We start from the raw sequence: 288,358 nt of genomic DNA on the forward strand, positions 1-288,358 counted from the left end.
GTTGATGGTAACCTTTAACGCATGCAGGTGAAGTGACATGCAGTGGTGTAATGCCGGGGAGGCTAGTTGTCATAGCTGTGAGAAGGCGAAGTGGTGAAGTGTTGCAGCTGGAGAAATACAGAAGAGCTTTTAAGTTTATTGTTCATGAAGTGGTAACAGAAGTTGAGAATTAAATACAAAGAAAAGGAGAAGTGTAGAGGGAAATAAGTTAGTGGTGTATATTTTGTTGTGACGTTGTAGGTGATGGGAGTTTGGTTATCCTAAGCTGGTGTTTGGTGAGCACGGTGTTGGTTCGTGAGAGATTTGTAGAAGAGATAGATTTGTGTACCGAGACTGGTGCAGTTGTGAAGAGAGTTTATGAAGGGGAAGGCAGTAATAGGCGACCTATTATGAGGTGTAGGGCTAAGTTAGTGATGTCATTGAGAGCTATTAGATACAGTGGTAGAGAGGTGCTGAGAGGTGCATGCAGGGTTCAATGTAAATGGTGCAGATGCCAATTATGAAACGGCTTTAAATGTTTTGCAGGAGTATTATGGTAGACATATAGAAAAGGATAGAGTTATAGAGAGCATGTTTGTGAAGGGGCATAACTTTCTGATGGCTAAACAGGCAGTTGGAAAAGGTGATAAACAGTTTTTGCAGAGAGTTGAGAGTTTAAACAGATATGAGGAAGTCGATATGAGGAATAATTCTGAGAGAGTAAGGTTTGCTCTAATAGTGCCAGTTAACGGGTTGAGAGATAGAGTAGTGAGTAGAGACTTAATGAAGAATGCTGAGTTGACATGGGGTATGTTAAATGAGGCATTGAGGTCTCATAAGATGGAGAATAATTTGGACAGGTTTTTGAGAGTTGAGAGCAGAGGTAGTGACTTGAAAAGTGACATTAAAAAAGGTAGCGAAGATGTCTGGGTACGACAACAATGCGTAGACCTAGGGGTGATGATGGAGCATGCGATTCGGGAGGTAGATATTCTCCTAGAAGTATTCCTAGAGGTGGTAGGAAGTATAGTGATAGTAGTAATAGTAGATAATAGTAGAGATGAGCATGATCTTAGTGGGTATGAAGCAAGGAGTCGAGAATTTAGATTGAACAGGGAAAGCTGAAGAAGGTATATAGAGATGATAGCAAAGAGGTATGTCTAGATATGGAGCTAGTCATAGAAAAAGTAGTAGAAAGAGAGTTTGCTACAATTGCAAGCGTGATTGATGGCCATGAAATGCAAAGTTGTCTGACCATTAAATTTTTTTCTTGTGGGAAACGTGGTCATGTATCGCGAGATCGCAGGGATAAAGGTAGAGAAGTAAGATATAACAGATGAAGTAGCAGCAGTATGCTAAGATGTAGCAGTGACAGCAGCTATGAGAGGTACTGTAGTCGAATAGTAGTATGAAGAGGCATAGTTGCAAAAAAGTCCTTGTGAGGTGAGAGATAAGTAGAGTAGATAACAGTATGGACAGGTATGAAAGAGACAGTTGGTATAAGTGAGAGACGGATATACATGATGAGAGATTCAGTGACAGTAGCAGGGGTAGAGGTGTAAGATTTTCTGGCTCTAGGAATAAATATGGTAAAGACCAATGACTAGGCTGAAAAGTTGTGCGGTGTTTGAAAGTCAGTGGAGAGTCAGTTGAGTTTATATCTGATACTGGAGCTGAGGCATCGATAGTAACAGAAAAAACAGCAGTAGACTGAAGTTGCAGTTAAAAAAGTCATCATCAACTTTAGTACATGCTGATCGTAGTGAGTTGAATGTAGTTGGAAAATGAGTAGTTCATTTGGAAAGTAAACACAAAACTACGGATGTGAAGGTTTATGTGGTGAAAGGATTGAGACCAAAACTTTTGGGCATAACTGAGTTGAAGCAACTAAAATTATTTGCCGTTGCAAGTGCGTTAGGCGAGAGCAAGTTTTAGCCTGTTAAGAAGTTAAGTGGTATTGCTTGCATTGGTATTGTATTGTTGTATTGGTTAAGTTGTTTTCGTCGAGACTCATTACTGCTGGGTTAAGTTGTCATGTTTTAGATGATGTCAAAGTGCGAAACCTATTAAATAAGTTTGACAGGGAGAGACTATGTTAAACCACTGGAATTCCAGAAGTGAAGAGTAGAGGGAGTAAAGTAATAAAAATTTATATAGGAAACCAGCGCAAAAACAGTGGTAGAGATATTGGGAGCCAAAAGAGGACAACTCCAGGCACCAAGAAGTGAAAGTGTTTATGATTCATGGTAGGAACGCAGTCATGCTGAGGTGATTGAGGGTGCTAAGAAAGTAACTGGACCAGTATTCATTATGGAGAAGGTATACACTTGTTGGCTGAGGGGTCCAGTGATGGAATGTCAGACAAAAATGGTTACGAGAGGAAGAAAGAGGAGATTGCAAAAGGAGGTACAGAGAAAGTCCAAGGAAACCATGGCTAGTCTGGAAGCCAAGCGTGAGGGAGTAGTAATTGAGTGGGAGAATGCCGAGGCATTCAAAGCGGTTATACAGCAGTTAACTGGGATTTGGACATGCATGCATTACTTAGACATGCATTACTTAAATGTTAGGCTGAGATTGATGAGTTTGGGTATATAACAACACCTAGCTCTGTGTTGCCACTTCCTGTGCAGTTGGGTATGATCCAGGAGGAGTTTTCCATTAACATGCCTATGGAGCCCGCCTCTATTAGTGAGAGTGCGGTTAAGACAAAGGAGACGGAAGATAAGGCTGAGATGTCATTATTGACCCAACCAACAGGCCCCAGGCTAGTCAGTAGGAGTGGCAGTGTTGGTGGTCATAGCGGACGTGTTGGTAGTACCGGTGGTCACTTTGGCATTATTGATGGTGGCGGTTGTCAGAGTGCTGGAGAAGAGAGTGCACACTGGCGATTGTGCTGGCATTAAAAGGAGAGTATTTTTGGCATTGGCACAGGGTCAGACAATTCTGAGGCATCGTATTAGAGCTTATGGAGGCAACCCTAATGAAGTCAGGTAACGAGTGTCACAAGTAAGGTGTGTTACTACGTGTGCTCATTAGTAGTTATGGTGTGGCCAGGAAAAAAATAAATGGCATGTTGTATTATGGGATTTGTGGGACTATATTGGCGTCCGAGCTCAAAACAGCTCCTAGTGGTCGCGGCAGTTGCTTTGAGTGGATAAAGCCATTAGATTAGGTGGTATCTAGATTAGTGAACAGAAAGAGGGAGCCCTTGTATGCTACAACACATGTAAGTGAACACCTGTTAATACAACAGATACAGATGTAAGCTATGCATTCCACACAATAATTTTTTTGTATTTTCTTGTTTTCCGATTCTTTCATGGCATAATTTGGAAAAAATTTCCTTTTGAAATGAAATTATTGCCAATAAAGTACTATAAATAGAAATAGAAGCTATGAAATATGACATTGCAGACATAAAATGAATTTATGAAGCTGCATCAATTGGCAAAGAACTGTAAGCAGATTCACAAGTTTCTGAAAGCTGTTTAGCGAACTCCTCAACAAGCAGGAGTTTGAAAATTACATCTTACGATAGCGTAGTTCACACACAATTTAATGGATTATACCAGGCAATGGCCGCAATTGTAATCTCCATTTAGGTAGCAACTTTTTTCTCTTTTGTATATATATGAGGTAGTCACAGGTACTTCTCTATAGAGATCATGCCTGTCACTAGCAGAAGTAAAACTCTGTTGTTTCATGATATTTCCAACGAGTAAAGCAATACGCATATGGCTATTTCACATAGTAAAAAAGCCCGATAACAAGTGAAAAGACTTCAAGCAATCATGATAAGACAACTACACAGCATAATGAATCTCATTATGCTGCATACCACACTATAGGGGAATATAGTGTGGACCAGCTTTAAGCAGAGGCTTTTAAGACGCATCAACAAAATTCCGGCTAACATCTGTTTTTCGAATCCAATTAAATGTACATGCATATTTGGTCAAAGTACACACAGAGCTGGCACCTACCATCCATTTGATAATATATATATACAAGACTAGTGTTCTCCAAAAATCTTTTATATTTACTTGTGTTTTTAAACTTTTTGGTTACTAAGTGTAAGTGTTTCTAAACTCAGCCGGATCTGCAAACTGGCATAGGAAAAGGTTTTGTTTCACTTGTTAACGATTGTTTAGCATAGACCTATTAACTATACATATACTATATATACTACATATACTATATACTATACTAAAGTATAGTTAATAGGTCTATGTTGGTTAGACTTGTTGTTTCACCTATCAATAATGTACGTGTTAGTCTTAATTGTGGAGGAGGATCATTATATGGCATCTACGTAATGAATGCCAGTTGGATTTTTAAAATTAACGTGAGTGATCACGGATTTCTAATTACAATTTTTATAACATCCGCTTGATGATTGGTTTACATTTGACTGCAGCATTTTGGCAAACTTTACAGTTTGCCAAAACTTGCCAAACGCATGCAAACTCTATAACTTGCATGTTTTAAGTAAACGTCACTACCCTTTGGAATACTGAATTAGTCTTCATACCTGAGGAGCACCAACTCCGGATCAGCACATACAGTATTTCTTGCAAGTTGGCTAGTATAGTAGTACGGTAGAACAGTGCTACTAGTAGGTAGAGCAGTGCTACTAGTAGGTAGAGCAGTGCTACTAGGCACCACAATTAAATGCAACATTCTTCCTCAGTTGCTGATGAATCGCATATTGTTTACAAAATTCTAGCCTAAAGTTCCCGAATGCTTGAACCAATCAAGATATTATTCTGGAGTGAAGTTTGTTAGCTAGCAGTATGTACAGAATATTTCAGTAGTACCTAGACTTGTGCAGGCACCAATAACGCTTAGTTGAACTAACCTGAGATCTGATGGACAAACTCAACTTACATGCCGTTAGCTAGAGAGTAAATCATTATTTAAAGTTCTGGAGGGTCTTGTTTGGGTGAAACAATTGGTTAACATGATTTTATTTAATAGACTCCTTTAGGTGGAATCATGAAACTTTAGGTTATGTGAAGCATCAGTATTCTTTTAAATGGCTCAAGTGTTTTGTAACTATCTTGTAAAAACAATTATGATCTCTGCTAGTCGTTCGATGACATACAAAAGGAAGACTTGAATACTAGTCTGAGTTCACAAATGCTTCAGCCAATCGCAATGTTTTTCCCCTGTAAGATCCTTTGCGATCAGTAAGTTCAAATTATTGTAACAGTACATCCGTCAATAATGTTCAGTTAAACAGCGCTACATTTCAGTTGAATGAAAAACTCCACCCACTCTACAAACAACTCATAATTTGTTTAGACATTGTTGCTCACTTCTTTAGACCTCAAGTTGTAAACTGTAGAAGCTGTTAGTTCAAGGTCATTTATAAAGAACAAAGATACCTATCAGAAAAGATAAATCATTGCTGAGTGAGCGTTCGTTTACGTATATGATACATTGTTTATCTATATCTATGACATATATACGTATATGGCATCAAATATATAGTAGAACTGGTGTCTTATTCACCTCCAGCTTCACGTATACTGGTAGCTCTTTGTATATATACTCTTATCTGGTTACTCTCAACATGGTAACAGTTTCTAGCAAGAACTTAAGGATCATCCATTAATATTTATCTCTGACAGTTCTGTTATGTACGCTCCTAGACAGTTCTGTTATGTACGATCCTAGACAGTTCTGTTATGTACGCTCCTAGACACTTCTGTTATGTACTCTCCTAGACAGTTCTGTTATGTACGCTCCTAGACACTTCTGTTATGTACTCTCCTAGGCAGTTCTGTTATGTACACTCCTAGACAATTCTGTTATGTACGCTCCTAGACACTTCTGTTATGTACTCTCCTAGGCAGTTCTGTTATGTACGCTCCTAGACAGTTCTGTTATGTACGCTCCTAGACACTTCTGTTATGTACTCTCCTAGACACTTATGTTATGTAAGCTACTAGACAGTTTTGTTGTGTACGCTCCTAGACATTTCTGTAATGTACGCTCCTAGACAGTTCTGGTATACTTACAGCAAGTAGAATGCAGAGGAGTTTCAACAAAGTAGAGAAGATTATGACAGCCAGAAATCTTCACTGTAGATATCATCCTCTGAGGGCTCTGAGGGCTGCCCAAAACAAGCGTCAAGTTACTGAAATCTAATCTCTTTAAAGGTTGACTTGCAACAAAATTCACATTACAGTTATTTGGTATCATAAGATTTACCATGTCTTACTCTGTTGTGCTGTAGGTGCAAAATATATGGAAATGTGATTACAAGCTCTTAAAAGCTCAAAAACGAACAGTTAATCGCAGCCACACGAGACCGCCGTAGTTTGGATTCGCTTTCCAAAACGGCTCAAATGGGACGTAGTTGTTACAGGATGGTTTCTGTTTACACTTTCATGCAACCTCATTCGTCGAAATATTTTCACAAATATACTTCACGCAATCAATAAAACCATGTCTATTATATTTACGCGTCTGTTTTATCGTCATTGTAATGCTGTCACTTTTAGCACTGATATCTTATAACTTACCGTAAAAAATCGTTAAACTTTTTAATCTTACTTCGAAGGAGTATATATCATTGTCTGATAATCATGACGAACCTGTTGGTTACCTGTGATAATCGAAAAGAGCTGCAAAATTATTTGCGAAGTATTGGGTCACGTGATCAGATTACGACTTGATGATTGAATAATGCCGAAAGAAAACTGTAAAGTAGCGAGCATCTATATTTGATACGGGGTTTTTGGTAAAACCCGAAGTGTTTGTCATAAACAAGTGCTACGATAAGTTTTATATTGAGTTTTTTATTGGCCTTTCAATTCACATGAGAACATACGTGACAAGACGATAACCAAACTGAAATGACTACGTCAGATAAATAAACAGATTCCAATCTACGGCGGCTTTTCTTTTTTGAGCTTTTAAGAGCTGGTAATCACATTTCCACGTATTTGACACCTACAACACAACAGAGTAAGACATGGTGAATCTTTTGATACCAAATAACTGTAATGTGAATTTTGTTGCAAGTCAACTTTTAAAGAGTGTCTACGAGGTTGACATTCAAATATATTGAAGCAGACTTTGCTATCAACGACTTTCTTCTGTTAGTTGATATTGGTTGTCTTCTCTTGATAACTTTTTCCATAAATTCATTAGATCACAATTTATTTTTATTACTATATATTCACAAAATTTTTGTAGGAACATTCTTCCTCTAAATCTATCCTCATTTTTGTATTAATTGATATTTTATTACAATGTATATGATCTGTTGCCAGCTATTGTTATGAGAATGCGGCTTGTTTCATTCAGTCTTGTTTACCTAGCAAACTTCAATCTGATTTGAGTTTATAGATATATATTTTTCTATTCTGCATATCTACATTCTTCTGCGTATCTGTATATTTCTTATACTGCATATTTAGTATTTTCTGCATTATAGTTTATTCGAGTTTCTTTTTAAATATCCAGTTATAATAAAGTTATACAAATGTTACTTATAAATGTTAGTTAGTGTTACAGGAGTTATTCTGACATTCGCCTTACTAAAAGAAACTTGTAGATAGTAGCTAATCAGAGGATAGCTAGTGCTAGTCAAGCATCCAGTTTATAATTCCTCACATATGTACATGTACTTTAATTTGTTATTTATGTGATATTATTAGAGTTATCTTCCCTACCTATGTAAAATTCAGAGTTTTCTTTTCTCTACTTGTAATAAAGAACTGTGAATAGCAGCCAATCACGTGATAGCTGGTTTTATTTGAGTAGCTTATAATTGTCTCTTACATAATATGTACTTTAACTTGCTTTTTGTATATTATTAGAGTTATCCTCCGTTACTATTTAGACTTCTTAGTTTTCCTTCTTCTACTAGTAATAAAACTGTAGATAGGAGCTAATCAAGTATTAGCTAAAGCTCATGCAGTTAACTTATTGTCTCCTACATATATACTTTAACTCGATATTTGTGTGATAATGTTAGAGTTATCCTCCCTACCTATGTAGAGTTCCAAATTTTCCTTCCTCTACACTAGCATAGCGAAGCACTGCCTGTGCTACTCCTCGCTTAGTTATTGTGTGAAGACAACTAAACTTTGCATTAGTCACATTAGTATGGAGTCGCACGATAAAAAAAAGATTCCATAACATGTTTTCATTTATATTTAACATGCGTGACTCTACGAATCAGTAGGTGGGGGTCCTAGATCCTAACCTTGGTGTTACAACTCATTTACACAATGTACTCTATCAATCATTGCATTCTTTTAGCATTGAAAAAGTAAAATTGCTGCTGAAAACTGTGGATGTTAAGACATCGATCAAGGATTTCTCCACTTCAGTGAATGTCGAAGACTGAGGAGATTTAGATATCTCTAATTGACAAAGTGTATGCTAGCAACCTGCAAATACCCAATAAAATAGATGCAATGATAAAGTAACCTCATACCAAAAGTGACATGTCCTACGTGCAATCAAAAGATTACACACCCGTTTCACTGTTATTCCATTTGGGGAAGATTTGCAAACAAGCGACCACATTAAAAGTGAAGTGCAGCTTAACAAAGATTGAAGAAACTTTGCAGTTTGCTGACCGACCAAAGATTGGGAGAAAAGATGCTCTAATCAAACTGTTAGACTATTTTACATTGGAGGCCGACAAACCTGCCACCAAACTTGTACAAAGTGCTGCTCTAAACTTTTCAAAAATGTTCGACCAGTTGCAGCCCGAGATAATACTAAAGAAGATGCTCGACTTTCATTTCAACTCTAATGTGACAGCTCGAACACCAAGTTCCTTCTCAGACAGGATTAATGGATGAAATACGGTGGTCAGAAGCCAAAAAACACATATAGCAGAGTTGGCGCATCTCAAGGTACAAAACTTGGGTCAATTATACAGCTATATATCAACTATCTGGTAGCAGAGGCTACTAAGCATATCAAGGATGTGGAAGATGCAGCTATCTGTAACACTGTGACATTGAACTCAGATGTCTCTGCCATAGCTGGAGACAACTGAGTTTACAAACACATATCTTAGAATTGAACAAAGAAAGCTATTGAAATAATGCCACAATTAACCATACTCTACTGTAACAAGCCTGTATTCGATGATTGCAAGTTGGGGCTGCAAATGTTAGACGACTAGTGGCACTAGTTGTGAACACCTGGAGGTTTGGGAGGCGGTGTAAGCCCCCCAATAGGGTTTATAAGCAACTAGAACTTTTAAGCATTAACAACCCTCAAATTATGCATAAATGCAATCAATTGTAAGCATCAACATCTACATAAATATATTGCTTATGGTCCATGGTAGGCAAAACTTTTTCTTTATTCAACGAACTATATAAAACTCACGACACTACAGATTTTTGTAAGGGACATTGACAGAACAAGAGCTATTACTTCTTTATTGCAATTGCTTTTGTTCTGTCAATGTGTCCATGGCAGAAATCTTTCACAACTGATTTTGTATCAATTTCAACATCTTTATATATGTGTAATATTAGAAGATTATTTAGACCGCCTGCTTCATGGTGTTCCTCATCGATGTTTGGATTCGCTTCAATGCAGAAAAGGATCTCTCACTCAATGCATTAGTGGCAGGCAAAAGTAATAGGTACTAGATTAGTGAGCCTCTCCACTTAATCGATAGTTGCGCTAGTAATTAGTAGTTGGAAATTCCAAGTGAATGAGCTTAGGCTGCAATTCTCAGCAATTAGTACTCAGCCACCGAAAATCACTAAAAAGTTGGGGCGGCTCAGCCACCCCAGGGAATACGGACCTGGACAACTCCATTCCTGCGGGATTCTACAACGAAACTTTTTCACAAGTTTAATTCGTTCTCACTTCTAATAAATGTGCTGATAGATTGGTGGTAAAATGCTGTCGTTAAACATAGCATTAATGAGGTATGTTTGATTAAGGTATTGTTGGATGAGGAAACCTAAGGCAATAGGCCAGCCCAATGCTGGGTTGAGCAAACTTTACTACGCCTGGTTGGTTTTGCTTCATAGAAAATACTTTGAGAGGATCTTACTGTTTAAATTTTGCTAGATTAGATCATTTCACCTTTTTGGAGTTGCAGCTTTTGTAATATTGGTAAATTAGGATGCCACAACCCTGCAAGATCTTCAATCAGTGATGGTCAAACACCTCTCGTACACTAGCATGTGATCCATGATGGTCAAACACCCTTCACACACTAGCCTGTGATCCATGATGGTCAGACACCCTTCATACACTAGCCTGTGATCCATGATGGTCAAACACTCTTTACACACTGGTAACTGTATTAGAAGCGTATATTCAAGTGAGTATTGTCTAATTATAGCTCCCATATCACATGATTGTGTGAGCAAAAAAGGTTACAAGGCTTTTACTAGCGCAGTTAGAATGGCAAGAAAATAGAGGAGAGGGAGATGCAGTGTTCGGAGAGTCGGTCAGACTTCAAAGTTGATATTGTAAATGTGAGGAAGTCATCCTATCTTCTTCAGTTGAGCAAGGCATAAACTCCATAGTATGCACCGGAAAGGATGCGTGTAACTTTGTAAAAGTTCAAGGACCATTTTTAGTGATTATATAAATTATGTAGATATTACTTCCAAATCTTTCAAACAAGTGCATACACTGTTACTGTACACAACACTGTATAAGTACGTATACTGTTACTGCACATACTGTACGAATACATATACGGTTACGTTACATGTACTGTACAAATACATGTACGGTTACTGTCCATGACTGTGCAAATACATGCACTATTAACGTACATGTACTGTACATGTACAAGTACACATACTGTTACTGTCCATGCACCGAACTAGTATATGCACTGTTAACATACATGTACTGTGCAAATACATCTAGGGAATATACATATATTTCGTAAATGTACTTTGCAACTACATCTAGGAAATATACATATATTTCCTAGATGTACTTGCATACAAGTTAACATACATGTACTTACAAAGTACGTCAAGGAATGTTCTAGAAGATAAAGAAAGACTGATAGAGTTGATAGAACTATTTAAAAATGAGACATGAAATAAATACTCACTATAAAAAGAATCTAGATCGCAAAAATGTAAAAACTTGCTGAGCTGACGTGGACTACAAGAAGAAATTTGAATCTAAAAGTAAATTTGCATATAAAGATTTGACGGAGCAAACATTTAGTAAAGAACATAATAAATAAATAAAACTGACAAATAATTTAATAAAGTGAGAAGAAGAGTATACACTGTTCTAAAGTATAACACACGCCCTTGACTTCTTTTCTGTTGGTGGATTCTCCTGCAAAACACAACAGAACTACCTAAGATGATGAACGAGGGAAGGTAGACAGAACTCTGATTGACCCTAGAGGACCTGAGGCAAATGTCAAGGCTGATTGGCCTCCTACATAAGTTATTCTGTGAGTAATATAGCTATAGACTAAGTACCATAAATGAGAATATTTAAGAGACTGCTCTGAGTAATATAACAATAGACTTAATACCATAAGTGACCAGAAGAGAATTACAACAGTGGACTGTGAGATATATAACTATAGATACATTTAAGTACCACAAATTAATAGAAATGAATTACAAAACTGGTCTGTTAGCGATATAATATTTGCCTAAGAACCATAAACCAATAGAGATGAATTGAAGAGCTAGTCTATGACCAATATAACTATAGACTAAATACCATAAATGAAAGAATGAAAATACACAACTGGTCTGCGAGTAATGCAACTATAGCCTGAGTCCCATCAATGAATAAAGAATTATAAGTCATTTGGTTACTCACGTCTGATTTGCTATTGTTATTAGATTGTTTGTGTTTTCCAATTTTATTTTCCTTCTCTTCTTTTTCGTCATCGTCTTCCTCATCATCTTCTTCACTTTCGATAACCTTTTTGTTTTTTCTTGTCTTAAGACTTTTGGCTACAATTGTGGCTAGATTATAGTAATAATGATAATTCAGTTTAATCAACAAAATATTTTCAACAATAACATGGCCGACAATAGCATAGCTGACAACAACACAACTGACAATAATATGGTTGATGATAACACAGTCAACAATAATGTAGTTGAGAATAACGTAGTCAACAATATGATCGACGATAGCATAGCTAACGACAACACGGCTGACAATAATATGGTCGATGATAACACAGTCAACAATAATGTAATTGAGAATAACGTAGTCAACAATATGATCGACGATAGCATAGCTAACGACAACACGGCTGACAATAATATGGTCGATGATAACACAGTCGACTATAACATGGTCGAGAATAATGTAGTTGACGAGAATGTGGTCGACAGTATCATGGTCGACAGTATCATGGTGGACAGTAATGTAGGTGACAATAACTTGAGCTGTACCAACAATACAAGAGCAATAACAATGACAGGATGTTGGAACATAGGGGATATAAATGTATTAACTTTGCAATGCTTTATTTCTCAATATAATACAAACCAGAATATATAATGCGCTTAAGTTGATGCTGAAACCAACAGATAATGAGTTCATGTGACCCAGTGTATAACAGAGCAAGTAGGGCCTCCCTTTATCGGATGTGTCATATTGATAATTCGGATAGATGAAGGGTCAAAGTCTTACCATTATTTCTACGGGTACAACTAGCCAACTTACATTTAGATTTGCGGGCCTTTTTTCTCTCTGTTTCTTCATCAATTTCCTCCTCATCATCATCATCATCCTCATCGTCTTCATCATTAGTCTTGATGGATTTACTCGTCTTTTTTCCAAATATACTGATTGATGACTTTTTCCCTACATTTGAATACACAAAGTGCTTAATGTGACACTAAAACACAGTTTATCAGGATATACTCTCCAGCAGCTACCTATCAGGATCATATTCCTACCAGCTGCTTATTAGGATATATTATCTATCAGCTACTTATCAGGATATATTATCTATCAGCTACTTATTATTAGGATATATTATCTATCAGCTAATTATCAGGATATATTACCTATCAGCTACTTATTATTAGAATATATTATCTATCAGCTACTTATTATTAGGATATATTATCTACCAGCTACTTATCAGGATATATTACCTATCAGCTACTTATTATTAGAATATATTATCTATCAGCTACTTATTATTAGGATATATTATCTATCAGCTACTTATTATTAGGATACATTATCTACCAGCTACTTATTATTAGGATACATTATCTACCAGCTACTTATCAGGATATATTATCTATCAGCTAATTATCAGGATATATTATCTATCAGCTACTTATCAGGATATATCATCTATCAGCTACTTATTAGGATATATTATCTATCAGCTAATTATCAGGATATTTTTCCCTACCAGCTGGTAATCAGGATATAATTACTAGCAGCTGCTTATAAAAATGTAATTCCTAGCAGGTACTTATCTATATACACGTTTATATTTTTTAGTGTTGGTGTGTAGGTGCGTCCAGCTATAGATATAGCTATAGCGCACGCTGATTATTTTACCAATACCACGTTGAATAATATTTTTCGTAAGGTTCAATTACTATATCTGGGGTCAAGGCCAATTTTTCTCACGGGGACAATTATATTATCTCTGTAGGAAGAGCCTCAACATTCTCTCTCCGCTCGGCCAGACAATGACAGTACGATATCTCATTTTTACATTTGTACCAGTATCGAGAGGTACCAGTATGGTCGTATTCATAGTTTTGATGGCTAGCTTCTGGTGGAACAGGAAGCTCTTTTATACACACACTTCTATGCAAAAACTGTTATTATTAAGTCAACATAATCAGGATTTTTATTTTGTTTTCTCAGTTCATATTAATTGTATCATTATCAAATCCTCTTTGATTGTAATCGAAGCAAAACCGACTTAATTTAGCTATTACTTGCTGATTATTTCACATTTACATCTAAACCCTTTTATAATTGTTTCATTTATTTGACCTGCCCAAAACACTTTCCTCATGATATGAAGTTTGAAAGTTACAGTTGTTTGACAAAGTTTGAAAACCTTAGTTGTTTTGCTTTTCCCTTACATTATTTTAACTACACAAAACTATGTAGTTTATGTAGATATGTAGTTTGAAAGTTAGAATGGCAAATGTTGTTATATGTTAAATACAAATTTCTGTGCAGACTTTTATTACCCGGGCAATGCCTGGTAGTACAGCTAGTCAAGATACATTCCCCAGCAGCTTCTTATCAGAATATATTCCCTACCAGGTTCTTATCAGGATAGATTTCCTGTTGTGATTAATCTATATCTATCAGGGTTGGCTCGGGTTAAACCAGCCGAAAAAACCTGTTTTTTCATTATTTTTTGTCAAAAACATAATATTTTAAGCTCCTAGTGGTTCCTGTGTGGTAGAAATGCAATTCTATGTACTTATAAGCTGTGGAAGTTTATTTAGGACACAGTAGTAAAGTGATGGCAGAGCTCAAGTTGAAACTACATTAAATCCTAACACAACAATGAATTAGTGAATTTCATTTTCAATTGCTTTTATCAAGTGATATAATGATTTCTTTAATGATGAAATATTAAAACCATGTGAAATATACTAATCCAATCATCGTCTCTAATAATGAATGAATACTTTCTCAAGTCTGGCCAGTGAGAAAGGATTACTTGTAATTAGAAATTAAAACAATAAAATCCTTTTGGGCAAAAGCTTTAAGTTTACAAACTAATATTTCATTTATTGGGCACAAGCCAAAGTAGTTGGATTGTTAGAATTCAGTGTATCAAGTTTTTTGTGTTTTAAAAAGTTAAAGTTGTGCCGCAAATTTCCAGCATGCCTCGCAAACAGGATCCCGTTTGGCAGTTTTTCACTCGAACTGCAAAAGGCAAAGGTTTTAAGGCAAAATGTAATAGGTGTGCTGTTGTAACGCGAGGTCACGCAGATAGGCTTAAAGCTCACGTAGCAAAATGTCAAGCTGAAAACACCAATTTAGACAGTGATGCTAATATTCAGGCGATAGAAGTTGAGTTATCTGCCACTGCTCCAAACACTAGCAATGCATCTGCATTATGCTCTGCTCTACACTACCACACGACAAATCACTTGGATTAAAATTCCTTTTTATACATAGAACTGTATGTAAAATATTCACTTTATGTGGTAAGATTTCTGCTCTGTATTTCATCAACCATGTTTGATTAAAGACTCATTCCGAAATTTCCATATGTTTGCTCTCTTTTTTCCCTATAACAACTCCCACAGTACCATCTTTAACAGATGATTCCACATATGTATGTTCAATACTCAATCATGCAGCTATAGTAAGTGATGTTAATTAGACTTAAAATTGCAAAAACCATAAAAACCGGTTTAAACAAAAAAAACCTGTTTTTTTCATAAAAACCGTGGTTTTTTTTAACCCTGATATCTGCATTTCTCAAAGTGTGTCATTTGCAGGATTGATTGTCCAGCTATAGATCTTAAAATCTTGGAATAAACATTTCATACCGAAGAAGATTTCATCTCGGACCCTGCCGTTGGTCAGTCTGACGCCTTACCCACTAGACTACAGAAATCGAATTGCTAGCCTGCCAATATAAGTCAGTATATGAGAGCAAATACCTAACTGCTTTGCGTATGACGCGAGTCATAGCATAATGTCATGAGAAGCTGTTCGCTCACATTATTAAACTGGCTAACAGCGAGCAACTCTCACTACTTCTCATTATTTATAAGACAACACTTTTCTCATGATATGTAGTTTGAAAGTTAGAATGGCAAATGTTGCTATATGTTAAATACAAATCAATTTTCTGTCCAAAGACTCTTCTAGTACCCGGGCGACGCCGGGTGGCACAGCTAGTCAGAATATACTTTCTGCTGCTGCAGTTAGTCAGACTGTATTTTCTCTGCTGTGGTTTATGTGATGCATCTTACCTCGTCGTGCCCTGGTCTCTTGTTCACTGTCTTCTTCATCTTCACTCTCCAGTCTAGACTTCCTCTTTTGCTCCTTCTACAAACGATTATTTTTAATAACTCATCGCACCAGCTCAGAGCCTGGATGTCAGCCTGTTTGAAGATGGCTTAGAGCTTATCCAAAACTTAATATCTAAGAATGCCTTGCATCTCTGAGTGCACTTGATATCAATATGAGTGTACATGATACACTGTATCTCTAAGGTCACTAAAACCTTGTACCTCTAATGCACCCAATACCTTATGCTTTTAGTGTATCTGATACTTTGTACACCTATACAACTTGAAACCTTGCACATCTAAAGCCCCTAATGCCTTGTATCTCTAATTCGCCTGATACCTTTTAACTCTATTTTATGTAATAGCTTGTATATTTGGCTCACCTGATAGTCTCAATATTGAACAATTTCAAGCACTTCTAATTAAATTTGAAATGCAAACAAGAATTACAGCAAAAAGGAGTTTAATGTGAAAAATTGAGGAATCCTTTACCATGCTCTGCTTCTTCTTGTTTTTGATTGGTGAGGCTGGCTCTTCTTCACTTTCTTCCAGGGCACTATCATCATCTCTGGCAAGCTTTTCCTGCAATATGCACGCAGTGATTTCTACAGTACCTAGCAGAGTGAGTATTGCAGTATCTAACAGAGTAAGTCTTACAGCACCTATCAGAGTGAGTCTTACAGCACCTATCAGAGTAAGTCTTACAACACCTATCAGAGTAAGTCTTACAGCACCTATCAGAGTAAGTCTTACAGTATCTAACAATGTGGGTCTTACAATAATGAGTGAGTCTCCGACTTACCCGCCTTTCCTTTTCTTTGACTGTCGTTTTATTTCGGCCTTTAGCCTTTTTGGTGAGCAGCAAGTCACCATCACGACTTGGTGAATCTCTCTGCAACAAATGTGAATAGAAAATTAAACTAAATCTGTTGGCAGTATGGGTGAGTTTTTGGGTAAAATTTCGATAAAACTGAAGACTTTTGTTTAACACGGTGACATTGAGTAGGTATAACGGAGACACCAAGCGGTGTAGTGCATTACAGTCTATGTATTTGTCTTACTTGGTAACCTCCATCTATCGCCTGAGCAGAGAAATAACAACTTGAGATGAGTATACATGTATGTAAACATTTTTCAACACTAGTTGTGGCAATACATGATTTTTTCAATGCATAGAGTGGTGTTTACTGCTGCTTTGACGCTTTGTATGTATGCATGTATTTGTACACTATTGTATATATATATGTATATATATAATTATACATGTCAAAATCTTCTGTGATACAGATTGTTTATTCCAAGATTTTAGTAGCTATAGCTGGAACTGCACAAATACATACACACAAAATGATATATATATACATGTATATATATATGTGTATGTATATATATATATGTGTGTATATATATACACATATATATATATACATGTATATATATGTGTATGTATATATATATATTTATGTGTATATACAGTGAAACATGGATAACTCGCCCTCGGATATAGTGAACACATGGTTAACTCGACTGGATTTGCTTGGTCCGCTCCCACGCAATGATAAATGGCTCTATATAACTCGAACTCAACACTGTTAATTCGAACTGTTTTTTGCCCAACGGCTACCAAAACGGTTGCTATCGCTTTAGAAAATCACTTTATTCCAAGCCATAGAGGTAAACCTCAACTTTTCGTAATTCATAAGCGTCGTTATTACCTTCATCGGCAAAATATTTTTGTCAACGACTGTTCTAAAGGTTTGGTGAAATTTGATTTATACTTCTATACGATGAATAGCACGGGCTAGCCGGGTCACAGGCGCAAGAATTTTCGCCACGCACATACAAAACAAAAACAGCATGTTGTTTTTGTTTTGTATTTGCGTGGCGAAAATCCTTAAGTGCGTGACCCGGCTAGCCCGTGATGAATAGTTTTCCGACGTTGACTCCGTGTTGAATTAACGTCGGAATGTTGAATGTTTAAAACGTCTTAAAAATGTTGTAATCAAACGTATACGTTGTCTTAGCTAAAAGAAACTATTCATCGTTTGACCTAAACACAGAATACGTGTGTACATTCAATAAGCGTGAGATATATACAATGTACCGTAAAACCTCATAAAACTTTTAATTGAACTGCCTCGGAGTGTTGCTCTTAACGAATCCCAGGTAAAGTAACGTAATCTTTGCAAAAACTTCAAGAAAGATCGGCGAAATTGATCGTGGGTAAAACGCTCAAAAGAAAAAGATGTCTTTTCTTTGAGCATTTCAGCAACGATCAAGTTTTGCCAATGTCAATCTAAAAAACGTCCTGGCAATAACATCACCTCAAACAACAAACCAATCTCAAGTGATAGAAAAATCTCTATACTTTTTGATAAAAACGTTTTAAACTTTACATTAGAAGCATTTAATTTGAAACAAGCCATTTGTGCTTTTGATTTATATTATAGATTGTATATGTTCATGTATCTACTAATAAATAAGTAAATACATGGACTTGTGACAGTGCTCTGATAACGTGAACACTCTGATAATTCGAACACTTTTGCTCGGTCCCTTGAAGTTTGAGTTATCCGAGTTTCACTGTATATATGTGTGTATATATATATATATATATATATATATATATATATATATATATATATATATATATATATATATATATATATATATATACACACATATATGTGCCAATGGAAAATTTGAGTAAGCTTACTAATGAAAGCTATTCGATGCCATGACATTAAACAATCACCCTTCGTAGTATGCAAAGCCGTTGGGTATTTGCTCCTATACAGCAACATGTATCGGCTAGCAAAAAAATCAATCTCTGTGGTCTAATTAGTACGGCGTCGGACTGGTGAACGGGAGGGTCCGAGATCTAATTTTCTTTGGTACGGATTCTTTATTCAAAGATTTTAATAGCCATAGCTGGAACTACACACATACATACACACAAACTTTGAGAAGTATGTATATATATTAGCTGTGCCACCCTGGCGTTGCCCAGGTATTAAAAATCAGCTTATAAACAATGAGAGGTAATGAGATTTGCCTGCCACTTGCTACTAGCCTGGCACATAGCCAATGAATAATTTGATTAAGCTTACTAATAAAAGCTATCGCTTCTCATATGCTCCCATATAGTGATATTTATCGCCTAGTGAATCCATCAAGCTTGTGTGGCTGAATCGGTAAGGCAGTCGGACTGGTGAACTGGAGGGTCCGAAATCAAATCTTCTATGATACAGATTGTTTTTTCAAGATTTTAGTAGCTATAGCTGGAACTACACAAATACATACACACAAACTGATATATATATATATATATATATATATATATATATATATATATATATATATATATACAGATACATGTATATATATACATGTATATATATATATATATACATGTATATATAGACATGTATAGGCTAATAGCAAGTGGCAGGCAACTCTCATTAATTCTCTTCGTTTATAAGCTGATTTTTAATACCCGGACAACATCGGGAAGCAGAGCTAGTATGTATATATACCATAAAACCTGAATTTGAATGCCACCTTTATTTGAACACCACCTCTATTTGACCGACAGTTTGACATTCTTTAATCTTTACGAACCCATAACAGCAAGTGATCAAAAGAAAAGTGTCCACAAAATGCACTAACAATGACTCAATTACATCAATCAAACAATTATTTTGTTTCTGTTCGTTTTTAAGTCCGTTTTCCAACTTTAAAATTTGAAACAATTAGTACTTTGACATAATTAGTAACTTTATCAGGCTAATAATAGTTCCTTGTTGTTTAATGCAGTATTGATACTTCGATGTATGTGACAAAAGGTTCTAGCAATTATGATGCCTTGGACGACTTGTAACAGGGGTGCATCCGGCTAAAAGTTTATCAATATTTCTGCGAAAAGTTTTAAAATAGCAACGCGTAAAAAATTTGCTCTACTAAAAAATTTCCTTGGAAGCTAATAGCGACTAGCTCAGCAGAGCAGAAAAAAAGTTCATGTCAGCAGACATTGTTGAAAGTATTGAACAGTTAAAGGATGGTGAAATGGTTCCATACAAAAGTAACAATCAGAACGGAACCTGCGGAGCAAACGATGCAAATATTTTTGTTTTTAAAATGTTAATTTTTGTTTTTGCATGTATTTTAATTATGGTTTATGCCACTTGTTCTTGCATATATATTTGTAGCATTTGATAGATTATTATAATTATAAAACTTATAAATTTTCAGATTTATCGCATATTATTTAATAGCATGGTTGCGGCTATACAAACTCAGCTTGTCAATGGATTAATGCTCGTTACTCCTGTTCTATTGCACATAAAAAGCCAGTTTATGATGCAAACTGTCGCAAACATATTGATGAGTGCAATGAGCTTTTAGGCAACCTTATTCAAAATAGTTATAAAATGAAAATATGTCTTCAAATTTAAAACGAAATAAAAAAACTTGAAAGCTCCAACAAATTGCAACGTATGCTATAGAATCGTTGTAGGCTAATTGCAAGCAATCGATATCAACTGGTAGAGAGACATGTACATGTGTAAGCTTCCTCGTGCATATTCATTTAGAGAGTTGGAGGTAAGTTAGCAAATTTCTTGCATCCAAAAGAGTCAACGTTGGACTGCCCAGAGAGTGCAAAATATAGGCAACATTAATATGGGCAACATGGTTAAATTTAATTTCTCAACATTCTGGCAAGGTGTTTGAAAAATACAACGCCACCCTTTATTCGAACGTCGCCTCTAATGAAGCGCCACTCTGAAGGGGTAAAAAATAGAGCGCCATAACGTTCAAATAAAGGTTTTAAGGTATATATATGTATATATATATATATGTATTTTGACTAAATCTTATCCTGAAAGTCAAATCTTTCCAAAATTCCACTAAGCTAGTTAGTAAGCTTCTAATGCCGGTAGGCAATGACATTCAGCATTGTTGCCCAGCTACGCTATTCTAATAATAGTTATAGCCGGAATGACAGACAGATATACGACATCTGGACATACTTTGAGAAATATATATTTAGATATATAAAGATCAATGTCTGTCTGTCCAGTAATGATTTTAGTAATGAAGAATCCGGTTCGCAGAGAATTCGATCTCAGAACCTCCAGTTCTGGAGGCATCAAGCTTTTCCATTAGACTACGGCGTTCAACTGAACATGGCAATCAATAATGGTGAAGTTATTCATTACATCAATTAAAATACACATAATGACGTTGCGTCACACGTAATGATTACCAGCTGGCCGCACTAGCCTAATACCCGGCGTTGCGCGGGTAGTAAAAACTACTTATAAACAGTTGCAGATATTGTAGCGTAAAGGTAATGTAGTAGGTAAGGTAACGTAATGTTTATAAGCTTTTTTATTACGGGTGCAACACAGGACAGTTAGCTAATACGTATAGGTATATATACTATAATATAAAATACAAAGAGCACTTAGCGGTTAGTTAATAACTATGAATTTGGTTAAAGCACATAGATCTGCTCTCATCAGGTTATAACTTATCCCTGCCAAGTTATCACCTTAAAAAATGGGCTACCAAAGTAATGTAGCAGAACTTGGATTTTAAGCCATGAAATCAAACTTGGTAAAAGTTCGCCTTCAATCAATATTGAACTGGTTCGTGAATTAAATCCATTTATTTTCATCTGTTTTCAAAGTACAAGAGTGTTTTGGGTTACCTTGTTCTGAGGTTTCCCTTTGTTGACTGTCAGCTTCTCAGACTGTCTCTTCATGGCCTGCCGTTGATCCTTTATCAGCCGATGATTTTGAACGTTATCTTCGTCTTCGCTAGAATCTTGTGGAGTGACATGTTCAAGGTCATCATCTGAAAGACAACAATTTGAGAGTAATGCGCTTCTACAGGCATTTATTCTTTATTTCAACAGCTAAACTGTTAAACAAACATTGACAAACTGATGACTTCACAAAATTCCAAGAACACTTAAATCTCAAGTGCTATAATCCTAACCTTCTATGATACTCTTACAATGAAAGAGTATCATACTCCACAATACAGATCCGTTATAATATGCCTACTACTTGGTTATAATCGTATCATTATTCACACTTCAGATCTACTATAATATACCTAATGTACTATAATTTATCTAATATATTGCCATTAAAAAATAACATTATGTAAACAGCTGTTTTAGTAAAACCTTTCCTTGGTAAAAACTTTCATACCAGATACAGTGAAACATGTATCATGTGATAATATGATAACATATCATGTAAACATGTGATAACTCGCCCTCGGATAACTCGAAAACACGGTTAACTCAACTTATTTGTTTGGTCCATTCCCACGCAATGATAAATGGCTTTAGATGACTCGACCAAAACTCCGTTAACTCGAACAGTTTTTTGCCAAACGGCTACTGAGACGGTTGTTACTATCGCTTTAGAATATCACTTTATTCCAAGCCATAGAGATAAACATCGACTTTTAGTAGTTCTTAGGCCTCGTTATTACCAACATCGGCAAAATATTTTCATTAACGACTTTTCTAAAGGTTTGCAAAAATCAAATTTTACCAAACATCCGCTTAGCGATAACCCTCTAAAAACAAGAAAAGCGAGGTAAAATTCGAATAAATTTAAAGTAAAATCGGCAAAATTGATAATGGGTTTTTAATAGTAAAGCAGTTTTGTAATAACTGACTGCAAAATTGATCTTGGTTAAAACGCTCGGTAAAAAATACGTATGTATTTTTTCTGAGCGTTTTAACCGCGATCAAGTTTTGCCAATTTTAATCTGAGAACGTCCTGGCAGTCACATCACCTAAAACAACAAACAAATCTCAAGTGATAGAAAAATATCTATACTTTCTGATTAAAGATATTTAAAACTTCACACGAGAGACCTTTTAACTTGCAACAAGCAATCTATCCTTTTGATTTATATATAGTTTGTATATGTACATGTATCTACTGATAAATACGTGCACTTATGACTGTCCTGATAACTTGAACGCTCTAATAACTCGAACACTTTTGCTCGGTCCTTTGAAGTTTGAGTTATCCGAGTTTCACTGTACTATGTAAGCTTGCTATTCTTTACAAAGTTGCAGGAGTATTTAAGAAAAAATACCAACTTACCAGTTGAGCGTCTTTTTCCTGTCGGCCTTTTCACTTCTTGTTGTTCCTCTTCTTCACTCTCTTCTGATGATTCTGACAAGTTTGAATCTTCTTCTTCATAGTCTGCACAAACATTGCATCATCATCAACCATCATTATATCAGACATTGCATCATCATCAACCATCATATCAGCCAGATCTATTGAATTACATCAGCTACACAACATACGCGTAGTGTATGCATGTCTGATGTCTATGCATGAGCTGCAATATGTTGCCAACAGTCGACCATTTGTACAACACCAGCAACATGTATACATAACTGCAACAAGGTTTTAGACATACACGATACAGACATCAAAGGTAATGGGGATGATTCGTTTGCCTAGAGTTCTAGCTCTAATCCTAATATGAATAAGGATAGGACTGACATACCTTTGGAGAAAGTTGCATTCGGAAGTTTGCGTTTGTCAAGTGTGTTGTTGAATTGTGATGAAGTGAGGGGAGCTAGTTTGCCTGTGTTGTAGGTAGAATTGAGAGGAGGAAGACCTCGAGTTGAGGATGTGAGTGGAGGAAGAGTACGACTGAGTGGTTCAGGAGACTGGAAAATATAGCACAATGGTTAGTTTCATCGCCTTGCCTATGGTTATCTCTATTATCTTGGCCATATTTAACTCTATTACCTTGTCTATATTTAGCTCTATTACCTTGTCTATATTTAGCTCTATTATCTTGTCTATATTTAGCTCTATTACCTGACCTATATTTAGCTCTATTACCTGACCTATATTTAGCTCTATTACCTGACCTGTCTACCAAATAAGAATGATGAGTGAGATCAAAGTAAAGTATTCTCACCTCTTTAGCTCGGCGTCTGTCCCTCGCGGATATTGATGAATTTAGATCTGTGTCTGCTGATAGTCTTAGACTGTTTGCAAATGTGCTTTTTAGAGGGTCGGCTACATCATCATCCTCGTCCTTTCCAGTTGACTTACATGCTAAGGCTATCATGTGACATCCTCCACATGAAACCTTCAGATAACAAAATGTCTAGCAGGTCTTTGCAGACTCAGGTCTTTGCATTAAATTTTAGAAGGTGCCAACTGCGTATGGCAAGTTCTGGCAAAGTGGTTAATAGTTAAGAATTTTCTATCATATGTTCTACCAGAGTATATCTTGACTACAGAGTAAATCATACACGTAGATACATCTCGATTACAGCGTTCAAATGAATTAAATCTATGCATAAGTTTGGATAGCTGTCGATATGTGAAGAAGTTACAAGTATTCACAAACTAGTTTTTGCACTTGACATATTCTCCAATGCACGAATAGTCTGATGGGCAATGACAGGTGCTACGAATAGTCTGATGGGCAATGAGAGGTGCTACGAATAGTCTGATGGGCAATGAGAGGTGCTACGAATAGTCTGATGGGCAATGAGAGGTGCTACGAATAGTCTGATGGGCAATGAGAGGTGCTACGAATAGTCTGATGGGCAATGAGAGGTGCTACGAATAGTCTGATGGGCAATGAGAGGTGCTACGAATAGTCTGATGGGCAATGAGAGGTGCTACGAATAGTCTGATGGGCAATGAGAGGTGCTACGAATAGTCTGATGGGCAATGAGAGGTGCTACGAATAGTCTGATGGGCAATGAGAGGTGCTACGAATAGTCTGATGGGCAATGAGAGGTGCTACGAATAGTCTGATGGGCAATGAGAGGTGCTACGAATAGTCTGATGGGCAATGAGAGGTGCTACGAATAGTCTGATGGGCAATGAGAGGTGCTACGAATAGTCTGATGGGCAATGAGAGGTGCTCAAGTGGAATATGATCCAATTTCTTATAGAATTGTCTTACCTATCAAAGAGCACATGCTAATATTCTAGTAACTCACTAGCGCCTTCATGAATATGCAGTCAAACCCCAGCATACAAAGTTATTCTGTTAGATGATTATCTTCGATGTTGAAGTCGTTCTATGTTGGATTATAGTCAAAATATGCTTAATTCATTGTATTTCTTATATAGCCCATAAATTTATGACAGCTAAATCAGACAATTGTATGTCAAAAAGCTAAACTATAATACATTGTATGTAAAACACTACAATAATAACATTAATAAAAGAATGAAGCTTTGTTTGTTACTTTGCTTTTATGTTAAAAGCAGACAATAAAAGTGATGAACAGAGAAAGCAAATGTAAAGGCGGTGATAAGGATACGAAGAATCCCATTCACTTTTTTCATAATAACTGCTCAGTGGCTTCATGAATTGTGTGAACAGAGAATGTTTGTTTCACTATAATCCTTAGCTGTGAGTATATGAAAAAAATTGTCTGTTTTACCAATCCTACCATTTGCATAGGTCTCCCGAGCATCTTGGCTTTTCAAACTAATAAAGGGAGTTATGAAGTGTTCAACACTATTTAAAAACTGTTAAACCAGACTGTAAAGAAAAACTGCCTAAAGATGTGCAGATTTACAAAGTTACAGCATCTCGAGAAGCTGTGAATACCGCAAATTACTTTCAGTATATAGGCAAATATTTGCTAAAACTTTACAATGCATGCTGGTGCTTCCCGCGTCTCTACGCGTGTCCCAAGGGTGTTGACTGACTACTTATCGATAAGCACTCATTGGCCCTTGCACGTGTATCCATAACATTGAAGCTATCAGCTATATATTGCCAGCAGCAATTGATAAAGCAATAACTCCATCGAAACCAACAAACACACAAATCAAATAGAGATGTTTGTAGTGCAAACCAAACATTTGTGTTTTAAAGTAAGCATTTGACTATCATAGTCCATAAAAATTAAAGATTTTAGATTCAAACTGAGAGAGAGTTGCGTATGAGTAAGGTAGAGCTTTTTTATAATGTAATAACACATGATTACAGAATAGCATGATAACAACAGGACATAGCATATTGTTTATATAGGAAAAACCTAAAAACAAAAACCCTTTATTTACTTGGTAAGCAGCTAAACACAAGCTGCTGCTTACCAGGTAAAAGCTAAGATGTGAATAATCAGCTGATTTATTTTCCATTCCAATAAAAATAGCTATAATGATATCAGGTAATGGCTATTCATAGTACATGCTCAGGCGCACGCTTATCTACATGCTGTCAACAGACCCTATCAAACTCAGCTATCATATAACACTGTGTAATGAATATTGAAGCAAAACCTACCATATTCCTCCTGAAATTATGAGTGATACACGATGAGAATTAAAAATTACTGCAAGTGTGAGTGTACCGGCAAACACGAGAACATGTGGGAAAAGTAGGAGGACTTAATAGGATACCCAGTGTCAAAGAATTTGGGTAAAAATCTCTAGTTGTAACAGAAACATCCCAAACTAACTGAAGATACCTTCCGACAGGTTAAGAGGGCTGTTAGAAATATGAATAAAAGAGAGACCCGGTGAACAATCACCGGTGCCTTACCTCTTTGACGTCGAACTTTGCAAATCTAGGAACACGAAAAGGACGGAATTGATTTGAGAAGTTTTCAGCACCAAGAGCAAGTTTACCGTGTCTCCCATCTCCAAATGTGTACAAATGACCCTTATCTGTAAAAAGCATTATTTGAGACTTTTATTTGAGAGATAGTAGAAGTAACCCGGTATGATAGCAGTGAAGTATATATAACAAGAAGTAACTTGATATGACAGCAGTGAAGTATATATAACAAGAAGTAACTTGATATGACAGCAGTGAAGTATATATAACAAGAATTATCTTGATATGACAGTAGTGAAGTATATATAACAAGAAGTAACTTGATATGACAGCTGTGAAGTATATATAACAAGAAGTAACTTGATATGACAGTAGTGAAGTATATATAACAAGAAGTAACTTGATATGACAGCTGTGAAGTATATATAACAAAAAGTGACCTGATATGACAGTAGTGAAGTATATATAACAAGAAGTGACCTGATATGACAGCAGTGAAGTATATATAACAAGAAGTAACTTGATATGACAGCAGTGAAGTATATATAACAATAAGTAACATGATATGACAGCAGTGAAGTATATATAACAAGAAGTGACCTGATATGACAACAGTGAAGTATATATAACAAGAAGTAACTTGATGTGACGGCAGTGAAGTATATATAACAAGAAGTGACCTGATATGACAGCAGTGAAGTATATATAACAAGAAGAGACCTGATATGACAGTAGTGAAGTATATATAACAAGAAGTGACCTGATATGACAGTAGTGAAGTATATATAACAAGAAGTAACATGATATGACAGCAGTGAAGTATATATAACAAGAAGTGACCTGATATGACAGTAATAAAGTATATATAACATAAATTAACCTGATATAGCAGCAGTGAAGTTTTCACCACACGATGCCTGCTTAATCTTGATGTCTCTAAGAGCGGTAATGAGGGACGGCTCAGAACTCTCCATGACAGCAGTACCGAGACCGAGCTGTCCACTGAAGCCTTCACCGAATGAATAAACAGCTCCATTCGCTGCAATTCAGAGTGCAGTCAGCTAGTCTCCTAACTCAAGCAGTCATAAGCATTGCTACATAAGTTGTACTGGCATATCCAGCGCTCTGATCAGATACAGATAAGATCAAGAATAAAAAGGAAACCAATTGGTATTGCACCAATAGCATAAATACATTGCATCATAAAAATATTGACATTGGAAAACCTAAAACTGTGCAACAATTTAAAAAGAACCAACAAAAATCTGTCTAGCATCAGTGAGCGAAGACAGAAGGCAAACTTACTAATAATTGTGATTTTCCTGATGCGAGGTCAACAATGAGACACAGCAAACCCCCCCTCACCCCCCCCCCCCTTATGACGTTAAGCTAGGACAGAAAGAAAACCTATGTGTCTAGCACCTACCAACCTTCTTAATGGCTGCTCAACTATCAGGTTACAATTATTACCAGTCTGGTTTTATCAGTGTACGATATTATACATCATCAATAGAGCAAAGCGTAATAAAATTGGAAAAACATTATTCAAAAGACCAAGATTAGCGTTAAATTAGACAGAGAGCTCAAACATAAACTATTAAACAGACCTTCATACCTCCTCCTCTGTTTAAGTTTTAAACTCGTATAACCTACTGTGAGACAACTCGTGCAAGAAGCAGCAGCGCAGAGAAAAACAGCTAAAGCTTATTTCGGAAATATACTGTAGCAACAAATAATATAGAAACATAAACAATCCTCAAAGACCGTCTAAGAGTTGTAAGAAGGAAAGTGATTCAAAAAGAAGAAAGGTGCCAATATGAGTGAAAGTTGGAAGGTTTGACAATTATAGACAAAATTTTAAAAACTATATAATATCAAATAACATATATAAATATAAATTAGGTAATGTTAAAGTACTGGTGCCCAAATTTGGACTAGCTCTACATCTCTTATTATGGCCACTATGTAAGCAGCATCCACCAAAACACCTCAAATAGCTTATCTTTAATATAAAGAAAATGTAATGGATATTATTTAATATTTATTTTATATCATGGATACTGTTTGATGATATTATTATCGCTATAATTATTATTTCTGTCAGTACCTGAAGTAGTGATCACTAATCTCTGAGCTGTGTATAGTAAGCAAAAGATAATGTTCAGAGGAACCTCGACTTATTTAATTAATTCCAGAAGCCTGTTCATAAGTAGTAAATTTTGTAAGTAGAAACCGCTTTTACTGTGGTGACCTAATCCATTCCAAAACTACAAAAAACTCAGATATAACATTTGCATAAATTATGAACACATGTAATGGTTCAACCTTGTAACAAATACTTTATAGAACTATATTGCTACATAATTGATAAGCACATGAAAAAAAAGAAATAACAAAGAAATAGCAGATAAAAATGACGAACAGTATGTTTGCTTATCTTTGGCGTTGTCTGTTTAGACGAGGCTAAGCGAAGAGCGGGGAATGGGCGGACAGCAGTAGAACAGGTGGGTGTTGTAGTGTTGTCTCGGTTTTGCACAAAAAAGGTTTTAACAACAAAAATTGAGATATCTATTTACATTTGCACAAACTGAAAACCAATGTCATTGGACAGAAAAAAACAGAACTTGAATTACCAGAAAGGTAAATTTTAATACTCTGCATGTGATATATGATAACACTAAATATTACAACGAACGAAAGCAACTTGTTGCAACCTGTTACAACCTGTCATTTACTGACTTTTGCTCGCAAATGAAACTGAGTGAGACACATTGTACATCGACAGCAACCAAACGGGTCAAGGTACAAAACAAACAAGCCAAACTACAAAAGGGCGTACCTACCACCTTTCGTATCTAGAAACACCTTTCACAAGTCGAAGCAAAATTTCTACCAAAATAAGTCTCGTTACTTAAAAATTTCATATTTGCAGTCTTTTGTCAGTAGATGTTCCACTGTATTCGTATGAGAATATTATCTCTGACAAATCCTGATTTTGACGCGACACAAATCTCAACATAAACTAACCTCAGATGTCGAGGTTTGACTGTGTGTCAAATATCAGCTAGAAGACATGAGCTTATGCTGGGAAGGATTAGTTGAAATCTAAATGGTTGGTGCCGATATGAATGAAAACAGAAATGAAGAAACATACCAGTGATAGCAACTGTGTGCTGGCCTCCACAGGATACCCATACTACCTTTTCCTTTATGTCTACTTCGACAGGCACCTTGGTGTCTGAACCTTCGTGACCTAGTTTTCCTCCCTCTTCTTCTCCAAATGTGAACAGCCGACCAGTCGCTGCAAGTAGTAGGCACAATTCAGCCAGTCACCAGGATGTAAAATACTTGACTTAGGCTATGGAATGCCTTTATAACGGCTAGCCTAAGTACCTGTACAATAACATCGACCATGAATAACAGAATTAACAGATCAATCCAATATTTTGCCAAAATAAATTTAGGATATTGGATTATTAATTTGCCAAAAAAGCAAACCAGTTTTCTTTTTAATCTGAATTCACAGCATAATATCATGGCTTCCAAATTTTTTATTTTCTATTAAGGTTGGATGAAAATAAAAACTGTAAACAGTGACCTAAACGCATTTCTGTTGGTAAAATTTATCAACATCGGGCCTCAGACATTACTGATGACTAAATTTTTACATTAGACAATTATAAGGGTCTGCGTTTTAGTTAAACTGCAAAATCAGTAGCGTTTTTTCTTTGCAGCCTGCTTCGCTGAACTAAACAAAACTGAACATGACTATCATTTGTTAAATACATCGATTCTTATGTAGTCTTCTGTCAATCCTAAAAAAACTTTATAGATTAGAGCTCTACGACAGAAACTCTAACTCCTACAGCGAAAATGCTGAGTGTACCGTGGCAAAGAAAGATTTGGCACAAATTAATTCTGTCAGAGTGAGCGAAAAAATTCTGTAATGAAAGGGGTAAACTACATTCTGTATCCATCTTTTCAAAACACGAATCAATGGACTCGAAGGACTGACCAGTGACAACAGCCGTGTGGTAGTAACCGCAATCAATATGAACAGCTTCTTCATCCAAAGGCAACCTCTTTGGAGTTGCCACCTCATCGAAATCATCTCCGAGGCCAAGCTGTCCCTCAGTATTGTCTCCCCATACATATACGTTACCGGATCCTAAAAACAGAGATACACAAGTTTTACTCAAGTAGTGGCCCTTATGAAAACGCATACTTGCTAGCTTGCCACAAAATATACATGTATAAACTTACTTGACCGAAAGATGACTACTGATATAGATGATAGTGTACAGTCATGTCTGAGATATAATCGCTAGTTTAGATGATAGTGTACAGTCATGTCTGAGATATAATCACTAGTATAGATGATAGAGTACAGTCATGTCTGAGATATAATCACTAGTATAGATGATAGTGTACAGTCATGTCTGAAATATAATTCCTAGTATAAATAATACAGTAGTCAAGTCTGAGATACAATCACTGATATATATGATAGTGTAGTCATGTCTGAGATATAATCACTAGTATTATAATAGATGCATTATATTAATGATATTATTAATGAATCAAGACTAAATGAATCACCTAACTCTAAACTTACTGTCTATTCCAGCAGAATGGCTACTGCCTCCGCAGAGCTGTGTGAACCAAATTGGCTTATCAAGAGGCACCTTTGCTGGTATATCAATGCTATTGACATCGTCAAGTCCGCATTGGTGGTCTGTATTTTGTCCAAATGCATAAAGTTCACCAGCAGCAGTCCCGACTAATGTATGATTGACACCGCATGCAATGATAGACACCTGCTCACCCTTGAGTGCTACAATGTAATAGACACTCGCTCAAATTTGACAGCTACAATACGATGGACACCTACTCACCCTTTACGCCTACAATATAATAGGCACCTGCTGACCCTTGAAAGCTACAATATGATAGACACCTGATCACCCTTGATTGTTACAGTATAAAAGACACCTGCTTACCCTTGCAGGCTACAATATGAACGGCATCTCCTCACCCTTAACTGTTATCATATGATGGACACCTGCTCACTTTTGATGGCTACAATATGATAAACAACTGCTCATGATGAATGAGTGCTATCATATGATAGACACCTGTTCAATGTGAAGCTATGTGCTTCAAAGATTTTGTAATGATTGTACGATACTGTGTCCAATAGGAGAGTGCACTGTACTATTTTAAGAGTCTGCATGTGAAAATACACATTACCTAGTTATATCCTCAACAATAGAATGTTATACCTTCTAAAGTGTTGAAACACTTGAGGCAGCTCTATAAGTACACTAGCCTAAGCTGAGTGTACATGTATATATGTTGTTACCATGTTGACTTAAAATACTGGGCTGCTGCACACCAGCTGCCAACTAATTATGTTTGTTACATGGACTGATCAGCAGCATCCTAAACACTTAATCTCGGATGATCTGCTAAATTAATAAATCCTTACACATCAGGACAGGAGTTGCCCATACTACGCATAATAAAACCATTATTGCTGCTATCACCGCAACTTGTGGACTGGTTTGGTATAAAATGATTTCTGTACGCAAATAAAGGGAGGGATAGTGTTGCTATTTTCAAAGTATGTTGTACAATAAATCCTCTAATTTTATGCTGGGTCTGATGGTGAACTTAAACTTGAGTGTTGCTAAGCAGTCAAATGGAAATCAAATTCGTTTGTTATATGACTAAGTTTACACAAAGTTATTTTATTTTTCATCTAAACTTTCGGTGCTCCTCTGTGCATCAAGCGAATTTGTACAATCACCTCTAATGTTGATTAAGACTTAACGGTTGAGAGTAAAAATTACGATGAGTGTTTATGAAGTATTGTGATAGCAGCCCATATTTGGATTTGTCTCCCTGCGCTAGCATCCGATATACTATTCCCTGTAAACCCGTTATACAAAAATGTAAAATAGATTTAGTTGATTAAATCATGTAAATACGCCCTGCTATATAACATATCAACTATCACGACATCACAACATAACAACTTCAACTATCACGGCTTTGCTGTATTGCGAGTTTTGATGGGCTTTATTTGGGTTCGCACAGCAATACATTGTCAGTTTTGTCACTATGGCATGAATTTGAGTACACAATCCCCTAACAACGATTGATAGCAATGACCAGGCTGATATCAGCAATAAAAATAGAACTTCTTAAAAGAATAGCTTGAGAATACTATTCAACTATTGAGTGGTACTTGACCATCCCCCCTTCCTTACCTTTATCCCATCGTCTTTGCTACCCTGAGGCTGATTGTCTCCTAATAATTGTGCACTGAGAAATATTTCTACCAGTTGATAGCTATTGCTTGCAATTGACCTGCGATGATATAATAGCCTTTGTCCTTCTTTGCAATTTGTTGGAATTTTTTAAATTTATTTCATTCTAAATTTGAAGACTTATTTTTATTTCATATCTATATTTAACAATGTTGAATAAAAACTCATTGTACTCACTGATATGTTTGCTACAGTTTGCAGCCAAAACTGGTTTTTATGTGCAATAGAAGTGGAGTTATGGGCATCAATTCATTGTAAGCCGGGTTAAGATAGCCACAAGGATGCTATTAAATAACATGCTATAAATCTGCATATTTCTAAGTTATACAACAATTATCTATCAAATGATACAAATATATATTCATGAGCAAGTGACATAAACGCACTATACTTATATTACATGCAGAAACAAAAATTAACGTTTTTAAAACAAACATATTTTTATCGTTTGCTTGGATAGCTGCATTCTGATTGTTGCTTTCAATGGAACAAACATCTTCTAGTTGTCCAATATCTTCTGGCCTCAACTCTTCTTCTGCCAGGTTGAACTAGTTGATATTAGCGTCCAAACAATTTTTTCTGCAGAGCAAAACTTTCACGTGCTGCATTTACCAGTCATGCAATGCGTAAAATTTTGCTTGCTAAACGTTATCTGTGGTCTAAAACTTGCACTATATGCATGTCCTTAGAAATATTAGGACCACGTTAAACAAGAAGCTACTATTAGCGTGAGACAGTTAGTAGTTATTTCTATGACGTTGCTTTCAAAGCTCCACATCTACCATCATAAATTAAAACCGTTTTTTATATGTACGTGTACTTCAAAATATCAGGACCACATTAAACAAGGAACCAATATTAGCCTGAGACAATAATTATTTCTATAGCGTTGAATTGAAAGTTCATCTACCATCATAAATATAGGCCATTTTTATATGTAGGCTACTCCGAAGTAGAAATACCACGTTAAACAGAGAGCTGTTACTAGCATGAGACCGTTTTTCATTATGTCTATGGTGTTGCTTTCAAAGTTTTAACAACAAAAAACACAAAGCTTTTAATTGGACAACGAGAGAATTATCTGATATATCAGTTAATTCTCTCATTGTCCAACTCTAAAGCTTTTCGTGAATAATAAATTGTTTAAATAAATATATTGATATAAACGATTCATTATTAATATGATTTTGTGGACACTTCTCTACTGATCAGTTGATATTATGTACTCGAAAAGATCAAATAATGTCAAAGTGGCGGTCAAATGGAGGTGACATTTGATTGCAGAGTGGCGGTCTATTTTTCAACCCTTCTTTCGAATAGAAGTGGCGTTCAATTAGAGGTTTTACAGTAAGACGATTTTAGTGATTTTGTTATGTGATAATTATTGCTTTGCAATCTGAAATTACTAAGAATAAGATTGTTTTAAAATTGAATTAAACTTTCATCTTACTTAATTTTAAATATATACAGGCTGAATACCCGGCGCCGCAAGAGTAATAAAAGTGTTTGTGAACAAAAGTTTTATTTTTAATCAACACATACAAAATTTACCATCAAAACTTTTAAATGGAAGTGTTATTTTTATTTCTGGGTAATTCATACTGTATCGGCTGCAGTGCAGTCTTGTTAACTATGTGAGTTTAATTCATACTGTATCGGCTGCTGTGCAGTCTTGTTAACCATGTGAGTTTGAGCATTTTTCTTCCCGTATGGTCATGCATTTTTCTTCTGGTATGACTTCACACCTAACGCTAGCTGCAGCGTTAAGCGCGAAGCCATGAAAAAAAGATGCGTAAAAAGATGTGCTCAATTTATATCATATACATGTATAGCCAATTAGATAGGGTAGTTTATTGGATAAGTTTCTCGTCGCAGAACTGGAGGTTATGAGTTTAAATCCAGTCGAGGGACTTTCATTTTTGAAACTTTACTGCTATAATTGAATATGCAGACAAATACTGAAACTTATAAACTAGACGAATGTCTGGCGTTGCATAGGTGCGCATAATTCCCTAACGAATTTGAGTAGCTTACTTGAAAAGCTAGATCTTTTCTAGAACAATACCCGCATTTTGGGCCAGCTTAACAATCGTTACGCATAACGGGCAATAGTGATAGTTATTAACCCCAAGTAGGAGAGTATCTAAACCAATGTAATGACTATTTGCTCACAGGATCCATAGTATTCCGTGTAGCTTAATGGTGAAGTTTGCCACCTCTAGATCTGGAGGTTCCGATATCAAATTCAGTGCCATGTGGATTTTTCATCAATTGCTAGATTTTAATTGCTGTAACTAGACACAGGGTTTAACAAAAAGACAAACATTGAGATTTATAGATATAGTTTGTATGTACACATACTCTTATAATGAATATATCACTATGGATTAATTAAAATCCATGTTATCAACCGAAACCCCGTTAATCCATTTTAACCATTTATTGCTGCTTCGAACTGGTTCAGCAGCAGACAGTGTGGCCCTGGTATGACCTTGTATTAGTTTTATGCAAAAGACTACCAGGTAACTGAGCAGGAGGCAGAGATCAAACCTGGAACCTCATGTCACCAGCAAACACCCTTAGTAATTGCGCTATCTGTACTACCCTAGGACACTATGTATTCGCCTCATCTAACTTTCTCGTTTTCGCGGAGTCATCCTCTCGCGAAAAAATCAGCTCATCATCGATCTCACCCACACAATTCTACCTGCGGTTCACAATTACAAACTAGTCCCAAATTGAAAATTTTCTCTTACCGGTGAACCGAACCTGAGGAATCTAATTATGTTTGTTCCACTGTATTTATTTTCACATCACTATATTTTCGCACTCATCAGAGTTGCGAAATTACGTTGCAGCAAAATTTTACTCTGTATGCTACTCACGAAACTAAATACTAGCGAAATATAAGTGTCCTAGGGTATTACACATACATTTCCGAATACATGTAACTGTTAAACAATTTAGAGATTGCCCTTGGCCCTCCGCTTATGGCACCTATGCATGCAGGAGTTTAAGTGTACACTTACTTTTGACAAGTAACCAGAACTAAATTACTTGGCATTATTGGATAAGTTCACGCAACAATACATGATAGTACCGATGTCAATAAATACATGTGGTCTTGTAGTTGTCTATGTATGTGCAAAGTATGATTAGAAGAACAGAGGCTACAATTCGTTAAAACTTCATTCTATAAATCTAGAAGAGCCTGTACATAATAACAGTCGTCTACTTGTTGTTTAAAGTTATCAATCTGTTAAAGGACTGTTGATCACCTGAGAATAAACTGATAAAACCGCAAATGAAATTTTTAAGAATGAGAGCTATTGTTGCTCAGAAAGAAAGCAACTCCCCACACAGAAACCTAAAAAATGCAGCAAATTTACCTTTTACACAAGAGGGTTTAGTTTGTGCTTTAGTATGACCTAGTCCGAGCTGTCCATATGAATTATCTCCAAACACAAAGACCCTCTTTGACTCTAAAAATTTAAAAAAAATCGAGTGTGAATATCAAATATGGAGTGACAATTGTGGTGAAAGAGAAGTGGCAACTGCAATGAGTAAATTAGCCACAATTACAGTCAAAAGTGGTGTAGGCCTAATAACAAGGATGGGAAAGGGGGTATATATTAGGTTGATAACAGGTCTAACAACATTAACAAGTGCTGTAATGGCTTGAGTGAAAAATAGAGTTACAGCAAATGATCTTACCTGCCAAGAGCACCGTGTGCTGGTCTCCACAAGCTGCTTGTAACACCTCGTCATTTCTTATCCAGAACTTATTAGGGACATTTTCTCCAAATCTACTTTTTCCAAAAGTAAATACTCCTCCTGACTCTGCAAAAATTAACTGGTTTTGAAAGCTTCAACATCAGTTATTTCAACACCAACTTTAATTATTAACGTTTATACATTTTAGCACATTTTTTTAATTGCAAAAGCTTTCAATAAAAGATCAAATATACTTTTACCACAGGTCTGGCTACTAACAGCTGAGACGCTTAAATAACCAGCTCTTATCAGATATGTAACAAAAAAGTGTACAAAACTGTAAAACTAACACATTTTTTTCAGGCTTAAAAACAAAGGTGAAATGGAGAGCCATCATGATAAAAGCCAAAAGGACAAAATGATTGAGAAGTAGCTGATTTCAACTACATAAAAAGCGGGCAATCAAGCAATGCTTTTTAGATAGTCACAAGAAACAAAACTGGTAATCAGTGAAGTCAATTATACCGATGCTGAATACATACATACAAATACACAGCGATCACTTCGAAAACTGTTTTGCATTGATTGCGTTTTGCATTGAAATAACAAGCTGTGATTTTGCGACCATGTGATATTCCTAAAAACAACATGACAACAATTAGTTCTAGATTAGTAACGTTTAATATATATCAAAAATTATTTGTAATCGCACTATACATTGAAATATTAGCATTACTCCGCCATACGTTCATACGTAGGAAAAAACTGCTTTACCTGGAATATCACTATCATCGTGTTCCGTCGCCATGGCAGAAGCTACGCCTAACGAAAAGTCTCGCTTCAACGATATCCTGTGAGCGCGGTTTATACGTCGCACTGTTGTACGTCGATTTGTTATAAAGCTCGGCAAACGATAATTTTGTTATTCGCTCCATTTATCGTCACCATTTTTGACGAAGCTTTTTTGTATAGCCATGACGAGGTTTGCGTCTCGTTCTCACATTCCTAACAATTCCACGTGCTCGATATTTTGGTTTCATTTTGAGCCCACGTTAGTTAACATCTGTGATACCCTATGCGTTTGGCTTCTAAAGTTTTTGTCAAACAAACATTTATTGTTTAATGATAGTTTATTATATGTTCTAGGTTCTATTAATGATAAGTCAATGTTTACTGACAGCATTTAAACATTGCATAGGTTTATAGTAATATTATCCTGATAGTGTTGTATTTTCAAGTAGTGGCTCGCGTTAATCGTTAGTCGTTGTTAGAGTAGAATCTATTTGTGTTAGTATTGAGCTTTTTTATCAGCTAGGTAGTATTAGTAGCTCTATGAGTAATTTTGTTACAATAACTTGTTAGTATGTAGAAAGTATTCACGAACACCAAAGGCGCCGTGTCTCAACTTAGAAAAATACGGCATCCCCTTTTTTGAAATAAAGAGTTGCAGTTGAACGTATTTACAAGTTGGGAGTAATGAACAATATTTAGTTCATCACTTAGCCATTGCGGTAAAGCGGTGGTCAAACATTCCGGTTAGAGGTTATCTTCGATCAAAGGCCGTTGGTGTTTGGGTTAGTACTTCTGTAGATCTTGGCAAACCACTAGGCGTTCCTAGGATTTGTTCAGACATTGGTGAGGATATTCTGTTCATATTATCACTGATTGCTTGAATTGTGTTAGTTGGTCTATTACTCAAGAGACCATGCTCTGTATTGGCATTATCGTTTATGGTGCTGGTCTTATTGGGTTTAAAATGTATTCTGTTTCTCCTAACCACGTTGGTTCCAGTATGCACAAGATAATATCGTGGTACTGTGTGTGTTTTCACCACTTTTTCTGGGACACATTGTCCTTGCTGTCCAGTCCTCACGAATACATCCGAGTTGATAGGAAGACTCGGTAAGTCTCTAGCAGTTTTGTCATGTCATACTGTTTTTTTCTGCAATGCTTTATTCTGTTTCAGCTGATCTGTAGCTTGCTCAGGGTTTTGTCTGAGGTGGTGTCCTGTGACTGACAGGTCACCTCTGTTGAATAGCATTTCAGCTGGTGAGTAAATGGTTCCAGTAATGGGAGTTTCCCCTACAGGATAGCTGGGAACAATAGACATATTCATGGGAGTGTTTACACTTCTCCATAAACAACTTGATTGTCTGAACATATCGCTCTGCCATGCCATTTGACTGCGGATAATTCGGGATTGAAGTATGAGCTTTAAATGACCTTTCTTTGGTGAACCTCTTCATCTGATAACTGTTAAAAGGCATGCTGTCAGCCAAGATAAATATTGGCACTTCTTGAATGGCAAAGATTGACTTCAACGCCATAATAACATCAGTGGCTGATTTTCCTGTGAGCATTCGAAGTTCTGGAAAGCATGACAAGCGATTGACCACAACAAGGTAGTTGTTTTCCTTTAATTAGTACATTCATGGCTAAAATGTTACATGGTAGCTCAGGTACACCGTGAGTTCATAAGGTCTCCTTTTGTTGTCAAATGCTAAAGATAGCATATTCTGCACACTAAACCTCTTTTAAAGATATCATGATTTATTCTAGGCCAGAATATAGATTTAGCTGCATGATCTCGACATTTCTGTATGCCTTCATGCCCAGCATGAATCATAGAGGAAATATTTTTTCTTGTTGCGAAAAGTATCACTAGCCTCTCGCCCAGGTATATAAAACCATTGTTTCCATATAGTTCATCCTTTACAGACCAGTTTGATTGCAAAGTTTGTGGCATTTGAGCTTTACACTTCCAGTTCCAGTCATGGTAAATGACATCATGCAACTGTTTTATTACTGGGTCATCGGAGTAGTCTTCTCTTAACTCATCTGCTAGCTTGTCAGCCATCTGTGCAGTATGCACCATCACAATTTCTCCATCCAATTCTTTCTGTTCTGTGGACACTTTGTCAGATAAAGCCTAGAGAGGGTATCAGCCAAGTATAGTAGTTTGTCAGAGGCATACTGAACCTGGGTTATATCATATCTTTGCAGTTGTATTAGAAGCTGTTGCAGTTTAGGTGATGCCCTGTGTAAAGGCTTGTGATAGACACGAGTGGTTTGGGATCAGACTCAACATGAAGGAAATGTCCATAGGATAGCTGTGAGATCTCTCGCATCCAAAGACAATGGTCAACAGCTCCTTTACTACCTGAGGGTGGTTAGTTTCATCTGATTTCACCAGCTAGCAGAGTACAAAGCTCTCAAAACATGAGCAATTGGACGTCCTTCCTCAAGCAACACTGCTCCCAAACCAGATTGTAAGGCATCTACTTGTAAATGAACATCTTTTTGCCCATTAAAATAAGCCAGCACCTGAGCAAGTGCTTGATAGACTGAACAGCTTTCTCTTGTTCTGTACCCTATACCTAAGGTGTTTTCTTGCGTAGAAGTGTTCTCAGTAGTTCAGTCAGATTCGTCATGTTGAGAATGTAGTGCTTGAGGAACTTATGGGTGCCTTTCTACACCCTGAAGTCCTACCTTCTTTCCTGTAGTTTTTCTACACCAGCTACATAAGTTAGAGATGACACATCACCAATAGCTTGAACCTTCAAAGGATCAGCTTTCAGCCGTGAACTCAAGAGCAGCAGAAGAACTCTCAATGATTCTCACAAACAAACTGTTCATATCTTTTTCTAGGTCAGAATTACTAGCATCAGCCACTTTCCAGAAAAAACCATAACATTAATTACTCCTACAATTAAAGAATCTCTCATTTTTGCTGATCCACATCAGTCTCAGCAGTGCCAACAGACTTTGCTAGACACTTCTTTCCAAAATGATTTTTGTGTTTACAGGTTCTACAAATATTTCCATATGCAGGACATCTACCTCGTGAATGTTGAGAGCCTCAAATTTACCTTTTGCCATCAAATCCATCTGTTACTGAGACACTTCCGATGCAGGGATTGACTCAATAGCATCTGTTAGATTCCTTGTGTTGTCACAAAGTAGCTTCTCTTTCAACTTTGTAGATCTGAGACCTAAGACAACCTTGCATAACAGCATCATGTCTTTCCTGTCAGTAAGGTCACACTTTACATTTTGAGGACGAATGTTTTTCCCAAAAGTGTCCACAGGCTCGCCATCAGGTTGAATGACATTACAGAAAACATACCATTCACATAACTCATTTTTTATTAGATTACATTAATTCTGAAACATCTAGAACAGGGGTGCCCGAATACTTTCGGTGGTGGGCCAAACAGGTAACCAGGCCTTATCAGGAGGGCCAAGTATGAATATAGCTGTATATATGTATGTGTATTTTAAGTAATGTGTACGTAAACATATATATATGAACATAAACATGAAAGTAACAAGGTGTAACATAACAACATATGTAGGTTTATTCTCAACAAAATCGACTGTGCAGAGGAAATACCTGCAATATTAATGAGACACATGGAAGCGAGTGTGTTTTGCAGCTATTGTTGCTAAACACATTGCAGTTTGCTGTTTTACAGCTATTTCTGCAATATCTTGTTTATCTTTGATTACTGCTACGGCTAAAAACTGTTGAGTGTGTTCCTCTGTCAATACACTCTGATACCTATTTTTTTATAAATCTCAGCTTTGAAAACATTGATTCACACAAGTAAGTTGTACCAAAGAACGTAAGTAAGTGCACTGCCATATTGCATAGCATAGGATACTTCTCTTGTACAGCAGGTTGCATTCAGAACCCTACAATAGTTTGCCCAGCAAATTTAGCTTTAGCCAGTATATCTGCGTTTAAATCACACAGCTCTAATTCTGCCACACTTGTCTGAACATGAGGAAAGTTATCAACTTGGGCTTTCCAAAGCTGGTGGGCCTGAGATGGGCATGCAACTAGCTAAATAATGCCATTGATACTATCAAAGGCTGCAAAGCAATGCTCCATCTTTGAAGAAACATCAATGAGAAAAGTGCGTGCTGCTGTAAGGTCCACAACATCATCACGACCATTCACAAATTCCCTGATGATTGGAAAGTGGTTCATATCACTCTTTATGTCCTCGTAAAAGTAGTGGAGTTTGTCTTTAAAAGATGTTACTGTCTGCCAGAGTTACCACATTACGACCTTTACCCTGCAATTTCAAATTTAGTTCATTCAGATGAGCCAAAATGTCTATCAGAAAAGCCATGTCTCTCAGTGAATGCTCCGATCTGAGAATCTCTAAAAATCGTTCTGCTGCATCTCCTCCAATCTCACTAAGAAACTGCTCAATATGCTGTCTTACAGACCATACTCAGTGCAAAGCTCTACCCTTACTCAGTCATCTGCACAAATACATTAAAGTACATTGTGCATTATATATTAAAAATAATTGACAAAATTCACAACTTTGCAGTGCTTTTTTACCCCATAATGTAATGAAAATAAGTACGTCAAATATAATTTGAAGATAGCAATATGGTACTAACCTGACATTGTTGTGTACTAACAATTCATCATACTGGGAATCAGACTCCTGTAGAATGTTTCTAAGCTGGTGGTGTCGTCAAGACAATTTTGATCTGAGAAAGTTTATTAGTTTCATTATGTCAATCATAAGACTTCCACATTCATCTTTCAGTTGCCCTCAGAGAATGCTTTCGTGTATGCTACAATGAAATGCAGTTATCTGAGTATTGTTATCTTTCAGACGATTAACCAAACCAGAATATACACTCACCATAGCTGGGGTGCCATCTATTGCTACAGATATTATCTTATGCATTGAAACTTTATGGGAGTCCATGTAAGCCTTGAATGCCTGATATATATTTTCTCCAGTCGTACGTTCTGTGAGGGGAATAACTGCTGCAAGGTCCTCACTAAACTTATTGTTGAAATAATACCGAACAAACACACTCAGCTGAGCAACATCGTTTATGTCAGTACTCTCATCTACTGCAACTAAAAATGATTCACACCTGTTCAAGTTATATATGACTCCTTCAGCCACATGATTGGCAATAGTTTCTATCCATCGTGTACATGTATTCCTAGATAGCGGTACTGACTGAACAGCTTGCTGAATATCTTGCTTTTCAGGGTAGAGCACTTGAATGGCTAAAACCATGCATTCTTTGACCAGTTCCCTACGGCTTTATGGAGCCATTGCCTTTGCAATTTTATAACAAACCTCATACCCAGCAGTAGCTGCTCTTTGTTGTAAGTTTGTAGCTCCCCTCACTATAGTCATTAGTCCCTTAGCTTGCCTTGTTAGTCTATCAAGCTGTTCCTGCCTCCTAGCTGTACCTGAAGAAAATCTTCTGTCATAGTCAGATTGGTTTTGAGTGTAATGCCTTTTGACATTTGCTACCTTGTTGACAGCAGCTGGATTATTGCACATCAAACATATAGGTTTCCCTTTTACTTCGTGAAAGAAGAATTATGTAGTCCAGTCTGGATTAAAACGTCAGTTTTCTCTGTCTACTTATCTCTAAGCCAGGAATGCTTATGAATTATTTTTTCAAGTCCTAGTAGAAGTCCTTAAAATGCAAACTGGGAAATTCCCTGTATGTAAATAACTAAAGTTGAACCAATCTCAAATGGGGAACTGTTGGATATTCCCTAATCAAACAATTTATGCTGAGAAATCCCTCACACTAATGCAAAACTAAACTTCAGTATTGTCAATAATGCTGGTCAGGTCATTCCAGATGACTAATAATTACTACTGATACAATAACAATGCATTGCCAAACTAACTCTTTAAAATTTTCAAAACATTTAAGAAAATTACAACAGCTGGGGGGAGCCTGATAAAAACAGCTGGAGGGTCTTATCAGGCCCGTGGGCCACCATTTGGGCACCCCTGATCTAGAACATCCGCGAGTGCTGCTTTACTTTTACCTGGCGGAGCCTCAAGTTGGAAGTGCTTCATTTGCTTCATAACCAGCAATATGTAAAAACAATGCAATCTGCCTTCTTGCAATAGCAGTATTTTCAGTAGATTCAGGACCAGGCAGAGAGTTTTTCTCGTTCTACAGAAGTCCAATGGCTATCAAGTAATTTTCACAATTTCTTCAAAACTTCTTCAAGTTCTCAGATAAATTGTCATCAAAACAGAATTCAGAGGGCTGTTTCAAACCTTCCATAGTAGCAGGCTACAGGCTAAAAACCGGAAGATGAAATAGAGTTTGGATTAGTAGTGAATCGGAGTCAGTCAGAAAATCAAGTTTCTCCAACTCGTGGTAAAGCAGGTGTGCATCACTTGTCACGCTGTCTCCATGTTGTATTTTCAAGTAAGTGGCTCACTTTAATCATTAGTCGTTGTTAGTGTAGAATCTATCAATGTTAGTATTGAGGCTATCAGGTTGGTAGTATTAGTAGCTTCATGATTAATTATATCGTAATAACTTGTTAGTACATAGAAAGTATTCACGAACATCAAAGTCGCCGTGTCTCAACTAAAACCAAAAATACAACTGATGGTAAGTTTTTCAACACTGATTTGTTGTTAGACAAACAACGAAAATGTTTTAGAGACAAAAATACTTGGTATTCGATTTTTTTCCAGTCAAACAGCATGAACTGCATATATCAAGCGGCGAACTAGTCAGTATGTTAACCCAAAAGAAATTGTTGCTCTCTCACTTCTTACATTCTCATCTGTCTGTGCAGTGCACACATTTTAGTTGTTCATTAGACCAGAAAATAACAATGTGCCCAATTCTGCCAAATACATCTCAAGGATAGCAGCCAATCAAGTTGATAGTTGCTATATTTTGCTAAAATGCAGTATCATGATGATAATCCAACAGGTCATTTTATATTGTTAACATAGTCTCTGATGATTTGATTGTGATTTAGTTATTCATATATTGTAACAGAACTATCGCAATCTGAATGACTATGACATTGATTACAATTTTCAAGTTTCAGTTTGCTGGTCACAACGATTTTTACGACATATTTAAAGCACATCGTCGCAATCGAAGACTGAAAGCATGAAGTGATTTGCCGATGAGGTAGTATGTGTGGCCTCCTGCTTTCACAAATTTCTAAAACTCGTGACTATTAGTATGGTGCATTGACTGAGTGAAACACATGTGGCTTCTATGGTGTGAAAAGCCCTTTTGCATATTGATATAATCATAGGTGATGTCTCATCAGGTAGCGGTTCTACATTAATATAGTCACTTGTGTTATTCACTATGAACACATATGACTGTTAGTTTTTATAACGTAGCTCAGTGCTAACCCTTGTTGCATGAATGAATGGCCTTTTTGAAACAAAGTGACTCATGACATGTTGGGCAGATTTTGTAGATACATGACTTATACTTCTCAAGTGTCTGCCGAAGGTACTCTCCTGTCTTTTGTCAAATAGTATTAGCACATTGATGTGCAGAATGTAGAGCTGGGCATACAAAGCTTTCCATTTTTTGTGGACTGTGTCACCCTTGAACTCCAGCCCATTTTGCACAACCGACTCATTGTTGATAGTTCAGTAGGTCACCAACAGAAACTCCTCTTTTCTGTAAAATGCCAGGCTCATAATTTTATCATCTGTTCATCTTCTGGTATCACCTTTCTTCCTTCATTCAACTGGGAATCCCTAGCTTTATTTTGTCTCCACTTTTCAATTGTGGTGAAATATTCAATTTAGATCAGAAAGCCTCTGAGGCAGCATAATCTATGCTAAAGGATTTTCTTTGCTTTACCACAGGTATTGTTGAAACTAGACGGGAAATGCCACATATTGCTTCTTTATCCAATTTAACATAGTTTTAAATAGTGAATTCTGTTTGTTCTCAGACCACCTGACTTTTCACTCTGTGCAGGGAATTAAAATCTTCAGTAAATTTCTATGAAATAGAGGGTTCTGGAGCATTGTTATGTGAATATGCCTTGAAACAGTGAGAAATCAAAATCACAGACATTTAAAATTGTTGATTTATACAGTTATGTAGTTGCAGATAATATTTACTCGCAGCACACAACACGTAATATCAAGCAGCCACAGTAGGTCTCCATCATAATACAATGCTGATATTTCAAGAGTTTTTTTACGCTTACGGTAATACATTGTTTTCATGCATTCATTTTTCGAACCCAGGTTGAAGCATGGTTCGTCAGCTTGGTCTCACTTCACTAAAACTTATCATATAGAAGGACCATCTTTTGCAATTTATTTGTAGTCAGAATATCGCTTAGTATAGTTTTACTGATGTGCCTTTATTTTTATTGTCTTGGAAGTCTTTAGTCCCTTGGTAAAAGATATCATGGGTGCTAGAAGATTTCAAACCAGGGCAGATCATTCATGTTTTGCTGACCTGTAGACATTTGTAAAAGTGTCATAAGATGTAAAATGCCTTAACAAGTAGGAAAAAGCAAATCATAACTTCTCTATACTTTCACAATATGTGGAGTATTGACTTATGGTTTGAGCTTTGGTTTTGTTTGTAACGAAAGTCTTATGCTGATCCGCATTAACAAAAAGACCTGAGAGAGCATCTGCCTTATCATTAATCATTATCACCATTGAGAGCAATTCTGGTGTCATGACCTATTGCTCATAAAACTCCTCAAACAACCCTGTAGTGGTTATTGTTAAAATACTGCCTTGTTTTGTAAAAGTACTGTTTGAGTTTTGTGGCACTTTCATTTTATGTCTCCTTCAGTAATCCCTTCCAATATGTTAGTCATTGCTGGACAAGAGTATGATTATGTGCTTTTTGTCTAGGGAGACCTTTGCCAAATTGTGGATTTTAATCAAATTGCAATGTTTTGAATTTTTTGTGTAGATTTTCAAGTGTAATTTTCAGATTTTATGTTTAAGTTTGTTATCATTATCTTATCTTTTGATTTTTAACCCATCATTCCTAAAATTTCTCATGACTTTGTAGATTTTTCAATTATTCAAAACTGCTTGTCGTTTTTGGTGAAAAGTGACATCATGAAAATGTCGAGATTATAATGAGATATAAAAGTATAGAACAAGCAGTTTGATTCATCTTTGCATTTGTACATATTTTAAAGCTGGTCATCACAGAAGTTATTTGGCCATCTTTGGTTTAGAGTCTTTGTAAAAGAATCTTGTGGAATTGTTTAAAGGAAGTTTGATAGTCAGTTGTTTAAGCTACTACAAAAGGTGTCTAGTAAATACGCTTTAAACGATTTTATTTGCGTCTGAAGGAAAATGATCAAATTTCATTGGAAGATTATAATATGCAATAGCTGTGATGCATTCTAATATTGTTCATTTGGTATGCAGCAAAAGGCTACAAGAAGCAAGGTTAAAATGGCTGCAGAAGTTGTGACCACTACTTGCATAGGCACTGCAACCGCTATGCCCAAGGAAGTACAGACCGAGGAAATACAGACAACTAGCCATGACGACAGCCCACCACTCAAGTTACCAAAGTTGATCATTTATGAGCAGACCGCCAGTGTCAACAATAAGCCTGATGGCTATGGTATGTCTAGCAAGTGTAATCCATACTGGATATGGTGTATGTGACAAGTATAATCGGTGCTAGATATGGTATATGTGACAATTGAAGCGGGTGTTAGATATGGTATATGAGATAATTGTAGTGGGTGTTAGATTTGGTATATGTCACAAGTGTTGCTGGTGCTAGATTTTTTGAATCCGACAAGTGTAGCATGCTTGATTTGATTTATGTGACAAGTGTAGTAGGTACTAGATTTGGTATATGTGACAAGTGTTGTGAGTCCTAGATATTTTAAATGTGACAAGTGTAGTCATTTGGTGCTTGATTTGGTTTATGAGATAAGTCTAGTTGGTATTAGATTTTGAAACAATGAAAAATGTAGTTGGTCAGTCCCAGATTTGAAATTTGTGCTCCATCACCTTGCACTGCACTCCTATCCTAGCATATTTTCCCACCTAATATGGATAAGTTATGGCTGCAGAGTCAGGTTCTGAAGATACTACTGTTCTCGGAGCTGGCCAGGAAGTAGCTGATAGTGACACGGCTGACCTTTTACAGATTGGCCAATGGGCAAACAGCCTTTATCGTTCAGGTTTGTACATTCACATAGATAGGTAATAGATAGAGATTAGTGGCGTATTGCTGCAAGTCAACAGAGTCAAAACTTTCTTTTTATTTTTTAGAATCATACCTAACAGGCAGTGAGAAAAATAGAAAGTTAAGAGTTGTAATTGGTCAATAGCCATTTTATATTTAGATCATCTAAATGTATTTGGATTTACTCAAAGTTGTGGGATATAATATACAGTCGGCACTCCTTGCGCATAAATTCCATGGAATGTTAAGGAACGTTAAGAATTTATGTAAATTTATTTCGTAAGACATGCCATATAGTGTAAAACATTGAGTCGGTGCAAGTTTTTAAATTCAATTTGAACAAAGAGAGTTCCATAGCCTTAGAAGTATTTTTTTCTCTCCTGTCAAGTTTGTGAGTGAAAAAGAGATATATAAAGGTATTTGTATATATTTTATTTAATCATATACCACATTTTTTTCTTTTTTTGCAGTATAAATCTTGTTGTAAAGAAACAATAAGGAAAATCAATTGAAAGTGTGCACTCTCCTTAACTTAACGTAAAAGTACCGTTATCATGATCCTTAAACTAAGTGTAAGTGATAAAAAAAATGCTTATACAAATCAATAATACTACAGTTACTAGCTGTACTACCCGGCGTTGCCCGGGTGATAAAAAGTTTTTGGACAGAAAATCGATTTGCATTTAACATATAACAACATTTGCCATTCTAACTTTCAAACTACATATCATGAAACAAATGTTTTGTGTAATTGAAATAAATAGAGAGAGAAAATAAAAACGACTGTAAAGGTTTTCCAACTTTGTCAAACAACTTTTAAACTTCATATCATGAGGAAAATGTTTCATGCAGGTCAAATAAATTTTTAAAAAATAAACGACTATAAAAAGGTTTAGATGTAAATGGGAAATAATTAGCAAGTAATAGCTAAATTAAGTCTGTTTTGCTACGATTACAATAAAAGATGATTCCGTAATGATACAATTAATGCGAACTGAGAAAACAAAATGAAAATCCTCAATATGTTGAAATATTAATAAAAATTCTTGCATGGAAGTGTGTGTATAAAAAAGGTTACTGTTCCACCAGAAGCTATTCATCAAAACTTTGAATACGATATTACTGGTACTTCTCGATACCGTTACAAATGTAAAAATGAGATATCATACTGTCTTTGCCTGACCGAACCGAAAGATAATGTTGAGCTCTTTCCACGGAGACAATATAATTCTCCGCGTGAGAAGAATTGGTCTTGACCCCCGGGGTATAGTAATTTAACCTTACAAAAAATATTTTTAACAGGGGCATCGTAACACGTGGCCGCATTGGTAAAATGATCAGTGTGCGCTATAGCCGGAATGACACACAGATTCACATACTTTGAGAAATATATATACTAGCTGTGCTACCCAGCGTTGCCCGGGTATTAAAAATCAGCTTATAAACAATGAGAAGTAATGAGAGTTGCCTTCAACTTGCTATTAGCCTGCCAGATTGCCAATGGTAAAATTTTTAGTTAGCTAACTAATGACAATCACTTACTTCCGCAATCACCCTGCGTGGTATGCAAAGTCGTTGGGTGTGTGCTACAATATAGTGACTTATATCGACAAGCAAACAACGCAACTTCTGTGGCCTATTGGGTAGGGTGTCGGACTGATGAATGGCAGTGTTCGAGATCAAATCATTTTTGGTACGGTTTCTTTATTCCAAGGTTTTAATAGCTATGGCCGGAATGCAGACAGACATACTTTGAGAAATATACAGTTAAAAACATGGATAACTCAAATTTCACGGGACCGAGCAAAAGTGTTCGAGTTATCAGAGCATTCGAGTTATCAGAGCACTGTCACAAGTGCATGTATTTATTTATTTATTTATTAGTACTGTAGATACATGTACATATACAAACTATAATATAAATCAAAAGCATAAATGGCTTGTTTCAAATTAAACGCTTCTAATGTAAAATTTAAAAAAATTTTATCAAAAAGTATAGAGATTTTTCTATCACCTGAGATTGGTTTGTTGTTTGAGGTGATGTTATTGCCAGGAAGTTTTTTAGATTAAAATTGGCAAAACTTGATCGTTGTTGAAATGCTCAGAAGAAAAGACATCTTTTTCTTTTGAGTGTTTTAACCAAGATCAATTTTGCCGATTTTTCTTGAGGTTTATGCAAAGGTTATCTTACTTTTCCTTGCTTCCGAAGGGCCATCGCTAAGCGGGTGTTTAATAAAAATCAAATTTCACCAAACCTTTAGAAAAGTCATTGACAAAGATATTTTGCCGATGGTGGTAATAACGACGCCTATGAATACGAAAAGTTGAGGTTTACCTCTATGGCTTGGAATAAAGTGATATTGTAAAGCGATAACAACCGTTTCGGTAGCCGTTGGGCAAAAAACTGTTCGAGTTAACCAAGTTGAGGTTGAGTTATCTAAAGCAATTTATCATTACGTGGGAACAGACAAAAAAACGTTCGAATTAACCATGTGTTCGAGCTATCCGAGGGCGAGTTATCCATGTTTGACTGTATATGAAGATAGAAGATAGATTGTACAGTCATTAAATTAAAAAGTCAAGTTTTTTTCACTTTGAAGGAACAGGCGGGTGAGTTTGGGAAGATCTTGGAACCAATTGTGCAGTTGACATGTATTTTACTGTTTTATCAGGAAAATTCCCTTTAATGTAAACATTCTCGGAACGAAGTAACTGCATTTTCGGAGCATCTACTGTATCTATTATAGTTATGAGTTTTCATTAAAAACCTGAAATTTTTAAATTAGAAATCTTCTGTCTTTGCTGTTGTGTTATTCTATATATTTCTTAGTATTATATTGCCTTGTATGTCGTATCTTGCAGGGGATGGGCGACTATGGCACATCGTCCCTAGCAGCGTAAATATAGCTGAATCTGTACCTGCGGACACTCCTCAGTGGGCCAGCATGATCAATGACTGCGAGGTATCATGTCATTCTATATTTTAACTTGCCTGACGTAACTTTATGAAGCTCGTATCTCTGACAAAGGTGGAAACCTTGCTCATTGTAGAAGGTTGGACACTACTTCAGAGGCTGGGTAGCGACTGAGTACGATTTGGATATAGTTCTTACTCTTCACAAACAACAGACCAATAGCTTTTGGGGCACTCGTCAGAGCCCAGATGGCAAGAGGCCATCTGCTAGGATGATGTGGAAGTCACAATATGTACCATTTGATGGCATCCCTTTCATTAACTGCGGTGAGCCATTTGTCATATCATGCTGTTTTTGGATGACCGATCTTCACTTTGATAAGACCGGTGTTAATTCAATGGAGTTTTGAAAAATTCTTGCATCGTACCGGATTCGAACTCTTGACATTTGGCTTAGCAGCTAACATTCTCACACCTAAGCTAATCATCCTCCTTCTACCATATCAGAAGGGTTGTGTGCATACTTATTCTCCATGCTTTATCGGCACTCCTCACCATCTTTCTCAGCACACAAGACTGCCAGAGTACCAGTAGTGTATAATTACTGTAGGCGCTGTCAGGGGGCTATGCTTTAGTCATTACTCACTTCAAGTTTGTGGTGATTGTCCGCTCTCTCCCCACAGGAAGATTAGCTAATCGACTCAGTATGCTCAATATACTGTACACTAGATGCTATTTAAATATCTATGATCTTATGTACGGTGAGGGAGGCAGTCTTATCTACAAGTCTCTGCCTGTAGATTTCTTCCAAGCGAAGAGTTCATCTCCAACACTAGCTGTAAATGTGGACTAGCAACTTTTGCTCATCTTCAGAACAAATACTCCAATTTAGTTTGTATTGAAACATTCCCAAAACTTTAGGCTACATTTTCACATAAATGATGCAACACAGCTCTCTAAAACTTCTGTTGGATACAGCTTTAGTACATCTGCCATCATTAAGTACCTTTTGATCATGAGTAATGAAGACATGGCAGTTTCACATGTTCCAGTGACTACATGTTTTAGTGACTCTGCATGTTTCAGCCCTGTTCGATAGCATTGTTAAACCCTAATTGTCGCATCCTTGCAGGGAGTCGCGCTACAGTCATGGAGTGTCAATTTGGACCAAGAAGGCGAGGTGCAAAAAGTGATGGGAAAGAGTCATCTGCAAGCAACTTTGTTGGTATGTCAAGCGTATGCATACACGCACTGCTCCATCTTCTCATTGACAGGTTGTGTTAGAGCACAGAAATTGCTGCAACTATCACTGAGTTGTTACTGTACCTGTGCTTAAATTTATGACATTTCGAGGTGGGTTTTGGTGATACGCATAATAAAGGACAGCAGTACTTTGCAATATGAGCTTAATACGTTCCGGGATCTCGCTCATTGGTCAAATCACTCGTATTTCAAATCAAGTTTTTACTGTATATAAAGTAAGGAAACGCAAATGAATCCGTTCCCAACTTGTGAAACAATACCTAAACACAGGATTTTACAATAGAAAAACGTTTTTAATTGTTCGGTTTCACCACTTGGGCTCACAAAGTACAAATACTTATCTATTGGTTATGATCTGCAATAAAACCTGGCATTACTATATACAGTACTGTATGGAATTCTTACCGTTGAAACAGATGGTAGCGGCTAACAGTGGTGTGAGAGACTTGACAGCAACATGTTCAGTATGCCACACTTTTGTGACACCACATAAATAACCTAAACTTCAAAGGTTGACTTGCAACAAAATTCACATTACAGTTATTTGATATGAAAAGATTCACCATGTCTTACTCTGTTGTGTTGTAGGTGCAAAATATGTAGAAAGGTGATTACAAGCTCTTAAAAGCTCAAAAATGAACAGAAAATCGCAGCCACACGAGACCGCCGTAGTTTGGATTCCCTTTCCAAAACAGCTCAAATGGGATGTCGTTGTGAGAGATGGTTTCTGTTTACACTTTCTTTCAACCTTATTCGTCAAAATATTTTCACAAATATACTTCACGCATTCAATAAAACTATGTCTATTGTTCTTACGCGTCTGTTTTATCGTCATTGTAATGCTGTCACTTTTAGCACTGATATCTTATAACTTACCGTAAAAAATCGTTAAAATTTTTAACCTTAGCTCAAAGGAGTACATATCATTGTCTGATAATCATGACGAGTCTGTTGGTCATTTGTGATAATCGAAAAGTGCTGCAAAAATTATTTGCGAAGTATTGGGTCACATGATCAGATTACGACTTGACGATTGAATAATGCCGAAACAAAACTGTAAAGTAGCGAGCATCTATATTTGATACGGGGTCTTCGGTAAAACTCGAAGTGTTTGTCATAAACTAGTACTACGATAAGTTTTATATTGAGCTCTGTATTGGCCTTTCAATTGACGTGAGAACATACGTGACAAGACGATAACCAAATTTCGTGGTTACGTCATCGAAATAAAGATATTCCAATCTACGGCCGCTTTTCGTTTTTGAGCTTTTAAAAGTTTGTACTCACATTTCCACATATTTTGTACCTACAACACAACAGAGTAAGACATGGTGAATCTTTTGATACCAAATAACTGTAATGTGAATTTTGTTGCAAGTCATCCTTTAAGTTGAACTTGAACAAACTTAGCATACTCACAAGTTTTAGTCTTGTTACACTTAATTCTAATTTTGTTTTCATTTTCATATTTTTGTTATTCCGGCTCTTTATGCTTTTCACTTTTACTCCCCACTATTAGCTGGCCTTAAAACTTTTACAAACTCATCTGACGAGAAAGACCAAGCAATACCGTTCTCATAAGCAGCCTTTCACATACTCGGCTACTTAGTGGTTCCGCCGAGAACCATCTCGTATGCTCGTTTCTCTAATTCTTCTCATATTTCAAGGCAAAAGTTTGCTCATAATGTTCTTCGTATCTCAAATCGCCCGCGTGTCGGAACACTGTTATTTCCAAGTATTACCATAGTTAACTTTGCAATAGATTAATGCACATGTGTTGATCTTTGTATTATTCTAACCTATTCATTTGCAGCGCTTTTGTTTATTTGTGTAACTAGGCGATGTATAAGGGCTTTGTTATTTCTAGCCTCATTGGATGACAGTAGATATTTCTACACAGCGCAATCTAGGCATGGTGTGTAGGGGCAGCCAGCCTTTAAAGGCCATGGCACCACAGTGTATTCTCACTTGATCGAAGTAGCTTGTTGCATTCTTATTCAGTGGGGAGACAATGGCTAGATACAATAGTGATTACATGTAGTGGAGAGATGATGGCTAGATATTATAGTGACTGCATGTAGTGGAGAGGTACATGTAATGGCTAAATATTATAGTCACAGCATGTAGTGAGAGGTACATGTAATGGCTAGATATTATAGTCACTGCATGTAGTGACAGAAAGTGGTTGGTGTTCTTCCTAAGCATGATGTCAATGCGTGTCCTTTTTTGTTTGCTTGCAGATTTCAAGCACTCGTGTCCTGCCCGAATTTATGTTAAAAAGGTAAGGAAATTTCCAGAATATGGTATACCACCAAATCTAAAGAAACGGGAGCTCAAACATATGATGGACAACTCATTCAACGCTTTGAAGCGTGCTGGTTTCCAAGATAAAGGGGAGGACAGGTGGGTGCACTGCGTATGCTTTCTTATATTCTAGTTGTACTGTTTCTCTCTCAGTCTAAGCTTTCGATTCGACCAAGTACTACCTCAGGTTTAACTATTATGTTGTGTGTTAAAAGACATAGACATAGAGATTATTGCATAAAGACTCGAGCGTTTTGCGATGCCTCAGTTTCACATCTTTAGAGCAAATACTCAGGACTTGACAAATAAAAAGACTTTTTGTTTATTTATTTTATTTATTAGTTTCCTTGCCTATTTTACTGAGCAAATGTTTGGGCTCTGTGTACTACCAACTATTTACCAGCGTTGTATGGCGCGCTGAGCATACATTAAGTTGGAATGCACCATCAAACATGCCATGTGAGACGCAAAAATTTTTACTCCAGCATTATGACTCAAGACTGAAAGTGTAAAAAGTGGTGCTATAAGATAATTTTGTTAAGGTTTGCATACCATAATACATTTGTAATTCGGATTGCACATGAACTCACAGCCAGCAGAGGGAATGACCTGAATAATGGCATCTCTTAATTGTAAAAGAAAACAAGCTGGAGTGTAACAACTGACCATGTTCAATGTTTAGGTTAAAGGTTGCTCTCTTCTATTCACCTCGCTCATCTTCTGTCTGATAATGGACTCGGTAAGATTTTGGTCACTAGTGGCTCGATTGGAAAGTGATTTCTACCGAGGACTTTCCTTGATCGTAAATCGCAAATATGGTTTCTATTGTACACTTGACCATTTTTGACGGGGTTTTAGGGAAACTATTTGACTTTCCACTTGTTACAGGTTTTACCTGCAGCTGCCAACCCCTAGCTCCCATGAGTACCATGGATACCTACCTGACGACAGGCCAGTCCAACTCACCAAAACCTACGATGTCTCCGGCAACAGTACGTGCCTTTAAATATTGTTATGTACTATGGACAGTAACTGTTATATTATTGTTATGTACTATGGACAGTAACTGTGATATTATTGTTATGTACTATGGATAGTAACTTAGATATTATTGTTATGTACTATGGACAGTAACTGTGATATTATTGTTCTGTACTATGGACAGTAACTGTGATATTATTGTAATGTACTATGGACAGTAACTGTGATATTATTGTTATGTACTATAGACAGTAACTGTGATATTATTGTTATGTACTACGGATAGTAACTGTGATATTATTGAAGTAGTCCTCAAGACAGAGTTTTGAGTTTGTGACATTCATTTTTTATTATATGTAGTTCTTACTTAACAATGACGACTTAGCGTCGGTTCAAAGTTATGGCTACATGTTGAAAATTGTCAACATTTCAGTTGATTCTATCAGAAAGTATCAGTATTTTTCTATCATTTGTCATAATTTTTGATGTTTGAGGTGGTCTAACTGCCAGGATGTTTCAAAATTATAATCGACAAGACTTGATCACGGTTCAAACACTCAAATCGAGTGAAAGCGCGATTATGACATCTATAGTTGCAAAGAGACCAGCAGAATAGAGACAGGTAATGTTGCATCATTACGTGCAGCCGTAGTGCGCAATAGCCGATAGCAACTATTGCAACGATACCAACTAGTGAAGTTATTTTGCATGTATCTTTCTTCTGAGCGGTTTAACCACAACCAGGTTTAGTCGATTTTAATCTTCAAACATGCTAGTAGTCAGACCACCTTAAATATCAAAAACAATCCAATACAAAACATTACTTTCAATAAATGCAATACAATAAATATAAAACAATTCTTTATGATAAAACCTGTCAAAATTTTCTCCAAGTTCATTTTAAAGCAGTCAAATAACACAAAAGGAAAAAATATTTTTTAAACCATTAAAGTAATTATGAGTCACACATGTAGGCTAGCCATGACATTTCTATGCACATGCGGTATGAAGTGTTAGGCCAATATCCGCCATTCACTAATGTGGGGTGCGAGTGTTAGTATAAACCTTATAAAAATACAGCCACTTTGTTGATGACACGAGACAACAGGTGTGTTTTCTTGTAGGTTACTCTACGACCACACGGTTAGCCGAACCTGTAGCTCAGAAGATTAGGGAGATCGTAGCCTCAGGGATACAACACATTACTACAATTAGAAAGATGTTACGGTCGGTTTTATTACATTAATACCATTAGAAATATGTAATGGTTAGTTCTACTATACCTCATGAAAAACATCCAATATACTTTAGTCTATCTATTAACTCTAGCAAGTTCTTTCCTGTATCTGTTCTCAAAGTGATAGCCGCTCACTTTGGCATCCCAAAGGTCCGTGTTCGATATCAATGGCTAGCCATTGCTGGTTACAGGAAGTTTGTGGAAAAGGAACTTTTCGACACCCAGGAGCCTCCAGTCAGGCATCACCTTAGTTTCTTCCCGACTGTCAGCGACCTAAAAAATCACATTCACACGGCGCTCTTGGACATAGAAAATGGCACTCTCCCTCTTCGTGAAGTAAGGTTTTTTCTATTCATCATCTCTACCACTTTACAGGCTTCAACGAGCATGCATTTTCATTCTCATTGTTGATTTCTTCGGATAGTTTCTATCACTATGTTTCCATGACTCGCATGAGGCTGTGCGCAAGTCGAGTTACTTTGCAATAGAGCTTTGCAATGAACACCTGCATGATGTGCATTTAACGCTCGACCCGTAGGTCAAGTATTAGCCTAATTAATGATTCTATGAATAGATACGCAGTCTTGTCACGTTAAAGCCGTAGTCACCCGATGGCCGAACCAACTTAGGTTTGGTTCGGTTCAGAGGTTGGTTCGGCTAAGCCACATTTCACACGGCATCCGAAGTCACTTCACTTCCTAGATACTATACGCATGGAGACAGGACACTGTTTCATTGGTAGTTTTTATGTTCTTGAGCTAAATATTTCTATTGTAAACAAAAAACTTTGAGGAACAATCATTAATTATAATTACGCAGTAGATTTATCAAAATATCGTTCAGGTGCTCAAAACAAATCACTCGATACAAAGATTTTGCCAACCCTTCCATCAACAAAATTATACTTTTGTTGTCGTATGAATGTTTTTCTATGCTGAGTACATAACAAACAAAAACAGTCTTTATCATAGTACCGTGGTTTTACATAATTAAATCAGTCAACGATTCTTCGTCAGGATCAGTATGACATGTTACTTCTACATATCTACTCATATTCAACACGAAAGAAAACCACACCCATTCTCTTACATTTATGCAACACAATCACAAGCTACATTGTGCCTGAGTAAATCCCGGCAAAGTCCTTTTACAGTATGTCATCATATGGCAATGGATGACGTCTTTTAATTATTTTACTTATTTACCAACGAATTCCATATAGTTTTGTGCTATCATTTCATTCGAAATGTAGGACCAAATATTGCAAATGACACCATATTTTTTGATGTAGTCCGGGTGAGCCTTGTCGTAAATCGCTTCATGTTGTTTAATAACGAAATAAAAAGATCGTCCCATTTCTTTTTTAACTTTGCTCACACACGTAAGGAAAAATGTGACTCGTGCTCGCTAGAATTTTAACCAGCCAATAAGAGCTGAGGTTGGGCCACCAAATTTCGAGCAGGATCGAAATGGTTCGTTTCAGCCAGAAATGTCTTCGGCCGAACAGTTTACAACTGACACTGACGTCGTTTAAGTCGTTTCGGCTCTCATGTGACCACCCCTTTAGCTTAGCTGCAATTTTTCAGAACATTGGCACATTGAAACTGCTCAAATCGAAATAAGAACGACTGAAGCGTGAAAATATTTAGAATGGAATAGCCACGATATTTTAATGCGCATGATTCGCAAGTGCTGTTTCCATGATTCGTAAGCATGATAGATTCGATATAGTTTTGCGATCACAAAACTCACTTAGCCTGCTGATTTATGCCATTTCCATGACGCGGATAACTTGCAGATTGGCTCAAATATGCGAATCATGCGCATCATGGAAACACAGTGTATACAGCGGACACCTGGATGTACCAGTCCTGAAGCGCTACTCTGGGCCGATAAACAGATAGTGTTTCTATAAGGCACTATTATAGTAGATTATGTTGCACTATTATAGTAGATTAAAGCAGATTATGTTTCCGTCGAGCACTATAATAGTAGAGCGATGGTTTTGCGACGCTTTATGTCAAGACATATGAAGCAACAGAAAAACAAGATTTATGCACACACATGTTCGAGGGTCGTTGTTTGCATGACACGAAGATGGTGCATTGCACGGCTGTTTCGATTCCAAACAGCGACACTGAATCACGACAGAGTGAGAGCGACACGGCTGTTTCCATGATCACATTGCAGCGCTCCATGGGGGTATCACTATGCTATCATTGTATGGAAACTTAGTGAATAAAACCTTGTCTGGTTTGCAGATGTATGTGTTTGGGTTGACTGTTGAGGTGTTTGTTTCACAGGCAAGCATGGACACATTAGCCTTAGATCAAGACCACGATTGGACCAGTAACTGGGCTACAAATCTCGTCCCTCAACCTGAAACGGTCACAGTCACACTCAGCCAATCAAATGACGCAAGTATGGGTCTGCCTATTTCGTGTCTTGCATCCTATAACAAATTTTTAGCTTTTAGATATAAACATTGTCGGAACCAGATGACAGACACGGTCATCTATTTGTCACGGTCATCTATTTGTCACGGTCATCTATTTGTCACGGTCATTTATTTGTCACGGTCATCTATTTGTCACAATCATCTATTTGTCACGGTCATCTATTTGTCACGGTCATCTATTTGTCACGGTCGTCTATTTGTCACGGTCGTCTATTTGTCACGGTCGTCTATTTGTCACGGTCATCTATTTGTCACGGTCATCTATTTGTCACGGTCGTATTGTCATCACGGTCTTTACTGAGTAAATAACACGGCGAATATAATCATTGCGTTTCCATGCTCAAATGGGTTTAGAGTTGCTTCTGAATTTGATTTCACTAAATTTGTGCTTCGACATCATAGAAATGCTCACTGCTGATGGACCCAATCTATAATACTTGGCTATGTTCTTCCTCAGTGGAAGTAAAAAATTTCAGTACATAACCATGCGGGTTTCTCATATGAAAACATTCTACCGCTGCTCACTACTGTTTCTGCTTGAACTTCTTACTTTTACAGTCATATTCATATGCTAAGGGTGGTTTGTTCGTACAAGGATGATGAAATTATTACTTTTTAATGCAGCTAGTTGACTACACATGAATTTAACAGTGACCTGAAAGTGAGTCAACTTTAACAAGTTTTGTGTTGAGGAATGCATCACTAATCTTTTAAAGGTAATATAATGCAACTCCGAATCGTTAAAATGGTAGGGTGCAAAGTTGTCAGCAGCAGGCAACTCCGAATCATTGAACCTACGAACCCATTCGAAGCATGGAAACGCATGGATCCTTATCATGTTACAATTTCCTTCATCTCCATCTGTGCATCAACATGTGTAGACCTTGTTTACTGCATACTATTCTTATATAATGTAATCATCTATCGCAATAATTTTTTATTTGTTGTTGCATACTATTTGCCAAAGATTATTCTAGACACCTTCTGCATCTACTACTATTGCTTCTGTTGCTGTCTTACATACTCTCACTCTCATCAGTTGAGGCGTCTTAAGAGAATGCTAACATGAAATGTAGAGACTTGGAGTTCATATTTGTTAAATATGCGGCCATTACAAAGGGGACTAAAGCTGTTGTTAAAGTAGAAATAGGAGCTGATGATTATTGTATGTTCAATCGAACTTAGTATGCTTAACTCGATGCAAATGTTCAAATTTCTACTCTGGTCTCTCCCTAAACTAAAGCTTGCACGATCTCATCTAATGACCGAATTTATTGTTTTTTGCAAGCTCTTGAAAACCTTCCCAGTTTTGCGAGATCTCAAGATCTGTCAATAACAACCCAAATGCTGACAAATCTAAAAGTTAAAAAAAAGAATTTCAACGAGTCTTTAATGTACTTTATGAAAAACATTAACGGGTTAATCTTATTAAGTCTAGATACGCATACACTCACCTCTGAATTCTATCAAGACAACAACTGATACCGACGACGCTCCTATAACGTAACGTAAATTCCAGATAACATACCTAAATAATTTATGGCCAGTTTTGACTCTGTACTAGATAAAAATTTCCATATAACGAAAAGTGTGAAGTCAGCACAAGTTCTCAAATTTGATTTGAATAACACGCATCTCGCGGTTAGCCTTGAAAATATCGCTTTCACTCTTGTCGCACTTGAGAGAGAAAACTATGTACAGGGTATCTCTATTATACTATATATATAAGGTCTACTGTATATACTAGTAGACTGGCAGTCTAGTGTGTCATGTGAGATCATCAGGCGTGTCGGTAAAGCACAGATAATATTATTTGCTGTCGCGGTTAGAGTGTTGGTTGACTGATCTAAATGTCACGAGTTGGACTATCATCGAAAATTATGTTTTATTATAACCTTGAACCTTTTCACCGGATAGGTGGACAAACAGATAGACACCGCTCTTATTATAATAAACTTCAATAATAATAAACTCCAAACTACAATAATTATAATAAACATTTTGGTTTTACTTTGTTCTAAACATAAAACATTTTATTGTTTTCCTTTTGCAAAGTAGACGTTGCTGTCTAGAATAAAAAATAGACTTGAGGTAAATTGAGATTGAAGTGGTGTGTTCGCCATAACTTATTGTCAAATTATCGCAACCATGAACCGAGTGAGAGTGATAAGAAAAAGGAGACAAGTTGTCGATACAAACCAATAATACTGCAGTTACGGTACAATCATTAAATTAAAAAGTTTAATCTTGTCTTTTTCTTTGTTGAAGGACCAATGGGATGAGTTTGGAAAGATATTGGAATGGATTAGGCAATTTTTTTATAATTTGCTGTTCATATAACGTAAAATTCCTATAGCATAAACGTTCACGAAACGGATTGTTTACGTTGTAGGAGCATCTACTGCATTTGAACTTTTACTGTTGTTGACATTATGTTTGCTTTTACTTGTTATGACATGCTGTATCTTTACTATGGCGGACAAGTTTGTAGACAAGTATGCAGATTTTCTTACACAAACATTTAATGGTAGTACATGTACAGTGGAATGTCTACTTACGAAAGATTACCAATGGAGTTTTCAAGTTACAAAATCTTTTTTGGTAGAAATTATTTTTGGGCTTCCGAACGATATTTTGAGATGCGCACAGTTGCGTAGCCTGTTTGATTGTTTCGTGTTTTGGCCCGATTGCCTCTAGTGGGCGTGACCTCCATTATGTCTCACTCAGTTTAGTTTACTAGCAAAAGTCAGTAAACAAGTGTTTTGTTTTCACTTATTGTATAATTTGGAGTTATCATACATCACATACAGCAAAGCACAACTTCCGTTTTTAGCAATTTAAGTTTTGTTTGAATGATAGCATAGTTTTTTCAGTTCATGCTGATTAAAATAAATCCTTCTATTTAAGTCCTTAAAATCGTTTGTTATGGGCTAACCAAAACTAAAAAAACATTACAGTAGACACCTCTTCTGACGGCCGTTCTCCCACTCCGCGCAGTCTTTGCTTAGCTTCGTCTGAGCAGCCAAAGGTAAAACAAACAAGCATGCCGTTCGTAGTTTTTACCAATATTTTTACGGCTTTTTTTCCATGTGTACTTTTTATTTATTATGTAGTAATATAATTCTAGTATATATGTGTTACAGTTTTTAACCATTACATGTATTTATAGCTTATATAATGTTATATCCGAGTTTTGTTGGGATTTGGAATGAGTTAGGACATATATATGGTAATTTTCTACTTACTGAACGACTTCTGGAACAAATTAATTTTGCAACTAGATGTTCCGCTGTATATTATTTAGGCTTTGCATATTAATAATTTTGAGGTATCAGTTATGTCAAAGAAACAAACTCGTAGCTACAACAGTGATAAAATATAAGGTCTCATGTATATAGAATTTGCTTCAGATGGGCATACAATATCTAGAGTGGAAACCCATATGTCAGATGGAAGCACACAAGTTACAGGCGGTCTCACCCCTGAAACAGCTGCCCTCCTTGCCCGGCTCCACCCCAGCATGTTTCCCACACTCGATGGCGGCACTGATGCGGAAGGAGATCGGCTTACAGATCTGGTTCAGTCAGTTCTCCTTAAAACTAGTGAGTTTCTACTATTCACTTCATTATTTTTTACCTCAAAGATCTGTCTCATTGCCGCTTCCTTTCATCAATCCTTCCGATATTTCTCTCTCTTCCTCTTAATTCTTTTCCCTTCATTTAACATTGATTTTTCATTCCTTACCTTCCTACCTCTCCAAGCCTTATTCCTTATCCTTCCCTACTGTGCCTTTTCATAATTACTCGGTATTTGAGTTACAGTGGAACCTCGGTTCTCGAACGCTTCGCTTCTCGATCAACTCAGTTTTCGACCAAAAAATTTGAGATTTGTTCGTCTCGGATTTCGACCATAAATTCGGTTCTCGAATTTTGAATTGCGCATTTGAATTAAACATTCGGAACAGTTCTGGAAACAGCATGTTTATACGTTTAACGATTTTGTTATGAGCCACTTTTGGAAGGTTCTAAAAGATGGAGAGGTTTCACGTCATTAATTCTTTACAAAAAGAAGCCATCTGGGAGGACGTCGCCTCTACCTAAGAGATTTTCTAGGGACACAACTTCTCCAGTCGAGTTACCCTAAATTGTTTTGGAGGAGGATTCTTCTTCAAAGATGTGAAGTAAACGTGCCATTGCTGTTTCTATTTTCTTTTTCACACGATTTTTGACGTAACTGATCTGTTGCATTTTTTTACTGTTCAATTATCAATTTCTGCAATTTTTTGTATTGTATCGTAACCTTTAATGTTTTTGATGTTTTAAGAGCAAAGCATATGAAGTGTTTACTTTTTGTTTTCTTTTTTCATCCTGATAAAAAATTTTTTTTATTAAAGTTAAACACAATCTATATCTACCCGTTTTTATTTATAGTATGCGGTCTACAGTACAGTTTATGGTGTAAAATGTTAAAAAATAATTTACTGAGGTTGTTAAATCGACTTGGAACGGATTAAAACTTATTTATATTAATTCTAATAGGAAAACCTGTTTCGGATCTCGAACAACTCGGTTTTCGACCAACCTTCTGGAACGGATTGCGTTCGAGAACCAAGGTTCCACTGTATATGTTAAAACTGCCATATATCGGAGCTAACATTCATATGCATTGTATTTTGTTTAATTAGTTTCAGAGGTTAAAAGACAAATACTGTAAATAATTACATAGTATTGAAACAAATGCATTATATGTAAACTATATAAAAAGACCTAATTATGTATAGAAAACTAAATTTATAAATTGGTATTCTGGTGTAAACTGGTGGTTATTGTTACTGAAATTACAGTACAGATATATGTTTGGCGGTGTTGGTTTTGCGAGGCATAGATTCGGTGGTAGGATTAAGTATTCTAACTTACCCTACTCAAGTTTAGGGACAGACACGTGTTTGATGATAAGATTACACAGTGTAATGTATTTTAGCTTACTGCATAATATGTATATTTCATACTGATAATATCATATGCTGTGCATATGTCATATTTCGTTATGAAATATAATTACGATTTTAAAAAATAAATTAAAAAATAAATTGATAAAAAAGACTACTTTAATGACAGATTAAGTGATGCAGATAGTTTAGACTAGGTATGGTTTAAACTTGTTTGGGAGATTTTCTAGCATTTGTCTATTTGATATTCTGCTGCGATAACATCGAGTAAAGATCTTATCCTGCTGATTTCATATTACTTTATAATTGTCATCTCATGCGCAGTAAGAATTGTCATCTCATACATAGTTGGAATTGTCATCTCGTGTACATATTTTATGATGTCACATGTTAGGTGGAAAGAAATGAATGCAGCTGAATGTTGCAACATTTTCACAGTTTTTATTTTGTCTAAAGTGATTCAATTCGTAGAGCATAATTGGCTATTCTGTCTTCTGCGGAGGAGACGATTTTGAAACCATAATATGACCTTAACTCACTAATCATACCTCGACATACCAGCGTAATGCATTCTGGGACTGAGTGCGTATTTCGATGTGCTGATATCTCAATCCAAGATTTCCTCTATAAGATAATTGAATACAAACTAATCCATTCCTTTAGGTTTTACTACGAACAAAACCACCTAAAGCAGGATATTCCAATGTAAAATGTATTTTTAATTGTTGTAATTCAGTACCTAAGCTCAAAAAGCTCGAAATTACTGTGGGTGTCGAATCAAATGTATTTTAGGTTGTTTTTTTGGCAATTAATATGTTGAGGCAATTACAAGGAGAGGTTTAACGGTGTGATATCACAGATTAATAAAAGTATGAAATTTAATGAGGGAGTTAACTTACCTTAAATGCTGCTAGGGAGGCTCCATTTACCTTGTTTTTCTCTCTGTTCTTTCAACTTCTTTGTATCTTTTTGGTGCACAAAATGTTTGCAACCCGACTAGGAGATGATTCTTTTCTCACAAAAGAGCTGCAAGTAGTCTCCTTGTTGCGCAAAGCCTTACAGATTATATACTCTGCATCAGCGTATCATAGTATATCCGCATGTGTTTGTATATTTCCATATTTCTTTTTAGAAGCTGTACAGTATAACCTGAGTTGTATGTATAACTGTTAATATTTCTAGGAACAGTGCAGTATAGTCAGAGATATATGTATTCATTATTATTATTATATATTACAATCTCGATGTTGTTATTGACAGCACCTGTTGAGGTTAACACAAATGCTCAAGCCCAGCCCGACGGTTCTGTCATGAATTCTCAGACTAACCTTGAAGAGCCTCCACCAGAGCCAGAACCTCCGACTGAAGGTGTGCAATTGGACCTTGGACTTCCTGATGCAGCCCATGAAGTAGCAGGTGAGACTCTTGCTTGATCATAATCAATTGGGTGCTGCTTGAATCATGGCGACTGTTATCATCCCTGTACTTCCTGCGTCAGGACCATAGTCCTTTTGTCTGGTTTAATGTACATTTATTGTAGTTAGAGGTTGTTTTTTGTCTGATGGTTTCTTTATGATTGATGTCATATTCAAGCATGTCATGATACTGCATGCTCACTTGCCAGTTGATTTCATGCACAATTAGGTGGTGATACTACATGCTCACTCATCGGTTGATGTCAGGTTGATGTCACGTTCAATCATGTGGTAATATTTTGTGCTCACTTGTCAGAGGATGTCATTTTCAAGCATGTAGTGATGCTGTGTACTCATTTGTAAGCAGATGGCATTTTCGCGTGTCATGTTTATTTGTCAGATGGTGTCATGTTGACTTATCAAATAATGTCATGTTATTCGTTGTAGAGATGACCCTAGAAGGAGATGTTGTACATGAGACCTGCCCAACGCAATTGAAATTGATGGAATAGATGATGAAGTGGTTGGAATGCAAATCTACGCAGCTTGCAGATCTTTGGCATACATTTAGTTTATTTATTTCTATTGTATTAATTCATGGACAGTCGCAGCTCTCTAAGTCTCGTAAAACTACGAGTTATCCCAATATTTGTGCGCCTCACTATATTTCTCTTTTGTCTTTCATCAACCACGTGCAATTCATTGATCATCGACTTGTCTCTGTGTTATCTATCGGTTACATACTTTACCTCATATTTTGTGCTCAACCTTGATATAATAAACAGCGATATTCACAACTCGTCATACTTCAAGCTGTTTTAACTTTTGGGTAGTGGTTTCTACTTAGACTGTGGTTTCTACTTAGACTGTGGCTTCTACTTAAACTGTGGTTTCTACTTAGACTGTGGTTTCTACTTAGACTGTGGTTTCTACTTAGACGCTGTCCTAACCTTCCGGTAACTAGTGATTGAAGAACCTAACACAAATGTTGGACATTTGTGAAAAAACCCGGTGTCTTTATGCAACTCTACGAAATCATTTGAATGGCAGACCTCAGTACATTTCTCAATCTTTTCAATTTTTCTCTAGATTGCTACATAGATTTATAGTAGAATACTAATATTACTGATTATAGTAATGTTTACCAGTAATGGAAGTTATTTCTACAAATCCAACACCTTACATATACAAACTAACAAAATTCTAAAACAATAATAGTTACAAAATGTTGAAAATAGCCAATGAAAGTCGCCCTTACATGTATGTCCATGCTCTGTACCTAGTTCTTTGCCGTTCTCTAAGTGTCAGATGGGATAAGAATACGCTATATATTATAAAATAAATAATATGTACCGGTAAATACATATACATATTTATAATATTTGCATGATGATGAAATAAAGTAACTAAAGCATATGCCACATCAGGTGACACAAAAAATGTATCAATTGTTTTACAAAATGAAATTGAAAGCTTGATGCTTAATTCAATTTAGCTGCAACTATGGCTTGCCAATTTAATTATTGATGTGATTACTCATTTACATTAATTTAGCAATTTAAGGCAAAATGTATTTCGAAGTAAAATTAATTTCGTAAGTAATTTGTTAAGCAAACATTTTCCAAGCTAATTTGATAATTCAATGCCTAATTTACTTTTTACAATAAAATTATTTATTTTTATTAGTTGGCAGGTAAAAAATTGAGCTATGTAGTAAGCAAAGCAGTTTTTTCCATTAGCAAATTCAACTCTGACCTGTGCGTTTCTATTCGTTGTATTTTTTATAATTAAATTGTATTGCGATGGTATTCAAAACTTTTGAGAGATAATGCTTTATTTGCCATTTCTGCGGTGCTCTTGCTTGAGCTGATAGGTGCCTTACATACATGTGGGATGGACAGTTTGAAGAGCAGTATCCACTCATAGTATTCAAATTATTATTGCTGCTAGCCACCATGTTATATCTCTTGACTGTTTAGTAGAACCAGGGTTTTTACGGAGACATCAAAACAATTTCTATATAAATACAAACCAGAAACTGGTTGGATATACAAAACCTTTACGCATCGAGCTACTTGTCAATTTAGGTAAGGCTTGTGAATAGACTTGAGCTTTAAAAGTGTTAGCTTTTTTTAAATATACAATTACGAGATGAATGTCCGGTGTTGCACGGGTATTAAAAATCAGCTTATAAACAATGAGAGGTATTGTAGTTGCCTGCCACTTGCCATTAGCCTGGCACAATTCCAATGCCTAGTTTGAACAAGCCGACTAATAAGAGCTAACTATTGCCCTCACGGAAGAGCAAGCATAAAATTACATTGCGCCGTAACGGAGAGCGGTACCGTATTTTCACCCACATAGTGACATATATTGCCCAAAGAATCCACCAATCTTGCGTAGGTAAATTAGTAAGGCATTTTTCTGGCGAATGGGAGATTCCGAGATTGAATCTTTTGCGATACGAATTTTTCATTTCAATAATTTAATAGCCATAGCTTGACAAACTGAACTACACATGGACTTTGAAATTTGTATATATAGATTTACGACATCTTGTAGGGAATTCTGTCCTCTTTGTAATGGTGTATCATACAGAAATCAATTTTAGAGCTACTGTAAATGGGAGTTATTCTTGTTTGAAAATGTTGGTGTCCTTCCATTTGATAATATTTAAAAATAGTGGGCGTGGCATGTATGTTTTGAAACTAGAAATTTTCATATACACTTCCATTGGTAGCAACGTGCTTCTGCCATAAGTGGTTAGGGAGAAGTTATGTTATGCATAACTAATCCGAATTCATGTGAAACATCAGTAGTGTTGAATTCGCTTTCTCATTTTATTCTATTTTAATTATGTTCAATTTGTATGCTTTTTCTTAGCTTGTGAGCACTAATTTGATTATTACTGGTTCATGTACTAGTGAAGGTGTTATACTACTATAAGCAATACTGATATTTACCAGTAAAAGCTACTTTATTCTATGAGTCAAACAATTAAAATACACAACTAACAGAGTTTTAAACAATAATCTTAATGACCGAAGGTTAAAACAGCTGATTAAAGTTACACCCTACTTGAATGCTTGTCCATATTCATTGCTCGGTCTCGTAAGACCGCGAGTCGTGATAGTCAAATGACAGTCCTTAGATATAGAGGCTCGGCAGTTGAGATAGTGAAACAGAAAAGGTTTAGTTGATGATGGAAAAATAGGCTTCGTAGGAATGGAGAGGCTCCACAGACAGAGGGAAGAGAGAAGGAGTCTCCAAAGGCACAGGAAAGTGCCTTAGCAGGCAGGGGAAGAGAGAGAGCCTCAGCAGGTCTTTGGGAAAGAGAGATAGAGATGCTGAGTCATTGAACCTGTTTTCTTTTATAGATGTTTCCATTAGCCTGTGAGAAAGTGTTGAATCGCTCAGGTTCTGTATTTTATGTATCAGAGGGTTAGCAATGGGCGGATTTGTCTTAAGTACGTTATGGGAGTGTAATAATTGGAAATGATGACTGCAAGAACTCCAATTGTTTTGGTCGTGTCTGGTAAAGTTCTAATTTATTTTTAATGGTTGTCTGGCACATCAATTAATGTCTCTTTTCTCATAGGTTACTTCTACAGGAGGTGTCCAAGCTGCTTGTAGATTAGTATATGATGACTGTCTTTATTGCTGGCTCTTGTTGTATGGAAATACTGCAAAAACAATATACCAATAGAGAATGCAGCCAGACCACAGGATAAGCATATAATACGTACAAGCAGCAAGACTCCAAAATAAGCATATAATACGTACAGGCAGTAAGACCACAGGATAAGCATATACTACGTACAAGCAGCAAGACCACATGATAAGCATATAATATGTACAAGCAGCCAGACCACAGGATAAGCATATACTACATACAGGCAGCAAGACCACAAGATAAGCATATAATATGTACAAGCAGCCAGACCTTAGGATAAGCATATAATACGTACAAGCAGCAAGACACCCAAAGACATCAAAAGATCCAATAATTAGAAAAAGTCAGAAGCAAATTAGAAACTTCAAAATTGGAGGAATCAATCATAGAAATTGCGTCAACACCAGATGGAGAACTTGCCAAAGGGAAATCGAAGCAATTGTACCAACCAGCCGCCATCTCCAAAAAAACCACCAGAGAAACATTAGAGATGAAACAAATGAGTCACAAACAGATCTGCCACTCCTGTTAAACATTACCTAGACACCAGGAGTAAGTCACAAGCTCCACCCTGCATGTTGACATCACGTGCACCAGCTGAAGACTTATGCAAACAAGATATTTTCACACATCTGACATAAAGCATTGAACCTTAACAGCAACCTATTCCCACAAGCTAACCATCCCACATGCCAGGCTTCTATAAAAGAGAACAGCTCCAATGACTCAGGATCTCTATCTATCTCTCTCTCTATCTTCCCGAGGACGTCCTTGGATGCTCTCTCCTCTGCCTGCTGAAAAGCCTTTTTCTCTCTTACCTATAGAGCCCCATTCTCTTTCACCAGCTGAGTCTCTACTAGACCACTATCTCAACTACCAAAAAATCTACCTATAAACTGTCACGGCTCTCGTTTGACTGTCGAGACTCACAGCCGTACGAGACTGAGCAAACAAGCTTGGACGACAGCTCGAGTGAGTATGTAGTTTTGATTAGCTCTTTTAACCTTTTGCCATTAATATTTGTTTTAGAATTTTGTTAGTTGTGTATTTTAATTGTTAGACTTATAGAATAAAGAATTAACTTTCACTGGCAAATATCGGTATCGCTTACAACAGCTCAACACCTTCACTTGTACCTGAACTAGTAATAATCAAATTAGTTCCCACATGCTAAGGAAAAGTGCACAAACTAAACATAGTCTAAATAGAATAAAATGACAAGCAATTCCAACACTGATGTTGAGTGTGGAATCGGATTAGTTGTGCATAACATAATTTCTCGACATCCACCCATAACACTTTATAATGTTTTGGGTGTCACGCTCATTGTAATAATGCGCTTATATCTGATGCTTACACGTTTCTCCATTATGCTATCTGTTTTTTGTTAATACTTTTAGACAACACTTCTACACGGCACTAGGAGTGAGAACATCAGGACTTCACATAAACAACTACAAAATGTCTTTACGTATTGACAAATATAGTCTCATCTATTATAGCAGACTGATGAAAGCAACCAATATAAATTACAACTGTCTATAAAATTTATTATATATATTTTTGTGTAAATAAAAGTACTAAAAGCCAATGTTTTCCTAATGCATTTGGTTCATTTCATGAGCCGATGTTATGATTGGCATATTTTCTCCATTTTTCCTTAATCAAAAATACATGTATATCAACGATAATGGCTACTGAAATGGTGATTGGCATATGTTAACATTTTTCTACATAAGTTTTCTACAACGGACGACGGTTAGTATGTTTTGAATGAATGGTCTGTTGTCAGATCTTCATCCAATCCCTCTCTGATGGTTTGTTTGGCGTCCGATTGGATTTTCCACGATTATCGTGATTTGGGTGTGGCTGTTTCCGCCTATCGTAACCTTGTATTATACGGAAGTTCTCATCCGTCTTTTGAGTCGCTACCGTTAGTTAGGTTTCGGCATACTCAAATTATTGCTCGCAGGAGGTCTAAAGATCGTATCGTCTAAATTTAGGATCTCGTGTAAAATATAGGAACCGCGCCAAACGTAAGCATGGCTGACTCGAACCTACAAACTGGTATAGCGCTAATTATTACGTTCACATTGGCTTTAAACGAATTATTTTTGTAACCAAGTTCTATAAACGATTTACATTATTGCAACACTTTGATTAGTTTTCCATTTACACTAAATAAGAAATTCATTTTGCGTGTTTTGCAAATAGACCTACATTATTTAACGGTGTTGCATGTGTTTAGGGAGAAATTAAGTTATGCATAATTAATCCTAATCCACACGCAACATTGGTGTTGAATTTGTTTTTTCAATTTATTCTATTTTGATTATGTTTAGTTGGTGCACTTTTGCTTAACTTGTGTGAACTAATGTGATTATTAGTTTGGTTCTGATAACAGTGAAGGTGTTAAGCTATTTTAAGCAATACTAATATTTACCAGTAAAATTTACTTCCTTATTTTATCAGTTAAACAATTAAAATTCACAACTAACAAAATTCTAAAACAATAATATTAGTGACAAAAGGTTAAAATAGCCAATAAAAGTAATGTTCGTCCATGGTCGGAACAACACGGTCGTCCATGTTGTTCTGCTCAGTACCGCACAGCTGCGAGTCTCGACGGTCAAACGAGACTCATGAGAGTTCTAAGATATAGAGACTCAGCTGATAATGGTGGTAGAGGCTTTACAGGCAGGAGAAAGAGAGCCTCAGCAGACCCTCAGGGGAAAAGAGAGGCATCACAGGCAGAGAAAAGAGCCTCAGCAGGCAAAGGAGCAAAAGGCTGAGTCATTGGAGATGTTCTCTTTCATAGATGTCTAGTGTGTGAGAAGGATAGCCTGTGGGGAGTAGGTTGAATGTTCAAGTTCAATGCTTTATGTCAGGTGTGTGGAGATATCTTGTGTGTACGTCTACAGCTGGTGTATGTGATGTAAACATGTAGGGTGGAGCTCATGATTAACTCCCAGCATCTGGATCATGTCCAACAGAGGGTGGCAGATTTGTATAGGCCTACGTGTAATCATTTTATTCGTGTCCAATGTCTCTTTGGTGGCTCTCTGGCAGGGCGATTGACTCATTTCCTGTGATGGATTCCTTCCACACTAGAATTTCTAGTTTTCTTGTTGATGCTTTTCCAATTATTGGATCTTTTGAAGTTTGCGGCGTCATGTTGTTAGCGCGTGTTGGGTATGTATCTTGTAGTCCTGCTTCATTCCCTGTTTGTATCTTGTCTCGGGAATATTTTTATACAACAATGGTATAAATACATGTGGACCAACACAACATGTTGTTGCTGTAACTGCTTTATGCGTGGATGCTGATTCAGGTCAAATAAGAAAGTGTTATGTTTGGAAAACACTAGGAAGATAAAATATTCTATTAACAATTTAATCCTTAAGCATTGTTTAGGAATACTGTGCCAAATGGAACAATAAAGCTTATAAATATTATTTTGCTTAATAAATACGATTATAAATAACGCATAGTGCAGATACAGTGTGTCCAAAAATATCTCCGGTTTTCACATTATTAGGGCGCAATGTTGGCAGATTATGATCAAACATCACTGTTTAAGCTTGAAGCCTACAAAAACTTTTGACACCCACATATTGAAGTTTTCATTATTCAAATCCTTCATTATAGCTTTGCATACATACAACGGCTTTGGCTCATGTTCGAAGAACTGATGTTATTGTAGCTAGTTATCTATTAATGGTTCCGCGTAACAATAGGAGTAGAAATATTTTTTTTAAAGAAGTGTTGATAAACTATCAGCACTTCTCTAAAGATTAGACAATCAAGTGATTGCACTACAGTTCCCAACAATGAATGTAGTTTGCTACCTAAAAATAACTAGGATTATCAATGCTCCTGTTGAATATTAGTGCATATCACCTGTTAGATGCAGCGCTCATTACTGTCCAAGCAATCAATTTTCCTGCTTCCACAGAGAGTGTGAATAACTTTGGGCACTGCTAGAGCTACTACCATAGCCAAATCTACATACCATTGGGAAACAAGCTCAGCTTCTGCTTGGTTTCATGTTCTACTGATAGATTCTTAAAACTTCGGTCATCCAACAGCATGCAGTTTTTCTTGCTTTACTGATATTTGATTAAAAGAATGCATCCAGCAGTATGCATCAGATGCTCTGGTCTCATGTTCAATAGACAAACTAAAATCTTAAAAAATACTCATAGGGCGCTTCGGTCCCTTATTATTTTGGTAGATCAGAGCCTTGAGACAAGGCCAAGGAATAGCCTTTAGTTTCCTGACCTTCAACAAAGTGCACAGACTGATAGGCCTACACATTATATAATTTTTCAATTTCAATTAATGCACAATCTACATTTATAATGGTTAAAGTATATGATAACTTGTGGATGTTGTAGGAGTGCACTCGGATTTGGAAAAATTCTATGAGTCATTACTTCCTGTAAGTCTTAGTAAACAATTATATTTATTTTTATCGTATTGTTTTCTTAACAGTTCCATTGCTGTACCTAACCTCCTGCCCTCCCTCTATCCTCGCTTTTTAGCCAGTCGATTTTCACAGCTACCTTTTTCTTCTCTACACTTTCTCACCTTTTGTTGCCATTACTATTGATGTTGATTAAGAAATATAGGACTGCAATATAATCATACCATTTTATTATGTTTTTTTTAGAAACCCTCGACTACCATTTGTTTCTTTGAAAGAGGAGCGGTAAGATAGTTTATCACTTTTGAATGCTTATTCTTATTTGACTGCGCTGTAAGTTCAGGAAGGGTCTTTCATGCACGAAAAACCTTTTAGGAAATAAGCATTTGTTTGCTATGAAGAGGCATACATTGAGCTAAACAAAAGCTTGGGGTATACTGGTTTCTCTCCCTCAGTTCTACACTGTACCAAGGATTTGGTTTTTTTATTGTAGTCTCAACATTAAAGATGTGGTTGCGTGAAATTTAAGTTGATCTTAAAAGAAAGCATTTTTTTTCTCTATCAGTTGATATGTTGTTTGTTGTGTTACGCGATCGCATTGCCAAGATATTTGAATATTAAAACCGAAAAAATCTGATCGCCGTAAAAACGCTCAGGCCACAAAAACGTGCCCAGACTTGCCCAAAATGATGTCACGCGTTAGGCAACCTGTCTCTATCTCTCGTATTCACATCGGCTATTTGCGATAAAAGTCTAGTCTTACGCGGCTCTATTGGCATATATCTTATTTTGTATTTGCTCATGTTGGCTAGAATAAAATTTTAAATCCTGCTACAGATGCATTATTATGAATGTTTCAAAGGCCTCAAATAACGAAAATTGAAAATTTGTTCTACTCACTTTCTCCAAATGTTGTGTAAACATTTGGGTACCGACTACCAATTCTACCGGTCTACGGTAATTCTGTCAAGTCAACTATGTACAACGAGGTCTTTGTATCAGCACAGTTCTGCAGCTACCCATACTAACGATATACAGCCTCCCATAAGTCCCGCCCACATTATGTCTGTCGCCTATCCTTGGGGCGGGGCTGTATATCATTGCCTACACCGTCTACGTACTAGTTTCTTACTGGTAGTATTCTTACCGAATACTACCGAAGTGAAATAAGCAAGCCACGTCTTTGAAAAGAATATAGATAGGGATAGAGTTTTAAGGATGAGAAGTCTGCTGCAAACTGGATTTGAGCTCACATTCTCCAGTTCTGCGGACACCCATATACCATATCCAATTCACTACAATATTCTGCAAATCATGTTTTGCATTATCTTCAACAATATTATTTTATTATATAATTTTTACAAGCAAAAATATTTTCATCTCGGCGTAAAGCTGTTATTAAAAATATTCATCAAGTCGTGGCCACTCACATAGTATTAGCTGATACAATAAGACAAATTCATCTACTGCAACAAACTCAAACAAAACATCATGGCTTATGCAGCACACATTCAAGTCTCTCTTTCCCCTCTATGGCAGTTTCCACACTGACAAAGCTTCTTCGGCTGGTGGGACGACATAAACATTCTGTAATCAGTAAAACAAATGCAATAAATATATGTCATTCATAGATATGTCATTCTAAAGCGTATCTATTGACAGCTTCCAAATTGGAAGTTAAATAGATTGCGAGTGTAATTTTAAAAACGAATAAACGTTTAACGAAAGCACAAGTACGCCAAGCCAACGATTCGAAGCTTTGGTTCTGGAAGTTGAAGATTTGCATTGATCAATCGATTTTCTTCACTTTCTACAAGTGAAAAGTGAACATCTAATGTCAAATCATAAATCTAATTTACTAGATATAGATGCCACAGAAAATTTGAAGCGAATGTAGCTAGGTGAACCAATAAAAAATATAAAACGATGATTAGTGATAGCAAAAAGTTATAATTTTATTAATTAGTACATGGAATTAGTATTAGTACAGTTAATTTACCTCCATTCTGTCTTCCTCTGCAGCAAAATGCTGCTGACGCCTGTCAGCTTTGACCATAGGCTGTCTACTCCAATCTTTTACTAAAAGTTGCTCAGATAACTCTGAGTCGCAGTCGCTCGAACTTGAAGCCATTTTAAAACTATGTATATCTTAGTAATTGTTGAAACGCGTTGAATCAGTAACGATGAGAATTCTCTAACGAATGAAAATGAATTCTCTAACGAGGAGAATCTTCGAGATCACAGACAACGCGTTTTACGAGTGATAACATTTATTACGGCCTATATAAAAATTTTGCGCTCATGATTGGCTAACGAAGCTACCTCATATTTATCGCTCGTGGTTTCGTTTCAGATATCTTGCTTGTGGCGTCACGAAAGAAGCACCCGCTAGAATGTGAGCTTTTTAAAAGAGGGCCTCATTCAAACGCATATATCTCTGGACAGGGTTGGTCTACAAAGACAAAAATGGCATCAAATTGTAGCTGATGTTTTGGCCTTTTATGGGTCTTAATTTCATTAAATTGAATTTTTTGACGCAATCACATCTTTAACCCAGTGATGTGCAAAGTAAATATTGCAGTATTCGTGCTGGGGCTACTCGCTTCTCTCCTGTTGCTTATATAAAATAATATATAGGATAACTTATGCAAATAACTAGTTTTCCTGTCCATCTACAGCTTCTCTCTACATCATAGAGTTATAAATATAATTAAGCTGATCATGGCACCCATCTACAATGTAATTGACACTTGTGTTTCGCAGGATATTTACAGTATCATAGGAGAGGATGCTGTCTTTGTTGCTAACGAGATACTGCATAGGTCAAATAGTGAGCTGAAGACGTGCTCCAATGGTAAGAAGTGACTCTAAGATTCTTCTTTCGTCCATCATCCTTGCTCATGCATCAAACATGCTTGAGAAGTTGTGTCCTCCTGATACCTCATACATATGGTAATGCCTGCGTGCATTCTCATTGTATTTATAGATAGGCTGAAGTATACAAATGTTAATAAAGTCCAGTTTGAGGGAGTCATCAGGGAGCTGCTGTTGGCTCATCTATACAGGGTTGAGGTGTACAACCTTAAGACCCGTGCTATTGTCTACAAGGTGAAGTATTCTTTAGCTCATTGCCATTAAGGTAGCATGCTTTGCATACAATTGTTTTATTATTAGGAGGTAGGAGACTTTCTGTAGGAAATATCATGTACCAGGACTCGGTGAATCATTGAGTTTTTATGCATGTAGGCTTCGCCTGGCAACATAGCTCAGTTTGAAGACATTCTCTTTGCTGGTGGCGAATCAGATGAAACGTTTGGAGTAGCGGCCATATTGGTTTCCTCAGTTGACGGAGTGCAGACAGTTGGTCTGGCGCTTGCCGACCAGACCAACAGGGAGTTCACTCTTGCCGAGTTTAAAGACAATGATCGGTTTAGCGGCCTCGAGGTTTGTTTTTTGACTTAATTCTCTAAAGAGGTTTGAGTCATCTCTACCTGGTTATGTACTGCCCAAATCTCTTGGAGGTCAAAATGTTCCTCCAAGTATAAAACCAAAAGTCAAAGAGTAAAATTTGTTTGATACTTTTCTCTGTTTTTCTTGTCGTTGTCAATACTTGTCTTGACAGCTGTCGCTCTCTGATATTCAATAATACTGATTAGTGCAGAAAACATGGCGTCTTGTAATCTGTTTGTTACAAATGTATCGTGCCATCCATGTGAGCTCGGCCTTTTGTTACGGACATGTAGCTCTTGTTTTATGGATGTGAGGCTCTTGTATAAGGGACTTGGGGCTCTTGTGTTATGGCCACGCGGCTCTTGTGTTTCAAGTGCTTACAATGCCTTAATCAACCACGTCAAGTATTTACAAAGTTATAACCATTCACATCAAGTATTTACAAAGTTATAACCATTCACATCAAGTGTTTACAATGCTGTAACCAATCACATCGAGTTTGCAATGCCATAGCCAACCATATCAAGATTACGGACATGAACCTCTTGTGTCAAAACATTGAAGCTCCAATCCAAGCAAGCCAAGCACCGGTTTCAAAATTTGAGCTAAAACTCATCGCGAAATTTGGCTTGGATTCTGAATAGTTTGTATTTTAACCAGCTCATGTCTCCAGGTGTCACTGTATCCATATATCCAGGTGTCACTGTATCCATATCTCCAGGTGTCACTGTATCCATATCTCTAGGTGTCACTGTATCCATATCTCCAGGTGTCACTGTATCCATATCTCCAGGTGTCACTGTATCCATATCTCCAGGTGTCACTGTATCCATATCTCCAGGTGTCACTGTATCCATATCTCCAGCTGTCACTGTATCCATATCTCCAAGTGTCACTGTATTCATATCTCCAGGTGTCACTGTACCCATATCTCCAAGTGTCACTGTATTCATATCTCCAGGTGTCACTGTATCCATATCTCCAGGTGTCACTGTATCCATATCTCCAGGTGTCACTGTATCCATATCTCCAGGTGTCACTGTATCCATATCTCCAGGTGTCACTGTATCCATATCTCCAGGTGTCACTGTATTCATATCTCCAGGTATCACTGTATCCATGTCTCCAGGTGTCACTGTATCCATATCTCCAGGTGTCGCTGTATTCATATCTCCAGGTGTCGCTGTATTCATATCTCCAGGTGTCGCTGTATTCATATCTCCAGGTGTCACTGTATCCATATCTCCAGGTATCACCGTATCCATGTCTCCAGGTGTCACTGTATCCATATCTCCAGGTATCACTGTATCCATGTCTCCAGGTGTCACTGTATCCATGTTGGTTTCAATTGCAAGGCGGCTCTCATCCAGCTCAACTCGAAGGAAGTACTTATTCGAACAGGGGATGCAACTCCACAGCCCGTACGAGATATTCTCAAGCTCAGCAATTGCCTTATCACAGAAAGAAAAAAGGGTTGGTTTGTTTAATAATTACTTGTAATGAACTCTAGTAGATATCAGCTGCTTTATTTTTTTTTTCACGGAATGTATTGCTTTCAGTTTATGAAAACTTTGGGGTCGTATGTGGTAGCCGTGGTGGTAGTTGTTCTCCTTCTCTCTCTGTAGCTGATTTCGCATCAAAAAGTACAACTCAAGACTTGGAACGCCTGCTTAAGCAGAGATCTGATATGTCGGCGGAGTCTCTGCGTGAGTTGCCCACTCCTTGCTTCATAGTTTACATTTTTTATATATATTTTACTGTTATGTACAGTCAAACCCTTACCTATCATCATACAGCTTTTCCAAGATGTGATGTATTGCTCCAGCAGATATCCAGCTGTTTTCCCAAAGTAATTTTTAACGAATGACTTCTTGAAAAATAACAGTTTTCCATTATGTAAAAAAAAATGGCAAAAATTGATAAATGTAATAAATACATAAAGATATGAAAATATATAAACTAGTTCCGACTTGGTCAGACTGAGCTCCAGTATGTTGTGTTGTATAACCTGTTACCTTTACTTTCATAAAATCATTTTTGAATTTCTACAATAAATTAACAATAAAAACCTTCATTATGTATCAATTTTAAATAGTTTATTCTCGTGTATTTGTTAAACACTGATGTACATATGTTATACACCGATCCTTGTGTATATGTTATACACTTATGTACACATTTCATACTCTGATCCTTGTGTATATGTTATACACTGATGTACATATGTTATACACCGATCCTCTATCCTATATCTCGATCCACCGATCCTATATGTTATACACTTATGTACACATTTCATACTCTGATCCTCGTGTATATGTTATACACTGATGTACACAGGTAGTTCATCCCTATGTTCATGTTATAATTGATGTAAACATGTTATGCACTGATCCTCGTGTATATGTTATACACTGATGTACACATATAGTTTATCCTCATGTATAGGTTATGTACTGATGTACACATGTTATACACATGTTATACACTTATTCTTGTGTATATTCTGCACAAGAATGAGCAGGTAAACTATTAGCCATGCTGAACGTTGATTAGCTCAATAGTCCGATGTCTGATCTATTGAAAGAGCTGCCTATTGAGATCTGATAGCGCAGTATGATTTTAAAGACAATCCGGTTGTTTTTTGCAGCCGAATTGGACAAAAAGCTTGCAGTCAGTTGTTTAGGTGTGCTCATCAACTACCTAGAGGTAAGATGTTGCTAAATTATTCCCAAGTTTATATATTTAAACTATCTATGTGCTTACAAGTTTGATATTTTCACCTTTAATTGCTTTATTATGTATGCTGTGCCTATAGGGCCTTTCCCCAATTACACCAGATACATTGTCTTTCAACAATACCACAACTATCACATATGCCTAAATCTATATATATATATATATATAAATCTCAGTCTGTTGGGTGCATGTCCAGCTATAGTGGTAAAAATTTATGAATGAAAAATCCGCATCGCAGAGACTTTGATCTCAGAACCTCCTGTTTACATGGCGACAATCTAACCCATTAAGCTACACAGGATACAACAGGTTCTTTGGGTAGGCAGTTATTACATAGGTTAAACATGCGCATAATGACGCTGTTAACGTCACTGAAGCTTGCTCTCACGGCTCTTTTTAGTAAGCCTCGCAATAGGTGTACACGCTCTAGCTTTCTCAAATTAGCCACTGGCAATTACATTACCTGCCACTGTTTATAAGCCACTTTTATTACCTGCCCAACGCTGGATATTCATCTAGAATAAGCCTAGTTTAAAACAAAAAATAAGGTTGCCAAACTAAAGGGTCAGTTTATAGAGGCATAACTCGGATCACACTCAAACATAATGACATCATGCTAACTTAATTTCAACAACTACAACTCGAACGATACTAAGCGTGTGGCTGGTGTCTTGTTACTTCAGTTTATTTTATACCATACGGAGGGTTTATGCTTGAAGAAAAGCCGGTTGTGAAGGTTCCTTGAAAAAATGAAATGAGACTCGTGCATTTTACCTTTTTATCCCATTTTTGTTCACATAACTATATCATGCCTACACAGGCGCGATGATTTGTTAATAATAGTAGTTTTGATCAAGTACTGTATGACAGCAATAGCTGTCTGTGATTGGTTGGTCATACACGTGATACAACTTTGTATGTAGTTAACTTAGATTAATTATGCCGCTAGTTCAAGTAAAAATTTATTACTATTATTAATAAAAGTAATAATAAGTAATAATAAAAGCAGCAATAATAGCTATCATTTTCATTTAATCTTTTCTGCAATGTTTTGCTGTAGTAGGTGTGTACGTCACGTTACGGTTTGTAGGGTCGGCTGTTTTTCTAAGGTCGGTTTATATGTGAGAATATTCAGTTACCTGTTTTTAGCAATAATCTAACTGAAATGTCTTCTAACAGCATAATACCAGGAATTGCTGGTTGACCTCTTTTGAGTCAATCAGCGATTGACCCTCGTTATATTGTTCACTCTTTTGGGTCAAATACATGATCAGTAGTTCACTAAAATCGTGAGTTTATGCTGACCCAATTGGTGTTTAATGTTATCATTGATATGCTAGTGTCATATGGCCATTCTAGTGCTGGGACGATATTAAAAATTCGTTTCGGTACGATATGATGGCGTAGACAACCGATATATTGAAATATCGGTTATGTTATTCGGAGTTGTCTTACCTGCTAGAAAAAAGCTGCCATGAGAAAACAACTCCCTAATGAGTCTATGTACTAGTATAGTTCTTTGAAAAATCGGGTATTAAATCGAGTAGAATATATATATTATCGTCGATATCGTCTAGTGTTGGGCCAGTATTTAATTTAGTGCCGGATCGGATATCCTTGCTCATTTTTATCGGTTTTTCCGGTATCGGTATCCTCGGTATTTACCATCTTCGGTATCCTTTGCCAACTAAGAAAGTTCGGTATTGTCGGTACTATTGTTCGGTATGTGGTTATCAGTGTGTCTTTAAATCATAACTGTCTTGAACAATTTTTATCGTTGTGCAAAAAGTAGCCTGTGCAAAAAAACATTCTTTAGTCAGCAGTATATTGTTACGGCAAGGAGACTCCTTGTTTTAGAAAGCCAACAAAGAAGGATGGAAATATAATTTTCATGGTAGATGTTTTTATTGTTTATTCTATTAAAAATATCGTTATTGATACAAACGTTATGTATAATAAAGAACTGATAGATAATGGCAATGGGCTCTCTTTGTTAAATATACTGAAACAGTTTAAAAAAAATCTTACTATCACATATTGTAATCAGGTAATGTAATCACATAATTATACGCAGTTCAATTAGAGTCCAGTCCCGTTAGAGTCTTTATACGTCCTCTCATCTGTGTAGAACGCCCAAACCTTCGAGGCTGGTGGCATTATCAATGTAACGTAATATAATAGTAGATACAGTAAGCGTGGAAATTTTTGTTGAATTTGTTCGCCAATGCATGCTGAGATTGGCATGTTCGTCATGAAGTGTTTTAAAAATCTCTCCGGATATCCGTATAACCATATACCGATAGGCTTTTACGGATAAATACCGATCATATCAAACCGGCCGCGGATACCTAGCTGACACCGAAAGTTATTGGTTTCCTCGGATACCGAGAATCCCTCGGTATCGGTAAGAGCGGATAACCCAATACCGGCCCAACACTAATATCGTCAAATATCGACGATATCCGATATTTCGATATGGGCAAAAAGCACTCGGTATGGTTGGTATCAGAAAGTGGTATCGACGGTATACTGAAATATCGTAATACCGTCCCAGCACTAGGCCATTCATGTGATACAGGGTTTAGTACATGTAATATAGTTATAGGAATAGTTTACTGCTTTTTATAAGTTTATTAAATACTTAAAAGTCAACAAGAGAACATTTGGTTTTACTGTTTGACAAATTTATTGGTTCCTCGTGGTTAGACAACTCCTCACAATCTGCTTGAATATTAGTTAATGTTTTGTAATGTTATTATTCCAATATGTTTTAGTTCATGTCAGATGCTTCAAACTTCCACAAGTATAAGTTGAAGGCATTTGATCTCTCCCAGTACGTTAAGTTAGACACCGCTGCTGTCAAAGCACTTAATTTATTACCTCTTGGGCCAGGTATGTGCTTATTACATAAAGGTTGACTTGCAACAAAATTCACATTACAGTTATTTGGTATCAAAAGGTTCATCATGGTTTACTCTGCTGTGTTGTAGGTGCAAAATATGTGGAAATGTGATAACAAGCTCTTAAAAGCTAAAAAATGAACAGTTGCAGCCATCATAAAAATGACCGTAGGATGGAATCCCTCTCTAAAACGGCTCAATTATGACGTAGTTGAACACAATGTGCTTCTGTTTACACTTTCATGCAACTTCATTCGTCAAAATCTTTTCACAAATATACTTCACGAATTCAATAAAACTATATCTATGGTCCTTGCTATGGCCTTGATGTCACTTTGAGCACTGATATTTCAAAACCTAGCCTAAAAGTTGGTTTAATTTTTTAACCTTAGCTTGAAGGAGTGCATATCATCCTCTGATAAACATGATGAGCCTGTTGGTCGCCGGTGATAGTCGAAAAATGCTGCAGAAATTGTTCGCGCCATTTGGCAGGAAGTAAGGATCACATTATCAGATTACGACTAGATAATTAGACCAAGCTGAAACGAAACTGTAAAGTAGCGATCGTCTATATTTGATAGGGGCTTTCCGGTAGAACTGAAGTGTTTTTTATAAACTAGTGCTACGAGATATTTTATATTAAGCCTTTTATTGGCCTTTCAACTCGCGTGATAACATCACGCGTCAAAACAATAACCACGTCGAGTTGAGTACGTCATCAAAATCAAGGGATTCCAGTCTACTGCGTTTTGGTGATGGCTGCGATTAACTGTTTGTTTTTGAGCTTTTAAGGTCTTGTAATCACATTTCCAAATATTTTGTACCTACCACACAGCAGAGTAACACATGGGGAGGGAACCTTTTGATACCAAATAACTGTAATGTGAATTTTTTTGCTAGTCAATCTTTAAGCAAACTCGTGACATTTGTGTTTTCATATCATTACCTTTTTGCGGATATTTCTCTGCCAAGATGTCACATGTTTGTTTGTTTGCTTTATTTCATCATTAATATATGAATATATACAAAAAAAATTTAAACTAGACAACGAGCATCCAGAGAAGGTGATGATGAGGTCATGTGCGCGATAGCAAAAGCTAATATTTAGTGCGGACCGCACGGTGGCAGATTACAGACAAAAATTAATTAAGCATCATAGTTAAAAAAATTATCTCAATAGCCATGCCCTTAAGCTCCTCTTAAAACCTAACGTGTTTTGTATACTGCGAATAGAAATAGGCAGAGTGTTCCATAATACAGCTTCTTGATAAATTGTTCTTTTGTGACCAGCAGCGGAAGATGATTTAGGTAGAGGTAAGTTGAATTTAGAATTTTGAGTGAAATAGTGCTGTGAGAGATGAGAATATGATGAGTAGAAAGATATATGAGCTCTAAGCAAAGTCCAAAATTTAAACAACTGACTAACATTCAAAATGTTGCATTTTTTAAATAGATTCCCAGTCGAGAAATGAAAATGTTTCTTGTTAATAATGCGAACTACTCTTTTTTGATAAATAAATAATTTTTCAAGATAAATTAATGAAGCATTCCCCCAGGCTTTAATACAATATGAAGTTTTTGAATTGATCAATGAGTTATAAAGTAAAATCAGAATATTTCGTGGTAAATGAAATAGTGAAATAAATGTCATGTTTGGCTGCCATGAGGTATTGTATGGGTTTGATTAAAAGCTCGTATACAACAAATATCTATACAGTTGTGTAGGATTACATGAATTATTGCACAGGTTTATCCTTGATTAGTGATATTTGTGAGGATGGTTGTTTCAGACAGCAAGGAAGTCTGCCTCTATAAATTACTTAACCGTTGCAAGACGGGGCCTGGTCAGAGGCTGCTCAAGCTCTGGATTCTTCAGCCTCTTGTCGATGTGAACAAGATTGGTAAGCTCACTTTCTACAAGCCCGCTGTATCAAGGCTGTATACTCTGCTGTATCAAGGCTGTATACTCTGCTGTATCAAGGCTGTATACTCTGCTGTATCAAGGCTGTATACTCTGCTGTATCAAGGCTGTATACTCTGCTGTATCAAGGCTGTATACTCTGCTGTATCAAGGCTGTATACTCTGCTGTATCAAGGCTGTATACTCTGCTGTATCAAGGCTGTATACTCTGCTGTATCAAGGCTGTATACTCTGCTGTATCAAGGCTGTATACTCTGCTGTATCAAGGCTGTATACTCTGCTGTATCAAGGCTGTATACTCTGCTGTATCAAGGCTGTATACTCTGCTGTATCAAGGCCCAACTTAACACCGAAATAAACTAAATAGAAAACAGTCACACGGCAAGGCTATTCTCTGACAGTTGCATCAACAGGCAGACGTAACAGTTTATTAGCCAATCTGTGCACAGTTAAGAAATATAAACTTATATGTTGAGTCACAAAGAGCAAAGTTGAACTTGCTGACATTGTCACCGATTACTATACAAGTATCATTTTTGTTCGCAACTTATTTCATTTCTTAAAATGTAGTTTTCACCTTGCATTCAGTCGATCGAAAGATCTCGTGATAATAAATATACTCATAAATCGACTTGCGGATCTGACAAGCTGATCTACTTAAAAACTCAACTGATCCAGGTTTTCGATTTGCTGACTGTTTTTTTCATTTTCAATCAATGGTTCAATCAGTAATCAATAGTTGTCAGGAACCAGAGGGACTCTTGAAACGAAATGTTTTAGCGACCTGGCAGAATGCACAGAGCATTAGGGGTACGAAGTTTGGATGAAATCGACTAAAAAATGTGAAAACGCATAGTGTTTACCCAGACTACCAAATGGCACACACTCAATGAAGATTTCGGTAACATCGATAACCCAAATAAATTATGCGTTTATTCGTGAAAATATTTTTTTTGTGCTATCTAATTTGTAATGTAAGTAAATGGCAATAGTACACCTTATTCCTCACCCATTATTATAAAAATTCCAATCATTGTAAATGGAGTTCAACATATGGTTGAAAAAATCCGTTTCATGCTAGATTTGATCTCTGAACCTCCTGTTCACCAGGCAAATATCTTACCAATTAAGCTACGCGAGATTGATGGATCCATTGACGGATATACATGTATGTGGGTCAAATCACAGTATTGTGAAACCAAAGATGTGATTTTTAAATTTTATCATAGAACCAAGTTTTACACATCATTGGAAAACTAAAAGTCCAAACTTTCCATAATTAATAATGATTTTTTATAAATAATGAACGATTTCTATGAAATTGAGAAAATTAAGCAGCAAGAGACGATTATGTGATCATACAGGGGACATTGATTTTTTCGGATTTTTTTAGATGCATATTTTAAATTGCAAATTGTGTCACCAGGAACCTCTTAATCCAATTAAGTTTCTATGACTGGAAAAGTTTCCAAAGTTCTAACCTTAATAAATCTTGCTTAAGAGGCGTTCCAAATACATGCGTGTCCCTTGTATGATAATTTGGGCACCATTTTTTGGTTTTTTTGAAAACAAATCATGTGAAAAAATTTCTAGTTAGGATTTTCCGATAGTACCATGAGAGGTTCATGATGGCATGTTTAGTTTTTTAAAATAATTTAATTACTTGAGAAAAATTAAGAAAATAAATTATCAAACAAGGGACAATTTTATCATACAAGGGACATCTACTCTTTCATTCCCTTATTATACCTCATGAAAATTGTCTAAAATAACATGGCCATCTTTGCAATGCTACTATTATGTCATGAATATTCATGACACAATAGTAGCGTTGAAAAGATGGCCATGTTATTTTAGACAATTTTCATGAGGTATAGTTAACATACATACGAAAGTTATTAAACTCGGCAGTCCGTAACTTAATTTTAAATGGTTAGTGGTTTCTTAACCATTGTTGGTGGAGGAAGGCCATAATCTTTTCTGTACCCAACATATTCCCAGCCTAATTGCACTTAATCCCATTATGTTGAAATTTAGTTTCTCGCGATCTGAATAGTGATGGCTTCATGAGTTGGCATTGTAGGCAACTAAACATAACTAGTTGAATTAATTAGTTCCAATACAATTAATGTGGCTGTCTCTAAATATTTTCTCAAAGCATTGTCGGCTTGTGATTGCCTGACTGGCTACCTTAATAAATAATCCCGTCAAGACACTGCTGCTGGTCAATGCAATAGAACAATTACTTTTCACAAGCTGCCAGTCTCAACCAGAATGTCGACGGTAAAGGTTGTCAAAGACAGGCCTGCAACTCATTGTGCCGCGCAAAGGAAATATATAGCTAAAAAGAAATCGGAAAATCTAGAGCTGTACAAGGCTAAGCATTCGCAACAAGTACGCGAGGCATGGGCAAAAGTAACAGCCAGCCTTACAGAGGAGCAAAGGGCTACTCGAAGAGAGAAGGAACGGCTCAAGAAGGCTGCTCAGCGTCAAAAGGCTCGTGAGCTGAAAGCAAGCACCAGTAATCAGTCAACACCAGGATACACAACTACTCAAGCATTTGGTAAGTTATAACAAAATCAATCAGTTCAATTGCATTGGTTTTAATTAATAAGAATTGTGTTATAAAATTTTGACTTCGATCACTTTGTAGCAAGTACAAGTATCAAAGGTTAATAACCAAGTGCTCTAATTTTTTACAGGAAAAGCATCACGGAAGGTACAGAAGACATTGCCAAAATCCCTTACTAAGCGAGCAATAGTTCTGTAGAAATAGAAATGGAGAGAAATGGATGTGGCCCACCCCAAGAAATATCGAAGTCACCCATTCTAACTTTATCCTCGATATTAACCCAGAGCTCATTCCATGCGACAACAATTGTCGAGCCTATTGGCTGCTGAATGCTGAGGCAGTCAAAGCTGCTTACAGTCAATATAAACGTAAATACATGTAAATTTGCAAGGTGCATGTCCTTGTGATCTTATTTGTCATTTCTTTATCTAATTTCCAATATTTATCTAAGATATTAATTATTTATCGTTTTTTGACATGTCTGGTCACTTCCTGTAAACTCAACATTTTTTAGCTCTATAGTTTTAGTTTTGGTTTCAGTGCACGCTAGTTTTAGATGTAGTATTCCATTAAAATGGTTGTAGTTTCTTTTAGCTAGATACTTTACTGTCTATCAATAAAATATGTGGAAAAATCAAGTGATCCGAAATGTCCCTTGTATGATGTCCCTTGTATGATCAAACTTAGTGGTAAATAATCTGTGGTTTAATGAGAACCATTAATGGAATCTGTTAGTTCTTTCACACTGAACATTGAAACATACATAGCAAACATCAGCTAAAAGGAATTTAAAATGTGATCATATACTTCACAGAGTTTTCAGCCTAAAATTGAAGTTTCGTTTTTAGCGATTTTTCTGCGTCCCTTGTATGATGGGCCTTAATTACCTTATAAGTATGGATTGACTTAAGCAATTTTAAAGTTTTTTGTCTTAAACTGTTCATCCTACTGAACTGCTTCAGCATGAGAAAATTGTTTACCAAAATCCAAAAACTCAAAGCACAATTCTAGTTTAAGTGCTTCAGGATGTCCCTTGTATGATAACGGAAATACTGTGACTTTACCCATGTCGCTATGTGGGAAAAAATACTTCTACCGCTCTGCGCGGCGCAACGTCCTTTTATGGTTGATCTTACTGCTCTTTTTACTAAGTACTCAAAGTGCTAGTTTACTCAAATTAGCCATCGGCAATGTGCCAGGCTAATGGCAAGTGGCAGGCAACTACATTCTCTGTCATTGATTATCAGCTGATTTTTAATGCTTGTGCAACGCCAAGCATTCCGCTAGTATACAATAATTATATAAATATTTTGTATATATAATTTGGCTGTATCAGATCTCCTTAGTTGTTTATATTTGAGGAATAAAATATTTCAGTTTGCTACATTTGTTAATTTGTAAAGCTAAGATACTATTACTATCATCACTGGTAGATTTGTAGCTCAAGTTTTAGATATTTGTATAAAAGGATGCTTGACTTCAGTATCGATGTCAGTGCTGCTACTAGGATGTGGGCATCTGTACTAAAGACCCCCATGCTAACTGTGTTCTAACCTTATTACATTACCTGTATTTCTACTCGGGTCTTTTCCTTTGAGTCATCTATGTGGGCATTTTAGAGGAGAGGTTTGACCTCGTCCAAGCTTTCGTCGAGGACTCTCTCTTGAGACAGCTAATTCAGGAAGAACATCTTGTTTCCCTTCCGGACTTCCTTAAGCTTGCCAAAAGGTTGTCTACCGGTAAAGCCAAACTCCAGGTATCATTCTAGTCCTCTGTTAGTTTGCTCACCATTCGTATGGTAACCATTCCTTTTTAGATGTGTTGGTACCAGTTGTCAACCAGTTGGTACAAAATAAATCTTTTTGCGCAAACTAACATCCATCTAACAAAACTCAATATGTTGTTATAACTTCCAAAAAGGTGTAATGTCTCAGTATAACATCCTTCCAATCGCACTGCATCATTCGGAGCTGTTTTTGGAGGCATTTTTTATACAAATAACTGCCTAATTATTATTGTCTTATTTCATTGGTCTCCTTTGTAACTATTTCAGCAGCTATTCAGTATTTCCAGCAGTTTGTATGCAGATTAATCAGTTAGCGTAATGGTGAGATTTATCACTGATAATTACTCAGCTTGTTTAAGCTTTCGCTTATAATCTCCGCCGGTGCCCCTTTTAAGGGTCTACTGACAGACCGACTCCGTATCCACTCTCTGTGTATCTCTCTAATAATGAATGTTCCGCTCGTTTTTTACTTGCTTGGAAGCCTTTGGCTGTGCACGATATGCAGTGCGAGGTGTTACTACCGATACGATGTCTACCTAGCGAATAATACCGCTCTTAACCTCCGTATATGTCTCGTAGAATACATGGTCAGGTCTGTCTCTGAGGATTTCGGCTCTACTACTGGCTCCCACCGAGCTGTTAGGTGAGTAAACATAAGTTTTGGGCTATTGATTATTAATAAGTTGCATGCATTACTCACATGGAATGTATCAAGTTGTGAGTCTCATTGTACCAGATAATCGTAGTCAAATAGATGAAAAGTTTTATTTCCTGTTTGTTTGTGATTCTTTGTAAGTAGGTTAGAAATGGTCGTTCGAGTGGAGTAACATGTTATCAGATGATCAGTTATGCAAATATAGTAAAGTCTCAACCTATCAAGTTATCACTTAATTTGTTTTGTATGTCGGCCCCATTGTATTTTGAGGTTAATATTCTCATGAGAATACATTGTATTTTGTTGAATTCGTTTAACAGCTGAAAAAAAACTTCATCTAGTTGCGTGTAGCATTCAAACAGATATTTTGTGTAAAAAGTTATCCCACGACCAAACACGATCAACCAAACATGATAAATGCATATGTGCACACAACTCCCGAAAATTATTCATTAATGGCCGTCGCAAACCCTTGTACCGAAATTTCTTCAACAAAATTAACCATTTTTCTGTAGAGTCCTTTAACTATAATAACAATACAAAACACATATAAACCTGTTTAAATATGTTACCAGGTCTTTGAAAGGTTACCGCAATATCCTAAAACTAACTTATCTAATTGGATTATACATACATAGACAGATTAATTTGGCCAAAAATCGCGATAAAAACTTGACAAGCTTTTTCTAATCAAAATTAAGACCGGCCAATATAACACCGTGCGACAAATAGTAGAACTATTAAGTCGTGCTCATTTCACGAGAAAAACGCGCACATTTCACTAGTCTATAGAATTGTCCAATTGCCAAAGGTTTCTGTAATTAACGTAAAAGTACTGAAAAGTTATCGTTTCTTTTTTGCCGATTCTACGGGACTCTGACATTTCGGACTAACGAGTACTTTGGTATTCTAACTGATGTCCAAAGCAGTGAAAGTAAAGGAAATGACGATGATATTTTTCTAACGATTCTTACAATATTACCTATAAACTTATTACAATATTTAATTGTAAGAATAATTATTTAATATTATAAGATTTAGTTATAAGAATAATAATTTGAATTTACAAGATGGAAGTATATAGTGACCGATGGTGTGCAATATGTTAATGTTATTAATTTCTAAAGATTTTGTTGATGGTACTACGGCTGTGCTCAATATCGCGGTACTGCCAAACCGTAAGTAATAGGCCTACATTTTCTTATAGATATACATCTATTTCTATGACAACCAGCTAAAATCTGTTTAGATTTTTAAATTCAGTATAATTCTTCAGATATAAATACAGAAATCTAGATAAATATCATAACTTCTTGATATTGGTTGCTATGACCAATGATATACAGCTCCCCCAGCAATATATATATATATGTATATTACACAGCAGCTTGCCATTTTGCTTCTAATATTGCATTTGTCCTATTGCAGGGAGAGATATAAACATATAATCTTTGCCTTTCATTATTGCTGTTAGTTGTACATAATAACACCCAGTACATTACAGCTACCATTGCAGTTATCCTATTTGACTGCTAATATTGCATTTTTCAACAATCAGTTCTCTTTCTTTTTCCATTATCACTTTGGTCGTGGGCTGTATGACAGTGGAATTTCTAGTATATATATATAAAAACGTGTAAAAATTTAAGTTGTGTGTGGGAAATTAACTACATAACTATGATCAAAAGGTTTTTATTTTTGCACCGCTTTCACATAAAAGACAGATGATTGAAGCATTGCTTTGACAATACAGGAAATAAGTGCTGCTTAGTTGGAAGCTGCTATAGAGATATGGGAGCATATTTTAGACTGAGTGAGCTTGATAGCTGATTTTATACCTTTTTTCTATCATTGCTTATAGCCAGTCTTTGCTATTTTCTCTTGATATCACTTTCACTTCGTGATAACTGTTATGCACTGTTTACCTTTGTTGGAGCAACATAGAACCAAACAACTCTGAAGAACTGCAGGCTGGTATATGCACAACTGGAAAGTTTTGAGAAACTACGCATAGAATGTTGGAGTTGGAAATTAGTTCATACGTCGAAAAAATATAGTACTGTACATCAAATTTTATGACACACATTGAAAAATTAGTTTGTAGCTGTTTAGGTTGACAGTCTGATAACACATCAGGCTCTGCTCTTGTTGGCTATTATGTGTTCTCGTCATACAGTTAGTTTAACTCATAGATATAATTAATCCATATATATAAAACAGGGTTTATTATATCCATGGTTTAACCCTAAGCTGGAGAATGTTTATACTAAGCTTGTAAATTCATTCTTGCATTTTAGAGCAACCCTCGTTGATGGAGATCAAGTTCTGCTAGAGACGAGCAGTGTCCATCCGTTAGCGCTACGCTTTGGTCATAATGTGGCTGTTCCGTGGTCTGATGTGGCTACCTTCTACCCAGATTGGCGAGTAGAGGCCAGCTCTGGCGAGTGCAGCTCTAGCGATTGTGGTGTCTCGCTGTTAGATGTGCTGCACAAACTTGTCAAGGTCAATGGGAAGCTTTCAAATAACTGCTGGACGTCTGCAGGAGTTATGTGGAGACTGTTTGCTGCTTCTGGATGTCGAGTTAGGACCAAAGAAGGATGCTATGGGCCAGAAATGAATGAATAAATTCTTCAGTTATTCTCTGGAATTATAGTTGTTATTCATTCTATTCGATAGTTATAGTTTGATGCTTACCAATTTTATACTTCATTTTATAAAATTCATCCGATTTAAATGAATACTCATTCAATTTATTTTATGAAACATTTGTGCAAGTTGGGAGTTCTTGACAATTTTATTCTGCTACACTGTGTTGTTTAATAATAAACATTTTACCATCTTTTACTCTTGGGAATTTATTGAACCATGAGTTATATGAAAGGCACTCAAAATGATATGACAGTTTGAGTGGTCAATGATGAGTGATCAATGATGAGTGATCAATGATGAGTGGTCAATGATGAGTGGTCAATGATGAGTGGTCAATGATGAGTGGTCAATGATGAGTGGTCAATGATGAGTGGTCAATGATGAGTGGTCAATGATGAGTGGTCAATGATGAGTGGTCAATGATGAGTGGTCAATGATGAGTGGTCAATGATGAGTGGTCAATGATGAGTGGTCAATGATGAGTGGTCAATGATGAGTGGTCAATGATGAGTGGTCAATGATGAGTGGTCAATGATGAGTGGTCAATGATGAGTGGTCAATGATGAGTGGTCAATGATGAGTGGTCAATGATGAGTGGTCAATGATGAGTGGTCAATGATGAGTGGTCAATGATGAGTGGTCAATGATGAGTGGTCAATGATGAGTGGTCAATGATGAGTGGTCAATGATGAGTGGTCAATGATGAGTGGTCAATGATGAGTGGTCAATGATGAGTGGTCAATGATGAGTGGTCAATGATGAGTGGTCAATGATGAGTGGTCAATGAAGTTTTCATACAGTGATAGTGTAGCAACAACTGGGTGCATCAGTGCCAAAGCGCTACACCGACAAGTAGATCATGTTTCCTTAGGGCATTACAAAAGAGCGATAGTTGTGCGATGCATATGAAGCAGCTGGAAAGCAAAATCTATGTGCAGAGTGTGTGACAGTGCGACGCCTTTGGTCACTAAGGCTAGCTCCATGGCACGGAAATGGTGCCTTGCAAGGGTTTTTCACTTTCAAACAGCGACATCGAATCACAACAGAATGAGAATGGCACAGCTACATGTGTTTCTGTGATGGTATTGCAGTGCCATTTGGGGGGTACGTCGCTACGCTAATGCTGTATGGAAACTTAGAAAACATAGAAGAAATCAATAGAGCCATTTTGGTATCTGCTGAACATGTACAAAAGAAAGTAATTCCGTAGGTTGTTTTGCCATGGCTGCTTATCTTTCCCACTCTGGAGAGTTGTCTACTATTGAATGAGGAACGGTTTAGAAACATGAAACTGTTGAAAGCGTCCTGGCCAAAATTTAAACATACCTGAATTTTTTCAGTATTATGTTCACGTCCCAAATGCTCTTAGGCTCTCTATAAACTAAAGCTTCTTGCAATCTCGTCTCAGTCATAAAATATAAAAACACGCATATGTTCTAGAAGCATCATTAATGTATGGTTTGTGTTGACTATCATATTACGTCAACAAATCAGCTTATTTTTTGTTATTGCAATCTCATAACAGGCCAGCTGCACCTTTCATTGTGCTCTAGTAACAGATCAGCTGGCACTGTGGCAAACAAACCTTGTACAGACTGATGGTTACATACATGATGACAGATATACGGTTAATATACAGATGACAGGCACAGATACACCGTCAAGTTAATTCATTTCTGGAAGTCTCAGCTCTCTACTTTCATCATCAAAGCTTATTTAATATTACCTTTTAATGGTATGGCATGGTTTGTGTGATATCACCTTTCATTGCCCTTGTTATCGTTATACTGTCTACCATTGGCCTGTTTAATGTTATATCATCTTTCATTGGCTGATGTATTGTAACAAGATGTCCCTTCTCTTGTAGGACTGTTACAAAGTTTACCAGGGGCTCACCAAACTTCCAAGGCTGGACACGGCTCTTGAACAGCATGACTCCAGGCACACTGCCCTTGTCAAGGCCATTTTCTCTGCTGAACTGAAGGTAGACATGGATGACAATTCTTGCGTTTATTTTTCTGTTTGCTGCGGTCACGCTTCTATCTATTCAGAGAAGTAAACTTTGCGGGAGTTACCACTAGTGTGTCAAGGTTACTGCTAGTGTGTCAGGGTTGCCGTTAGTGTGTCAGTGTTACCGCTAGTTTGTCAGGGTTGTCGCTAGTGTGTCAGGTTACCACTAATATGTCAAGGTTACTGCTAGTATGTCAGGTTACCACTAGTGTGTCAAGGTTACTGCTAGTGTGTCAGGGTTACCACTAGTGTGTCAGGGTTACCACTAGTGTGTCAGGGTTACCACTAGTGTCAAGGTTACTGCTAGTGTGTCAAGGTTGCCACTAGTTGCTAATAGTAACTTATAATCATGCAATTGTGTTACGAATGATGACATTGCTTCTCCGCATCAAGTATTATTATTAACTCGTCTATATTTACCCATCCATAGTCTTTTAATTATATATCAAACTGAAACATGTTTTAGGTATTATTATAGACGCCCTCTCAGTTTAATCGTCTGCCAGGCAGCCTTATTTAATCATATTGGGTAAAGAAAAGGGGTATTTGTGTACCCCTGGCTACCCTCAAATTACTCACACTTGTCTTGCAGGAGTTGATGTTTGGACTTTCAAAGTTCTCAGCCCTGCTAGAGGAAGTCTTAGATATGGACACTGTAGAATCTATGGAGTTTCTCATAAAACCAGAATTTGACGAAGGTCTCGCTGAAATTGGAGAGCAGCTACGAGACCTTCAGGCGAGAATGGAGCGAGAGCTGGTTAAGGTGCGTTGCAACAGGTTATAACCTGTATAACTGTAATGTATATTGTATCAGTTAAAACTGGTTTTTACTGGTACATAACAGGTTATTACTATTTGTAATAGGTTGTATCAGTTATAACTGGTTATAACCTGGAAGACATTGAGGAAAAAATATTCATAGACTTTCATACGAATTTTAGTAGGTTATTACAGGACCATAGAGCTCATAAAAGAACCTTAACCACTCATAAAGAAACATAACTCACTCTGAATGATTATGAAGAGTATTTTGGGAAGGAGAAAATGCGATCAATCAAGAAACTCTACCATTGTCAAAGTTAATAAAACGATAAAACACAAGAAATTATAATAAGTGAGCATAAACTTAGAAACTATGTAACCAAATTTCACTCAGAAGTCTGCTTCAAACCAGAAAATTCATCGTCGTCATCACCAGAACCCAGGCGATGACTATGAATGGTGATGACGATGACGACCAAATAATTTTATTTGATGGCACATCAAGTGTTAGTGGAACATTCTCCATATCTCCAATCTGGGCCTAGTTCAAAAGGAGTTTTTTTGCGGCAATAACAAATTTATTAAAATTCACTATTTTGTCAATCATAGTTGGCTAACATTTTTTGTTCAATTGGTGTTTTTGTTTGCATTGACCAACTTTGCCTTTTCATAAAATGACAACACCGTGTTCATGTAATAATTTTTCTGGATTTTCTCATTATTTTGTAAACACATGCCTGTCTAAGTTCCTTTCATCTACCACTCACTTTTTATTGCCTCATCAATTTCAGGCTAATGTGGAGCAGAAACAGGAAGGTCATGGTTTCCTTTCATCGCTCCTTGTAGTTTGTTTTCTTGTTTTCCCTGAGAACATACCATACCATTTTTTCAGTAAGAGGAGGCGGAGGAGGAGGTCGTTGCTGCTGCTCTATCTTCATGTTATTTGGCATATTCTATAACCTGAAGTTTGTAGCGAAAATGCGATTATGACGTCTATAGTTGCTAGGAGACCGACAGAATAGAGACGCGTAACGCTGCAACTTGAACAGAATAGTCGATATCAACTTTAGCAACGATAGCAACTAGTGACGTCATTTTACGCATATTTTTCTTCTGTGGATTTTAACCACGATCAAGTTTTGTCGATTTTAATCTTGAAACATGCTGGCAGTCAGATCACCTCAAACATCAAAAATAATCTAACCTGATAGAAAGATATCCGTACTTTCTGATAAATTCTACTAAAATGTTGTGCAAATTCATCTGTATAAGTAAGAAGCACATTTGTGGTGAAACCTCTTCAATAAAAAACTTGTAAAGTTGGAATACAGTGTTTAATGAGATCGTCAGTGTGATATTTGACTTCCATGAACGAAAATTATAATTTTATAGAATAAATGTGGCAGGAAATAATGGAAGTAATTGGAAGATCCAATTCACTTGTAATTCAACGAAACAATTTGATGCTGCCTAAAATCGTAAGAACCAAATTTCTGTTGAGAGTTTATTACAAATGTCGTTGACATTTGTCAGCAAGAGATTTAAAGTGTCTTGTCAAAAGTGATGTCTTGTCAAAACAGCTCATACTCAGCCACACATATATCAGCTGCTGCTTGCTTAGCCAATCAAATGTGTATACATTGCGTTACAACTCAACGTAATATTTTTCATTAGTTTGCACGTCGAAGTTTCAAGTTTGTCTTGAAATAAATACTGACTGTAGCAGTTCTCTCACAAACAAACATAATTAAAACATCTAGTAACATAAGTCGTTCTATTATATTTAATGGTAAGAACCTGATAGGTTCAAATAGTGGTCACTAGTGATACATTGTTAATCAAGTCGACTATCGACTATCAAGTCGACTTTCAAGTCGACTATCAGCTATCAAGTTGACTATCAACTATCGCGTCGACTCAACTATCAAGTCGACTATCGCAGTGTAACAGACAGTTCATCGCCTCTTGGAAAGTCGGACTATTTTTTTCTTCGTTAGCCGAGGTGATTGGTTTTTTCCTAGAACCTTGAACTGATCTCATTCTCATCGCTATGCACATGGTCAATATCAGGGATTCTAGTTAAGCAAATTTACTGGCTTCTATTGCAACAACCAATTTTGTAAACGAAATAGTTCTGGTACGAGTTTATAGATATTATTTCAGCTTTTTTTCATCACCCAGAACTTGATCAAAACATCTCCAATGGTGTCTGTCAGTTCTGTCTGTTTTTTACACATTCAGAAGGTATTCCTTCTGATATAAAGATATAAACCAGATAATGATATAAATATTCCCACGACCAAACACGAGCGAAGCGATTGTTTGGGAGATTTATGATAAATGCATATGTGCACACAACTCCCGAAAAATTATCCGTTAACGGCCGTGACCAAACCCTTGTACCAAAATCTCAACAACAAATTTAACCCTTTTTGTGTAGAGTCGTTTATGTATAATAATGATACAAAACACATATAAACCTATTTAAATATGTTACAAAGTCTCTGAAAAGTTTCTGCAATATCCTAAAACTAACCTATCTGATCGGATTATACATAAATAGACAGATTAATTTGGCCTAAAATCGAAATAAAACCCTGACAAGCCAATTTTATTCAAAATTAAGACCGGCCAATGAAACGCCGATAAGGCCGTGTGACAGAGATTAAATCGTGCGCATTTCACGAAAAAAACGTGCACATTTCACCAGTCTATGACATTGGCCAATTGCCGAAGGTTTTATGTAGTCAACGTAGAAGTATTGAAAAGTAATCGTTTCTTTTTTGCCGATTCTACTGGACTCTAACATTTTGGACAGTTATAATGAGTACTTTGGTATTCCAACTGATGTCCAAAGCAGTGAAAGTAAAGGAAATGACGATGATATTTTTCTAATGATTCTTTTTCTATTTTAACGATTTCTAACGATACAATATATAATTAATGTAGAAGTACTGAAAAGTAATCGTTTCTTTTTGCCGGTTCTACCAGACTCTGACATTTTGGACACTTATAATGAGTACATTGGTATTTCAACTGATGTCCAAAGCAGGGAAAGTAAAGGAAATGATGATGATATTTTTCTAACGATTCTATAAGTTTATTACAATATTTAATTGTAAGAATAATTATTCGATTTTATGAGATTATTATAATATTTAGTTATAAGAATAATCATTCGAATTTACAAGATCGAAGTATATAGTGACAATGCAATATATACTGTTATTATTTTTCTAAAGATTTTGTTGATGATACTGCGGCTGTGCCCAATATCGTGGTACCCAATATCGCGGTACTGCCAAGCTGTTTTTAATAACTGCAAAATTAAGTAACAGGCCTACATTTTTTTATCGATATGCATCTATTTCTATGACAACCGGCTAAAATCTGTTAGATTTTTAAATTCAGCATAATTTTTTTAGATATAAATACTGAAATCTAGATAAATATCACAACTTCTTGATATTGGTTGCTATGACCAATGATATACAACCCCCCAGCCTTTGTATGTTGCACAGCAGCTTGCCATTTTACTTCTAATATTGCATTTCTCCTATTGCAGGGGGAAGATATAAACATATAATATTTTCCTTTTATTATTGCTGTTTGTTGTACATAATAACACCCAGTGCATTACAGCTACCATTGCAGTTATCCTATTGCACTGCAGTGCCATTTGGCTGCTAATATTGCATTTCTCAACCATCAGTACCCTTTCTTTTTTCCATTATTACTTTGGTCGTGGGCTGTATGACAGTGGAATTTCTAGTATACTATATATTACTATATAAAGGCTCGGCAAGTGCTCAATTTTAGAACCAGATGTGAGTCACATCGTCCTGTTTGTTTAATATTGTTGCTATTATAAGACTATCAGTCTTACAATTGGAAGATTGATAGCCACAGTCAGTCATCAGGCAGTCATCTATTTGTGCACTCTGTTGTCAGTCAGCGAGTGAGCTGTCTCTTGAGCCAGGCAAGACCATCAAGTTGGAGACCAACCCCCAGTTTGGTTCTTTCTTTCGTCTCACCAGGAAGGTATGAAGTTAGTCCAAATGGAGTTCCTATTTATTTGGTTTCCTTACCTAGTCTCTGGTCATAACAACTCCACCATATTTTATGCTCATGCAGTCTGCTATCGCTATGCATTGACAGGATGAGAAGGTGCTTCGAAATAACAAGAACTTTGAAACTATTGACACTAAGAAGGACGGTGTAAGATTCCGTAGCCAGCCGCTGAGCAAACTTAATGCCAAGCATGTAGATTTGAAGAAGTCATATCAAGATCTGCAGAACGATGTTGTAACAGAGATAATGAAGGTGGCAGGTAGGAGCAAGTTGTGACAGCGTAGAGCGGGTTGTGTGACTTGTGTCAGAGATAATGCTAGTGGCAGGTAGGATAGTATTATGCTATAAAAAATGATGTCATAATATTGTGTGATAAAAAGTGATATCATAGCATTGTGCTATAAAAAGTGGTGTCATAATATTGTGCTATCAATACTGATGTTATGGTATTGTGCTAGTGAGAGTGGTGTCATGGTATTGTGCTAGTGAGAATGATGTCATGGTATTGTGCTAGTGAAAGTGCTGTCATGGTGTTGTGCTAGCGAGAGTGATATGGTATTGTGTTCGTGAGAGTGATGTCATAGTATTGTGCTAGTGAGAGTATGTTATGGCATTGTGCTAGCGAGAATGATGTCATGGTATTGTGCTAGTGAGAGTGATGTCATGGTATTGTGCTTGTGAGAGTGATGTCATGGTATTGTGTTAGTGAGAGTGATGTCATGGTACTGTGCTAGTGAGAGTGATGCCATGGTATTGTGCTAGTGTTAGTGCTAGTATTAGTGCCAGCCTCAGCGCCAATATACAGTCATATATGAAATAAACTGGACCCCTTCGTTGGGAAACTAAAATTATCATATGCAACATTGTTACTCTAGAGGTGGAACGAGACAGGTTTTTTAAGTTCGAGACGAGACTCGAGACACTCTCTTGTAAAAATTCGAGACTCGAGACACGAGACAGTAAAATAATGAGCATTTGGTGATGATTTCACTACACAAGTACTAGCTACTTGGTATATATAAAATTAATAAAACTATTTTTAAATTGAATTTTCGCCTGGTGTAAACGATTTAAATACAACATTTTAATAGTGATATGCATGTAGTTTTTGTAAACAAAAGTGACACAAACAGCTCTAAAATACCGAAGTTATATATTCTAAGAATTTTGAGCTTGATTGATCATAATTATTATAAACATATTGCTTTGTACATGTATATTTTTACCATCTATTGAATAGTTCTTACTTTTTAATGTAATGAAACCAATAGTCGTCGCTCTACAAAGAAATACCGCAACTAAAAGAACACTTGATAATACTTTCATTCTTATCGTTTCATTAATGTTAAGTGTTGTTTGTGTATTAAATGTAGTATGTGAATTATATTTAAATTGTACTCATGAAATTATATTAATTACTGTATACATGCACATGTATATTCATATATTGAGCTAACAAAATGTCATTGTTAACCGAACACGGACTATGGTCGACACGGCCTTTCGTTCGTTTCTCCGTGTCCGGGAAAGTTTTACCCGCGATTGGTAGTATATACGTAAAAGAGGCCCGAATTTTATGAAGGGCAGTTGGTGTTTAGACACGATACGATAACATACAGACATTTTACCCGCAAAAGTCTTATTTATTAAATTGGGTTATCCGAAGAGTAATTAGATACGACCCGGTATCTGTTTTAAGGACACAGAACCGAACTAAAATATAACAGGGCCGTTGTCCGGACTACATGGTTAGACTCAGTGGCCAACATAATCAATAGCAACAGGTAGTAACGGACCGGGTATAACTTTAAAGGCAGTTGCCCGCAATCCATTACAATATATGGAGTTGTCGCTACCGTAAGAAGTCATGTTTTAACAACCGTGCGCAGGCGCTTTAGTTCTATTTCCTGTCTTGAGTTTGGCAATAGTTAAGTCGAGACGAGACCGATACGAGACGAGACAGGTCGATACTCGAGACGTCTCGTGTCTCGTTCCACCTCTATGTTACTCATTGTAAATTTAGTTTGTAGCTTTATTGTAAGTTTATGTGCTTGTTTCAAGTTGTATATACAGTGAAACATGGATAACTCGTCCTCGGATATATCGAACACATGGTTAACTCGAATGGATTTGCTCGGTCCGTTCCCACGCAATGATAAATGGCTTTATAAAACTCGACCTTGGCACCGTTAACTCGAACAGTTTTTTGCCGAATTCACAAACGTGGTTTCCGTTAAATTTATTTCGAAGGAGTTTCCACTAGTCGCGGAGCTGAGACTACTCTGCTTTCTTAACGAAAGCGCTTTTTATACGCGTATAGTGTAGTGTACATATAATTTCCCCCGTACCGTATAATGAAACCGAAAAAGAAATCGTATAAAAATGATTAATAGGGTCGCTAAGATGTTTGCTTAGTTACGGCCAAGCTATAAACGTTAGAAGGTATTAGCGATAAAAATTTAATAAAGATACACACAGCATGCAAAATACATAATTGGGTCGCGGTCACAGAAACCATGGTTAAGTCGCAAATCACGAAGGTGAGTTATTCGACTTTAAAGTTGCACTAACTGAATTTATAATTTTGGTAAGGATTTTTGTAACACGTGCTTCTGGACCAATCAAAGAGTGATCTTTCTGAATCTGAAGTCAGTTTAGATAATAAATGTCTTAAAACCTCGGAAAAAACCCTTAAAACCGTTGCTATGCTAAACAGGAAGTACTGAAAAATGGCGTTCGAAAAACGTAATCGTTTCTTTTTTGCCGATTTGAAGGATAATTCTGACATTTTGGACACTTATAATGAGTACTTTGGTATTCCAACTGATGCCAAAAGCAGTGTAAGTAAAGGGAATGACCATGATATATTCCTAACCATTCTTATAAGATTTTTACAATATTTAATTATAAGAATAATTATTCGGTTTTATAAGATTTGATTATAAGAAAAATTATTCGAATTTGCAAGATCAAAGTATAGAGTGACCGATGATGTGCAATATGTTGCTGTTATTATTTTTTTAAATATTTTGTTGATCATACTGCGGTTGTGCTCAATATCGCGGCACTGCCAAGCCGTTTTTAATATCTGCAAAATTAGGTAATACATTTCCTTATAGATATACAGCCATTTCTATGACAACCAGCCAAAATCTGTTTAGAGTTTTAAATTCAGCATAATGTTTTTGATATAAAGACTGAAATCTAGATAAATATCACAGCCTCTTAATATTGGTTGCTATGGCGTTTTGAAATGTAAACAAAACTGTGCATCGGTGTTCGTTTCTAAGACTTTAACACCAGTTTTCTCGGAACTATGTTTTCGCACTGATGGTAAACATGCATTCAGTTTATTGACCATAAAATCTGCTGTAATTAAGCTAGAACCAAAATTTTTTTTGCAAAATAATTGTGAGAATTTTCTCCTTCTGTTAATGCAGGTAACTCTAAATCTTATAATCCCGACTTAACCATGGTTTCTGTGATCATGACACATATTGTAACAGTGATTATATGCGGATACATAAAGATAAAATGTCACAAATAGGCTCGTGGCTTGGCGTCCGCTACAACAGACATCCGCTTTACGATGGCACCACGCAAGCAAAGAAAAGCGTAGAAACCTTCTGACAAACTTGAAGTACTCGAGGAAATCGAAGCAGGACAAAAGCTATCAGCATTATCAAAAAGAGAAAATCTTTCAAAAAGTACAGTGTCAACATGGATTAAACAAAAAGAAAGAATAAGATCGTTATGTGACCAAAATTCATCAAGGCTAAGAGATCGTTCAACGTCGCACGATGATTTGGATGGTGTATTATTGACTTGGTTTAGACAAGTGCGTAGTGAAGGCGTACCTATCGATGGGCCAATTTTGTTAGAAAAGACTAACAAGTTTTTACAGAATTTAGAAAAGGATACTACTGTTTCTCGCGGTTGGATCGACAGGTGGAAGAAAAGGCATTCTATTGGCAGTCAGATAGTTGTTGGAGAGTCAGCTGCAGTTAATGTTGGAGAAATGGAAAAGTGGAAAGAAGAGGTGCTTACTCCATTACTTCAAACGTACACTTATGATGTCATATTCAATATGGACAAAACCGGGTTGTTTTACAAGCTCATGGTCGACAAAACGTTGCACTTTAAAGGGGAGAAGTGTAGTGGAGGGAAGTTGTCAAACGAAAGACTGACTGTGGCACTTTGCGCTAATATGTCGGGCACCGAGAAGGAAGTTCCTATTGTAATAGGAAAGTTCAAAAATCCCCGCTGTTTTAAAAATGTTACTAACCTTCCATGTCAGTATTACCACAATAAGAAGGCTTGGATGGTGAGTGACATCTTTCAAACATGGGTAAGAGATTTTGATCGCCAGATGACCAGAAAAAAACAGAAAAGTGCTTCTCATCATTGACAACTGTCCAGCACACCCAACTATGAATGGGCTTATGTCAATCAGGCTTCTATTTACACCACCCAATACCACAAGCGTGCTGCAACCTATGGACCAAGGAATCATTCGAACTTTTAAATCTTACTATCGTCAGCAAGTTTTGCAATTCACTGTTGATTACATTGACACTCGTGGAAAGAAGCCAGATGCTTCTATCAATGTTTTGCAAGCAATACGCTGGGTGGACAGAGCATGGAGCCGTGTCACAAAAGAAACGATTGCCAACTGTTTTCACCACGGGTTTGGTCATACCAACCTTGATCAAACAGATGCGACTTCAACTGCTGATGAGAATGAAGAAGGTGACACTGTGAGAAATCTAAATCTTCTACTACACACCATAGATTCTACATCAAATGTGACAGCAAGTAAGTAATCTTGAAATAGCCAATGCTGTTACATTATTATGAACTCGACCCGATAAAGGGCTAAATTTATGACTGTCTAAGGTGCCTAACAAATGTTTTAAAAATAGTGTTACTTTAGCTTAAATTCAAGTTTGGTTTTGCAGATGAGCTTTTAGTGGTTGATGCAAAAATTACTGTTGCTGAGCATTTGAGTGATGCAGAGATTGTGCAGTCCGTGACATATTGTGGTACTCTCGATGAGTCCGATAGAGAGGATGAGGCTGAGATTGTTGAACCTGATCCACCTACCTTGGCTGATGCAAACAACGCTTTAGATGTCCTCAGACGTTTTATAGATACGAGAGAGTGCAAGGACTATAATAACTGTTTAAAATCTTTTTCTACAATAAGTCACACTGTTGATCTTTGTCAAAAAAATACCTTGTCACAGACTACACTCGATAAGTTTTTTAAATGAAACAACTGATCAGATGTAAAGCATGCTTTTTTGCATTGGTCATAAATGTTTACTTATGTCCAGTTTTAAAAGTTATCAGAAAGAATAGTTATTTTTCTATTGGGCTGAGATTTGTTTGCAGTTTTAGGTGATGTGACTGACAAGACATCTTAAGATTAAAATTGGCAAAATTGATCTCGAGTAAAACACTCGGAAGAAAAAATGTCTTCTGAGCATTTTAACCGCGATTAGGTTTTGCCAATTTTAATCTGAAAAAGTTCTGGCAGTCACATCACCTAAAACAACACACAAATCTCAAGTGTATAAAAATATCTATGCTTTCTGATAAATACTTTAAAACTCTACATCAGATGCCCTTTAACTTACAACAAACAACCTATTCTTTAGTTTTATATATACATGTAATTTGTATATGTATCTACTGATAAATACATTCACTTGTGACTGTGCTCTGATAACTTGAGCGCTCTGATAACTCAAACACTTTCGCTCGGTCCCGTGAAGTTTGAGTTATCCATGTTTCACTGTATATATACATGTATATGACTTGAAATAAGCAAATAAATGTATGTTTTGTGATCATATCTGTACAGATTATTATCTTCAACCATTAAAATAATGAGATGTTCAGAATTTAACCTACATAATCATTCAAAAACATACCTTTACAACTGTTTGGTTTAAATATTTAAAATCAGGACAAAATGATGATTAATTTAATATATAATTTAGGGCTATTGACTAAATTCACAATAAGTAACAATGTTGTAAATGAGAATTTTAGTTTACCAACAAAGAGTTCAGTTTATTTCGGACACGACTGTAATTGCTAGCATAAGTGCCAGTAATGCTATTGAGAGTAATGTTATGGTATTTTGTTAGTAAGACATGTATGTTATGTATGTTACAAAACCTTGTATCTGGTATCATGCAGTATGTCGCAGTGTTACTGTTTGTTTATCAATATCACGGGTTCTGCTCCTACAGATATTACGATTCTAATTGCTGTTTTCTTGCATCGGTAGGCGGATATTCGGAGCTTTTGTACAGACTTGGTGACTTAATAGCGATGCTCGATGTCATCGTAAGTTTTGCGGTGGCTAGTGTTACTGCCCCTACACCTTATACCAGACCTACAGTACTCCCTAGAGGTAAGGCTAAGACATACTGTTGTAGTATTACTTCGTGTAATACATGTACTGCATGTACATATGGTCTTATTATTCACGAGATCTCTCTAATTGCTCTGATGTTTTTGTTTTATGTAGGTTCAGGCAAGACGGAGATGCTCGAAATGAGGCATGCCATACTCGAACAGATAGACGTTGATGTCATACCAAATGATTGCATTTTCAATAAGGACAACTCCCAGTTTCACATCATAACTGGGCCCAACATGGGAGGCAAATCAACTTATATTAGATCGGTGCGTGAAAATTTTAAGTTGTAGTTATCTTGATAATGCAGAATCATACATCGTCTTATCCCCTTAGCAATCTATATCACCTCCCTGCAAGTAGTGAAAGCTGCTGTTTGTTGAATATTGAACTGGATACAAAGTCGCATCGCATGGTTTATCAATGCATGATTGTTCTAATATCTGTTTCACAATGTTGAATATTAAATATCAATAAAGATCTCATAGTGAGACGACAAGATAGAGACCAAGTAGCACACAGCTGCTGTACACTGGTAGGAGGTGCTGATCATCTTCTACAATCATACAAACTAATCAGCCAAACTGCACTCTATCCTGTTAGGATTTCATGTAAAATTGTCTTTAGATTCTGCACCTTATCATTTTAAAAAAATTAAATTGCTGCCAAACCCTGTATTTTGACCATAATCCATTCAAAATGTTTGTTCAAAAAGCGATTTGTTCAGAATCCGAAACATATTTTCCATTAAACTTCATGCCAAGGATTTTAATTCATTCCAACTCTAGAAAACAAATTTATATACCATTATTTTATATTTTACTATATTTATATAATTTATATTTTACTATTTTGCACCATAAAGTTTAATAGGAGGGCAGGTACTATCTAAACTATATTTAAATATGAACAGGAAGTGCGACTTGAAGAGGTATTTTTCTTCTGGTCGTTTTAATAGCGATCAAGTTTTACTGATTTTAATCTGGAAACATTCTGGCAGACAAACCAACTAAAGCAACAAACAAAATCTCAAATGATGGAAAAAATATCTATAAATTTTGATAAAATCTTTTAAAATTGACGTGAGTGGCCTGTTGGAGTCCGTCAATAGTGAGATGCTACTGTTCAAACTCCATCTGTCAGCCAGTCGTATTGAGAGATCAAGGTGAAAGTTTAGTAGAGTAGGTTAAGATCCTTATTGGAGACTAGACAGTTTGTCGTGGCCTCAGTTTTTACCTGGCTCATTTCTCTCCACCGTTGTTAGGTTGCTATGACAGTTCTACTCACACAGATAGGCTGCTTTGTGCCATGTGCACAAGCAACAGTCACCGTAGTCGACAGTGTGATGGCCCGTGTTGGGGCCGGTGATAGTCAAATCAAGGGTATCTCCACATTCATGTCAGAGATGATGGAGTCATCAGCCATATTGAAGGTATAAATTATGACATGTGGTATTTCTGACCTTTCCACATTTACTTGTGTGTTTATAATGCACTTTTGTCTGTCTGAAGCTTCTTTGGTTGAGTAGTATATCACAATCATATGATATGACCTTGACATTCGATTCTAAGCGTAGCAGGTATCTTTATTTAAAGACTTGTTTCACCTTTTTCAAATTCTTGTTAAAAAGGATTGTTGCCATAGGAGTTTAAATCGTAAAATCACTCACCCTATTAACCTAAATGTTTTTCACGCGAGTCAAGAGTTTGTGAGATGATTACTTGTAGGAGATTGTCCATTATAACATAGCAAATGAACAGGAACGGTATTTAATGTAGAGAGTGCATCTGCTTTCATCGCTGGTTGCAGTTATCTCTAATGCCTGTATCTTCTGTTTGTTTTATATTCTACCTATCTGTCTCTTTTGCAGGCATCTACGATTGACTCGCTGGTTATAATTGATGAGTTGGGTCGCGGAACCGCAACTTTTGATGGCTTCGGTCTTGCCTGGGCCATATCTCAGTAAGTATTGATATACTTGGTCATATCTCAGTAAGTAGAGACATACTTGGTCATATCACAGTAAATAGAGACATACTTGGTCATATCTCAGTAAGTAGAGATATATTTGGTCATATCTTTACTAACCCCTTCTATTTATACAGTTACATCGCTACTGAGGTCAGGTGCTTCGCACTTTTCGCTACCCATTTTCACGAGCTCACTGCTTTGGCTGAAGAGCTGCCGCAAGTCAATAACCTCCATGTCTCAGCTTTGACTGACAGCTCACAAATGACTCTCCTCTACAAAGTCCTGCCTGGTAAAGTTGTTCTCACGTATGATTGGCTTTAACATTCTCGGTTTTTCTCTACTTTTGTTAAACTTATTTTAGGATTTTCATTACAAGTATTTATTGAAGTTCTCATCTGATACACTCAACATTTCTATTCTGCGTGTGATGCTGAGTTACTGTACACCATACTGTTTGGACTATAAACCGCACCCCTATATAAGCCGCGTCTGCTTTGTTTTTCAAAAAACGATAACAAAACAATACATAAGCCGCACCTTAGTATAGGCCGCGGAACTCAGGACGGTGCTTTGTAACGCGACAGCCACTTGGCTGTTTAAAACGGAACAGTGCCCAACGACACTGTTTCGTATTAACTACCACTTTTTAACCTAGTGCCTAACGGAACAGTACCATTAGGTATTGTTTCGTAGTTTCTTTCACTGCTAGAGGCGCACTAACCGTAGATTATGGTTAATGCGCCCTAGCGGTGAAAGAAAAAGCCACAGAATAGCCGCACCCTTATATAAGCCGCATGGCTCAAATCATCGGAAAAAAAGTCGCGGCTAATAGTCCGAAAAGTACGGTAATCAGTGTTTTAAAAGGTTGTTTATACATTTCGGATTAACGTGGGCGCTTTATTAATAAAAAAACGAATTCTGCCTCAATGGTCATAGTGGCGCGCTCTCGCTAGAATATAGAAACGATTGAAGTTTGAAAAATGTTGAAAATGGAATAACTTTCTTGGAAAATAGGAATTTTTTGTGCATCATTTGTAAGCGCCATTTCCATATTTCGCAAGCATAAAACAATCGAATAAAATTGATGAGTCCTTGAAACTCACTTGACTGATCTTGTTGCATCTAAGGTTGTGGACACATGATGACTGCATCTAAGGTTGTGGACACATGATGACTGCATCTAAGGTTGTGGACACATGATGACTGCATCTAAGGTTGTGGTCACATGATGACTGCATCTAAGGTTGTGGTCACATGATGACTGCATCTAAGGTTGGGGACACATGATGACTGCATCTAAGGTTGTGGACACATGATGACTGCATCTAAGGTTGTGGACACATGATGACTGCATCTAAGGTTGTGGACACATGATGACTGCATCTATGGTTGTGGACACATGATGACTGCATCTAAGGTTGTGGACACATGATGACTGCATCTAAGGTTGTGGACACATGATGACTGCATCTAAGGTTGTGGACACATGATGACTGCATCTAAGGTTGTGGACACATGATGACTGCATCTAAGGTTGTGGACACATGATGACTGCATCTAAGGCTGTGGGCACATGATGACTGCATCTAAGGTTGTGGACACATGATGACTGCATCTAAGGCTGTGGACACAGGATGACTGCATCTAAGGTTGTGGACACATGATGACCAGGGAGACTAATAAATACAAATAAGTATGTGGAAATTAGCAGCCAGATTTTACTAATAACAAAAACTTCTCAAGCTCATACTTTCTGTATTTATACAAAGTTTTATCTTACAAAAGTTATCACTACCTCTACCTACGTACCATCTATTTCTGGTATAACCAAGGATGCCTCTTTCCAATGCAAAGGCAAAGTAAAACATTGCTTCATTCATTATTACTGTATTTAGTTTCTTCCGTATAATTTAGTTTTTACATACATTTATGTGATGCTTTAATACTATGTATAGTTACTTGACGTTTTTGTAATTAGGTTTTTTGTACTGTGGAACAAATTACATTAAGCACCGTTGTCACCAGGTTGATAAGTTGAACAGCTTCGTTCTATCGTTCAAACTACCTGAATGTATTTATGTATAGTGTCTCAGCAAAATATCTACTAACTTGATTGAATAACTTTTGAAATAGGATTGATTCTTTCTGCAAAGCACTGCCTGCTCATAAACGAAAACATGTAAAAAATTCCTGAATGAACATGTCCTTTTCATATCAATTACGCAATCATTTGAAATTCAGTTGCCATACTCAGAGCATATACATATATATTTCACTGTTTGTCTGTCATTTGTTTGTCCAGTTATAGCAATAAAGTTTTATTAACGTATAAATTAATCTCGCAGGGGATTTGAACTCGAAACCTCCAAGTCTGCAGACAGGCAAGCCAACCCATTAGACTATTTGTTTAACTGGCTGTAGTGACTCATAAGGGTGCACATATTCATTGCATCAGTTAAAATAAACACTCTTAAAGGGGAAATACTATTGGTCATTAACTAGCACACATTACTTGTAACGTCACCAGCTGACTTCAGATGTTGGACAGGGCTCTTATTATAGCTAACTTTACTAGCTTAAGTTATTCAAATTAATTGGTTAGTTATTTTATTACCAGTGCAATGCTGGACATTCATCTAGTAATCAAATAAACTATGCAGTAGTCACAGCAAACAATACCGCATGTATATGCCCACAAAGACAATGTGCTAGCCACATACAATAAAATTATCAGAAACCAATCAAAGCTGAATAATAATAAAACTGTAATGAAAATAATAATAAAAATAGTACAGTTAAGCCTAGGATTTGTGACAACTGTCTATTCCTACAGGATTTTTTACTTCAGCGTGCAGACAAAGATTTTCTCAGGACGAAATAATTTAGCTTGTAGGGGTTTGATTATCACGATCTTGTACACCCGCAGACGATATAAGGATATAGTGTTGACTGGGAATTGTTAGTAAATAAACTGCTAAACACTTTCAGGGGCATGCGATGAGAGCTTTGGCTTGCATGTAGCCAAGATGGTCGGTTTCCCAAAGAATGTTCTAGAATATGCTCAGTGTAAGGCGTTGCAGTTAGAGGATATGGGAGCTCAGTCTTCTGAAACGAGTTCATCAGGTAGGTGCATGAATAATGAGGTAGTTTCTGCCTGGTTATTCACTTTGGTTATGTATGTCACTTCACTTTGGTATCTCACTTGTGGGTTACCAGTCAGTTGTAATCATGAAATGAGTTAGTTACCACAGTTATTAAAGTTTAGTTACCATGAGGAGTGAACATGGTTGGAGTTGCCATAGTCAGAAGTTATCCTATTTAGCAGTTTACCTACAAAGTTTAGTATACGAAGGGTGTTAAGTTACCCTAAATATCCCAAATCATGAAAGTAGTGCAATATCCTCCGCTAGTGTTTACAACACTTGAAACATGACTTCGACTCTTGTCGCCTTACTCCATAATGTACGTCCGTTATTAGCACTTTTTTAAAGATTATTTTCTACACTATTTCAAAACTGGTATGTCTAACCAGTATCTTGCTGCTACTGGCTGTGCCAAAGGTCATAAGTTTATCATCGACTCAGTGGAGGTATCTGGATTCCAGATTCTGCAACTGGCCAATTATGTCAGTGGTAATTGTTGAGCCCAGGCTGCTTTTCTGTTTACCTGTATTTATAGATAAATATGTAAAGGATCTCATGCAACTCTTTACTTCTCCACGATAAGAGAACCAGCCACATTGAGTTGTAATGAGTAAATGTATTTAACCTATATAGCGGAATATAATAGAGTATAGTACAAGATAGCACAACTCCTTTGCTTGAACACTCAGGTCGTGTGTTGAGCAGATGTCTTGTCAATATACTCATAGGCCCGTCCCTCTGGCGTGGCTGGCTGGTCATCTTTCCCTGGTCGGCCATTGGCTGGTTAGTTCTCTTTTCAGTCTGGCTGCTGCGAGTCGAGGGCCGGCTTGTGTCTGTTACGAGTAGATGCAGACTTTATTATCACAGGGCAATGCCTTGATAGTAAATATTTTATTGTATGGATTAGCCAGGTTATGCGTGTGAGAAATGGCAGACACATACAAGCTTTATTGACATTCCATTCTATACGTAGTTTCAGGTCAAAAAACTTGACATTTATAAAACACAACCTGCTAGTGTCACTTTATAAGAGCAGATAACTCCAAAATTCATTGGTATGCATAAATTGCAAGTAATATTTATTAGCCGAAAAACAGAATGCTGTTGTTTTCTATTCAATATTTATTCTTGTCTTAGATAATCTCCCCCTTGAGAAATATATTATTTTAATGTGATATTCAGAGCCATCTTCATTACTTCTTTCTGTTTGACTTAAGTTTCAGAAACACACAAATCGCTCTTGTAAACTGTTGAATCGCCGACTTGCAGCTTTTTAGTGGATCGTAGGATTATCTTGGCATTACATTCAAGGTTAATTAACAGCACAATATTTTATTGCATTAGCGGCAGCAGATAGCATTAGTGGCAGTAGATAGCATTAGCGGCAGCAGATAGCATTAGTAGCAGTAGATAGCATTAGCAGCAGATAGCATTAGCAGCAGATAGCATTAGCAGCAGATAGCATTAGCAGCAGATAGCATTAGCAGCAGATAGCATTAGCGGCAGCAGATAGTATTAGCGGCAGCAGATATCATTAGCAGCAGCAGATAGCATTACAAATTGAGGTTTCAATAAACATTTTGCTTAATTCTGACCAAATACAGGTTTGATCAAGATTTTTAAGTCGTTAAAGTGGACATAAAGATTCGACCTGGAACAAATGCGATGCTATATAATTTTATTAAAATCACTCATTTTTTAGCTAGATTATCTAAAAGTTGCCTTTTCACAATGCTTATTCGTGAAAGCAGAGCATTAATAGGTTTTAAACAGAGGAATTTTTAGAATAACTAATGTTTACGAACAAATTTTCAAAGTTCATCTGTTTCGGCTTTACGTTATAATTGTCTACCATATTCGGTAAACATAACAGCGTGGCGACTAGATGGCAAAAATGTATAAGAATCTGAGACAACAAGAGTTATTTCGTCTACGTTCACTCATTAGTTAATCGTTGGCATTGACATCGTAGTTCATATGTAATTCTGTGTTTTGCCGAATAACTGGCTGCCTTACGTCTCACCTTGTATCGGAAGTCTCACCTTGTATCGGAAGTCTCACCTTGTATCGGAAGTCTCACCTTGTATCGGAAGTCTCACCTTGTATCGGAAGTCTCACCTTGTATCGGAAGTCTCACCTTGTATCGGAAGTCTCACCTTGTATCGGAAGTCTCACCTTGTATCGGAAGTCTCACCTTGTATCGGAAGTCTCACCTTGTATCGGAAGTCTCACCTTGTATCGGAAGTCTCACCTTGTATCGGAAGTCTCACCTTGTATCGGAAGTCTCACCTTGTATCGGAAGTCTCACCTTGTATCGGAAGTCTCACCTTGTATCGGAAGTCTCACCTTGTATCGGAAGTCTCACCTTGTATCGGAAGTCTCACCTTGTATCGGAAGTCTCACCTTGTATCGGAAGTCTCACCTTGTATCGGAAGTCTCACCTTGTATCGGAAGTCTCACCTTGTATCGGAAGTCTCACCTTGTATCGGAAGTGTTTTCGTCTCCAAAACTTCTTGGCTCTCAATATCATAATCATTGCTGAAAAATGAAATATGATTATATAGGTATAAATAGATGTAATACTGTCAGTTGACCTATAAGTCATGGTTGTTAAATATGTCACAGAGCGATAATTACCCTTGGAAAAATCCCAGCAAAAACGGGGCAGGAAAAATTAAAATGGGAAAATTCAGGAAAGTTTACTTAAACTGTGAACTGTCATAACATAAAAACATTGATATTTTAACTGATAAAATGCAGTTTGTAACCTTCATTGATGAAGTGATGATGCTGCAAATAAGTCGTACATAATAGAATTTTGCTATTTGACGTTTAGTGACACACAGCAGCTACTGATGTTGATAAGATAGCAATATGCAGTACTGGGGCAAACAGCTTTGCAGCCTTATCTATTTCAGGCCGGTTGCAGATGTTAGTCTACTTCCAGATTGAGTGGCAGTTTGGCTAGCCAATATTCAGCGCTTAAAGATGTACCGCTCAAAACTAGTAGATTTTATCAAAAACTAGCGGTATTTTTCTATCATTTGTGATTTCGCTTGTTGTTTACGGTGATCTGACAGCCAGGATGTTTTAAGATTAAAATCAACAAAACTCGATTGTACCTAAAACGCTCAGATCAAGTGAAAGTGTGATTATGACGTCGATAGTTGCAAAGAGACCTACGAAGTATATATGCGTAATGCTGCAACTTGAATGCAATAGCCGATACCAACTATAGCAACGATAGCAACTAGTTACGTCAGTTCGGCACATTTTTATGAGCAGTTTAACCTCGATCAAATTTTGTTAATTTTAATTTTAAAACATGCTGGCTGTCAGATCATCTCAAACATGAAAAACAATCACCAATGATAGAAAGGTGCCGATAATTTTTAATAAAATCTTCTAAAGCTTTGCTTCATCATTCAGCCCAAAGTCACAAAGTAATTTTCAACCAACTTAAAAGTTTACCTTTAATCGTGAATTCTCAGTATGTAATATAAAGGAAGTCTACCATGCTTCGAAGTAATAATGTTATTTTACTAATAGCAGAAGGAAGAACTTTTATGAACTGTAGTTTTTGCCAATTTTCCCAGAAAATCCCAATTTTTCCTGGTAACTACCTGGTTTTCCCGGTTATCCGTGCAGTATTGAGTTTTCCCGAAAAATTGTGACTCTGCTTTAAGTAGGCCTTAAAATTTAACGGTAGTTCAAGAAGAGGACATCGCAGGCGTTTGTTCTCTCTTTCTCTGTGTAGGAGGCGTTTCTTTACCTGTCATGCTGGCCGTGTACATTCCTCAGCCTCAGGCCATCCTGAACTCACCCTCTCAGCTGGTAAATCTGTTCAACCTGTAGAATCATGAAACTAATGGCGGCTTCTAGATTCACCAATTTGACTCATCAAAATTAATTGGTTCTCTTCCTATTTATTGATAGAGGGAAAACTGAAGAGAAGGAAGGAAAGGGAAGCCAGTCACGAGCAAGTCGAAGAATACATCACGAGAATTAAAGCTGCCAGAACCGATGGTGATGACTTGGTGGCTGTCATAGAATCAGTAGAGCGTGACATGCGCAGCACCGGCAATCCATTTGTAATGAGTCTGCTCTGCTAATTGAGTTGTCTACTTCTGGTCTATGACTCTCTGATGTCAGTGAGAAACGACGTCATTTTGTCGCTCAAATTGAATCTCGTGTTGCAGCTAATATTTTTGTAATAAATCAAAATATATATTCCGTTGGTAGTTGATGCGGAGTAACCTTGACCTCTTAGTAGGGTCTGAAGTTACAGACCAACAGTCTAGAAATGCTTTTATTTCTCTCTGCTTTTTACCTTCCATATCCGAGATCCTTGGAGCAAAAGTTGCTGATAGAATTTCATACATGAGAAGTAAAGCTATATACTTGTCATTGTTGGTCTTTAGCTAATTGGTGGCATTTAAGTGGGGTGAAGCAAGCAGCCCTCCGTCTTATGAAAGGACAGGTAAAAATTGAGTCTTTTAGCTCTCCAAAAGTAACAGTAGATTAAATATATTGAAAAACTGATAAGCAATGGTGAAGCTGGTATGCTTTGTACAATTTTCACAATGCTAATAGAAGTGTCTTCAAGATAGCAGGCTTACTCCTGTAAGACACAAAGATCATATGGAGCCAGTAAATGCTGACTGGAATTGGTCGGTGCTGACTTGAACTAGCGAATACTCAATGGAAGCAACAAGTCAGGTGGAGCTGTTGAAACCAGCTGATTCGATTCATTCCCGGTTGAGTTTAACAAAAGGCCAAGACGACAGCCATTGACAGAATAGTTGGGACACACAATCATCAATGCATGATTTTTCAGCTTTGTGAAGTTTTTACATATAGATTCCCAAAACTATATATACTCTGATTCCATAGATAATGTAGATATTTATATATCAATGAAGTGTGTAGGCTTTTAATTTCTATTTATCAACCAATTTTGATTGTAACTCAAATTTTAAGTTAGCCAAAATTCACTTGCGGGAAGATTAGCCCATCGAATACTAAAATATGTTACCTGATCCCATTGGTAGTTTTCAGGGCTGCCATATTACTAAGAGTTCTCAAACCTTTAGGAGAAAAAACAATATTAGGGAGTTTTGATCAAAAAAATTTTTTTATACTAAATGTGACAACTGGTGATACTTGTAGGTATGCTCCCTTAAATCGTGTCTAACCTGACCAAAAATAATAAAACTAAACTCATTAGATTATTAATAACAAGAAATCAGAATATATTATACAATTTTGGGAATCTATCTGTAAAGACTTGAAAGTTAATCAAGTTTAAAGCTGACAAGCCATGCATTGCTGATTGTAAAACCACGTATATTGTCAGGAACTGAATTGTATAACAAAATAGCCTGAACAAGACTAAGAATAATAATGTTGGATTACAATAAGTCTCATTTATAAGTAGAAGTGCGTGGACTGGACAGATAATTGATGTTATTTGAAATTGCTTTCAGCAGAAATGGTTTTGGCTTATTGCTTTTGTCTTCTTGGTTAGGCCTAACATGTTTTTTGGAGTTGTGCCATTAGGCAAATGGATTCACGAATGGTCGAGTTGTCACGCTTGGTCACACACGCATCTTTTCCTCCAGTCTTCATCAAAGCCCACAAGGGTAGCACAAGCGCTGGATTAGTTGAGTTGTGCAGTCTACTTTTGGGTGAGTCAGGTCATTAGATTATTCCTAACTTACTAAAGGAAGTTCTCAAATACACTGTGTGTCAGGGATTGAGCGGAGAGAGGAGAACCTTGCTTGTCTGGGTATTATTGCTTTGATTGTCTCCTTGTCTAATACGCTGCCTTCTGTATGCCGTCATATTGCTTCAGATTCTGCAATGAGTCAGTGACAAGCACAGCCAGGTCTATGTATGACTTACCACCAAAATAGATAGCAGCACTTTTCCCTTTTTACACTCATCTTGAACGCATTGCAACTCTTTTAAACCGTCGGTTAGTTTTGTCTTTGGTAAATAGGCCAGTATCATACATTTCTAGTCGTCAATCATACTTTTAAACTATTGACATGCTAGAAAATGTTTGTAAGAGGACGTTTGTAGCTTCTGATTTTCACTATGCATTTACAATGTGCTTAAAAAAGTAGGCAAGTATCTTGTTTCTAGCAATTGTTACATGTATGGCTAGTTGGGCATTACTACTGCCACCTTGAACATTATTTCTGTGTTCAGAAAACTTGTAGCAGAAACTAAACTTGTCGAAATACAGTTTCACAATTAAGTAAGAATGACTCTGTGCCCTTGAATTAAAGAAAGATTTCACCGACTGCTTTATCTCATGACAACACATTGCTTGAAGATTGTTTGAGATCGTGCGTGAGGCCTCATCACAGCTTCAGATTCTCATACTAGCATAGAGAACCTGTACTAGTATAGAGAACCTGTACTACTATAGAGAACCTTTACTAGTATAGAGAACCTGTACTACTATAGAGAACCTGTACTAGTATAGAGAACCTGCACTAGCGTAGAGAACCTGTACTAGTATAGAGAACCTGCACTACTATAGAGAACTGTACTAGTATAGGGAACCTGTACTAGCATAGAGAACCTGTACTAGCATAAAGAACCTGTACTAGTATAGAGAACCTGTACTACTATAGAGAACCTGTACTAGTATAGAGAACCTGTACTAGTGTAGAGAACCAGTACTAGTATAGAAAACCGGTAAGAGTATAGGGAACCTATTAAGAATGTTTGTATTTAGTTATCATCGTGAGGTATCATCGCCAATCAAACTTGACCATCTATGAGCGACTTTAAACTCTCATGCTTCTGTTTTTGTAGAATGAGACGGAGTTTAAAATGCTTAAAGGGTCGAAACCTCCTCTGCCAGCCCCGAGACAAACAGCACTCATAGAGCAACCGCCTCCATTACCAGTTCGCCAAAGAAAAGAAAAACTACATAGTCCATGTATTTCAAATAGCAAGAATGATGCACAGGTTACTGCATCAAGCCAAATTCAGGCTCTTAAAGACTTCGCTATCCGAAAGAATTTCACAAGTGCCGAATTTGAGAAAGCTCTAGATCGAACTGTGTCTCTGGATGATACTAATGGATTTTTAGCTCAACTCATAGCAGTGCGTGCCGATCATGGCAGGCAAGAAACTCAACCGGAAAATCACAAGTTTAGCCGGTATAGCGCATCAGCTGATCGGGATAAGTTGAGAGTCATCGTTATAGATGGCAGCAATGTGGCTATGAAGTAAGTAGATTTATGTGTAAATGTTAACTTACATTTATATAAGCAGTATATTGTCATTAAAGACTTCACAAACAGTTTTAGCAGCTATAGAAACTCTGTGAAGTAAGTTATATTCTTCTGTCATCAGGCATCCCCTATGTTTCCATTGCGCAGATTATGCGTATTTGGAGTTGTGCACACATTGAGTTACTGTAATAAGTGTGTCAATGGACATTCGTATGTTGCAGATTAATGCAGGTCCTTTGTTAAAAGAGATAAAAAAATTACGCCGGAAGTAACAGCGGTGCACTCCTGCCTTCCTTAAATCAAAATGGGAATGACTAAAGTGTGGAAAATGTTTAAAATGGGAGAGCTTGTACAACATTTTTTGCGCACTATTCGCATGCATGAAATGTTTGATAAAAATTTGCGAGTTACAAAACTGCCTTGACTCATGGGTTTTTGCTGTTTCCATCTTGCTGATGAGGCCAATTTAGAGATTAGCCGTGTCATGGAAACATAGTGATACATTGTTTGGAAAATACAAACACTGATAGGATGAAAGTCAAGTGCACACTTTAGTTGTTTGATAAGGAGATAAAGGATTGACCAAATATGCAAAAAACTAAGTGGATTTCCAGACTATATTTTAAACTACTTGGGAACATAAAAAGTCTTTAGGGTCAGTTTTAACGGAAAAAGGAGATGACTTCCTAGAGCATGTTCGATGAGGTAAGTCTGGCAAAATTAGACTATGGCTACATCCCAAGTGTACACCTTGCACTGCCATTGTTACAACTGCTAACAAGTGTTAACTGCTACAATTGTTAACTGCTAACAGTGCAGTCAAGTGGAGAATTGTTTATGGTTGTTCTTGGTTTTTATTTTTGAAGGTTTATGTTTTGTTAACTGTGAAGGCAAATGGTAAGTTAGCAACATATTTACGGTGCTTTCTTTATCTAGGGTGCTTTCGGAGTCCGTGTGCAAAGCTACTACTTGATTAGTTCCACATTAGGTGTTCAGATTCCATCATCTATCCCTAGCAATCTTAGGGAAAATACAACGACTTTCGTGTATAATTTAGTGTAATACACGATGTTACACGGTACAGTGTGACCTCGGGTTACGATGAACCTGTTGTAAAATTTTTCGCTTTACGATGTGGGACATGTTTTTCCCCTTGCCATGCGACATTTTTTTGTCGTGCGATATCAACAAAAATTTCTCTCAAAATTAAAATTTGGTAGTCATTGTGCGAAATATATCGAAGTAACGAAGACGCCGATATGCTATATGAAATTCCCTCACAACGCATGAAAGAGATGTGATGCTCTGTCTTTTAGTTTAGTGTTGCATGCTAATAGTTATAGTGAAAACAAAACCAGAAAAAGATGAGTGAATAAATTTTAGCCGACGACAAAGTTGAAGTCTAGTTTAGTAAAGTAGATACTAAAACTTAGCTTTGAGTCTGTGTTTAGTCAGCTATATTCATTTAAATTAAATTCAACGTTTATGTTATACGGCTGTATCGAAGGTGAGAGCTTCCTTCGATACGTACTGCAAATAGTATGTTGTAATGTTACATTTTATTGCAGATCATAACCAGTAAATACACCAAAGTTGCTGTAGGTAACTATAGTTACTAAGGTTAACATATTATTTTCTAACTAATTTTTAATATGTACATTACTTATATATGAAATTTTGATGGTTTTTGTTTGCATTAAATAATTACTATGGGTTTCTATACCCCTCTCTACGACATGTTCTTGCAATGCCAACTCGGGAAGGAATTAAATCGTATGGCGAGGGTCTACTGTATATGATAACCGAGTCCGATAGGGTCTGTTGACAGTAGATAAACACATGCCTGAGGATGCATCATTAAATGTCATAGCCTTAGGTCTTTACTGCAATAGGAGCTGTGTGTGTCCCTCTGTCTGTTGAGTTTAGAAAAAAAGATTGCATCATGTGGGAATTGAACCTGCGACTTGCAATCAACCTCCTCGCTAGCTTTTGGAATAATTATGCAGATAGTTTGTACAGCTGATGATCTCTCGTGGCGCACTGACTGTCACGGTACTCGTGTCTATAAACATTCTAGTGTATGCTGCCGTACAAGTCAAAGACTGCACATTATGAACAGACAGTTTGTCTTATTTCCTACCTGAGTTTAGTAAAATGCTTATCAATGGTATGCAAATACATATATAATTTGTATTTACTTACCTCGATTTTGCTAATGATGTTAATATTAAACTTATATAACAATTTACGGAATAATAATAGAATTGCAAGTACATCTATTTCTATCATACTACGTAACGCATTTATAAGCATGTTTGATGTATTATTAGCAGTAAACTTTGCGTTGCTGAATGTCATGAGTTCGAGTCCTGCACATAGCAATCTTTTACGAAGTACTTTAATTACTTCTTATGTTATTTCTTCAGTCTGATGGTTTTGAGCAAGATTACAAAACTATCAGAGTTTTATAAATATATAGATAGATTTAAGATGCGCATATACTAAATGTTATTGTTGTGAGTAGAGTGTTGGTATCACAAGTGGAATATTACGAGTTTGAGTCCTGTAGAAAACAAATTTTTATGAAACACTGTAAATACAGCCTACATTGTTGCTTCTGTGTGACGGTTTCAAAATTACAAAATCAGATTTTTATAATAAAGTAGATTATATGTTAGGCTAGGATAACTAAATCCTTGCCTTATAGAGCATGCATTTAGTGTAAGCAAAATGTTTCATTGAATTTGCTTGCATGCCTTCGATAAATTAGTTACCTTGTCTGTCATATTTTACTAAATATAGCATAAAGAGGATAACTCTAAGTTCGTAGATCTGCAAGACTAAACGAATGCTTATGCTATTCCGTTCCACTCTAAATATATTTTTACATTCGATCACATGCACTCAGCTAGGGTTCTTAATAGTTCAGTATGACCTATGATTTGTAATCATTGTGCCCCTTGACCTTTACTTCCTCGTAGAAGCAGCATCCTCAGCTCTTGCCTTCCCTTTGCTACTGCTAGTTATATGAATACTAGAAAATTGCTTCTTATTCAGCTCTAATCTTGAGCAGTACGAGTCAAAGGAATAAAGAAAAACCCGAATCAGCAGATTTAGTTAAAGGGGGTAACTAGTAAAAAAACTGAAATACGCTGTAACCTTGCGTCCACACAGAAGCTTTGGCCTAGTGGTCTAAAATGCCTGACCTGCCAACAACGGGTTATGGTTCAATTTCCAAAACAGGGCGTGGGGACAGGAATGACATCCACCCTCGGAAACATACAACTGGACATATCTCCAGTGGTGGAGGTTCCCTTACTACTGGACTCGGACATGTCCAGCCAAGATCACAGAGTTATTGTTAAAAAAAATCACGCACACAGCCTCTTCTTGCAAGAAGCTAAGTAGACATAACACTCGCATATTGCTCGCACAAGCTTCACACAAAGATAAAGAGCTCTGTTATTGGCTCTTATGGATGTCACTCAGCTGTATTTGTCAGTCGATTGATGATATAATATATTGTATTTATCAGAGTATTGCGTTTTACCTCATGTCGTTATAAGACCCTATGTTCTCAGCGTCCCTCAATAAAACTGTTTAGTATTGCATTCCTATACATTAGCCTCCATAGGAATAGCGCAGACAGTTACTGGTAATGTACAGGGGTTAATTTAAGGCTGCAAGTAGTATTCGGGTTTGCCGTTTGGCAGAAATGCTAAAAATTACCTAGGGACATCCGATTGGGATATCATGAAAGTGTATCGACTACAGTGAGAATTGCAGGTTTCTGGAGGTTTGTACATCGTCAAATGGTGGTTATAAAGACGGCATCAGAAGTACTGGCAGTTGGTTGTTCACCAATATGGTTGTGAGACAGGTTTTCCAGACATGTAGAGATGTATACCATTCAACACATACATGTATCTCCGTTGAAGCGCGAATACATGGGCTCAGTTTCTAACAAAAGAAAATATTTCTGTTGATTTTCTGAAAATTGCTTCAACATAAATTACATCTTTCAGCTGCAAATGTTGATTGATGTGCACACATTTATATAGTTTATGGTTCTAATTGTTCTATACCTATATCTATCAAGTCTCTAGTCTTTATTGCTCTAAACCAAAACGCCTTTCTATGAAGTCTGCGGTAGAACACTCCACGTGTTTCAGAACATTCATCGTGTTTTCCCATTTATATCCTTGAGTGAATCACTGTGTGACATTCATACGCTTTGTCATTATCTAAGTCAACATTTTCCTGGTTCAATAATATTCCTTGGAAATCCTATTTCAGCCATGGAAATGGTCAAGTTTTCTCCAGCAGAGGCATCCAGATTGCTGTCGGCTGGTTTCAAGAAAGAGGACATAAATCTGTAACAGTCTTTGTTCCGAGTCACCGCAAGGAAGTAAACAAAGGAAACAGAGGTGAGAAGTCAATCTTGTTCAAACTAATAAAAATTTAACAATCGAGCCAATTTCTATTGCTCCAATTTGAATTTAAATTAATCAAGTCCTGACACATGAGCAATGAGTTGCAGGTGAATTAGAGAGATCAAGTTGAAATGAGTTTTAATAATGCAGTTGACAGTCAGTCAAGTTGAGATGGAATTGTAAAGAGCTCTAGATTTGTTCTGTGATTCCAGCTAATAAGTAAAAGGTGAGGGAAGAGTCATCATTGAGAGTAGTCCAAAGAAGTTTCCAGATTCACAAATGATAAAATTAAAAAAAAATTTTTTAACATCTGGCTAAAGCAATGTTAAACAGCGTATGCTAAATAGAAGTAGTAAGTTTGCTCTATGTCAGGTTCTTGAACTGTGTAGTTATGACAAACAAGAGCATTCTATATCCCTTCCAGAAGTCTGGTTTACTGGGTATAATTTAACTTCACTAATGATAGATTTACATCAAGGGCTCTTAACCTGGGTTCCATCAAACACTAGGGCTGTAGGTTTTTAAAGGCAACAGCAGAAGTCACACTGATTTGCAAGGTCATATCTTTATGAAAAAATATGTAATTTGTTGTGAGTTCACGCACTGTATAGGTTTTGCTCTTTGAACACAGTGATGTTAGTGTACAGTTCATTTTGTGCACCAGTAAAATATATGCCTGTCTTGATGTGAAACAATCATATTTTATTCTTCAATAAAAGAGGGTTTGGCGAAAGCACATATGACACTGGTGGGTTTGATATGACACGTTAAGAACCACTGGTGTTGAGACAACAAGGAGGATTTAATACCTAACATAATAAGAAAGAATTTTTAGAGTTGTTCGTGTATTCATTTCACAAGTTATGTGTTTTCAAGCAATTCTCTATGCGGCCTGCGAGCCCTGATTAATTCAGTAAATTAACTAACTTTTTGGCCCTTACAAAGAAATTCTAGAAAATATTCAATTCAAAATCTGAAACAACTTCTAAGAAATATATTTCCAAAGTGTCACAGCTTCATAAGTGAGAGGAAAATTCTCGATAAGAAAATTGAAAATAAAAGCAGACCTTTAATGAGCATCACTGCTGACCTCTAATGAGCATCACCACTGACCTCTAATGAGCATCACTGCTGACCTTTGCTCTGCAGCTATTTGGCAATTTAACAATTTAAAAGTCAACAAGATTCATATTTGATTGCTGTTAAACTAACAAATAAGGGTTGGAAGTTGGAAAAAGGATGCATCATGGGGGTCCTCCCATGTTTTGTAACGATTCTGACGACCCGACGACAGGGGTATTTAAAAAGTGACAGACGAGATGACCATTTATCAATGTAGGTGACGAGGTGACGATGATTGTGTAAGTAAGATTACTAAAGGTACGGCTACACGTGACAAATTTTTCGTTGGTACTGAGTTCTGGCCGAAATCACGAAAAATGCATAATTAATCGGTCGAAATTCACAGAATTATTTAAGCTGTGCATGCCCACCGAGTTCGTCGACGAAACCCTTTTAACAGATTAAACAAATTATTAGCGAGCACGACTCTAGCAGCTTTAGCAATTAGTATAGTCCAAGACATGTATCGCGACACACAATAAAAGTACGAAAGCAATTCAACATAGAACACACAATGTAACTGTTTAAGTTACGCTATTGTTGGTTAGCGAGCACGACTCTAGCAAATTTTAAAATTCATGTAGTCCGAGAACATAATTCGACACGCAAGAAAAATATTACGGAAATTCACCATAGTAAATACGATGCAACCGACTTGATTGCGCTAAAGATGGCAACATTTTTTACCACAAAACTTGCTGCTAAAAAGGAAATATAACTAAAAAATAAACAATTTGTAACTATAGCGTCCAAACAATAAATACATACAATAACGCCATCTAAGCAGTTGCATCGTGTGTACTATGTTGAATCGAACTTATACTTTTATTGTGTGTCATTATACGTTTCTAGGACTATACTAATTGCAAAAGCTGCTGGAATCGTGCTCGCTAGCACGATTCTAGCAGCGCAGAATAATTCTGTGTGTTTCAATCATTTCGTGATTTCGGTTAGAACCAACGAAAAATTTGTTACGTGTAGCCGTACCTTTACTAACTTATTATTTGTCCATAAATCAACACGTTCAAACGAAACTTCACTAGTTTTGTTTTGAAGCATCTGGCCCAGAATTTATAGACTGCCAAGTAATTAAAGTAAACAACAATGAAATGCCACGACATTGACAGCAAATCCGTTTTCAAGTCTGTGACTGACAGTGATTATTAAAGACAATCTCGGTCTGATTTCAGTACAAGAAATGTAGCCCTAAAAGCCTGAGACGGCTGTCACTCTTCGCGGAGTAATCAGCAACACTCCCAAACATTACTAATAAGTTTGTGAAGGTCGCTGGTTGAGCCATGCTTCTGGTTTGCAGAAGTTCAAACTGAGCAAGTTTCAGGTTTTTAACGCAACCCAATGCCACCAGAATGAATATTTGTATTAAAATAACGAATGTGAAGAAAGAGGTTGTTTTGGTTACCAACTTGAAAAAGGTGACAGTGACTTTAAAAGTGACGACAGTGATTTTAAAAGTGACGACAGTGATTTTAAAAGTGACGACAGTAATTTTAAAAGTGACTACTCGGACGACAACTTTGTGTGGTAGGACCATGCAGGATTCAAACCCGCGACAGCTGGCTTCACTGCCCATTATATTACCACTTTTGCCAATCATTCGCCTTCCAATATGATAGAGTAATTGTGCATATAATTATTCTCTGTCTTTTATTGGCACGCCTGATGATCTCTCAGGGCACTCGAGACTGCCAGGGTACCAGTAATAATAATAATAATAATAACGTAACACTTTGCTTTCGACCTAACCTGACACTCCTAACAAACCCAAAGTTCCACATTTAGACCCAACTTGCAAATTCTTCATATCTCACTCATAATTTTTAAATTTTTAGCCAATAAGTCCAGGCTTCACTTCTTTTAACAAATAGGTCAGATCTCATGCCAAAAAATTATTTGCAAACATACACTTGATATTTTTGCTGTAAAAGCTAGCGTTTTTGTTATAGAGCTTTAACCTAAAATTTGCTTGGAATCAGCACAAAATTCTGCTCAAGAACTAATGCATTTGACAAACGAAAGCTGCATTCAAACGCAAACCCCCATACTCTAATTTAAAAATATAGCTGTCAGAAATATGAAACCCCATGTTAAGAAATTTCATTCGCAGAAATATGTTTAGATCACTGCTCACACATTTTTTTCGTCCATCTTAAACCGAAAATAAACATTTTTTGAAACAGGGAAATTATACTGTGAATTCTGAGTAAAAAAACTAACTGGTTTGTTTTTACATCAAAAAGATAACCTAATATCAGAAACTTTTTTTTCAGCAAAACTTTTGGCAGGTCAATAAACTCAGTGATCCATGATCAATGTTCCTGTATAGATATTAAAATGATCCGTTATATTGGCTTCTCTTCCTACTTGTGTGAATACTGAACTGGCTACTAGCTGAGTTGTATACAGTTGGCAGACACACGAGGAGCTTGATGAATCCTTTATAGGTATGCGGAAACAACGAATCTCAATTGGGCACGTGATGACAGGAAAACTTTACATAGCTGATTTTACTCTTGTAGCAGATTGAATGCTACCCACAGACTTCTCTTCAGCGTTCCCTCTTACACTCTTAAGTTGAGCCAGCTCATATGTCTAAGGTTGACTGACATCAATTACTGTTTACATCTATTGTTCTGTAACATACATAGCCCGGATAAGATGTATTGTATAAAAATGTTAAAACGACTATTTTATATTACTCGGGCATTGCCAGGCATTCAGCTAGTAATTATATAATACCAAACTATTAGCACTTCAAGAAACAAATACGAGGCAGCCATACAGTGCTGAGCAAAAATACTTGTTGAATTTGAAAAAGAAAATTTTAAAGAGATTTAAAACAAGCTTTTAGCATTAGAAATGGGAAAAACTAAAGACTGCTTGCAAATGGTGCCTCAGATTTAGTAGCTATCCTATCATAGCACGTGCTAGATTTCAAAAAAGCGTTTTAATATTAAGTACTAGCCCTGTTTAGCTCCACATTGCTCGGGATTCCGTTCATTTTTGATCAGATAGTCTGCAGCGCTTGTGTAGGTTTCCACCGCAGATTGCTACACCGCTTTCATGACAACAATCCATGCATTCATTGAGGGCACTTTTCCTTGACGGACGCAAAGCTGCATTTTTGAATTTCTAATCAGATAGATTCTGATGCATTTATATGGAAAACAAAAGTCTTAAGACTGGCCATTGAGTGTGGCGTCGCTTGGAGGGGGTCTGATTTTTCACACAAAATAATGTTTGTTTAGGAGGCTGGTTCTCTGAAACCAGACAATGTTTTGAAACCAACTCTTTTTGGTGACACGCATACGCAACATGTTAATATACACAACAACCGAGTGGAATTTAATCATATAGATATAGACCATTATCCCATTTGCATTATATGACCCTAACTGACCATGAGACTGCTCTAAGGAGTAATAGAAATTACTTGAAGTTCTAATCTGATAAATAATCAAAACATCGAAGTGTAGATAAAGATCGATTAAATTTCTAATAGCGAGTGTTTGTGAAGAGCAGGAATAGCGGTCTATGTATGAATATTAACAATTATAAGGTAGAAACAGTTCATCTCTCTACCAGGAGACTCCTTCAACATACCTTCACATATTTACTAATGTTCATAGATAAAAGCCAACGTTAGGAACACTGTCTAAAGGATTACTTGACATTTCCAATGTTCATGTACTGCTCTGGGTCAGTTTTGGTCAAAAGGTGAAAAGTTTAGTGAGTCAAATTTAAAAAAGGTCAATAGTCTTTCGATGCACAACCAGGGATGTGCATCGACATCCCTGGTTTATTTGCAATAGAAACAGTAGAGCATGATTGAACAAGCATCATATGTCTCATGGTTCATATTTTTCAAGAGCAATGTAGTTCATGCATGCCCGAGGCAAGTGGTGAGGGAACCTGGACAGCTGGAGACATGCCCAGTTGCAGAGAGCAACTTAGCATTGGATGTAAGATTTGGATGAAGGTTCCTATCATCACCAGTGGTCTTTTTTGGGAATCAAACTCATACCTGTTGTGTGCTGGTCAGGCGCTCTAAACCACTAGACCATGGCAGCTCTGGTGAATATTATTTTTAACATTCAGTACTATCATTACTATTTGTCATACATATATCATTTTTTGTGTTTTTTTCACACAGATGTAGATATCCTGCTTAGTTTGGAGGCTGAGGGAAATCTCAAATTCACGCCAAGTCGTGATTGTCCGAATGGAAGTCGTGTAACCTGCTATGATGATAGATTTATTCTAAAATATGCTAGTGAAGAAAAGGCTATCGTCGTATCAAACGATCACTTCAAAGATTTGGCTAGTGAGGATTCTGGGTACAGAGAAACAATTGACCAACGTTTGCTGGGATACATATTCATCAATGACAGGTAAGATCTTTGACCTTTTAAATTGAAAGTTCAATTTAAAGTTGAATTATAGGTATGAGCTTATTATGACTTATTATTGGCTCTAATTATAAGTATGAGCTTATTATGACTTATTATTGGATCTAATTATAGGTATGAGCTTGTATGTATAACTTATTATTGGATCTAATTATAGGTATGAGCTTATTATGACTTATTATTGGATCTAATTATAGGTATGAGCTTGTATGTATGACTTATTATTGGATCTAATTATAGGTATGAGCTTATTATGACTTATTATTGGATCTAATTATAGGTATGAGCTTGTATGTATAACTTATTATTGGATCTAATTATAGGTATGAGCTTGTATGTATGACTTATTATTGGATCTAATTATAGGTATGAGCTTATTATGACTTATTATTGGATCTAATTATAGGTATGAGCTTGTATGTATAACTTATTATTGGATCTAATTATAGGTATGAGCTTATTATGACTTATTATTGGCTCTAATTATAGGTATGAGCTTGTATGTATAACTTATTATTGGATCTAATTATAGGTATGAGCTTATTATGACTTATTATTGGCTCTAATTATAGGTATGAGCTTGTATGTATAACTTATTATTGGCTCTAATTATAGGTATGAGCTTGTATGTATAGCTTATTATTGGATCTAATTATAGGTATGAGCTTGTATGTATAACTTATTATTGTATCTAATTATAGGTATGAGCTTGTATGTATAACTTATTATTGGATCTAATTATAGGTATGAGCTTGTATGTATAACTTATTATTGGATCTAATTATAGGTATGAGCTTGTATGTATAACTTATTATTGGATCTAATTATAGGTATGAGCTTGTATGTATAACTTATTATTGGATCTAATTATAGGTATGAGCTTGTATGTATAACTTATTATTGGATCTAATTATAGGTATGAGCTTGTATGTATAACTTATTATTGGCTCTTGTGATCATTAACAAAATTATGTTTCTTATTGCATGTTAAAATAAACATGAAACTCAGAAATCATGAATTATTGAGTGAGTTGAATAGAAGTGTTTTAAAAGCTGGTAATCAAAAGTCTGGTTCCAATATATACGTCGCAACGCACCGGCGACAGCATCGCAGGCTATTGCGGTGAAATGTGAACCTACACGCTGGGTACCGCCGGGTACCGCTGAGTATCGGCGGTCCTAGCCCTGTACAAATTTCGCGACAAGCCGCAGGCAAAACCATCCCGAAATGCACTGTACAAGTAAAGGTCACCATTATCGAAACGGCATGGCAAGCGAACATTTCATGTGATTGTGCGATTATGTTTAGCGATGCAGCTTTATATGTGAACAGAGGCCGCCGAGCCTGGCGTAGCAAGCATTTTGCGGCGCATGTTACCGCCAAAGTCTCGCAATCGATATGGGAACCAGGTTTAATATTATTGCGGAGGAGTTGGGATAGTGAATTGAAGGTGGTATGATAATGATGAATGCAGTATGTTGGTGTAACAGAATATGTTCGTCTGGAAGAATAAATAAATATATTTTAGACATAGTTTACACATGATTTTAAAAACTTTATCGCAAATAGAGAAACGAGCAGGTTTAGGAGAAGGCAATATATTCAATGATTTTGTGTTGTGATTGGTGGAAGTGTGGTGAGCTGGATTACATAAGGTATATAAACTCTCTGTGGGTTGTGATTGGTGGAAGTGTGGCGAGCTGGATTACATAAGGTATATAAACTCTCTGTGTGATGTGATTGGTGGAAGTTTGGCGAGCTGGATTACATAAGGTATATAAACTCTCTGTGTGATGTGATTGGTGGAAGTGTGGTGAGCCGGATGACATAAGGTATTCAAACTCTCTGCTTCCCCCAAGACTAAGGAGTCCTCTGCATAAAGAACAACCACTCTGGCACATTTAAATGCATGTCACAAACTGGCACAGAAGACCCCACTGTATACATTTAATAACCTAACCATAGAGTTGGGTTATTAATCACTCTACGAGAGACACGAATGTGCGCTGAGCTGCTACGGGTGCTATTTGGAAAGCTTGCCTTCCCTTTTCCTTGTACCTAAGACTGCGTATTGCAGCTGACAGTATAGAATGTAGATTAACTCTGAGCGCCCATAGCGAGGCAGAGGATTAGCTCAAACGCCTTCTCATAATTGCGAGCAGTTCCATCGCCACAAGGAAGTGAATCAGTGACCTTAATCTCTCGCTTGCAGATTAAATAGTCGCAACTCCGTGAACAGGATATTACTATAAAAGAGTAGGCCTACTTGTCAGCAGAGTCAGGTGTATTTTCCATGCTGGTAGATGTTAATATGGTTTCAAGGCTGTTGCGAGGTCATTCGGTGAATCTATACGCTGGCTTAAACTCAGAGCGATATTGATGTACTTAATGAAGTGACAGTTGATTTGATGCACATGCATTTCCTTGTGCTATTGTGATCATACATCCTACAAATATACAAACTTCAGTTTACTATTCACCTTGACTACACAAGCTATAAGAGAAGTCGTCTTTTCATGGTTTAGAACGATGGATTATCCATCCTAACTTATCCATCCTAGCTGTCAGTCATTGTTAGGCGTATTTTGATATGTGCCACTTTTATTGAACTGCATTCACACCAGCTGATTTGCAAACTAATTTTTTTGGCTGTTCTCTGATTTTATGAGAGCTATTGGCCTGATTTTTCTCATTCACACCAGAACAAATTTGGGCCAAAAGTGAACAATATGGCCATTTCTAATCGCGAGGTCAGATAACTTTAGCTGATATATTTTTAGTGTGTCAAGACTTACATTTTGTTGACTGTTTTCCAGTGTTTCTTGTGGAAATGTTTAGCAAGTGGACTAACTACTTTGCACTGCCCAGCTCATCACTAATAATAAAATAGCCATAGGGAGGACGATCTTCTGCTAATAGCATTTGCTTCAATTATTGTAGAAACAGCATGAAAATTGAAGCAGATCCTTAAATTATTATACCGTTGCTATAATAATTAAACACAAGCAATATGTCTGTTAATAGCATCAACATAAGAGTATTAATATTATCAACATAAGACTATTATTATTATTATCATTATCACTATATTATTAAGCCCATGACAAAAGAAGTGCATCAATGTGAAAACAAATATGGTGGTCACTTTAAATGACAATGTGATATTCGGTGTGAAGAATGACTTCATGGGCTACTCAAATTGAAAATTGTTCTAGAGTTGTCCACTGACTGAGCACAGCCCTATAAAATTTATGTCTAGACAAAATCATTCTTGGGCTTGATTGATCTTTTCGCCCTAGGAGATTCTTGGCCAGTTTGTCAAATCATCTAGACTATCGGCATGCAATCGGTTGGTGTGAACACACTTTTAGAGTCTGACAGGTTGAGCAGGTTTGTTAGCCATAAAATATTTGAACAGCAGCTCTCTTCATTTCAATGCTGAATAGAGAATCTTCTAGTACTTGCCACCTGCCCAAAAAGCATTTTACTAGCCAGGCCTCTACTAGCCAGGCCTCTACTAGTTAGGATAAATATTCTCGGTTTATAAGTCAGTGACAAACATAGTACTAGGATTAAAAATACTGGTTTATATGTTTTTTATTGACACTGATATTTAAACCCTTCTATTTTTGAGTCATATGTCTTGGATTGGAGTCGTCTTCTAGCTAAAGCGTGGCAGGATTTCTAAGGATGATGGTTTAGCGCCTTAGCTGTTGGTTCTTTAACTTATGGAAATTTGTGTAATCACAAGTTGATGTTTTTTTTGTAAACGCTTTAAACATTTGGCTTAGTGTATATCAGCTTTACATAACGTATTGTAAACTATACTGTGATGAAAGTTTTGGAACAAAACAAAAAACGAAATAAATAAAAGTCTATCAAAAGAGTCACAGTAAATTATTAAACGGATAAACTTTTCTTATTGGCGTGGAAGTTCCAATGCGTGACTTTTCTGTGTAGTTGGCAAAAAACTCTTCCCATAACTCCATAAATACCTTATTATTCAATGTTGACACTAAATTCTGGACTATTTAGAGGCTGGTTCCTACTATATATAGCGGTGTGTCGTCGTTTATACCACAATACTTTGGCTATTGTTTGTGATAACAATGTTTATACTATCACAAACCCACCGTGTTTACATCGGTGAATAGACCGTGGCATACACTATGATTACATGACGCTTTTAATCTGCAAGAGTAGACTACGTCTAATCTTAGATGTGGTCTATTCTTGATTAGATCTCTCTAAAATCTGCCATTTTAGCGAGTTTCGTTGATTACAAATTTTTATTCAATGTTTTGTGTTTGCGAAGGTTGGATATGGTTTTTGCGAATGATGCGCGAGAAAATGACATGTGTGCCGCTATGATCTCTGGCATAGAATTCCTTCTCTTTCAACGAAGTGCCAGCTAAATTCGCAACACGCAAATGTCCATTGACACACTTATTATATGGTGACTCAACAAGTGCACGCAATTCCAAATCGCATCATCCGTGTCATGGAAACTCGGACATAGTGTCCTCATTACACAATAAGTTGCTAAAACTATAAAATACTAGCCCCGCAGCAACTATCAAGGTGAACGTGTATTAAGCAACCACCAACAGCCAATCACCAACCGCCAATCACCAACAGCCAATCATCATCAGCCAATCACCAACAGCCAATCACCAACAGCCAATCACCAACAGCCAATCACTAACGCTGAAGTAATGCACGTTGAGCAGATGTTTTTGCGGATGTTGGGTAAAATACCATGAAAGTTTGACTGGTGTCATGCTTTTCGACATGTATTACCTCAGTGATGTCATTGGTCTGCAGTGCCCGTAGTCAACCAATAATTCCTGAGAGGACAACACTGACATGTTGCGATAGAATGTGGTCCAGACCTGAAGTTAGATAGCTCGAACGAGTGTTTGTTCTTGGAGAAAATAATATATCCTTTGGTTCATAAATGTCGGTACGGTGCTGCTAGCAAGTAGTGACAGTCACTTTCAGTACATAAATAAAACATTTCTCTTTCAGTGATCATGCTTTTTCCCTACACAAAGTGTTAAATGATCACTAATTGCCAGATATCCATTCTCTCTATTGTAACTGAAAATTAATAATTATAACATATCTTTGAAGTAAATAACAGCTGCCATTCCTGCCTTCGCTGATGCCCCCCCCCCTCTACTGCCCCTGGCACCTCTACCCCTTGTCTCTGCAGCTCCTTGCATTTGCTGTCATCTGCATGTATATTCCATAGAGTCATTAACGCATCGTCTAGCACAGTGGTTCCCAACTGGTGGTCCATGGACCCCTAGGGGTCCAAAGGAGGTTTTGAGGGGGTCCACAGACTGGTGCCAGTATTGGTTTTTCTAACTAGTTATTTACAGCTATTTCTGTCTTATAGTGGTTGGATCAATGATATGAAACCCTAAAAGGATAGGCGATGGCTATCATATGGGCGGGGTTTAATGATCGAGCTTTATTGGGATTGTGCTAGCCTGGGTTTCGGGCTAATGCAATTTCGGCTGGGTGGTCGCCTTGTCTTAATAGGTTTTTGGGTCCAGACTTTTATCACCTATGTGCATCAATCACTGGATATTACCTGAATTCCGGTTAGTAGTACAAAACAACAAAACCTGTAACCAGCAAATACGTAATTCTATCTCTCCCGCTTCAATTTCAGCGATATACCATGATCTATGGAAAATAAAACATTTCAATTTACAATGCATTGTTATGAACAAATATTATGATGTTTATAAAGGGGTCCGTGACTTTTAGATAAGGAGCTCAGGGGGTCCATGGCTCCAAAGTAGTTGGGAACCACTGGCTCTAGCATGTAGAAATAGCAAGGAAACTCAATTTGGCTTTGAGCATGTAGAGATGGTAAGGAAATTCCAATTTGGGTTCTAGTATGTAGAAATAACAAGGAAAACCCAAATTTGCTTGTCAGGGATGAGACAGAAACGACGTCTACAGCCTATATCTATATATATAATATCTCAAAATCTCATGTTAGCTGGTATGCAGTTGTAAGGCTATCTCTGGATAACTGAATCACTGCAGGCTTTTATGTATCTGCTTACAGATTCATGCCTGCTGAGGATCCAATGGGGAGAAAGGGGCTAACTTTAGACCAGTTTCTACGCGTGAATGCCGTTGAAACTCGTACCGGACAATGCCCTTATGGTAGAAAATGCACATACGGAAACAAATGCAAATATGGTCACCCTGAACGAGCTAACTCGGCCATTATTGGAGATTTTCAGCCAAGAAAATTGCAGCTACGAGACGGAGACGCGGAGGCATTTATGTAAGAAGTTTAAAGGTCGACTTGCAGCAAAATTCACATTACAGTAATTTGGTATCAAAAGATTCGCCATGTCTTACTCTGTTGTGTTGTAGGTGCCAAATATGTGGAAATGTGCTTACAAGCTCTTAAAAACTCAAAAACGAAAAGCCGCATTAGATTGGAATCTGTTTATTTCTCTGACGTAGTCATTACAGTTGGTTATTGTCTTGTCACGTGATGTTCTCACTAAAATTAAAAGGCCAATAAAAAGCTCAATACAAAGCTTCTCATAGCACTAGTTTATGACAAACACTTTGGGTTTTTACCGAAGACCCCGTATCAAATATAGATGCTCGCTGCTTTACAGTTTTGTTTCGGCTTGGTCTAATTGTCTAGTCGAAATCTGATCATGTGACCCATACTTCGTGATTATTTTTTGCAGCATTTTTCGATTATCACAGGTGACCAACAGGCTCGTCATGTTTATCAGACAATGATATGTACTCCTTCGAGCTAAGGTTAAAAATTAAACGAATTTTTACGGTAAGTTATAAGATATCAGTGTTAAAAGTGACAGCATTACAATGACGATAAAACAGACGAGCAAGAACAATAGACAAAGTTTTATTGAATGCGTGAAGTATATTTGTGGAAATACTTCGACGATGAGGTTGCTTGTAAGTGTAAACAGAAGCCATCTTCTACAACTACGTCACATTTGAGCCGTTTTGGAAAGAGAATCCAAACTACAGTGGTCTCGTGTGGCTGCGATTAACTGTTCGTTTTTGAGCTTGTAATCACCTTTCCACATATTTCGCACCTACAACACAAGAGAGTAAGACATGGTAAATCGTTTGATACCAAATAACTGTAATGTGAATTTTATTGCAAGTCAACCTTTAATGTACAAAGTTGGTTCGTTTCAAGATTTCCTTGATGTTTAAAGCTTTTCATGTCTGAGCAAAAATCTAAAACCTTGGTCAGAGTTGTGTCTAGACTGATATAAGTCTCTGACCATGATGAGTTCAAAGGGAACCGAGGCGCGCGAGTACCAATATGCGCTGAGACTGACAAATAGGCTACGCAAATCAAGTTTACTAAGAGATATTAGGGTCAAAGCCGAGATATAAAATTAGAAATATGTTCAATACTTGACAGACCATAGTCTGAAAGCCGATATATTAATATAGGTGTAATTTAGTTTATACTAATAGAAATTACAGCTTTGCCTAATACAACACCTATATATAAAGATGTGATAGAGGTGAAGTCATTGGGGATATGCCCAATGCTACCCGAAGTGACAGTTAAGTATAGGGTGGATTGCTGTCTCAAAAAATATAGTCATATCTCGACTTATGAGCCTAATGCGTTCTGGGGCTGAACTCAGATGTCAATGCGCATGTATCTTAATGCAATATTTTTATATATAAAGTAACTAAATACAAATTAATCTGTTCTCATGCTTTGAAAACTACACCAAAAAACGGGATATTACAATGGATAAACGTGTTCTTAATCTGATCGTATCTCGATTTTCCTCATATTTTGAGGCACACGTATGTTGGAGGTAGAATTGTAGCGCTGCGTATGGTTTACCATCATCAGATACTTAAAATTAAGCTTGCATTGGTTGGTGCCCTTTCACAACCTCTATTTCCAAACCATGAAGGAAAAATGTTTACTCTAATAGCAGTTTTCTCTTAAAACTCACTCAAGTTATTTGCCCGTTTAGGCTATTATAGCGCTACCTAGGCTATTATAGCTATATTTAAGCTATTATTCTTTGAGTCTTTCGTTTTGATCTTTTCAAAGATTGTTGTGAGCTGAAGCACAATTCTTTTTTAAAAGAGTCAAGATATTTTGTATTTATATATAAACTGGACCCTTTGTTGGAAAACTAACATCCTCATTTACATACAGCAAAGTTATTCATTGTGAATTTAGTCAATAGCCATAAATTATATATTAAATTAACCCTTATTTCGTACTGATTTCAAATATGTAAACCAAACAACTGTAAAATTGTTTTTAAATAATTATGTAGGCTAAATTCGGAACATATGCATCGAATGCATATGAGTTATATACACTTGAAATAAGCAAAAAATGAATGTGGTATGATCATATCTGTACATATTTGGAATTAATACAAAATGAGGATTAATTTAATATATAATTTATGACTATTGACTAAATTCACAATGAATAACAATGTTGTAAATCAGAATTTGTTTTCCAACAAAGTGTCCAGTTTATATCGCACACCATTGTAATGCTCCTGCAGATACAAAGTTGGTTCAACATGGTTAAATGAAGCATCTTTTCACTTCCTTCTTGAACCAACTACTTATTGTCCAATTATTACACACTAGTAGAAGTGGAGTGAAAAGCTGACACATGGCCTACCTGATATATGTTCAAGTATTCCTGCCTTTATTCATGATTTGCGCATTTGTCAGTTTTTTCTATCTGGGTAACCATGACAAATAATCACTGCATTTCCTTTAACCTAGATATCTGTTTCCTCATGACTTTTCAAAGTCTGGTACAGGGTGACACTAGCTACTACAGTTTTTGTTTTGCAGGCAAAGGGCTCAAACTGATCAAAACTTTGGCAAACCAGCTCTGCATGTCCTACCAAGACATCGGCCTAAAACTTTACAACCAGATCCAGTAATAAGGGATTTTGAAGACCCAGCTTCCTTGACTTCCATGCCAAGCTTGGTGTCAAGATGTGTATCTGATGCTCCTGAAGCCCAAACAATAGGAAATGGTGTAGTACGATGTACACCAACATTGAGTGAGCCACCCGGTGTAAGGCCCATTATTCATGGTGCACATAATCGACACATCCAGCACAGTCAGGTCGTTTATCCTAAGATACAAAGACGTACCGTCCAGTCCGACCAGACAAGGCTGTCGATGAATCACATTAGAGAGGCAACCATAGGAATTGTCAGCCCCAACCTACAACCTCTCGAGACCAATGCCAGTATTGACTTCACAGACCCTTCCCATCCTTCCTACAGCACATTCTACCACCTGCAAAATCTTTTTCCTCAGGAATATGTTATAGCAGCCATGAGGCAGTCACCAAAGGAAGCCGACTCAGCTGTGCTATGTAAGGCCATTATGGAGCTCATGTGAATTGACTTAACAGCAAACGGAATTCACTCAACTACTCAGTATTAATACGCTATTTATTATTTAAACCAGTTGTATGTGGTATTACACCTTACAGACACCAGATTATAATAAAAATATAAATAGTTTTATAGCTGCAGATAGTTATATTAATATGATATCAGTCTATATACGAAAAAAAAGTCAGCAACGACTGTGAAAACAGTAAACAAAGTCCCTGCAGGAGATACATCTGGTGGAGATAGATGTTGCTTGCACTCCGTTCACTAGGCAATGTCAATTCATCGGTATGTCTCAGTAATCCGTCCGCTGTAAGTACATGCATGTTGAATGTAGATGGTTTAAAGAACCGCTCATTTAAAGCACAAAATAAATTATGAAAATCATGGATCCTTTCTGAAAATATTCCGAATAAACGAAATGTAAACCAGCCTTGATAATTAAAATGAGCCTATGAAATACCAATTATTATGTCGATGTTTGATCTGATTCGCTTTTCCATTTATTTAAATTTTGTTTTGAAGAGGATAAACAACAGAACGCCTTATCAAAACGCTTACTGGTGTATATACATACAGTGACGGGCAGAATGGTTGGTACGCAATGGTTTAACAGGCTAGTTCAGTCCAATGTTATTATCTCAACACACTTGTTGTCTCTCACCCACATACTCTGGATGTTTATATATCAATGGAAGGTTTAGGCTCTTAGGAACCCAACTCATCTAGCTTCAAACGGTAATTATAATCTCCTCTCCATTTAGTGCAATTTTCATTGTAACTCAAATTTTGAGAGGATAAACAAAACTCACTTGCTAGAGAATAAGTTCATTTCAGAGACAATGATTAAAGCATTTATTAATAATAAATGTGCTTTTATGATCAAAAATTATTTACCCATAGAATATCTATATAACTAATCAGTACACGTACAAGCTGATGAACAACTACTTTCTATATTCAATGTTCTCCATCACGATTGATATAGCTGACATTATTTTCTTGAGTGAGTTTTGAACCATGTAGCAAGTGCGTCGCCGATGTAAAAAGGTCTATTATACTTGCTCACACGGTTACATTGCATTTGCAGCATTTCGGTTTCAAACAATTCCTAATGATATGTATAATCAAGGTATAATACAAGTGTGGCCAAATACACCTATAAAATGGAATACCCGTGTCATCCTGAGATAAGATAAACAAAGCTATGCTCACTTGAACTCTGGGAAAGTTTCCCAGAGGCTATGGACACATTCGTGTCTGCCATAAACAAAAGCTATGCAAGCAAATGTCTATACCATCAGCCCTCAGCAGGACTATACGGGGAGACAGGACAACAAGAAGACACGAATTACCATCTAGTAATTAGACACGAGACCTGACTATCCTACTTCAGACATGACTAGACGCGTACACAGACTACAATCAGTTGGGAAATAGGAAAGAGATGCAAAATATAAGAAAACAACCGATAGCCCCATGAAAAAGGCAGCAGGTGTGCGTGTGAAAGGAGATGAACATAGACTATGTGCTGAATACACACTAGTGCTCTCTATCCTTACAAAGAGCATTAAGAATCCTTGATAAGAATGTTTGAGCAAATTGTACAACATGAAATTTACGCGCGTATGAACAGTGAAAACTTTGTTAACAGGTCAAATATGACAGTGAAAGGAAATGAGAATGCTCATGAGCGCCATTTATCAAGTAATGATAAGAGAGGCTGTATCTCTCGCAATTATCCACTTCTTCAAACCAACTCACATTCCTAAATCAAACTTCGCTCGACAATAATTGGTGAAGTCTTATGGTTATTACTTCCCCAGCAATCGTAAAGCTAATTAGAGTGAACAACTGCGGACTAGCACTAATTTTCTATGATGTGCAGTACTTTGGAGTTGCGCTCTCTCCGAATCATGGAAACGGCGTCTTCGCACTGAAATCACTGCGCACTGATCAGTGCGAAGCCAAGGCAAATTCGCAGCAAGAAAACAGCAATTGCGCAGTGGCTGTGCATAGCTCTCATGTTGTTGAGACAGATTCGTCGAGCGCCATAAACTAGTACAAAAGTTATCCTGCTTATCTTGTTTTTGCTATTCTTCCGATCTTCTTTCACTTAAATTTAATTATGGTCTGCTCCTACGAGGATGACGAGGTGATTCCTTTCCTGGACTTCGTTATCGATACCAACACTTTTCGAAAAATAGGTGGGAAGTCCTAAAGTAACATTTAAATAATATATTACTTAAATAAATATTTATTAAAAATACATTACTTTGTAAAAATTGTGTTAAGGTTTGTAAAACATTGTGAATGTGTATTGTAAATTAAAGTATAATGACGACAAAAGCGTAAAAAGACGTCTCTGATGTTCGGTATCCATGATCGATTCTATGTCTCCATCCAGCGACTCGATTTATACAATTTCTCTTCTCTGGCTAATTTGCTGAAAACCACTGCGCAGCATGTAAATGTACAATCCCCTCAACTTCGGAGGGGCTGCGTCGGAGTACTGCGCATCATGGAAACATAGTGTAGATTACATGACATCCCTTACGGATGTCCTTGACCTACACAGCATGTGACTACTCATGAAACGTGATTAAAGAAAATCACTATGAAGCTGTGTAAAAGCAGGTATTCAAAAAATGAAAAATCTACAACTAAAAGGATTGGCGATGCATCACTCCATTCCCATTCCCTAATTTATTAAAAACAGTACACGCAACTCCGTGTCCCTTCACAATTCAGCAACTGGCATTTCTAACAGCCCTCAACAAACCCCATGATTGACCTCAATAAACGGATGAAAAATACAGCCTCTCCTGTACGTCACAGGCTGGAAGCAACTTACCTAGGCGTAGTGCAGTTATGTGGTTATTTACGCTAAAGAACAAGGAAACACATTGCATGCCTCACTAAACTATTCGAATACGTCAAGGAAGAGAAACACATTCATCACAATTTAAAAGGAATTACGTATTTTTTTGCAAAAACCTTGGCATGTATCATTACATAGAGCACATTTTATAAAATATAAAGCACCGATAAAATCCAACTCAAGTGAAATTGGGGAACATTTAAAACTACACATATGTAATTTCATACATACAGTAGATGCTCAAGGTAGTTTATCACAAATCGTAAGCTGGCAAAAAATCAACAATCAATCTCTATACTAGCTCTATAACTACTAACTACTACACTACCTCTATAATTACTACACTACCTCTATAACTACTACACTACCTCTATAACTACTACACCACCTCCACTTTTACAACTACTACACTACCTCTATAACTACTACACCACCTCCACCTCTATAACTACTACACAACCTCTATAACTACTAAACTACCTCTATAACTACTACACTAACTCTATAACTACTACACTACCTCTATAACTACTACACTACCTCTATAACTACTACACTACCTCTATAACTACTACACTATCTCTATAACTACTACACTACCTCTATAACTACTACACTACCTCTATAACTACTAACTACTACACTACCTCTATAACTAAGTAACAAGATACTAACCTGAAGTGAGCTCATTACCCCACTAGCTATATTGCTAAGCTTTCCTGCAACCTTGGTCACTCCTTGCTTCACACCATCTTTGATATCTTGCATGTCTGGCGTATTGTAGCTGCTGTAGCGTGTACTTGAGCCTTGGCTGTCTCCTCCAAAATAGTCTTCGCTCGAGATCGAGGAGGAATTATGGAATTTGGAAGGGTCAACTCGACTCTAGGAGAAATAATGACTGCAGTTGGACGACAGATGATCGCAGCAACAAATAAAATGACAGAGTAGTCCAAATACTATATTTACCGACTGATGGCTGTCGTCTCCAAACACTTGACTGGAACTAATAGACTTAGCATTTGCAAACTTTGAAACAGAACTTGAAGTGTTGACGGCAGTCGTGGAAGCACCTGCCCTTCTACTACGGTCGGTCCTGTCAATCAGTAAAAACTAGAAATAAATGAAAAGCTCTCCGGCAGGTTTGATAAGCAATACAAATATACTGGTTCAAGTGCAGCTCCTTTTATGAAATATAACACACTTGTACACTGGTTAGCACAGTATCTTCTAAAGAACTTATCGTATATACACAATCCTATGTACCCTTTATACTAATTAGCTGTAGGCATTTAGGCTTTAATACAAATGAAAGAAATGCATTGCTGACACTTAGTATAGATATTTGCTGTGACTAAACAGGCTGACACTTCCTGTTTACAACCTTCTAATCTATTGACACACAGATTGACCAATGAGAAATGGCCTCAGTTGTGTGAAACTGACATCCTGTTCATCCTGACATCCAAGGCTGTTGGTTTTTCCAGCACTATTATTAAAGTATCATCAGCATATTTACTATTCAATACAAAGCACCAACAATTTCTGATAGAAATCACAATAGTGCAGTTATTACCTCAATATATTTTGGTAAAAAAAACGCAAGACATTACCATAGGAAACAACTAAGTACAAAAACAATTGAGATTTATGAAACATCAAAATATAGAAAGGGTTTTAATGATTTAAAAGTTAAAACCCATTCCCGAAATAATTCAGAGAATTGTTTTTACCTATTCCACACTTATGTGAACTCGGCTGCGCAGTTCCGCTTTGTTTTCACGCTTTCAGTTGACGCAATATTCCGAAATATTTGTCGCTTTGTGTTTAATATGTTTTGTGTGTAATTCAAAAGTTTCAAGTTGATTGGACTATTAGTTCTTGAGATATCCCTGAAATCCCGAGAGCACTTCTAATCGACTGAGGAATGAAAATTGGCAACTGACAGAAAATCAGTTTCTAGTGACATGCTGAATGAAATTTTGGGTAATGAAGGCTCTGAAAGATAGAAAGCTTGTACTCCTCAGCAACAAGAGATTTACACTAAAACTATTTGTGTTTGTATTGATAAAAAATACACACTCTATTAGACTCAGTGTACATAACAAATATACACACTCTATCAGACTCAGTGTACATAACAAATACACACACTCTATCAGACTCAGTGTACATAACAAATATACAGACTCTATCAGACTCAGTGTACATAACAAATATACAGACTCTATCAGACTCAGTGTACATAACAAATTTACAGACTCTATCAGACTCAGTGTACATAACAAATATACACTCTCCATCAGACTCAGTGTACATAACAAATATACACACTCTATCAGACTCAGTGTACATAACAAATATACACACTCTATCAGACTCAGTGTGCATAACAAATAAACACACTCTATCAGACTCAGTGTACATAACAAATATACAGACTCTATCAGACTCAGTGTACATAACAAATATACACTCTCCATCAGACTCAGTGTACATAACAAATATACAGACTCTATCAGACTCAGTGTACATAACAAATATACACTCTCCATCAGACTCAGTGTACATAACAAATATATAGACTCTATCAGACTCAGTGTACATAACAAATTTACAGACTCTATCAGACTCAGTGTACATAACAAATATACACTCTCCATCAGACTCAGTGTACATAACAAATATACACACTCTATCAGACTCGGTGTACATAACAAATATACAGACTCTATCAGACTCAGTGTACATAACAAATATACACTCTCCATCAGACTCAGTGTACATAACAAATATACACTCTCCATCAGACTCAGTGTACATAACAAATATACAGACTCTATCAGACTCAGTGTACATAACAAATATACACACTATCAGACTCAGTGTACATAACAAATATACAGACTCTATCAGACTCAGTGTACATAACAAATATACACTCTCCATCAGACTCAGTGTACATAACAAATATACAGACTCTATCAGACTCAGTGTACATAACAAATATACACTCTCCATCAGACTCAGTGTACATAACAAATATACACACTCTATCAGACTCAGTGTACATAACGAATATACACACTCTATCAGACTCAGTGTACATAACAAATATACACACTCTATCAGACTCAGTGTACATAACAAATATACACACTCTATCAGACTTAGTGTACTGCAGCCATTGTTTCATCCTTTGCCTCTAAAACATCACTTCTTTGAATGTGTGAAAATAAACTCTTTACTTTATTTCTGTTTCTTTCATTGAAGTCAAAAAGCTTAAGAGTTTCAAAATGACGACAGTTCAATAGGAATTGTACTACACTAAATGCTTTTATAGTCGATGGAAAGTCTGCAACACAGTCTAGGATTACCTGACCTGCTTGTACATGTCTACAATACAATACAATACTATGTGCTAATCTAGTTAAAATGTTAAACGATTTAATTAGCAAAAGAATTATCTGAAATTTTTTATAAGCAGTTCCAATTTATACTAGCGACGTTCATATACCTGATCCAAGTGAGAATATCTTAGTCTGCACACCAATAGTTGTTTGTATGAAGCCTTTTTTGTTGTAATCATCGGTAAAAAGCTTATTTCAGATTAAACTACCTCATCTTGAAAATGAATATAATGGAATCGTGATCATTAAAGTCAACTATTTTAGCTACCTAATTACAGAAGCATTGGTTGATCACCGCAAAAGTAGACCAAGACATTCATTACAAATGACGCATAGACAACACATTGGCTACAAAAAAGAAGCATTTCCTACATGTGTGCAGTCAGGGCTTTACCAGGTTATACATAGACTCACATGTACATGCATGCACACAAGAACAAACAAGACTTGACATACAAAGTTAATTCGTTCCAAAATTCTCTTTTTATGTCAAACGTTTTTACAAGAACACACATTTCCCTTAATTTTTGTTCCACCTACACATGTATTGCATTACACCAAATTTATTCTAGAATAATATGTAAAACGCTAAATGTAACAGCCAAAGCATATACGAAAAATCAAAACTTAATTTTGGCTGTCACTGCGCCTTTATGTTAAAAACAGCCAATTGGTGACAAAGGAGACATAGGTTTCAACTTTTATAGTTTTATTATTTATAGTTTTTTTATTTGTCAAATACTATCTTTAATTACCACGTCTAGCTCTTCCAGTTTCACTTTTTTCCTTATGATTACCATTACATGAGTTCAAAATTCTTTTAGACAATTGATCTGAAAATCTTCCTTAATAAGTTTCTATAATTCTTGCTTGGATTTTATGGCTAACATTGCATTCTTCTTCCACCATTCCTAGCACCTGCACTAGTCTTCTTGTTATCCATATTTTAAAACTATAAAAGGGAGATAGTACGCACACTTACATATCACTATGAGATGGAGAACCCCACATTTATGTAGTTATCTACAGAAATGCCATATTTCAAGATACTCTTGACATATTTTCAAAATTTCTTCAGATGTGGCGTCAAGTATTTATTTAAATTTTACATCAAATGCCAAAAATTCATACTTTGAGGTGATTGTAAAATGATGTTTGACTGGACTTCTTTAATGCTTTCTTTGGAATAATAGTTGTGTTTCATTCCATCAATGTTAATTCCTGTTAACATTGATGGAATGAATGTTAACAAATCTGGCTAGTTGATTGTCCAGCAAGTTTATTGGTTGAGTGAGATTTAAAATTTTATAAATGATTTTATGATTAGTTGTTTTATGAATGATTTTATGATTATTTAGTTTATGAATAATTCTATGATTAGCTGCTTTATGAACAATTTTATGATGGGCTGTTATAAGAACAATTTTGCGATGAGCTGGCTAATTGGTGATTGAACAGCCGGGTTGGCTATTATCTATGTACACATACGCATGCACATAGCTTTAACAAAGAAGCCAAAAGACATGCCTAAATTCATCCTGTGGTTTGCTGCTCATCAGTTGGTCATCAAAAAAGCTGCCACCAGATAATTTAGTTTCTGTTGAAAATTCTGTGTCCCAAGAGCTTTTTCCCCAGCTGCTGCCGGCATCATTAGACTTAGAACTGCTGCCTCTACCAAGATCGTCATACCTGAAAAAAACAAGTTGGTATTATAGCCGAGTTTTGAGATTGGTCAATTAGCTGGGTACAAAAATGAAGACATTAGTGGTTCTCATGACAAGAAGTCTGTTTCAAAACTTTGTCAAACAGACATATATTTTTCAGGCGGAAGTGCAGAGAGTTTAAGTCTAAAAGCTTTGATTAAGGCTACAAGTTAAGGCAACAAGAGATTACCATAAGTTTCTAATGTTTGCTTGTTTGAAAGTTTATCGGTAGGAATAAGCATCAATGTTTGCTCATTGCGCATCCAAAGTCAATAAAAGATATTTTTTACACAAACTTTAACGAAATAGGAAAGGAATAATAAAAAGCGTACTTAAGTGAAAAGTATCTTACACTATTCGTGAGAAATGTGTAGTCACTACTGTGACAGTTATAGACCACTACATTACATTCTTTTCTACAGCCATTTGTTCTCAATATAACTTACCACAAAAAAACTGTTGACAGACCAAAACACAACTTTTGACAAATTACCTATTGTATGGCGTATTACCTTTGCTTAGCTTTAATAATAGACCTCACAACAATCGGCGATGATATATGCATCATGTGGCCAGTCACTTACTTGAGTGTAAAATATTTGCATATTATAGATGAGGAGACGGAGAACAAAAGGAGTGAAAGGAAAAGAGACACAAACCAAAGAAAAGGAAAAATGAGTGAGAATGGAAAAAAGAAGCTATGAGAAAAATAAGAAAAAGGCAGCAAGGATAAAAAGCGAGGCAAAAGGAATTGAGGCAGGACACAAAAAGGGTTTGAGACAAGAGGGTAAGAGGGGATAAGAAAAGGGTGAGGAGGTGAGTGGGGTAAGAGGGGAGAGGAAAAGGGTGAGGGGGTGAGTGGGGTAAGAGGGGAGAGGAAAAGGGTGAGGGGGTGAGTGGGGTAAGAGGGGAGAGGAAAAGAGTGAGGAGGTGAGTGGGGTAAGAGGGGAGAGGAAAAAAGAGAGGAGGTGAGTGGGGTAAGAGGGGAGAGGAAAAGGGTGAGGAGGTGAGTGGGGTAAGAGGGGAGTGGAAAGGATGAGGAGGTGAGTGGGGTAAGAGGGGAGTGGAAAAGGGTGACGAGGTGAGTGGGGTAAGAGGGGAGAGGAAAAGGGTGACGAGGTGAGTGGGGTAAGGGGGAGTGTAAAAGGGTGAGGAGGTGAGTGGGGTGAGAGGGAAGTGTAAAACAGAGAGGAGGTGAATGGGGTAAGGCAGGAGAGCGAAAAGGTGAGGAGGTCATCTAAAAGTGGGATAAAAGCGTGTGAAAAAAAGATTAGAAGCAAAAGTGTGGCATTTGAATATCACAAAAAACTAATTGCAATGAAAACCAAACTGATCAACCCATACGTAACCTGGCTAGAAATCAAACAAAAAGGGCCAGTGATTGTCTGGTACATGGGGCAGATATGACACGCTATGTGAAATTATGCCTCAAATGAGCCAATCTTTCCCATTTAAGGCTACGCACTTACATGGATTTAGAGGAAGGAGCTGACACGAATTCCCAATCATCCAAATCTCTTGACGCTTTTGTCTGAAATCTATCGAAGTTGCTCTGCTTACCGGAAGCTGGGTCATCTTGTGCGATCACCTGCATATCTGACATCGCTGAGTGTCCCACACTCCTGCAGAGTACAAGGGCAAGTACAATACTAGTACACCTAAACCAACCGAGGGTACTTTACAACTCTAACTTTTGAGTGGTTTCTTGAAGATAATTTTACCTTGCCGAGGCATAGCCCATGCCTAGTCTTTCCGCCTGCTCCTGTTTTTTTGGGTCCATGTGCTTCAGCTTCTCTTCATGTTTCCTTTTCTCAATTGCAAGATCCTTGTAAGCCAGCCTCGCTGATGCCCTACAACAAACTTCTACCATGGCTATTTCAACTTGACTGACCTTGACACAGCATGAGAAAGCAGTATGGGAACTAGAATATGCGTACAGATATCAGGATCATAATAGGGTTTGCATCAAATGCTCAAAAATAATACAGAATAAAGAATAGAGAGGCCTCCAAAGATGTCTACAGAATAAATACAGAAGTCTTCAAAATGAATACAAAGGCCTGCAGACTACATACAGAGGCCTACAGACAAAATACAAAGGTCTACAGACTAAATACAGAGGCATACAGAATAAATACAGAGGCCTGCAGATTAAATACAGAGACCTACAGATTAAATACAGAGGCCTACAGACTAAATACAGAGACCTACAAAGTTTTCAGGTCTAGAGAACTAAACCCTGTTGTGCTACAGTAATTAAACATGCACAACATTGGTATTTGAAAGAGGCAATAAAAACGTGCAAGTCATTAGCATGTAAGCAACGTTTTAAAAGAAACAATTATTGGAGCGCAAAGACATACAGCTGCCGCTCAGCATCTTCAATGTTTTTGGCCTCCATGGCGGCATGATTTCTTATGCTCTCCTCTTTATCCTTGTCAGCCTTGAGTGCAGCAGTTTCTATATCACTGAAATTAGCCTTTAATCTTGTTGCACCCATGCCCTTGCCACCAAGCTGTAAAAGTAAAGACCAATGTTAGCCAGACTTACCAGGTAAAATACAATTATACAAGCAACCATTTATACAACCAATCCATAAAGAATTCAATTGATTCAATAACCAATCAGTCTAAAAAAACTGTGCAACTATAAAACTTGTCAGTATTCAAACTAAAGGCTAATGCTAATAGCTGGTCATTTACATGTATATCTCTTGAATGAACTACTTACTGATTAACTGGCTGGAACAGAGTAGGAGCAGACAACTATGGCGGATAATCCATAAAAAAGTCTGATGTTTATGAACTACATAGATGCAGCTTATATAGATGGTAACTTTATAGATGCACTTTCAGCATTATCTATTCAATGTAGATCTGATGAGTTACGTGAGCCAGCTGCCGCATGCCTTCTTTTATATTAGGCACATACGAGGCCGGCTGCATTGCTAAATGCAAATGGTTTCCTAGTCGCATCGTCACACTGCATGGCTTATTGGGCTCATTTTCAAATGTAAAAGGCTTGTTAGCAAGGAATGGTACAAAAAATAGAAGTTATCTTTGTAGCAAAATATGAATGAAGAGAAAGTCTTTAGGATTTTTCCCCTCATTCAAATTAGAAAGACAAATCCAAAGTCACTTGAGAAGATTATCGTAAATATGGGTTTGCCTTTGCTCAGTGGTAATGGAAACTGATATGCATTAAAGCATCAAAATGATATTTAGTACAAAAGGAATTGTGCTATTCTAAGTGCTTTCACTGTTGATGGCAAGTTGTTAGTACGAGCTATGATCAGGGGACCTGCTTGTATATACAAGAGTGAACTTCACTTTCCATACTAAATATTGTCAACTATTAAACAGAGACTTTGATGCAGTTTGAAGCCTGAACAGAAACCTTACTTGTGACAACGCTTGACCCTTCAGGCAGCATAAGATAGGCAATAGCAGCAATAATAGAAGCAGCAATAATAGAAGCAGCATCAAACAATTGGCTATAACAGAACCCACCCCTTTTTTTGCTGGCGGCTTCCGCTGACCAATAGTGGATTTCCTTGGCTCTGCTATCTTGGGTGAGACCAGGGCTGCCTCTACACTTGGCTGGGCATCTGCAAGTCCAGCAATAAACAACATGCTATAGCAAGGAAATAAAGTACTTCATATATTAAACTAGCTGTGCTACCTGGCATTGCTCGGGTAATAAAAAAGTCTTTGAACAGAAAATTGATTTGTATTTAACGTATAACAACATTTGCCATTCTAACTTTCAAACTACATATCATGAGAAAAGTGTTTTGTGTAATTGAAATAAATTAAGAGAGAAAATAAAAAACAACTGTAAAAGTTTTCAAACTTTGTCAAACAACTTTTAAACTTCATATCATGAGGAAAATGTTTCGTGCAGGTCAAATAAATTAAAAAAATAAAACGACTATAAAAAGGTTTCTAAGATGTAAATGTGAAATAATCAGCAAGTAATAGCTAAATTGAGTTGGTTTTGCTACGATTACAATATGAGATGATTCGGTAATGATACAATTAATACGAACTGAGAAAATAAAATAAAAATCGTGAATATGTTGAATTAGTAATAACAATTCTTGCATAGAAGTGTGTGTATAAAAAAGGTTACGGTTCCAGTAGAAGCTATTCATCAAAACTTTGAATACGACGGCACTGGTACCTCTTGATACCGGTACAAATGTAAAAATGAAATATGGTACTGTCTTTGTCTGACCGAATGGAGAAATAATGTCGAGGCTTTCCCACGGAGACGATATAATTGTCTGCGCGAGAAGAATTGGCCTTGACCCCAGATATAGCAATTGAACCTTACGAAAAATATTTCTTAAAGCACATAAATTACATAATTTTTTTATTGTATATTTCAATACATCAGAGTATTGGCTTTCGAATGAGCTATTGTTTGCCATGGTGAGACAGACATTGGTTGATGTTTATAGGATTTCCCCAGAGCTCTACCGCGAAAAATTTTACTGGCATAGTCTCGAAAATTGTGACGCCACATATTTTATATGCGGTGTTGTGTGCTCTTACCGCCTATTTTATTGTTTACCACTTATATTTATCAACTATGATAATGACGCTAGTGTCAGGCAAAGATAGGACAACTTCAGAGAACCAATGAAAATGACAAAGGAATCAGTGTCATTAGTTCTCCATGTACAGATTATTTCTATGATAAGTACCTCAGACTCCAAGAACCATACTATATTTTCCCGATGACATTATGCACTAGCTCTTTATTTTTAATGTGATGTTAAGGGTGACGACTGAGACTAATTAATTTCAAACATCGCATGATCTCGCGAAAGTGCGAATGACATTTAGTCCTAGGGCTACGCAACAGCAGGTCATAATTTAATCGATGTTATTTCATTACCTTTATCAACGACAGTACATTTATTGAAGCATAATTAATTAACCCAGAACATGTGTTTGTATTGGTCGGCGTTAGCACGATCGCGGGCATTGTTGATTATCTATAATCTTAGTTTATTATTAGCGCTCTCCGGGTTTAACAGCGCCGATTGTCACAGAAAAACGCAGCCTCAATGGCAGCAAAAGGGATCGACGACCTAAGGCTAAATGAGAATCATGATGTCACATTTTGAGTACCTGAACCAAGTGTTTTTTTGCATGACGTACTTTTGACACTCCGTTTTTCATAGTTCTATTATTCTTTGTGTATTGAATATAGGCTCATTCAAAAGCCAAGACTCTGATGTATTGAAAGATAATATAATAAAAAAATTATGTAATTTATGTGCTTTAACAGGGGCATCGTAATGCGTATCTGCATTGGTAAAATAATGAGCATGCGCTATAGCTATAGCCAGAATGATAGACAGATCCACATACACACATACTTTGAGAAATATATATATATAGATTGAGTAGTAAATTTCATCAACTTGGATTTTACAACAATAAATATTATTTTTTTGCAACCACATATGCAGGTATATATTTCTGCACATGCTAGCAAACACCATGCGCTTTATGAAGTGTTTTGCATGCCATAAAATCATACAGCGCATAGATTGGCACGCTAGCAAGTTTGATTTTTTTAGGCATTTGACAATTCTATTTGATACCTGTGTCGATGGTAAGCGACGGAGAAGAGCCACCATTTTCACGGTCTAAGTTAGAAAGTTTTGTGCTGCTATCAACTCTTGGAGGAGTGGAGGCGCCCACGTCAAGCCTAGCTGGGCTCCCAACTCTTGGTGGGGTAATCGCAGGGCTGTCACCATAGTTTGTCTTCAGCTGACTTGTGTGGTCCTTAAAAAAATCAGTTTCTGGCTGCTCTGTCTGCGGAACTTCTTGGGATGACTCAATGATCAACTAAAAAGAAATAGACAACATTGGCAAGGCCTGCAACCTACAGTGACAGACATTGGCAAGGCCTGCAACCTACAGTGACAGACAAAATAGACAACATTGGCAAGGCCCGCAACCTACAGTGACAGACAAAATATTTGGACACACAATCTGCAATGCATGGTTTTTCAGCTCTATCAACTTTTTACCAATAGATCTCCAAAACTATATATATTCTGATTCCATGTACTGTTATTGATCCGAGTTTCATTCTATCATTTTTGGTCAGGTTAGACACCATTCAAGGAAGCATATCTACAAGTATCATCAATTTTCGCAGTTTCAATAAAAAGGAAAACTTCTCTGATTAGAACTTCCCGATATTATCTTTTTTCTGGAGGTTTGAGCAGCTTTTTGTCAAATAGATTTAGCTTTTGCAGTTAAAATAAAATATAGTATAAATAGTTTTAACATTTGGCGGGCTAATCATCCAACAAATGGCTGACTTTCATATTAAAATTGAGTTACAATGAAAACTGCTCACTAAATAAAGAGATGAAAATTATACTTTGAAGCTAGATTAGTTTGTTTCCCTAGAGTCTAAGCATTCTATTGATATATTAATATACAAGGTACCTGAATGAGAGACAACAAATATGTTAAGATAATAAATTTGCTCTGAATTAGTCGATCAAACAATTGCATACCAACTATTTTGCCTGGCCTTCTATATCACTTTTGCTGTAGTTTACCTCTTCTGCTGTAGTTTACCTCTTGCGCAGTAAAAAATATAAGCTAAATCTGGGTTCAAAATTAATATATTAAAAAAGAAAAAAAGCTGGGGTGAAACCTTCAGCACAACCAGCTTCCAAAGCAAAGACTGAGAGTATCTAAGGCTATAGACTGAGATTACCTTGACACAATAATTAAAAAGGAATAAATTATACATTTGACTCAAGCAGTAATATCGAACTGAATACAATAACTGAACAGTTCCAATGCAAACTGAAATCATGTTACGGAACAGAAACTAAAAAAATATTTTTTGGTTAATGCGCACATCAAATTTACGCTAATTTCCGAAAACGAAGGAGTGTACAGAACCACCCAAAACCACATGTAGTAAAAGCGTGCAACTCTAGCTATTTAGTTGAGTAGCTTTAAAAATCCGTAATCCTTTTTGACTACCACCCCCACAAAATGTGCTTTAAGAAACTTAGGCTAATGTTCACAATGAAAGTAGGCTAGTTTTAGACACAGTGAACCCTCGCCATACGACATTAATTTGTTTCAGTGTTGGTATCGTAAGGCGTAAATGTCATATTGAGAGGTATAGAAACCTATAGCAACTGTCTGATGCAAACACCCCTTGGTGATAACATAAAATGTTTATACATGTATGTACTGTGCTTGTCAAAAAGCAATAACAAAATAGTATATTAGCCTTAGCAACTATAGTTACCTTTCAGTTAACCTAGTAATTCTAGCTTTGTTGAAATTATTATCATTTTCTTACATCTTTCTTTAACGTCATTATCAAACTTAGGACACATGGCTAACGAATTAAAGTTATATATGTAGTTATATACGTATAATAAATTGAATCTCATAGTAAATATTATACGCTAAAATGCACAATACACTTTCACTTAATTTTCACTTAATTTTCGTTTCACTCACGCAATATCAAGCATATATTATTACAAAACACGAAAAATGCTGAATTGCGAGAGAGAGAGAGAGCGAGCATTGTATCTCATTCATGCATTGTGGGAGGGATTTCGGCGAATAGTATATCGGCATCTTCGTTATTACGACTGTCAAATTTGAAATTCGAGAAAAATTTGTTGATATCAACTGGTGAAACAAGTGTCATATAGTGGGAACATCACAAAACATCTTGTTCTACATTGTAAAGCGAAAAAGTCTGTACAGGAGGGACATTGTAACCCACTAAAGTACTGTATATTCCGATATAATTACATCAGACACAACATAATAAAGCAAACCTATACTGTTGTCTTAATAAGTGTCCTTACATGTGAACATGATGTGAGGAGAGTTGGGGAGCATTTCACGGATGACAAGAGAAATTGTGGCCACCAAAAAATAATTATATATATGGAGAAATTGACTATATCAAATTTCAGTAATGCTTTGAATATTTAGTAGTTTTAGCTAATTACAACTGTCACATAAACCAGTGTTTAGCCAATGAGAGGCCAGCACTATCCTGGAGTTAGCCAATGAGATATGAAGTGATACAAGCATTAACCCAAGAGTAGTAATGAAGCTTTTAAACCTATAACTGTTTTTGTAAAAGCCCAAAGATTGTTACCCTGACAGACAGCCATCTCAAAGCCTCTCCTTGGATACTTTCAGCTAACTATATATGGATATCTAAGGATATGCAATAGCATGAAAAGCTTCAAACCCATTACTTTCTACCTATAATTAACAGAGCCCCAATACAAATCAAACAGATTATAAACTGGCTGTTGAGCAGCTACTAATGGCTTTAGTCCATAGCCAACTCATCAATTTCAACTCAGAACTTATACTTTGAAGAATTCCAACTGGAAGAACTCTAACAATATTGTACTCCATGATAAAGTCACTGTATTCGTGCTAGATATAAAAACTGTAGTCAAGTTTTAATCCCTTGGTTTCTACGGGAAACAGTCCCAACATCGACAAGTCCGAACCTAGACAAGGCCCAATCTCGACAGAGGTTGGTCCGAATCTAGACAAAGGTTGGTCTGAATATCGACAATTTATGCTGTACTGTACACCACCAATATGGTGATAAAATAAATTTTACACCCATAAACTAGGATAGCCTTCAGTGGTTATCTGATGAAGTATATAGGCCTAATGAATGAGTTTTAAATTGATAGCAAGCCTTTGCATAATCAACATAATGGTGATACCAAAATTGTAAATGAACTGCTCATGAGAAGAAATTGAGAAAATCAATGAACACAAGAAAATAATAACACTATAGACTGTAAGACTAAACTTCCATAAATAAAATAATAATGTAAAAATATAATAATTATAATATTAATAAATTCACTTATTATTATAATAATATTGGGATCAACCGCTGTCGAGATTGGACCAACCGTTGTAGACATACAAAATCGTCGAGCTTCAAACCCGTCGAGGTTCGGACTATAATCCGTTTCTACGGATGGATTTGGAGTTGTCCACCGCCGACGAAATCGCATTCTTCTGTTGCAACGGTTCGAAGTTGCATGATATGGCCTTTCCAAGATTTGCGATCTATCCCTTCAAACTTGTTAAAGTAGAAATGCTTTTGGGTTACTTTCCAATTTATGCGTAGTCAACTAGTTACAGTAAAAGTAGGTTTTGGTCATCCTCGTACAAGTAACCCATCCTTGGCATGTCAATGTAAAGGAAAAAAGTCAAGCAGAAACAGTATTGAGTGGCAGTAGAACATTTTCATAACAGAAAGTCGCGCGTTTGTTTGCTGAAATTTTTCTGCCTCCACTGGGAAGAGGTTAACTGAGTTTTATCGATTCAGATCCATCAGCAGTGAGCGTTTCTATGATGCCAAAGTACTCAAACAGCAAATGTCTTTGCACAAATTTAGCTTTCGCTTTGTACAAAGCGAAATGGTGTCAAATGCTGTCAGATTTACAAAATGTAACTGCACATTTCCATGATTCAGAGTGAATGCAACTTCAAACCCATTCAAAGCACACAAATGCAATGATAGAGAGCACACAGCTTGACCTGAGTCATAAATCCCTAATAATTGAACAGTTAGTCAAGCTATGATGAATGACTCTATTTCCGCAAAATTTTCCTCCAAGTTGAACATGTCTCCAGAATGCATCCTAAGGTTGTCCCTCCAGCTTTTATAACAATATATATATTTACAGATGAGGGCAAAACGTATTACACTAATGGTTTTCTTAATATGTACCGCGGTGATGACAGACCCTAAAATGACCTCTGACATCAACAACTCTGCATTTTTTAAACTCACTAAGATAACTTAATTGCAGTGAGGATTTATTTCCTCGTGAAACTATTCAAAATTCTTTATCATACATGCCCGTGACCACTAGCTCAATGAGGAACACTGATTATTAATATTATATCTATGCAGCTGATTACCTTTTTGGCTAACTAAAAAAGCTTGAGGTTAAAGGATTTTGTAGAGATTGGTTTGAGCCTAACATCCACACATAATTAACCCTGTGATAAAGTATTGCTACTAATGCACTGTTATCACACTAAATCTTTCAGGTCGGTAATGCTAAGGAATTTAAGTCCATTATATATATAATATATATTTTACCACTTGTCTCCTGAAGAGCGCGGTTGCACGACATAGATTTGTAGTAACTTATTCCTCTTACTCATATTATTATTGTTTTATGTGATGCAAATTATTTGTTCAGTAGAGTTCTATTTAGTTATTATTCTAGTAATACTAACAGTATATATATATTTATAGATGTATATATATATATTTTATATTTATATATAAAATATATATATTTATATTTATATTTTATATATTTATATACAAAATATATATTTTTTATATATTTATATATAAATATTTTGAAAGACTGAGTGCAATAACAATCGCACATCAAATGTGGCTTAGCCGAATACCAGCAACAGTCAACACCGGTGAGTTGCAAAAAAGTGCTTTATTGGAAATGACTAAGATCTTTAGGGGAGTGCTCAAACTCTCAGGTCTCTGGTAGGACACTCGACCTTGATTAGACAGTATCACCCACGTGGGTTAACAAGGATGAGCAAACAAATATAAATATTGCTTACATTTTGGTTTTCACATTTATTCAAATATTACACAAACAGTATATAAAAAATCTTATAAGTTGTCATTCTAAATGATAATTGAAAGACATGATAATCGGCAGCCAAGAATAACGATGATGATGTAGACTACTGTTTAACATATCGTAGGTAGCGGAGACTTACAGACTTACTCCATAATCAATAGATCCATAAAGTACCTGCTAGTTTGCTCTGTGAACACGCTAAGACATACCTTTGTGCCATATAGCCTCTGAGCCTGCAGAGCCAGCTGATGAAGTTTTTCCTTGTAAAGAGCGGCTGCCCGGCTATTGTACTTCTGCTGTGCATCTTTAGAGCTGCAACCTTGCTGTCTGAAGAATGCCGTCTGCAACATTCATAACAGCTGCAGTCCTGTTTTTCTGGAGTTACTGAAAAGGCAACTCCATAAGGGTGAGCAGCCATTGGCACTTCAAATCAGTGCAATAATGAAACGGAATGGTGTTGTCACACTATCATTGTGTTGCAGTGTAGAAGCCTCCAGTTGAAGTAAACATGTAATTAAACTCTGCGGTTGATGTGAATATGCTTAGCTATATGCTTTGCGAATATATCATTCAAGTGTTAACTGACCACCCAGCATAGCCTACAGTTATTCTACAGACGATTAGATGATTAGGCAAGTGCAGATATATATTTTAGTTATGCACTTCAGCCGTGCTTGAAGAAAAAATGTTTTGAATAGTTTTATATATATTATTTACCTTGTAAGATGGTTTGAAGCTGCATAGTTGGCCTAGATTTGAAAAACTTTGAAATTTAAGTTTTATTGTACAAGCAATATATTATACACTTATTGCTAGTATATAGGTTATACTCGCTGCAGGTACGTTCATAAGCAACGATCTACAAACATTTCAACATTAATATTCCATTGTTATTTGAACAAAACTTGTTAACACTATCATTAACCGTCAATTATGATATGCCATACGGGAGAATTAGAAAGCCATTTGACCGACAGTCAATTCTAGCTAATGTTGGTTATTTAACCATAAAAGTTCAGAATAACTGAAAACAGAAAAACATTGCATAACAAGAAACGGGTTTCACTATTTCATAGCTTATCAATGGTACAGTACTTTTCATTGGGTGTTGAACAGACAATCCAACTAGTTGAAAACTCGTTTTGTTTTCTACTTTGTAGGACTGAAATTACTCGAACTATTATCATTATGAAATGCTAATATAACTTGATAGCGAAGAGCTCAACTCACGGCATGGGCATTACCCCCACACTGCATTGCTCGCAGTTGAACCCAGGTCCAGTTTGTGTCAAGTTGAGTCGATCGAATGAATGTCAAGTGCACTCCAAGACTCCGATGGGTCGCCGAGCAGTCGATGCACAAGAAGACTCCATAAGTAACACTTGCCCATGTTGGATTCGTGCGACCACAATCAAAGCATTGCTGTAGCAATCAAAGCAGAACGAGAAAGTTAGAAGAGAATGTTAGAATCGGCATCAGCTCGTGGCGATTGATAGAACAAAGATTGATAACAGGTGAGCAAGAGTTAACGGAGTAAACAAAATGAGTACACGGAGAAGGAAAATTTAGCATGAATAATTCTTGCAAAAGATGATGATATTCAATTACTAAGACGCTGAAACAAGAAAAAACTGACATCACGAAAGATTAGAGTATATTTTCATCTTTCTGAGCATTTCGTATTGTTAGTGTGTAAGTACAAAAAATGATCAGGTGATGTGTAGATAGAATTTATATTATGTGGCATACCACTACACTAATGATTTTCTCTGCTACAAAGAAAGAGAACATTGAATTTCATTATTATTTAAAAAGTAGCACAAAAGATGTATGAATCTACGCTTTCAGTTGGTTGTTTCACAGATGCTATGTATGAGTTTGTTTGTTGCAGCCTTTTAGATCTAAGTATATTTTACCGAAATTATTAAGTATAGAATAAGTAACTTATTAAGCTAAATATACATATAGACTTGCAAAAAAATTCACAGCTTACTGAGACTAGTACAAAGAGAGCACTGACTTTTTCAAAGTAATGACAAACACATTTTAAAAACGTAATTAAAAACTGTAGTTTGTTTATAATTTCATCAAATACTATTGAAACGGGTAAAATCAAGTTACATACTGCATTTGTACAACTTACGCTTAAAGGTTGACTTGCAACAAAATTCACATTAAAGTTATTTGGTATCAAAAGATTCACCATGTCTTACTCTGTTGTGTTGTAGGTGCCAAATACATGGAAATGTGATTACAAGCCCTTAAAAGCTCAAAAACGAAAAGCCGCCGTAGATTGGAATCTGTTTATTTATCTGATGTGTTCATTACAGTTTGGTTATTGTCTTGTCACGTGATGTTCTCACGTGTATTGAAAGGCCAATAAAAAGCTCACTATAAAACATATCGTAGTACTAGTTTATGACAAACACTTCGGGTTTTACCGAAGTCCCCGTATTAAATATAGATGCTCGCTACTTTACAGTTTTGTTTCGGCATTATCCAATCGTCAAGTCGTAATTTGATCACGTGACCCAATACTTTGCAAATAATTTTTGCAGCACTTTTCGATTATCACAGGTAACCAACAGACTCGCCATGATTATCAGACAATGATATGTACGCCTTCGAGCTAAGGTTAAAAAGTTTAACGATTTTTTTACGGTAAGTTGTAAGATATCAGTGCTAAAAGTGACAGCATTACAATGACGATAAAACAGACGCGTAAGAACAATAGACATGGTTTTATTGAATGCGTGAAGTATATTTGTGAAAATATTTCGATGAATGAGGTTGCATGAAAGTGTAAACAGAAACCATCCTGTAACAACTACGTCCCATTTGAGCCGTTTTGGAAAGCGAATCCAAACTACGGCGGTCTCGTGTGGCTGCGATTAATTGTTCGTTTTTTAGCTTTTAAGAGCTTGTAATCACATTCCCATATATTTTGCACCTACAACACAACAGAGTAAGACATGGTGAATCTTATGATACCAAATATCTGTAATGTGAATTTTGTTGCAAGTCAACCTTTAAAGTTTCTAGAATTCTGACACAGAAGGGCATATATTGTTATTCTTGTATATTTGAGAGCTAAACAGCAACTGGCTTACTACATATGGCTATATGACTACATATGACCACAACTAGCTATTTCTAGTAACCGTGATAAATTTTTTAAATAGTTCTATACCGAGAACCACTCGCAAACTTAGAATTTAACCATTTTTTACCAATTGATCCTGATGGTCTCCCCTTCCGCCTTGGGGCAGTCTAGAGGCTCTACTTTAAGCCGTGGTCACACGGGCACCGAACCGAACTAAATGACGCAAAACGACGTCGTTTTCAGCTCTAAAAAGTTCGGTTGAGGACAAAACAAACTATTTCGGTACTGCTCGAAATTTCGTGCCGAACCCTTGCTCTTATTGGCTGGTTAAAATTCTAGAATTCTAGCGAGCACGCGTCACATTTCCTCTTACGTGCGTGTGAGTAAAGTTAAAAAAGAAATGGGACGATGCTTTTATTAACAACATGAAGCAATTTACGACAAGGTTCACCCGGACTTGTGATTGGGTTGCATAAATGTAAGATGTTGCACTCAAGTTTTGCATAAATGTAAGGGAATGGTTGTGATTTTCTTTCGTGTAGAATATAAGTAATGTGTCATATTCATCCTGATGAACTATCGTTGACTGATTTATTTATGTAAAACCACAGTACTATGATAGAGACTGTTTTTTTTTGTTATGTACTCAGCATAGAAAAACATTCATATGTTAATAAAAAAATATAATTATGTTGATGGGAAGGGTTAGCAAAATATTTGTATCGAGTGATTTATTTTGAGCAGCCGAACGATCTTCTGATAAATCTGCTGTGTAATTATAATTTATAATTGTTCCTCAAAGTTCTTTTGTTTACAATAGAAATATTTAACTCAAATACATAACGACTACTAATGAAACCGTGTCCTGTCTCTATGCGTATGGTATCTAGGAAGCGAAGTTACTTCGGTGGCCGTGTGACATGTGCCACGAACCGAACCAGCCTCCGAACCGAACCGATCCTACGTCGGTTCGGTGCTCGTGTGACCACGCCTTTAACATGAACATAAGTGAGGCAAGAAGTAAAAGGATTATTACATAAGAATTACATAACAGATGAGTAAGTCAATATGAACAAAGAGTCTGACAACAGCTATATACAAATACAAGATAATGACTGTAGTCAAGGTCAACAACTAGTACATATTCAACATATATATCATTTTCAAAACTTTCTCTCATCTACAGAACTAGATAATGCTACTTATAGTTTCCGAATGCAATAGCATTTGGAACCCAGTACTTAAATGCTAATTATGCTAAAGGTATTTGTGCCTAGATCAGTGACAAATATTAGCCTGTGTAGACACTTTTCCACAAAGAAAAATATATATTAACTTTTTGCAAACTAGGTCGCTATTAGTTTAATTGATAAATCCATTTTGTCTGGCATTGTGAAAAATTTAATAATAATAGTAATAATTTTAATTATTTTCCTTGCTATTAGTTACCAGAAAAACATAATGAAAAGTCTCACACAAAACCTGTTGCTTGTTCACCAGCATAGCGATACCAGCTGAATACACTTTTAACCTTAGGCTATCATGTCATATTGATTGTACCACCTTAGATAGGCTTGCACAAATGTAGATGTGACTTTTTGTTTAGCTGAAACTATAATTGTTAGTATCATGATTATAAAAATTTGGCGCTTTATTTAAAAACGCTTCCATTATGGCACACAAGTATATTTGCAGAAGTGGCTTGCTAAAAGAGAATAAGACATAACTGCATTCACAATTGACTGACAATTATTTAGGGAATATTTAAATCAAGGAATATTTAATCTTGCAGAATTACCTATTCATGCTATTGTTGCATGTTCAGTCCGCAAAGCATTTTACATTACGTTTGGAAATCACAATAATACAGTAGCACAGTGTATTTTCAGAGTCGTTTCAACAATAAAAATTAGTTACCACATTCCAAGTAAAACATTTGTGCTGTATGAAGGAAATCTGTTATGTGGGCACACTCTAAATTGGTTTTTGATCTTTATATTTGAATAATGTATTGATTACACTAATAGAAGGTAATGGTCAAGAAGCTTAGAACCAGTTTGAAAATTTATTTTAGTACAGTCTTTTAAATAATATCACACACTAAACAAAATGTGACATTTCATTGTTGGTGTAACAGTGCTAGTTAACCATTACGATAATGCCGAATACTTGAAGAGGCATAAGCGCATAGCTTCTTTAAACAACATTACCACTATCATCTTCGTTATTTTTTATTATGGCAATAGCCAAAACAAAACACTCGCGTACACTGTAGCAATTCTGCTTCCACAAATATTTATGCAAACTTGTACGACAAAAGCAAAGCATAAAATGGTAGCAAAATTATGTGTTGAACACGTGAATAAAATCAACTCAGTAGCGTAGAATATGAAAATGGCTTTTAAAAAACTTTCCAGTTATACCAGTGTAAGTAAAACTAACCTTGTTTGTTTGAATCGAACGTAAACGCTTAAAAATAAGTTGAATATCGTTTTTTTGAGGAGGGCTGAGGTCTGCCATAGTGTCACCTTTCAAACGGCCAATGATAAGCAAGACGTGTAGCTCGATAGCTCGCAGTGCCGGGTACTGTCTTTTATTATTGGCTGACAGGTTATAGTAGCGATTCAAAATAGAAATTTATGTGCATTAGAAGAGAAAGCAAATCCTATAAAACGATTCGTAACTAAACCGCTTGGCTAACAACGCGCGGTAACTTAAGGATTAGAGTGCCCCCCCAGTTTGCAACCCAAGTTGATAAACCGAGTTATATTTAAACTCGAGTTTGTGAAAATAAGGTGCAATATACTGGTATTACGGTAGCATAACCGTAGATCTGGTTATATTAACAATGGTACACTGACAAGCATCGCCAGCTGATAGAAATTAAACTATATATGTATGTACTGTAAAGCTTCAAAAAGTTCAACAACTCGGGTTGAGAACACGGAACACGGGGTACTATAAGGCTCCATAGTAATCAGACCACACAATAATCACTGCGCCAAAATCATGCCAAAGCTGATAAGCATTAGCCAGTTGTAGAGGTAATCGATGAACTCTTTTCAAAGCAATTTACATAGCTGGAGATGAGTTTCCAGTTTTTAAGCAATTGGAATTGCTCACGTATATTTGGCCTCTGTTACATGCCAGCTATCAATAACTGAGTAATTCTGCATCTTTCCATAGTAAATAGGGAGTAAATACCAGTGTCTATTCAATGCCAAATAGCATCTCGAAGGCTTTGGTGTGTTTACATTCACTGAATCACTGTACAGGATATCGTTGAGTGTCTATAATTCTCACTATAAAATATATTTTAGCTTCTTGGTGTTAAATACCAGCAAAGTAAATTTCTCAGAGGAAAACAAAAAAGGTGACAACTTCTGCTTTTGAGTTTTATTAATTCAATATACAGTACCTACATTGCTGTTGCCAACAGAGTGTGTTATATAAAAAGCAACATGTTGGACCTAACCAGAAAGAGATGAAACTGCCTCGTTATACCCTGCTGAAAGCAACAGAGCGCGTTGGGCCCAACATTACCAGAAATACAAATTGTTGGGCCAAACAGAAGGGAACTAAACTCATTGTTAAAATAATATCGTTATCTAAATCTATAGTCTTACCTTTGTTGTACTAGTAGGATATTAGTCATTTGAAACTGCTCACATAAAAGACAAGCCCTTTCAGTAACTAACACGATTTATTTAAGCTTTTGAGTCAAGAGTCTCTTGTGAGAGCAGAAGACAACTGAAATATAAAAATTTCCACAGTATTCATCAAAGTAATCAAAGGTAATTTAGCTTGGCAACAAGTGCTTGAATTTCTCGATCACAAACATCGCTGCCTGCAAATAATCTGAAAATAAACTCTCATTAAATAACAAAAAATATGTACTGTTTAGCAAGATAGTATAGGGCTTTGTAATTGACGGCCAAGATAGGCTGTGCAATTGTTGAGAAGATATCGGTGCTGGAAAAGGCAAGACAACTACCCAGTTGAGAGTAAAGTATCTATTCAGGAAAGGCTACACTTGTTGAGGTTAAAAACAAATATTGTAGAGCAAACACAAATATCTTGGTCTAAATTAGACAGTTGACCGTTGTACAAGAGTATTTTTTCCTGTCAGAGCGAGCCACTGTGATACCGATTCTATTTGTCAAGTGAGCAACTGAGTCAAGGGTATGACCATTACTGTAACTAAACTATAGAAACTACAAAATTGAAAACCAGAGTATTTTATATTTCATTTTTCTTTCATATCAGGTGACAAAGCTATTTTTCACAACATTAATCAAAGATTATATTTGTATATTTGACTTATCATTATTTCATCCCTATAATTTTAAAGCCAATAAATTTATACTGAACATATACAAATATTGATTTTGCTTATGTAATGCTGACAAAACTTAACCTGACCTTGTAATTTGCGTGTCAGGAGAGCACAACTCACTTGGTCTCTGACCCACTAAATGATAAGCCTCGCTCAAATCTCTCTTCACATATTATTTAATTAAATATGTTTGTTCTCGTCTGTCGGTTTGATGGGAACCGGCATGACTTTAAAGAAAAATTGAAAGATTCAAGGAACATGCTTCTTGCTACTAGGTACTGTGATGAAAGAGAGTAACTTATTGCATTCTAACCACAGAGAGCAGTCGGGCCCAGGACTGTTATGGCCAGCTGGCAGTGCCGAGATTAGAAGGACGGCCTGGTCTAGATTTGATAGCCCAGCAGTTTTAAAACTGCTGGGATGATAAAAAAAAGTCTGCCATTTTATAGATGCAGGCTTTGTAAATATTTTTATATTTTTTAATATAAAAGAGACTTTGGTATATGCACCATATTGTTTTCCGTTGTTTTTCAAGAGCCATGCTATTTTTAACAGTTTTTTTAAAAAGGTTATTAGATACGATTTTTATGGTTTTTGAGAGTTTTCAAATACAGTACAGTTGTATGAAACCACAGGTTGAATAACACACACTGGGATATACAGTAATACATACTATGATATTATAATAACTGTAATATACTACACACTATGATATCATAATAACTGTAATATAACACACACAATGATATTATAATAACTGTAATATACTACACACTATGATATAATAATAACTGTAATATACTACACACTATGATATCATAATAACTGTAATATACTACACACTATGATATCATAATAACTTTAATATCCTACACACTATGATATCATAATAACTGTAATATACTACACACTATGATATCATAATAACTGTAATATACTACACACTATGATATCATAATAACTGTAATATACTACACACTATGATATCATAATAACTGTAATATACTACACACTATGATATCATAATAACTTTAATATCCTACACACTATGATATCATAATAACTGTAATATACTACACACTATGATATCATAATAACTGTATTATACTACACACTATGATATCATAATCGTAATCTATATATATATTTCTCAAAGTCCCTCTGTATGTCGTGTATCTGTTTGTTGGTTTTACGGCTATAGCTATTATTAGAACACCTGAGCTGGACAACAATGCAGACTCAAAGTCATGGCTTACCGTTATTGGAAACCTAACTTTATTAACTAGCTTTGTGGAATTTCCATTGGCAAAATGCCAGGCTACTAGCTTGAAAGGTACAGTTGTTTGACAAAGTTTTAAAACCTTTACAGTTGTTTTTATTTTTCTCATGCTATGTAGTTTGAAAGTTATAATGGCAAATGTTGTTATATATTAAATACAAATCAATTTTCTGTCCAAATACTCTTTTATTACACGGGCAACGCCGGGTGGTACAGCTAGTAAGTGTAATATACTACAAATTATGATATAAAACAAATGGAATAAATGATGTAGGAAACGAATAACATGTATAAATCTACTGCAGCTATTTCATTTCTGTAGCTAGTTCATTCTTTTGTTGTAGTTGGTAGTTCATGAGCAATTTGGCTTCTATTTTTCAAAATCTCATCATTACAGTTTCCTTCGCATTTCTGTCCAATTCCTTAAAGCAAGAACTCATGCCTGTAATGCTGCAGCAAAGCAGTTCAGTTCTCCTGCAGTATCATAAACTAGTGATTTGGTGACTGTGTTGACTAGTTGACTGAAAGTATCTATGCAGTTTTTAGTGAGCCACTATTTTCACTATGGTAAAAGCAGGAGCCTATCTGTTTGAAGCCACGGTTGGAGATTGGGAAAAAATTGCAAAATGCAGGTTTTGAACTCATGACTTTCAGCATAGCAGCTACTACTCTAATAGAGAGGAAATCCTTAACCTTCAAAAACATCAGAATAATTGTGAAGATCTTTCCTGATTTTCGGCACAGATTCGACACACCTGATGATCTTTCTTGGCACACTGGACTGTCAGGGTAGCGGTCTATGATAATATTGTACTGTAGAGAACAATGTAGCCCTTTCTTATTACTTTAGTTCAAGTTTCTGAAAATATTTTAGAAATAATTTTGTAATTACACATATATTTGCTTTTTATTACATTCATTGCCTCTCCATTCTGACTTGTTACAATTTACGGTAGTTGTTGCACGATAGTCAGTAATTATACGATACTAGCTTAATGCCCAGTGTTGCACAGGTAATAAAAAAGTTTTTTGCACAGAAAATTTATTTTTAATCAACATACACAACATTCAATGTTTTAACTTTTAAATGAAAGTGTTTGTTTATTTCAGTGTTTATTTATTCATGCTACAAGTTTAATCAAGTTTATGCTATATATATTTAATATTTTTAGCATTTTGGGTCACATATTGTTCTTCTAGTAAAATTTTTCTTTTTGTAATTCAGTTCGAGCGTGCTAGCTGAAGCATGGGTAGTTTGGCCAATCGCCATTAAAGTTTGGCAGGTGTAATAAGTATGCACACAATTATTCCACAGTATGGCACATAGGCTGTGGGGTGTAGTGAATAGTACACCTGTCTGCAGAACCAGGGTGTCTGAATTCAATTCCATTACAGCAGTTTTTCCATACCTAAAATTTTATTGGTATAACTAGACACAGGTATGGCAAACAACAAAAACATTGAAATTGATATATATATATATATATATATATATATATATATATATATATAGACTCGTATCCAAGTCATAGGTTCCTAGTAATGGCAGTCTGATGGTAGAGTGTGGTCTGGAAAGCTAAAAATCATGAGTAGATTGATAACATTGATAACAATTTTTTCTCTTAACCTTTAAAAGTGGCTTCGGACAGACAGATGCAGATACGGTACTTATTACAGTTCAGATTCAGTAGTTACTGAACAAGCTGGCCTGAGTTTAAATACATATTTATGCTTTTTTACCGATAAATGTTTATTACTGTAGTCTATGGCAGTTGACTGTAGAATGCTTTGGGCCAGCTTTTGATAGGTTATCGAGATATTTTGCTTTAAAATAGTCGTATTTCATATAGAATATTTCATTATAACATTAAACTAACATTTGTTTTGGCTTCATCAGTATAACATTTAGGCTACTCACTTGTAAGAAGTTTTTCTTGTGGTAAATTATTAAGAGATTACTCAGATTAGTGGTAACAACTTGATCGTGTCAGGATACCCTATAAGTCGGCTAAAAACATTGTTGAAAGTCCTATCTGTTCTGAGAGTTTCTTTCTCATGTCATGTAACAATGTTTTGTGAGTTATCTTCTCTTACCATATAATAAAAATTGACAGTTACAAGGTAACATGCAAAGTGCATTTACGCATTTATAGGGTATAACTTTCAATATGAGTCACGCTTGGGGCAGTAATAATGAAGCATATTAAAACATAAAGAGTAGTGGCAAAGTTGACATCCTGTAAGCATATAGAATTACCCTAGGTCAAATTTACTCTAAGGCAAAACAGCTGTCTAAAAGCAGCAATTGGTCTAGGATGTAACCAAACACATATAATGAAATTACTAAGAGTTAGAAAATCTTGGCTTCCTCGCGTGCCTCTTTCTCAACTTACTCCTACTTTCGGCCTCTGCTCTTTCTGTAGCTATTTAACACTGAATACGTAGGTATAATATTTTACTGTGTACGCATAGATATAGTAAACGCTAGATTGGTGAATAGCTATCATTACAATGGAGCAAAAGTGAGGCCTGTAATTGGCTGTTGTTTTCACGACGTTACGTGATGGGCATCACAGCATCAGAGCCTTCAATTGAGCAATGAGTTTAGTAGTGAAAGAATGCTTGTCATACTAGTTTGTGAGTCATAAACGTAACAGTAAGACCAAATTCTTCGTGAAATGTCATCAAAGGAGACCCCAGGTATATCCTGAATTGCCCATAAGAAGACAAAACTTCAACTCAAAACAAGAAGTTCTCAACAATATCATAAGCTATCTATGCCAATTAAAGACACCAAGGAGGAAAGCTGGTGGTGGAAAATAATAGGAAAACCTTCATCACTGGTTTTGAGTCAGCAGCCAAATATGTACATAGCATTGCTCAATATCTTTTCAGCAACTACCCTTACATCAACTACTTCCTAACCTTTAAGATCAACCAGGATCCCATTGAGACTCTGTTTTCCATGATACGATCTATCGTGGAAAAGGTAGGGTGGCTATAACAATAACCCGGATATGGAGTGCTTTAGATCTGCACTTCGAGCACTGCTCATAAAAGCAGATATCTCACCAAGTCCGAATGCTAACTGTATTGATCTGATCTGAGCCGAGCTGAAAAAACTGGCCAACTCCTTTTACATTCTTTGGCTAGAAAGAAAAAGGAAAAAACATAAGCTGAGGAAGGTGAAGATGAGGAGTTCGGTGATGATATTTTTCTAACTCAAATGTGATGACTGTATCAAGTTCTTGACTGATGTAGAAATAGTGGGAAATGGAAGTAGTGATGGCATAACCCTAATCTCAGTTAAAAACAGAGGACTGGTGACCCCATTGATAGGTCGAATATGTATTGCTGCAGAAAAGTGCTTACATTCACACATGGAGAGCTATGGTGTCACACAGAGAGCTTTTGAACAAGTAACATCACAGACAATAACATATATGTCTTATTACATAACCTCAATCAAGGTTTTACATGCACATTGCATGTAAATAGTCTACTCAAAACTATAGTAAATCACTATATTAAAATCAGAATACACTATGCCACTTCAAAGCAGGAATCTAGTTCAATCAACCTTAGACAAAAGCTATCTCATCTAGTTATTTTCAGTCATGTCTAATGGGTGTTTAATACAGTTGTCCAGCTTAACTGCTTCTAAATCTCATTTGATTCATCAGTTTGTTATTAGCTTAATTTCTATTTGGTCGCTTTTTGTATTATCAATTATATAGATGCTTCTAAATCTTTAGTATTATTCATTACCTTGTGTGTAAGATTCTTGCCTTTCTCATCCAAAGTCATTATATAAGTTTTATATATTTTCAATAAAATATGGAGTAAGTCAATAGGAGTTCATAGATCAGCTGATTCACTCTACACATCACCATGACGTTGCGTCATGCTATTTATAGGCCTCACTTATTTTGATTATTCGCATATCTAGGCTTTACTATTTCTATGCGTGTACGTATCGGGTTGTTAGTGGAGTTGTGCTCACAAATCTACTTCGAATAAACAATAGTTACGTTTAGTCGCTACTTTTAGCTGAAGCGCTGTATCCTTCACCGGACGTTTAAAAACTAAGCAAAATAATGTAACCAATCGGCAACCAGACTGGCACAACAACTTCTCCAAGGTGGGTGTACATTGTACACCAGTGTGAGCATTTTTGCTGTTATCCCGTGATTATCTCACCTGTTGTTTATTGGCTAGTTCGAGTTAACATCGAGCGCAGCGTGAAACCACATGGTCCGCCCGACACAAATACTTTGCTTATGCTGGACCTGAGTTATAAGCTGGATGTAAACATTGCCGTAGGGTAAGTGGCTTGCTGTAGGTTATACAGTTGAGCGGCTCAAATTATTTTCTAACAGCTCGTAAGTAATTTCAAGTCAGATGACATTGAATTTCAATTGTTTATTATCCTTATTTGCGTATGAAATATTTGCAGTGTAGCGAATTTGTGGCAAGATGACCTGATGTTTACTGCTTTGCCATTCAGTTACAGTGAATGAAGTTTTGTAAGTCTGTTATTTTATGAGCAGTATATGTACGAAGCTACCGAGTCGTTAATAGCTAGCTTATGGGCTCTCTTATTATTTTGGAACTAATTACGTACTTTTCAATTTGTAGCCTCATTGCAGAGGAATTGTAAGGCAAAGAAAATAATAGATATTGCTGAAAAGTGTTGTCTACCAAAATTAAAGCTCACCAAAAAGACATTTAATTTTAAGCGTACGCGGTAATAAAAACCAATTTACAGTGATCTTCCTTCTAGTTCATGTCTCAGTTCAACTTTTAGTGTATCAGCTCACCTCCAAGTCAGAGTATCAGCTTACTCTCTAGTCTGTGGATAAGCTCACTTTTACATCTGTGTATCAACTCAACATATAGTCAGCATAGACCATTCTGGAATCATTTTAAGTTGTAAATAGTAACAGATCTTTTTCATATTTATATTGTAAGTTGTATTCTTATCCTGTTTTATGGGACATAATGTAACTTAAATGTCACTTAAATGCTCTTTTGCTTCCTTGACATGCACTAATATAAGTTTCAAGTATTTTATATGTTGTGAAATTCTGATTTTGCTGAAGGATTTTACAAGTTACTACAGGCCTAATTGTCTAGAGCTAAACCCTAAGTAGCTCATCCAATATGAAACCAAAAAGTCTATACCTTGCAGGCTTTGTTAACATCTGCATGCCATTTTAGTCCATGTTCAAAAGAATAAGTTGCAGGCTCTCGCAATAAATCTTAAAAATAATGTCGCTATATTGTGATACCAAAAAGCCAAAGATTATCGACCAGCATGCCAATCATGTGACTTTGTTGCAATTTATAGGTGGCTCATGCCATGTATGATATTCTTTCCTATTGGTTGAAGTAGAAATAAGGATATTAGCTAGTTTAGATTCTCATATGACTCCGAATTGATTAGCACAGATTGCTCAAGCAATTTTATAGTACATACAATGATTCACAGCATTGTCTAAAGCCTAAGCTAGTACGTAATCGTGATATACACAGCGCATCAATTGACAATGTGAACTTGGACTTATCTTATCAATGCTTGTGGTAGACATTGTTCTATCAGCAACGATAAAAATTCAATAGCAATCAGCTGGCTTATCTGAAACGAAAGGCTTGTGAGTATTCTGTGCAATCATAGGCAAATCTTGTCTGAAATGAGAGCCGGAAATGGCTAGAGTCTTTATTAGAATAAAAGCCATATTCGTCCATCCGCCTGTCTGAAGACAAGGTTTGGGGGTTAAAAAAGTATTGCACCGTATGTGATTAGAACACACCAAAAGCTTTGCACCCCGACACTTTAACTACTGCATCTATCAACCGCCTTTGAGGTTGTGGAATAATTGTACAGATAGTTATGCCATGGTACTAGTTCTGCATAAGTAGGTTGAAACTGCTCGATTTTTTGAGCCTGGTTTTTCAGGAATGTTGTCATTTTGACTGATGGGTTGAGCGATTCCATCATAGCCTATAATAGTTAACCTAAAGTTAACATAATCACAACCTAGTCAAAATTTCTTTGTATAGCGATTTCAATGTCCAAGATGCGTCGGACATTTCATAAATAGTTTACATATACAACATCATGTCAATTGAATATATAAAACATATTATTTTAATATAGACTACATTATGTCCATATAATATATATAACATTATGTCATTTTAATATATACAATATCATATCATTTTAATATATACATGCCGTTGCATAAGTTGACCAGATCTTGAGGTCATGACGGCCCACGTAGTGCATGTGGCTTAGGGCACATGCACTACGTGGCACATGTGGCACATCGGGCCTATTTTTCATGTGTATTCTTTCTGAAGTGACTTATACTACCCATTACACTTTAACATGTGAGATGGGCAAGGTGTCAAAGATGCATTTTATGTACATGTAAAAAAGTACAAGGTCTATTGCAAGAATAACACGTGACCAGCAAATATTGTGACACTGATTTTTATATGGTTATTAACTATTTATTGTGTTGAAATTTATAAGAAACATAACAATGTTGATTATTGGTTATTTACGTAGAATAATATAACATAGTATTAGTTTATAAAGTTAAGTATTACACATAATAACAAGCGTAAGTTTGGGAAACTATAGTAAAGATTGTACACAGAAATGTACAATAACTTTTTTCTTGTTCAATGATTCTATGAATATTTTTGTTCTAGGAAGCACTGACACAACTAACACCCAGTTCTTGTTGACAGCGATTTCTTCTCACATGACTTTGTTGAGTTCCCTTGTTTCCTAAGGCACACTCTCACCTTCGGTTTAGAAGGTCTTCATTTTGACGAATTTCTTTAGACTAGATAAGAATGATTGTCTCTGATGATGAACACTAAGCATTGAATGAATCAACATCTTTTCTATACCTCAACCAAGGACCTTCTGTCTTGCCATCCTTTTCAAGTTCCCTACCGGCCATTTGCAGATCCTTTTCAGTGACCAGTAGCAAAAAAGTTTAACTCTTAACTTAAATTCAAACTCTTTAAAACTAGCGCATGTTTGAAAAGAGGTAACAATTTTTGAACTGCGGGGCACTTTCATTTGAAAAAACTTTTACTTCCGGACGCAACTCTTTGATTGTCTCAAATATATCATCTCATAGATTTGACCATGGAGACTCTCATCGTCAAGGTGGTCAGATATAACAGAGATACTATTCACACCTTGTGATGTGTAAAACAGCATGTGAACAAGACGACTTGGTTTGTAAGAGCAATGTGCACTTAGTATCTCATTGATAGAATGTGTGGAAGTTCTCACAGAAGTTCACCTGCACGACAAAATCTTTAAGACTGACATTTATTTTGTGCCTTCTGATTTTCTCAATAGTAGTCTTGCCTCATGTGTTGGAGTTGTTGCCTCATGTGTTGGCTCATAAGTGAAACTGATGGTATAGGCACGGCGAAAATTCACTATAAAATCTGTTTTTGATAGTGTTAATTTCTGTGTATTTATAGAAACAGAATTCACTAAACGTTTTGCTTCTCACAGTTAAACTACGGTATATCCAGGTCCGTATCTTCCTAAACTGCAGCTACTGCCATGGCAGTACCATTTTTTGAGGCTAAAAATCCCGGAATTCGCGTCATTTTTTGCTTGATTTCAACACTTTGGTTGGAGAAATGACCAAAATGTCGTTTATCGGTTGCGTGGGAAAACGGCATTTATGTCACTTTCGGTAGACGTTTATAAAGCTGCCGTCTTATAACGTTAAACAAAGGATATGAATGCTAGTAAGTTTTAAATATCATCAACAAGATATTAGTCGATAAATTAAGATATGAAACTATTATCTGAAAGGCGTTGCTTTGTGCTAAAGAAATTGCGCCTCCTTGGAAAAGAATAAAAGCTGGTAATTACAGTCAATGTCGGCTCAACTTTCAAAACGGTAAAATAAAACATTATTTGATCCTCCGATCGTAAGTGATTTTTGGTGTGATTAGAATAACAATAATTCAGATGATAGAAGTGATGTAAACTTTTTAGACTTTTATTATACTTGGAATATACAGAGAAAAACGATCGTTATGGTAGCTCGCACGGCAACGTTATAGTGTTGGACTCTACCGTAAGGAATGCTTCCAAGCATTTCATACAGAGACAATTGTACATGGTTGTATTTTTTTGTAATAGTAGAAATGTAAATGAATGCTTATGTACAAAAGATTTTGTTCATAGAAATAAATTTAAGCTTGATCTATGCATGTAACATGCATAGCTCAAACTTAAATCTACTACTACTTGCTCAGTAGCCTATTATAGACTATAGTATAAGTGCATTATATTTAACATGGTGCTCTATTAATTTTACTTTTTAACTCTACAATATTATTTAATTAAATTATTTCATAGGAGACTACTCGTCTCCTACACCATTCAGCATTGTACCCGGTGATAATTCTACCTCATGCTAGCTGTGACCAACCCCTCTAGCAGCTCTCATTTACATTATATTTTTAATAAGCGTTGTTAAAGACAATCTCAATAAACAGTTTTATATTTAGAAAACTGGATTATAATGTCAAATTTGCTGTTAGAACATGTGCCCCATCAGGAGCCAAGTGTGCTAGATTTGCACCATTTTGACTAGTTATACTAAAAAATTTTCCCAGGGGAGAACCCCCGGAACCCCTCACCCCCCACCGAGAGGGCGCTCAGTACCCCTCTTGGACTCTCCCCGCAGTACCATTTTCAAACAGATAGATACTGCCCTGGGTATATATCAGAGTTCTCAAGATAAATCTATTATTCATTAAACTAGGGGTGTCATGTCATACATATGCATGACATGATTAAACTAGGGGTGTCATGTCATACATATGCATGACATGATTAAACTAGGGGTGTCATGTCATACATATGCATGACATGATTAAACTAGGGGTGTCATGTCATACATATGCATGACATGATTAAACTAGGGGTGTCATGTCATACATATGCATGACATGATTAAACTAGGGGTGTCATGTCATACATATGCATGACATGATTAAACTAGGGGTGTCATGTCATACATATGCATGACATGATTAAACTAGGGGTGTCATGTCATACATATGCATGACATGATTAAACTAGGGGTGTCATGTCATGCATGTGCATGACATGATTATACTAGGGGTGTCATGTCATACATATGCATGACATGATTAAACTAGGGGTGTCATGTCATACATATGCATGACATGATTAAACTAGGGGTGTCATGTCATACATATGCATGACATGATTAAATATTATTTTATTGAAACTTAATGAGGCCAAAAAAGAAACTTTATTATATGGATTAATATTATCATCTAAGAAGAGAATAATTATGTAAAAGTTTATATTTTAAGTTAAATTGGTTTATCTTGCATCAACTTTTATATATTTTTTTGTATGACTTGACAAAGATTTCTTTCATGTACATCAATTTAACCAGAGTTTAACCAAACCTCAATATTACCTAAACAAAGATTTAATGAATGTAATATGATTAGACTTTGTTAAAAAGCTGTTATAGAATCATGAACTTTTTTACAAAAAATTGACTTTGCGTCACTGCTAGAAAGAAATGCCTACAGTTTACGAATCGCTGTCGCGCAATTTTGAATATGCACACTTAAATATGTGTATAATGAGCATAAAAAACATCTCAACTCGTATATTTGCAATGTGGCCTCTCAAACCCACATTTTATGAACAGGCCCATGTGTCAGTCTCTTTGTCGCTATGTCAACTTGTGACCAGAGAACGGTCTCGTACCAGATATCTGAGGCTTGGGCCAGCCTTTCTGCTATTTCATGGAGAAAACATGTGTTGCTAAATTTTGAGCAGCATTAAAACTGTACCTGTTGGATAATCTGGGATAGCCCATCCTGGGGCTTGCATGCTGACTCTCAGTCCCAGCACCTTGATTAGCCATGCTAATGTGCATTATGGCATCACTACTTTCATGGCTATTAATTGATAACATATTTATATATATGCATTTTTTTTCATTATTACTAATTTCAGATTGTTTATGATCGATGCGAAGAAAACAAAACGCTGACTAAGATGTTCATTCATACACTATGCATCGACAGTGTGTTGCTCATCCGTTGGCTTCACAAACCACTCATTTTATTGGTATTGTGTTTTTTTGTTTAACACCAACTCGTGTGGCACAAATCATAAAACTACTAATTGAGCGTTTTGGTGTTCTATTTTTCAACCCTTCTCCTATAGTGTCGGTCAACTGGAGGTGGCGTTCAATTAGAGGTTTTATGGTAAATCTTGGTTACAGTACCATGTCTTTGGTCATTTAGCCGTGTCATGGAGTTCACTCTGGTGATGGACATGGGCCTTTTTTTACAGGCTCTCTGTGCTATCATATTCAAAGAGACTTGGACACAGATAACTGGGTAGCTTACTCAACCGGATATAAAAGATGTCTGAAAAAGCGGAGAAGGACCCTCTTCTTGGCAATGTAGCGAATCCTATGGCTAATATGGAGTCCGCGAGTGCCTACCCTGTGGTTGGTGTTGGAGATGAGGTCATTAACAGGTCATACGAGACTCCGGTGGGTTATAGTTACTATTCCTCTCGCCTCTTCACCAATCTCCACAAATAATTCTTATTTATTTGAAATGATAAAATTACAGAAAAAAGGCATCTAGCTTTCACTGCGGTTTCCATAGCTACTGTCTCTCTCTTACAGATGGTGGTTGGTTGGCATTGTGAAACTTGATAGTTGTCTGTCATTGAGCACGTCTCCTTAAAGATAAACATACATAAAATTTCAGTAGATTTGTCGGAAAATATCGGTATTTTTCTATCATTTGCCATTGTTTTTGATGTTTGAGATGATCTGACTGCCAGGATGTTTCTAGATTAAAATTGACAAAACTAGTTCGCGATTAAAATGATCAGAAAAAAAATGTGCGAAATGATGTCACTAGTTGCTATTATAGTGATAACTAATATCAGCTATCGCGTTCAAGTTGCAGCGTTACACGGTTCTATTCTGTCGGTCTCTTTGAACTATAGACGTCGTAATCGCACTTTCGCTTGATCTGAGTGTTTTTATCGTGATCAAGTTTTGTCAATTTTAATCTTGAAACATCCTAGCATTCAGATAACCTTAAACATCAAAAACAATAACAAATCATAGAAAAATACTGATACTTTCTGATAAAATTTACTAAACTGTTGTGTAAGTTCATCTTTAAATGCTACTTACGTTGAGAAATTTCACCATCTTCCAGACATTTTAATTCATAAAAGATCCCACCCTATTATTCAACAGCTGCTTAGTTATAGCTCAAAGATCAATGTCATTGTCAACGTCTCTGTCAATGTCCGAGTCAACATCCTATCGTGCCCGCGGAGTGAGCTCTAGTAACCAATAACATGACAAAATGTGGTTCCAACCACACTGAAAGTTGGTAAACCTATGATTTGAAAATACCATTTGACCGAGGGATCAGCGAAATATATATTACGTTATTGGCAAATGTTTAAACTATGATCTATAAGCTGTAATTATGTTGAAATTAACTCAAAATGTGAGTTTGGCGCTCTAGAACTTGTCTATTTAAAATCTTTGCTCATGTCAATGTTATATATAGTTCAAAAAGACTGTGCTTGTACAAACAGCTGTTGTTTACTGATCTCGTGAAGTTTTACAGCTGATACTGAGAACACAACTCCAAAAGATGACCCGCTTAAGTACGTAGGTTAGTGTGCTTGTATATTGTGCAAGTAGATTAATCTATTCAAATTGAAGCCGTTCATTACTATTTCTGTGGGTGAAGCTTGGTGAAGTTTTATTTCATAAACTCAGACGGTCCTTCAGTAGGAGACAATTTCTACTATTGCTACAATTGTCTACTTCTTTCCAACCTTTTCATAGGAAAAAGCCATAGTTGTCTGCAATTACAAAATTAGCACCCTTATTTAACCAGAGTTATTACACTTTTGTTTTTCTCTTACGCTGAAGAGGTACAGTGCACACCTGGGTTATGATGTCTCCGTTTTACGTTGTTTTGGTCTTACGATGTGAAGCATGATGTTTTTTTGGCCCCTCATTAAAAGTTGACTTGCAACAAAATTCACATTACAGTTATTTGTTATTAAAAGATTCACCATGTTTTACTCTGCTGTGTTGTAGGTTCAAAATATGTGGAAATGTGATTACAAAGCTCTTAAAAGCTCAAAAACGAACAGTTAATCGCCGCCATCACAAAAACGCCATAGTTTGGAATCTCTTTATTTTGCTGACGTACTCTAACAGTTTGGTTACTGTTTTGACACGTGAAATTAAAGGTCAATAAAAGGCTCAATATAAAATGTTTCGTAGCACTAGTGTATGAAAAACACTTCGGGTTCTACCAAAAAGCCCGTATCAAATATAGATGCTCGCTAATTTACAGTTTCGTTTCAGCCTGGTCTAGTCATCTAGTCGTAATCTGATCATGTGACCCATATTTCCTGTCAAACAGCGCGAACAATTTCTGCAGCATTTTTCGAATATCACAGGTGACCAGCAGACTCGTCATGTTTATCAGAGGATGATATGCACTCCTTCGAGCTAAGGGTAAAAAGTTAAACAATTTTTTATGGTAGGTTTTGAGATATCAGTGCTCAAAGTGACAGCATTACAATGATGATGAAATAGACGCGTAAGGACAATAGACATGGTTTTATTGAATACGTGAAGTATATTTGTGAAAATATTTTGACGAATGAGGTTGCATAAAACTGTAAACAGAAGCCATCATGTTCGTCTACGTCCCATTTGAGCAGTTTTGGAAAGGGATTCCAATCTACGCCGTTTTCATGATGGCTGCTATTAACTGCTCGTTTTTGAGCTTTTAAGAGCTTGTAATCACATTTCTACATATTTTGCACCTACAACACAGCAGAGTAAGACATGGGGAATCTTTTGATATCAAATAACTGTAATGTGAATTTTGTTGCAAGTCAACCTCTAAGGGATTTTTTTCTATACCAGATCAACAAAATCTGTCTTGAAATTCAAATTTGGCAGTCGGTGTGCTGAATAGGTTGGAATCACAAAGATGGTGATATACTATTTACCGAAATCTCTCCCACAACGCCTGAATGAGATACGATGCTCACTCTCCTCAGTTCAGCGTCCTTCGACGTTTAGTAGTTTGGAGTAGTAAATGTTTAGTAGTAAATGCTTGATAATACATGAGTGAAACGAAAATTAGTGAAAAATAAGCGAAAGTGAAAATTTATTATGCATTTCAGTGTTTAATATAATATTTACGATAAGCTTTACGCTATACGCATATAACTATATAACTACATATATAACATCAACTCGTTAGCCATGTGTCCTAATTTTGATAACGGCGTTAAAGGAAGAAGTAAAACAATGATTACCATTGCAATTAAGCTAGAATACTAGGTTAACTATAAGTTAACTATAGTTACTAAGGTTAATGTACTATTTTGTTATTGATCTCTAATATGTACAGTACGTATATAAAATTGCGATGTTTTCTACCAAATGGTGTTTGCATTAGATAATTACTATGGGTTTTTATATCCCTCTATACAACATTTTCTTCTTACAATGCTAACACCGGAATAAATTAGTGTCATATGGCAGAAGTGCACTGTACTGTAGATGACAAGAAATGTGGGAGTCAATAGCAAAGCAATTTTATATTATGTTATATGAATGTAGGAGACAGCTAGACAGTTAATGTCTTACAGGTCATCGACAGCATTTTTACTCAGAGCCGCTCATAAACATTATTATGCAATCTTAGCCAAATCCGTCTGCAGCAGTAATCATTATGAACAAGTTTTCATTTACTATAGTTTATGAGTGTTTTTTCTTTACCCAAACTTTATAGTTAGCTACATATACATATATATCATCTCTTGATGTAGCTCATCATATATTATAAAACTCTGTATCCTTGAGTCTGCAACTTTCAATTACGATTCAATGATATACTATCGCATCACTTTGTATTAACATTAGAATAAATTTGATCCTTCATATATAACACTATGGCTTGTCACTCTGACAATAGTGATTGACTATCATTGAACCTAGAAACACCCTGTTGATGAGCATTAGCATTTTTCTTCCTCACATATGTGGATGTCTGCATCACTTCGTGGATATTTGCATCATTTTTGCGGGTATTTGTACTATTGTGGTAGATATTAACATCAATTTTGTGGACATCTGCATCTCTTTGGTGAATAACTAATTTTTGTGGATATCTGCATCCTTTTTGTGGATATCTGCATCGTCTGGTTGAATAACTCTATAGTCTATAATTTCAGTGGATATGTACGTAACCTTGGTTGATATCTTAACCATTTTGTTACTTATATTTGCACTGTTGTGGATGTCTGCATTACTTTGGTTATTCTCCCTGCCACTCTATTCACAATAGACATGATATTATAGTTACTAGGCGCTGGTGACTACATCAATAGCGTGCTGCTCTTTATCTACAGGTGTGCGGCAAATGGATGTACTTTTCTGTGCTCGCTTCAGTCATTGGTACATCTTTCTCATATGGCTATGCTCTAGGTTCACTCAACACTCCCACTAAGGTAAGATGTGTAACAGCTATGGTGAGTCAGCTATGGTGAGTCAGCCGCCAAACCTCAGACTATGCACTGTTGCGTAAGGCTTGTTGGCAGCATTACAGACGGTTCCCAACCTACGAACGAGTTACATTCCGAACGATTGTTCGTAAGGTGAATTTGTTCGTAAGTTGCTTCAGTGCTATATTTTGTATTATAATTTATGTTTAAGGCCTATATAAGTATATTGAAGGTTTATATAAGTACTAGCTGCATTACCCGTCTACAGGAGCAGATTCACGGGCAGCATAAGGTTTATTGAGAGTTGTTTTTCATACGGTAAAACAACTCCAAATATGCAGTTACATCTCCCTCTCTCCATCTCTCCGTCTCTCCCCTCTCTCTCCCTCTCTCCCCTCTCTCTCCCTCCCTCTTCTCCCTCTTTCTCTCCCTCTCTCTCTCCCCCCCTCTCCTCCTCGCTCTCCCTCTCTCTCTCCTTCTCTCCCTCTTTCCCCTCTCTCCCTCCTCTCCCTCTCCCCATCTCTCCGTCTCTCCCCTCTCTCCCTCTCTCTCTCTCCCTCTTTCCGTCTCTCCCTCTTCCGTCTTTCCCCTCTCTCTCCCTCTCTCTCCCTCTCTCTCCCTCTCTCTCTCCCCCTCTCCTCCTCGCTCTCCCCTTCTCTCTCTCCCTCTCCCCCTCTCTCTCTCTCCCCCCTCTCCTCCTCGCTCTCCCTCTCTCTCCCTTTCTCTCTCTCTCCCTTAGTTCAACGCAACACTTGCGGATAGACAACATTTTTGGTTTTTCTGTCGGGCGTATGAAGAAACAGTTTTCGGCGTGTGCCTACTTTTGAGCAGGCGACGTATAGCTGGTCATGGCTGATGCAGGGTGACAGTAAGTCGATAGCAGCTGCTCTCTTTCTTTTCACAATAGCGTATCGCAACCCTCGGAGTACTCGTGAAAGTTCTGTAATAGTAAGTTACAGTAGGCCTACTCGAAGCTGGAAAAAATTAGTAACTCGGCTGCTGAAGGAAATGAACATGACCAACTATCACGAAAAGCGGCAAATCCAACGTTATTAAGTAGTGGAGATGTGGCAATTCATAGACAATACAACATCGTATAAGAAACACTTACCTTTTTGATGTGGAAATTTAGTAGGTGAGAAATGCGTTTTTCCAGTGGCTCCAAGAAACAAACGTTTGCGTGACCTTCTCGGTACACGTTGGCAGTAAATATTAATTGCATGTAAATAACTACTCGTTAATTTATTTTATTTAACGAATAGTACATTTGTATAGCTGTATAGACACCTTTGTATAGGCCGCAGAACTCAGGAAAGGTGCTTTTTAACACGGCAGAAATTTTACCGTTTAAAAAGCGTGCTAACCGGGGATTTCGGTTAATGCGCCAGAGCGGTGAAAGAAAAACAACAGAATCGCCACACCTTTATATAAGCCGTTTGGCTCAAATCGTCAGAGAAAAGTAGCGGCTAATAGTCCATATTACGAAATTACGATATTACGATGATTAGTACACATATTAATTCGGTTGGCTTCGTTCGACCGAATAGAAAAAGAAAGACCGCTCTATAATTTATTTACCGTTACTACACATATTAATTCAGTTCGCTTCGTACGACCGAAATTTGTACGACGATTATACTGCTCATATTTGGGAGTTATCGGTGACTCAATATATCGAGAAGACAACTCATACTATTAGCATATCAGTATTTATCGTCCATCCCTACGATGAATAGCAGGTTACGTATTATAATAGAGGCGTGCACTAACCGGAGATTCCCGTTAATGCGCCCTAGCGGTGAAAAAAACCACAAAATAGACACGCCCTTATATAAAAGTAGCGGCTAATAGTCCGAAATGTACGGTACTCTATAAAGCGGACAGACAGATACACAGATAGATGGACAACGATTGCCGTTTATATAGTAGATGTTTAAGGCTTGTATAAGTAACCTGTATTGGTTTGTACTGAAAAAAATATTTAATAAAATGGAGATAATACTTTAGTGGATGCCGGGCCATGACACTGCATTTCTTATTTATTGTATGTCTTGTCCTTTTTATTATATTGTTGTTTTAATCGTTATGCTATCACTTATCGTTGTTGTCTTATTTTTTTGTATGTGTTGTCCTTTTATTATATCGTTGTTTCACTCATTATGCTATTGTTATATCTGATATCCCGTCATAACACTATCACTTATCGTCACTTATATTGTTGTCATACTAACTGCGAGCGGTCCTATTTATTCACCTTTTAGCCGGTGTTCTTGCCGTTAGCCGGAACGGTTGATATTATTGTATATAAAGGAGCGCACTCACTAATTAGTTGAGCAGAGCAGATAGCCGTACGCTTCTCGGCTAGTGAAATTCTCTTCGCTAATAAAAAGTTGAATGAAACTGCACGCACTCTCTTCTCTTTATTTATTAGTCTAAATCGTGCGAAGTAAAGGCCGGAAAATTCCTTTACAATACGTACAGTAAAAATAAAAAAAGTTCTTTGCCCACTGGAGATACGTTCACGCACTTATGCACTGCAACGAACTGGGCAGAGAAAGGTGGATGCTGGGTGGTGCTTCTGAGTAGTGCCTATTTTCGCCGCTAATACGTCGGTAATACCGTCGGTATTAGCGGCGGACATTGGCTCAGACCTGTTCGTATGTACCGTTGTTCGTAACTCGAATGTTTGTAAGTAGGGAACCGTCTGTACTTCAAATGATATGAGTGTAAAATAGTCATAAATCATGTTTGATACTGTAAAGTAGGCCTATTATGCAGAACCATGATGACTTTTACCATATTTAGTGTTATGTGGAAACATGACTAATTTCCATATTTGCTGTTATGTAGACACATGACTAGTTACCATAATTGGTACTAAGAAACTACTAATTTGGTATGTGGTACTGTGAGAGGCACCAATCTAAGAGACCTGTTTATGGCTTGTTTAAAGTCACTAGATACATGTATTCTATCTGATAATGTCCATCTGTCTGTAACGTTCTGTCTTTTAGTCTATTGTAAATAATTTGCTTAAATTTCATTGCTTCTCAGGCTATTCAAGAATTTGTTTTATAACGCAATATCATGTATCTTTTTGATCGATTGCCGCAGCCCTTAGCTTCAATGGTTGGTTTTTTTGTATGCTTTTCTGATGCACAAAATAATCACACAAAATTGCCAAATTGTAACTCATCAAAGCTGCCATTACGTGTCTGCTCCTTCGACCTGTCCTCTTTTTACCTAATACGAATTTTCCTGTCCAACAGGTTATGCAAGGCGCCTACAAAAATTGGTACAACATTAGCAGTGGTGGTGGTGATCTGTCACAATCGGAGATCACATTTCTCTGGTCTGCAACAGTGAGCATCTATTGTCTGGGTGGTGTACTCTCAGGATGTGTGAGTGGTTTTATGGCTGACAAATTTGGCAGGTGAGTGTGCATCTTCACACATTCACCTACATTGGCACAACAAACTATGTCTCTAGCCTTCACTATGGTCTGATATAAACAGTAGACTATATCTTTAACCCTCAATATAATTTGATATAAACAGTAGACTATATCTCTAGCCCTCAATATGGTCTGATATAAACAGTAGACTATCTCTCTAGATCTCACTATGGTCTGATATAAACAGTAGACTATCTCTCTCTAACCTTCACTATGGTCTGATATAAACAGTAGACTATATATCTCTATCCCTCACTATGGTCTGATATAAACAGGAGACTGTATCTCTCTAACCTTCACTATGGTCTGATATAAACAATAGACTGTATCCCTCTAACCTTCACTATGGTCTGATATAAACAGTATACTATCTCTCTATCCCTCAATATGGTCTGATACAAACAGTAGACTATATCTCTAGATCTCACTATGGTCTGATATAAACAGTAGACTATCTCTCTCTAACCTTCACTATGGTCTGATATAAACAGTAGACTATATATCTCTATCCCTCACTATGGTCTGATATAAACAGGAGACTGTATCTCTCTAACCTTCACTATGGTCTGATATAAACAGTAGATCATATCTCTCTAACCCTCACTATGGTCTGATATAAACAGTAGATCATATCTCTCTATCCCTCACTATAGTCTGATATAAACAGTATACCATGTCTATCTATGAAGATCTAAAGAGTCAACAATATCTCTCTACCTGTCACTGTGACCTAATATAAGCAGTGATGTTTCCTCTTGCCAAGTAAAAGTCAATCGTTAGCAAGAGCCAGCGCGTGCTCTGCTTGCCATCTAAAGTTAGCACTGGACTGTTTCATTCCTCTTAAACTAACATGAGTTTATTTACAGGAAAAGGTGCATGTTGGTGCTGAATATCGTACAAGTGATTGCAGTTGCTCTCATGTTCTCTAGCATATGGCTGCACAGTTATGGAGTTATAATTGCAGGAAGATTTATATATGGTCTTTATGGAGGTAAGAGTTTATATGACATCTTATCCTGTAAACTGTTGCCCTCGTTATCACATTGTGTGGTAGGTTAAATGTACGGCCACAAGCGACGATTTTATCGTTATGGCCGAAATCATGAAAAACACAGAATTATTTGGCCGAATAATCAGAATTGTCAGAGCTGTGCACGCTCACCGAAATTGTCGACGAAACCCTTTTAATTGGTTGAACAATTTATTAGCGAGCACGATTTTAACAGCTTTTGCAATTGGTATAGTCCAAGACACGTATTGCGACACGCAACAAAAATACGAGTGCAATTTAACATACTACATTCGGTGCAACTGCTTAGATTGCACTATTGTTGGTTTTTATCATTTAGACAGCATGGCTACAAATCGTTTCTTTTTTAATAACAATGATTTTATTAGCAGCAAAATTTCCGTTGTGAAAAGAGTTGCCATCTTTACCGCAATCAAGTCAGTTGCATCGTATTTACTATGGCAAGTCACGTTAGTATTTTTCTTATGTGACACGTTACGTGTCTTGGACTATATAAATTGCAAAAGCTGCTGAAATCGTGCTCGCTAATAATTTGTTTAGCCAATTAAAAGCGTTTCGTCGACGATTTCGGTGTGCATGCACAGCTGTGAAAATTCTGTGAACTTCGGTCAAATAATTCTGTGTTTCTTGTTCGTTTCGTGATTTCGGTCAGAACCAAAGATAAAATCATTACGTGTGGCCGTACCTTTAGGAAACAACTGTTTTACTAGGCAGCTTAGCTCAGACCACCCTGCAATTGCGAGATAGCTGCCAAACATGTATAGGTAATAGCGTCACAAAATGAAGTGATTGTGACTCACTGATGGATCCATAAGTGCACTACACTAAATACAGTAGGCCCTCCTACAACGTAAATAATCCGTTCCAGGAACGGCAAAATACACACGTAAATTGCCTAATCCATTGCAAGATTTTTCTAAACTCACCTGTTTGGCCATACAAAAAGAAAAACTAGACTTAAATTTTTTAATTTGTGTGCTGTATCGTGACTGCAAGAATATTGGTTTACATCGACAATTTTCCTCCTTTTTGTGATCAACTTCACTGGTTTTATAGACCATGATTACGGTAATTTTTACAATAAGCTGATGGAGAGTGCACATTTTCGACGTTTATTTACGACGATTTGCTTATTTTTACAAAGCAACAAAGTCTAGTCTGTACATTAAAACTAATTAAATATACTTAATATGTCTACAATAAAGAAAAACAATATCTTTACTATAAAAAGAGGGCTCTCTTCGAAATAAAATTTTAGGGGTGGTCAAGGTTACAATAAAAGATAACTTTCGACGATACTTCAATTCGTGACACGCAGTTTGGTAGGCCGACGCTGTAACACTATGAACAATTGTGTAGCTACCCTATTCTCTGTTTTGTTGACATATTTAATGATCTACATGTATGACAAAGAACTAGAATGTCGCGAAAGTGTTATTTATAATTGATATAATGCTATAAGCATGTCATTTTTTTCACGCAGAAGCGACAAGATAGGTTACCATTCAAATCGAATTTGAGAACTCGCCCGTCTTGACATTTTACGTTATATGGAATTTTTTACGTAGTACGAAGCAAAAACACTTCACATAAATTATTTATGTTATCTGGAATTTGCCTTATAGGAGGTATACATTATAGGAGCGTTTATTGTATCCGCTACCTAACCCGCATACAAACAGTGTATGTTGGTTGATGGTCTGATAAGCTAAGCAGTGGGCAAGCAATCCAAACCACTTTGCACAAATTGTTAAATAGTTTGTGGTTTGAAATTGCTTATTGACACTAATTTACCAGATGGTCACTAGTTTTTTTCTGCAAAATTAATTGTATTATCGAGTACTTCTATTAAAGTTGCATTTCATAATTTGAAAGACAACATTTTTAATAATTCTTAATAATTTCTACTGATGTTTTAGCTGTAATAGTACATAGCATTAGTGTTCTTCCTTCACGACATGCTGCAGCGGATCATCAGGAAACTGCTAAAATAGTATATCCATATTTCAAGCTATGAGTAGATTAGGCACTTTGCCATCACTACAACTTGACTCTGGTCATAAGAAGTTTTTAGTAAAACTATCTACAGCAGACTGAACAGTATTTTAACCAAATTTGGTAAAAGAGCACCAGTATATTCGAATATGTTTTTGCGGCAGTAATAAGTTTACGTTCTCGGTTTTTGGGCTTCAAACCTCATCAAATCATATGCAAAGAGCATATGGTTACATTCAACTGTTAATCCCGTTAATCGGTAAAAGGGTGTCGTTCCTGTCCTTTTCTGGCCAAAATAATACTATTTTGTTTTTTCATGAAGGTCGGTCACAAGTTAGCGAAACACACGCATACACACAAAACTTTAAGATTTATATATATATATATATAGTTCTATAAATATGAACTAAATAAAACTCAATAAAATGAACTATATATATATATATATATACATATATATATATATATATATATATATATATATACATATATATACATATATATATATATACATATATAGTTCATTTATGTATGTTGGAACAAATTTTGGCATAAGAACATATGTTGCCATAATAATTTTTTTCAATTTATTTTACCGCCTAAAAATGTAATGATAAATAATTCAGGTAATTTGTTACTCATAATATTAAAACAAATGCATTATTTAAAACTATGTAAAAATTAAGGAACTAAAATGATAATGATATTCAATAAAAAGGGTATTTTATTATTACTTGCCGTAGAGGCACAAAAATCATGTGTAGCTTCAGCAATACAAGGGTTTTGAGGTAGAGTTGATGATTCGTATTTATTGCGCAGCTTATTTTGGTTGGAACTTGGGAAATTTAAGCCAGCTTAGCTTATAAATGTATTATTATTTTTTACATTGTTTTATTTTTATTTTAAAAAATAAATACTTAAAAGCTTAAAAACAAAATTGTGTTTTTCAAAATCTTTGAAAGCTGTATAATAAACATTACTTTGAGTATAAAGTCAAATTTTACATGCTGTAATATTTGTAAAGTTTGTATGTTGAGGTGATCAAAAAGTAGGAGTTTAACTGTATTTCAAGCAACTCATAGATCATTGAAGTTCACAAACTCTTACAAGTTGGGTTCATAACTAGAAACGAAGAACTTGTATCTGACTATCAGTATGTAGTGAAAACATCCACGGTATTTTTCAATTCAGTTGCACCTTGGACGTTCAGTAACAGATCTTTACTATGGCAATGTTGAACATTAGTTTCATTAATCTTGTACCACAAACTGTATCTAGAGAAATCTACTAAGTATCCAACGCCAACATGGAAACAGCCGAGTCGCTCGCATTCTGTTGTGATTCAGTGTCGCTGTTTGGAAGTGAAATACCCACACAGTGTGCCATCTTTGTTTCATAGAAATGGCTTTAGCGACCAACCGCAGTGCACTTGTGTGTGGGCATAAATCTTGCTTTCTTGTTGCTTCCTATGCAGACATGCCTTATGGTGTCGCACAACCATCGCTCTACTGTTAGGGCCCTATGAAACATCATCTACTTGTCGGCCCAGGGTAGGGCTTCGGCACTATCACACCAATGTACCGCTACTCTATTCTTATATGGAAACTTAGCAGCAATGGTTACGGAGTGAAGGCTGTTATATTCATGAATGACTAGCTGTGCTACCCGGCCTTGCCCGGGTAATAAAAAAGTCTTTGGTCAGAAAATTGATTTGTGTTTAACATATAATAACATTGCCATTCCAATTTTCAAACTACATATCATGAGAGAAGTGTTTTGTGTAGTTGAAATAAATTAAGAGAGAAAATAAAAACAACTGTAAAGGTTTTCAAACTTTTTCAAACAAATTTTACACATCGTGTCGTGAGGAAAATGTTTTGTGCAGGTCAAATAATTTAAAAAAATAAAACAACCATAAAAATGTTTAGATGTAAATGTGAAATGATTAGCAGGTAATAGCTAAATTAAGTCGGTTTAGTTACGACTACAATAAATGTTGATTTGGTAATGATACAATTAATGCGAACTGAGAAAACAAAATAAAAATCCTGAATATGAATAATTAATAATAACAATTCTTGCATAGAAGTGTGTGTGTATGAGAAGGTTACTGTTCCACCAGAAGCTATCCACCAAAAAATTGAATACGACGATACTGGTACCTCTCGATACTGGTACAAATGTAAAAATGAGATATACTGTTTTTGTCTGACCGAATGGAGTGTTTTTGTCTGACCGAATGGAGAGATACTGTCGAGGCTCTTTTCACGGAGACCATATAATTGTCCGCGTGAAAAGAATTGGCCTTGACCCCAGATATAGTAATCGAACCTTGAGAAAAAGATTTCTTAACTGGGGCATCGTAACGTGTGGCCACATGGGTAAAATAATCAGCGTGCGCTATAGCTATACCCGGAATGACTGACAGATTTACACACATACTTTGAGAAATTTATACATGTACATAGATAGTAATTATGGTAATTAGCCCAGCAAGGTGAGAGTTTACTATGGCAGAATGCCTTGTTGCAGGTTTCGCTACAGTTGTCTGCCCACTCTACTTGAATGAGATTTCACCGGAGTCTATGCGTGGCAGTGTTGGCTCAATGAACCAAATGGGTGTTGTTGTTGGTCTGTTGCTTGGCCAGGTCATCGGACTTCCCCAGATCCTCGGCTCGCCTGACTATTTCTACTATATTCTAGGTGGGCATGGCCTCTACAGCTAGCTTCCTCTCCATGTTACGGCCTTCAGCCCTTCTAGTTCTACTGACTTGTCTAGCGTCACTATCATCTACTCTGCCTTTATAGATATTTTATAACTTATTTATGTTGTACGCCTTTCAGCTATACCCATAATTCCTGCTGTCTTGCACTGGGCTATGTTGGCAGTCAGCCCAGAGAGTCCTACTTGGCTCTATCTAAAAGGAAATGATAGGGAAGGTGCCCGAGCAGGTAAGGATCTTGATTTACACTCGTGATATTTCTTCTTTTCTCTTATTTGTTTTCTCTTTATCTCCATCTCTTTGGATGGCCATTCCATCATTAGATATATTGCTAGTATTGTCTTGCTGTAATTACAGCACTGGAGAAACTTAGAGATATGTCTGTTATGACATCAGTAGATGGGGAACTCGAAGACTATCACCGTCTTGAACTTTCTGCAGCTTCAGAGCCACAAGTGTGTTATTAGACTTCCAAGTGTTAAGTGTTATCTATGTGCTCTCTATGTGTTTTCTTGATGTTCCCTTCCATGACCCTGCCTCCTTTTAACCCTCTGCCCTCTGTCATTGAAATGGATACTTTTCCTCTAACACTCCCCATCTTCTACTATTTCTCTGTTTCTGCAGGTTTTATGTTTTTGTCTCACCATGTTTATCACTCTGCTACCCTCATTATTTCCACCATTCTGTTAACTCCATGCTACTGTATTTCTACTATTCTGTTACCCTCCCTACTATTCTACTATTCTTACCCTCTCTACTATTTCTACTATTCTGTTACCCTCCCTACTATTTCTACCATTCTGTTACCCTCCCTACTATTTCTACTATTCTATTACACTCCTTACTATTTTTACCATACCGTTACACTCTCCACTATTTCTATAGTTTTGTTGCACTCTTTACTGTTCTGCCTCCACCGGATTCTCACATGATCTGCCCATTTACTACCGTATTGTGGAACTTGAGTTTTATTAGCAGCAAAGTAATTTAGACATTTTTTTACCAGAATCTGCTCATGCTGTAGGGACCAGTGTATTGTACTAAATGTTGGCATCATCTCATATGATGAGAAAACGATTTGCCGATCTTCATTTAATTTTAAAGATGTGGTTGCATCAAATTTGAGTTGATTCTAAAATAAAGTATTTTTCTTTGTCTATCAGTTGATATGTTGTTTGTTGCGTTAGGCAATCTCATTACGAAGATATTTGAAGATTGAAATCGAAAAAATTCGATCGCCGTAAAAACGCTCATGCCAAACATCATGCCCAGACTTGCCCAAAATGATGTAACGCGTGATACAACCTGTCTCTATCTCTCGTATTCACATCGGCTATTGCGATAAAAGTCTAGCCCTACGCGGCTTTATTGGCATATATTTTATCTTGTATTTGCTCGTGTTGGCTAGAATAAAATTTTAAATTCAGCAACAGATACATTACTACCAATGTCTCAAAGGCCTCAAACAAGGAAAATTAAAAACTTGTCATATTAGCTTCTTCTAAATGTTGTGTAAACATCTTAGTACCGACTACCAATTCTACCGGTCTGCGGTAATTCTGTCAAGCAAACTATGTAGAATAAAGTCTTTGTATCCGCACAGTTTCGTCGCTACCCACACTAACGATATACAGCCTCCCAAAAGCCCCGCCCACATTATGCCCGTCGCCTATCCTGGGGCGGGGCTGTATATCATTGCCCACACGGAAAACTAGTTTCTTACTACCGTAAGTAAAATGAGCAAGCTTCGTCTTTGAAAAAAATATGTGGCGAAAGCAACTACATCCCTAAAAGTCATGTACATTGTATGTGTAGTTGACTGTCAACGTTATCGAGTCATTATTAGTATCAATGTGTAGAAAGAAGTTCACTGGCCACATGTGATTAGTTGATTCAAGTAATAAACAAATGGTCGAGCTATGCAAAAGTGCCTGTCAATGCAGTTCTGATTGCACTTCATAAATCCATCTATCAGAAAAGATTTCAACACAGGTCTCAACGGGGCTATGATATATCAATGTTCTGCAAATCATGTTTTGCATCATCTTCAACAATATTATTTTATTATATAATTTTTACAAGCAAAAAAATGTTCATCTCGGCATAAAGCTTTTATTTAAAATATTCATCAAGTAGTGGCCACTCACATAGTTTTAGCTGATACAATAAGACAAATTCATCTACTGCAGCAAACTCAAACAAAACATCATGGTTTATGCAGCACACATTCAAGTCTCTTTTTCCCATTTATGGCAGCTTCCACACTGACAAAGCTGCTTCGGCTGGTGGGACCACATAAACATCCTGTAATCAGTAAAACAAATGCAATAAACATATTTCATTCATAGATATGTCATTCAAACGCATATCTACTGAATGCTTTCAAATTGAAAGTTAGATAGATTGCGAGTGTAATTTTAAAAATGAATAAATGTTAAACAAAAGCATAAGTACGCCAAGCCAACGGTTCGAAGCTTTGTTCTGGAAGTTAAAGATTTGCATTGATCAATCGATTTTCTTCACGTTCTACAAGTGAGAAGTGAACATCTAAAGTCAAATCATAAATCTAATTTACTAGATAAAACTGCCACAGAAAATTTGAAGCAAATGTAGCTAGGTGAACCAATAAAAAAATCATAAAACGATCATTAGTGATAGCAAAAAGTTATAATTTTATTAATTAGTACATGTATTAATGAGTACTAAAAATATTACTTTTAGTATATTCATCAATCTAAGCCATTTTATTGCTAGATGCTATGGATTAAAAAGAAGCCGTCAAGAACTCACTGTACATACGTATCTCGCACGCGCACAGGAAATTACATAATAACCTCAAACAGGGAAATGTAATCTGAATGTAAACTCAACAGTATATCTATAGGAGACTCAAAGTAAAAGATAAATTTACCTCCATTCTCCTATCTTCCTCCATAGCACATTAACCACCTGATGCCCAGAAAACTCGGAGTCACATTCGCAGTAACTTTACAGCAACTTTTACAATTCTGTTGTTTGTCAATAAAACGTGTCAATCGAGTAATCCATTAAAGTAACGATGTTAATTAATTTAGTAAATATCGATGTTCATGCGATTTAATAATAGAGTAAAATCCCTAAATTTGAGATCACAGGCAACGCGATTTATGAGTGATAACATTTATTACGACCTATACAAAAATTTTGTGCTGAGGATTGGCTAATGAAGCGAACTTATATTTATCGCTCGTGGACTCTTTTCAGATGTATCACTAGTTACGTCACGGATAAAGCACCTGCTGGAATTTGAGCTTTTTAAAAGATGGCCTCATTCAAATGCATATATCTCTGGACAGGACTGGTCTACAAAGACAAAAATGACATCAAATTGTAGCTGATGTTTTTTATTAAATCAACCTTTTTGACGCAACCACATCTTTAAACTGTGAAAACTATTGCTTGCACGCTGTATGGAAATTTTATGATTTCACTCTTCATTGTTCAGCTTAGCTGCTTCTTGACACATGTACATGTATATGAATATTTGCAGGTGAGCCTAAAAGACATGTTTACAACGTACAGGTGGCGCCCTCTGGCCGTTGCCTCTGTCATGCACGCATCGCAACAGCTTGGTGGAATCAATGCTGTAAGCCCTTTTTTTAAAGTTTTTTGTCTAGTTAGGTCTAATTGCAGTCAAGAAATATAAAGAGTTCCTGATGTGAATTCAGATGAAATGTAGTTATGTCACACACTCTTACTTCAAGGTCACACACTCTTACTCCAAGGTCACACACTCTTACTTCAAGGTCATACACTTACTCTAAGGTTACACACTCTTACTCCAAGGTAACACACTCTCAATCTAATCACTAGACCCCTTTTGGACAGAATAGCTTTACACCTCTTCGTATTCTTCACCCTATTCTTCACCCTATTCTTCACCTTATTCTTCACCCTATTCTCCAGATTGAAATGCAAAAACTATTTATTAATTCGCCATCAAATTATTATATTTTTGTAGCAACATGAATTATCGCTGTTATGAAATGATTTACTTTCCAACAGTATTCGGTGAAAGACTAATTGTGCTGCATTTGTCACTATAATTTCAATTTATTCAATGCCTTGAAGTATGATAAGGAAATGTTCCTGATGGTGAAAACTCATTGTTTATTATATTCCTGAGATTCTCATTTCTGTTACTCTCAATTTGTTGAGATTTTATGTTCCCAGTTAGATATTCCTGGTATCATTCCTACTGATTCATCTGTGAGCTTGGTTCTTCATACAGAGTTGGTAATCTACAGAGTTTGATATAGTCATACAGCGTTTGATATAGTCATACAGAGTTTGATATAGTCGTACAGAGTTTAATATAGTCATACAGAGTTAATATAGTCATACAGAGTTTGATATAGTCATACAGAGTTTAATATAGTCATACAGAGTTAATATAGTCATACAGAGTTTGATAAACATGTATATGCATACAGAGTGTGATCTATTCATACAAAGTTTGCTATCATCATACATAGCTAATACATGTATAGATGTATAGAGTTTGATAAAGTCAGACAGAGTTTGAAATTGGTATGTAGAGTTTTATATAGGCTACTAGCGTTACGGTGAAGTGTTATGATGACTTCAAGTTATGATGCTGCTCCCTGTTGAAATTAGCCATTTTTGATGTTGTCACTGTTGATTAAAACTTTCTAATCATCTTGACAGAATTGTAGAAAACCAATTGAACAAATTTTAATTAACCTATCTCTGAATCATTTGAAACATCTGCATGGACTGCCGCGATGGACTGCCGCGATGGACTGCCGCGATGGACTGCCGCGATGGACTGCCGCGATGGACTGCCGCGATGGACTGCCGCGATGGACTGCCGCGATGGACTGCCGCGATGGACTGCCGCGATGGACTGCCGCGATGGACTGCCGCGATGGACTGCCGCGATGGACTGCCGCGATGGACTGCCGCGATGGACTGCCGCGATGGACTGCCGCGATGGACTGCCGCGATGGACTGCCGCGATGGACTGCCGCGATGGACTGCCGCGATGGACTGCCGCGATGGACTGCCGCGATGGACTGCCGCGATGGACTGCCGCGATGGACTGCCGCGATGGACTGCCGCGATGGACTGCCGCGATGGACTGCCGCGATGGACTGCCGCGATGGACTGCCGCGATGGACTGCCGCGATGGACTGCCGCGATGGACTGCCGCGATGGACTGCCGCGATGGACTGCCGCGATGGACTGCCGCGATGGACTGCCGCAATGGACGTGAAGCTAGATTTTAAATTTTATTCTAACAATCATGAGCAAATACAAAATAAAATATTTGTCAATAGAGACGCAAAACACTGCAACTTGAATACAATAGCCGTCGTGAATACGAGAGAGAGGGGGACAGGCTGTCTCACGATTATAAACATCATTTCGGACAATATGGCCACATCTGTTTCCTGTGAGCGTTTTAACTGATCAATTTTTGTCTATTTTAATCTTCAAGCATTTTGGCAGTCAGATCTTCTAAAACAACAAGCACAGTCTTAAAAGATAGAACAACATCTATGCTTTCTGATAAAACAACAAGCACAGTCTTAAAAGATAGAACAACATCTATGCTCTCTGATAAAAATTTACTAAAATTTGATGTAATCACATTTTTAAAAACTCCTTCATTTCTGTACTATTCAAGCTGGTAGTTGAAGGTGCATGTAAAGGTTGTGTGTGACGGTGTCTAATCTTGTAGGTTATCTTCTACTCCACCATAATATTTCTTGGAGCTGGTCTCACCCATGACGCTGCTCAGTATGCTACTCTTTCACTCGGAGGCATCAACATCATCATGACTCTGGTCAGTCTGGTCCTTGTAGAGCGACTCGGTAGGAGAACCCTGCATCTCTATGGAATGGGAGGAGGTTTTATCTCTCTCGCTCTCCTTTCCACATTCCTCCTTTTTCAGGTGCGATTGCTGCTTTAGGTTGGGTTATGACAACTCCATTCGCCTTGCAAAGTTGTTTTTTGTATTTTGCTCACTGTGTGTATCATTTACTGCTGCAATTCCTTCTTTCTGTTCTTTAATATGCCAGTTGTGCTGCCGTAGGCGCTGCCCGGGGTTGAGTGGATGAGCTACCTTTGCATCATCTTTGTCGCTACATACTTGATCTTCTGGGCTGTCGGGCCAGGTGAGGTCTTGCTCTAAGTTTTTACCTCTCGCATATTACACGCTGAGAGCATTGCTTCTTGCACTGCCATGTTTAGCAAATCAGCGCTACCTCTGCTTGCAAAAGGCTCTGCATACAAAACTTTCAGGTTACAAAACTCTTCTTAGGCAAAATATTGTTTCTTGTTACGAAGAAAATTTCAGTGTAAACCTCAAAATACACGCTAATACTCACAGCTCCCAATATCCTCAATTTATCATCGACCAATGAGGATCAACGCAACCTAAGACTCACACTAATGATATTCAGTAAAGCAAGACGAGTTCGAACAGCTTTTTATCATGTTTATTTGTGTTTATTGCAACTTTACCTGTGAGTATAAGTTTTATTCACTCTGGGCTTCAAGGAAGTGATGGAAAAAGTGATGGACAAAAGTGGTAAAAAGAGTCTTTAGTACATTCAAATAAAGCAAGAAATAATAGAAAAGGATGAAAAAAAGAGTCGTTTGAATGATAAACAAAGAATTTTATTCTTTACATTGTGCAAAACTCTCGCTTACGTTAAATGTACAGTAATTTAATTCTATCCTGTATTTGTTACAGGTTTGAATGCATTTTTGTATTTTATAAAAGTTGTTTGATTTTAAAGGTTTGGAGCTGATCAGAGTATTTATAGGGTAAAAAGTGTTTCTATCTACGAAATTTTCACATTATAAAACGATTTCCAGACCAAATTAATTTTTTAAGTACAAAAACGACTGTAGTGTGCTCCAGATTACATCTATTTGTCGCAACCATCCTCTTCAATGTATTTACTCATAATCCAAAGCTGCTTTCTCTATCAATTCAATTTGTTCTTAACACTAATCTAATCAGCGTTGCAACTTTTGTTTTTAGTAAAGTACAACTTGTTACAACTGTTCCACATTAGTTTTGGGCTGTTACATTGATTGTATGTTATGTTCGACTCTGAAGAGGATTGTATTAAGTCCTCTCATGGCTAGAGGTCTGGCTATACAGACACACCGATGACATGCATCCTTTGCGTAGCCAATGCATCACATATGCATTGTCAATGCATCGCTCTAAAATGAACATGTTGGCTAATGTCCGATGAGATAATACCGACGCCTGTGTGATTGACTGAAATAGTTGATTGAACAATCTTGATTCAATTTTATTCATTTCCAATGCGTACTAGTCAAGACCCTGATTGGCTTTTGAATTCTGATGACAACAGGACTTCACACCAACAACATTTATATAAAAGATAAAGACATTCTCACTTGTAACAAATATACAGAAGTCACTTGTATAAATTGGAATCTTTTATAAAAAATTTCAGGTATTTTTTTGGTAATTATATCAGTTAAAATCCCATTTTTTATCGTTCAATTTTCGGCTTGAACTTGAAGTATTTTGTGGTAATTCTTGCCATCGTTAGCGTGTATCATTTTTTTGGAACAAAATATAGATATGCAAATATCTGCATAAATGCTATTTCTATAACAAATAATTTATTATACATGTTACAATTCAAATATCCTGACAGTACTTCGGTGGCTGTGCTGGAAAATCTAGTAAGGATGTCATGGCCTTCACATGACTGAGGCCATTGCTCATTGGTCGATCTATTTGTCAACACGGCGCATAATGTGTTTAGTCACAGCAAATATCTACACTATGTGTTAGCAATTTCGGTGCGCATAGCCAGCCTTTATTGGCTCTTTTCGGCCTTGAAGGTGATATTAAGGCCTCTCATGACTTGCTGAATTTTTTTGGCAACATTTCAGCATTCCTGCTAGAATTTTAGCTAAACATAATAATGCTTTGTTTTACAATTGCCGCCCTTCTAACTAAAGCCGTGGTCACAAGGGCACCGTCCCGAACTAAATGACGCAAAACGACGTCGTTTTCAGCTCTAAAAAGTTCGGCTGAGGACATTTCTGGCCGAAGCGAACTATTTCGGTACTGCTCGAAATTTCGTGCCGAACCCTTGCTCTTATTGGCTGGTTAAAATTCTAGAATTCTAGCGAGCACGCGTCACATTTTTTCTTACGTGCGTGTGAGTAAAGTTAAAAAAGAAATGGGACGATACTTTTATTTCGTTAAATAAACAATATGAAGCAATTTACGACAAGGTTCACCCGGACTTGTGATTGGGTTGCATAAATGTAAGATGTTGCACTTAGGTTTTGCATAAATGTAGGGGAATGGTTGTGATTTTCTTTCGTGTAGAATATAAGTAATGTGTCATATTCATCCTGATGAACTATCGTTGACTGATTTATTTATGTAAAACCACAGTACTATGATAAAGACTGTTTTTGTTTGTTATGTACTCAGCATAGAAAAACATTCATATGTTAATAAAAAAAATATAATTATGTTGATGGGAAGGGTTAGCAAAATATTTGTATCGAGTGATTTATTTTGAGCAGCCGAACGATCTTCTGATAAATCTGCTGTGTAATTATAATTTATAATTGTTCCTCAAAGTTTTTTTGTTTACAATAGAAATATTTAACTCAAATACATAACAACTACTAATGAAACCGTGTCCTGTCTCTATACGTATGGTATCTAGGAATCGAAGTTACTTCGGTGGCCGTGTGACATGTGCCACGAACCGAACCAGCCTCCGAACCGAACCGATCCTACGTCGGTTCAGTGCTCGTGTGACCACGCCTTTATACTACCCTACATGTATGTTTTCATTGTGCAGAGTCTGCAAATTTGGAGTTGTGCGCACACATCGAGTTACTGTGAAATAAGGGTTTAAATGGACATTCGCCTGTTGCAGATTAACGCCTTTGCTTTGTTAAAAGAAATAAGGAGTTCTCCGCCGCAAGTCATAGCGACGCACTTATGCCTCGCTTAGCACCACGCTTTCAATAGGAATGGCTGAAATGTGGAAAATGTTTAAAATGGAATAGCTTGCACAGTATGGTTTTGTGCATTATTTACAAGTGCCGTTTTCATCTTTCACAATTGTGAAACATTCGATAAGAATTTGTGAGTAACGAGACTCACCTGACCGGCTGGTTTGTTATTTTAATTTTTCCGATTATGTAAATTTGCGGATTAATCGCCTCATGGAAACATGTGCATCTTAATACAATAAGTCTTGCTATAGCTGCCATGGCAATTAATGAAATCAATACTTTATTGTAGCCAACATTCCTTGGATCTATACAGCAGAGCTGTTTGATATGGCGTCCAGGAAGTGGGCTATCAGCATAGCCATAGCGGTCAATTGGTCTTGCAACTTTCTTGTGGGTGTCTCCTTTCCATCTATTCAGGTAAGATTGACCTTGAGTCTGCTATTGGATACAGTTGGCTATGTTTTTATATTTTAACTTTGGAACATGATGCCACAAAGCAGTGCACAATTCCGTGTTTATATACAGTAGCATCAAAGCTGTCTATGCAAAACTTTGTAATCATGCACCAACATCATCAACCAGGCTGTAGGCGTCGGAGAGAGTCATCTCCCTCGCACATGGAGGCAATAATTCCTCAAGTCATTCAGAATGATAACTGCCAAAAATGCTTTTAAAAGTAGTTTTTAAAAGTAACGATGACTTCAGTTTGGCAGCAAGATATTTGATATATCCAAAGTTAATAGTCGTGCGTTTATAGTTTGGAGTCACACAAATAATTTGTTATTGTAGCTCGCAATGCAGAATTATGCCTTCCTACCTTTTATGGCTATTATTGCCATATGCTGGACATTTCTCTACTCGCGAGCGCTGGAGACTAAGGGACGATCAGCCCTTAGCATCACCTCTCACTACAAAACTGTTGAGAACATTAGCACTCTCCCCGTGGAAGAGAGAAGGCATTATAGAACATTTGCTACGACCTAATGGCTTTTTCTCTTCCTCCACCAGCTTTTTCCTAGTAGATAGCACAACATTTTTAAGCAGGCCAAACTGTTCATTATACATTTTGGCTTGTTTAAATAAGGGCCTTACAACCGTGTGACAATTGGCCTTACAACCATGTGACAATTGGCTCTAGAACTATGTGACAGCTGGCCTTACAACTATGTGACAGTTTGCCTTATCAATTTAACATCAAACACATTGATATTTGGATCACAAAGTCTTGACAATTTTTGTCTTAATATGTTGAATTCTCGCAGTTGAACAGCAATTTGCCATAGTTTGACTTGAATACGCTTGTTGAAAGTTTATGGAGAACTTGAAAATTTGAAATGTTAAGAGTGCGTATGGCAGATCGAACCTTCTCTCAAGGTGACTGTATTACATTTGTAGTTTGACTCTGGGCTCGCAGAGAGCAGTCACGCATAATAATAAGAAAATTGATATAAAGTTAGAAATTTATTAATAGTATTATAATTTATTGCTGATATTAATTTAAACATTAATGAAGCCATCGCGTGTTTCCATGGATAAAATGCTGCTTCCTTCTACAAAATATTATCCTTATCTGCTCAATTTTGTGTTTAAAGACAGATAGCTGGCCAGTTATCCTTTGATGCCATAAACAACGAAATCCCTGCATAGATTACCATCTTTTAATGAACTCAGCAAAATGAGTTGTGTTTGGTCCTAGCTCTATCACATTTCATATCATCACACTTGCATTCTTTGTCATTTTCTGCTTTCGAAAGCTCTCAGCAGAGTTTAACATAAAAACCAAAAGAACAACTAACCTATGTTTGAACTCGAGTACTTTCACAATGTTGTTCTAGATTAACATAGCCAGGTTTCAAGAGGCATCACTGTCGCAATCGGAGTGAGAGAATCCTATGGTGACTTTTTAAAATTATAATAGATATAAATTTTAACTTATTTTTGTAGTTACAAACTTAGCTGTGCTCAACGGCAGTCAGTCATGATGGTGCATAATTGTTGTCCTGGTAATATTTATTATACAATTATATAATGTTTAGTAATTGCTATATGATGTTTAGCATATTTAATTTAGTCTTTGTATGTGTCAAATCATAGATTATGTTTTCAATTGAATATATATGGGAATACATAATGCTTTCTGTTTCATATCAACTCAAGAAATTTTGAAATTATAAGATTCCTGATTACAAGAAGCACTGTTCATAGTGATGCTTCACTGAATAATGTGACCCTTGTATGACCCTTGTTTAGATATTCAACCTGGTGATGAGTCAAGTTCTAACCGGCGTATAAAGTATAACACAAAATCCCGTAATTACAACAACGGACAAAATGCTTAGGGTTTTGTCACCCCTTATTTTAAAGCATAGCGAGTCCTGTCATACAGATGATACAATTAAGAGGCTATAAACATCTTCAATATATTATTTTAAAGATGAAATTGTACAGAGTTTTTTAGATTTCACGAGGAAGTATCGATATTTTTCTATCAGTTGCGATTGTTTTTGAAGTATGAGCTGATCTGATTGTCAGATTGTTTCTAGATTAAAATCGATAAAATTTCATCGCGATTAAAACGCTCAGGTCACGCAAAAGTGTGATTATGGACATTTATAATTGCAAAGAGACCGACATAATAGAGACGCGCAATGCTTCAACATGAACGCAATAGCCGATATCAACTACTGCAACGATAACAATTAGTGACCTCATTTTTCTTCTGAGTGTTTTAATAGCGATAAAGTTTTTATTTATTTTAATCTAACAACATCCTGGCAACCAGATCACCTCCAACATCAAAAAAATTGCAAATGATAGATAAATACCGACACTTTCTGATAAGTTTGACAAAGATTTGTGTAAGGTCATCTTTAGATATATCAAATTTTATTACAAGTTGACAACCTAGAAGTATGTCAGTACTAATGGTGCAGCAGTATACCACCCAATGATTCATTCAGTACTGCAAGGGATCAGTGAAACCAAACTAACAGTTACGTTTAATTCGTTAAAGTTGTCTAACAAATACGCTGCTCAAACGTAGCTATTGTTTGTTTTGTCTTCTATTCTTTGCCATTGTACAATTCTGCTAAATTTTTAGACCCAAGCTGGTTTTGCTAGAAATCTTGTAGAATTTGATAGCGATGATGGGTGGATGCAAAAGAACTATATTCCATGTATATTACGTATGGTTGAACATCTTAATACTCAATATGGAGATGGTGACAGGGCAGAGGAAGGAAAACCGATGGAAGAAAGCTAGTTACTAAAATAAGAATGTTTCAGGATTGTCAAATCCTTTAAATCTAGTATCATAAATAACAAAACAGCTTCATATTTGTACAAAATATGGAGTAATCATAGAAGTCTCTCATGAAACTGACTATGTTATAGCAGCCACTAGCTGTGAAGATAGTCTATGTTTGTTAGTTGTAAGTAATAGAATAGAGTTATCCATATAGTTGTAAATTGAGTTGGATGTGGTTTTTTAAGAAAATTATAAGTGAATGTATCAATACAGTTGTAGGTAGAGTTAAGTTTGCTATTTCATCAGGTTAGCTAACTTGTCAACAAGTAATTCTAAGAATAGTAATCAACATTACTAACATTACAATTATTACTTACTTTACATTACAATTATTGCTAACATTACTATTATTACTAACATTACAATTATTACTAACATTACTATTATTACTAACATTACTATTATTACTATCATTACTATTATTACTAACATCACTATTATTACTATCATTACAATTATTACTAACATTGCTATTATTACTATCATTACTATTATTACTAACATTATTATTACTAACATTACAATTATTACTAACATTACTATTATTACTATCATTACTATTATTACTAACATCACTATTATTACTATCATTACTATTATTACTAACATTACTATTATTACTAACATTACTATTATTACTAACATTATTATTACTAACATTACAATTATTACTAACATTACTATTATTACTAACATTACTATTATTACTAACATTATTATTACTAACATTACAATTATTACTAACATTACTATTATTACTATCATTACTATTATTACTAACATTATTATTACTAACATTACAATTATTACTAACATTGCTATTATTACTATCATTACTAACATTACTATTATTACTGACATTACTATTATTACTAACATTACTATTATTACTAACATTATTATTATTACTATCATTACTATTATTATTATCATTACTATTATTACTATCATTACTATTATTACTGACATTACTATTATTACTAACATTACAATTATTACTATCATTACTAACATTACTATTATTACTAACATTACTATTATTACTAACATTACTATTATTACTAACATTACTATTATTACTAACATTATTATTATTATTACTATCATTACTATTATCATTACTATTATTACTATCATTACTATTATTACTGACATTACTATTATTACTAACATTATTATTATTACTATCATTACTATTATTATTATCATTACTATTATTACTATTATTACTGACATTACTATTATTACTATCATTACTATTATTACTAACATTACTATTATTACTAACATTACTATTATTACTGACATTACTATTATTACTATCATTACTATTATTACTATCATTACTATTATTACTAACATTACTATTATTACTAACATTACAATTATTACTATTATTACTATCATTACTATCATCACTATTATTACTATCATTACAATTATTACTATTATTACTAACTATACTATTATTACTATTTTTATTGCTGTTCTTACTATAATTACTATTAAAATTAATAGTATTACTATCATTACTATTATTATTATCACTACTAACATTACTATTGTTATTCATTATTACTATTATTACTAACATTACTATCATTACTAACATTACTATTATTATTAACACTACTATTATTACATCAACATATTTAGCATTCGAAGTTTAACTCACAGAGTGAAATGAAGTAATTTGTCAGCCTGTCATTCTTTCTAGGGCATAAGATGGCGCAAATAAGCATCCTTTCGCTGTGGTGATGCTGTATCCTGATTTGAACGCATTTATTTTGTATGTTGTGCATGTATGTTAATGGTACTGATGTTGTTGTGTGATCAGAAATTTAAAAAGTGAAAAGGGTTTGACATCGGCTGACGTCATGGCACATTACAACTCAAATCTGAGGACTGTCATCAATACCGATGGCCGAGACCTGCGACTTGGGGCCACCGTATTTCAGATTAAGCAGACCAAATCTCGAAAGCTTTTGTCCTAAGCCATTCTCATCATTATAGGCTAGCATAGAAAAAGATGTAATGGCCATGGCTTCGGCCTTCAAAAAGCAAGACTAGTTTCTATAATGACTTCGAATTCAGATTGAAACCAAACAGCAGCCCTTGGCCTGTTTCCCTAGTTCTAAAGACTTATCTAAAGATTTTGACTAGGTTGAAATTGCGGCCCATTTGTTCCTGACAGCAACAATGGTCTGTACACCTGTTGAGAACCTTCCAACCGGTGACAGGCTTTTACTGGAGCCACTAGAGGAGTATAAAAGAATTCTCACTTTCAGGTGGTAACATGGTTGAGCAACTTCATCTAGCTCACAATAACTACCCTATTTGTCCAAAGATACTGAAGTCTCTAACTGAAGGATGGAGCCCTGATAAAAACGTAGCGAACTCAGTTTTACTTCTCTGTTGGTATTTTAAAAGTCAGTCAACTCAAACCGATGGTCTAGTTGTTTTTAGTTGGAGGGTATGTGTCTCGACATGCCTTTGGCTTCAAACACTGGAGGAAGTTCAATAGGTCCAGCAAGGCATTGTGAAATGCTAGGCAAAAGCAAGGAGGTATGTATAGTGGCTGGATATGTCTACAGATATACATAAGATGGTTTAAAACTGCTGACTGTAGGATACACTCCTCAACACCTGTTGAGCCACTGAACTTTGCAACAATGCTTGACAGAAGATGGCCGAGTGTTATTACCAATTTGTTGGAGTTTAGAAATATGATTTACCTATAAGTGGTTGATTCCTATAGTAGTTTTATTGGTTGTGCCTGCTAAACTCTATTCCTTTGCCGACAATTGCCAAGTTTTCATACAGTGATATTGTAGTGGCACACACTCATATGGCTCTACAATGACATCGTGTAAACCACACCATGAACAACCGTGTCACTCATTTTGTTGTGCTTTAATGTCGCTGTTTGAAGCGAAACACTTGTTCGATGTGCCATAGAAACCTTAGCAACCAATGGCATTGCAGTTTTGCATGTCCGCAGGTCTCTCTTTCTTGTTGCTTCATATACAGACATAGCACTTGACATATTCTATTCATATTCTTGACACACTTGACAGGCGTCTCAGAACTATCGCTCTACTACAGCTCCCTTTGGAAACATGATCTGCTTGTCGGTCCAGCGCAGAGCTTTGTCACTTACGCACCCATGTGTGCCTACACTATCACTGTATAAAAACTTGGTAAATACGCTGCAGGATGAAATTATTCGCGGAGTTAAATTTCGTGAAAATTGTCTTTTCAAGCATATTCGCGGACCAAATTATTCGCGGATGAACACATTCGCAAATACATTAATCCATGAAAGCTGCTAGTAATAGAGTAAAACCTTCACTTGCGTATACCACATGTTTATTTTTCTGTTTAGCTAAGAATTTTATGTCGATCATGCTAAGCTATGAATTTTTGGCTTCATCCAGAGGTTTTTATAAATGTTCATCGATTTGGAGGCCTTTGGTGAACCAACAGCTTGTGGTAAGTTATGAGATTTTTCAACGTAAAGAACTGCAGGAGATTGTGTTGAGACTGAAGGATAACTTGTGATAACCTTGAAAAATTTTGTGTGATGCAGAAGTGTGAAGAAAAGAAGTGTGATGCATTGGCAATGGGCTTAACTCAAAGCCCTGGCGAAGATTTTAAAAGAGTTTTGAACTCATCTATGTTTACTAACTCTGCCTAGCGGCTAGTTTTTCATTTGAGGTAGTAGTTATTCTCTCTTGGATTAAAAATAAAACTATTTATTCGCGGATTTTTATAATTCGCGGATTTGACTGTACGTGAATTCGCGACTTATTAAATCCTTCGAATATTTTAATCATGTAAGGTGATAGACAGACTGAGGTCTAATTTTAGTATGCCAGGTGGGCTGGTATTGGTAAAACAGCCTTCAATATGCGCTGAGAGAATTTTGTGAATTCACTCAAGGTCACTCAACCCTCCAATGTATCCAACCGCTAAAGGTTGGCTAATTATTCTCTCAGCAATTATTTGTCAGCTATGTGAACCGTAAGTCAATGAAATTACCTTCTGTTACGAACTAATTTACCAGCCCTAACTCTTTCACAGAAGCTTGAAATAGCTGGAGAATGTTTAGAAAACAAGAAGCCATTTGAGAACAAACCGTGTAAAACTATGACCAGAGACATCAAGCAAGTTTATTGCCTGAATTCGTCTCCTAGGCTTACATTCGTGACCTGCATAGGAATCATAAAAAAGCAATCGGTTCCATGTTTTTACCAAGCTCAAACCGAGAAAACAAAGCAACCAGACCACTTTGGTTGTTGTGAGGTTGTTCAGCCAAAAGGTTTCTCGTTTCTCCTTGAAAAAGCATTGACACTATTTAAAACCATTTGGGCTCATTCTTATGAGCTACAGATTTCTGAGCAGAGAATTGCAGAGGGCAGGAGTTTGTTTCCTCCTTGGATTAGTCTCTTTGTTACAAACCTTCACATTAAACCGACTCAATCCAAAATGTAGCCGAGTACGAGTTAACTAGCGGACTCGTGTCGCTTGTAATTGACCTGATGAATATTTTTATATCACTACTAAAACAGAGATATTGTGTACTTAAGAAGTTATTTCCTCTTTGTTATTTTTCCATGTCTATGTTTTATCAAGATTGCTACAATGTACTTGCTATGTTAAGTTGCAATTAAGTATATCAAGGTCACCATTTAAAGGTTATATTTATTCACCAGAGATTATATCAAAGCAGGTCATTTGAAGTGTACGCAAGCTGGAGATTGTCAAAGTTGTTTGTCACGCTGCTATTCAAAGTACCAGGTATACAAAGTAAGGCAATGATCCCTCATGCCTTCAGGCTGCAGTTACTTCCTGGCGAGCTCATAGTTGTCATTGAACCAATCACAAGTCTCTTGAAGGCCTAAAATAGAACGGATGTGCTTAGAGTGAGATAAGAAGAGTCTTTATTATTTATGTAGAAGCAAATAAATAAGCTGTACAGTGCTGTGGTTCGCAGACTAGCATAGAAACTTGTAGCTTATTCTGTTTGTTCACAAGCTGTAGTTGGAACATCACCTCCAGAAATGGAGCTGTTTGCAGGCTATGCAGTGGTAGAGCAACTCCAAATTCAATGGTAACAATGCTGTATCTTGCAGTAGGTGTTGACTAGCATTCAGTAAAGTGCACCGATGAGCAGTTACCTTTTCATCAGAAAAATATTGATATCAACTGACTCATTAGCAAATTTGCTAAAAATGAGCAACTGTGTACAAAATATAGTTTTAGCAAATTATGAAAAATGCCACAGATTTTCTGTCAAAGTTTTGTTCTGTAAAACCCGTGCCAGTTCATCGGTCTGGAGCCTTGGTTGGAGCTTGGAGAAAAAGAATCACTCTGTACAAAATTCAAACCTGTGACATTTTTTAGTACTAGTTGGCACACTACCTACCACCTGCATTGTTCAGTTGCCTTCTGTGGTTTACAATTATTGAGCCTATATTTAAGTTGCAAGTTCATGACTATTTAGCTGTTTATATAGACAACATTTTATCACTTCTAAATTTTAAAAGGAGCCAAAATACTGACAAACGAAGCTGTGAAACATCCTTTAAATTATTTATAAAATTCTGTTTGGCAAAAATTGGCTCCAATTTATTAAAAATGATCTAGGGTGAGTAGTTAGGAGTTTTGTTCTCTTTTTATCCACTTTTTACTTGAGCTGTTCTCAGCACCTTAAATATCAGTTTTTATGGGTGAAATTTACTACATTGAGATAAATTGACCATGACTTGCCTTAATTATAGCTTGTCAGTCTTGAGAGACTTTTGGTTATGAGTACAGAAGCCTGCCGGCATTAATTTCAAAGCCCTAACTCTATATTATGCAAGAATGTGTAAATAGGCAGAAAAATGCTAACTACTCGTTTAACATGACAGTCCTCCGCCTGTCACGCCTGTCCTCTGCCACTGCTTATCTTTTTAACTCAATATTACTGCTGAAGTGCATTTAGTGCTTTAATGCATTTAGTGCTTTAATGCATTTAGTGCTTTAATGCATTTAGTGCTTTAACGCATTTAGTGCTGTAGTCCATTTAATGCTGTAGTGCATTTAGTGCTGTAGTGCATTTAGTGATGTGTTGCGCTTAGTATTGTAGTGTACTTAGTGTTACAGTGATTTCCATGCTGCAGCGCAACGTGGAAATCACTGAACAGTTGTAGTTGCACTTCAACATTTCAATGTTGAAGTGCAACTACATGTAGTACTGTATTGCAGTGCATTTATTGGCTGAAAAGCTCAGGAGCTGACAACCCTAGCACATTGAGGTAGAGGTACCTGGTATGGATCAACTATAGATTACCATACCTTGCTGGGTGGGAGTGAACTGGAACCCTGGTAGGTGCTTCAAAAGTCTAGCATTGCTGGTGGTCTTTTTAAATTGACCATCAGACTTGCTTGTGTCAAACCTGACTGGTCCAGTGAAGTTCATGGCTTTCACTATCATATTAGCTGTCTCTCTGATGCTAAACTCCTCATCCTCTCCAACTAATAAAATTATTAGTTTAAGAGAGTAGAGATTTAGACAACATGACATTATTCAAACTACCATACTTAACAAAGTAATATGTATACTAGCTCTGCCACTATTGACAGTTTTGACTATTTCAGTATATTGTTAAGAGTGCTTGCTTTAGAACAGGGCTTACCGATAAATGTGCTCGCACCCGATGAGAGCACATTTATTGGGAGCTGTTGTTTGGGGATGCAAGAATCAATAGTAAAGACAAAGAAAGTGTATTTGGTATCACAACAACTTGTCGATGCGAATCTAGATTTTCATCTCTTTTATACATAAAAATAAATATCATAATGGCATCAACCCTGAAAATGATCTAGAATGATCAAAGAACTACGTTTGATTACATAATAGCGGAGGAGAGACAGAAAAAAGTCGAAGATCATAAAGTGAGTTGATTGTTTTATATGTTGCTTTATGAAAATTCTACACCCCTCTTAGAATGACTTTCCAATGACATAATATTTTTATTGATTACGGATATGTCTGTTTTTCATTATGTTTTGAGCCTTTTTGTTTCATTGAAGACAAGGGAGTACAAGATTGCCCTGGTCGGTAGTGGGGGTTCAGCAATAAAAATGAATAAAAAGTGCTGCCCTAAAGCATCGTACAGCTAGAATCTGATAGACACTATATAGATATGCTCTATTAAGTGCGAGGTCATTTGGTTAGTTTTATTCAAAGCAAGCAAGTGAGCGCGAAATGAATACTTTCGATGTCCCGACCAAAAAATGGCAATAGCTGTTGACACTTGAATAAAATAATGTTTTAAAAACAGATTTCATAATTTTCATGCTTGACCCACTTTGTAGTGATTTGAAAAGTAGCCATATTGGATATGTGAATCTTGGAAAATTTTCTATTTGAAGCATCAATTAAAAGACTGTTAGTCAGCAGCCGTGAAATTCACTGAAGGTGAACAATTTTTGGCTATCCAACTCGAAAGATAACGAGCTAAATTTATGCTCATACAGTCACTAATTTCTAATAAGAATACACGACTCCAAAGCTCAGATGAGGTTCAGAACTCCCAAATACACCACGATGCTTTTGGGAAAATTAGAATTTAAGCATGCTTTCTATTTAGGGTACATTATATGTATTTTGTAGAAAAAGTTTTCACATTATAATTTGATTTATTTTATGCGTGAACTAAAGGATTTTTTTACACCGTAGTAAAAATTCAAATGCGCAGAACAGACAAAATCGTAGTGGAACATACTTGCTATTGCCGAAACCAAAACGATAAAAGCGTTATGTCAGCTTCGATTCATGACATTAATATAAAAAAGCTTTGCAAAGCAGTATCTAAAGCTCACCTGTAGCAATAATTGATTGAAGTAAACCTCAACTGTAGCTATGATTAGTCGAAGTAAAGCTCACCTGTAGCTATGATTGGTTGAAGTGAAGCTCACCTGTAGCTATGATTGGTTAAAGTGAACCTCACCCGTAACTATGATTGGCTGAAGTAAAACTCATCTGTAGGTATGATTGGTTGAAGTACAGATCACATGTAGCTACGATTGGTTGAACTAAACCTCACCTGTAGCTATAAGTAGTTGAAGTAAAGCTCACTCGCAATTGTGATAGGTTGAGGTGAAGCTCACCTGTAGCTATGATTGGTTCAAAATCTTCATATTCTCTCAATGCCCAGATAAAGATTTTGGCAAGGTCCTTTGAGTAGATGAACTGTCTCCTTGGTAAGCCTGAACCCCAGACTATTAGTTCCGTTTTGTTCTCTATGAATTACATTTAATATCTGATGTTATATATTTATATAAATTTCTCTATCCACCGTATTATAACAGCATATCAGCTGTATAATAATTATATATCAACTGTATAATAACTGTATATCAGCTGTATAATAGCTATATATCAACTGTATAATAGCTATATATAAACTGTATAATAACTGTATATCAACTGTATAATAACTATATATCAACTGTGTAATAACTATTATATATCAACTGTATAATAGCTATAGATAAACTGTATAGTAACTATATATCAACTGTATGAGAATTGTATATCAATCGTACTATACCTTTTCCACTAAATTTGACATGGCTCTATAAAACTCTATAAAATCAGCATTGTAACTGTAAACTATCTGTTCAATAATTACATTACTTTTACAACCCAATATCAATAGATCTCTAGTAGTTCCCTGATTGCACTCACTCTTGGCAAGGTAGGCTTTGTGTATTAGTCCTGGAACCATGTGTCCGCCATGAATTACAAAGTTGTCATGAGGACCAAAAACATTGGTTGAAATGATGGCAGTAAACTTACAACCATGTTTCAAATTGTACGCCCTGCAAAATACCAGAAAGCACTAACAAATTGGCGTATGGAGCCCTCTATAAAGGGTAAACAACTCTGCAAAGGGTACACAATGCGGAATAGAGGGAATAAGAATTACCAGAAACAAAAAGCTGTAGTTTTAAGGAAAAGCGCCTCTACAGCAATAGGTGGATTTTACAACTGGTGCCAAACAATTGTAGCTAAAGCAGACAATAGTTGAAAAGGGTATTGCGTTTTTGTAAAAGCATTGAACTTACTAGGTAATGATGATAGGATTTAAAGAGAACTCCTTAAAAAGGGAGTTCAGTAGGGAGCCGAGTGTGCAAGCAATAGTAAATATATACAGTGCTGTGCAATAAAAGCAGATTACAGGGAACATGCGCTTGTGAGTACAAAATAAAGAGTACTTGATGGAAGGAGAGAGTGTTGAAGTAAGAAAACACTTAAGAGAGGGTACAGTTAGTACTGAAGTGTGGGAACACTTAAGAGAGAGAGAGAGTAAAGTTACAATTAGTACTGAAGTGAGGAACACTTAAGAAAGAGTACCGTTAGTAGGCCTACTGAAGTGAGGGAACACTTAAGAGAAAGTACGGTTAGTGCTGAAGTGAGGGAACAATTGGAGAGAGTACAGTTAGCACTGAAGTGAGGGAGCACTTATGAAAGAGTATAGTTAGTACTGAAATGAGGGAACATTTAAGAGAGAGTTTAGATAGTACCAAAGTAAGGGAACACTTAAGAGTGAGTACAGCTAGTACTGAAGTGAGGGAACACTTAAGGGAGAGTACGGTTAGTGCTGAAGTGAGGTAACACTTAAAAGAGAGTACAGTTAGTACTGAAGTGAAGGAACACTTAAGAGAGAATAAGGTTAGTACTGAAATGAGGGAACACTTAAGGGAGAGTACGGTTAGTACTGAAGTGAGGGAACACTTAAGAGAGAGTACAGTTAGTACTGAAGTGAAGAAACACTTAAGAGAGAATAAGGTTAGTAATGAAATGAGGGAACACTTAAGGGAGAGTACGGTTAGTACTGAAGTGAGGGAACACTTAGGGGAAAGTACAGTTGGTACTGAAGTGAGGGAAAACTTAAAAGAGTACAACTAGTTGCACTTGCCTGTTTTGTATATCTACTAAACGTTTAGCATAGGCGACTCCAAAATATGATGAATGAGGTGGCCCGTTGTGAAGCTGTAATCAAATACAAAACCCAATGTGAGATCAAAAAAATGTCACCTTGTGAAACCCCAGCTTAGCTTTTGAGATTCTTGGAGTCTCCCAACAATATTCAACATAGTTTTGTTAAAAGTTTGATCTATCCCAAACATGCTAGTGGATTGAAAAAATAAATATATAGCTATTTCTAGAAAGGGTCGAGTGGCTAGAATTTAATGTATGTATGCTGTCAGCTTATATTAATGTAATTTCAAATTGCTTGTAAGTAAATATTCATTGAAAAGCTGAATGACACTTCTTTTCAATATTCTTTGACACAAAGTTGCTGATGCCAAGCAAGATATTAGTAATAATACTACTCGTGGCGATATACTTAGAATAGAAAGCTTTGCTGGACAAAGTTTCTGGAGGAGTTTCTTTAATTGATATTTGATGCAGAAGGTATTTCACTGTAACAATTGCTTTACTATAACAGAGTATTTATTGCACATGATGTTTTATGGTATTAAAGTATGTACTTTAATTGTTATTTATCAAAAGTCGGTATTTTACTGTACCATATGTCTTACTGTACCATATGTCTTACTGTAACACATGTCTTACTGTACCATATGTCTCACGTTAACATATGTCTTACTGTACCATATGTCTTACTGTACCATATGTCTTACTGTACCATATGTCTTACTGTACCATATGTCTTACTGTACCATATGTCTTATGTTAACATATGTCTTACTGTACCATATGTCTTACTGTACCATATGTCTTACTGTACCATATGTCTTACTGTACCATATGTCTTACTGTACCATATGTCTTACTGTACCATATGTCTTACTGTACCATATGTCTTACTGTACCATATGTCTTACTGTACCATATGTCTTACTGTACCATATGTCTTACTGTACCATATGTCTTACTGTACAATATGTCTTACTGTAACATATGTCTTACTGTAACATTTGTCTTACTGTACTATATGTCTTACTGTACCATATGTCTTACTGTACCATATGTCTTACTGTACCATATGTCTTACTGTACCATATGTCTTACTGTACCATATGTCTTACGTTAACATATGCCTTACTGTACTATGTCTTACTGTAACATATGTCTTACTGTAACATTTGTCTTACTGTACCATATGTCTTACGTTAACATATGCCTTACTGTACTATGTCTTACTGTAACATATGTCTTACTGTAACATTTGTCTTACTGTAACATATGCCTTACTGTACCATATGTCTTACTGTACCATATGTCTTACGTTAACATATGCCTTACTGTACTATGTCTTACTGTACTATGTCTTACTGTAACATTTGTCTTACTGTACCATATGTCTTACTGTACCATATGTCTTACTGTACCATATTTTCTAATATGTGCTTTACTGCGTAGGCTGAGCAATGTTGTGCCTTGTGATACCTTCTCTTACTTGTTTCTAGGAAACTACACACTCATGTGATATATACTCTCTTCACTATGTGACATGGTAGAACTTTTCCTGATGATGTCTCTCACCTTTTTTTAAAACTGTGCAATTTCATGATACATTCTTTTTCCTTATTTGTAGTAAATTTTGTAACTTTGCTTTAACCACCTTTTTCTTCATTGTTCAATTATACTACAGCATCATGGAATACTTTCATAACTTTTTATAGACTTTTTTGCTGACATATATTAAACTGAAACAGCAAAATAATGACGTACCATCGTTTCATCAATTGGATAAGGTGTCTCATCAGGAAATATGCATGTCGACAAACAGGATACAACTTTCTGTACTCCTCGCTCAAAGCTTGTCTGAAGGACATTGTCATTGATAATAATGTTTGTTCTCTAAAAGAGGGCAGTAACCCTTGTTATTTGCGGTAACCTAGCAACAGATAGCTATGAGACAGTCACTATTCTATTAAGGGTCCTAATGGCTACTTGCTGGTGCAAGAATATTATCTGGAAGACCAATTACTATGCAATAACCACTATTTTCATACAATTTGAGAAACCCGGCAACTTTACCAGAAACTCTAGATTATTATCGAGACTCTTGAAGAGCCCTCCCACCATGGCTGCTAAATGGATGACATGAGTTGGCTTGACCTTATCGAACAGTGCTTGCACGGCAGTAAGATCACTACAACATCCAAAGCATATATCTCATGCATTGCTGTAACTTCACATGCATAGAAGGGCAAGACAACTTACTATAGCATAGTTACCAAGTTTCCATGCAGTAATGGCATAGCACACACATGTGGCGCTGCAATACCATCATAGAAACAACTGAGTTGCAACACACCCACGCAATGCGCCCTCTTCGTGCCATGGAAATGGCCTTAGCGAGCAATGACGTCAAACTTGTGTGAGCATAGTTTTTACTTTCCTGTTGCTTTATAATTTCATTTGTCCTTGACCTCTTGAGGATACAACCTTGACATAAGGTGCCACGTAAACATCGATCTTTTATAGCAACCTATGGAAACCTGGCCTGCTTGTCGGCCCAGCGTTTTCGCTTCAGCACTGGCACACCCAGGTGTGTCTGGGGTGGGTCACTAGACTATCGCTGTATACAAACCTAGTTATTCAAACAGTAAGTCAAGTAACTGTCTTTACTAACCTTAGATCTGCTTCCTTGCTGCTTACAAACACCCATCTCTCATTAACTCGACCTTCTTCAGCCAGGAGCACATGCTCGATAGCCTTGCCTCATGTAATGAAAAACATAATAAAATATGCCATGTGAGCCTTTCACTGCCTCTAGACCCGAGTGAGCATAGAGTAAAGGCGTGGTCACACGAGCACCGAACCGACGTAGGATCGGTTCGGTTCGGAGGCTGGTTCGGTTCGTGGCACATGTCACACGGCCACCGAAGTAACTTCGATTCCTAGATACCATACGTATAGAGACAGGACACGGTTTCATTAGTAGTTGTTATGTATTTGAGTTAAATATTTCTATTGTAAACAAAAAAACTTTGAGGAACAATTATAAATTATAATTACACAGCAGATTTATCAGAAGATCGTTCGGCTGCTCAAAATAAATCACTCGATACAAATATTTTGCTAACCCTTCCCATCAACATAATTATATTTTTTTTATTAACATATGAATGTTTTTCTATGCTGAGTACATAACAAACAAAAACAGTCTTTATCATAGTACTGTGGTTTTACATAAATAAATCAGTCAACGATAGTTCATCAGGATGAATATGACACATTACTTATATTCTACACGAAGGAAAATCACAACCATTCCCCTACATTTATGCAAAACCTAAGTGCAACATCTTACATTTATGCAACCCAATCACAAGTCCGGGTGAACCTTGTCGTAAATTGCTTCATGTTGTTTATTTAACGAAATAAAAGTATCGTCCCATTTCTTTTTTAACTTTACTCACACGCACGTAAGAAAAAATGTGACGCGTGCTCGCTAGAATTCTAGAATTTTAACCAGCCAATAAGAGCAAGGGTTCGGCACGAAATTTCGAGCAGTACCGAAATAGTTCGCTTCGGCCAGAAATGTCCTCAGCCGAACTTTTTAGAGCTGAAAACGACGTCGTGTTGCGTCATTTAGTTCGGTTCGGTGCCCGTGTGACCACGGCTTAAGAGTGTGGTGAGGTTGGAAGAGTGACATTTCATTTTGCTTAACTATAAGATGAAGGATTAACGGCTAACAAAACTTTAATTATAATTGGAAGTAATCAATTTGAATATAATTAATTAATAATAATAACATAATTTGTTTTGAAATATGGCTTGACTGTTTCAAAAGCAACTTATAGAGAAGTTCGATACACTCGACATATGTTAGCAGCCAGAGTGTAAAATTTTGCTAAAGATAGAATTTTATAAAGCATTATACTGGCAGCATTAAAAATGTGAGGTCGGCAGCAGATACACATTTAATTTTAATATAAATGAAAGAATGAGGAAGTTGTTACTGTGTGAAATTGAAAAAACTTTTGTGTGATACATGCGCGATACATACGCGATACATGCGCGATACATGCGCGATACATGCGCGATACATGCGCGATACATGCGTGATACATGCGCGATACATGCGCGATACATGCGCGATACATGCGTGATACATGTGTGATACAAGAGAAGCTAGTATCAGGGTTTGTAAATCGAATGACATAACATCACTTAGGCAACCTCCTACAGTTTGTAAACGATCAAAGAACTTTTAGTGACCGTGACCTTAATGACAGATTGACTGACCCTAGCTTTAGGATGCAAGGCTGTAAAACTTATGGGTACAATAATAGTTGAATTTCAGTATGCATACCTACGAGCCCAGAACCGCCAGTTACCAAAACAACTTTATCTGGGCTGGTAGAATGGTCACCCCAAACTTCCCACAGACTTGGCTGAGACATTTAAGGACTTCAGTCTAGAAAAGAAAGATTGGCCAAAGCGCTTAGCATGGCCGGCCCCAAATCTGTAGAAGCAGGCGAGAAACATAACAACTGAGGCAAAAGAGAGGGCTTTCATATTTTAATACCTTTGTATATCAAATGTGATTTTTATGGAATACATATATAATAAGAGACATTTATACATTTATTCTACGTCAAAAATCTATGTCAAAAATCAAGAAATCTATGTAATAAATTTATTTGTTTATCAATAAAGATATCTATAGATTTATTCATTTATCAGTAGAAATGTCTATAGATTTATTCGTTTATCAATAAAGATATCTATAGATTTATTCGTTTATCAATAGAAATATCTATAGATTTATTCGTTTATCAATAAAGATATCTATAGATTTATTTGGCTATCAAAAACTGTATCTAAAGACTTATTAGTTTATGAATAAAGATATCTATAGATGTATTTGTTTAGATAAACAAGCATCTTATATCTCATGTGTTTAACTTTATCTGTAACATCAGTTTACTTTGATACAACTTATAAATATGTCATTTGTAAGCAATACTGGCTAGAAAAAACAGACGGCCAATTGCCACCTGCTGTGTGATGCCTACTCACCGACCAACCAACTGACACTGTAAGTCGAGCTGAACTGAATGGCTCGGACAGGTTGCTGCGCAGTCAGTGTTTATTAATAGCTGACAAGTTTATGAAGTGAATAGCTCAACCGAGTGAATGAGCACTTTGATTAGCTGTTCCACCTGATGGCTCTGTCCATTAGGGATACGATGCAGTATCGTATGGATGTGTAGCATTACTTCTCATTATATACCTATAGGATTATGTACTCTGAAGCAACTACATGTATAACTTGTACAACTCGTACAAGTATAACTAACTTATGTTACATGTACAGCTCGCTGCCATCAGAACCCTGCCATCGAATTGCTAGCATCGGATCGCTGACACCGAATTGCTGACACCGAATTGCTGACATCAGCTCACTACTGCCAGATTAAAGTATCGACTTCTACTGTAAACTATCTTAAGTTACAAACTTACCATATAAACAAGTTTCTCACATACATAGATATTTTTTGACCATTTGTTTTTATGGCTTGTGTTCAATGAAGTATCTCAAATTTTATTTTTCACTCAAAATTGCTCCATCAACTGTATCGTCTTTATAAGTGCATCTGCTTATAGCTTCCTGCACCACATGTTATCCTCGGCCTTACTACAGAAAATGTGTAGCTTTAATCTCATGCCAATTCTTTTACCAGATTGTACCTCTGAATCATTGTACGACTGTTATCCCTGCAAACATCGCATTTCACCCCTTTTCAGCATTCAGTCTCCACGAATAGTGAGGCCTGTTTCCAGCCCAACAATCCACTTCTGTTCATTGATACGCAAATGCAATCTTTCACAACAATAATAACTGGTTTACCAGACGACAAGAAGTTTGAAAGTTTCTCAGCATCTTCTGGAAAGAACTGAACTTTTGGACATCTGAACTGCTTTGGTAAAGCTATCTTTTGCATTTTAGCAAAATGTAAAAGCACAAAAGCACATTTTTACACTTAGAATGGTGCTAGCTAATGGGGATAGGATGACTTCACCTGCAAGTCACAGATGCAAAGTAAACTCGGACTATAGCTTTTCTTGATTTTAAAACAGGTTTTGTAGTCTTTCGATTTTTGCTTTAAATTTAAATTCCCTAATTTCTGATAGACTTACCTTTTTCAGTCTATGCTTATTTGTGTCTAGAATCGGTGAAAGGCTCACAAGGCACATGTTACTATGTTTCTCATTACATGAGGCAAAGCTATCAAGCATGTGCTCCTGGCTGAGGAAGGTCGAGTTAATGAGAGATGGGTGTTTGTAAGCAGCAAGAAAGCAGATCTAAGGTTAGTAAAGACAGTTACTTGACTTACTGTTTGAATAACTAGGTTTCTATACAGCGATAGTCTAGTGATGCACTTTCGACACACCTGGGTGTGTCAGTGCTGAAGCGCTACGCTGGGGCGGCAAGCAGACCAGGTTTCTATAGGTTTCTATAGGTTGCTATAATAGAGCAATGGTTATGTGGCACCTTATGACACCTTATGAAGAAACAAGAAAGTAAGAACTATGCGCACACTTATTGAAGCCAGTTGTTTGACTACTCAGACCTATGAGTCCGTGCTCTATAGTTTGAATATGCTACAGTATGTTGTCTTGCCCTTCCGTGTATGTTAAGTTATAGCAATGCATGAGATATATGCTTCGGATGTTGTCGCGACCTTACCGCCGTGCAAGAGTTGTTCGATGAGGTCAAGCCAACTCATGTCATTCATTTAGCAGTCATGGTGGGAGGTCTCTTTAAAAGTCTCGATAATGATCTAGAGTTCCTGGTAAAATTGCTGAGTTTCTTAAATTGTACAAATATAGAAATAATGTTTTAGAGTCATCTTCTCTTATTAATTAATTTTAAGACAAGGTTTCTTGTCCTTCAATTTCTGTTTTTCACAATTTCCTTTCATTTGCTAGATTAAATCTATAATACTTGAGTTGGTTGTAGAAAGGAAATCACATCTTTTCGCAAGTGTTCCCAAAGAGTCCGATATGAAAAGAAAAGTTTCCAAGAATCAGAGAGGACATTGTCTGTGACTGAAATGCCACTTTATAAGTTTAAACTTCTCGACGAAATGTTTTTATCGTTAAAGAGTTAGCGTGATAGTGTAGTGTAGCAATGCTAGTGCATAGCATAGTGTGTGTAGCATAGCATAGTGTAGTGTAGCATGCAGTGATAGTGTAGCAATGCCTGGGTGCGTCAGTGCCTAAGTGCTACGCCGGGCTGACAAGCAGATCATGCTTTCATGTGGTGCTATAGTAAAGAAATGATGATGTGATGCCTTATTCTAAGGCATATGTCTGCATAGGAAGCAACAGGAGCGCTAGACTTACGCGCATGCAAGGGTGCGATGCCATTGGTCGCTAAGGTCATTTCCATGGCGCAAAGATGGCGCGTTGCACGAGTGTTTCACTTTCAAACAGCAACACTAAACCTCAAAAGAGAGCAACACAGCTGTTTCCGTGATAGCATTGCAATGACATATGAGTGTGTGTTGCTAAGATATTGCTGTGTGGTGACTTCGTAAATATTCCTTGTTTTGTTGTTTTGCATAGCATATCTACATACACGTAGCTGTTCAACACTGGAACACATGCTCATGTATTAGAAGGACTTATATCATTTTAGAAGCAGTTTAGTAGCATTTATATCTGCAGAGAGATTAGGAATACAGCTAAGGTAAAGACCATTAGGAGAATCTTTGAAGGAGACAGCAAAAGTTGCAGCCTTAGTATACATTGGAAGCAGCCACCTAAATTATATAACATGAAATACAGAAAAAAAACCAAACATGGATATGCCCTTTTAACTATCTATAGACAGAAACATGGATTGAGAAGGTTGAGCTCCATTGTCATGATTACTTTCTAGCGAGTCCATAGTTATCATTGAACCAATCACAAGTCTCCTGAAGAGCTAAAATATACAGGCAGCAACACGGTCTCAGAAATAGTCAGTTTTAGAGCATGTAGAAACTGATGGCATATGCTTGTATAGAAAAAGTGTAACATGCAGGCTTACAGGTATGTTACATATAAAATATGACCCTTAGGATAATAAAGACGTACTTCAGTTTTTATTTCTAATTAGTCTATATGAAACAAGTAGAATTAGAAGTAAAACATGGCATCAGAAACAATTATTAATTGAGAACAATGAGGAAAATGTCTGTAGACACTGCAATGCAAATAATGATAATAAAGATCATACCTTGTCTTTGTCTAACTTTTTAACCAATATAGTGAAACTAACGATAGCCTTTGAGCAAAGCTTACAGCTTAAGGATAAATGTGCAATTTTGTTATTAACAAAATATTATGTGCTTTAAACAAGCATTGTAGTCAAGTTGTGTATGTGAGGGTTTTATCTAGGAGATGTCTGACATTCCATTTTTGTGCAATAAACCAAGAAGATTAATAAGCAACAGTCTTAAATATAAATACACAATGGGGCAAAAAAGAAGAGAACCGTTGGTTTAAAAAAGAACCCATAGCTCAAACACGAAGTGTGTTCTACCTAACTCCAAGCAAGAAAGCTGTACATCTTGCAGTACCGATCTCCTGTATCCAACTGACCCAGATACATGCAGTATACAGTAGACAAAGAGGAGAAATAAACACTATATAATAAGACAGTTATGCAATCTCTTGAACAATAGACAAAGAGGAGGTCAAGGTATGAACAATATATAGGGCTTACCAGGGAATACAAGGCCTGTATTCCCTGGTTGCAAGTTGGGGTGGCAAATGTTAGGCGACTAGTTATAAACACCTGGGGGTTTAAGGGCAGTGTAAGCCCTCAACGGGGTTGGGGCAGCACCCCGAAGCTTTAGACCTTTTAAGCCTCAACAACCCTCAAAGTATGCATAGATGCAATCAATTGCAAGCATCAAAATCTACATAAATATATTGTTTATGGTTTATGGAAGGCAAAGCTTGGTCTTTATTCAACAAACGATAATAAAATTACGATATAAAACTCATGACACTACAGATTTATGTAAGGGACATTGACAGAACAAGAGCTACTAATTTTTTATTGCATTAGCTCTCTTGTTCTGTCAATGTGTCCTTGGCAGAAATCTTTTACAACTGATTTGCATCTGTTTCAACATCTTTATATATGATAATATTAAAAGATTATTAAGACGAGTCTGCCCCATTATAGTGCATCTCGTCGACATTTTGATTCGGTTATGTTATGATAAGGCAAATGCAAGTTTAGGGGTCTTCTTCACACCTCCACTATAAGTTATAAAGTTCAGTTTCCAAATCTTAACAAAGTCTCACAAGACCACCCATTTGGCGAGACCACCACGAAGACAATATAGAACGCTAGTTGCTAGTAAATTAGTTGATGGAAATTCCAAGTGAATGAGCTTAAACTGCAATTCTTAGTACTTAGCCGTCGAAAGTTACTAAGAAGTTGAGGCGGCTCAACCGGCTGGCCGCCCCGGAGAATACGGGCCTGTAAGACAGTTAGGTAACCACAAAATATTTAAAACAAAAGTCATGAAATCACTACAAGAAAGTATTATGACATATTTACTCCAAGTATCTGTTATACTATGATGAAGGAGTTGCAGTCAACTAAAGCACACAAAACGTATACAACCACAAAGTGAGAAGATGTAAAAACCCAAGGTATCAACACCTGTTTCTGCTCTAGTATTAGGTTAAATCTTTTTGCAAACTGCATCAAATATTGTATAATACCACTCATACTACCCATTAGTGCTACTACTAATGCTCGTTACTAATACTACACTCCTATCTGTTAGTACTACTACTACTATATACTAGTACTACTACTACTACTACTACAATATACTAGTACTACTCCTATATACTAGTTCTACTACTATATACTAGTACTACTACTATATACTAGTACTTCTACTATATACTATTACTACTACTATATCCTATTACTACTACTATATACTAGTACCACTACTACTACTACATACTAGTACTACTACTATATACTAGTACTACTACTACTACTATATATTAGTACTACGACTATATACTAGTATTACTACTATATACTAGTACTACTACTATATATTTGTATTACTACTATATACTAGTACTGCTACTATGTACTAGTACTACTACTATATACTAGCACTGCTACTATGTACTAATACTACTACTATACACTAGTATTACTACTATATATTTGTACTACTATATACTAGTACTGCTACTATGTATTAGTACTGCTACTATATACTACTACTATGTACTAGTACTACTACTATATACTAGTATTACTACTATATACTTGTACTACTACTTTATACTAGTACTGCTACTATGTATTAGTACTACTACTATATACTAGTAATACTGCTATATACTAGTACTACTACTCTTACTACATACGAGTATCATAACTTTAACCTCCTGATGCTACTTTGTTTACTCACATCATTATTAGGAAATGTAAGTCCAGTCTAAGGCAGCTTAAGGAGTAATATAATATAATCACTCTTCCTTAAAGCAATCATATCTTTTCTTTATTCATCGTAAATTGCTAAGAAGCTTGTCAACCACGTATAGTTTGTCTATAGAGGACTTAAACATAGTCTCTAACAATTGCTAGTAGACACAGTTAGAACACATATCTATAGTTCCATAGATCTATCTGTAGATATATCTATAGGTAGCATGGGTAGTGTGTGTTGCGCCTATTTATAATAATGTGTTACAACTGTATGTCTGCGAGTAATTGTTGTAAGCCATGACTTTGTCTATGTCCTCTACTAGCTGTTGCTAGATAGTACGACTCTTTGTCTATGTTGTATGACATCACAAGTGAAAGCACCACCCATCCATGCATCCTCAGCCAGTCACAAACAGCGTTGTTTAAAGAAGAAACATGGCGATCTCTTGCTTAGCATTTATTTCTCGTAGTGAACCACCCATTCTTTATTCTTACAAATATCGCATGGTTAGAGGATATGGTACTTGTGAATATGTGCCTGGGGTAGAAGCAAATATATGAAGTGAAGTGTGGTGATGCTAACCAACCTTGCTGGGTGGGAGTGTACTGGAAACCTGGCAAGTGTTTCAGAAGTTTAGCATTGCTGCTGGTCTTCCTAAATTGACCATCAGACCTGCTTGTGTCAAACCTGACTGGTCCAGTGAAGTTCATGGCTTTTACTATCATATCAGCTGTCTCTCTAATGCTAAACTCTTCATCCTCTCCAACTAATAAAATTATTTCGTGTCACACAGAATGATAATACGGTATAACTGTAGCCAGGAGAAAAGCTCAAATAAGTAGCAGGTGGCTCTGATGTAAGTTTATATCATACTTCAACCATCTCTGGCACCATCTCTTTGTGTATTACTGTTACACTTGATGCCTTTTGTTGCATGTTAGCATAGCTAAGCAATGTTCATGTTCATTATGCCACATCTGACAATATTTTCATATAAGAAATAATTTATATTAAATTTCGTTTGTGGCTATTGTGTATGAAATTAGTTTCATCAATATATAGCAGTTTTTTGTAAAATCTGAGAAGTTTGTACAAAGATAGCCAATTACGATAAATATCTGCGCAGAATACAATTAATGTTCACCAGTGGCTATGACTGGTTGAAGTAAAGCTCACTTGTAGCTATGGCTGGTTGAAGTAAAGCCCACCTGAATCTATGATTGGTTAAAGTAAATTTCACCTGTAGTTATGATTGGTTGAAGTAAGCCTCACCTGAATATATGATTGGTTAAAATAAATCTCACCTGTAGCTATGATTGGTTGAAGTAAGGCTCACCTGTAGCTATGATTGGTTCAAGTGAAGCTCGCCTGTAACCATGATTGGTTGAAGTAAAGCTCACCTGTAGCTATGATTGGTTGAAGTAAAGCTCACCTGTAGCTGTGATTGGTTCAAGTGAAGCTCGCCTGTAACCATGATTGGTTGAAGTAAACCTCACTTGTAACCATGATGGGTTGAAGTAAAACTTACCTGTAGCCATGATTGGTTCAACATCTTCATATTCTCTCAATGCCCAGATAAATATTTTGGCCATGTCTCTTGAGTAGATGAACTGTCTCCTTGGTAACCCTGAACCCCAGACCGTTAACTCTGTCTTGTTTTCTAGGAATTATATTTAGTATTTGACATTACGAATTGCAAGCAGTCTACATCCTTGTAGACTTTCTGTCTACAAAAAATCCTGTCTACAGGAATACAAGAAATTCTGTAGACAGGATTTCTTGTATTCCTATCTAAAGGTTTTTATAAATCCGATTTCAACTGTTTCTACTAAAGATAGATCATAACCATCTAACTAATATAATTCCGTTTTATTCTCATAAAAAAACTATTAAAAGATAATCAGATCTACCAACTAGTGAAGGTTCAGTTCAAAATTACATTGGCATTTTTCAGCTTTCAGGATGACCACAAAACTTATAGACCCTTTTTGACATGCATACTAATCAGCTTGCTGATTTTGTAAAGGGAGTCATACAAAGTCAACTGTTCTAGACTAGTGGTCTTTTCTGAGAATGTCCTTCCAACCTGTTGTTGACAAGTCCAGACTAGTAGACCACAACTACTCATGTGAGATCAGCATTTTGAAAAGGAAAACAAAGTTTGTTTCATTATAACAGAGGCATTGCACAGCTGTTGCTGAATATAACACTGATATCTATTCAGAACCAGTGAACATAGATAAACAAAGCCATTCTTAAAGATGTTTGCTGAACCATATGCTACAGTTTGTTGAACGCTGTCTAGCGTATTCTGGTCAACATGGATATCAACCGCCGTCCAATTCCTCAGGCGATGGATAGCTCTAAGTGCATCTATCAGTATTGGTATCACTCCGAGCCCTTGTGTTCCACATTCTGTTCACTCCGATAACTAAGTCCTGGTACTTCCTGATTTTTTCCTGTTCCTTATATTTTTCTCAGAAGTCACCTAATACAGCCATATCTGTAATCATTGATTCTCTATTCACCTTGTCGACAACAACTATGGCAGACCTTGTCTCTATCACTTAATCTATATAGACATTAGTAGCCATCAAAGCTTATATCTGCATTTTCCAATACTGACTCTGCGTTGTAATTATACCACTTATTGCTATAGATGGTTCTGTGAAATTTTCTTAGGTCCCAGTGGATGATAGCAGCAACTTTGTCACGTCTATTACTGCACTTCAGTTGCGCTAACTTCTCACACTCACTGAGGATATGCATCATAGCTTCGTCTCTCGCCACCTAATCTACACTTTGTTGATCCTCCCTCTTTCATGACCCGAACTTTATGGGTAGATTGAGCTTGATCTTGAGTAGCCATCAGCAAGCCTTAGGTTTCTCCATGATTCTATCTCAGCTTCTTTGACCTTTCTAAGGTACTGACCGTGTAGATTTTTTTCAAGCCATGTCTCTTTTTGTTTTTGGTTGCTTTGCTTTTAACACTTTGCTTTGAAACACACTTTTAGTACTCTAATGTCGCTCCGTTCACGGTTTTTCACATAATCAGACAAACCACATTGTCCAGTCTTACTATTTCCTTGATTGACATGATGCTCAGCCTCCATCCTTTTGCGATATGCCAAGCCTGTCAACATCTGCTTGTGAATGTAGCTCTTTATTCACTGTTATTATTCTCCAACTCAATCTACCAATAATCTGCAGTTTCTCTACTGTTCAATTTTCGACAGTATAGCGAACAGCTGGAACACCCTTTGAGTTTACGACTTTGACCAAACTTCCCCCATTTAGAATTGTCTTCATGAGTTTCTTCACTCTTTGATTATACTCATTTCTCTTTTTCTCCTTCATCTCATCCATTTTAAATCTCTCAGCCTACAGCACACCTGAATAAGAAACATCTCTATATATCCCATCATCTGTCCATCCGGCATCATAATCCCATTGTCTTTCACTTTCTCTCCTTTTTCAGCACTTCTGTTGCAAATGGCTATAGCCAGAATTTTGTCTCACTGCCATCCTTGAAAAGTCTTACAGTGTTCACAAGGACTTCAGTCTTTCTTTAGACTTTCCATACAGCGTCAAGTCATCTATAAACTAGAGATTTCTAATACTGAAGCCATTCCAAAACTTTTATTCCAGAACTGCATCTGTCAGGATTATTGATAGAGGTATTAGTGATATGATGAAGAGACATGAAGAGTCTCCTGGAAAGATCCCTCATCTTATATCGACCTCAGTCAGTTCCTGAATGTTCCAATGCACTCTGGTGTCCCAAAAGCCCACAATCTTCTTGATGCTATTCACAGCATTATTGTAGGCAAGTAGGCACATGAGAGGCACAGAGGTAGGAACATCACCGATCTGTAGTTGCGGGTTGGTTTCCTTTCTGTGGATGTTTTATTATCATTATTTCATTATTTTTACTGTTAAGCTTGTTATTAGTCTCTCACAGCACACCTGACTGCCATGGTACTAATACACATGATAACAACAATAAAACATCTTGATTATTTATTATAAATTATTTTGAGATGACTTACATGTAAATACAATACATGCACCACTAATGCCATAAATAAGTTTTAGATAAAAAGTTTATTAAATGAAAACTGGCCTCCGAAGTTTGTCTTCATTTCACAACTCTATAAGAACTGTTTTTTTACGCTAGCAAAAAAGTTTTAGTTATTAAACACTCAAATATTTACTAACTTGAACATGTTAATTAGAGAAGAATGGTTATTATGGTAAAAGATGGATATGAAGTATGATACTCTGTAGCTTTACTGAAGGCAATTTTAATGTATTAACAACTAGTAGTATCCTAGAGATTTGGTGTGCTGTGAGAGATTGTCAGGTGTGCCAATAAAGCACAGAGGATAAGTATGTGCACAAATATTTCTGATTAACAAAGGTGAGTGATTAGCTCGAGTGGTAGTGGGTCAGGCTGTTAAGAGGAACGTTGTGAGTTCAAACCCTGAACAGTGTGATATCTTTTCTCGATCTCCAACTGTGGTGAAAAATGGACATGATTCTGACAATAAAAAAAAAGAAGATTGCAGAGTTGCAATTTTTAATAGTTGATTTGTGTACCACGCTTTCTTTTTAGCAACAAAAGGTTTTTGGACAATGTGCACCTTTGACTGGCAGATTGGAGAGTCTTAAAATGAAACCTTTTTAATGGTTGTTTAATTGACCCTTGCTGACAAACTGCGTCAGGAAACTCCACAGTAAAACAAAACCATTAAAACCCACTAAATCAAGTATCAATAGGAACTTTGAATAAGCAGTTAGTATAAGCTAAATAAAAACAACAACGCGTGGCAGCATTACTAATACAATATATCAAGTAAAGCATATTTTCATTTTACAGCATAAATTACTTGCTTACAGAGTTGTCTTCTTTATCTGAACTGATTTTATACTGTATCTCTTGCTGGCACAAGAGATACAGTATAAAATCTGTATTTCTTGTACAAAAGAACAAATTGCACTATCATCAGATTTGTTAATATCTGATGCTTCTCACATTGTGTAGCAATACATATATAAAAAAAATTGTTTATAAGGGTGGTAAATTCTGCTCTAACTCGGGTCTCCTACCAGAGACTTGGGAGTTTGAGCACTCGCCTCAAGATCTTAGCTGTTCCCAACAGCGCACTTTTCTGCAACTCACCTGAGTTGATTGTTGCTGGTATTTGGGCAAGCCACATTTTATGCGCCGGTGTTATTGCGCCCAGTGCCCCAATGACTACTGGGATTACAGTTGTTCTTACATTCCAGAATTTTTCAATCTCTTCTCCAAGAGGGAGATATTTCTCTACCTTTTCTTTTTCTTTGCTGGCTATATTGTAGTCATTGGGTACTGCTATATCTATTATAGTAGCCCTCTTGTTCTCCTTGTCTACCACCACTATATCTGGTTGGTTTGCTAGGACATGCTTGTCAGTTCGGATGTAGAAGTCCCAGAGGATCTTAGCGCGGTCATTTTCATTGACCTTACCAGGAGCTTCCCACCAGTGTTGTGATTTATTAAGGCCATACTCATCACATAGACTTCTATACACAACACATGCGACATGATTATGCCGCTCAGTGTATGCGTTCCCTGCTAGCTGCTTGCATCCACTGATGATGTGTTGGATGGTCTCAGGTGCATCTTTGCACAGTCTGCATCTAGGATCGTCTCTAGTGTGATAGATTTTCGTTTGGAGTTGCCTTGTTGGGAGCACTTGCTCCTGGGCTGCCATGATTAGCGACTCTGTATTGGCCGCTAGGTTTCCTTTGTTCAGCCACACATATATGTCTGGTGAAGATCGCCAACATTAGATATTTGTTGGTGGTAAGCACCAACAAATATCTATATATATATATATAAATTGTTTCCTCACCCCGGATACCCCGTATGGGTGGTAAATTCTGCTCTAACTCGGGTCTCCTACCAGAGACCTGGGAGTTTGAGCACTCGCCTCAAGATCTTAGCTGTTCCCAATAGCGCACTTTTCTGCAACTCACCTGAGTTGATTGTTGTTGGTATTTGGGCAAGCCACATTTTATGTGCCCGTGTTATTGCGCCCAGTGCCCCAATGACTACTGGGATTACAGTTGTTCTTACATTCCAGCATTTTTCAATTTCTTCTCCAAGAGGGAGATATTTCTCTACCTTTTCTTTTTCTTTGCTGGCTATATTGTAGTCATTGGGTACTGCTATATCTATTATAGTAGCCCTCTTGTTCTCCTTGTCTACCACCACTATATCTGGTTGGTTTGCTAGGACATGCTTGTCAGTTCGGATGTAGAAGTCCCAGAGGATCTTAGCGCGGTCATTTTCATTCACCTTACCAGGAGCTTCCCACCAGTGTTGTGGTTTATTAAGGCCATACTCATCACATAGACTTCTATACACAATACCTGCGACATGATTATGCCGCTCAGTGTATGCGTTCCCTGCTAGCTGCCTGCATCCACTGATGATGTGTTGGATGGTCTCAGGTGCATCTTTGCACAGTCTGCATCTAGGATCGTCTCTAGGGAGTTGTCTTGTTGAGAGCACTTGCTCCTGGGCTGCCATGATTAGCGACTCTGTATTGGCCATTAGGTTTCCTTTGTTCAGCCACATATATGTCTGGTGAAGATCGCCAACCTTAGATATTTGTTGGTGGTAAGCACCATGAAGAGGTTTCGTGTGCCAGTCAATTTCCTCATCATCAGGGCGTAGGTCCGTTGTAAGAGCACCCGATTGAAATTCAGCTAGCAACTTATCTGAAATGGCCATGGAGGCTGCATATGCTTTGATGCTTTGCTCCTCCTCTTTCACTGTCTGCTGTACACTTTTGAGTCCCCTACCGCCATCTTTCCTATCAAGATACAATCTAGTAGTATCAGATTTTGGGTGGAGTGCTCCATGCATGGTCAGCAGTTTACGAGTTGCTATATCTGTTTCTTTGATGGCTTCCTCAGTCCACTTTATTATGCCTGCTGGATATCTTATTACTGGCAGTGCGTAGGTATTTATTGTGATAGATTTTCTATATATATATATATACATGTATATATATATATACATATCTGTATATATATTTCTCAAAGTGAGTTTGTCATCCCGGCTATAGATCTAGCTATAGCGCACGCTGATTATTTTACCAATGCTGCCACGCGTTACACGCCCCTGTTAAGAAATATTTTTCGTAAGGTTCAATTACTATATCTGGGTCAAAGCCAATTTTTCTCACCCAGACAATTGTATTAAAATATTTTGGGACCTAAGTATATGCAACACGATGCCTCTTTGTTTTTTTTTGTTAGGGCAAATTTGTTCGGCCCACGAAATCAACAATAATTTATCTCGAACTTGAAATTTGGCAATTATTGTACCGATTACATACGTTATTAAAAGATACATGTCACTGACCTCACCATCCGTTATAATAAACATGATTCACTAACGTAAATGATAAAATTTCTGTTAAAAGTTTGAAGTTTACATACTAAATTCCTTCAAGTATGTGTTTAGCAAATTAAATTCATTCAAGTTAAATCCAGTGTTTATGTTGCACGTCTGTCTCGAAGGTAAGAACTCTCCACGTAGTACATTGTAATGTTATATCTTGCAGATCATAACCACAAAATGCACTAAACTCATTGTAGGTACCTATAGTTACCAAGGTTAATATAGTATTTTGGTACCATTTTTAATGATAATGATTTTTACCAGGCAGTGATTGCATTAGATAATGACTGTGGGTTTCAATACGACTCTATACGTTGCCAACACTGAAACGAACTAAAATCATATAATCGTATACCAAATAACTTTTCATTGTAATCGTAGTGAAATAGACTATATCTAGCCATTACTTGCTAAGGAATTCACATTTACATTTAAACACCTTTGAATTTCTATGTTTCCTTCTAATTTATTTCAACGAAACACTTCTTACAAGTTATGAAATTTCAAACTTATAATTGTTTGAAAACCTTTACAGTTGTTTTATTTATTGTTAATTTAGCTGTCCTGCACAAACCTTTTCCTCATGATAAGAAGTTTGAAAGTTACAGTTGTTTGACAAAGTTTTAACGCCTTTACAGTTGTTTTATTTTCTCTCCTAATGTATTTCAACTACACAAAACACTTTTCTCATGATATGTAGTTTGTAGATTAGAATGGAAAATGTTATTATATGTTAAATACAAATAAACTTTTTGGCTTTTTTATTCCCCGGACAACGCTGGGCTAGTATATACATATATATATACATCGTATAGCAATAGCTTTAAAATACCCTAGCGAAAACATATACTATTACTTAAACTGGTTTCATAAATATGCGGATTGCCTTTTGATTGGGCTAGACGCATATACTAAAAATTTGATATTCAAACAGTTGCATCCTGTACTATTCAGTATTTCCATTTATATCAAGTTAGTTCTAAGTATATCCAGTTATATTCAACTATGTTAAGGTAATTGTAGGTATATCTAGTTATGTCCAGTTTGTTCTAAGCTTGTCCAGGTTTGTCAAGTTATTTCTAAGTAATGTATATCCAGTTATATCTGATTAGTTCTAGGTATATCTAGTTACGTCCAGTTTGTTTTAGGTATAACCAGCTTATACTAATAATTTCAAAATGCTATAGACTATATGTCTCGCTAACAAAAATGATGGTTTAACCAGGTTTTTAAGGCTTCAACTTGCAGCGTAGACATGCTTCCTGATCAAATAACTGAGACTACAAGAACTTTCAGATTCTACCATAAAGAGGTACAGTTTACTAAATATCCCACGATAGCTACAATAGAATGTGGTATCTGATAAGCGTTAGTTAGTCCTTCATGAACCCATAAACATGAAGTTATCTTCCACAAGTCTCCTTCAACGATGCACGATAGAAATAGTACTTACTCTATCGAATGCTTGTAAAAGATCTTATAAAACAGTTCATTCATGCATTGAACACATTTGTAAACAGATGTGTAGCTTTAGAAAATAATATAATCAAAAAGATCTCAGACCATGTTTTTGCTGATTCACTGTCATCTATTTACTTATTCGCTTATTCACTCTCAATAAATGTTGCCTGACTCAGTCAACATGTACCGCTGCCTATCCAATCAAGACAAAACTACTGAATTTGCTCAAAAATTTCGCGAGGCATGCAATTATAATCCGAACACCTTATGTGCTCGCATGAAGGAATTTCAAATGTGTCCAATGCAAATAGGAACAGTGGGGAGATAACCCACCAATCATGGTTAAAGGAATTCTCAAGAGGAGTCTGTCAAAATCTCTTTTATCCATGACTCCTTTTCAGATTTAGATGTACATTTTTGATATGTTAGCAGTACGTACTCTTGGCAAGATAGGCTTTATGTATCAGTCCTGCAACCATATGCCCATCTTCTATATTGAAATTGTCATGTGGACCAAAGACATTAGTTGGAATGATTGCAGTAAATATACCGCCTCCTTGTAAATTGTATGCCCTACAAAGTAAAGAAGTGGATTAGCCAAGTGATCGACGTTGAAGGGTAATAAAACAATCACCTAATGAATCTGAGTAACTTACCTGGTAAGTTAGTAAAGGTAAGCTAGCCTTTACTAAAACAATTACAGTGTTTGCAGATGGTTTAAAAATCGTTTATGTTACGTGTAGCTGTCAATTGTGCCAGTTAATGACCCCAAGAGCTTCAAGCATGATTGTTTCAACCGATATAATATATGTGCTAACAGTCATTGACAGCTTGGCTATTGTGGTGGATTAGGTTGCTAGTAAACAAGCCGAGTGGTTCTGGGATCAAATAATCTATGATGCAGAATTTTTCTTTCTAGATTTTAATTGCAATAACTGGACAGGGAACAAACTTTGAGATGTGTATAAAATAGACAACAGAAAAATGAAGAATGCTGTAGGTACTGCTAAAAAGTGCCTGAGATGCTGACAAAGAGTAGTGTAAATACTGGAAAACAGAAGTTTGCCTACAGATAAAGAATAGTAAAGGTGATAAAGAAGATAAAGGTGCTGCTGGAAAGAGATGCGAGTATAGATTGAGAATAACATAGGCACTAGTAGAGGATACTGCCGGTAGTGATAAAAATATTGTATGTTTGAAATGGGAATTGCTGCGAATATACATCATTTTATGAGTTCAGAGATCACAGCATTGTATTCACTAAGAGCATAGGTCTGATAGCATTTGGTGTAGTAAGTAAGGTTTGTAAACTGTGACAGATAGCAGTTTTTTCAAGAGTAAGCAAGCAGCATGACTTTCAGACAAAAATGAAATTAACTATTGTTTACTAACGGAGGGCTAACTAGAGAACCAGGGCAGAGGTGCAAGATATTACTTGGTTAAAATTTAGTCCTACCTGTTTTCTATGTCAAGTATGCGTTTTGCATGAGAAAATCCAAAGTTGGAAGGATGAGGAGGTCCATTGTGTAGCTGCAACAATCCAAATAAAACATTAAAAAAAATTATTCACCAGTACAAAATAAGATGCTGGAGAGAGTATTCCATAATAAAAGATAAGAGAGTGGAGAAAATGTTCAATAATATAAGATAAGATGGTGGAGAGAGTATTCAATACTATAAGATAAGATGGCGGAGAGAGTATTCAATAATATAAGATAAGAGAGTGGAGGGAGTATTCAATGCTATAAGATAAGATGGCGGAGAGAGCACACAAAAATATAAGATAAGATGGCGGAAAGAGTATTCAATAATATAAGATAAGAGAGTGGAGAGAGTATTCAATACTATAAGATAAGATGGCGGAAAGAGTATTCAATAATATAAGATAAGAGAGTGGAGAGAGTATTCAATACTATAAGATAAGATGGCGGAAAGAGCACACAAAAATATAAGATAAGATGGTGGAGAGAGTATTCCATGATTCAAGTATGAGTCTTCAAGATAGTGCTGAAAAATTTAAGATAGTCAAGAGAGAATTCAACCATATAAGATAGTCAAAAGAGAATTAAACTACATCAGATAGTCAAGAGAACTCAACCATATAAGATAGTCAAGAAAGAACTCAACTATAGAAGATAGTCAAGAAAGAACTCAACTCTATCAGATAGTCAAGAAAGAATTCAACTACATCAGATAGTCAAAAGTGAAATCAACTACATCAGATAGTCAAGAGAGAATTCAGCTATATAAGATAGTCAAGAGAGAATTCAGCTATGTAAGATAGTCAAGAGAGAACTCAACTATATCAGATAGTCAAGAGAGAATTCAACTACATCAGATAGTCAAAAGAGAGTTCAGCTATATAAGATAGTCAAGAGAGAATTCAGCTATGTAAGATAGTCAAGAGAGAACTCAACCATATAAGATAGTCAAAAGAGAATTCAACTATATCAGAAACTCAAGAGAGAATTCAGCTATATAAGATAGTCAAGAGAGAATTCAGCTATGTAAGATAGTCAAGAGAGAACTCAACTATATAAGATAGTGAAGAGAGAATTCAACTATATAAGATAGTCAAGAGAGAACTCAACTATATCAGATAGTCAAGAGAAAATTCAACTATATAAGATAGTCAAGAGAGAACTCAACTATATCAGATAATCAAGAGAGAATTCAACTATATAAGATAGTGAAGAGAGAATTAAACTATATCAGATAGTCAAGAGAGAATTAAACTATATCAGATAGTCAAGAGAGAATTCAACTATATAAAATAGTCAAGAGAGAATTCAACTATACCAGATAGTCAAGAGAGAAATCAAATACATAAGATAGTCAAGAGAGAATTCAACTATATCAGATAGTCAAGAGAATATTCAACTATATAAGATAGTCAAGGGAGAATTCAACTATATAAGATAGTCAAAAGAGAATTCAACTATATCAGATAGTCAAGAGAGAATTCAACTATATAAGATAGTCAAGGGAGATTTCAACTATATAAGATAGTGAAGAGAGAATTAAACTATATCAGATAGTCAAGAGAGAATTCAACTATATAAAATAGTCAAGAGAGAATTCAACTATACCAGATAGTCAAGAGAGAAATCAAATATATAAGATAGTCAAGAGAGAATTCAACTATATCAGATAGTCAAGAGAATATTCAACTATATAAGATAGTCAAGAGAGAATTCAACTATATAAGATAGTGAAGAGAGAATTAAACTATATCAGATAGTCAAGAGAATTCAACTATATAAGATGGTCAAGAGAGAATTCAAATACATCAGATAGTCAAAAGAGAACTCAACTATATTAGATAGTCAAGAGAGAATTCAACTATATAAAATAGTCAAGAGAGAATTCAACTATACCAGATAGTCAAGAGAGAATTCAACTATATAAAATAGTCAAGAGAGAATTCAACTATACCAGATAGTCAAGAGAGAAATCAAATATATAAGATAGTCAAGAGAGAATTCAACTATATCAGATAGTCAAGAGAATATTCAACTATATAAGATAGTCAAGAGAGAATTCAACTATATAAGATAGTGAAGAGAGAATTAAACTATATCAGATAGTCAAGAGAATTCAACTATATAAGATGGTCAAGAGAGAATTCAAATACATCAGATAGTCAAAAGAGAACTCAACTATATTAGATAGTCAAGAGAGAATTCAACTATATAAAATAGTCAAGAGAGAATTCAACTATACCAGATAGTCAAGAGAGAATTCAACTATATAAAATAGTCAAGAGAGAGTTCAACTATACCAGATAGTCAAGAGAGAAATCAAATATATAAGATAGTCAAGAGAGAATTCAACTATATCAGATAGTCAAGAGAATTCAACTATATAAGATAGTCAAGAGAGAATTCAACTATATAAGATAGTCAAAAGAGAATTCAGCTATGTAAGATAGTCAAGAGAGAACTCAACTATATAAGATAGTAAAGAGAGAATTCAACTATATAAGATAGTCAAGAGAGAACTCAACTATATCAGATAGTCAAGAGAAAATTCAACTATATAAGATAGTCAAGAGAGAACTCAACTATATCAGATAATCAAGAGAGAATTCAACTATATAAGATAGTGAAGAGAGAATTAAACTATATCAGATAGTCAAGAGAATTCAACTATATAAGATAGTCAAGGGAGAATTCAACTATATAAGATAGTCAAAAGAGAATTCAACTATATCAGATAGTCAAGAGAGAATTCAACTATATAAAATAGTCAAGAGAGAATTCAACTATACCAGATAGTCAAGAGAGAAATCAAATATATAAGATAGTCAAGAGAGAATTCAACTATATCAGATAGTCAAGAGAATATTCAACTATATAAGATAGTCAAGGGAGAATTCAACTATATAAGATAGTGAAGAGAGAATTAAACTATATCAGATAGTCAAGAGAATTCAACTATATAAGATGGTCAAGAGAGAATTCAAATACATCAGATAGTCAAAAGAGAACTCAACTATATTAGATAGTCAAGAGAGAATTCAACTATATAAAATAGTCAAGAGAGAATTCAACTATACCAGATAGTCAAGAGAGAATTCAACTATATAAAATAGTCAAGAGAGAATTCAACTATACCAGATAGTCAAGAGAGAAATCAAATATATAAGATAGTCAAGAGAGAATTCAACTATATCAGATAGTCAAGAGAATTCAACTATATAAGATAGTCAATAGAGAATTCAACTATATAAGATAGTCAAGAGAGAATTCAACTATATAAGATAGTCAAAAGAGAATTCAACTATATCAGATAGTCAAGAGAATTCAACTATATAAGATAGTCAAGAGAGAATTCAACTATATAAGATAGTCAAAAGAGAATTCAACTATATAAGATAGTCAAAAGAGAACTCAACTATATCAGATAGTCAAGAGAGAACTCAACTATATCAAATAGTCAAAAGAGAACTCAACTATTTAAGTCTTTATACTCAAGTCAATTAGATGATTCAATTATATAATTCAATTATATAAGGTAATCAACTATATAAGGTGCAATTGGATGATAACAATACTAAAGCACACGATAAGAACAGCTAGTAACGGTAAACTTGATTAGCTAGTTGATGACATCATACCATTGATTCTTCCATTGGATAGGTTATCTTGTCAGGAAATACACATGTTGACAAACATGATATAACTTTCTGTACTCCTTGCTCAAAGCTTGTTTGAAGGACATTATCATTGATAGCCATGTTTGTTCTCTATAATAGACGCAAAAGGCATCAGAAGCCTTTGGCTGGCTGCTAATGCGTATCACTATAGATTGTCACAGTAAGCAGGCAAATTACAAATCCTTTGAACATTGTCAATTATGTTGTTTAGGAAGAGTAGAACAGCTCACCAAAAAGTCCAGGTTATTACCAAGATTCCGAAACAGGCCTCCAACCAAGGCAGCTAAATGAATGACATGCGTCGGATTCACTTTTTCAAATAGTCTCTTTACAGCAAGACGATCTCTACAATATTAACAACCTACAGCCAATCCATACTAAGTAAAGGGTATGGAGTCTTTTGCTAAGTTTTTTGCTTCATAAGAACCTCTAAATTCTGTGTTATTTCAAAGGAGCAGTAACAAACGTTTCCATGTTTTGATTTTTGTTGAAATTAAATGTAAACTTGCCTCCTTTGGTCGAGTAGAATCTACTTCTGATTAAAAAAGAGTTGTAATATCCACATTTATTCTTGCAAAAGATGTAGTTTTACCTTACGCCACACCCATTTTAAATAATTTGGTAAAACGATTGTTGTTTGCATCCTTGCAAAGTATGCTGTACTCATATGTTGTATCTTGTTTTGACATCTGAACAGTGAACAAGGACCAATCAACGATGTTTACAAATCTTAGCACAGATGTTTTTACAGTATATAAAACTTTTAAGATCAGTCTATAGAAAGTAGCTTAGGGATCAGTCTATGGTAAGTACTTTAAGACTCAGTCTAAAGTAACACTATTGTAAGTATTTTAGAGATCAGTCCATGGTAAGTATCCTAGAAATCAGGCAATGGTGAACAGCTTGAAAATCAGGCTAATGAAAGTAACTAAGTTATAAATATATGAAAAGTATTAAAAATCATTAGTAATGTAAGTCTAGCAAATGACATACACTTGTACTAACTTTAAATCTGCTTCTTTGCTGTTGACAAACACCCATCTCTCATCATCTCTACTTTCTCCAGCCAAAAGTGCTTGCTCGATAGCTTTGCCTGAAGTATGGGAAATTATTAAATCTAATCACACTAATCTATTTTTACAGTACTGTTTATCTGATGAGATAATTTGACAATTACATCATACTATGTTACTTCATAAATGTTAGTGCATACATACCTAGTAGCCCGGATCCACCTGTTACTAAAATAGTTTTCACTGGTACAGTGGAAGGGGCAGTCCAAACTTCCCAAATATTTGGCTGAGACATCAGGAAACTTGAGTCTAAAAGAGATGTTACTAGAACAATACTTTCTGTAACACTGACGACATTGTTGGCAGAGTTAAAACTGTTTGAGTGTCTAAAATTTGGTGTGATGTGGTGTGTAATGACTTGGAGTTGTTAACTTGTACTCAGTAAGAAAGGTTTTATCAAGCTATTGGCATTGGTTGTATTTTGCAGCAACATTTTACTCAATACAATAAACTGAAGATGTGTATCCACTCACTGCAATATACTGTAGCTGTATGTTTAGTCACTGTAATACAATGAAGCTGTATGTCTACTCACTGAATTAAACTGGAGTTGTATGTTTTTTTTCCCTGTAATATAATGAAGCTGTATGTCTACTCCGTGTTACATACCAGAGGTAAACGTATACTCACTGTAGTACATGTATACTGAAGCTGTGTGTCTACTCACTATAATATACTAGAGTGGTATGTCTACTCACTGTAATATACTGAAGCTGTATGTCTACTTACTGCAATATAATACTGGAGCTGTGTGTCTACTCAATATAGTATACTGGAGATGTATGTATACTCACTGTAGTATGCTGGTGCTGTATATCTGCTCAGTGTAATATATTAGAGCTGTATGTCTACTCACCAGCACTCTAACAGTCAAACTGCTGGCCTGGGGTCTTACAGATAGAACTATATAGAATTTAGCCTAAATGAAAGTTGTGCATCATTGCAGATCATAAATAGCTATTGTGAGCTCACCTATCCATAAAGTGCAATGATGGCTAGAACAGTTGATGTGTGTAAAACAAGTCACCCTTGAAATATCCTGTAAAAAGCGCACATGATTTGGTACTGCAGGGTCAGTAAACTCTGTATAATTCTAAGATGACTTCATAGGGCCAAACGAATATCAGTTGCCAACAACTACATTTGTATGGCATCAGAAATGGCTGAACATGATGCATGTCAGCTGGCCTTGTCCGCTCAACCATATTTACTATTTTAAAAAAGTGGTAGATGAAGCGAGCAACTTTTCCAGACTGATAAGCAAGCTTGATTTGACAAGTAATGAATCTCTAGTTTATGTTTATGAAGAAGGCATAGTTATGAGAAAAATGACTTAAGTCAAAGTTGATGGGAAAAAAGATGTAAAAATCAATTTGAGTTGATGAGGTAGTAGAGGTTTAGATTGATTTGAGTTTGTTGTGTAGAAAAAGTAAAGATTGGTTTGAGTTGCTGTAGAAAAAGTGGAGATCGATTTAAGTTTGTGGCGTAAAAGAGGTGAAGATCGATTTGAGTCGATGATGTAGAAGAAAAGACGATTTATTTGTGGTTAGCAACCTCCATGAGTTTGTGGAAAAAGTTCAGCCAATCAAATAGCTCTTGAAATCAACTCTAGGAATTGTCCATACTTGTTTAAGACATATCCTTGTCTACTTAGACTTATGTACATTTGAGTAATTCACGGTTCTTTTGTTCTAAATGGCTCTGTAGGTTAAACCATTAGGATAGGCATATTTTCTACAAAGATACCTATAGTTGACACTGTTTTCTTAAGTAGTGGCTTGCTTGAGCCACGGTTCTATGTTCACATGTCATATAGATGCTTTGCTTAAACAGATAAATCATCCTCTCCACACTAACAGAAATGGCCTCAACTAAAAATTCTAAACCCATCAACTTTGACTACAAGCAATGTATTACATCAATGATAAAAGCTAACAACTATAACAAATATGACTTTTGCAACAGTATGCGAACTATACAAGCTATTAAAAACATGGTCTAAATCATTTGAGTAATGTGCAGCGATTTGAGCGTCAATGTCCTTACCAAAGAACGCAAATAGCAGCCATGGTCTGGAGCGCATGACCTGCAAACAACCGGTTGGAGTTTGATTCTTAAATAAGGTCACTGATGACAAGAATGACCACCAATCTTAAACCGTTCTCTGCAACTGGTCCTATCTCCAGTCGTTGGGGTTCCCTAACCACTGGACTATGCCCAGACATGCCCAGCCAAATTCACAGAGCCACTGTTTGTGTAATAATGCTGCTAATAAACCCACACATAGCCTTCGCTTGCAGTAAGCAAACCTAGTTAATGTTGTTACCAGGTTGATAAGATGAACAAGGTTGATCTTTCATCGGAACATAACTCAATTTTTTATGTAGTGTCTCAGCAGAATATTAAATAAACTAATTGAATAATTTCTGAAATAAGATGGATTCTTACTGCAGAGCTCTGCTGCTGATGTACAAAAATAAAACTTGTAGAAAATTCCCGAATATACATTCAGGATTGCGCAATCATGAGAAATGCATGATGAGTCATGCAGTGGTTATGAAAAGAGTATAATTATAATAATACTAAATGAATGCCCATGCAAGGCGTTGCACGGGTAATAAAAAACAGCTTATAAACAGTAGCAGGTAGTTTAGTTGCCATTGGCTAAGTTGAATAATTAGCCAATGACAAAGCTAGCAAATCGGGTAATTTGAGTAACTCTAGCTTGCTTTTTATTGCTAAACTTACTATAATAAGAGCCATGAAGCCGTAAGACATAAAGCTAGCTCATGTGACGTTACGAGTCACACAATGTGATTATGAGTATTTCAACCAATGTAATATGAATGTGCACAATTATTCTATAACATAGAAAATAGTCCATGTGGCTTAGCGGTTGAGCTCCGCACTCTGCAGACCTGGAGATTACGAGTTCAAATCCAGTGCGAAGTGGATTTTTCATCGCTATCACAGACAGGAATGACAGCCCAACAAACAAATTATCAGATAAACTACAAGCATTGAACTTTATATCTATATTTATTTCTCAAAGTATGTCTGTATATCTGTATGTCGTATACGAGTATTCTCATATTCTCGTATATGTCTGCATTCAGGCTATAGCTATCATTAGAATAGCTTAGCTGGGCAACAATGCTGACGCAATGTCATTGCCTACCGGCATTGAAGCTTACTAACTGGCTTAGTGGAATTTTCCATTGGCAATGTGCCAGGCCACTTGGCAACGGCCTGCCACTTGCTGGAGAGTTGCCTGCCAGCAAGTGGTAAGCAAATCTCATCACTTCTCATTGTGTATAAGCTGATTTTAAATATGTGGGCAACGCTCTGAGGCACAGCTAGTATATAAATATAATCAAATAAACCATGCAACTGTAAAAAAATGCTAATATCCACCAACAACACAAAGTGCTAGCCGCACACAATAGATTTATCAGAAACAACAGCAAAGGAAAATAATAATAAAACCACATACACATTTTTATGTAACAAATATGCCAAACCAGAATTTGTGACAAGTGTTAAATATGATAATCTTCAATAAATATGAATATGAGAAGATGGAATATCATGAAAACTAGTAATTTACAAATACTTATAGCAAAAATTCTTGTAGCTGTTCGCTAACTTTGTCCTAGAGGTAACCGTGCCCTTTTTTCTAGTTTAACTAACAAAAACCATCAATGAACAGTCGAAACACAAAAGGGAACAGATATGCATTCTACAGAAGAAAGAGTGTCCAAATGTTGTTCGTAATGCTAAAACTCTGCTGTGCTAATGGTAACGTAAAACAATGTGTTACTAGAAAAAGCTAGTCAGACATTCCATCTTGCTAACAGTTAACAGTGTGAAGAGTGTTAACAGCATCTTTCTGTTAACACTTGTCACAGCTGTTAACACTCTCTACTGCTGTAAACACTTTTTGCAACAGTTAACACTCTCCACAGGTTTCAACACCTTTTTCAAGCCAGCCAGCTTTTTAATTGAATGGTATGTAAGTCTCCATGTTAGTACTATAACTAGCAGCTCTCCTTTTAAACCGCTACATATGTTTCATATTGGACAGGTTAGCGTGCATATACAGAATAACTGCTATGGTCACTCATGTTCTGCAAGCTAATCCTTGGCACTAAACATTCACTTATCTATTACAAGATGTAAAATCAAATAAAATTATTTTTACCATATTCTGTGGTCAATTTTACAAAGCTTGGCTGGCAAAAGGAGATTTAAGTTTTGACTGTTACAGTAAGTGTACAACAATATCAGCCATCTATATATATTAATCTCAACGCTCAGCATTCAGCTAGTATTGTATAACAATACTATCAACAAAGCAGCCGTTCAGCTAGTCTTGTATAACAATACTATCAACAAAGCAGCCGTTCAGCTAGTCTTGTATAACAATACTATCAACGCTCAGCATTCAGCTAGTCTTGTATAACAATACTATCAACGCTCAGCATTCAGCTAGTCTTGTATAACAATACTATCAACGCTCAGCATTCAGCTAGTCTTGTATAACAATACTATCAACAAAGCAGCCGTTCAGTTGGCTACATTTTAAAATACCAACTCATTAGCTGCCTAGACAGGCAATGGAAGCACAACGCAGCAACTTTTTACTACAGAGTTTGCAAAGTTATTCCTAAATTTTTAGTTATGGGTAATCACTTATTCAGTACCTAGTATGAGATAACAAATATCCTAATTAAATGCCAAACTAAAACAAAAAAACGGCAAGATTTTAATCCTATTGAATTTTTAACAAAAAGCTCTCTTAATGTACTGGGTGATGGCTGTATGCGGGCAGTGGAAGTTAATAGGTGAAATTGCTAGCTTCAAAGACCATGAAGTGAGTTGATTGTCTTATATGTTGCTGTTGTATGAAAACGTTAGACTATTCTTAGAATGACCTTTTAATAATATATTGTTTACATATATTCTGAATATGTCTGTTTTTCATTGTGTTTTGAGCCTTTTTGTTTCATTCAATAGGAGGGTATACAAAGTTGCCCTCGTCAGTAGTGGGTGGTTTGGCAATGAAAATGATTAACCAAACGCTGTTCTATTCGCACACTCCAGCTCAAGACAACAAAAGTAAGGAAATATAATTTAATTACCTAACTATGTGCATACATGTAGGGTACACCTGAAATTATAGTTTTGGTTTGAGACTTTTTGTTGTCGGAGTTGGTAGAGGCGCCAAACTCTATAGTGCATTCTTTCAATATCTGTGTTTAGTTGCGTGAAAATTCATACCCAAACTCTACACTGCATTCTCTCCATATCTGTGTTTAGTTGCGTGAAAATTCATACCCAAACTCTACACTGCATTCTCTCCATATCTGTGTTTAATAGTGTGAGCATACAGGCCCAAACTCAATTGTTGATCTCACTCCTGTTTTTCATTCTGAAACTTTGCTGACTCTATGGATAAACTGACCCCCAGAGAGCCTGTCCATTCATCCATCCATTCTACACCATCGCACCCTGCAACACTGGTCAGCTAAGATCAACTAGCTGACACGCACGCACGCACATGCACGCACAAGAGAAGGTTTTGTATCAGAGCAAATCATGTATAAGAGATGTATATAAATCATATCATCTGTATGGATCGATTGAGCAACATAGCACTCATATTGCCCGACACCACAGAAGAGCCGTTAGGTTTAATCTCTCTCCTTCCCAAGAGCAGGAAACTCTAAACACTTGACTGCTCTGAGAACTTAACAAATGTGAGCACATCACAAATTTAGATTTCTTTGATAAAGACTTGTAAGCGATTAGCAAACATTTAAGAAATGTAATTTTTCAGTTGATGCCCCTTTTTCGACAGCCCTGCTTAAAAACTCAGCAAAATACACAGCCAAGTATTTGAAAAAACTTTGACCTCAGAGAATTAGACGATCAAAATATCTCAATCACACACACACGCACACACCTGCGCACACACCTGCCTACACATGCATGCACACCTACACATGCACACCTACACATGCACACCTACACATACACACCTACACACAAACAAACACACGCACGCACGCACACTTAAAGCATATAGATGTTTATGTATTCAGTTATCCCATTTGCATGTCCTTCTACTTATCGAATTCCATATCGATATATGGAGATATCCGCTCTACAGCATGTACAAACATTCCTTGCATATTTGCTATGAATCCTAGCAGATCTATGTGATCAAAGCAAAAAATTTTTTTTTAATTGTCGTGTAATTAAATGCTTGGAATGTGTAATCGTGTTGTCTCATTTAGTTATTCATCATCGCAGCAAGAGGAAACAGGTATCTGGTGGCAAAAGCGGTGATGCGGAGCAATTGTATAGAACACGGTTGACATCATAGCATTGCGACTGACATGTTCACAAGCCAATTATAGTGCTAGGAACACGTGCTTGTGAATATGTCAGTTTTAATTTGTGGCAAGCTGCAGTCATGCATAGTGATCAGTGTGTTAGTGCTATAGAGAGTCGTCTACCCATTACTGTATGCTTCAGTAGTCTTCCTGATCACTATAACTTTTCAGTATTACACCAAGAATTATTATTCTTGTATTTCAGTGTCGAACAAGAATCTACCAAAACTACCTGTCAACCTGTCTATGGTGGTTACACACACGCACGCACGCACGCACGCACGCACGCACGCACGCACACACACACACACACACCAACAACTGATACAGTCAATAAATTGTTGCCAACAAATTAAGAGCCTGTATACTGTCATAGTTAATGCTTCATGCATCTGCAAGTGAGGCGGTGCGTGTAGTGGTTATATATAGCAATTGAGAGACTCGAACACATGTATTTTCTTTAAAATGCAAACAGACACATGTATATGAAATATATTTGAACACAAATGGGACAAAACACAAGATCGTTGAGAGGTCATTCTCAATAGATAAAACAGAGGCTAGCATTGCACTATTATTTCAAAAAGGAGACATAATAAAAAGACAAAAGGCTGCACAGCGAGTAGACATTAGACAAGCCAAAAGGACTAGTGCATAGAGTGAATTCACTGCGTGGCTGAAAAAGTACTGTAGTCTTTACTACTAGCATCATTAGGGGTGCTAGCAACTTGATCGATTGTTTTAAAATAGTTTGTAATGTCCAATGAGGAACGGTCTTTAGTCTCAGGTGCTCGGTAATACAGGAAGGTCCAGCAGAGAGCAATGATGAACATAAAAGGCAGAAAGGCGAACTCATCCAGAGATATCTACAACATGTTAGAAAAACTGTAATTATCCCCTCCTTCACCAGCGATCTCCTGTTTCCATTACTGGTACTTATCTCCCCCTTTACTCAATGATCTTCTGTTTCCATTACTCTCCTATAACTAGTACTTATCTCCCCCTTTACTCATTGATTTTCCGTTTCTTCTACTTTCCTATAACTAGTACTTATCTCCCCTTTACTCATTGATCTTCTGTTTCCTCTACTCTCCCATAACTAGCACTTATCTCCCCCTTTACTCAATGATCTTCTGTTTCCATTACTCTCCTATAACTAGCACTTATCTCCCCCTTTACTCATTGATTTTCCGTTTCTTCTACTTTCCTATAACTAGTACTTATCTCCCCTTTACTCATTGATCTTCTGTTTCCTCTAGTCTACCATAACTGGTACTTATCCCCCCTTTATCCATTGATCTTCTGTTTCCACTACTTTCCCATAACTAGTACTTATCTCCCTTAATTCATTTCCCGCTATTTATCGCCTCTACTGACAAATCTGTTTTTTTTCACGTCATAATACTTGTCTCGCTCCATCCTTATTTTTGCGCAATTGCTGACCAATAACACCAAATCATGTACTTCCCTTGCAGTCAGACATAACCATGAGTAAAACACATACCTGTATAGAGGGGAAAGAAACTCCAACAGAGAAATTGCATGCCCAGTTGATGGCTGTAGCGATGCTGATTGCCCATTTCCGTGATGACATATCGAAGAGTTCTGGGGTATACATCCAGGGTATGTTAGCTGAAACAAGCCCACAAAGGAACTTCAACAATGATATGGTCTCATTGAAGCCACCACTACAGGCCTTGCTGAAATATACTCCTACTGGCTGAATGCCCAGCATTGCAAAATAAAAAAAAAAAATTTACCATTCTAACGTTTAAATGAAGATCTTTGTTTATATTGTGTGTGTGTACAGCTTCAAATATTTGAAAACTCGAGGCATAGCTAAAACAGATTGTTAAAACATTTCTTCTTATGCTACACATTCGCTCTATATTTAAAACAGCTTACAAACAGTGTCAGGTAATGTAGTTACCATTGGCCACATTTTTTTACCCAATGAATTTGAGTAACTTAAAGTTGTAACTTAAGCTAGTCTAAATCTTTACTATAATAAGAGCCATGTCTGTCCTTCTGTTTGGGCGTTAAGAAAAAAGATTACAACTTACAAGAATCAGACCAGCACACTCTGCGGATGCAGAGATGCGAAGCAAAGTGCACTACCACTAAGCTACGCAGCTCGCTTGCCACCACTTGGAGTAATAACACTTATAATCGTTATATGTGATAATTTCTCAAGCAATCATGATCTTCAAGTTTGCTCGAATTATTTAAGTGTGCTAATTATTCCATGGTATCGAAAGTAGGCCATGTGGTGTCATGGATAGCTCGCCTGTCTACAGAACTGTTGTTTCTGAGTTAAATGCCAGTGTGAAGCAGTTTTATATAACGCTATAACTGGACATATTGATGACAGACCATCAAACGACAAACAAACAACGAGATTTATATCTACCGATATGTAGCATTCTACACTAGAATATACTTTGCAGAAGCCACATTTCATAAAGCAATGGGCAAGCTTGTAGGAGAGGATAATCAGACAGGCAGTTGCTTTCAGTTTTAAAAATAGCGACATTTACCACTCTTTTGGTAATAGCAATTTAGTGCTGTGGAAAAGCTTCACAAAGTGAGACAAATATTAATTCTAAACTCAAATACTGTACACAAGAACAAAACTAGATTGAGCTGCTGGTAAGGTGCTGTTCTAAGACCTGATATGTATTTTTAGAATCATCTAAATCATGAACAACAGTTGACAAGGAAAGATAACTCCCAAAGACTAAAAAACACAAGTTGCTATGGTCACCATAAAACAATTTTTCCCAGCTTTCCTGTACCACCAATGAAATCCTAAAGCGAGCCCGATTGGTTGCATACAATGAAGTACATATGTTGCACACATAAAAGAATGAGTTGGTAAGTCTCACCTGGCCCAACAAAGAAGCATATCATGAAAGCAGAGACAAATACTATGCAGAAATTGCTCATCCAGACCATATGGTATGTGTCCTGCAAATGAAACAACTATTGGTATCATTGACTTAATTAAAGGAGTTTTACGGCTATTTTATTAACAACTTTCATGCGCTGCAAAAACCGACAAGCAACTGCAAAAGAACAGTTTTTATGTGCATGCTTCAGCATCTTTTAAAATCAATAATCGAAAGACCTACTAGGAAGGCATCAAAGCCTCTGCATCCATATTATATACCCAGGGATAGAATCCTATACTGAGTGGTTGCATATGACAAACATTACAGAGCTAAAGACCTATCAAAAGTTGATGTGTGTAAAATATGTGCTCAAAGTTAACCACACCCCCCAACATTGTTCAAGCTGTCATATTCCTACTCGCCAATTTTCCAGGCATCACTGTAAAAGATTGAATGATACATTTGATACGCGCTGCCACACTGCTCTGATGACCAAATCACTATCCTTCATTTTTTCGTGACGTAATTTTATCATTGTCGGCCGTCTTTAAAGACAATTTTATCGTTAAAAACACGAAGCTTTTGCAATAAATGTTTGAAAACGATACTTTTGTTTGCAATTTTTTATTGAAGTATCAAAACAACACCAAAAAGTACTATTAAATAAAAGAAAAAACGATCATTTTCTACAAATATGACGGCTTTTTCGTGAACGAGCGCATGTGCAAACGACTCGATGACAGTAAAAAAACGATGGATTGTATTCTTTCCTTCATTGACAGTAATCACCTTTACCATAATTTCTATTACCTCATTGGCTTCGTGCTCTGCTCGTAAATAAAGTTCTTATTTATTCATTCATGCATCTTTGAAAGCAACAAAAAAAGCTGAGCCATTTTACTGTCATAAATACCAATTGGTGCCACATGCGCTTGCTTGAGACATCTGACCAAATATTTGCTAGCAGCGAGTTTACAAAGTTCAACTATGACTACACTGACAGAATTTGATCAATGAAATAAAAATGGCCAAACAGCCTTGCAACTTCATGAGTGGCAGCCAGGAGGATTTTAAGACGAAACATTTTCATCAAGTTATTCCTAATAACACGGAATGCAGAACATCGGAAATAATCGTATCTTCATTGAAATTTGAGTTCAGAAAGCGACTGAGACGTTTATTTAAAAGTGTGAATAAGTTGATTTTACTATTTCTTCATTTGCAATTTTTTTTAATCAGATTTTTAAGAGTGGAATAGTTTGAGCATAAAACATCACATGCTTTCTTTCAAAATGAATACCTGGTGAAAACTTCTGGTGTTTCAACATTCTCAACTGCATTCCAATTGTTAGAAATTTGGATGTTTACTCCGGATAAAAAACTTCTTTAGGTGAATGAAATAATTTTCTAAGAATACGGACATCCTGCTACATGCATTTCTGTGATAGAAAGATAAAACAGGGAAATTTCCTTCACAGAAAGGCAACAACATTGATTTAAAACTTTTCCAATAGTACTATGTAGATCTATTTATGTTAGCCACTGGAACTAGGCCTACATGTACATGAACGATGCTTTATAAAGTCCAAATGTTTTTTATGAATGTAAAACAACCTAAACTGAAATGGAAAAACAGAAACTGAGCTTTAAAAAAATAATGCTGTAAAACTTGGAGCGTCATCTATTATTAGCAGCAGTTTATAGTCATAATACAGTCATATTCGTTTGCAACCGGCTCTAACTAAAACAGTGAAGAGGGAGGAGACAATACCTGAAGAACAAAAAACACTGTGAGAAAACCGAGTGAGATGAAACTGCCACAAAGGCCATAGAGATGCAGGGTTCTCCTGCCAAGCCGCTCGACGAGAGCGAGGCTGACCAGAGTCATGACGATGTTGATGGCTCCGAGAGAGATGGTTGAGTATTGTGCAGATTGTTCAGACAGTCCTGCGTCCACAAAGATTATTGTTGAGTAGAAGAGAACCTGGTGAAGAATAAGAATGCTGCGTGGGTCTAAATAGGCAAAGAGAGACACTAGTGATTGACAGCATCCAAATGTTATTGAGCAGCTGGTATACAATGGCTAATATTTCTGTGAGCAATACAGACCTACCAAAGAAAAGGGCATATTGTAATATAGCCTATGTGTAAGAAATACCTCAAATATTGAGTAGGATGTCGGCTTAGCTTAGTGTGAGCAGAGGCTGCACATGTTTTTGAGAGTCAGTGTTACGTAAACAATGGCTCTGTGATGTTGTCTGTACATGTCTGAGTCCAGTGGTAAAGTAACCTCAACGACTGTAGACATACCCAGTTAAAGAGAACAATTCAATTTTGGATGTCATTCCTGTCATCACTAGTGACCTTTTTTGGGAATCGAACCTCGACCAGTTGTTTGCAAGTCAGAAGCTTTCCACCATTAGGCCATGGCTGCTCTCACATGGCCTGTAGAGCTCGGGCTATCGTTACATTACATAAACACAATAATTGTATCACTTGCTTATAGCCAATAAACATATTCAATTTGATGTAACAACTCTGAATACATTTTATGGTCAGTGCCTCCTTTGCATAAAATTGTTTGAACGAGAAGATTACTCCAAACCAAAATTCAAGTACAGTGAAACTCGGATAACTCAAACTTCAAGGGACCGAGCAAAAGTATTCGAATTATCAGAGCGTTCAAGTTATCAGAGCACTATCACAAGTCCATGTATTTACTTATTTATTAGTAGATGCATGTACATATACAAACTATAGTATAAATCAAAAGCACAAATGGCTTGTTTCAAATTAAATGCTTCTAATGTAAAGTTTAAAACGTTTTTATCAAAAAGTATAGAGATTTTTCTATCACTTGAGATTGGTTCGTTGTTTGAGGTGATGTTATTGCCAGGACGTTTTTTAGATTGACATTGGCAAAACTTGATCGTTGTTGAAATGCTCAAAAGAAAAGACATCTTTTTCTTTTGAGCGTTTTACCCAGATCAATTTTGCCGATTTTTCTTGAAGTTTATGCAAAGATTACCTTACTTTACCTGGGATTCGTTAAGAGCAACACTCCGAGGCAGTTCAATTAAAAGTTTTACGAGGTTTTACGGTACATTGTATATCACTCACGCTTTTTGAATGGATACTTATTGAATGTACACACGTATTCTGTGTTTAGGTCAAACGATGAATAGTTTTTTTTAGCTAAGACAACGTATACGTTTAATTACAACAATTTTTAAGACGTTTTAAACATTCAACATTCCGACGTTGATTCACCACGGAATCAACGTCGGAAAACTATTCATCACGGGCTAGCCGGGTCACGCACTCAAGGATTTTCGCCACGCAAATACAAAACAAAAACAACATGCTGTTTTTGTTTTGTATTAGCCTGTCTTGACAAACTGTTGTTTTTGCGGAGTTGTTCCCCCGTCCGCGGGCGAGCAACACAACAGCTTGTCACAAGACGTACTGCACCTGATGCATCAGGTGCACTTATAGGGAGTTGTTCTCGTCCGTCTATGCGGCTTGGTTGCGATGTTATGTCGGTCGCTCCATTGGTAATCATAACGAATTTTGCGCAAAAATTTATGTAGAAAAAATAAGATTATAACGTTTAACCAGCGACCAGTCTCTGCGGTAAACTTTAGTAGAACTTGAGAACTTAGACAACAACAACAGCGACTAAACATGTCGTTATTTGTGCGCTCAGTCAGTTTTAATTCTATTTTTGTATCAGTCAGTTTTATTTGTTCTTATAGATTTTATTTTCAATTTATTTTATTCTTAAATTCTACTAACGTTTACAACAGAGACTGGTATTTGGTTAAACGTTGTAATCTTATTTTTTTCTGCATAAACTTTTACGCGAAATCCGTTATGATTACCAATGGAGCGACCGACATAACATCACAACCAAGCCGCATGGACGGAAGAGAACAACTCCTTATAAGTGCACCTGATGCATCGGGTGCAGTACGTCTTGTGACAAGCTGTTGTGTTACTCGCCCGCGGACGGGGGAACAACTCCGCACAAACAACAGTTTGCCAAGACAGGCTAGTTTTGTATGTGTGTGGCGAAAATCCTTGCGCGTGTGACCCAGCTAGCCCGTGCTATTCATCGTATAGCAGTATAAATCAAATTTCACCAAACCTTTAGAAAAGTCGTTGACAAAAATATTTTGCCGATGGAGGTAATAATGACGCTTATGAATTACGAAAAGTTGAGGTTTACCTCTATGGCTTGGAATAAAGTGATTTTCTAAAGCGATAGCAACCATTTTGGTAGCCGTTTGGCAAAAAACAGTTCGAATTAACAGTGTTGAGTTCGAGTTATATAGAGCCATTTATCATTGCGTGGGAACGGACCAAGCAAATCCATTCGAGTTAACCATGTGTTCGCTATATCCGAGGGCGAGTTATCCATGTTTCACTGTACATGTATTACTAACATAGAGCAGTTAATAAGCTGGCTTCTGGACCTCTACCATGATTGGATACTGATATCAATGACCCTTGGCTGACCCCTGGACCCTTGCTAACATTGTATACTATTTTCAATGGCCCCTCTGACTAGCCCCCAGACATCTACCATGACTGAAAATAATTTCTAACAGCCTCCTGATATTTTCTCAGGCGATTCACAAACCTTTCAAAATTATATGCAGGAAAGTACTTCATATGTAAAAACAAATATCTGCTGAAATAAATGTGTATTGAAAAACTTCTATTTTGTAGATAGAAATTTGACTGAATATGATCTGAGATATCCCACATACATAAGCGATTACTGCGATTTCATAGAAAGCTGTTTAGATTTTACATAAGTGATTGTCAAACATTAAAGGGTTTTTATGCACCAAAGCGATGCGTCGATATGTTAAATAATGTTATTGTCAATACTGCATGTCAAAACGAACAAGTTGGACCAAGTGCAGAAACCGTACACGTATTATGTGCTGAAAGCGTTTATTCCAAACTAATAACATCTATATTTCATTGGTTTACGATGTAAGACGAATTTATGAAAACTTTTTCTTTTGAACTAACAGAGACAAGAATGTAAACTAGAACTGCTAATTGTGCCCATATTCTGTGATAGATATTGTCGATATTTTATCCCATGTCAAACATAGGTAATCGGAAAGCACGATATATTAGTTGATATGATTGTAAAGAACAAGCATTCAGACGTTTACTCTATAGAAATTTGTTACACTTTAACTGATTTTTGACTCTATGAGAAGAATATTATCCAAAATCGAACAATCGACAAGAAAACAGGCATCATAACAAACTGGTAAAATTATCTAGCCTAAAAAAACCTAAATTACATAAGAAAAAACATACATCTCAAAATTTAGGACACTCGATTGCTAATGTTTTATGGCTGTTTCACAAAGAGTGCTACTGTCTTAGATTCAATGACCCCCGAGGGTAGCAAAATCTTTAGCAATTATTTTTAGCCGATAGCGGTAGAATATGTCATCAATTTTAAATGAAAACAAAGGATTAGAATTTTATTCAACAAAAATTCAACTTTGCAAATTGATTAAAGTAGCTAATTTTATTGATAAAAATGGGTTGACTTAAATAAGATTGGTCACACAAATCTAGAAGTTTGAGTCCTGTTTGGCATCGAAAGGCTTGATAATACTAATAATCCTGTGACATGAGCGTTTAGTATACCACATCTTGATGGAAAGAGCTAGAATAACGGATGAGAAGGAAGCAGCAATGGCAGGGACTGCTGGCTACGCTTCTTTCCACAAAAGCTTGGTGTTCATCCAGATAAAATTACATGAACCTACCAAACCTTTATGGATAACTAAAAACACGCCATAGACTTCAACGCAAAACACCAAAAACTCAAAACAGTGTACAAAGCTGCAAGCTTACCGCATTGACTCCGCAAAGCTGTTGCGATGCATGCATGACAGTGGCTACTGCTAGAGGGCGCCACCTGTACGTTCTAAACATGTCTGTGAAGCTCACCTACAATAAGGCAAGGTAAAGCTACTAAACAGAGGCAGAAGTGGGACTGTTGCAATCTCCGGAACTAGCGGAGAGAGTGGCTGCCATTACCTGACTCAAGGGGAATATTACGTATCAGCAAACCAATTTTTTAAAATTGCAATTAGTATATTTCAAGACAAGCAAGCTAAGCAAAGCAACCTCGCTTACACCTCACTGGCATGTCTTACTGCTCATCCTATGATGCTATGTATCAGAGGTCAGAGTTCAAGTTAAATCTACATCATGTTAAGCTTTGCTTTTACTATATTTCATAAACTAAGCAGACTTGGTGATGGCTAAAAAATACTTGTACGGTTTTTAATAACAATTGCCTATAAACCTAGCATAATACAGGTCTAAAATAGCAGGTACTAGAATGAGTCATACAAGTCTAAAATAGCAGGTACTAGAATGAGATAAAACAAGTCTAAAATAGCAGGTACTAGAATGAGACATACAAGTCTAAAATAGCAAGTACTAGAATGAGATAAAACAAGTCTAAAATAGCAGGCACTAGAATGAGTCATACAAGTCTAAAATAGCAGGTACTAGAATGAGATAAAACAAGTCTAAAATAGCAGGCACTAGAATGAGATAAAACAAGTCTAAAATAGCAGGTACTAGAATGAGATAAAACAAGTCTAAAAAAGCAGGTACTAGAATGAGACATACAAGTCTAACATAGTGGGTACCAGAATGAGTCATACAAGTCTAAAATAGAAGGTACTAGATTGAGATAAAACAAGTCTAAAATAGCGGGTACTAGAATGAGACATACAAGTCTAAAATAGCAGGTACTAGAATGAGATAAAACAAGTCTAAAATAGCAGGTACTAGAATGAGATAAAACAAGTCTAAAATAGCAGGTACTAGAATGAGATAAAACAAGTCTAAAATAGCGGGTACTAGAATGAGATAAAACAAGTCTAAAATAGCAGGTACTAGAATGAGATAAAACAAGTCTAAAATAGCGGGTACTAGAATGAGACATACAAGTCTAAAATAGCAGGTACTAGAATGAGACATACAAGTCTAAAATAGCAGGTACTAGAATGAGACATACAAGTCTAACATAGTGGGTTCCAGAATGAGTCATACAAGTCTAAAATAGAAGGTACTAGAATGAGATAAAACAAGTCTAAAATAGCGGGTACTAGAATGAGACATACAAGTCTAAAATAGCAGGTACTAGAATGAGATAAAACAAGTCTAAAATAGCAGGTACTAGAATGAGACATACAAGTCTAACATAGTGGGTTCCAGAATGAGTCATACAAGTCTAAAATAGAAGGTACTAGAATGAGATAAAACAAGTCTAAAATAGCAAGTACTAGAATGAGATAAAACAAGTCTAAAATAGCAGGTACTAGAATGAGATAAAACAAGTCTAAAATAGCAGGTACTAGAATGAGACATACAAGTCTGAAGTAACGGGTACCAGAATGAGACATACAAGTCTAAAATAGCAGGTACTAGAATGAGACATACAAGTCTAAAATAGCAGGTACTAAAATGAGTCAAAATGAGTCATACAAATCTAAAATAGCAAGTACTAGAATGAGTCATACAAGTTTAAAATAGCAGGTACTAGAATGAGATAAAACAAGTCTAAAATAGCAGGTACTAGAATGAGATAAAACAAGTCTAAAATTGCAGGTACTAGAATGAGTCATACAAGTTTAAAATAGCAGGTACTAGAATGAGATAAAACAAGTCTAAAATAGCAGGTACTAGAATGAGATAAAACAAGTCTAAAATTGCAGGTACTAGAATGAGACATACAAGTGTAAAATAGCAGGTACTAGAAAGAGACATACAGGTCTAAAATAGCAGGTACTAGAATGAGATAAAACAAGTCTAAAATAGCAGGTACTAGAATGAGACATACAAGTCTAAAATAGCAGGTACTAGAATGAGACATACAAGTTTAAAATAGCAGGTACTAGAATGAGATAAAACAAGTCTAAAATAGCAGGTACTAGAATGAGATAAAACAAGTCTGAAGTAACGGGTACCAGAATTAGATAATAAAGTGTTGACCTTCCCTACTCCACAAGAGAGCAATGGTTGAGCTGGCTACGCAAGAGTGATGGTGAGGTGAAAGGGTGTGAAGAGACCCAGGACTGAACCAAAATAACAGAATGTTGAGTGAATAATTGAGAACTACACCAATGAGAATGATGAGCCCACTAGTCTTAACTCACATCTGTAACGTGTAGTCAATCAATGAGATGGTAGCAGCCCATGTAAAGCTGTGATACCGCATTATCTATTGACGTTTTCGAACAAAATCTCTAAGTACGACAATTCTTTACCTTGTCCGTCATTTCAAAATTTGACATCTGAAGTTGTTCACTTATTCGATGACTTGGTATGTCAGATGTCTTTGACATGAGGGTACTCAACAGTTTACATTATAGCAAGCATTACTTGAAAATGAGGAGACAACTTCATATTTCAATCAACAAAATGTACTCCTTTACTTTGCATTTATATGACGAGGAAGATTTTACAAAGTTAAAGAACCACATTGAGAACTAAATTCCTCTGTGCGGTAAATGGCCAAGTTATAGATGTGAACAACAACTGTCAAATTTTATGTTTTAGTTGAGACACGGCACCTTTGATATCCATGAATACTTTCTACCAACTAACAAGCTACAACGATCTAACTACTTCTAAAGCTAACAGTTGATAACGCTAGATGACACTCAAAGCTTGATCACGATCATACAAAGTTCTCACGGATAATTTTTACCTTAATGAATAAACCTTATTCGTTTATTGGCTGATGGCAACGACGACTGCGATACCAATACTAGTAAGCTGATAGAAGATGGCTCAATACTAAGCCTGGTAGACTCTACACTAACAATAAATTAACAATTAAGGTAAAACACTACTACTGAACTATAGCAAACCAACAACCATAAACATGCTAGCAAAAGATGGATGGGATATGAATTGCAGTTGATCCGTTAGAAATGGCATTGCAGCCAACAGTCTAGCTCTGACAATCTGGAAAGATCCAAACTATCAAGGATCAGCAAGAATCAGAAATAATGCTGCAGAGAATAAAAAAGGATTTTTAAATAGCAGACTGGATAATTTAGTAGAATTAAACGAAGAGACAGCTAGCCAATGTAAAATATTTCAACATAGACTTTTTTATTAGGTGTTGGAGATGCCTTGAACCATACCCTGAACTGTCTTTATAAACTGTTGGTGAGAAGATAACTCTGAAAAACATTAAAATAACATAAAATTGATTTAACAAAAATGCTACCTTATGCCCCATGATAATAAGAGAAATGTTATGCCCCATGATAATAAGAGAGCGTGAAGGATGAAGGAAGGAAGCAGTGAAATAACGGAGGAGATAAGAAGAAACGCCGCCATTGAAATGACGGAGGGCAGAGAGGGTTAAAAGGAGGCAGGGTCATGAGAAGGGAACATCAAGAGAACACTTAGCACTTGAAAGTCTAATAACACACTTGTGGCTCTGAAGCTGCAGAAAGTTCAAGACGGTGATAGTCTTCGAGTTCCCCATCTACTGATGTCATAACAGACATATTCCTAAGTTTCTCCAGTGCTGTAATTACAGCAGGACAATGCTAGCAATATATCTACTGATGAAATGGCCATCCAAAGAGATGGAGTTAAAGAGAAAACTAATAGAAGAAAAGAAGAAATATCAGGTGTAAATCTATATCCTTACCTGCTCGGGCACCTTCTCTATCCTTTGCTTTTAGATAGAGCCAGGTAGGACTCTCTGGGCAGACTGCCAACATAGCCCAGTGCAAGACAGCAGGAATTATGGGTAACGCTAAAAAAGAATTTGTTAACACTTTCAAGACTGACATCGAATTATTTCGATTGGAGTTGCCCTCTCCAAGTGGCTGACATCGAAATAATTCGATCGCGGTTATGCTAGTTCATGGTACTAGTTCTTGACCTTGGATCGGCTAATGTTGCCGATATTCTGATAGCCGTGAGTTTTAGCTTTGTGTACAAAAAAATTTTGCCATTAGCTTAAATAAAACTGGAAATATTAGCAAAAACTGTTGTATAATCGAGCTGGTGGGCCGCGGGCTACGCTAATGCCCGAGGTCATGGTAGTTACAGGTAGTTACGAGAGGTCACGGGAAGTACGAGGGGTTACGGGAAGTATGAGAGGTTACAGGAGTATAAAGGCGTGGGGAGATTGGGAGAGCCTTCTTCTTTACATCAACCGCATGTGAGTACACACGTTTATATAACATGGCGCAGTTGACGAAGCTCTGATTTTTTTTTCTTGTTTTGTTATCATTAGCGATAAATTTTCTGGTTGCGGGTAAGTTAAAACGGTTGAGTAGACCCTTTCACGGGCGTGCAGGTGAGGTAACGTGGGGTAGGGTAGTGTTGTGAGGTGTAGTAGCGGTATTGGTGAGGTGTAATTATTTATTACATATTCCGAGGTGGGAGTTACACTAATTATACGAGTGGGGTAGAGTGTATTTGTGGTGAGGGAGATATTGTATCGGGTAGAGATGGAGAGTGGTCTTACGAAGCTGGTGTTTGGAGAGCACGGTGATGGGTCGTGGGAGAGATTCATAGAGGAGATGAATTTATGTATTGAGTGTGCTGTTGAGAGAAGAGGTTACGAAGGTGAAGGCGGCGATAGACGCCCTATTATGAGAGGTAGAGCTAGGTTAGTGCCACTATTGAGAGCTATTGGGCACAGTGGTAGAGAAGTATTGAGGGGTGCAGGGTTTGACGTAGATGGCATAAATTCTACTTATGAAGGGGCAGTGGAGGTTTTACAGGGTTATTATGGTAGACAGGAGAGTATGTTCGTAAAGGGGCATAAGTTCCTTACGGCTAGGCAGACACTTGGGGAAAGTGATAGAGAGTTTTTACAACGGGTAGAGAGTCTGAGCAGATATGCAGAGGTGACTAACGATAATGATAGGGTAAGGTTTGCCCTTATTGTGGCGGTTAACGGGTTGAGAGATAGAGAAGTAAGCAGAGAGTTAATGAAGAATGCCAATCTTACTTGGGCGTTATTGCAGGAGGCATTGAGGGCTCGTGAAATGGCCAACAGCTCTGATAAATTTTTGAGAGGTGAGGGTAGAAGTACCGATTTAAAGAGTGAGGTTAAGAGAGAAGTAGCAAAGGTATCAGAGTTTGATAGCCGAGTGCAGCACAGGAGTAATGATAGAGATAGAAGTTATGATTCAGCAGGTAGATCTTCCCCTAGGGGAGCTCCTAGGGGTAGCCCTAGGAGTAGTAGAGAGTATTATGGTAGTGAAGAGCAAGGTACTAGTAGATATGGGACAAGAGGCAGGGAGTATCACAAGGACAGTGACAGTAGAAAGTATAGAGATAATAGGGAGAGGCATGTCTCTAGATATGGAGCAGGCAGTAGAGAAGGCAGTGGAGGTAGAGTATGCTACAATTGCAAACGTAGTGGGCATGAGATGAGGAGTTGTCCCTCCATTAAATGTTTTTGTTGTGGACAGCGAGGACATGTATCCCGTTATTGTAGGGATAGGAGAGAAGTAGGTTATGACGGGCGAGGTAGTAGTAGGAGGTCAGGAGGTAGTCGAGATAATAGCTACGAGCGGTATGGTAGCAGGGACAGTTGTAGTGGGGAGAGGTACAGGGGCCGAGAAAGCCCCCGCGAAATTAGAGGCCAATTTGGCAGGTACAGAGACAACAGTATGGATAGGTTTGAGGGGGAGAAATATAAGAAGAGGTACCAAGATAGTAGTAAGGGCAGAAGTGTTAGGTTCTCTGGTTCTAGGGATAAGTATGAGGATGACAGTTGACTAGGAAGGAGAATTGTAGAGGTTTTGAAGGTCAATGGGAAGAACGTTGAATTTACGTTTGATACTGGGGCAGAGGTGTCGACTGTAACCGAGGGGACGGCCGAAAGGCTGAACCTACGGCTAGAGGAGCCATCTACTGTTTTGGCGGGAATAGATGGTCGTAAGCTAAGGGTAGTCGGTAAAGCAGGTGTTCGGTTGGAAAGTAAATATGGATTTATGGAGACAGAGGTATACGTGGTGAAAGGGTTGAGAACAAACTTCTTGGGCATAACTGAGTTAAGGCAGCTTAAATTATTTGCTGTTGTAAACGCGGTATGCAAAAGTAAGTTTGAGGCTGTTAAGGAGTGTAGAAGTATTAAGCCAGTGAAGCCGTTTTCGTCAAGAACCATTATTGCTGGGTCAAGTTATGTTTCAGATGATGTCGAGTTGCAAAACCTGACAAATAAGTCTGACAGAGAGAGCGAAGTTGAGAGAGGTCACACAGGTCAAGATTGGTGGACTTGCAAAACCAAGGAAGTGAAGAGTAGCGAATACGTGGAAATTGGTAGCCAACAGGGGACAGCCCAAGGCACCAGAGATGTGCAGGTGTCTATGGGGTGTGGTAGAGAACAGAGTCACGATGAGGTAAGGGAAGGTGCTGAGAAAGTAGCTAAACCAGTGTCTGTAATGGAAAAGGTTTGCTCTTTTTTAGCCGAGATATCCAGCAAGGGAATGTTAGACAGAGAAGGTCATGAGAAAAAGGTAGCGGAGATTGAAAGAGAGGAAAGGGAGGTGCGGAGGAAGTCGAAAGAGAAATTAGCTAAGCTGAAAGCCAAACGGGAGGCAGCAGTCATGGAGTTGGAAAATGTCAAGGCATTCAGGGTAGTGGTGCAGGAGTTAGCCGAGGTTCAGAGGAGAGTTGCTAGTAGCAGACCTGCACTGGTTGCAGGTGAGGTCGAGCTAGATAGGTCTGGGCCTATGCCAACTCCCAGCTCTGTGGTGCCATCTCCTGTGCAGCTGGTTACGGCCCAGGTGGAGACCTCCCACAGGAAGCCTGTCGAGCCTGCCTCTTATTGGGGAGAGCGAGGTAAAGACGGAAGAGACGGAGATGAGGTTGAGGAGTCATTACTGACCCAACCAAAAGACTCCGGGCTAGTCAGGGTTGGTGGAAGTAGTGTTGGAGATGTTGGTGGAAGGAGTGTTGGTAGTGACAGTGGTCACGGTAAAAGTATTGGTAGCGGCGGAGGTCAGAGTGATGAAAAAGCCAGTGCAGACTGGCAATGGAGCTGGCAGTAGCGAAAAGAGTACACTGATTTATACAACAGTGAGAGTGGAGGATCAGGAGAGTGAGGAGAGTAGTGCGGCCGGGTACGACAGCAGCCCCGGGTTGCTGGGGAGTGATGGTACGCAGGAGGAGTCGATGGAGGAAGACCTGGGTTAAAGCGTAAGGTAAACTTCACCAGCAAGGTGAGTTGATGAATGAGTCCCAATGTATTTCTGGAAGGTTAGTGGCCCATACAAAAAAGAAAAGAAAAAGGGCATGTTGTATAATCGAGCTGGTGGGCCGCGGGCTACGCTAATGCCCGAGGTCATGGTAGTTACAGGTAGTTACGAGAGGTCACGGGAAGTACGAGGGGTTACAGGAAGTACGAGAGGTTACAGGAGTATAAAGGCGTGGGGAGATTGGGAGAGCCTTCTTCTTTACATCAACCGCATGTGAGTACACACGTTTATATAACAAAAACCTCAGGCTATGTCAGAATTGTAACTTTTTCAAGTTTTTTTAAAAGTTTGAGAAAACTGCTAGGATTTTTTTCTACATCAAAGAAATAGCTGCAAATGTTGATGAGTTGGTAAATGAAAGTGATAGTGAAGTAGATGTAGATGACTGTGATGATGAGGAAGGTGAGTAAAATTGAAAATACTCTCAGAATTAGTCACAGTAGATGAAAATCACAGCTTTAGTGAGTAAAAGATGTCAGTGCGGTTTCACTTTATTTAGTGTGTCAAGAAATGGCTTGACTAATAGATGATTTAGAGACACTCATTGATAGACTCCTGATGGTTGTAACTCATCTTGTTAGTAGAGGTGGAACGAGACACGAGACGTCTCGAGTATCGACCTGTCTCGTATCGGTCTCGTCTCGAGTTAACTATTGCCAAACTCGAGACAGGAAATAGAACTAAAGCGCCTGCGCACGGTCGTTAAAACATGGCTTCTTGCGGTAGCAACAACTCCATATATTGTAACGGATTGCGGGCAGCTGCTTTTAAAGTTATACCCGGTCCGTTACTACCTGTTGCTATTGATTATGTTGGCCACTGAGTCTAATCATGTAGTCCGGACAACGGCCCTGTCATATTTTAGTTCGGTTCTGTGTTCTTAAAACAGATACCGGGTCGTATCTAATTACTCTTCGGATAATCCAATTTAATAAATTGGATAACTTTTGCGGGTAAAATGTCTGTATTTTATCGTATCGTGTCTAAACACCAACTGACCTTCATAAAATTCGGGCCTCTTTTACGTATATACTACCAATCGCGGGTAAAACTTGCTCGGACACGGAGAAACGAACGAAAGGCCGTGTCGACCATAGTCCGTGTTCGGTTAACAATGACGTTTTGTTAACTCAATATAAGAATATACATGTTCATGTATACAGTAATTAATATAATTTCATGAGTACAGTTTAAATATAATTCACATACTACAGTTAATACATAAACAAAACTTAATATTACTGAAACGATAAGAATGAAAGTGTTATCGTGTGTTCTTTTAGTTGCGGTATTTCTTTGTAGAGCGACAGCTATCGGTTTCATTACACATTACATTAAAAAGTAAGAACTATACAATAGATGGTAAAAATATACATGTACAAAGCAATATGTTTATAATAATTATGATCAATCAAGCTCAAAATTCTTAGAATATATAACTTCGGTGTTTTAGAGCTGTTTGTGTCACTTTTGTTTACAAAAACTACATGCATATCACTATAATAATTAAAATGTTGTATTTAAATCGTTTACACCAGGTGAAAATTAAATTTAAAAATAGATTTATTAATTTATATATACCGAGTAGCTAGTACTTGTGTAGTGAAATCATCACCAAATGCTCATTATTTTACTGTCTTGTGTCTCGAATTTTCACAAGACAGTGTCTCGAGTCTCGTCTCGAACTTAAAAAACCTGTCTCGTTCCACCTCTACTTGTTAGTCCAATCTTTGGTCACACTCACATCTCATATGATTAGTTGCTTTGGCCAAACTATTATTAGATATGTAAGTGACTACTGGCTAATAGTAGTAGATTACTAGACTAGTTCTAAAACTGCTTCTATAGAGTATACTGCTGCAAAGTAGGATATTTTACATTCTACATGCAAATATTTCCCACCCTTCCTCTCTGTTGGGGAGAGGAAGTCAGGGGTATGGAGGGATAGGAAGGGTGGGGTGTGGGGGGATTGAAGGGGTGGGGTGTGGGGGATAATCCTCCTTTTCCAATCCACCTCTGCCCCAACCGACCGATTTTGAAAGCAAGCTGTAGGCTATTCATACATTTATAAATAATAGCTACAAAACCATTATAATTGTATTAGATTACTGATGTAATGGATAGGAGAATTGGTGGTTGATCCAATTCAGATAGTGATATGCCTATGAATATGAATGATGATGATCACCACGAACTGGGAATAAGCGAGAGCAATTTTGAAACAGACTATTATGTGTTGACTGTTTTTTGTCTTATCATAGGCTTAATGTGAAATAATATGTCATGTCAGACATAAATAAAAGTAGATATAATACAATCAAAGTATTTACTGCAATGAGCAATACCTTGTACTCTGTTTACGAAAAATATCATTTTTGCTTTGAAAAGGCATTCTTTGTCTTGAAGTTACATAGATTAGATTTATCAGAATAAACTCATATTTAGTATGATATGAAAGCTCATGTTTTCAGCTCCACAATGGTGTGCTCATACCTAGCTTTACTAGCATTATGGTAGACATATTATATAAATAGAAAACCTCAAAAGCAGCCAGCCACTGGGGGGGGAAGATTGTACTAAAGCGGCCAGACTTGAAAGTGTTAAATCTAGTCACAACATAACAAACAAGCCCAATTATATTGTGTACCTGTAGACATGTGTACTGCATAACACACCAGAGTAAAACATGACAATTACCGAGGATGTAGTAGAAGGCATTAGAGGTTCCTAGTATCGAAGGAATGCCTATGACCTGTGAGAAAAGAAGAGCGATGACCACGGTAAGTTGATGAATAGAGCCAGTGATTCCCCTCAATGACTGTGGTGAGATTTCATTCAAGTAGAGTGGACACACGATCGTGGCCAGACCTGCAAATGAACGAGATTCTAATTTCATTCTTCAGTTAAGCAGTAATATTGCATAGCTTCAGCATGCATCAACAAGGCCATGTTATGGTGGGATCATCTAGCTGCTCCACCATCTATGGTGGGATCATCTGTTTCCCCTCTGAGACATGTTATGGACCGAATGCTATGACCAAACCACCATATATTTTTGCATATAACTTGTCTAGCTGAACTCTCCTGTCATATATCAAAAGTTATATAAGTGAAGGCTTCTCATAAACCTGCCCCTTTCTTTGATTTTAACTAGGGTTATATGATATAAGAGGCAGGTTTATGAAAAGCCTTTGCTTATATAACCTTTAATAAATGACAAGCGAGTCCAGCGGTGTTGTTTTCACATATCTCATTGTTAATCTAGAAGGTTTATAATCTGATAGTTCATGTTTCATTAGTTAAAACTATTGTCATGTCCCTCCTTCATCCGTGCCATGCACTGTGAAGCACTAGCTATTGAAAAAGCGGTGATGTCGCTAGGCTGTGAGAGATAAAGGGGAAGTATTGAGGGGTCACTGTACAACACAAATACTAGTGCATCAAATAATTTTGTGTGTGCTGGACATTTATCTTAGCTTTGGCTATTCTAAGACCACAGAAGCTGCGACCAGCACTGATCAGCAGTGCTGGTCGCAGCTTGTGTGGTCTTAGAATAGCCAAAGCTAAGATAAATGTTTGTAGTTTTGTGCAGTTTTGTTATTTCCTTAATCTGCTGCACAATCTGATAACGAGGGCGACAGTTTACATGATAAGATGCCGTATGAACGCTTACCTCCATAAAGACCATATATAAATCTGCCAGCAATTATAACTCCATAACTGTGCAACCACATGCTAGAGAACATGAGAGCAACGGCAAGCACTTGTACAATGTTCATCAACATCATGCACCTTTTCCTGTAAATAAACCGAAACCTTCATGAGATGGACAACTCAGTCACCATGTTTTTAATGACACGCATGATGCGCATTTGGAGTTATGCGGAAGTTGTGTTACCATGCGCAGTTGAGTGTTTCAATGCATATTCCATGCAAGATGCCATTTAACTCCAGGGCATCCATAATAAGACTAGACTGTGGCGCCTTTAATTCTTCACCCCACAGGCAGTGTCTGAAGTGGAGATTCTTGGGGGTACTCTCTGTCATGCCAGGAGGGTAGTGTCCAGGGCCAACGGCCTTGCTCGCCGCTTACAGGGTGAGTCTGAGAGGGGCGCTGCGCCCTCTCAGTAGAGGGGAGTCAGGGGGTACTCCCTGGAAATTTTTGTAGCATGAATGCCCCTAAATTATGCTGTTTTTCATAACTTAAAACCCTGCGTTGTGTCCAGTAAGAAATTAAAAGTGGGCTTAGCTGCAGAACCTGTGTGCTCTATGACTATGGAGACTCCAGGTTGTGATGTGAGTGAGTCAAAAAACCCTATGGACAGTCCACACAGACCCCAGACACAAGACAGTCCCATCTCCAAGCCACCATGAATATTATTATATGATAAGCTCAGTCATTCACTATTTTTAAAAAATACAGACTCTAAATTCATGACAGTCACTAATTTTTACTCACCTTTAAAGAAGTTGTCTATTGGCCCATGCCATTTTATTATGAATTGAAAGAAACGAAGAAACTAGTATAATAAGCAAGAAATTATTCAAAACTACCATCCAAAACACAAAAGAAGAATCCAAGGAATGATTAATCTTAAGCTATTCGAGGATTCTACAGGGCGGCCGACACAAGGGCCCGTCGATTGTGTCGGTTGATAGAAAACTGATCGATTCTCAGGTTTTTAACAAAACAATCTAGTTGATCCGCTATAATAGCAAAAAGCTGACCGAAGAAATTAAAGATCAGTCGCGCGATTCTCTCATTCTGAAAACGCGCACTGTTTTCGGTGTAATGAACTCGCGCTAATATAGGCTAAGTTCGGAAAGGAAAAAAACGTTGTGTGAATATTTCACTTCATTCCGATTTTACTGCATTTAATACGATATGAGCAACCTTATATGAGGGGGTACACCTCCTAGGGAGTACCCCCACTAATTCTTCTTAGGGGTACGCCGTACCCCTGCGTAACCCCCCATTTCGAACACTGCCACAGGTCAATAAATAGTGACAGTCGTGTCAGCTTAGCAGCATTCCTAGCAGCATTCCGAACATCAGCACATCCGGAACTGCTAAAATCGAAATCAAAGCGACTGAAATGTGAGAATGGTTATGATGGAATAGCCTGATATTTTAATCAGTATCATGTGCAAGTGCTGTTTACATCATTCGCAAGCATGAAACAATAGATGAAGATTTGGGAATATCAAAACTCGCTCAACTGAACATTTCTGCCGTTTCCATGATGCGGATCTCTCGCGGATTGGCTCAAACTTGCGCGTCATGGAAACATAGTGACTGTTGATAGTGACTCTTGATGGAGGAACAGTTGAAGTTCACAGGCTAAAGTCCTAGACTGCTGAGCAATCCAGACTGACAATAAACCCTGAAATCTACCTCAGTTGGACCTTGACATTTACCAAAGCCAAAAAAATTAACTACGGACTACGGTCGACACCAGTCATTTGATATGTATAAAAAACTTGCATGAAAAAACTTACAAAGCGCTAGACCTCCTAACTGCTTCAAATAATCACAATCTACTTCCACAGTAGAGATCTTTTGCCAGCAGTAAATGTAGAACATTTCAATGCTACATTTAGTTAACTAGAGCGATATTTGAACTTGAGTGAGAAAATCTGCCCGCTCAATCATTGCATCCAATGATGTCCTGCTTTGGTGGGAAACATAAAATTATTTACTACCGATAGTAGACTAGAAGCCTGGCCACACACAAAATTGATGAATTGCATCATCTGCGTCTAAACGGCTATGGATTAGATGCTCCTATAACATAAACTTCCTTTAATGTAAATTTCACTTGACATAAATAATTTAGGTAAAGTTTTGCTTTGTATTACGTAAGAGATTCATTCCATATAACGTAAAGCATCAAGTCATTGCAAGTTCTCAAATTCAATTTGAAAAATGAGACTCCCATAGCTAGCCTTGAAAATAACAGCCTCTCTCTTGCCATACTAGGAAGAGAAAACAGACATATAGGATTATCACTATTATATATACTAATACCCTGACAGCCTAGTGTTCGATGAGTGATAGTCAGGTGTGTCACGGATAAAGCAAAGAGAATAAGTAGCTGCACAATTATTCAGAAATATCTGAAGGCGGTCAATTGGTGCACATTTTAGACTGTTTATCTACCAAACTGAATGTCACGAGTTGGAGTCTTGCAGTAAGTGATTTTGTATACTGACCTCAAGCTCTGGCTTCTGACAAATAGACGGACAGACAGACGCCGCTCTCACTATAGCAAATATACATTTTTGTTTTACTTTATTTTAGACACTAACATTTTTTTGCAGCACAGACCTTGCTGTCTAAAAAAAAGGGAAAAAATTGATTTAAATTAACACTGAAGATGTGCACTCGCCTTAACATAAAATTACCGTAATCATTACCCCAAACCAAGTGAAATTGATGAAAAATGGAAATGTTGTCGATACAAGACAACAATACCACGGTTATTGTAAGTCGTTGAATTAAAAAGTTAAGTTTAGTTGTTTTTACTTGAATAGCCAAAGGCATGAGTTTGGGATAATCTTAGAACCAATTAGGTAATTTAACAGCTGGTATAGCGTAAAATCCCTATAACATTCTTGGAACGAATTATTCACGTTGTAAGAGTGTCTACAGTATGTAAGGAGTGAGCACCAATACAGTTGACACGGAGGGTACACCTACAGACTAGTAAGTGCCCACCTGCCTAACTTGTCAGCTATAGTTCCTCCTACACATCCTGACAGGATACCTCCTAAGCAGTAAATACTGACAGTACAAGACCAGAGAAATGTCAGACTTGACTCTGACAGTTGTTGGCCGGTGCTCTCTAGGTGCCATAGCAAGTATTGCTCTTCTATCACCTGCCAAGAATGTATTTTAGCGTGACAGCTTCCAATAAAGATTGAGACTTCATAAATCTATTCAGATGCGTGCAAAAGTTACATAAGAAAAGTGGCATGACCGATAGAGACGAGTCACATGATGAATGCTTGAAGCAAACGTAGGCTAGCAGCATTCAGGGAATATAGACTTCTAGCTTACCTGAGCAGGGGTGTTGAGACAGCCTAACGCATAACCAAAGGAGAATGAGGTGCCTATCACACACGCAGTAACGCAGAAGTACAACCATCCATTGGCAACCTGAGCGCAAATATATATATATATGGTTAAGTATAGAGTTCCACTTAAGAAATGCATTCAACCAAGGGAGATAAATATAAATACACTGTATATATAAATGTTGGTTAGGATTTGTAGATATCCAGACCTTGACTATATCTATATAGATATTTCTCAAAGTTCTTCGTATGTCTGTAGGTGCGTCCAGCTATAGCTATTAAAATCTTGGAACTAATATTTTCCACATTCTGATGAATTTGAACTCACGGAGACTACTACCGCAAATTTAAAATCCAGACGCTCTACCACTGATCCATAGAAGACATCAATAAAACAAAAAATTAAAAGAAAAATAAAACTACAAAAGGGTTTAGATTTAAATGTGAAATAATTAGCCAGTAATAGCTAAATTAAGTCCGTTCTGCTATGATTACAATAAAAGATGATTCAGTAATGATAAAATTAATACGAACTGAGAAAACAAAATAAAAATCCTAAATATGTTGAATAATAACAATTCTTTCATAGAAGTGTGTGTGTGTATAAGAAGGTTACTGTTCCACCAGAAGCTATCCATCAAAACTCTGCATACGACGATACTGGTACGAACGTAAAAATGAGATATAGTACTGTCATTGTCTGACCGAACGGTGAGAGAGTATGTCGCGGCTCTTCCTATAATTTTCTGCGTGAGAAGAATTGGTCTTGACCCCAGATATAGTGATAGAGCCTTACGAAATATATTTTGGATGCATTTGGATGCGGTAAATAAAGAAAAGCAGGTTTTGTTCATATTTAATGATTGTGGAACTATGTATTTAATGATTGTGGAACTATGTATTTAATGATTGTGGAACTATGTATTTAATGATTGTGGAACTATGTATTTAATGATTGTGGAACTATGTATTTTATGATTGTGGAACTATGTATTTAATGATTGTGGAACTATGTATTTAATGATTGTGGAACTATGTATTTAATGATTGTGGAACTATGTATTTAATGATTGTGGAACTATGTATTTAATGATTGTGGAACTATGTATTTAATGATTGTGGAACTATGTATTTAATGATTGTGGAACTATGTATTTAATGATTGTGGAACTATGTATTTAATGATTGTGGAACTATGTATTTTAAGAAACTAAACATTAAATTTGTCATCGGCTAAAATTTTATCAACTACATGTATACGTGTTCACTATAGCAGTATAGCTTCACGATAGCAGTATAGCTTCACTATAGCAGTATAGCTTCACTGTTTAACGCTGAACATCTTTTTCCTGCGTTGTGGAAGGGATTTCGGCGGGTAGCACATCGGCAATCACGTCGATAATCAGGACAACGACTGCCCAATTGTAACCTCAAGAGAAATTCCGTTGATTTCATATGGCGGAAAACGAATTAACCCAAATAACGAAAAATCAGTGTTTCATAAAGTTCGGCGAAAAATATTTTATAACAGGGGCATCGCAACCCGTGAGCGCAATTTATCCATTAATACGTCATTTAGCGTGTACAATCGGGAGAAGGGTATACAGCATATGGTAAGAGCATTGGTCTCGTGAGAGCTCATTAGCCTTGTGCTTAAATGTGAGTTTAGAAACTGGTGGTAGCAATTTTTGTGAGTTCAAATCCAGCAAGAAGCGAGCTTTTCATGCCAAGATTTTAATAGCTACAGCTGGATAGACCAAATCACAGACTACGACAATCGTTGAGATATATATGCTACCGGAATGCCCGGGTATTAAAAATAAGCTTGTAAGCAGTGATAGAGGTGCCACACAAATAAACAATTGCCAATGGCTAACTTTAGAAAGTTCTTACTAATACATAAAATGACGTTGCGCCGTAACGGAGAACGGTAGCAACGCCTGTGACCCATATATCACCCAATGAATCCACCGATTTCGGGTAGCTACATTGGTAAGGCATTTGACTGGTGATGGGGAGGTTCTGAGATGAAATCTTCTGCAATATGGATTCTTCATTCCAATAGTTTAATAGCTATAGCTGGACAAACCGAAAGACACACAAACTTTGAGATTAAAACATGCTAGTTAATACATCCAAAGCGCTTCAAAAGTGATTATTTAACTGATGTAGGTAATGAATGTCATCGCGATGGTCAGTTGAATGATCGTAGTGTAGTGGAATAGATCGCTAGTCTTCAGACTTGGGAGGGTCTGAGATCACACCCTCTAAAAAGTGGATTTTGCATGGCTGGATTTTAACAGCTTCAACTGGACACATGGACAGGCAGACCAACAAACATTGAGGTTTGTATATATACATCAGGCTGTGATGTTCCAACACCGATGAATACGGTAGACACTCTTATAATGTTAAGTTTTTGCTTCATGCTAATTCCATATAATGTAAGCTACGAAGTGCAAGGTCTGAAATTCGATTTGCGTATCTCCTAGTTAACCTTAAAAACATTGCTTTCTTTTTAGCACCTAGAGAGCATGATATATAGGGTTATTTCTGTTACACATACTAGTACCGTGGCAGTCTAGTTGTTCTAGAAATCGTCAGATTTGTCGGTAAAGTACAGATAAGTAGCTGCGTAATTATTCAGTGTAGGTGTTGGAGTGTCGGTCTACCGATCAGATCGTCACGAGTTGAACTATCATTGAAAGCTATGGTTTATCATATCCTTGAACCTTTTCAACAGATAAACGAACAAGCAGATAGACACCGCCCTTATTATAGTAACATTACACTTTTGTTTCACTTTATTTTAGACGTATAAAACATTTTTACCACTTTCCTTTTGCAAAACAGACCTTGCTGTCTAGAATTAAAAAAACTTGAAGTAAATTGACATTAAATGGGCGCTTAAGTTATTGTAAATCTTTTGCCGCAATTATAGACCATGAAAGTGATAAGAAAGGAGAAAAGTTGTCAATAGAAACCAATAACACTATATTATGATAGTCATTAAATTAAAAAATTAAATCTAGTCTTTTTCTTTTTTAAAGAACACAAAGGGTGAGTTTGGGAAGATCTTGATACGGATTGGGCAATTTACATGCACTTTACCATTCGTATAGTGTAAAATCTCTATTACATAAATGTTCCCGGAATGAATTGTTTACGTTGCAGAAGCGTCTACAGTATGTATATCTATTGGTTAAATGCATTGAATAAGGAGTGTCATACGACCTAATCAACCTACTGGAATGTCATATGGCCTAGTTGAAGTATCTCTGTGTCCCTCCTCCTGCCCATCATCTGTTGACTTAAAACCAGCTTCGAAACCTTGGCTTAACAGAAGAGATGTTTCCTTGTGTTCTCCATCTGCCATGATATTCAAAACAAACTGACACAGACCCTGCAAAAAAACAGTCAGGACATAAATTATTTGTGTGATAAATGATTACATTGAAAGACTAAATTATTAGATTTAGTTTTATTATTATTATTAGTAATGTCTTGAAATGAACTATAATTGAATGTTACCCGCAAGAAATGAAAAAAAGTTCCATAATTTTTGTGATGCAATGGAAAAAAAGAGTATATGAGAATAAGATGAGTTCGTTACACCAACCTACTACATCCACCATTGCATGTTTTAGTTTATGAACTTTCTGTTACTATAACCTTCAATTTATTATCTCGACTCCTCCGCAATACTGCTTGATTACCAACTTTTAAAACACTTTATTAACTCACTAATTCATGATTTCTGTCTTCCCATTTTTGTTTATATCATGTAACGAAAAACATCATTTTTGATGATTTACTGATGCAAGTGAAAAGTTATACATACAAGTCAAACACTAAAAACAAGAACTATTGAAAAACCAACTTGCACAACTGGTTGAAATTCTAAACAACCCTTCTTGTAAGGAGTAAAACAAGGCAATAGGAGATGATACTAAACATACCTATTTCAATTGTGCAATAAAATACATCTGAAGTAGAACAACTTAGGTCATAGCAACAAACCACTGGGTTCTTCCCTTTTCAAAGCTACGGCTGCCATGAGGCGAACAATGTGCTCATGAATAACATGTGATACATAAACCAGAACCACATTCACTTACATAAAGAGATCTTGTTGATCAAGTGTACTCAGATGCCTATATTGAACTAATCATGTAGTGAATAAATCGCTGCTTTTAGTTTTTTGCCGAGACTCACTCCAAATGTTCGGGGAGCAAGTAGTCTCACCTCAAAAAACATTATTTTCTTGTCAATCCTCAGTTCAAGTTAGACAACCTAACATTCCAATTCCCAAGTAAACTCGAGGATATCAACAAACTTTCCTGTCATTCTGTCATTGTAAATTCATGAGGTTATAGATTGCATATTTTCAATTATGGTCAAACCGCTTCCTCAAGGTTAATTCATTCCAAAGTTAGCTTTGAATGTTGAAAATGATGTAAATTGGAGTGAATATTTTTATAAAATACATAGTACCTCGTTTAATTTATTTTAAAACCCAGAAAGTAATCAAGCAATCACATATGGCAGTAAAACAAAAACAGTGCATGAAACGTAAATAAAAAAATACAAAAACTTGAATTACTTATAAGGATTGAACTGAGTAATAATCAGTAAAAGGTATCAATTTGACCTCATAGACATGTGAACAGAGGTGTGATGGAGTGACTGGCATAACTTATTTTAATTTACATTAAATGTAATAGCTTAACCAACTTGACTTTTTTAGGACCTGTGCCAATAACATCCGTATAATGTAAACAATGGACTGAAAAACCAGAGCCAATAATCTTAGTATAAGGACCCTCATTCCCTTTTTCCAACGAAAAATTTCCCTCAGAAACCAAGCTTGCAATAAAATAAGCAACTTTTACCTGATATTAGCAATTATGGCATGTTTAGAAAAAACAGAATTTAAGGATGTCAATAATATATAGTTTTATCTGCTGAACTTGATTATTAACTGAAAGAAACCTAGGAAAACAAGAGGTTGGACTTTTATTGAACAGTGAATAAATACAATAGAGTATTTATTTATGCTGGTACAATAGAGTGGTGGTGGTGTATGATGGACCCTAGAGCTGTACCAGTCGACACTACAGACCTCAGCATCAAAGGGCTGATAGCAGCGACGGACCCAGAAAATCTCCCATCAGTCAAGACTTTGTGCTAACCTCCAAGTGGTAACCAGCGAAAACTGAAATTGTCCAGACTAACAGTATGTGGTCTATGAAATGATTACCAAAACAGCAATGAATTCAGAATGTGACATCTGAAAAGGCAAATCAACCTGGCCAATCACTGCAACTACTGAACGGCTGTGCTCGTCCTGGTCTATCCCTACCGGCACAATGAACTTCTTTAGTGGAAAGGAGAACTTTGGCAACCGACAAAACTTAAGGTATCCTTAAACATCTTGCCAGCAAATTCGAACGTATCAAGAAAAGTATCAAAAAATGAACTAATGCCGGCAGGATGTCAAGCAGGATAAAAAGGTCTGCACTTGTAAACTTAACTTCACATCATAGAACATCCGAACAATGTTAAACTGACAGAGTACAAAAGACCTGAAAGATGAAGCACAATCATATCATATGAACTGCAGAAGCATGACATTGACATTACAGCCCTGAGTGAAGTAAGATTCCAAAGCGCGGGTAAAATAGGAAATAGGTAAGAAATAGGCTACACTGTCTATTGGAGCAGCTAGACTGCAACTGAATGTAATGAATAAAGTGTGGCTCTTGCTGTCAAAAATAAACTTGTTTCAAAATTGATAGAGGAGCCCAAGGCAATCAACGACAGACAGGTTGATGTCCCTCAGGGTACCTTTATGTACCTGGTGTATAGTGATAGCTGTCGTGCTCCTACAAACAGTCAATAACATCAATAATTTTTACCATCACATCAGCTGAACCAGACTCTAATATCAGTCTTAGCACCTGATAAGTTCATGCTAAGGTGCATCATGATAAAGTGACTTCAATGCCAGAGTTGGCCAAGATCCCTCAACCTGGCCCGGTGTGATAGGCAAGCATGGCTGTGGAAAGCTAAACATCAATGGCGGACTTTTCTCAATCTGCAGCAAACTCCGACTCTGCATTATTAACACCGGCTTTAAGCACAGACCAACTTACAAATAATCATGGATGCATCAGAAAAGTAAGAAATGGCACCTCATTGACTTTCCCATCACACAACGTGATCTTCCAAAACATCTTGGATACCAAAACAATAAGAGGGCAAAAATGGCAACTGCTGTAGCGACCACATCATGATAAGAACGAAAGCCAAGCTCAAAGTGAAAAGAAGAGAAACAAAGGAAGAACATCCTGCTAGAATCTGGATGTTTCACGACTTGAGAGAAATAAAGCGCAACAAGATCTCGAGTCAGCCCGTGCTGAGAAAATACATGTAGGACTGTGAAACTCCAAAAGGAGTGTAGAACCAGTAGAAAGTTTTTAAAGATACTGCGTATGATGCACCTAAAACGTCCAGGCAATGTCACCAGCAAACATGAAGACTAGTTCGTTGAGAACAATGCTGAGCTCAAAGAATTTATTGATAACGGAAACCAGACAAGGGCCAATATGCTCTCCGGAAATACTTGTTCCAACAAACCAAAATATTGAGTGGCCAGAATGCTCACAAGCAGATGTTGGGAGCTTAAGAACGAATGGTGGCTTGCAAAGGCTGTTGAGCTACAGCGGTTTGCAGACAGCAATGACATGAAAGGGTTCTATTAAAGCCATCCTAGCCATCCTGACCAATCGTTAGCCAATGACAGTGTAATGCTTCTGACAAAAAATACAAGACCTGCAAGCAACATGGACTGAGCAATCAAGCAAGCTACTGAATGAGACACCGGAGGTTAACAAAATTGCCATTGAAGACCAGAGACAAGCCCTAATCCAAAACTAGTGAAAAAAATCCCTTGAAGTAGTTGAGTTCATCGAAGTAACTGAGATATAGTATACAAGTATACAGTATACAAGCTAACTGCTCACAAATTTGACACCTACATGATGAGACATCTACGTCGGATTCTAAATGTGAAGTGGTGGGATTTCATCTCGAATGAGGATGTTCTGGCTCAAGCTAACCTACTTAACATGCATGAAATTCTCAACCGAAGTAAACTAAGATGGGCTGGCCATGTACACAAAATATAGGACTCCAAACGGATTTTCCATTCCCAACTCAGATAAGGGGTTATTGGTATCGGCAGGCAAGAATTGAGGTTAAAAAAACACAGTAAAACACAACATAAAAAACAAGAAGATACACATTGGCAGCTGGCAAATTTTCAGCAAAAATCGAGATCAACAGAGAAATGTGGTTTGTCCAGAGTTGTTTTAGAATACGGAGAGCAGTTAATATCTACAATAGAGCAATTGAGTGATTCGTAGCGATTAAGGCCGGTAGTAAATAGGTTATATATTTGTTATAATTTTTTCACTGTATTTTTCACTCATATCCAGTCTTTTCATTTTTATCGAAGAACTGCATTGTATAAAAAAATTTACACATTGGATGTTGGAAACACTTGTTCAAACTTTATGTTCTATGTCAGAGACTCGGTGTGCAGAAGCGATTCTAGATATAGGTATTAGTTAAATAACTCGTCAGTAAGTAGGAAGGGCGCTGATTCACCAGTTGAGTTTTAAAAAACCTTGCAGAGTAAAACCTTACAACACTTTGTAGCTGCATTTAGAATGCAAAGTAAAAATCTAAAAATAACAGCAAATTTAATGTAAACTAATAAAGCTGCCACTTCTACCCATTTATACACCTCAGCGTTGATGCAGCGTCTGTTGGTTTTTTAGGTGATGCAGAAATGACCCATTTGCTAGAGTGCAGTATTATTATCTTACATAAGGATTTCTTGTAGCCTAGGAGACCCATGCCGCTCAAGTTATTTTATTTGTATGGCTGTTGACAAAAACTTCGAAATAATATGGGCAGGACATGCCAGTGTGGTGATTAGTAAGTACGAGTGACGGTTCTCTATAGTCGCTGTTTGTAATGCCTTGGCGAATACAACACACAAGGCAGAGCCGTACTCAATTTAATGATTGGAATGTTTAGCTATTAGAATATTTGAAACAAATCTCAGTTATAGTAATATGAATTTATTTTATTTGGACAATCACACCAAAATTTTTAGATTTACTAAACAAAAAATACGAGTGATTTAGAACTAGAACTTAAAAAACTAAACTATTACAAAACACATTCTCATGAACCTGTTGGTCTCATGTACCTGTTGGTCTCATGTACCTGTTGGTCTCATGTACCTGTTGGTCTCATGTACCTGTTGGTCTCATGTACCTGTTGGTCTCATGTACCTGTTGGTCTCATGTACCTGTTGGTCTCATGTACCTGTTGGTCTCATGAACCTGTGTCAATGAATATTTTGTTATTTATAAAATGACAGTACGAGTACAGCCCAACTGTTTAGCCTTATTATTGCAAAACTATCATTAAATCATGGATTCTTCGAAACAACAATCCGATAGTCAACCTATAAAGCGCGCAGCATATTGATAAACTTTACGTTCAGTAAACGATACTTTTAGAACACATAACTGAAAAACCTGAATTGCTAAATAGTAGACAGTAGCCAACTGATTATAAAAAAGGAATCTAATTGAATTTAAAAATTCATAGTTTTAAAATCCAAAACTTCTATTATTTTATGTTATAATAATTTTAATTCATGGTTACGTAATTAACTATATAATTAGAAAAAGTCTAAAAATATATATATTTATATATGCATAAACCTCAAAGTCTGTTATGTGTATGTACAGTTATAGCGATAAAGTTTTAGTAACAAAAATTCCACTTCGCAGAGGATTTGATCTCCAAACTTCCAACTCTGGTGGAATCAAGCTAAACCACTAGACCATACATTTAATTTCACATGGTGAACAATGCTAGCGATTATATTTATTACATTGGTTAAAATATGCATAACACAACGATTACATGCTGGCCTCACAGCCTCATTAGATGAATGCCCGGCGTAGCGTCGCACAGGTAATAAAAACAGTTTATAAACAGTGGCAGGTAGTGTAAAGGTAATATAGTAGGTAAAGTAATGGAACATTTATAAGTTTTTATTACCCATGCAACGTTGGACAGTCACCTATTATATATATATTATATATATAATATATATAATATATTCATATATTATATATATATATATATATATATATATACTGATGAAGAAGATATAGCTTGGTATAGAAGATATAGAAGTTTCATGGTAACAACCATGAAACCTTAAGTTGTAAAATGTTTTAAAAGTTTTCAGTTCTTAATATAGTTTATATATATATATATATATATATATATAAATGTAGAAATAAGCTGGCACTTATATACAGACCTGCCAACCCAAAAGTGGGGCAATGCGTGAGATTTGGTTTTGGGGCAATTGATGTATCAATGATAGTATATATAAAATTGTGGAAATTGGGGCAAAAATCTCACGCATTTTCATTTTTTCTTTGGGGTGATTGCGTGAGTCTCACACCCAAAGCGTGTGAGTTGGCAGGTATGCTTATATATACATATATACCAATTCGGTGTATGGCGAAACATACTGTTATAACAATAGTTCAATAAAGTAGCACAAAAAAGGAATTGATGTTGACCAAGCCAGTTTAAAACATCTAATTTGTTTTTATATCTATTATTGCACGCAATGATTTGTTAAATATTTCTAAATCATATACTACTTTAGTATTTAGACTGAGCACAATGAATAGATGATTTCATTTATCAGATATTTTATGACACGAAAAATGACTGGACTTTGTTGGAATCGGTGTTTAGATGATAGGATTACAAAAAGTGTGATTGTCATATTTTCATATCATCATAATAATCTAGCTTATTTTTGCAGTTTAACTTTTTGCATCGTAGAACTAAGCAGGATTCTTTTCTGAAGAACTGTTGCATATGTTCTTGTTTTGTATAACGAAATTACGCGGAAGAAAACTATCAAATTTTTTATTTTATTCAAGCTTAAAAAATAATACATCCACCATTTCTTTTTTCCTCCTATGAGCTATTGCTGTAACAAATCGGCATTACCTATACATGGGGTTTTCAAAGAACAAAGGATGAAAATATGTCACTTTTAAAAACTGCAAAACTCTTCTACCACCATTTCAAACGTAATACAACCAAACAAAACTATTAACAAAAGAGCAAATTAATAATAAGAGAACTCGAACTTGGTCGACAGAAGTTTTAAACTAACAACAATAATACGTCAGTTACATAATAAGGTATTAAATTTTTCGTACAAAACATACCGTCAATACCTTTACTCAAGAATGGCAATATCAGTTTGGAAGCGTAAGGCGCGATCTTACAACATAGCATCAGCAGATGTACAAAATTGTAGTTTTCGGTATCATGTGACGGACTTATTTAATTATAGCGGTTGAAAGAATGGCTATCAACATTACTTGGGCTGTCTTGAGATAGCATCCTTACTAAAGAAGGCGAACGGGCTATAATCGGGAACTGTCCGGAGAATTTTCAACAATATGACGCAAATGTACCTACAGTAATTCGGGGTCGTGGGAATTTTTGACCAGTCTCGACAAACCCGAATAGGGAAATCTCGAATAAGTTGGTTACAATCTCGGACCATATCAGAAAGCCATCAGTGTTGTACCTTGACTACACTTAGAAAATAATTAATGTGAACAAAGTTTGGAAAAGTTCAAACAGTAAACAAAATAATTAGCTGTTGGCTATACTATTACCAGAATAAAACGCAATCTCAAATAATTCTACGACTGTCATTTCGCAAGTGTGCACAAGTAGAAGTTGTCTGTTCCCTAAACAACTTATCAAAAGGCCCACAACTTCAACTTATAGGGATAATTCATTATTGCCGTCAGTGGTCATGGGGCTCACGGTAAATTAGGAGAGAACTAATCAAACCGACCAAATCTGAATATTCTTGGGAAAGAGCAAAAATGCCCACTGGCCTTGATTATGTTAGAATAAAAACTCTGATGTGAGACACGATCTGACGTAGAATTGCCTGTGTATTATTCAACACTAATGCAAAGGTATAATTATGAGAATTGTGAAGCAACAATAAACCAGGTGGTTACAGGTTATGTGTTGCTCAGATTTCTAAATGACTCAAAAGTGCAAGTGTGAAATACTAACACATGCTGGTGTATGCAAAAAACTACCAGTACATGCTAATTCAGCATATGATGGACGGAAAAGGGGAAATTGAAAACGATGTGAAAACAATATGAGCTTGTGCCGAAGATGTCAGGTCTATCCATTATTATTGACAAGTGGCATGCACTGGTGAACAACTAACTACTAGAAAACAGAGCAGACAGTTTCACACAGGGGTATAAATATGCACATCCATAAAAATGACCTGAATGACTGACTTCATAATGCATATGAAGTGAAACCTTAATTTTTACAAAGTAGCTGGGTGATAAGGCAAAGAAATAGCAGAAATAACAGAGAGGAATCCAGTTTACAAAAACCATCCAGATATCCATGTCAGTCTATTCGAATATGTACTCCATTAAATAGAACTGTTTTTTTTATATACATGCTCTCACAACTCCTGACATATACTGTGTGGTTACGTTGATAGAAATGTGAACTTGATGTGATGTATACCCTGTATACATATTGTCACTTTAAGTTCGCATTTACATCTACATGGCCATACAACATATATCAGGAGTTGTGGGGACATGCGTACAGAGACGCCAACTCAAATTTTTACTTTTAGGAACTGAAGAAATGATAGTTGATGTTGCAATGAGTTATTTGTTATAGTGAAATGAAATTTCTGTTGTCAGCAAAAGTTGCGGTGCTAACAAAATGGCTTATTAAGAAGTTTCTTGTTCCTAACCAAGTATAAACCGTTAAGAATAAAGCTAACCTTTCACAGCTCTACGGCTGTTTCAGCCTTAGAGCTGTGAAAGATGCTATAAAAATAACACGAGTAAAGTGTAATAGTTTATCTCTCAATGCAGCTTTAGCTGTTGATGCTACCATCTGTTCTCTTATAACAAAACAGCTGCACAGATTTGATTGAAAGGTTGAACTTTTGATGCATGAACCAGGAGATATCAACTGCAAACACAATTGGCCATTGTTTTCACCTGGTTGTTACTGCTGTTAAAAATTAAGAGACTGCTCAATAATTCAAGACGAGTGGTTCATCCCGACGCCCTTGCCAGAGACATGTTAATTCATTTAATCGCCACATATTGCACACCATTATATGCAGAAATTTCTCCTTGTTCTAGCAGAATATAGCAGAAACTTTCCAGCCTCAGCTTATTGCAGAGGTGATAAAATTAGTGTCTTCTTGTTATATTTTCAGTGTCTGATCACAAATCACTTTACATACCTCCAATAGCCCTTTTTCAGAGCCAGCAATGATTACAAGAGTTGTTCAAAATAAGATGCAGTAGTATCACAAAATTAATTAGTTGAGAATACAATAAGTGAATAACTAGGCTATCTTTTGATTTTAGTCAGTTGTGTACGCATTTTCATTGAATAAAATTAATTGCCAAATCTCTCGGATTGTTGAAAACTCACAAAATAATCATTAGAAAATTCTGTATCTAATGATATATGGTTATTTCTAGCAAAATGAATGCAGTAAACCATTACTACCAACAAATGTCTCTTAAAATGTGAGGTCATCTCTGTACTCTGTGGTGCTGTACTCTGTTTTAAGAAATGACTTGGTGACAAAGATCATTACCGCCTATTGACAGCTTGTGTTTGCTAACTACTGCTGGTCTTGGAATAGTGATGAAGTCTTTTTTTGCTCCACTATTTTGTATAATCATTTACATGGTGCAAACAGTGCTAAGAAAACGGCATTAAAAACTGATGTCAAACCAATTTACCACCCTGATTGGGATAGGGAAAGTTCCTAGTTCCCTGGTTTACTAGTTCCTAGTAAAAATACCTACATGTAGTTTCCTGATTTCACTATTATTTTTCTTTTTGTAACAAGTTGCTCAATTTTAACCCTTCCTTTTCACTTCAAGACCTTACACTGTCAAATATTTAGCATTAATCGTTTTGAGAAGAGAAATACTTTCCTTAGTTGAACTCTCAATCAATGAAACTCTTGCAAAAAACTGTCAGAGAGCGCATTCTTGCCTCGCTCTAAATCTCTCATTAGACGAAGCACAGCTCCAACTTCTCCTGATCCATCCTCCCACTTGAGTTCTGCAAATGTTCTTTCACCTTGCTATAAACCTTATTTTAAATTGATCCATATGAACATATATTTGAAACTTGAATATATATTGATGAAACTTTGAGCAATGCGAATGCGACTTTAGCATTTACCCTTTTTGCATGTCACAAATTCTAGGCATAATTGTCCAGGTTTAAGGCATCTAAATATTGTTTTTTTATTGCCCATCTTTGCTTTTTTCCTGGAATAATTTTATTACGTGTGGCACTTTGTGTCGTTTATGGACATATAGCATGGTTTGCTGTGACTCCTGCATAGTTCATTTTATTATCCTCTGTCAATGACCATTGAATGATTCATGCATTTTCATGATCGCTTTCTCTCTGTGCTTTAATTACACATCTGACGTTATCTCCCAGCACATTGGACTGTTATGGTACTAGTAGTGATAGTAAAAGCAGGATTTGTGTCTATACATTGTGACTTATCTATGCATGTATATAAATTTTAAAGTGTGTGTGTATGTGTGTTTCGGTTTGTTCGGCTATAGCTTTTAAAACTTAAAAATGAAATATCCACTACATGCTGGATTTGATCTCTAAACCTCTCATTCACCAGGAAAATATTTTACTAATTAAGCTACGCAAAATTGATGGATTCCTTAGACGATATAAGTCGATATGTGGGTGAAAATACGCATATTGCTTTGCGTACAGTGCAACATCACATTTTATGCTTGCTCTCACGGCTCTTGCTAGTAACTTAGCAATAGGTTGCTAGCTTACTCAAATTAGCCATTGGCAATGTGCCAGGCTAATGACAAGTGGCAGGGAACTACATTACCTCCAACTGTTTATAAGCTGTTTTTAATACCCGTGCAACGCCTGACATTTGGCTAGTTACCAAATAAAATCAACTGTGAATCTGTCACATTTTGGTCAGTGGAAGGTCATTGCGATTAATCACTAATTAATAGAAACTTATATTAACCGCTATAGCCACAGTTTTCCAGTAAACAAATATATGACTGTTTGTTTTGCAGACCAAATATGCACAATAATTCCTCCCTAATTGCCATTTCTGCAAAAAACACGGAAAATCACAAAAGATATAAGAAATTACATTCAAAGATAATGTACCTTACGCGTACTGAAATTGTAATCAAGTTATGCAAAACATGGGAAAATGGGTTACTACGAGTTTTATAAAATTTTATAAACTTTGTTGGATATCTATATTAATAACACCCAATTTGTCCTCGCGGGTGTGCGCGTGTTTATGTGCGTGCGATCGTGTCTGGTAGTCCGTGAATACTTCCAGATTCCACAAACTTTACACGTATATGCTCCGTGCCTTGGCTGATGAAATTGGCTGATGTTTAGTGCAAGTCTTTTGTGACTTACACTTGGGATCTTTGTTATAAGCTGCATCTACCTTTTTAGTTGTGTGATTAAGCTCACCAAACTGTTTCATAATAGTTTCATCAGTCTCATGTTAGCCATCATGTCCAAATACTTTTTGACAGTGTCATCTTTGCTTTCAGCCATAAGCTTGTGTTTGCAGCACACCCTATACATCCAAGTATAGGCTTACCCGCAATGAAAAACTGTGTCATCAAGAAAGTTAGCTCACTGATAAAGCTCCAGTATCTGTGAGAAAAACGTCGTAGTGTTCTCATCAGAAATCTCAGTAAAAATCTTCATATGTTTTTCTATCAGACATTTCATGTGATACAAGCAGCCAGTCGGCTGATCTAGAAGTTTGGTAGTTGTACTTAATGTCTGACGAGGTTCTTCGCTGGTTCTGGCGTTTTTGACTTACACTACTTTAACATCTGCCCAGATATAGATGAGATTAGGTTTACTTGCCTCTTTTTTTCTTGTTAGAGGTTACATATGATGCTTCAACCCCTTTCAGCTACAGCCTTTGAGTAAAAGCATTGTTGAGGACCATCTAACTATTATCAGTGGTCTGTAGTGCTCTGCCAAAATGATTGAACGATGAGATTAGTTGGTTGCGATATAAACACACAAAAACGGTGTCTTGCGTGAATATGACTAACAGAAGATGATCGATTCGTTGAAGTCATCATGTACTACTTTGATAACTTGTATTGTTGTTCTAGATGATATATGGATACGACAACATGCAGTGATACACTGTGGAAAACAACTAGAACATGAAACACAAACAATTGACAACGCAATGGTGCAAAACGGAACCTACTACTAAAAGAGAGGGTAATCAACACGGCGGATTAATACTATAGTAGCGAGTACACAAAACTACTTAATACTTAACATATGCCATTTTAGTACATAAGAAAATCAGGCATGACGTCGCATGACAGAACAATGCTTCACTTTTGGAAGAGCAAGAAGCAATGCATGTTTTACAGACATAGCTGATGTTAAAATATATTTGTGCTAGAGCTCTAACTGAATAAAAATGGTTCAGTACTACTACTTATTGGTTGGTTAGTGAGAGAACATGACACATAACAAAAATATGTAAAATTGCTTATTGATACTTTTCTTTCTTTTCTATCCTCAACTGAGTTACTCGTGCTGCCATCAATTAAAGGAAAAATGGCAGACAAGCAAAACAAAACTCAGCTTGGAGTCATACAACCCTTGCACCTAACCTTATTTGTACCATAACCAACAGCACAAGTAAGGCTACCGTGAACAATTACAAAATCGCGTCATATATTGTAACTCAACAAGAAGATCTGCAGCTTAATGGTTGCAAAATTATCAATCTCAACTATGTAATAAAATAGTTTGCATATAAAGACGATAAAACATGTTGCTACTTAAAGAGGTAACACAGACATTCAACCATTTGCTTACATGATGTATTGCCTTGCCTGCATATGAAGGCATCAGTTTGACTCACCATCTTCTCCAGCAAAAATCGATTTCTGAGCTACAAAACCAGGCTCCTTATATTTTTTTTTCCAAGGTCACCACTTCTGTTGCAAAGTTGTATCCTCGAATACTAATGGTGAAAACTGAATATCGCAACTAACATCGGTCTGTTGTTTTTTAGCGCAGTAGATTTAACTATGCTAAATTTTATACTTTTTCCCATTTCAACTACTGAATAGTGTCAGAATCAAATAACGGCACATTGTGCATCAATGTGTCCTGTATGTAGTATTTCAGCAAAATCTTTGGCTAAAGCCAAAATAGTTATTTGATCAACACCTCACAACAGAAAATCTCATGCCATCAGACAGTCATGCCATCTGTATAACGCAAGCAACATTTTCTGATAGTGTTAAAGCTAAGGTGCATTAAGTTTTAAAGACAGTAATAAACATGAAAACCCTATCAAAGCTGTAAGCCCTATAATAATAAATGTACACAGAAATCTTTGATGCTAAAGTTGCTAAATTAAGGAATAGGTCTGACATTGACTGAACTGTGAACACTAATCTATATGCCTTGTAATATCTTTTATTATCAAAAACAAATTGAACCCCAAACAAAAATTAAATGATCACCATTTAAAATTTCTATTATTCGTTCACAGATATCTTTACAAAATAGCACGCTCTGAATAGAATAGCGTAGCCTTATAGCCCTAGCAAGTTTTACAACAAGTGTGCAGCCATCATTTTATTAAAGGCTCCCAACCCAACACAACCAACTAAAAACCAAATGTGAAAACCGTCACCCCAGGTCTCAAAACTGATTTCCTTTCTGAAAGCGAGCATGTTAGTGTAATGAATTTTGAGCGATCCTAATGTAACATAACATTTTAATGCATATTGTTGTTGTTTGTTGTTGCTGTTTTGTAGCACATGTGATCTTGCTAGTTTATTGTTAGCAAGCTATAATCAGTATGAGAGTTTGAAGTTCAGTAGCTTAATGTAAGGTTCACTCAACAACTACAAACAGAAATGACATGAACTCAACAGTAACTCAAAAACATCTCCTTTTGCATAACTTGAAAGTAGCTTAGAACACAAAAATAAAACTTTGTAGTGTGTGCAAATGGATACATCATAGTCATTTAAATACAAAACTATTACACCAAGCGTCAGATTCATTATAACCGAAACGACGGTAAGCCATGAAAAGATTTTGGCTGATAAAACAAAAAACAATAAGTATGCAGGTGTGTTAGTGTCATCGAATTTTAGTCCACATCAGTGACTAGTCACTAATAGAACACATACGGCTTAAATCTACTAGGTGTTTTTGTTGATCTTGTTCTCCGCAATGGTGGTTTCTGCGTGCCATGAGATACTGGTACAGCGACCTCTGCCATCTTTTCACAGTCATAGTCTGAACTTGGAGACTCGGCAATAGGAACATCTACACTTTTGTTTCATGGATTAGTTTGTGAAGCGGTAGGTGTATTCTATTGAACAGCAACTTCATTGTTTCTATCAGAGGTTGGCGATAACATACAAACTTTAGAAGGGTGCAATTCAACTCTATTGGGCTGGACTGCTTGAGTAGGCTGGTCATTGAGTACAACGTATGATCTATCAGGGAGTTGATCAACTGCTCATCTCTACATCCACTGGTTCTTTAGCGATTGGAAATCTTTGAACAGAACATTGAATCCAATCTTCAGCTGGGGTAGATCTTTAGCTATTTTGTTGTACTGTTTCTGGATCAAAGCTTTATGATGTACTTTTTGCTGTAAAACCACTTGGAGCGATTGACTATCTTTAGGTAGTATTGACCTAGTAGAGTGGCCAAACATGCACTCAACATGCGATGTTGATAATCCTGTGGTAGGCGTGTTGTGGTATTGTCGAAGTGCCAAATATAGATCTTCTGCTCTCCTTATCAACCTTTTCATGATTTTGACGGCAGATTTTGCTTTTTTATTAGATTGCTGGTGCCAAGGAGAGGGAGTAGTATGATGAGAACCCTACTCCTTGCTGCAGGCTGCAAACTCTGCAGACATAAATGGCGATCTGTTGTCTTACTGAAGTTGTTGAGATATGCCATACCTAAAAAAACACTTGCTTGTACAACTTAATCACGTCTCTTGATTGAAGTCCTGATAGAGGTTCATGCTTAATGAAATCTGAGAAAAAATCTGCTAACAAAAGGTAGTCCTTGTTTTTATGAGTAAGCATGTCCATCTCTACTTTAATCCATGGTCTGCTGAGATATCGTGCTGCTTTATAGTCTCTTGTTGTTGTGAAGGGGCATCCTTCGCAAAAGCCACACATCTTTCTGTTTGGATTTGGATATCCTCAGCTGAGTTTGGTCAATACACAGCACTTCTAGCTTATCTGATGGTTGTTGTGGTCTCTTGATGACTGGTGTGTACTTTCTTGAAAATCTCCGACCATGTAGCAGTGGACACCACCTGTCTTGAACTCCGGTACACTGTGCCGCCTAACACTACAAGTTCATCTCTGAAAAAATGGAACACTCGGATGTCAGCAAATACATCATTTAACCTCTGAGGCCAACCTGTCAGTATCATGCACAGCAGCTGCTTGAGAATATCATCTTGAGTTGTCTCCTTTTGTAACATATCGCTTCTGACACTGAGAATCTCTTTTTATGTTTGTCTCATCAAGGTCAGACAGGAAAGTCTTCAGTTGATTTACAGCGAATATTTGTGTGTGGCCTTTCCATTCTTTGCTGGTTCTACTGGTGATGTTCATAACATATCTGGAGATACCTGTTTTGCCCAGGCTTGTATAATACTGTTATAGGGTACCTTTGCAGCGACAAAAGCATAGACTGTAGACATTTTAGTGCCTTGTTCAGGGGCTTGCAAAAGATGGACTTAAGAGGTCTATGATCACTGTGTACTTCTTACTGACAGATTGCCAAACATATACTGCTAAAATTTGTATAAAATATACAATACCCAGCAACTCGAGTTTTATGGGTGCGTAGTTCTTTTCAACGTCTGACAAACTTCTAGAGCCATAAATTACAAGGCAGCCAACCTGCATTAGCGCAACTCCCAATCCATCAGTGCTGGCATCAGTCTGTACCATAACAGGTTTGTTGACTTCAAAGTACTTGAGAGTGTCAGCACTGGTGATTAGCTACTTTATTCTTTAGAATGCTTATTCTTGTTCTTCCTACCAGACAAACTCATCAGGGCTTACCCCAATCAAATGTTTCAGTAATTCACACTCAACCAAGCAGAGTGGGATGTTGTAAGCATTGTGTTAGTGAGCTGTAATCAGTATGACAGTTTGAAGTTCAGTAATTTAATGTAAGGTCCACTTGACAACTACAAACAGATATTACATTAACTCAACAATAAAGATAAACCGATAATAGATGTACATATGAAACACAAGTGTTACCCACAAGCAGTTGAAGGCCTATATGTTATTGGCTGTGATGATATATCACCCATTTGCATAAAAGCAAAACAGCCTATGAATGGAACAGCCTATGAAACAGCCAAACAATATGAATAGTTTTACTAAACTACTACATGCTCACGATCAGTGCAAAATATGCCACAAATGTTCTTTTTAGATAGCAAACCACAACAGCGCATGAGCACTACCAAAGCAAATTACAGTAATATTATGTTCGCTATTGCTCAAAGTTGGCCAAAAATCTGTCTGCTTGTTTCACAAATAATCCCTTTGGAAGTATTAGGCCATGGGCCAAGACAGTTTTTCTTGCATTTTTGTTGGCACCGCCTTTCAGTGGCAATTTATGCAGTGATTTAAACTAATTTTGGTATGAAGAAATCAAAACTGAAGAGTTGTCGCTGCTGCCATTTCCACTTCTATGAGGAATTGGATAAAAACGATATTTTAGGATTTATTTCTCCTGTAAATAAGATTTCTTCCATAGAAGCATCAGATTTGCAACTCTTATCATAATTATTTGGCAGTGATTTAGAATGTCAGTGGTAAAATCAAAATTCATCTTCTATCTATCTTTGAACATTCCATACCCTACGATTGTTACACGCACTTGTAAACTGTATATGTACATGTGTATATAGTTGTATGTATAACTGTTTAACAGCTTTGTTTTACAAAAAAAAATTCAAAACACTATAATTATGTTTTATAACCTTACAAGAACGAATCATAGAAAACAATAAGAACGCTGCAAGCAGTGTGAACTTGGTGATGATTATTAGCATTATTATTAGTAGTATTATTAGTAGCTAATATCAACAGTCTTACAAAAGGAGCTGGAATATTTTAAAATATCACATATCCTCACTATTTGTTCAATATGTTGAGCTCTTAGTCATTTTCCTCACCATCGGCATCCTCTGCTACTCATGCTTCAGTTTTGTTGCAGTGCACGCATGTGCAAAGCTCTGTGTAAGGCAGCTTTGCCATGATACTGGTACATCAGTTCCCTCGGCACCTGGATCTTTGACATTCCCATAGAACTGCTTGTAGAATATTAGACGAGGTGATAATTCTGGTATGGCACTTTACTGCATACTCATCATTTTTTTTACCCAGTATCCGCCGATGTAAAGAAGGAAATGGTGTATTGACAAGTTATGTTGCTGCCTTTTTCTATATACATGTAGGTAGCTGCAACATAATTGACACAATGCATATGTTTTTTTAGCGATTGAAGGGAGGAACCGACTGGCCTAGACCTGAACACAAAAAGCCTGTCCCTTAGTCAGTTGAAATCTGTGCTATTTTACTGGGTGCTATCTTCTTGGCCATAGAGTCTGCATGTGTAAGTCTCACAGAGAGATAAAGTTGCCTCAAAACTTGAATGATTCTCAGAGTCGACTTCTGTTTTTATCAGTTTCCTATGACTCTTTTTCTTTTTGCCTGCAAAGGATGAAACTGCATCACAGCTAGAGAAACCGTGCAAACCTATGAGATTTTTACATTGGAAGTTGATCTCCAAGCTTAGTAGCCTTAGTAGCTCTATTCTTGCAAAAGTTTTTGATCACAAAATCCACACAAGCATCCTTGTACTTCTTAGTATTAGCAATAAGCACATTAAGAATAGTATTAGCAAGTTGACGGAATGTTAAAGGGATGGCACTGGCAGGTAGGGCTCAGATAAACGCCATGGCATTCACAAAGATGGCCCCACATCCTCGAAAGCTTGGAGTCACTGCATTTATGGTAGTTTGATCATGTCTGCTATAGATATGAACTAGTCCTCTAAGAAGGTTTCTAACTCAGTTGCCCTCAGGGAACCTGGGCTGTAATATCCACAAACTGCAGTTAAAGGCACAGCTCTCTGCTTGTGCCCTTACATAAAAAAGTTCCAAGATACCATAGGTAAGTAGTGAACAATCTTAATTAATTCTGTTGAGGCAAGATTGATCAACATTTTCACCAATTACGCAGTTGTGTATGGAGCATTACGCAGATATACTTGTCATAACACTTGTTATGAGAGGCCATCTTTAAAGCAACCACATCTTGATCAAAGCTCTACAAAGTACATGTTCTTCCTGTTTGATGGTAGCAGCATTCTTCAATCCATCTGCATATGTAGACAGGTGCACCGCCCGCAAAATTAGCAAGATGTTTATGCGAAACCATGCTTGAAGATGTCACTAGGAGTTTAAATTCGTTGTGAGGGCCATAGTTGCTTGTAGGGCAATATGATGCCAATCATTGATGCCATATCAGTACAAGTTGGTCTGCAAAACAATACAGGGCACTGCTCATCAATTACTTACCAATTACTTAATCATAGTCAAAGCAACTGAAAAAATCATATCTTAGATTAATTTACAGAATAGATGGACATACCAGCGGACACAGTTTTGGCCACATGAAGGACAGCTTTGCAAGTAGTCGATTTGTGTGAGTAGTACCACACCTTCTTTTCACAAATCATGCATACATGTTTAAATGTAGGTCTTGATGTGTATAAGTGGACAGCAGAATTGAATCTTGCGACTTTATTTGGTGGCTCATCTTCATCTTGACAAGCTGTATTATGAGTAGCAGGTTTCCAACTCTTTTCATGTGGTTAAATGAATGCCAGGACAACATTGACTGAGGAAATCATCACCACTTAGTCAGCTTAAACCAATAAACTAGAGTGAATACATGCATGATTTGTCCATTTTATAAATGAGGGCAAGACTAATGGTTAATGCCTTGCTGGATTGAAATTTAGTTATTTTTCAAACTGAATACAAACATCTTGATCAGTAGCCCCCACTACTGGTTAGTAAAGATTACAACGTATGCATCCCTTTCATCTTATTGATGATTATTAATTATGTACATAAATTACATAATAATTATTTTATAGAATAATTATAAGTCTCGTTATCTCACCTTAAATGCTTGAGTGGTAAAGTATTGCAAGTCTAAA

General features: G+C 36.6%; 9 protein-coding genes across 11 annotated transcripts; 4 read left to right on the forward strand and 5 right to left on the reverse strand.

Annotated features, from left to right (window-relative positions):
* Positions 1-10,907: 10,907 nt before the first annotated feature.
* On the reverse strand, positions 10,908-37,394 carry LOC137408340 (X-linked retinitis pigmentosa GTPase regulator-like). The gene is made up of 18 exons (XM_068094836.1): positions 37,361-37,394; positions 36,587-36,712; positions 36,262-36,354; positions 31,156-31,374; positions 30,556-30,708; positions 29,695-29,841; positions 27,421-27,579; positions 26,526-26,650; positions 23,925-24,098; positions 23,502-23,667; positions 23,087-23,188; positions 21,664-21,809; positions 16,753-16,842; positions 16,443-16,532; positions 15,912-15,987; positions 12,652-12,792; positions 11,791-11,927; positions 10,908-11,289 (listed from the first exon to the last, which is right to left on the reverse strand). The coding sequence occupies exons 1-18, from the start codon at positions 37,392-37,394 to the stop codon at positions 11,242-11,244; spliced, it is 2,226 nt and encodes a 741-aa protein (XP_067950937.1). The 3' UTR covers positions 10,908-11,241.
* Positions 37,395-46,793: 9,399 nt separating this feature from the next.
* LOC137408462 (calcium-responsive transcription factor-like) lies at positions 46,794-65,883 on the forward strand. Its single transcript, XM_068094999.1, has 13 exons — positions 46,794-46,990; positions 47,451-47,561; positions 50,429-50,529; positions 50,618-50,807; positions 51,613-51,705; positions 53,984-54,146; positions 54,936-55,039; positions 56,153-56,255; positions 56,457-56,601; positions 58,569-58,686; positions 62,134-62,325; positions 64,932-65,087; positions 65,534-65,883. The coding sequence occupies exons 1-13, from the start codon at positions 46,816-46,818 to the stop codon at positions 65,596-65,598; spliced, it is 1,716 nt and encodes a 571-aa protein (XP_067951100.1). The 5' UTR covers positions 46,794-46,815; the 3' UTR covers positions 65,599-65,883.
* A 5,552-nt stretch (positions 65,884-71,435) lies between these two features.
* LOC137407927 (DNA mismatch repair protein Msh2-like) lies at positions 71,436-114,567 on the forward strand. Its single transcript, XM_068094312.1, has 24 exons — positions 71,436-71,584; positions 72,650-72,717; positions 73,157-73,200; positions 73,432-73,470; positions 75,949-76,039; positions 76,172-76,293; positions 76,432-76,629; positions 77,991-78,108; positions 78,261-78,341; positions 79,286-79,344; positions 82,149-82,266; positions 84,065-84,175; positions 88,387-88,523; positions 93,725-93,841; positions 94,460-94,630; positions 98,581-98,670; positions 98,788-98,959; positions 104,998-105,123; positions 105,241-105,398; positions 106,394-106,561; positions 107,000-107,091; positions 107,235-107,389; positions 110,089-110,223; positions 114,180-114,567. Exons 1-24 carry the CDS (start codon positions 71,436-71,438, stop codon positions 114,353-114,355), a joined length of 2,895 nt encoding a protein of 964 aa, XP_067950413.1. The 3' UTR covers positions 114,356-114,567.
* A 1,307-nt stretch (positions 114,568-115,874) lies between these two features.
* Positions 115,875-137,048, forward strand: LOC137408285 (probable ribonuclease ZC3H12B). 3 transcript variants are annotated; one of them, XM_068094743.1, is made up of 6 exons: positions 115,875-115,930; positions 117,072-117,490; positions 121,793-121,923; positions 127,223-127,460; positions 133,565-133,789; positions 136,357-137,048. In XM_068094743.1, exons 2-6 carry the CDS (start codon positions 117,090-117,092, stop codon positions 136,916-136,918), a joined length of 1,557 nt encoding a protein of 518 aa, XP_067950844.1. In that variant the 5' UTR covers positions 115,875-115,930; positions 117,072-117,089; the 3' UTR covers positions 136,919-137,048. The 3 variants fall into 3 exon arrangements, with proteins under 3 accessions (XP_067950844.1, XP_067950845.1, XP_067950846.1); XM_068094744.1 differs by lacking the exon at positions 115,875-115,930 and adding an exon at positions 115,947-116,031; XM_068094745.1 differs by lacking the exon at positions 115,875-115,930 and adding an exon at positions 116,179-116,220.
* Positions 136,954-161,257, reverse strand: LOC137408825 (ADP-ribosylation factor GTPase-activating protein 2-like). The gene is made up of 12 exons (XM_068095407.1): positions 161,138-161,257; positions 156,823-157,014; positions 155,802-155,933; positions 150,523-150,769; positions 148,415-148,512; positions 147,269-147,420; positions 146,627-146,755; positions 146,375-146,527; positions 144,730-144,891; positions 140,762-140,888; positions 140,471-140,677; positions 136,954-137,224 (listed from the first exon to the last, which is right to left on the reverse strand). Exons 1-12 carry the CDS (start codon positions 161,213-161,215, stop codon positions 137,210-137,212), a joined length of 1,692 nt encoding a protein of 563 aa, XP_067951508.1. The 5' UTR covers positions 161,216-161,257; the 3' UTR covers positions 136,954-137,209.
* A 7,282-nt stretch (positions 161,258-168,539) lies between these two features.
* On the forward strand, positions 168,540-199,396 carry LOC137408323 (facilitated glucose transporter protein 1-like). The gene is made up of 13 exons (XM_068094813.1): positions 168,540-168,634; positions 174,716-174,920; positions 178,850-178,948; positions 182,212-182,375; positions 183,263-183,387; positions 187,954-188,124; positions 188,266-188,373; positions 188,502-188,599; positions 191,674-191,769; positions 193,888-194,100; positions 194,242-194,323; positions 197,476-197,603; positions 197,976-199,396. Exons 2-13 carry the CDS (start codon positions 174,789-174,791, stop codon positions 198,168-198,170), a joined length of 1,611 nt encoding a protein of 536 aa, XP_067950914.1. The 5' UTR covers positions 168,540-168,634; positions 174,716-174,788; the 3' UTR covers positions 198,171-199,396.
* A 5,781-nt stretch (positions 199,397-205,177) lies between these two features.
* On the reverse strand, positions 205,178-215,584 carry LOC137408869 (GDP-L-fucose synthase-like). Its single transcript, XM_068095457.1, has 10 exons — positions 215,555-215,584; positions 214,845-214,949; positions 213,159-213,246; positions 212,561-212,675; positions 212,252-212,380; positions 210,468-210,541; positions 209,234-209,367; positions 208,654-208,785; positions 206,836-207,015; positions 205,178-205,393 (listed from the first exon to the last, which is right to left on the reverse strand). Exons 2-10 carry the CDS (start codon positions 214,933-214,935, stop codon positions 205,338-205,340), a joined length of 999 nt encoding a protein of 332 aa, XP_067951558.1. The 5' UTR covers positions 214,936-214,949; positions 215,555-215,584; the 3' UTR covers positions 205,178-205,337.
* A 2,553-nt stretch (positions 215,585-218,137) lies between these two features.
* Positions 218,138-237,011, reverse strand: LOC137408801 (GDP-L-fucose synthase-like). The gene is made up of 10 exons (XM_068095388.1): positions 236,947-237,011; positions 236,297-236,401; positions 236,085-236,172; positions 235,310-235,424; positions 235,041-235,169; positions 231,378-231,451; positions 230,361-230,494; positions 222,533-222,664; positions 221,591-221,770; positions 218,138-218,468 (listed from the first exon to the last, which is right to left on the reverse strand). The coding sequence occupies exons 2-10, from the start codon at positions 236,385-236,387 to the stop codon at positions 218,413-218,415; spliced, it is 999 nt and encodes a 332-aa protein (XP_067951489.1). The 5' UTR covers positions 236,388-236,401; positions 236,947-237,011; the 3' UTR covers positions 218,138-218,412.
* Positions 237,012-242,943: 5,932 nt separating this feature from the next.
* Positions 242,944-276,286, reverse strand: LOC137408800 (solute carrier family 2, facilitated glucose transporter member 1-like). Its single transcript, XM_068095387.1, has 13 exons — positions 276,169-276,286; positions 269,067-269,222; positions 265,803-265,901; positions 265,461-265,621; positions 262,416-262,540; positions 261,440-261,610; positions 255,169-255,276; positions 254,945-255,042; positions 251,334-251,429; positions 247,213-247,425; positions 245,436-245,517; positions 244,055-244,182; positions 242,944-243,416 (listed from the first exon to the last, which is right to left on the reverse strand). The coding sequence occupies exons 2-13, from the start codon at positions 269,193-269,195 to the stop codon at positions 243,216-243,218; spliced, it is 1,611 nt and encodes a 536-aa protein (XP_067951488.1). The 5' UTR covers positions 269,196-269,222; positions 276,169-276,286; the 3' UTR covers positions 242,944-243,215.
* Between the last annotated feature and the right edge of the window lie 12,072 nt (positions 276,287-288,358).

This window comes from Watersipora subatra, chromosome 11 (genome assembly GCF_963576615.1).
Source record: "Watersipora subatra chromosome 11, tzWatSuba1.1, whole genome shotgun sequence".
Taxonomy (NCBI): Eukaryota; Metazoa; Bryozoa; class Gymnolaemata; order Cheilostomatida; family Watersiporidae; genus Watersipora; species Watersipora subatra.

Coding starts and splice junctions, on each gene's coding strand:
- LOC137408340 (XM_068094836.1), bottom strand. CDS start 37,394: ATGGCGACGGAACACGATGATAGTGATATTCCAG. Junction 31,375..36,261: donor TAAACCCTCTTGTGTAAAAG/GTAAATTTGCTG, acceptor ATTACATTGTAG/CACTCAAGGGTGAGCAGGTG. Junction 16,533..16,752: donor TCAAAGAAAAGGAAAGGCGG/GTAAGTCGGAGA, acceptor TGCATATTGCAG/GAAAAGCTTGCCAGAGATGA.
- LOC137408462 (XM_068094999.1), top strand. CDS start 46,816: ATGGCTGCAGAAGTTGTGACCACTACTTGCATAGGCACTGCAACCGCT. Junction 55,040..56,152: donor CTACGATGTCTCCGGCAACA/GTACGTGCCTTT, acceptor GTTTTCTTGTAG/GTTACTCTACGACCACACGG. Junction 65,088..65,533: donor TGCAGCCCATGAAGTAGCAG/GTGAGACTCTTG, acceptor TATTCGTTGTAG/AGATGACCCTAGAAGGAGAT.
- LOC137407927 (XM_068094312.1), top strand. CDS start 71,436: ATGGTGGTAGAGGCTTTACAGGCAGGAGAAAGAGAGCCTCAGCAGACC. Junction 93,842..94,459: donor TTTTCTCTGCTGAACTGAAG/GTAGACATGGAT, acceptor CTTGTCTTGCAG/GAGTTGATGTTTGGACTTTC. Junction 110,224..114,179: donor TTCTGAAACGAGTTCATCAG/GTAGGTGCATGA, acceptor ATTTATTGATAG/AGGGAAAACTGAAGAGAAGG.
- LOC137408285 (XM_068094743.1), top strand. CDS start 117,090: ATGCTTAAAGGGTCGAAACCTCCTCTGCCAGCCCCGAGACAAACAGCA. Junction 121,924..127,222: donor AGTAAACAAAGGAAACAGAG/GTGAGAAGTCAA, acceptor TTTTTCACACAG/ATGTAGATATCCTGCTTAGT. Junction 133,790..136,356: donor GGAGACGCGGAGGCATTTAT/GTAAGAAGTTTA, acceptor TTTGTTTTGCAG/GCAAAGGGCTCAAACTGATC.
- LOC137408825 (XM_068095407.1), bottom strand. CDS start 161,215: ATGGCAGACCTCAGCCCTCCTCAAAAAAACGATATTCAACTTATTTTT. Junction 155,934..156,822: donor GTGGGGGTAATGCCCATGCC/GTGAGTTGAGCT, acceptor TGAATGTTGCAG/ACGGCATTCTTCAGACAGCA. Junction 148,513..150,522: donor GTCGCTTACCATCGACACAG/GTATCAAATAGA, acceptor CTGGACTTGCAG/ATGCCCAGCCAAGTGTAGAG.
- LOC137408323 (XM_068094813.1), top strand. CDS start 174,789: ATGTCTGAAAAAGCGGAGAAGGACCCTCTTCTTGGCAATGTAGCGAAT. Junction 178,949..182,211: donor CACTCAACACTCCCACTAAG/GTAAGATGTGTA, acceptor CCTGTCCAACAG/GTTATGCAAGGCGCCTACAA. Junction 194,101..194,241: donor CCACATTCCTCCTTTTTCAG/GTGCGATTGCTG, acceptor GTGCTGCCGTAG/GCGCTGCCCGGGGTTGAGTG.
- LOC137408869 (XM_068095457.1), bottom strand. CDS start 214,935: ATGTCTCAGCCAAGTCTGTGGGAAGTTTGGGGTGACCATTCTACCAGC. Junction 210,542..212,251: donor ATCCAATTGATGAAACGATG/GTACGTCATTAT, acceptor ATTTGATTACAG/CTTCACAACGGGCCACCTCA. Junction 207,016..208,653: donor TGAACCAATCATAGCTACAG/GTGAGCTTCACC, acceptor TAATTTTATTAG/TTGGAGAGGATGAGGAGTTT.
- LOC137408801 (XM_068095388.1), bottom strand. CDS start 236,387: ATGTCTCAGCCAAATATTTGGGAAGTTTGGACTGCCCCTTCCACTGTA. Junction 222,665..230,360: donor TAAAGCCTATCTTGCCAAGA/GTACGTACTGCT, acceptor TATAATTCCTAG/AAAACAAGACAGAGTTAACG. Junction 218,469..221,590: donor GTACACTCCCACCCAGCAAG/GTTGGTTAGCAT, acceptor TGTATATTTTAG/CTCTTCAGGAGACTTGTGAT.
- LOC137408800 (XM_068095387.1), bottom strand. CDS start 269,195: ATGGCAGATGGAGAACACAAGGAAACATCTCTTCTGTTAAGCCAAGGT. Junction 265,902..269,066: donor CTAGGCCATATGACATTCCA/GTAGGTTGATTA, acceptor ATTTGCGCTCAG/GTTGCCAATGGATGGTTGTA. Junction 247,426..251,333: donor AGCTTTGCGGAGTCAATGCG/GTAAGCTTGCAG, acceptor ATTCTTCACCAG/GTTCTCTTCTACTCAACAAT.